The sequence below is a fragment of the Gorilla gorilla genome, chromosome 4, assembly GCF_029281585.2.
Source record: "Gorilla gorilla gorilla isolate KB3781 chromosome 4, NHGRI_mGorGor1-v2.1_pri, whole genome shotgun sequence".
NCBI lineage: Eukaryota > Metazoa > Chordata > Mammalia > Primates > Hominidae > Gorilla > Gorilla gorilla.
In genome coordinates, this window is record NC_073228.2 from 179,960,876 (window position 1) to 180,226,877 (window position 266,002).

The 266,002-nt window shown below is 44.6% G+C and overlaps 7 protein-coding genes, 2 long non-coding RNA genes and 1 other non-coding gene across 24 annotated transcripts; 5 read left to right on the forward strand and 5 right to left on the reverse strand.

The window, feature by feature from the left end:
- Positions 1–273: 273 nt before the first annotated feature.
- LOC115932824 (uncharacterized) lies at positions 274–16,527 on the reverse strand. The gene is made up of 8 exons (XR_010134010.1): positions 15,876–16,527; positions 11,788–11,908; positions 5,204–5,329; positions 4,871–5,060; positions 4,724–4,751; positions 4,151–4,290; positions 2,212–2,382; positions 274–814 (listed from the first exon to the last, which is right to left on the reverse strand). It is a non-coding gene; the product is annotated as an uncharacterized lncRNA (long non-coding RNA).
- A 3,132-nt stretch (positions 16,528–19,659) lies between these two features.
- On the reverse strand, positions 19,660–59,760 carry LOC134758618 (uncharacterized). 2 transcript variants are annotated; one of them, XR_010134012.1, is made up of 5 exons: positions 59,482–59,760; positions 27,006–27,182; positions 20,877–20,941; positions 20,395–20,563; positions 19,660–20,012 (listed from the first exon to the last, which is right to left on the reverse strand). It is a non-coding gene; the product is annotated as an uncharacterized lncRNA (long non-coding RNA). The 2 variants fall into 2 exon arrangements; XR_010134011.1 differs by lacking the exon at positions 59,482–59,760 and adding an exon at positions 42,594–43,032.
- Positions 59,761–59,817: 57 nt separating this feature from the next.
- SIMC1 (SUMO interacting motifs containing 1) lies at positions 59,818–163,289 on the forward strand. Of its 5 annotated transcripts, none has more exons than XM_031010987.3 (10): positions 59,818–60,117; positions 109,595–110,983; positions 115,064–115,296; positions 116,207–116,276; positions 130,897–131,051; positions 139,405–139,557; positions 141,763–141,891; positions 153,861–154,017; positions 154,203–154,287; positions 162,480–163,289. In XM_031010987.3, exons 1-10 carry the CDS (start codon positions 59,989–59,991, stop codon positions 162,740–162,742), a joined length of 2,763 nt encoding a protein of 920 aa, XP_030866847.3. In that variant the 5' UTR covers positions 59,818–59,988; the 3' UTR covers positions 162,743–163,289. The 5 variants fall into 5 exon arrangements, with proteins under 5 accessions (XP_030866847.3, XP_063563056.1, XP_063563055.1 ...); XM_055386304.2 differs by lacking the exon at positions 59,818–60,117 and adding an exon at positions 90,115–90,358; XM_063706986.1 differs by lacking the exon at positions 109,595–110,983 and having other exon boundaries at positions 59,858–60,117.
- On the forward strand, positions 124,900–126,566 carry LOC101140265 (lys-63-specific deubiquitinase BRCC36-like). The gene is given in 2 exon segments (XM_055386306.2): positions 124,900–125,498; positions 125,500–126,566. Coding segments are annotated over 2 exon segments (966 nt in total). The 5' UTR covers positions 124,900–125,243; the 3' UTR covers positions 126,211–126,566.
- Positions 163,290–163,359: 70 nt separating the features above from the next.
- On the reverse strand, positions 163,360–181,299 carry KIAA1191 (KIAA1191 ortholog). Of its 4 annotated transcripts, none has more exons than XM_055386307.2 (8): positions 181,087–181,299; positions 178,938–179,043; positions 175,070–175,248; positions 172,132–172,258; positions 167,886–168,010; positions 165,545–165,651; positions 165,216–165,358; positions 163,360–165,103 (listed from the first exon to the last, which is right to left on the reverse strand). In XM_055386307.2, exons 3-8 carry the CDS (start codon positions 175,217–175,219, stop codon positions 164,895–164,897), a joined length of 861 nt encoding a protein of 286 aa, XP_055242282.1. In that variant the 5' UTR covers positions 175,220–175,248; positions 178,938–179,043; positions 181,087–181,299; the 3' UTR covers positions 163,360–164,894. The 4 variants fall into 4 exon arrangements, with proteins under 4 accessions (XP_055242282.1, XP_004043095.1, XP_063563058.1 ...); XM_004043047.5 differs by lacking the exon at positions 181,087–181,299 and adding an exon at positions 179,285–179,389 and having other exon boundaries at positions 178,957–179,043; XM_063706988.1 differs by lacking the exon at positions 181,087–181,299 and adding an exon at positions 179,285–179,389.
- A 3,203-nt stretch (positions 181,300–184,502) lies between these two features.
- On the forward strand, positions 184,503–200,658 carry ARL10 (ARF like GTPase 10). Of its 2 annotated transcripts, none has more exons than XM_004043046.5 (4): positions 184,503–184,791; positions 185,420–185,621; positions 187,836–188,011; positions 190,640–200,658. In XM_004043046.5, exons 1-4 carry the CDS (start codon positions 184,609–184,611, stop codon positions 190,811–190,813), a joined length of 735 nt encoding a protein of 244 aa, XP_004043094.2. In that variant the 5' UTR covers positions 184,503–184,608; the 3' UTR covers positions 190,814–200,658. The 2 variants fall into 2 exon arrangements, with proteins under 2 accessions (XP_004043094.2, XP_063563059.1); XM_063706989.1 differs by having other exon boundaries at positions 184,520–184,791; positions 187,836–188,067; positions 190,640–190,736.
- Positions 186,972–187,080, forward strand: MIR1271 (microRNA mir-1271). The gene has a single exon (NR_106405.1). It is a non-coding gene; the product is annotated as a microRNA mir-1271 (primary transcript).
- A 2,024-nt stretch (positions 200,659–202,682) lies between the features above and the next one.
- On the reverse strand, positions 202,683–207,305 carry NOP16 (NOP16 nucleolar protein). 5 transcript variants are annotated; one of them, XM_055386309.1, is made up of 6 exons: positions 207,161–207,305; positions 206,963–207,071; positions 206,816–206,863; positions 205,577–205,646; positions 203,958–204,064; positions 202,683–203,020 (listed from the first exon to the last, which is right to left on the reverse strand). In XM_055386309.1, the coding sequence occupies exons 1-6, from the start codon at positions 207,265–207,267 to the stop codon at positions 202,718–202,720; spliced, it is 744 nt and encodes a 247-aa protein (XP_055242284.1). In that variant the 5' UTR covers positions 207,268–207,305; the 3' UTR covers positions 202,683–202,717. The 5 variants fall into 5 exon arrangements, with proteins under 5 accessions (XP_055242284.1, XP_055242286.1, XP_055242285.1 ...); XM_055386311.1 differs by having other exon boundaries at positions 202,683–203,111; XM_055386310.1 differs by lacking the exon at positions 206,816–206,863.
- A 242-nt stretch (positions 207,306–207,547) lies between these two features.
- HIGD2A (HIG1 hypoxia inducible domain family member 2A) lies at positions 207,548–208,484 on the forward strand. Its single transcript, XM_055386316.2, has 2 exons — positions 207,548–207,701; positions 208,059–208,484. Exons 1-2 carry the CDS (start codon positions 207,548–207,550, stop codon positions 208,223–208,225), a joined length of 321 nt encoding a protein of 106 aa, XP_055242291.1. The 3' UTR covers positions 208,226–208,484.
- A 2,774-nt stretch (positions 208,485–211,258) lies between these two features.
- Positions 211,259–235,968, reverse strand: CLTB (clathrin light chain B). 2 transcript variants are annotated; one of them, XM_055386314.2, is made up of 6 exons: positions 235,552–235,950; positions 229,642–229,688; positions 217,381–217,498; positions 217,056–217,167; positions 215,276–215,329; positions 211,259–211,703 (listed from the first exon to the last, which is right to left on the reverse strand). In XM_055386314.2, exons 1-6 carry the CDS (start codon positions 235,736–235,738, stop codon positions 211,532–211,534), a joined length of 690 nt encoding a protein of 229 aa, XP_055242289.1. In that variant the 5' UTR covers positions 235,739–235,950; the 3' UTR covers positions 211,259–211,531. The 2 variants fall into 2 exon arrangements, with proteins under 2 accessions (XP_055242289.1, XP_055242290.1); XM_055386315.2 differs by lacking the exon at positions 215,276–215,329 and having other exon boundaries at positions 235,552–235,968.
- Between the last annotated feature and the right edge of the window lie 30,034 nt (positions 235,969–266,002).

Below are 266,002 nucleotides of genomic sequence, written 5' to 3' on the forward strand. Positions count from 1 at the left end.
GTGAGGCTTAGGAACCTCCGCTTAGATTTCAGAAAATTTATACAAAACCCAGAGAACCTCTAACTAGGATGGTGTGGTGGGGAGACGTGGGGTTAGAGCCTCCATATAAAGTCCCCACTGGGGCACTGCCTAGTGGAGCTGTAAGAAGAGGGCTACCATCCTCCAGACCCCAGAATGGTAGATCCACCTGTTACCAGAAAGGGGTCCGAACTCAGACCCCAAGAGAGGGTTCTTGGATCTCATGCAAGGAAGAATTTGGAGCAAGTCCACAGTGCAAAATAGAAGAAACTTTAATAAAGGAGGGAATGAATAGTGACTCCATAGACAGGGTAGGGCATTTCCAAAAGTAAGAAAAGCATCCATCCTAGGTACAATGCGTATTTAAAACTAGAAGTGCTTTTGTTCTCAAAGTATCAAGACGTTCCTGAGTCTGTTAAGTCCTGAGTCTGTTTAGGAAACATTATTAATCTGTTCCCTCAATTGTAAACATCTTGAGGCTAAGAATGCTTAACCTCCTGGGCATGCAGCCCAACAGGACCCAGCTTCATTTTTCTTAGCCCTTGTTCAAAATGGAGTCGCTCTGGTTTGAATGCTTCTTACATATTTCCCCTCCCTTTTACAAGAGGACCCTTAATCCTAAGGGTTGCAGAAGGATGAAGGTCCGTCGTTTGTAACTTCTTCATGCTGAACGGGGCGATGATATTTCCACATAACTATTAGGGTCTCTTGTATTCAGGGCAGAGAGGAGCTCAGTCAGAAGGCGTTGGTACATTAAGCATCATTTGTAGCTCTGAGTTCCAGCAAAAGGTGAAACCTGGAAGATTAATAAGTGTCCAATTTAAGAAAGTATCGAGTAAGCTTATCTTGTGTTCCTATACAAAGAGTACAACCATCATATACTCAACAACATCAAAGCAAAATAAGTAAAATTATCCCAGGTAAACTAGCAGGAAGGCTTTCCAAAGACTGGGCAGTTGTCGGGACCAAGCCGATATGGAGTTGACTGATAGTGCATCAATGGCAGAGATATGAGTGTCTAAAGCTTTCTTAGCCTGGGTAATATTATGTGAGTAGTCTCAAACATGCTGCAACATTTGGTTTTGATCAAAGCACAAGTTCCCTCTTGAGCTGCAGTTAAAATGGCTTTGCCATGTGGTTTGGTAAGGCCACCTGCCTAATCTGAGAGGTGTCCTCAGGAGGGTAAGGGTATGGTGTGTATTACTCAAAACTGCAGCCGTGTGCTCGGCCAAGGCCTCAACTTGCAGGTCAACATTGATCGTGGCTGCCTGTGAAGAAGGTATAGCCATCTGGTGGAAGCAGATGGCTTCTATAATGAGTCTTTACAGTTTCCCAGTTAGATGGAAGACAGTCCAATTTGGTGAGGATACATCCCAGAGGATAAAGATGATCCCACATACACCTTCCAATCCACTTATAAGGTGAGTATGACCAGCTGAGTTCCACAAGCCCATAACCACCTCAAAAAAGAAGAGGCACCAGTTTTTTGTGAGTTACGTTGCCATCTCACCCACATTTTGTCTGTTAAAAGAAGGGTCTTATTCAAATTTGGGGAAAATCAGCAGCTACTAAATTATTTAAGCTGTGGTCTATGCCTCTCTGCCTTGTATTAAAAGAGAAAGTTGAGACCTTTAGAGATGAACCTGTATAATATGGGGAGTCTCAAAAACCTAATTTTACAGTAAATACTAAATCCCATTCCTTAGGGTCCTGCTCCTTTTGAGGTGCTCCATTTGGTATGGGCACAGTGTGACACCAAGGCCGGAGCATCAAAACCACTTCTGCGGGGTCTGCTAAAACCACGGGGTGACAGACTGAGAAATTTAGCTGAATGAGATGCTGGATGGACTGCATGTTCTCTCCACAGCTCTCTGTAAGTATCTCTCTTGGCTGGCTCTTGAAAATACCAGGTGGCTGTGAGTTTGAGGTGATAATACTCCCTCTTCAGCAGCTCCTGTGCTGTGGTCACATGTCAGGTACTTTGCAGCTGGCGAAGGCAGGATCAGGATTGGAATATATGTTAAACAAAGGCTGAATCTAGACACATGCACATCTAAAGGCTTTTCCAGTTCTGTACAACTGAGCCTCAACACTGTCTGTTACAACAAAATTGTCCTCCAAACATTAATTTGGGATCTTCTCCAATACATGTACAAACAGTGGATTGACTATTTGTCCATCTTTGACACTTACTGTGTTCCACCAAGAGGGACACCTTCCAAAGCAAGAAATTGTTGGACAAACTTCAATAGGATGTCTGAGCATGATCCACGTGGCAGAGGTTTACTTCCTGAAGAATGGACTTCACCTTTTAACACCACTTCATACTGAGGTCCAGATGGCTGCACAAAGATTTTTTAGATCCTAACAGAGACAGAAATCTGAGTTGAAGATTCTGAATTCAATTCTTTTGTCAACTATTTTCTATATCGCCTGTGTCCAAAAGACCTACCTAGGTGCTGAGGATACAATGTTATTCCCACCCTTAGCGCTTGTACTCCAGAGAAGAATATAGGCAATGGTCCAGAGAGAGACGATCGCAAAGCCATCTGCACAGGGGGTGTGAGCGGCCATGGTGCTACAAGCATGCTATTCATGGGAAATCTGGGAAGAGTGGAGGAAAGCTTCCCAGAAGGAGCCAGCCCAGGGAAGCTGAGGACAAGCATTCCAGGCACAGGCATTCACACTGATGCAGGCAGGACTCTTCTATTCTTCCCTAAGATCCTAATAGCACACTAAGCAAACGAAAGAGTTCTGTAACCCAGGTAGGGGGATAAGCCATGTGTGTCTCAGAGGAGAGTGCCCTTTAAGCAAGGGTCACACAAGCAAAGCTTGGTACTCTTGACAGGGGAACTCTGGCTCTAAGTTGATATTCACTTAGGATTTGAAAGCCCAGAATTCATGGGCCTATAGAAGAAATGAAGAAATATAGCTCAACAGCTGACAAAATCAACAAATAGTTTCTGGGAGAAAAAGAAAAGTGAATGAGAAAAATCAAAATTTTTGTTCATTATTTACTTTTGTCAGAATATACTTAAAAATAATGATTCCTTAATATCTATTCAGCTGGTTTCAAAGGAGATTCTCAGTAATAAAAAGAAAATCTGAAGCTAAATGAAAGAGTTTACACAGATTCATAGCATCTATAAGCAAAAGTAAGATGTGGACTTTGTCATTCAGATGGTGGATTTTGAAGCACCTCCAAGAGAGTGGCTGTTTTGAGAGATGAGTAAAACCTTGTCATTATAAACATATTTATGTTACCTTTCCTCCCAAACTTTGGGATACCTTGGAGAAAAAGAAACTATAACCTCATGTTCTTCTCCAGGTTTAACGAATAGATTCTCTAGATCCCCTAAAAAGGGACTTTCTCATTCTGGGACCTAAACAGTGACAGAATAATAATTAAATGCGGACTTACAAAAAGGCAGTTTTCACTCAGTGACTCCTGCCTTACATTCCTTTCTCATTTACCAAGAGAGGTTATTTTTCCCTTTCTCCCAGTCCATCAGAGTCTCAACTCATCCCGCTCTCTTGGAAAGCGCCTCTTTTTCTTCCATAACAAACCTGATGTCCCACAAACTGCACCCCCGATTTCCTGTCACTAACATACTCTCACTCACCTTCGGGTCTCAGAAAAGAGGTCAAAGTGTGTGGGTGACTCTTCCCCAATTCCAGCGACAAGCTGACATGCACATTTTTCAGAAATCAATCTAGAACTTGCTTTTCACATTCAAGACATTGGAGTCTACACTGAGAGCACCATAGCATACACCTCACCCTAGAGAAATAGCCAGTGTTTAAAACTCTCAGTGATTCCATCACCTGGTCCTCAGGACACCCTGAAGGGGCAGGCAGCACCGGGACCCTCAGAAGGCAGGGAACCCTCACAGTCTCAGGAAAGACTACTTTATGGTTCTTTGACAATAATTCATAGGTTGATATCTAAATAAACTACAACTTTCCCAGCGTTTCTCAGAGGTAAGGTCTGTTTTGTGGATGGAGCCACGACGGCCACCAAATGCATCATCTAGAAGATGGAGTGAGACAAACCTTTCAACAATCTGTCACCATGAAAGCGACATCAGTCTGAATGCAAGACAATGAAGGCAGAGGGGAGGACTGAGGGTACCTGTAAGTCCCTGGGAGCAGGAGTTGTAGCTCTTTCTGCTCTTTCTTGGAGATCAATACTTCTAAGAACTGGTGTGGGGTTTGGGCTGTCAACTTCTACGTCAACTGTCACCACGAAGTCTTCTCCCGAGTCCTGAATCTCTAAAATTCAAAAGGGTTGTTCTTTTAGTTCAGAGACCAGACACTTATTGAATTGTACACGCCATCAGCAGTCCAACACAATGTCCTTAGGGGCCACGGAAAAATGTAGGCAAGAAGATTTTTTAAAGAATTAAAATAGGACTGGAAATGAGTGGAGAAGCAGAAAAAGCAAGAGCACATCCAACTGGTAAATGAGATGAGATCAATTTAGAGAAAATATCCCAATAGGTCCTCAGTGGTACTTGCTGTGGTCATGCACATTCACCTAGGTTTGACCCAAAACAGCAGGCATCTGCCTCATTGTCAGAACAACAGAAGATACTTGACAGATGACTGGAAGTATTCACATGTACTGACAGAGGAAATCAGTCTCAAATTTGTAGTCTATTTAGATACACAGAAAAGCAATTCCCAGAAAACATAAACATCATACCTGAAGGGCCGAGTTCCTTCTTGGGACTCTGGAAAAGAAGTGATATTATCAGAAATTCTGGACCTTATGAAATAAAAATTTAAAAATTAATATATACTAGTATTAAGAGGAAATCTGAATGAAAGAAAAGGAGTTTGAAAAACTTACTTTTTTTTTGTTTGTTTGTTTTGATGGAAAGCCCATCCTCTCCTACCTGTCCCTCATAACAGGCAGGTGTCACCTGGTTGATCACAGAGCAGCCTGCCAGCCAAGGGACCACATCAGTGCAGGGAGCAGCTCTCACAGGAGCTCAGTCGGGTTCCTCGGAAAACGTCCGATCTTGCCAGGCCACGGTGCTCTGTTCCGAAAGAGAAGACTCAGTGTCAGTAAAGCCAATAGCAATAAGAACATGAACTGTGTTAACAAAGTCTTTAACAAAAATAGTTCAGTTCATAGAATGTATTCTGTGAACAGCATTTTTTCCTGTACATTCATACTCACAACATTGAGAATCAACTTGATTGGTAAGTGGTGTGTGTCTGGTTCAGTGCTTTTATTGGCAGAGACTTCCAGCCTCCACAAACTCCAGTCACCAAAATCAAGAATGGCTTTCTGTTCTGTTTCTACCTAATTACAAAAAAGGAACTGATTTATGAAAAGCAATATATTAATAAATAGCACTCCTTATGTTCATATCAATGCCATTTCTAGCCATAAATTAAAAGTCAGGATTAAGGAGAACTTTCCAATTGCTTATTTTCTACAAAGATAAATGTTAAATTCTTTTTTTGAGGTCATCTATATACCCAAATGGACCAGAGAATTAAGCTGCTGCCTCCTGGAAAAGGCTATTTAATCTTGAGATGAAGTGACAATTGTATAAATTACATAGACCTCCCCTCTATTATTAGAAAGTTTTAACAATGAGTCCTACTCTTAGAATAACGACTTCTCCATTCTTTTCAAAAATACCACTAGTATCTTCACATTTTCCGATTTTATTTAAAAATGTTTAAAATATATCAAAATAGATGTATTTAAAGCTTCCAAAAAGTGCCTATGATCATGAAGAACTGACTTCCTTAATCAGGGGTGACCAACATAACTGAGACCCTGAGACCTCCACATATGGAAATATTTGAAGACATGGGAACGCCACTGGACACCACAATCTGGGCAAGTCCCTGACATGAAATGGCACAGTACCTGCCTGCAGCCTAGGCACATTCTCCTTCATACTTCAAATCATTCCTAGATTATTCACAATGCTTAATAGAGTGCAAATGCTACGTAAATAGTTGTTATACATTATCGTGTAGGGAACAGTAACAAGGAAGAAATGCTTGTACATGTTCAGTACAAATGCAACCATCTTTTTTATGAGGGGATGTGGATATTTTTGATTCAAGCTTGGTAGAATGTGAGGATGCAGGACCCACAGATACACAGGGCTGAATATATTTAACACACACACATTTTGCTTTGCCTTATACAACCATAAAATAAAGGGAAATCAAAGGCCGCCTGGCAAGAGGGAGCTGACTTCCATGGTGGCTCAGAAAAGTCTGGGGTCCAGATTGACCCTCAAGGTGGTAAAGCTTTAATACCTTCCAGAGAACAATCGATGTGACTTCAAGCTTGTTGTGGTGTGACTTCTTGTTGTGGACAGGGAGAGGCTAAAATGAAATTTGAATTCTATACATAAAGCCCATAAAGTCAAAGAAGCATTCTTTCTAGAAATAAAAAGAAAACTGAAAAAAAGTCTGATCGCATGTCTGTGGGGATAACAAGGAACCTGTCCAGAGGTGGGTGGCATCGAAGGTTGTTAACAGGAACATGAAGGCCTGGGCCAAGGCCCCACCAGGCATGGGAGCCCCAGGCTAAAAATCACGAAGGCTTTCAGTGCCTCCAGCATTTCTGCAAAGTATCCTCTAGGGACATTTCCAAAAAGCAGGACACATGGGATTCCTAAAGCAGAAAAGCAGCCTAAATCAATGTGAACTTGCATGAAACATTTTTAAATACCAAAAAAATGGAATCCACTCAAAGAAAGTCAGGAAGATTCAACAAAAGTAACTGGTGGAAACATTAGTGCCTCAAGAAACAGAAATCTGAAATCAACTACACAACGATTCGTTTCAAATACAGATCATAAAGTCTACAACAGAAGAAAAAGCAGAAGATTCATGAAGCGATGCTGAGCATGAACAAGTACAAATAGCTCCATCAATCTGTAAAATCGTTTTAATAGACTTTTTTATTATTTTATTTTATTATTATTATACTTTAAGTTTTAGGGTACATGTGCACAACATGCAGGTTTGTTACATATGTATACATGTGCCATGTTGGTGTGCTGCACCCGTTAACTCGTCATTTAGCATTAGGTATATCTCCTGCCCGCTTAAATTGCTGCTACTGAATAGTGTACTGGAAATCACAGACAGCAATTAGAAGGAAAAGAAATAAAAGCCATGCAAATTGGAAAGAGTTGTAAAAGTATCTCTCTCTGCAGATTACATCATCCTATATGAATAAAATCCCAAAGAATCCACAAGAGAGCTACTGGAGCTAGTAAATAAATTCAACATTGAAGGGCACAAGATCGATACACAGAAATCAGGCGTTTCTAAACACCAATAATAAACAATCTAAAATATAAATTAAGAAAGCGATTCCATTTATAATAGCATCTAAAAAAATTAAGTACTTCGGAATAAGTTTAGTCAAGGAAGCAAAAGACATGCTGAAAACTACAAAACACTGTTAAAAGAAAGAAAACCTAAACAAATGGAAAGGCATCCATCCTGTGTGTTGATGAAGGCTTAATCCTTTACAACATTGAATTTCACAACTTCGTGGATATGACAACAAAAGCACAGGGAGCAAAAGAAAACATAGATAATAACACTACATCGTAATTAAAAATTTTCGCACATGAAAGACTAATATCAAGAAAGTGAAAGACAACCTACAGAATGAAATATTTATAAATCATATATCTGTTAAGGAATTAATATCCAGATGACATAAAGAACTCTACAATTCAACAACAAAAAGCCAAACAACTCAATTAAAAACTGAGCAAAGGACTTAAATGAACAGCTCCCCAAGGAAGTCATACAAATGGCCAATAATTACATGAAAAGATGTTCAACATCACTAGTCATCAGGGAAATGCAAATCCAAATCACAGTGATGTACCACCACTTCACACCTATTGGGATAACTATAATAAAAAGAAGGGGGTAAAAGTGTCATTTAGGATGTGGAGAAGTTGGATCCCTGCCGTTTTGCTGGTGGATGGAAACTGGTGCAGCTGCTGTAGAAAACAGCGTGGCAGTTCCTCAAAACATTAAGCATAGAGCTACCACAGGACCCAGCAATTTCACCTCTGCATAGATATTTAAATAAACTGAAAGCAGGGACTTGCACAGGTATTTGTACACCAATATTCACAGCAGCATTATACTCAAAAGCCAGAAGACTCAAAACATCCAACTGCCCATTGACAGATGAAGAGAGAAAAAAAGTCATATATACAATGGAATATTATTCAACCATAAAAAATGACATTTTGACATATGCTACAACATGAGTAGACCTAGAAGACATCATGCTGAATGAAATAAGCCAGAATCAGAAAGCCAAATGTTGTATGATTTCCCTCACATGAGGTTAACCAGAGTAGGCAAATTCATCAAGACAGAAAGTGAGAAAGAAATTTGCTTAATATGGTAGCTTGTATTTCTAAGTTCTATAGAGGTCACACAATAAGGAAGGCAGGCTACTTATTAAATCAAGGATACAATATGGTTCCCTCAGGTAACACAAACTGCATGGCCTCAAATTAGGGGAATAATCATCATTTTATAAAGTAATGTATTTTAAGGCTGACCTACAGGTAGAGATTTTTATGCCACCCAAGCAATCAAGCTTTGATGTGGATGTTCATTCCACATTCTGCCCTGATCCTCAGCTGCCAGAGGTGAGGCTGCACTGGCCTCCACACTACCTGCCTCCCTTCATGGCTTCAGGATCAGAGAGCTGGGAGGCTCCTACATACGCGGACATCTTATGGATTTAACACTTTTTTGTTGTTTGTTTGTTTGGCTTTTTCTTTTTTTTTCTAAAGACAGGGTCTTGGCTCTGGAGTGCTGTGGTTAGATCATAGCTTTCTGTAGCCTCCAACTCCTGGGCTCAAGTGATCCTCCTGCCTCAGCCTCCCAAGTAGCTAGGAATACAGGCATGCAGCACCACATCCAGCTAGTTTTTAAATTTTTTGTAGAGACAGGGTCCTGCTATGTTGCCCAGGCTGGTCTCAAACTCCTGGCATCAAGCAACCCTCATGCCTCCACCTCCCAAGGTGCTGAGATTACAGGAGTGAGCCATCATGCCTGGTCCAGGTTAAATACTTTCTTCGGAGATGGACTAGAAATGGATCATCAGAAATTATGTTTGTACTCACACATGAAGAATTCCAACAGCCAAAAATTTTTAGAACTCAATCAGAACTTGAGAACTTCTTTCAGTAGGCGCTACATGATCCAATGACGCGGATTCTGCTTTAATCAAGTTATTTTACAGTTATCCAAGTATTTCTTTTATTTTCCTACTAAGTTTTCAGAAGGGAGATTATCTACATATGACCTACACCACCAAGCAGCACACCTATCACTCAGAAGGCTCCTGATCATTCTCTCATTTGAAACAACCTGACCAAGATTCCCCAACAATTTGTGAGACTCAACCGTATTCAAACTAAATATATTGTTTTCAGTAGTCATTTATCAAATAGTTGCCGTACTATAGCAGAACAAGATCTTAGCCCAAAATTAAGTCACCACAGATTGACCTATTTATAAAGCTCATCAACGATCACATTTTGACAAAAATCAAAACTAATAGATGCTATCTCTCTTCTGTTTTTCCTTTTGTGAGATAGGGTCTCACTCTGTCACTGTAGCCTCCACCTCCTGCGCCCAAGTGATCGTCCCGCCTAAGCCTCCCAAGTAGCTGGGACTATAGGCATGCTGTGTGTGTGTGTGTGTGTGTGTGCGTGTGTGTGTGTGCGTGCGTGCGTGTGTGTGTGTAGAGACAGGGTCTCCCAGGCTGTCTTGAACTCCTGGGCTCAAGCAATCCCCCTGCCTTATCCTACCAAACTGCTAGAATTACAGGTATGAGCCACCATGCCTGGCCTGTTATCTCTTTCTTATTCCTAATTTGCTACCTCCAACTGGCTGAGGGCTGGAAATTCACTAACTAAATAGATTAAAATTACAAAGCTCTGCACTGTTGCCCACACATACACATCAATGGTATCGCACATCACGGTTACACACATGTCCCAGTGTCTACAGCACAGCGCTGGGAGGAAAACCCACGGACTCTGGAACACTCATCCTAGCTGCCTGAGAAAATGCCTTTGTATTTTATTTCTGGTTAATTACAAATTCTTGAAGCTGCTGAATAGGCAACTTCTAGGTAAGTGATGCATTTCTACCCATAATAAAGTACTATACTGTGGAATACAGTTACTGTAATAGGAGTTCAGATCAGTTCGTGTAGTCTAGAATGATTAAAAAGTAACTCAAGACATGACCGAAGACTGGCAAGATGGTTATAATTTGGATTAGGGACAGAAGAGAGAAAAATGTAGAAAGTAAAAGAGACAGATACTGTGGGACCAGATGAAACAATACCTTAAGAACTGTTAATATGAAACACAGGGACATAGAGAATATTATATACAAAAAAAGCCACTGTAACAAGATTAATCTGCTGCTTTCAAGCATGACAGAGTAGTGAGACACTGTGGATGGGGCAATGAATTAGATGTGGTAATTAGCACCTTGAACTTGAATTGGTGTAAATGAAATAAACAAGAAAGAAAAATCTTTAAGGCAAGGCTTGAGGCTGCACTGACAGGATTTAGGCCTTCTGAACCTCATCTCCCTTAAGATGACAATCCTGTCTCTTGCTGCTTTAGTCCACTCATAGAATTCTGTGAGGATGGAATGACTGTCTCCATAGCACACACACTCCCTCCAAATAGTAAACGCCATTCTACAGTCATGAGTCGTACATTACTAACAAAGGGCATAATGAATAGGTAAGGGTCAGAAATGATGACCAAGTCTCAAGCACAGAAAAAACGGGGTGGTATTAACCAACAGAAAAAACAGAAACAATGAAAAACAAATATGCTTGAGCGAGGTAAAAGGTCTGTTTGCTTTTTATTTAATGTCTTGACATTGGGCCAAAGAACTTTCCACATGAATGATCTAAACACAAGACATTAAATATTTAAATGTAAGAAAATTATGTGAAAGAAACTTACATACAGAAACATTATTGTAGTAATTTTTTATACTTTTTCTATAGTTTTCAGACGTCAACAGGAATTGTTTCTTTGAAAAAAACTGGTATCATACAAACACAAAAGACTCCTTATGCCCTTCATAGGACATCTTAAAGCATAACTTACCCTGCTAAGATCTGGAAATACCATTCACATTCTTCTGCCATTTCTTTCTCAATTATCCAAGTACTAGAGGGAAATGGCATGATCTGTGTGCCTTCTACTACCTCCAGTAACTACAGAATTAACTGAAAAATACAGTTAATGGAGCAACGTCCAATCTGAACAATCTAATATAATAACTGCATCCTTCTCATCAAATCATTCTTTTATGTAAACCTAATACTTGGCATTCATATGACAAACTCCACAATTTGCATAGAGAGAAAATACACAACAGTAAGAGGCAATAATAAACATGATAAACTACTACCGTATGAGAGAATTCACATCTAATTCTCGATGTCTGGGTAGAATACAATCATTCATAACATTCAGCCCAAGAAATACAGACTATGGTATTTCTAATAACACCAATTACCCAGGTATTCTTAAAAGTTCTTTTGAAAAGTTTTAGACTTGAGGGAGTGGAAAAGGGTTAATACATGCTAAATCATACCAAAGAAATACTTTTTTAAAGGTGAAGTCAAACTTAGAATTTAAGAACAAAAGAACTGTTTCGTACTTACTAGTCCCAGGGAGACAAATAAACTGGCCCACTTACCAGTGAGAACTGCTTCCTCAGGCTCTTCGTGAGTTGTTTCAGAGGAGTGTGAGCCCCGGGAAATCCAAGAGCTGTTAGTTTCTGATTGAAACTCAGAGTTTAAACTGCGGTTTTTATTTGCCTGTTGAAAGAACATCCTGGCTGTATTAATCTTTTAAATTAAAATTAAACATTTTGAAGGGGGAAATGTAGGGAACAGGCAATGTCTGCTTCACTGAATAACGCAGGCAGTCAATGTAGAAGGAATTCAAGAAATTGCCACCGTCACCGTGAGTGTAATCAACGTTTCCCAGAGGCTTCAGCAGTGGCACTGAAACCAGCTCTGAAGGGTTGTCAGGGAACAGGATGTTCACAGGGCTTTCATGTCTCATCCCACAGTTGACTGACTAATAACAAAGGGGAAAGGCTACCTTCACAAAGAGATTGTCTAGCTGACTCCACCTTAGCCAAAATTACCAAATACAGCATCACAAATCGTGGGACAGACAGACTCAAATGTCTCCTGGTGTGAGGCGCTAAGAAGTACACCACGCTGCCCATGTTTAATCTGAATCCACTCATTAGGAAACTGTTTAATCTGTATTCTTGCAAAAATGCTTAATCTAATCTAGTCCAGGCAGGGGAGCAATCAGATGTAACTAGATTGCAAATCACTCTGAAAAAGAGCCTAGATTTTACAAAATGTTTCACATGTCATGAAAGAATGACTCCAAATTAAAAGAGAATACAGAAATATGACAACCAAAGGCGAGGTTAATCTCTGATTAAACTGTGGATTGAAAACAATACAAATAAAGGACATTTGGGAGATAATCACATAAATTTCAATGTGGATGGTACATTAATTTAAATTATTGTATCAAAGTTAGGTAATAGAATTGTGATTATGGAGAAAGATGTCCTATTCACAAGAGATAGATGCTGAAGTATTGGGGTAAAATGTCATGTTCTCTGCAATTTACTTTCAAATGACTCAGGAAAGAAAGTATGAAGACAGAAAAAAATGCAAAGGTGGCAAACACTAGCAACTGGTGAATCTGGATGAAGAATATGTAAATCTCCATTGTGTTAGCCTTTGAATTTTCTGTAGGTTGAGGGAGAGGTAGGAAGAAGGAAGAAAAGGCAGGCATTCCTCATTAATTCATACCTGGAAAAAATGGAGTCCAAAGAAAACCAGAGGCTTAAATTTCATGTGAACATCCAATGAGAACGATAGTGATTTTCTAATGTCAAATTTCGGAAAAGCCATAAAGACTGGAACATTCCTGACTAGGAGCACTTGCAGGTAATGTCCAGTCTTTTTCCAGAGGCTCCAGTCCTTCTAGATCTTCATATGTTTAATACCATCACTCATGGAATTGCCAGTTATTCAAAATAAGCCTTTAAATGATCATCATCAAACATTTCATCATCAATATCATCATCTATTGATAAAACTTAGGAAAAAATAGGACACACTTTAAAGTGTTGACTATACAATAATTTGTAATAAAAAGGCTGGTAAGACATAAGTGAGTCAATGAACTATATGATTTTGTTTTTATATTTGACATGAGAAAACTCAATTATAACTCATTATGAAAATAATATTTAACCTCTTTGAGAGGACATGAAAGAAAGATCCTGGCATGTTATCAAAAGTTAGGCTGTGGCTGGGCACAGTGGCTCACGCCTGTAATCCCAACACTTTGGGAAGCCAAGGTGGATGCAGCACCTGAGGTCAGGAGTTCAATACCAGCCTGGCCAACATGGTGAAACCCTGTCTCTACTAAAAATATAAAAACTAGCTGGGTGTGGTGGCATATGCCTGTAATCCCAGCTACTCAGGAGGCTGAAGCAGGAGAATCGCTTGAACCCAGGAGGCAGAGGTGGCAGTGAGCCAAGATCGCACCATTGCACTCCAGCCTCAATGACAAAGTGAGATTCTGTCTCAAAAAAAAAAAAAAAAAAAAAAAAAAAAAGAATGTGATAAATGTGGCATCATAAATAAATGGGAAGAGAGCAGCAGGCTCTTCAGAAAATGAGAGCCTATCATAGGAGAAGTAAAAGGAAGAAAGGGAAGAACCAAGGAAGAGAGAGGGGGAGGGAGGGAGGGGAAGGGAGGGAGAGAAAGAGGACACTGCAGGGGTTCTCGATGTTGTAACACCCAGCTCTGCAAGGTCAAGATAAAACAAGAACTCTCAGTCAGTCATGGTCTTCCAAGCTGGCACTGCCTTTTTAGAGGTTAATTTTGCAATCAACATTAAGTCTCAACAACACTCATCACCTTGACTTAGCAATTTCACCTCCAAGAATCTGGCATACTAAAACAATCAAAGATCAAATACATTCAGGTCAATAATTCTTCATCCACAATTACACAATCCAACAAAGTCTAAAAAATCTCTTGGCAGCAAAACCTGTCCTCAATGGAGGTGATGCTACTTATAGTTTCTATTTATCCCACTCAACTCATCAGATTGACCTTCAAAGTCATGCATAATTTGGCCCCAGCCTACTTTTCTGGGCTTATTTACCAATGCAGTCTCCTACAGGTGCTGTAAACCTGCCACACAAAACCCCTGGCTGTTCCCCAAACACAGCCCACGTTCCTCACAACAGTGCCGTTGCTGAGGCCACTGCTGCTTCCTGACAGCTCCTCCTTCTCCCACATCCAAGGCCTGGCACAGACCCCATCCTCCTTCCAGAAAGCATCAGAGATACCTGCCTCAGTCAGAGTTAATTATCACCCCCATGATTCCCAGGCACATTCTGGTACTGCTGGATGTAAGTAACTCAACCTCACATTCAGCTCTGTGTCTGCTCTTTGCACCTGGCTGAAGTCTCAGAGAGCAGAGGCTAAATACTTCACAGCTCCCTAAATTTCTAACCACAGTGCTATATACTGAGTGGCACCTCTAGGTGACTACTTTGCACCCTAACGATGATAAACTGAGTGAAATCGTATCAGGTTTAATATACAGAAAAAAATTGTGGAATTCCATCACTTAATAGGAGTGGCCATTTGAGTGCTGGCAGGAAGGAAGAAAAGGGGAGAAAAAAACAAAAAGTTGTGGCATTATAGCTACTGCAACAGAAAAGGAGAATAAAGCGGAGTGGCAAGATGAAGACCAGGGAAATGTGGGTGACTACAGGACCACAAGAATCTTCCAAGCCTGTTGATAACGTTAAGTTTCTCATTTTCTAATCAGCTAGTGTGGCATACGTCACTGTTTGGAGTCTTGTCTTCAAAATGTTTTCCAGCATCAAACACAACAATCTATAAGAAACCACATGGTGAGTAAGAGCAGCACACTCACGGCTCTGAAGAGCACAGCACAAGGCTGCAATAAAGACCCACGTATGTTCTCAACCTGCAGTGTGCTCAGTGCCTGCACATCACAACTCAGGTGATGAAGGGATGGCAGTTTTACATGAATTAATCAGTTTCCTTCTTAGCCCCATGCCATCTCCCTCACCTGACCCACCCACGAAAACACCCTTAAAAGGCTTCTCTCACACTGCTTACACATATTAAGCTTCTCGCCAATTGCCTGCACGTGCTCAGAGAAGCTCGCAATACCGTTAGTGTGTTAATACTCACACAGCTGGACCTCAGCAACACAAGGCTTACTAGAAAGCGAAGACAATAGCAAAGCTGGGCCCAGCAGCCATTCCCTAAGGAACTCTTCGCCCCTTACACTGGAGCAATTGACCTCTCTGCTCCTCAACCAGGAACCGTAGAGCCCTACAGGGCACACAGCCAGTTACTAAGGACTCAGGGCCTGGAATGAAATGTAGTATTTTCCACCAAGAGCTTATATCTGCTATAAACCAGTTTAATTCTGCTATAAACAAGTAGACTTCTAACTAATATTAATATAAATAAGCACTTTTTTTTTCAGAGACAGGGTCTCACTCTGTCACCCAGGCTGGAGTGCGGTGGTGTGATCATGGCTCACTGCAGCCTCGACCACCTGAGTTCAAGCAATCCTCCTGCCTCAGCCTCCCAGGCAACTGGGACTATAGGCATGTGCCACTGTGCCCAGATAGTTTTATATATATACATATACTTTTTTTTTTTTTTTTTAGTAGGGATGTGGTCTTACCATGTTTCCCAGGCTGGTCTCCAACTCCTGGGCTCAAGTGATTCTCCTGCCTCAGCCTCCCAAAGTGCTGGGATTACAAGCGTGAGCCACTGTGCCCAGCCATTAACATTTCTACATGTGAAAAGATGTACAGAATATAAGCTAGTAAAAAACATTAAAAATATTATGTCTTTTTTTTTTTTGAGGTGGAGTCTTGCTCTGTTGCCCAGGCTGGAGGGCAGTGGCACTATCTCGGCTCACTGCAAGCTCCGCCTCCCAGGTTCACGCCATTCTCCTGCCTCAGCCTCCCGAGCAGCTGGGACTACAGGCGCCCCCTGCCACGCCCAGCTAATTTTTTGTATTTTTAGCAGAGATGGTGTTTCACAGTGTTAGCCAGGACGGTCTTGATCTCCTGACCTCGTGATCTGCCCGCCTCGGCCTCCCAAAGTGCTAGGTATTACAGGCGTGAGCCACCACGCCCGGCCAAAATATTGTCTTAATATAACTTACTGTTGTAATGCCTAACCTTGTTTTTACTCTAACTCGTTATTTTTAAATTCTCCCTTTTGTCTCCTTAATTACCCAGCCTTGTTTCCCATATGAATAAGACTCTCCCTTAGCTGGGAAAGCCGGACAAACTCCATTTGGCCTCTTGATTAACAAGACATCAAGGGCTCCTTACCCAAACCCCTTCCTCAAGGCGTTAACCTGTGTAAGCAGATCCTCAGCATTTCAAAGGAGCCCAATTAACCCATAAGGTACTGGAACAAACAGTGTATGAAGTTCCCAGGGTTTTGCTCAAAGAGATAACAGCATAAAGCCTCGAGTCCGTGTCTGGCAGAGCATCCGTATCAAACTCTAACGAAGGATTTAGAGCCCCGCACCTGGTTCCGTTGCTTTTTTTGTAACCATTTGTCTTTTAAATTGTTTCTCTCTCTATAACCATTTGTTTTTTTGATTCTTGCATGTTTTTACTTCTGTAGAATTATTGCATTTGAGTTCCCCTCCCCTTCCTAAACCAAGGTATAAAAGTTAATCAAGCCCCTTCCTCGGGGCCGAGAGAATTTTGAGCGTTAGCCGTCTCTTTGGCCGCTGGCTTAAATAAAGGATTCTTTTTTTTTTTTTTTTTTGAGACGGAGTCTTGCTCTGTCGCCCAGGCTGGAGTGCAGTGGCGCGATCTCAGCTCACTGTAAGCTCCGCCTCCCAGGTTCATGCCATTCTCCTGCCTCAGCCTCCCGAGCAGCTGGGACTACAGGCGCCCGCCACCACGCCCAGCTAATTTTTTATATTTTTAGTAGAGACGGGGTTTCACCGTGTTAGCCAGGATGGTCTCGATCTCCTGACCTTGTGATCCGCCCGCCTCGGCCTCCCAAAGTGCTGGGATTACAGGCTTGAGCCACCGCGCCCGGCCAATAATGGACTCTTAATTCGTCTCAAAGTGTGGCGTTTTCTCTAACTCGCTTGGGTGTAACACTGTACTATGGGTTTGTTAAAAACTAAGCTAAAAGTCATTAAGAAAACAATACAAAGCATCAAAGAACACCTATCAAAATTACAAAAACTCCAAAATGAGTGGACAAAGATCCAAAAAAACTAATAAAACATTTGAAAATTTACTTCAGCAATAAAATATAAGCTGACACAATCACATCGTGTCTTAAAAATAAACAGGTCAAAGAAAAGAGTATTTTTACATCAGTCCAGGAAAGTCAAAAGCATATACAGAGGAAGAGGGTTCTCCAAAACTCGTACGCTCCAGAGGGCTGAGGGGCCAGGGAAATCCACTGGCTGGCGGCCCTTCCAGACAAATCTGCAAAACAGACAGAGGTTCGAGGGTCACTGGGGGGGGCACAGAGGGGGAGGGAGGGGCGCTCCCTGGGGTGGGTGTACAGGTCTCAGAGGGCTCCTCGGGCCCTAGAAGGTGGCCTTGCGCCAGAGTCCATCCACAGGGCACTGAGGCCTGTGCGCTGCTCTCTGCTGAGGGGGTTGTCTGTGCACAGAGTGTCTATAAATGTCCTGCAGGAGGCACTGAGCCCAGGCACGCACATGGGCGCCTTCAAGGGACTGGACCTCCAGATACTGAAACACAAAGAGCAAGGATCAACAGGCAGAGCCCCATGCCCCCGAGCCCTGGGAGGAGCAGGAGGGCTGATGACACAGGGTGGGGTGGTGACCTGCCCCCTCCACCCAGACCCTCCATGCCATCCAGACAGAAGAGCTGCACGTTAAATGTGTGCTGCTTCCTGGAGCACGTCATTGTTATCGCCCAATCAGACTTGATCCTTCCAACATCCCCACCAACCCTGTCTATGCATTTTCATTTAAAAAATCATTAATGCTTTGCTAAAACATGCATTTCTCACTTAACACATTCCAGCATAAAAAGATTATGGAAACCACTGTTTTAAAGAGTAAAAAACTGTGTGTGTGTGACTGTGTGTGTGTGTGTGTATTATATATATATATATATATATATATATAATACACAAAAACACACACTCATATATGTTAATTTCAAATTGGAAAATACATTGAAAACAGTGACTTCCTGAATCCTGCCCCTCAACTCCTAAGTGAGCATGGCCCTGACTTGTCTTCACGAGTATTTTTGTTGGCATCTGACACAGACACAGAACCACTGATGCCCAAACCAGCGCTCTCTACACACAGAAGCCTCCACACTCATCTTGAGAAATGGGGCCATGAGGCCACCCGAGGCACCGAGGCTCCATGGAGGCTGGGGGATCCCTGGGACTGGGCACATCCCAGCGGGTCTTGGATCCTGGCCTTTCCCCTTCTTGATGCCAGGACCTACTGAGAGCCCGCAGGTGTGCAATGCTGGGCTGGGTGGGCTGCTTGTGTGGCAAGAAGCCTGGGGCTGCCTCCCTCCCTCTCACACCTTTCCCAGCAGGCATGCAACAGGGGGATTCATGATCAACCCAGTGGCTGCTCATGTTGAATTGGTGAAGCTCCCTCCCTGTTGTCTTCTGGGGACATGGAGGGCAGGGCTGGGTCCCCTCAAATGAGCTTAAGTGGCACTGCAGACAAGAACGCGCTGCATGGCCTTCAGAATCCTGCATCTGGTAGCCTGACCGGCACCTCAGCCCCTCCCTCATTAAAGCAGCCTATGGAAGCTCAGCCCAGTGGGCTCAGGGACTGCTACGGAGAGGCTGTCTGCTCCCTGGAGGATGTTCTCAGGGCATCCTTCACTTGCCTTTAGGGATTTCCAGCATAAGTACAAAGGCCACAACAGGTCAGGCCACAACAAGTGAGCTCAAGCTCTTCAGCAGCCTCATCCTTCAGCTCACTAGGTTTTCTGATGGGACAACAAGAGAGTGAGGGCAGCCACGGGCACACAGGCATTGTCTGCCTTCCCCTGGTCATGCCGCCCCTGCACACTCACGTTTCTGCCTTTTTGGGGATTTTCCCCACTTTTTCTGCAGGTGCCGGGAGAGGGCTTGTTGGTTATCTGGGAGGAAGACAACAAGTGCGCATGTCCAGAGACCCCAGTGCAGCAAAAGCCCCGGGGCGGAGGGGGGCGGCCACAGCAGACCCAGACGTCACTGGGAACCCTTCCTGCAGGGTGGCGCCAACTCTTCTGACCTCAGCCGGGCTCCCTTCCTAAACCCTGTGGGGTTGCTCAACAGGATTCAACGCTGCAGCCTGGGGACCAGGACTGGAGGCAATGCCAAGACAGTGGGCAGGAGGGCTGCAGGGGGACTTTATAGACACTGAAGACCCAGGACATCGACTGTCACGATGAGACCACCCAAAAGAACCCAAAATAAGAACAGGACATACCAAATCATGCTAAAAACCTAAGTTTTTATTGGAGGATGTTTCCTGTAAGTCCATGTTGCTTGGCAATTAAGTGATTTTGCCCCAAGGAGAGAATCAAGCTGCTGAGTGGCTGATGATGTCATTTTCTTCTGCCATCTTAAATCAAACCTCAGTGGGGAACAGACTCTCACTCTAAATTCTCCTTACCAAGGACACTATGTAAGTCACCTATGATACATACGGTCAGATTCTCATATTTTAATTCAAATAGGGGTTATCTTTTTTCTTTGACAAAAGCAGGTGGTCTGACCTTCGACGGTCCTGGGGCATCCTCATCTGATTCATATATGAATTCTTCCACGGGATCCTCCGTGCAACCTAGGAGGACACAGAGTGACTGTCAGGAGGTGCAGAGAAAGCATGTTCCTCTGTGCAAAGCACGACCCAAAGATCAATGTTCTAGAGAAATGCACACACTCCCAAATACATTCACCATCACTCCACACGGACTCTCTCCTCCACACCTCCCCACCCCGATGCACCCTATTCCTATTTAAATGACATCACTGCTTCTGGGAACTGCAGTGGATGGCCACAGTTGTTGACTAAACTCTTCATTTTTTCACACCCAACTGCCCAACCTCATTTCTAGCAGGAAGCTCAAACCAGGGTGGCTCTCCTGCAGAAGTAGGGGGGAAAGTGTCACCTTTCTCAACACTAAGATATTTCCTTAGCAAATGGGTGACCCCAGAGTACGTACCACTTGCCCAAAGTGCTGAATCCTTCTGCAGAGAGAAAGGAAAACACTGTGAGCGTCAGACCATGCTGTGTCCTGTGTGTACAGGTCTTTTCTTCAGTTGCTGACATTAGAAAACCAGACAAGAAACAGTGCTCGAGGTAATGGCCCCAAAATAAAGCCTAGAAGACACCTGTGGAAAGGCACAAGAGTTTCGTCTAAGACTTTCAATATGATTTTTGTTGCAAAGTCACCATTATTTTCTAACGGTAAGCATTTCTCCTGAGGAAAATGTTATCTGCATACAGTTTGTAACTGAAGGTGTCATCTATGCGTGCCATCTGGAGGCCAGCTCCTAGTTGCTCATGAACTCTCACATTATCCCACCAAGAAATTCTGTAACTTATCTATAATGTCCATGGTAAGGTTTGCATATCTTAATTCAAATGAAATAGAAAGAAACCAAGAGAAATACAATTCCCATCTTAGTCAAAGAAAGATCTCACTTCGACAACGGCAATGACTTGCTCTGAGGACTCCCCAGGAAGCTCTGCTGCCACAGGCTTGACACCTAGGAAACATAAGAGTCACTGTCAGCTCATGGGAGCTGCTGAAGAATCCCTCAGGCAGCCTTGGGTGCTGTGGACAGGGGGCTGGCGTGTGTGGAAAAGGTGGGATAACAGCACAGGCTGAGCAGCTGCTGGCCGTCCTCCTTAGTGGAGAAGGAAAGCAAAGGAGACCATCAGGAAAGCCCTGGGAGACAGAGCCTTGGCTCTCTAGCTAAGCCACCCTCATCGGTGTGAAAGCTGATCTCAAACAGGGTACCCCATACAATGTGGCTGTTTCAACAACAGCATCTCAGGGAGCCTTCTATTCAAACCTAAGCTAAGTTGTACTTTTTGTTTGAGATGGTTTTGCACTGTCACCCAGGCTGGAGTGCTGTGGTTCAATCACAACTCACTGCAGCCTCGACCTCCCAAGCCCGGGTGGATCCTTCGCCTCAGCCTCCAAGTCGCTAAAACTACAGATGCCCCCATCAAGCCTAGCTGATTTTTTGTATTTTTTTGTAGAAATGGGGTTTTGCCAGGTTGCCCAGGCTGGTCTCGAACTCCTGGGCTCAAGCAATACATCCACCATGGCCTCCAAAAGTACTCAGATTACAGACATGAGCCACAGCTCCCGGCCTCTGCTGCCTTCCTGATCCCTTCTGAGGGCATTTACTCCCAGGACCCACCGGCGCTGCTGTGTGGATCACCCCTCCTAGAAGATTTCTTACATCATAAAATCAGCCCTTCTTTTAAAAAATATGCAATTCAGCCAAAATATTCTACAACATTTATCCGTCAAACATCTGTTTTAAGCAAAATTAAAGATTTGAAAATACAATTATCCTATCATTTAAACATGACATGTCACATGTGCTATCTGTCCTTCCGGTCTCCCTCTTCAACACACGCGTCCAGGGAGTCTGCTACTGCTCAGGCTCTCACTGGCTCTGACACTGGGAGAGCCCATCCTGGAAGCAGCAGGTGGGGGCGCTGACCCTCTCCATCCCAGCTGTGCAGGAATTCCAGCAGGAGAGATGGGCACCAGGCTAATGCCCAAGTTGTTCCTTGAGCTCCTGTTTGCTGCTGTGCCTTAGGTGTGTGTGCTAGTGAACTGCAGCATTTCTAAGGCTTGTGGTTACTATGTTCTTAAATACAACAGGACATGTCCTTGATTATTCTCTGCTCTCCACCAGGAGCTGAGGAATGAACCCATCATGCCGCCAAAACCCCCTGAGCTCTCCAAGTGTGCCTCACATTAATGACCATGCCAGATTCCACTGTAAAATGTAGCTATTCCTACGCGGTGTTAGGTGACCACTAAGACCGTCCTGTAATGACAGTGCTTAAAATCTCTACAGGCTGTCATACTTCCACATGCACACATAGGTGCTGGAACTCCCTGGCATGCTGATGAGTTATGCCAGGGCTGTCTGATAAACGCGCAGTAGTAGCCCATCGCATCCATGTTTCACCCATTCTTGAGGTCACATTTGTCTCTTCCATTTAGGAGACCAAGAGCTCGGGAAATTCATCTCCACACCATCTCTATCTGAGGAGTGAAGACAGGAAACTTACCTTCAGATACAGCTGCCATGGAGGATGAAAGGGCTGATTGACGTGACGTGTACAATGGTGATGAATTTTGTGTTTAGAACAGTAATCCTTGTGTTGTGCTTTGCACATAGGAACATGCTTTCTGGGGAAATGCACACACGCTCCCAAAGACATTTATGATCCCTTTACACAGACTCCCTCCTCCATACCTCCCACCCTGATGCACACCACCCTCTTCCATCTAAATGACACCATTGCCTTAGGGACCAGACTGGGATGCTCACAGTTCTTTACTAGACTTCCCCTCCCTTCCTGAGTCCTTCCAACATCATTTCCTCCCTAGAATCCACCTGTGGTGCTTCTGTGTGTATCACTCATTCTAGAATATTTTATACTTGGTAAAAACAATATTTGTTCAGAGAGATTTCATTCTAGCCCCAATATTCTACATATTCACCAAACTTTTGTGTTAAAGACAATAAAACAAAGCTTTGAAAATACTCAATTATCCTCTATTTAAAGATAACCCCTACTTAGCAAGTGCTATCTGTCCTTGCACTCAACCTTCTCAATGCAATGTCTGTGTGTCGGGAGTCCCTTGCTGCTCACACTCACACTGGCTCTGAGACTAGCAGAGAATGTCATGGGGGCAGCAGGTGGCAGCACTGACCATCTCCAACCCAGCTGTGCAGGAGGTTCCACCAGGGGAGATGGGATGGTTGGGAGGCCAACACCCAAGTTGTTCCTTGGGATATTTGGTGCTGTGTATTGATTGTGTTTGCTACGTAACTAAACCATTTCTTTCCTTCTTTCAATAGCGGGTCTCTGTTACTGAAGCTGGAGTGTAGGGGCATGATCTCTGCTCCCTGGAACCTGTGCCTCCTGGGATCTAGTGATCCTCCCCAATCGGCCTCCCAGGTAGCTGGGACCATGGATGGGCCACCACACTGAGGTAGTTTTTTGTATTTTTAGTAGATACGAGTTTTCACCTTTCTGCCTTGCCTCATGTCCAACTCCTGAACTTGCCTCAGCCTCCCAAACTACTAGGATTACAGGCGTGAGCCATTGTACCCAGCCATACAGTACAGAAGCAAGTTTAAAAATAAAATATTCATTTGAATAACAAGCTTACGTTGGAGCTGCAATGTTGGCAATGCAGATTTTGAACACGGATCACAAAAAGCATGCATAAAATCCTACTGGCCCAGAGAACAAACCACTGCTCAGAATTAGGCTAAATAGCTGCTGCTTTTAAGAAAATAAAAGGCCTGAAATCAATATACAACATTTTTTAAAATGTATTGGCCGGGCGGGTGCCTGTAATTCCAGCACTTTGGGAGGCCAAGATAGGAGGATCACCTGAGGTCAGGAGTTCAAGACCAGCCTGGCCAACATGGTGAAACTCCGTCTCTACTAAAAGTAAAAAATTAGCTGGGTGTGGTGACACACGCCTGTAGTCCCAGCTACCTGGGAGGCTGAGGCAGAAAAATTGCTTGAACCTGGGAGGAGGAGATGGCAGTGAGCCATGATCATGCTATTGCACTCCAGCCTGGGCAACGGGTAAGACTCCATCTCAGGAAAAAAAAAAAAAAAAAAAAAAAAGGTATTAAACACTACCATATACAGAACAATCTTTGTTATTGACTATATTTAAAAATTATTTGCATAGTTATTACATATTGCAAATGAGCATAATACATGAACTTTCTTTTGGAAGGCAATTCCTTTTTACATACAATAAGAAACATCTAATTTCAGCTGGGCGCGGTGGCTGATGCCTATAATTCCAGCATTTTGTGGGGCCAAGATAGGCACATCATCTGAGGTCAGGAGTTGGAGAGCAGCCTGCCGAATATGGCAAAAACCTGTCTCTACTAAAAATACAAAAATTAGCCAGGCATGGTGGCAGGCGCCTGTAGTCCCAGCTCCTTAGGGAGGCTGAGGCAGGAGAATCACTTGAACCCAGGAGGCAGAGGTTGCAGTGAGCTGAGATTCTGCCACTGCACTCTGGCCTGGGCAACAAGAGCAAAACTTGGCCTAAAAAAAAACAAACAAAAAAAAAACCTAATTACATCACATTGCAAATATCTCGTTTTTCCTGTCAATAAACAGTTAATAGTATTACTGTAAATATCAGGAAGGCTACAAAAAGATAAGATTCCTTTTGGTCTTCACAGTGTTTTTTATGCAGTGAAGCACTTACTGTATTGAACAGAATGCAGTACTAGAAAATGTCCTGGGTATGAGATGCTCTTGAGTGCCAAAACTAGGCTTTTCTTTTCTTTTTTTTTTGAGATGGAGTCTCACTCTCTGACCAGGCTAGGGTGCAGTGGCGCAATCTCGGCTCACTGCAACCTCTGCCCCCCGGGTTCAAGTGATTCTCCTGCCCCAGCCTCCCAAGTCACTGGGACTACAGGCGCCCGCCACCATAGCCGGCTAATTTTTTTGTATTTTTAGTAGAGACGGGGTTTCACCATGTTGGCCAGGATGGTCTCGATCTCTTGACCTCGTGATCCACCCACCTGGGGCTCCCAAAGTGCTGGGATTATAGGCTTGAGCCACCGAGCCCGGTCCAAGACCAGGCTTTTCAAATCAAAGATAAAAGAATCATGCAACCCTCTTACAACTGGGATACCATCCTGTGCCACTTGCCAATACTGTCTTTCCAGAAAACCATTCAAGACACTAAAAAAAGATCAGACTTATATGATAAACATACATAGAATGAAAAGACACCAGCTGCTATTTGACACTACTATTGGTAATGTCTGTCATATGTGAAAGTACTTTTTATTTTATTATTTGAGACTGAGTTTTGCTCTTGTTGCCCAGGCTGGAGTGCAATGGCACGACCTCAGCTCACCGCAACCTCCGCCTCCCGGGTTCAAGCGATTCTCCTACCTCAGCCTCCCGAGTAGCTGGGATTATAGGCATGTGCCACCACGCCTGGCTACTTTTCTGTATTTTTAGTAGAGATGGAGTTTCACCATGTTGGTCAGGCTGGTCTCGAAATCAGAACCTCCGGTTATCTGCCTGCCTCGGCCTCCCATAGTGCTGGGATTACAGGCGTGAGCCACTGTGCCTGCCTGTGAAAGCACTTTTAAAAAGAGAGCACGTCTGCTGCCTGGTCACATTCTGTACCTGTTCCCAAACCCCGAAGCCAGTGATGTCAGTGGCTGCATGGGCATTGAACGTGTACATGATTCCTGCAGCTTTCCTGTTGACCTGGACCATGTTCATCAATGTTTTTCGATACATTAATTCTACATCTTCTTGGATGACCACTAGTTTTATTTCATTTTTCAGAAATATCCAGCCATTGGTGCACAGCCATTGCCACTTGTGCCCCCAGGGGATCTTGTCAACTCCAGTATGTCCCCCCAGCACTGTGTTATCTGGCATAATAAATGTAGTTGGGCTGTAGTTGTAGTGACTCCTCCCAAAACAACCCAGGAGTTTAATACTGTTTGGCCACCGGTTACAGACACTGCTGCTCCTTCCGCTGTGGCTTTAAAAGCCTATCTAATCGGCTGGGTGTGGTGGTGGCTCAGACCTATAATCCCAGCACTTTGGGAGTCCGAGGTGGGTGGATCACCTGAGGTCAGGAGTTTGAGACCAGCATGGCCAACATGGTGAAACCCCATCTCTACTAAAAATACAGCAAATTAGCTGGGCGTGGTGGCGCATGACTGTAATCCCAGCTACTCGGGAGGCTGAGGTAGGAGAATTGCTTGGGTGGCAGAGTAAGTCTCCGTCTCAAAAAAAGTTATCTAATCAGGGACGTCACCTTTCCCTGCCAGTCATTTTGTTACCAAGGAAAGAAAACATATTCAAATCAATTTTTAGTTCAGAAAATGTTTTACTGTATCTTTTAACTTTTTTATTGTTCTGCATTTTTTACGTTAAAAACACCTACCATATATATTTTTTTGTTTTCCTTTTTTTTTCAAGAAATGTTTTTGTTACTTTCCTTTTTGATTTTTTCACTGACCATTACCATTATTTATATACCATGTACCTAGAGAGTTTCCAACGTTTCTCGTTATTGGCTTTTAATTTTATGCCATTTTGGTCTGAGAAGATACTTGCTATGATTTTCATTTTTTAAATGCTTTTTTGAGATTTGTTTTGTGGCCTAAAATGTGGTCTATCCTGGAGAATGTTCTGTGAGCTGATGAGAAGAATGCACGTTCTGCAGTTGGTGGGTGAAATGTTCTGTAATTACCTGTGAGGTCCCTTTGACTTCTCTTGGAGTCAGTCTGGTCTTTGTTACTTTTCTGCCTAGAGGGTGTGTCTGTTGCTGAAAGTGGGGGTTGGAGTCCCCAGCTATTATTGTCTGTCTCTGTCTGTTGCTCGAATAACTCTTACTTTAATAACTGGGGCTCCTGTGTCAGGTGTGTTTACATTGACAACTGTCCTACCTTCTTGCTGAATTGATCCCTTTATCATTTTATAATGACCTTTATTTTCTACTTTTGTGCTTTTTTTACTTAAAGCCTACTTTGTGTGACAAGCATAGCTGCACATACTCACTTTTGGTAACACCTTTCATTTCTTATCTTCATTGAATCTCACTTCTTCACATTTACCAAAATGTCTACTTTTGAGCCATGGCAATTCTTTGAATCTTCAGATCCACCACATGCTGATCAAGCCTTCCTTTTTGTCTGTACTCTGAGGAATCCCAAACAGGCATTTTTGCAAGAAAGTCTAGGAGGGAAACATAAATCTATGTGTCAGAAGAATTAACATAGAAAATAATGTGTCCTGGTTACCAAAAGTTCTCATTGTAAAGTGTTATGCACAAGACTATGAAATTTCATGTGCCATAAATAAAATTGTCTTGATTTGTCTAAAACTACGTTTTGTCTGAAACTACTTTTAAAAATTACATGTTACTCTAATAAATGTATTTTTGCCTGGGCGCGGTGGCTCACGCCTGTAATCCCAGCACTTTGGGAGGCCGAGGCGGGTGGATCATGAGGTCAGGAGATCGAGACCATCCTGGCTAACATGGTGAAACCCCGCCTCTACTAAAAATACAAAAAAAAATTAGCCAGGCTTGGTGGCAGGTGCCTGTAGTCCCAGCTACTCAGGAGGCTGATTCAGGAGAATGGCGTGGACCTGGGAGGTGGAGGTTGCAGTGAGCCGAGACTGCGCCACTGCACTCTAGCCTGGGCGACAGAGCAAGACTCTGTCTCAAAAAAAAAAACAACAAAAAAAAAACAAATATTTTTTCCAACTATATTCTTTCTTTTTTTCAAGATTATTTTGCCTATATTGGGTTCGTTGTATTTCTACTGGGTCCACTTGTCTACAAAAAAGTCTTTTGACAGGGATTGTGTGGAATCTATAGATTAATTTGGGAAACACTGACATATTAACGTTAAGTCTTTCAATCCATGCATGCAAAATGTCTTTCTTAGGTCTTCTTTAGTTTCTTTGAAAAATGTTTTCTAGGCTGGGCGCGGTGGCTCACGCCTATAATCCCAGCACTTTGGGAGGCCGAGGCGGGCAGATCACGAGGTCAGGAGTTCAAGACCAGCCTGGCCAACATGGTGAAACCCCGTCTCCACTAAAAACACAAAAATTAGCTGGGCATGGTGGTGTGCACCTGTAATCTCACCTACTGGGGAGGCTGAGGCAGGAGAATGACTTGAACCCAGGAAGCAGAGGTTGCAGTGAGCCGAGATCATGTCACTGCACTCCAGCCTGGGTGACAAGCAAGACTTCATCTCAAAAAAAAAAAAGAAAAATGTTTTCTAGTTTTCAGTGCACAAGTTTTACACTTCTTTTGTTAAATTTATTCCTAAGCATTTTATTATTTTTGATGCTATTGTAAATGGAATTTGTGTTGATCTATTCTTGCATTACTATAAATAAATACCTGAGACTGAGTAATTTATAAAGACAAGAGGTTTAATTGGCTCATGTTCTGCAGTCTGTACAAGCAGCATAGCAGCTTCTGCTTCTGGGAAGTCCTCAGGAAGCTTCCAATCATGGCAGAAGGCAAAGGAGAAGTGAGGTATCTCACATGGTGAAAGCAGAAGGAAGAGGGGGTGGGGGTGGGGGTGGGGGTGGGGGTGCCACATACTTTTGTTTGTTTGAGACGGAGTCTCACTCTGTCACTCTGGCTGGAGTATAGTGGCATGATCTTGGCTCACTGCAACCTCCGCCTGCCAAGTTCAAGTGATTCTCCCACCACAGCCTCCCGAGTAGATGAGATTATAAGCACATGCCACCATGCTCGGCTAATTTTTGTATTTTTAGTAGAGACAGGGTTTCACCATGTTGGCCAGGCTGGTTTTGAACTCCAGACCTCAAGTGATCCACCCACCTCAGCCTCCCAGAGTGCTGGGATTACAAATGTGAGCCACTGCACCCAGTCTATATAATTTTTTTTTTTTTTTTTTGAGATGGAGTCTCGCTCTGTCACCCAGGCTGGAGTGCGGTGGTGTGATCTTGGCTCACTGCACCCTCCACCTCCCGGGTTCAAGCAACTCTCGTGCCTCAGCCTCCCAACTAGCTGTGACTACAGGTGAGCGCCACCATGTCCAGCTGATTTTTTGTATTTTAGTAGAGATGGGGTTTCACTGTGTTGCCCAGGCTGGTCTCGAACTCCTGAGCTCAGAAAATCCACCTGCCTCAGCCTCCCAAAGTGCTCACAGGCATGAGCTACTGCACCTGGCTGGGGCCTATATACTTTTAAACAACCAGATCTCATGAGATCTCACTCACTATCATGAGAACAGTACCAAGGGTATAGTGCTAAACCATTCATGAGAAACTGCCTCCATGATCCAATCGCCTCCCACCATGCCCTACCTCAAACATTGAGGATTACAATTTGACAGTCCCCAATGTCATGTCCTTTCCACATTCCATGCCTTCCCAATCGTCCCCTAAAGTCTTAACTCATTCCAGCATTAACTCAAAAGTCCAAAGTCCAAAGTCTCATCTGAGACAAGGCTAGTTCCTTCCACCTATAGGTCTGTAAAATCAAAAACAAGTTAGTTACTTCCAAGATACAATTGAGGTATAGGAATTAGGTAAATATTCCCATTCCAAAAGGGAGAAATCGACCAAAAGAAAGGGGCTACAGGCCCCATGCAAGTCTGAAACCCAGCAGGGCCGTCATTAAATCCTAAAACTCCAAAATAATCTCCTTTGACTCCATGTCCCACATCCAGGGCAACTGATGGAAGGGGTGGACTCCCAAGGCCTTGGGCAACTCTGCCCCTGTGGCTTTGCAAGGCTCAGCCCCCGACACCACTCTCAAGGGCTGGTTTTGAGTACCTGCAGCTTTTCCAGGCACAGAGTGCAAGCTGCTGGTGGATCTACCATTCTGGGGTCTGGAAGATGGTGGATCTCTTCTCACAGCTCCACTAGGAAGTGTTCCAATGGGGACTCTGCATGGGAAATCCAACCCCACATTTCCCCTCCTCACTGCCCTGGTAGAGGTTCTCCATGCTGCTGCATGGGGCAGAGCCTTCATGGAGGACCTCTACTAGGGCAGTGAGGCTTCTGCTTAGACATTCAGGCTTTTCTATACATCTTCTGAAATATAGGCAGAGGCTCCAAAGCCTCAACTCTTACACTCTGTGAACTCACAGGCATATTACCACATGGAAGCCATCAAGGCTTACGGCTTGCACCCTCTGAAGCAGTGGCCTAAGCTGTACCTGGGCCTGTTTGAGCCATGGCTAGGCTGGGATGCAGGGAGCAGTGTCCCGAGGCTGCACAGGACAGCAGGAGCCCTAGGTCTGGCCCAGAAAACCATTCTTCCCTTCTAGGCCTCTGAGTCTGTGATGGGAGGGGCAGTGGCGAAGGTCTCTGAAATGTCTTCTAGGCTTTTCCCCCATTGTCTTGGCTATTAGCACTTGGCTCCTTTTTACGTATGCAAATTTCTGCAGCCTGCTTGAATTCATCCCCTGAAAATGGCCTTTTCTTTCCAGGCTGCAAAATTTCCAAACTTTTACACTCTGCTTCCCCTTTAAATATAAGTTCCAACTTTAGGTCATTTCTTTGCTCATGCATATGAGTGTAGGTTGTTAGAAGCAACTAGGTCACATCTTGAATGCTGTGCTGCTTAGAAATTTCTTCCACCAGATAGCCTAAATCATCACTCTCAAGTTCAAAGTTCCACAGATCCCTATGGCAGGGGCACAATGCAGCTATGCACCCAGGCTCTTTGCTAAGGTATAACAAAAGTGACCTTTGCTCCAGTTCCCATCAAGTTCCTCATTTGCATTTGAGACCTCATCAGCCTGGCCTTCACTGTCCACATCACTACTAGCATTTTGGTCTAACCATTCAACCAGTCTCTAAGAAGTTCCAAGCTTTCCCTCATCTTCCTGTCGTTTTCTGAGCCCTCCACATTCTTGCAACCTCTGCCTGTTACCCAGTTCCAAAGCTGCTTCCACATTTTCAGCTATCTTTATAGTAATGCCCCACTCCTTGGTACCAATTTTCTGTATTAGTCTGTTCTTGTATTGCTATAAGGAAATACCTCAGACTAGGTAATTTTAATTTTATTTATTTTTAAAAATTTATCTATTTATTTTTGAGACAGTCTCACTCTGTCACCCAGGCTGGAGTGCAGTGGCGTGATCTTGGCTCACTGCAACCTCCACCTCCTGGGTTCAAGCAATTCTCGTGCCTCAGCCACCCAAGTAGCTGGGATTATAGGCGTGCACCACCACAGCTGGTTGATTTTTTGTATTGTTAGTAGAGACGAAGTTTCGCTATGTTGCCCAGGCTGGTCATTTACTCCTAGCCTCAAGTGATCCACCTGTCTCAGCCTCCCAAAGTGCTGGGGTTACAGGCATGAGCCACCATGCCTGGCATAGACTGGGTAATTTATAAAGAAAAGAGGTTTAATTGACTCATGATTTTACAGGCTATACAGGAAGCATAGTGGCTTCTGCTTCTGGGGAGGCCTCGAGAAGCTTCCAATCATGGCAAAAGGTAAAGGCAGAGCAAGGCATCTCACATGGTGGGAGCAGGAGTGACAGAGAGAGGGGAGGGACTATACACTTTTAAACAAACAGATCTCAAGAGAACTCACTCACTATCACGAGACCACCACCAAGGGGATTGTACTAAACCATTCATGAGAAAATGCTGCTATGATCCACTCACCTCCCATCAGGCCCCACTTCCAACACTGGGGATTGTAATTCGACCTGAGATTCAGGTGGGGACATGGATCCAAATCATATCAGAATTGTTTTCTTAATTTCATTTTTGAGTGTTCATTACTAGGGTATAGAAATACAACCGATTTTTGTGTCTTGGTCTTGTATCCTGCAACTGAGGTGTTTTGTTTTGAGACAGAGTCTTGCTCTGTGCCCCAGGCTGGAGTGCAATGGTGTGATCTTGGCTCACTGTAACCTCTGCCTCCTGGGTTCAAGTGATTCTCCTGCCTCAGCCTCCTGAGTAGCTGGGATTACAGGCGCCTGCCACCATGCCCAGCTAATGTTTATATTTTTAGTAGAGATGGCATTTCACCATGTTGGCCAGGCTGGTCTTGACCTCCTACCTCAGGTGATCCACCTACCTCAGCATCCCAAAGTGCTGGGATTACAGGCATGAACTACCACGCCCAGCCACAACTGAGTTTTGTATTTTGGTCCTGTATCCTGAAACCTTGCTGAACTCCTTCATTAGCTCTCAGTTTTTTTGTAGATGCCTTAGGATTTTCTATATTCAGGATCATGTCATCTGCAAACATAGTTTTACTTCCACCTTTCCTATCTGGACGCCTTTTAATACTTTTTCTAGCCTGTCTGGTTAGAAATTCCAATACAATATTAATAGAAATAATGAGAGTGAACATCCTTGTATTGTTCTTGACTTTAGGGAGAAAGCTCTCAATCTTTTACCCTAAAGCATGAAATTACCTGTGGATTTTCAGAGATACCCTTTCATGGGTTGGGAAGGTTCCCTCCTATTCCTAGTTTATTCATTGTTTTTATTTTGAATTTTATCAAATGCTTTATCTGAAGTTACTGAGATGATTATGTGGGTTTTGTCCTTTATTCTATTAATATGGTGTATTATATTGATTTTCATCTGATGAACAAACTGCATGCATTCCTCGGATAAATCCCATATGGTCATGATATATCATCCCTTTATATGTTGCTAGATTCAGTTCACTAGGCTTTCGTTAAGGATTTTTGTATCTAAATTCACAGGAGATATTGGTTGGTAGTTTTCCTTCTTGTGTTTTTTTTTCTGGCTTTGGTATCTGGGTAATACTAGCCTCATAGAAGGAGTTGGGAAGTATTTCCTCCTCTTCAATGCTTATGGAAGAGTTTATGAACAATTAATATTAATTCCTCTTTACATGTTTGGTAGAATTCACCAGTCAAGCCATCTGGCCCTGGGCTTTTTTGTGGGGGAAGGATTTTTTATTACTAATTCAGTATCTTTTCTTGTTATACGTCTTTCAGATTTTCCACTTCTTCTTGAGTCAATTTCAGTAGTTTGTGTGTTTCTAGGAACTTGTTCATTTCATCTAAGTTATCTAATTTGACACAGTTGTCCATAGTATTCCCTTATAATTCTTTTTATTTTGTAAGGTCAGTAGTAACATCTACACTCTCATTCCTAATTTTAGTAATTTTGGACCTTTTCTCCTCTATGCTTGATTAGCCTAGCTAAAAGTTTTAGCTAGCTAAAAGCTAAAAGTAAATTTTGTTGATATTTTCAAAGAACCAACTTCTGGTTTCCTTTATTTTTTTCCGTTGTTTTTCTACCTCTATTTCATTTATTTCCACTTTGCACATTAATATTTCCTTCCTTCTGCTTGCTTTGAGTGTAGTTTGATCTTCTTTTCCAGTTTCTTAAAGTGGAAGGTTAAGTTATTGATTTGAGATCTTTCTTCTTTTCAATATGGGCATTTACAACTATCAATTTAGCTCTAAGTAATGTAGTAGTATTGGATATAAGGTACTTTTAATGAACTTAAATTGCTATGGTACTTAGATTTCTTTGGATACAATTTAAAATATGGGATAGTAAGCCAGGTGCAGAAGCATGTGCCTGTAGACCCAGCTACTTGGGATGCTGAGGTAGGAGGATTACTTGAGCCCAGGAGTTTGAGACCAGCCTAGGGAATATAGTGAGACCCTGCCTCTAAAAAAAATTGTTTAAATTTTAAAAAGTGGCAGCATACGGTGGCTCACATCTGTAATCCCAGCACTTTGGGAAGCTGAGGCAGGAGATCACTTGAGCTCAGGAGTTCAAGACCAGCCTTGGCAACATGGCGAAAGCCCATCTCTACCAAAAATACAAAAATTAGCCAGGCGTGGTGGCACATGCTGTGGTCCCAGCTACTCAGGATGCTGAGCCAGGAGGATCACTTGAGCCCAGGAGGTCAAGGCTGCAATAAGCCGTGATCGCACCACTGCACCCCAGCCTGGGTGACAGAGCAAGACCCTGTCTCAAAAAAATAAATAGAAAAGAAAGTATGGGATAATTGTGACAGTTTATTTTTTAAACATCAATATACGTAATAACTTAGTATTTAACTATTTAAACTTACGATAAAAAAAAGCTTTAAATGTCAACAAAGGAGGTATACAGATTTTCAAAACTCTTTTAGAGGGCAATAAGCAAGTCTGAAGCAGGCTCCAGTAAAGGCCATCACTGAATCTGGAGAAGTGACCGTGTCCAAGTTTGTCAGTGAAGCCACCCAAAAGGAATGGGTTCAGCTGGACAGGGAAGGCATTGTCTGCCATTATGCAGAACAAGAATGCAGAGTCAGAAATTAATGAGGTATTAAGAATGAAGAAAATTATACTGTTTGCACACCTGAGTTTGTGACTAAAAAATTCACATCATGATTATAAAAGTAATGACGATGATTAGAGCACACAAGAGCCTTTTAAGACAGATGCTATGTTTTGAAAACCTCCTGCTGGATGGGAAAGTACAAGTGAGAACCTTTCCTTGGTTGGCACAATTCCTTCCCTTCCTGGGCATCACCTTACTAACTAGAACTAAAGAGCCATATTTGCAATGCTAATACCCAGCCCTGGGGAGAGCCCACAGTTGCCCATCTGCCTTACTTACCTCAGGAACACAATCGCTAACTTCCCAAACAAAAAGCTGTCCAAGTGTCAGCCACAGCTACCAGTGACCAAAACACAGGAGCTCCCAGAAAAGAAGAAGAGCAACAACCACAGGCTGGTATCAACTTAGATGGGGGACATAAGGACTCAGGTCCTAAGAGGGGGGCAGGGGGAACTGGCTGCAGAATAGAACACTAAGGAAATCTGTCAGAAAATAGTCAGGAACAAGGTAGGAAAAGTGTCCAGCCCTGATCTTCCCCCAGAGAAACAGATCTTGTCAAAAGAAGGTACATTCTATAAATTTACAGTGCCAGGCAGAGTCCCCCAATCCTCAGAGAGCTGGAGTAGGGATTTGGAACAAGATCTAAGAACCCCCAGGTACCAGGGGACCCAGATCCTAGGACTGCTGAAGTACAGAAGAGGGCCAGAGTGGTTGCTGCCCAATGACAACCACTGACTCCTCCAGCATCTCAGGCTATCCCCCGTAAGAAGCATCCCAGACTGTGCATTTCCAACCCTGCTGAAAAGCAGGACAAGGAGAAAGGGCTGACTCTGCCTCAGCTGCAGATGAGGCTGTGCAGTCTGCAGACAATTGTGGGTTCATTACTGACAGTAGAAATGGCACTGGAAATTGTCGGGATCAGAGCAAAGGGGCTTCTGAGTGAACTAGGAACACCAGCACTGACAGCAAAACCACCCAGCTAAATAAACAGTAGGATATACGTAATTCCAGCAAGGCCACAAAACATAAGATCAATACACAAAAATCAATTATTTTTCTATATACCAGCAATGAAAAATTCAAAAATGAAATTTAAAAAATAATTCCATTCATAATAGTATCAATACAATAAAATGCTTAGGGATAAATTTTACAAAAAATGCACTTCTTTGATACAATAAAACTTTTATACACTAAAACTGGTGCTGAGAGAAATTAAAGAAGATTTAAATAAATGAGGGGACATCCATATTTATGGATTGGAAAACTCAATCTTGTTAAGATGACAATTCTCCCCAAATTGATCTATAGCTTCAATGCAATCCTTTCAAAATCCCACCTGCCTTTTTTGCAGGAATTAACAAGCTGATCCTAAAATTGATATGAAAATACAAATAACCTAGAATAGCCAAAACAATTTTGAAAAAGAACAAAGTTGGAGGACTTACAGTTCCTAATTTCAAAACATATTATAAATCTACAAAAATAAGGACAGGCTGGGCACGATGGCTCATGCTTGTAGTATCAGCTACTTGGGAGGTTGAGGTGGGAGGATCACTTGACCCCAGGACTTCAAGGCTGTAGTGAGCTATGTTCACACCACAGTACTCCAGCCTAGGCAACAGAGCAAGACTGTCTAGAAAAAGAAAAAAAAAATCAGGAGAGTGTACTGGCATAGGGATTGACATATAGATCAATTAAACAGAATTAAGAGCTCAAAAATAAACTCAACATTTATGGCCAACTGATTTTCAACAAAGCTGCCAGAAAAATTCAAACTGGAAAGAATATTATTTTCAACAAATGGTGTGGGACAATATTCACATGCAAAAAGATAAATTTAGGTACTCCACACTAGTCATTAAAAATAGCTCAAAAACTGAGATGTGAGGAGCACCTCTGCCCGGCCGCCCCATCTGGGAAGTGAGGAGCGTCTCTGCCCAGCCGCCCCATCTGGGAATTGAGGAGCGCCTCTGCCCGGCCGCCCATCATCTGGGAAGTGAAGAGCGCCTCTGCCCAGCCACCCCATCTAGGAAGTGAGGAGTGCCTCTGCCCGGCCGCCACCCCGTCTGGGAAGTGGGGAGTGCCTCTGCCCGGCCACCCCGTCTGGGAAGTGAGGAGCGCCCCTGCCCGGCCACCCCATCTGGGAAGTGAGGAGTGCCTCTGCCCGGCCTCCCCATCTAGGAGTGAGGAGCGCCTCTGCCCAGCCGCCCCATCTGGGAGGGGTACCCAACAGCCCCGAAGAGACAGCGACCATCGAGAACAGGCCATGATGATGATGGTGGTTTTGTCAAAAAGAAAGGGGGAAATGTGGGGAAAAGAAAGATCAGATTGTTACTGTGTCTGTGTAGAAAGAAGTAAACATAGGAGACTCCATTTTGTTCTGTACTAAGAAAAATTCTTCTGCCTTGGGATGCTGTTAATCTATAACCTTACCCTGAACCCCATGCTCTCTGAAACATGTGCTGTGTCAACTCAGGGTTAAATGGATTAAGGGTGGTGCAAGATGTGCTTTGTTAAACAGATGCTTGAGGGCAGCATGCTCGTTAAGTGTCATCACCACTCCCTAACCTCAAGTACCCACTCCCTAATCTCAAGTACCCAGGGACACAAACACTGCGGAAGGCCGCAGGGACCTCTGCCTGGGAAAACCAGAGCCCTTTGTTCACGTGTTTATCTGCTGACCTTCTCTCCACTATTATCCTATGATCCTGCCACATCCCCCTCTCCGAGAAACACCCAAGAATTATCAATAAATAAAAAAATAGCTCAAAAAGAGTCACAGATCTACATATGAGAACTAAAATGACAGGCAGGGTGCAGTGGCTCACGCCTGTAATCCCAGCACTTTGGGAGGCTGAGGTGGGCAGATCACAAGGTCAGGACTTCAAGACCAGCCTGGCCAATGTGGTAAAACCCCATCTCTACTAAAAATACAAAAATTAGCCAGACACAGTGGCGTGCGCCTATAGTCCCAGGTACTTGGGAGGCTGAGGCATAAGAATTGCTTGAACCCGGGAGGTGGAGATTGCAGTTAGCTGAGCTCATGCCACTGTACTCCAGCCTGGGCAACCAAGTGAGACTCCATTCCAAAAAAATAAAAAACCTAAAATTACAAAATGTTTAGAAGAAAATAATCCTGTGACCCTGGATTATGTGGAGTCCTAATTAGGGAAAAGGAATCAGGCTGGTGGGATTAAGGGAAAGCAACAAGAAAAAGCAGATAAGCTGTAAGTTTTCCTTTCTTCATGGTCCAGGACACACAGCCCTCCTGAGCAAATAACTCACAATCTTCCTGCACCCAGCTATCTCCAGACCCTCAGCTGATAGAAAAATGCAATTTAGTTCACTGCAACGTTGGTGTTATCAGTATACACAAAGCCCTCTTCAGTACACAGCGCAAGCGCCATCCTATAAAATCCCCAGCAAGCCTTTGTTTCCTTGCAGTTACCTCCACACCTGCTAACTTGCCCATTGCTTCCTTGCAACATATTTTCCTACTTTCTCTAATAAATCAGCCTTTCTTAACCTACAACTGTCTTGGTAAATTCTCTGAACCATCACGCCACCAGCCCCAGATAGTCACCACTCACCCATGACATTTTGGTGGCCCATATAAGGACTCTCTCTCCTTACAGGGAATCCTCTCCATTCTCTTTCCCAACTTGTGATCCTTGGTGGCCAACATCTGAGCACAGAGACAACTAAAGGTCTCTGGCCAGACCTACACTCCAGTGGGACTGACAGGTGTCCATGTGGAAGCATTTGACCCACCACCAGGTTCAGGTGAAGGACCTAAATTTACTTTCACTTTTCAGTCTCCCAGCAGCTGGCTTCTAGTATCCGACAATTGATGGCAACTGGCCAGGGCCACTCTCTGGTGTTGTCTGAAGGCCAAAGGGTGAATAGGGCTGAGTGCCCTGCCCAACATGAAGGAAAGCTCTCTCCTATCTTTTCTGGTCAAAAGTCCCTAAACCCTATGTGTGACACAACTGACAGCAGAAGCACGTTCAGAGCAAATTCACACACATTTTGGGTGACTCGTACCCTCTCTTTCTCACTCTGAATTATCCATCTTGTTCAGGACTTTGCTAAATCAGGTGATCCAGACAGCCTCAGAACAATGAGTCTTCCCTTATCCGCCCACTCTTCTGACTGGCACCAGGCTGAGTTCTTCCTTTACCCTTTTTCCTCATACCTGGGCTGATCACCCAGCGTGAGTACCTGGACTGGCCACCGATTGCAAAGCCCCTGAGCAGCCAAGAGGTCTTTTCTAACGGTGGGAGGCCCCTTTAGAAAGTGTACCCTGAGTCCCTCAGCAGACATAAGTGGAGCCCTTTTCATCTTGGCAGGATATCGAGAGAATGGGCGGTTCAAATAGCCCCAAGCAGCATGTTTTCCAGTCCCATCATGGGATAAACCCCATCTATTCCTTTAGCCTCACCTCTAGGCTGCATTCTAAAACACTGGAGAAATTTAACCTTTAGACTCTCAAGAAGAAACGTCTAATTTTCTTGTGTAATACAGCATGGCCCCTGTGCAGAAAATCCTCAAATTAGCCTCCTCAGTCTTTTATAGCCAAAAGCAGAATAAGGAGGACAGGGCTAAAAAGAAAGAAAACCACAGGGACAAAAGGCAGGCTCAGCTCTTGGCTGCTTTACAAGCCCCCAGCCCCCTCCAGGTTTCCCTAAGAACACTCCTCCAAATAACCGTCATTGGTACAGAAGGCTAGGCCACTAATAGGCAAACTGCCCTAACGGGATAAATGGGAAAAAAACCCACACGGCTTACCCCAACCCATAAGCTCGGCCGCTGGAAAAGGGACTGCACTGAGGACCGAAGGGCCCCTGGAACAGAATCCTGACCCCTGATGGCCTTAAGCTGAAGGGGCTCTCTGCTCCCGCTGGAGACAGCTCACTTTAACTGGTGGCTTGTGGAGGTAGGAGGAATTCATCCCATACTGTGTAGGTCTGGGGTGCTAAGGCTCTCCCTGATAGGAAATGAGCGAGACGGGTAGGGATGCTGCCCTGCACTGTCCAGTGGCTGCAGGCTCAAAAGCCATCCTGTAAAGCTTAACCTTTTCCTCCATTCCTTTCTTTTCTTTTTCTCTTTTTCTGTTCAATCCAGGAGTCTAACCTTAAATGGGAAAAAACAGTTTGTAACATCCTAGCCCGATTTTATTGTTCTCTTTAAAACTCCAGCTGCTTACATATTATGCTGTTTTTGTGCACATTTTAAACTAATGGGCAAATTACAAAAAAAAAAATTCAGAGCTCAAATATTTAACTTGCACTACAGAGTTAAACAGTCTTCTAAAGCTCTCGATTTTCCTCTCTTTTTTTCTTCCTGCTTTAGAACTGCTGTTACTAAGCTGCTGCTGCTGAGATAAGACTCATTATTTACGGTCTAACTAGAATATAAACACTGGAAACTCTTTTAAAGTTAAGAAAAAAAAAGGTTAAAGTTTTGTTAAACCAAACAACCTAGAATTTTTTAACCTCCCTTAAAGTTGATGGAAATAAATCCAGCACCTCTTTTAAATCTGTTTTGTTTTGTTTTGAGACAGAGTCTCTCTCTGTCACCCAGGCTGGAGTGCAGTGGCGCCATCTCAGCTCACTGCAACCTCCACCTCCTGGGTTCAAGCGATTCTCCTGCCTCAGCCTCCTGAGTAGCTGTGATTACAGGCATGTGCCACCAAGCCCGGCTAATTTTTGTATTTTTAGTAGAGACGGGATTTCACCATGTCGGCCAGGCTGGTCTCAAACTCCTGGCTGCAAGTGCTCCATCAGCGTCAGCCTCCCAAAGTGCTGGAATTACAGGCATGAGCCACCGTGCTGGGCTAAATCTTCTTCTTAAAGCGAACTCTTCGCATTCAGTTCTACCACAGGCTCTCAGTAATTCTCCAACTGCCTGTTAAGCAGCTTCACCCTCTTGATATTAATGCTTTTATAAGGGAGATAGTACACGATTGCTATTTGCAGAGGAACCTCCAAAACTATCACCCAGATGAAACTTCTTTATATTTGTCCTAGTGATGTTATTTACCCCCACACCACAACTTCAATGCGCTGAAGTACTAGTATTTAACTGTTTTTCTCATACTCTTTACAGCCCCTCTTCTTTCCCGCCTTCCTAAGTTTACCATATATTGTCATTTTCCTTAAATATGATTCTGTTTTTACTCTATCATAGCTAGCTACTGCCTCAATGGCTGCACCCAAGCACCCACTCTACCCAGTAATATCTCAAGTTGCTAACGTAACACACAATACTGACTGCTGAATATGCCCACACAAGCAGGCACTTGAGGATGACATTACACTCCTTCCTAGCTGTTGCACTATCTATAGAAGAAATTGTTAACATACAAGCCCAATAGTCTGGATTCGACTACACCACTTACACACACACCAAAAACGCAGGTTTAAGAGGGGGACCTAGGCCAATGGATGCCTCATGGCAATCATCCACCATGACAAAGTGGATTGGGAAGGCACCAGAGATGGCCTGTAAGGCAAACCTCTGCATTAGAAACTCCAAGGGGTTCGGCCCTTTCCTAGGGGCTTTAACACAAGTGCATTGCAATTCTGCCCTCAACTATAATCAGGTACACCAGGAACAGGTGCCATATGACGACTCTGATCAGCTCACTGTGGACCCCCACAGGCTTTCTCTATTGCGGGGAAACAACAAAGTTAATGCCTGCAAGATTGATGATGATGACTTTATGCCTATAAACAATTCAGCAACTGGGATGGAATATATAGGAATGGGGTCAAGACTAGACAACTCCTCATCCTCACTAATACATCTACATCTTTTTCTCAATTTTCCCTTATCCCATTAATATTTAGAAATCTTTATCTGTCAGACCCCACTTCTCCCACCTGTAATAATGCTCATAGGAGTTCATTTGTACCATTCATTGTTAATGCAATACCTCATTTTGGTCTTCTAGAATACAACAATTTCAAACCAAAATGTTACTGCAGCAATGGTATCAGCCATTAAGGGTACTCCATTAACTCTCCTTTAAACACAGCAGGACAAAATTTTAGGCTGCTAAATAAATGCTGTTCCCCCATAGTCCCACAGTCACCCTGCCCAATTCAAGTCCCAACTCCGGGGTTTAGGCCCATATAACCTCCTAACAGGCCAGTAATCCTAGGTAGGGCCAACTCTATGCCCCTGGTCAGCAGGAAGCAGTTGGAAGATGAGACCTTCACCCACATGACAAAGATTTGTCATTATTGCTCTGTCAGCAAGAAAATGTAGAGTCTTAATTAGGGAAAAGGAGTCAGGCTGGTGGGACTAAGGGAAAGCAAAAAGAGAAGGCAGATAAGCTGTAAGTTTGCCTTTCTTCATGGTGCAGGACACGTAGCCCTCTTGGGCAAATAACTCACAGTCTTCCTGCACCTATCACCAGACCCTCGGCTGACAGAAAACTGCAGGTTAGCTCACTGAAACCTTGGTGTTATCAATACTGCACAAAGACCCCTTCAGCACACAGCACAAGCATCACCCTATAAAATCCCCAGCAAGCCTTTGTCTCCTTGTAGTTAGCTTCTCTCTTGCAAACTTGCCTGTTGCTTCCTTGCAATGTATCTTCCTACTTTCTGATACATCTGCCTTTCTTTACCTTCAACTGTCTTGGTAAACTCTTTTTACCACCACACCCCCAGCCCCAGATAGTCACTGCTCACCCATGACAGATTAGACAGAGTCCTTCAAAAGCCTAATGCATAAAGAAAAATCTGATAAACTGCAGAAACATTTAAAAAATTTTTGCTCTTAAGAAGACATCACTTAGAAAATAAAAAGAAAAATCACAGACTAGAAAAAATATTTGCAAATCATATACCTGATCAAGGACTTGTATCTAGAATATATAAAGGCCTCTCATAACGCAATGATAAGTACACAAACAATTCAATTAAAATATGGGTAAAATATTTGAACAAACATTTCACCGAGGAAGATATACAAACTGTTAACGAGCACACGAGTAGATGCTTGACATCATTAGTCATTAGAGAAATGCAAATTAAAGCCATAATAAGCTACCACTAGAATAGCTATAATTAGGTAAGACGTTGGTAAATTACAGAACCACCTGTTTCTGTATAATAAAGTTTTATTGCAATACAGCCCTCCCATTTATTTATAATGTATGGTCTATGCCTGCTTTTACACTATCATGGCAGAATTGAGTAGCTGCTACAGAGACCACAGTGGTCTGCAAATTCTAAAATGTTTACTATCTGACCTTTCACAGAAAAAGTGACAAGTATTGGTGAGGTTGTGGTAGGTAAATCATACCTCAACACGCTGATGGTGTATCCAGAATTGGTGGGTTCTCGGTCTCACTGACTTCAAGAATGAAGCCGCGGACCCTCGTGGTGAGTGTTACAGCTCTTAAGGTGGCGCGTCTGGAGTTTGTTCCTTTTGATATTTGGATGTGTTCGGAGTTTCTTCCTTCTGGTGGGTTCGGGGTCTCGCTGGCTCAGGAGTGAAGCTGCAGACCATTGCAGTGAGTGTTACAGCTCTTAAGGCAGCGCATCTAAAGTTGCTCTTTCTTCCTGGTGGGCTCCTGGTCTCGCTGGCTTCAAGAGTGAAGCTGCAGACTTTTGCGGTGAGTGTTACAGCTCATAAAAGCAGTGTGGACCCAAAGAGTGAGTGAGCAGCAGCAAGATTTAAAGCAAAGAGTGAAAGAACAAAGCTTCCACAATCTGGAAAGAGACCAGAGCGGGCTGCCACTGCCGGGGCTGCGGCAGCCTGCTTTTATTCTCTTATCTGGCCCCACCCACGTCCTGCTGATTGGTAGAGCCGAGTGGTCTGTTTTGACAGGGCGCTGATTGGTGCATTTACAATCCCTGAGCTAGACACAAAGGTTCTTCACGTCTCCATCAGATTAGTTAGATACAGAGTATCCACACAAAGGTTCTCCAAGGCCCCACCAGAGCAGCTAGATACAGAGTGTCGATTGGTGCACTCACAAACCCTGAGCTAAACACAGGGTGCTGATTGGTGTGTTTACAAACCTTGAGCTAGATACAGAGTGCCAACTGGTGTATTTACAATCCCTGAGCTAGACATAAAGGTTCTCCATGTCCCCACCAGACTCAAGAGCCCAGCTGGCTTCACCCAGTGGATCCCGCACCAGGGCTGCAGGTGGAGCTGCCTGCCAGTCCCGCGCCATGCGCTCGCACTCCTCAGCCCTTGGGTGATCGATGGGACTGGGCGCTGTGGAGCAGGGGGCGGTGCTCGTCGGGGAGGCTCGGGCTGCACAGGAGCCCACGGAGGCGGGGGAAGGCTCAGGCATGGCGGGCTGCAGTCCCGACGCCTGCCCCGCGGGAAGGCAGCTAAGGCCCGGCGAGAAATCGAGAGCAGCGCCGGTGGGCTGGCACTGCTGGGGGACCCAGTACACCCTCCGCAGCCGCTGGCCCGGGTGCTAAGCCCTCATTGCCCGGGGCCAGCAGGGCCGGCTGGCTGCTCCGAGTGCGGGGCCCGCCAAGCCCACGCTTACCCGGAACTCCAGCTGGCCCGGAAGCGCCGCACGCAGCCCCGGTTCCTGGTCGCGCCTCTCCCTCCACACCTCCCTGCAAGCTGAGGGAGTGGGCTCCGGCCTTGGCCAGCCTAGAAAGGGGCTCCCACAGTGCAGCGGTGGGCTGAAGGGCTCCTCAAGTGCCGCCAAAGTGGGAGCCCAGGCAGAGGAGGCGCCGAGAGCGAGGGAGGGCTGTGAGGACTGCCAGCACGCTGTCACCTCTCAATGGGAATGTGAAATAACAGTCTGGTGGCTTTTTAAAAGGTTAATCACAAATTTACCATATTACCCAGCCATTCCATTCCTAGGTAATAAAGAGAAATGAAATTATATGTCCACATGGACTTGCACAGGGATGTTCACAGCAGCATTATTCATACAGCCAAAAAGTGGAAAGAACCAAATGTTAATCTACTGGTAAACAGACAAGTGAAATGCAGTCTATCTATACAATAGAATACTACTAAGAAATAAAAGGGCCTGGCGCAGTGGCTCACACCTGTAATCCCAGCACTTTGGGAGGCCGAGACGGGTGGATCACAAGGTCAGGAGATCAAGACCATCCTGGCTAACATGCTGAAACCCTGTCTCTACCAAAAATACAAAAAAAAATTAGCCAGGTGTGGTGGTGGGCCCTGTAGTCCCAGCTACTCGGGAGGCTGAGGCAGGAGAATGGTGTGAACCTGGGAGGCGGAGCTTGCAGTGAGCTGAGATCACTCCACTGCACTCCAGCCTGGGCAACAGAGCGAGACTCTGTCTCAACAACAACAAAAAAAGAAATGATATATTGATACATGCTACAACATGGATGACCTCAAAACCACTACATTGAATGAAAGAAGCCCGATGCAAAAGATCAGATATTATACGATTTCATGTATATGAAATGTCCAGACGAAGCATTAAACCTAGAGACAGAAAGCAGATTAGCAGTTGCCTGAGCCTATGGGTAGGAATAGGGATTGGTTACAAATAAACAAAAGCAGGGGATTTTTGGGGGGTGATCAAAATATTCTAAAACTTGATTGTGATGGTGGTTACACAACCCTATAAATATACTAAAAATCATTAAATTATAACACTTAACATGTGTAAATATCGTGGCATGTAAACTGCCTCAACAAAGCTGTTTTAAGAAAGGCTATAAAAATTACATAACTTTCTAACGTAAATTACAAAGACAGAATCTGGTTCTTAAAGGAAAAATATCAAAGCAATGACATAGACAAGCTCACACTAGCCTAAAGGGGGTTGGGGGATAAATATACCATATAAAAAACAAGAAGAGATTAAACCACAAATGTGATTTCCCCCATTATAAGATAGTTTGTACAATTCTTTCCTGATGAATGTTTAAGTCTTGAATCAGACATTTTTTGAGAAAATATGAATTACCAAAATTGCTTCAAGAAGAACCATAAAATCAGAAGTTTAAAAAAAAACTTTGAAAAACAAGTACTGAAAGAAACATTCCATAAAAAGGCACCAGACCAAAGATTTTTATGTGCAAGTCCTTTCGAATTTTCAAGGAACAGTCAGTCCCAAATATTCATCAAATGTCTCCGAGGTTACTGGACCCTGTGCCGGGCACTGAGCTGCAACAGTGTTCACAGTCGGGCATTCTCCACACTCTCACGGCACTCACAGTTGAAGAGGGAGGGGCAAATGTTAATCAAAGGTACCACCTCTAGGCTCAATTATTAACTTAGGCTATGACCTAGAGAAAAGGGCCCCAATTCTCCAGAAAGTTGTAAGATATGTTCTTGACATAGATTGGAGGTTTGGAGAGTTTTCCATGACCTAGGGATGCTGTGCTGAGATCTGCCAGGGACTAAGCATTTCATAGAGGCTCCCATAAAGGCTCTGCCTGGGTCAAGGGGGAACATACCATGTTAGAAGGGTCACTATGGCTGAATTTCAGGGAGCAAGTGGGGAGTGTGGCACGAGACTAGAGATGTAGGCTGTGATAAGAAGACAGAGACTGGCAGGTCATCTTAAGGATTTGGGGGTTTTAGTCAAAGACTGATAGGAGATGATTAAAGCCTTTAAATGCATTAAAGCAGAACAAAAAGACATTTAAAAAAGAAAAGAAACATGATCAGATTTGTGTTTTGAAAATATCCCTCAAGCAATAGTATGGACAATGGACAGGAGATGGACCTAGGGTAGATGTAAGGGAATAGGTTTGAAGGCTACAATAAGAGTCCTGGTGACAAAGAATCATGGCTTGGATAGCAGAGGAGATTTAAGAGATGATGCAGGAGTTAAGCAGGCTTGGAAATGGATTAGATACGTGGTTAAGGAGAGAGAGGTGCATGGCGGGCTATAAGCAACTGGATAGATGGTGGTAGTGTTATTCACTGAAATAGAAAACACAGAAAGAGAACCAAGTTTTGAGGGAAAGATGATTTGTTTTCTGAGTAGAGACTGAGGTGCTTTGGGGGTGATGAAGGATAATGCTGAGCGAACAGTTTCAAATGTAGGTGACTTGTTCTGGGAAGACGTCTGGGTTGGATGAAGAAACTGTCAACTGCATATTTACTGAAAGGCTGAGTGAGAACTCTGAGAAAGATTAGATTGAAAAGAGAAGAAGACTTTAAAGAGCTCATCACTGAAATGACTGCAGAGGAGAAAGAACTGGCAAAGGAATGAGAAGGAAGGATTGGGGAGGTAGAAGAATGTAGTGTGGTGGAATTAAAAGGAAGAGTGTTTCAGAGAGGGAGAGGTCAACAGTGTCAAATGCTGCCCGGAAGTCACGGCATCCTTTAGATATAACAATGTGTAGGTTGTATTCCTTATCTATTGCTGTGTAACAAATTACCCTAAACTTCAGCACCTTACAACAACAAATATATATTAACTGATTGCTGTGGTTTGAATGCATCCCCTCCAAAATTCAGGTGTTGCCAATGTGACAGTATGAAGGGGTGGGGTGTTTATGAGATGATTAGGCCATGAAGTTTCCTCTCTCATTAATGGGATTGAGGCCCTTCTAAAGGAGGCTTCTTGCAGCATTTGCTTAGCTCTCTCTTCTCTTCAACCATGTGAGGACACAGTATTCCTCTCTCCCAGAGGATGCAGCAAGAAGGCCCTCACCACGTACCCGTGCTGGCACCTTGATCTTGGACTTCCCAGCCTCCAGAAACAGTGAGGAAATGAATTTCTGTTCTTTATAAATGACCCAGTCTTAGGTATTCTGTCCCAGAAGCATGAACAGATTAAGATACTCATGCAGTTTCTGAAAGTGAAGGATCCAGGAGCTGCTCAGCTGAGTGATTTGGGCCCAGTGTCTCATGAGGCTGCAGCCATCTAAAAGGCCAGTAGGCCTGGAGGATCCTCATCCACCAAGGCCCACTCACACCTGGCTCTCCCAGAGTAGGCAATCTATGCAGGAGAGAAACGTTGAAGTCACATTGTCTTTTTCAACCCAGACTTGGAAATCACCCACCATCACTTCTGACACATTCTATTTATCATACGCAAGTCAACCAAGTACAACCCACGCTTAAAGGGAGGGAAATTAGACCTGCCTTTTGAAGGAGGGACTTCTAAGGAATTTGTGGACATGTTTTAAAACCACCACAGAGGTCAGGGGACCTGAGTGAGCACTATCTCTGCTGACTAATGAGGAGTGGGAGCTAGATTGGGGTGGGTTGAGAAGTGAATATGAGGCTAGAAAATGGAGCCTGCTAATGTAGATGACTCTCTCAGGAAGTGTGTGAAGGAGAGAAAATTGATTAGAATAGTGTTGAGGCCTGATATGTTGGTAATCATTAGTCTGCAGGAATTAGAAGGAAATCCCAGAAAAATGGAGAGCAAATGGTGTCAGACTGAAGGAGAAAATCATAACCTAAAACATCCAGAGGAGAAAATCGCAACAAAAGGTAAGATCAACTTGATGGATCTCCAACCTCAGGAGCAGCAGATATGAGGAAACAGGAGTGAGCCCTGGGCACCTAAGAGTAACCTTCTCCAGCGTTTGCAAAGCAACTGGCAGCAGAAGCTTAAGAGCAGTAAGTGCGAGTGTGAGCACCTGAGCCAGAGAGGCAGGGCGTTGCAGTGCCCATGGTAACTATGTGGTTTCCCCCAACACACACACATGCCTGTCCCAGAAGACTGGATGCTAACAAACCCTATCCCATTGCAAGTCCAAATTCTTTCCTGAAATTACTGGCAACAAGGTGCTATGAAAAAATCCAGCACTCACATGTGAGCTAACAGGGAACTTCAAAAATTAAGACAAACACCCAACCAAGAATGACAAAATATTTGAGGAAAACTCTAACACTAAAAATGAGAAACACCACCCCACACGAAGGAGAGAAGTCACATCTAAGGAAATAGAACTAATAGAGCAAGCAACATGACTTCCTCTGAGGGGGAAGAAACTGGCTCCGAATATCTTATACCTGAGCCCCAGCTTTGACATTCACAAGCCAAGAATGTGTCTTTTTGTATTCTGGTTCCACTGTGACAATCTTCTTTAAGGCAAAGGATGACTCCGTCTAGTTATCTGAATGGTGAAAGAGTTACATACTGGATAAAAACAGGTGGGCTTAAATATCAATATTTTCCCAGCACATCAAAGAATTGTTATGTATGTTATAATATTATGTAACCAACGACTCAAGATGAAAGGCACTAAAAGGGACAAATGGTGATATTTCATACCAGTAAAATAACAATTAACTTGAATTTTTATATATCTCACATAAGCACTTGTAAATATATAAATCAAAATATAATAGAAATATCAGACTTCTGATAAGATGATGAAATGAAATTGTATTAGCAATTTTCTCCCTCAATACCTTACAAAATGAGCAATAAGTGGTAAATGCACTCACACACACACACGTGTGAGCACGCACACACACACACACATTGAACACGCACATTATCAGCATCGCCAAACTAGATCGGTAGTTAAGAAGAGAGTCTAGAGCCAAAGGAGGTCCAACTTAGCAACACTGCAGCCTCAACCCCCAGTAGCCTTACTGGAGAACTCACAAAACCCTGAAAATACTTGCTAACGTCATCAAACCTGGAGTGATCTAACCTGAATGGGAATCCTTATCTTTTACTTCTTCTAGGTAGTACATATGGATCCTAGAAAAGAACAGGGGTTGGGAGGAAGTGGGGATGATTAACAGGTACAAAAAGAGTAGTTAGAATGAATAAGACCTAGTATTTGCTAGCATAACGGGGGGGACTATAGTCAAAAATAATTTAATTGTACATTTTTACATAAGAGTATAATTGGAGAGTTTGTAACACAAAGGATAAATGCTTGAGGTTTACCCCCATTTACCCTGATGTGATTGTTACACATTGCATGCCTGTATCAAAGTGCCTGATGCAACCCATAAATATATGCACCTATGTACCCACAAAAACTTTTTTTTTTTTTTTGAGACGGAATCTGGCTCTTGTCACCCAGGCTGGAGTGCAGTGGTGCAATCGTGGCTCACTGCAACCTCCACTTCCCAGGTTTAAGCGATTCTCCTGCCTCAGCCTCCCAAGTAGCTGGGATTACAGGCACCTGCCACCACGCCCAGCTAATTTTTGTATTTTTGTATTTTTAGTAGAGACGAGGTTTCACCACGTTAGCCAGGCTAGTCTTGAACTCCTAACCTCAGGTGATCCACCCACCTCGGCCTCCCTAACTGCTGGGATTACAGCTACCACGCCTGGCCAGAAAAATATTTTTAAAGAGTAGGGTAGGTAAAAATGAAACTGACTCTCAGACAAAAGGAAAAATTTCAAAACTACCCACTGAATTGGGAAAATGTTCCAAAGAAGAAGAAATCCAAATTCACAAACTTTAAAAAGATTGTTTTAAAGCCCACTGACTGAAGGCCATCAGGAACATTTCTATAGTAGAAAATAGTTTGGTTTATTTACCTTGCTGCAGGAGCGGGGAAAGCACTCCAAAGGAACTGCAGAGGTCTCAACAAGGAATTGAAAGGGGCTTCTCATAGGATTTGGGCTTGTACTAGATTATTTCAAGAAAAGCTGGAGAAGTGAGGATTAGCTGTGAGTTGAGGGTTGTTAATAAGTTAGGGCAATGCAGTGGCTGGGATATCTTAATTCTTATCTAGGAAGTAGGACTAAGGTAAGACTACAGTCGTCATTGGTAAATGAGCAGCAGTCACTCCAGTTAGAAATGGAGAATGTTTTATTGTTTCTATGGTTGCAAAATGGCTTTTCTCTATTTTGTTCCAGACATGGTCATGCAGTAGCCTTGTCTATATCCCATTTATATTCTAGAAAGTATTCTTTATGTTTGTTTGGGAACACCATAACCTGACTGCTAGCTGCCAAAAAGGAAGTGTTACACTTTCTCAAGATAATCAATCTCACTAGCAGTAAGGTAAATACAAATTATAGCAGCAAATACCTCTTTGCACACATCAGATTGACAAAAATAAAAGTAGTAACACCCATTACCAAGGGAAATGTAAGGTAATCATTTTTCTCATACATTGATAATATAGGGTGAATTATTACAGCTTTATAAAATTATTATTGTGGAGAATTTCTAACATATCTAAAAGGAAAACAGTGGTATAATGGACTCTCATTATACCAGCTCCAACAATTGTCAATTCAAGGCCATTCATTTTATCCCTGTTTCCATCCACTTGTCTCTCCCCGATACCTTTCTGAAGCAAATTATTTTATCCATAAATATTTCAGAATGTCTTTTGACCATTATTACATCTAAAAATAGAAAACCAAAAAGTCCTTAATTTAGTGAGACATCTACGCAGCGTTCAAATTTTTTTTTAAGAGACGGGGTCTTGCTCCCTGCCCAGGCTGGAGCGCAGTAGCACGATCATAGCTCACTGCAGCCTCGATCTCCTGGGCTCGAGTGATCTTCCTACCTCAGCCTCCCCAGGACCTGGGATTACAGGCATGAGCCACCACACCTGACCCTGTGTTCAAATTTCCAACTGTCTTGTAAATGTCATACTTTTTCTATTTTGTTTGAACTGAGATCCAAATAAGGTCCACACATTGATACTGGGTGATATGACCTACAACCTTTTAAAGTAAGTAATATGGCCTTATACACTAAAACCAAAAATATACAAACCCTTTGATCTAGTGATCCTACTCCTAACAATGTAAGGTCGAATCTGAGACTTACTGTGACATTGTAATGACAAAAAACATGAAAACAGCTTGAATGACCATCGATGGGGAAAAAGTAAATAAACATGTACCTCTACAGTAGGAATAACTATGTCACTATTTAAAACAAGTAGGATCTGTAGTGTATTGATCTGGTGGCTGTCCGGATGAATTAAGCAAAAAAAAAGTGGTTAAGAAATATAGTTTATGATCTCACTTTAGTAAAAGCAAATGACAAATTCACAATCTCTAACATATATTTTATATTTTTCTATGTGGTGTACATGTGTCTGTATATCTTTGGAGAGGCTTGCATGATTATGGAGAAATATGTACAGGCTTACATACCTGGGCAAACAACATTTGCCTGGTGATGGTGGTCACGACGGTGGTCAACAAAGAATGTATAAGAAGAGCATAAAGGGAGATAACAAACAGATTAGCAAAATTGGAAAATATTCACGGTACGCTAAGTGAAATGTATAAATCCAAAGTCTAACCACAATATTGTTAAAATATGTAAAACTGAATATGTAATGGTAACTAGGACAAAGGACAACTTAATGTGAGTAGTAGATTTTTGTCTTGGATGTCTTTTTTCACAAGAAAGTAACATTGGAACAAAGAAAAAATAGCATTTTATATATTGTTATTAATTAAATGCATATTAGAACAAAACATGAGAGCACACCAACTTTTGTCTATTTGATTTTGTCAATAACATGAATGCAGAAAATGTTCAGATAATTATTCTGTACAAAATGGTGTTAATAACTTCAGTTCTTTGCTACCTCAAGGTAGACCTCATACTTGGTCAAAACCACCTCCAAACAATCCTGGAATGCCTGGTTTTATGCAGTTACCCAATAACTCCTGTAAAACTAAGGTGGACATTGTGGTCATTAATGCAATTTGGCTTGAATTGGTGTCCTAATCCAATTATTACTCAAATCAGAAATGTAAAACAATGTCATTGTTTCCTACTACACTTGCTGCTAATGAACAAGTTGTACAAAGACAGGATTTGCTCAACTCATCCTCCCTCAAATCATTTCCTACATTCTTCTAATTTAAAGGATTGCTTTTGCCCAGGTCCTTTTGAGCTCTGCTTGCCCCGGAGTCCACCTGCCCCATGAGTAAACTGGCTCAATTCTCCCACTACCTCCCTCCACTTAGTCAAAATTCGTGAACTACCATAGTGCCTTAAAACATTATGCACCTGGCCGGGCGCGGTGGCTAACGCCTGTAATCCCAGCACTTTGGGAGGCCAAGGCAGGCGGATCACGAAGTCAGGAGATCGAGACCATCCTGGCTAACACAGCAAAACCCCATCTCTGCTAAAAATACAAAAAATTAGCCAGGCGTGGTGGCAAGCGCCTGTAGTCCCAGCTACTTGGGAGGCTGAGACAGGAGAATGGCGTGAACCAGGGAGGCGGAGTTTGCAGTGAGCCGAGATGGCGCCACTGCACTCCAGCCTGGGGGACAGAGCAAGATCCGTCTCAAAAAAAAAAGACAAAAACATTATGCACCAATGCAGGCAACTATAAACAGAAATATAAAGCCAATGTTGGAGTTGTACGGTCATAAAATGATTCAGAATGTGCTTATAATTTTTAATACTATTGTTCACCTGAAAATTACAAAATTACTTTTTTTTTTTTTAACCCTAGAATTTGCAGACTCCCAGGAGGTCTGGGCACTCAAATAGAGAAAGAGAGTTAGGATTTTACAAAGCTTATTGATGAAAGCAGGTAGGATGATATCACCAATTAGCCTGCTAACTAAACTCTAATTTAGAGCTGACTGGCCTTGCAGTTGGGAGTAACTGTTTAGTTCCTTTCTTTCCTACTTCCTCACTTGGACCATTCCCCTATCACACAATGCTATTTGGAACATTTGGACAAATAATTCAACTTTAAATCAGCAATTCCACTTCCAGAAATTTAACTTAAACAGATACATATCTGGTCCAGAGTACAAAGATGTATGTGCAAGAATGTTTAAAGCAGCAAGATAATACTGTAAACATCCTAAATGTTCATTATTTGGTGTCTTGTTGAATATGCAAGCAATGTAATACTTTGTAAATGTTAGCTATTCATATAAATTTCACTGTTACTGAAAAAGATGAACAGCATAGGAGAAAAAAGTCAATGTATATGAACACAGTTTAAAGAAAAAGCTACAAATAGCCAATGAGCACTTTAAAAGTGTCATAACTTCACTCATAATGAAGTAAAGGCAATCAGGACAAGATACCAACCTTAAATTATTTGATTGGCAACAACTAAAAAGTCTGATAACCAGTGCTTGAAGAACCTGGGGAAATAAGCACTCTCAAGTGCTTTTGTTGATACGTTATTTGGTGAAACCTTTCTGGATGACAATTTGGTAATTTCTATCAATATGTAAAGCGCACATCTTCTAACCCAGTCCCCCATGCTTAAGAATTTCCCGGGCCGGGTGCGGTGGCTTACGCCTGTAATCCCAGCACTTTGGGAGGCCAAGGCAGGCAGATCACGAGGTCAGGAGATCGATACCATCCTGGCTAACAGGATGAAACCCCGTCTCTACTAAAAATACAAAAAAAAAATTAGCCGGGCGTGGTGGCGGGCGCCTGTAATCCCAGCTACTCGGGAGCCTGAGGCAGGAGAATGGTGTGAACTCGGGAGGCAGAGCTTGCAGTGAGCCAAGATGGTGCCACTGTACTCCAGCCTGGGCGACAGAATGAGACTCCGTCTCAAAAAAATAAAAAAGAATTTCCCTGCAGATATGCTAGCAAGACTTCTTAGAAGCTCAAAGATGTTGTTGTAACATAATTGGTAATAGTAATAACAAAAATACACAAAAACCCTAGAAACAACCAAAATATCCATGATAGAAAACCAATTAAATAAATTATGGCACAGCCTAACAAGTGACTTTTTAATGTAAGCTGTTAAAAAGTGACAGATATGTTTACCCTGCAGTTAGGAAATAATGCCCATGATAAATTAAAAAAAGCAAAGTAAATAACTGTACAGTGTGATTTTTTTAGGGTGTGTTAGAACAGATAAGTATGTGTAGTAAGTAAGTATGTTTTGAAGGATTTACAAGAAACTAATAAAGGTATTTAGTGTTAGGAAGAAGAACTAGGAAAGAGAGGGTGGCTTTCAACTTTCACTTTTCATTTTGTAAGTTTTGGTAGCAAGAATTTACTGAACTCACAAGATGTTTCTTTTAGTTTTACAAACTGTTCAATGAGGGATACCAAGAATGGGAGAACGTGGTATATTTTTTTGCTTGCTTCTTTGTGGTTTTCTATATAAAAGCAAATATGCTATTTTAAAATATGAGCCAATAGACAATATGGATACTATAGATCCATGTTCACTGACACAGAAAACCATAAGGACATATTAATTTAAGAAAACCAACTGTGATGCAATATGCATAGTCTGATCCCATTTATGTAAAAATTTTGCACATGTGAGTATCGGCCATTTAGAGATATCTGGAAAGATGTTATCAAAATATGATGGAGTTACACATTCTGCTTCGTAACCATTCTCAATTGCTTTAACTTTCTCAAATGAGGATTCTTCAAACATAGGGAATGAAACAAAATTTTTACAAAGGCCTTGATATCACAGCAAATTTGAAGATGGGAAGGAAGCAGGGAGAAAGTATAAGAAAATGATTTAAATAAAGTTATGTAAACTGAGAGGCCGCCTGCTGAAGCAATCCAGTGGAAAAGCTAAGAGTGCCCTGAAACTGGAAGATTAGACCTGGAATCCCACAGAAGGGACAGAATGTTCCCTAGAGCAGGGAGACACTTGAGCTAGCTGGCTTTAGCATAAACAAAAGCAGGTCTGCAGGCACTGACCCTGCCATGTAATGAAAAATAGAAAAAAGAAAAAATATTTTAAAGATGAATAACCACCAAAAAAAAAAAAAATCCCCATTAATAAGGCAGGAAGCTTTGTATTTAGAATGTTTTTACCACAAATGATGGTTTCAAATCTCAATAGCAGGCTGCGTGCGGTGGCTCACGCCTGTAATCCCAGCACTTTGGGAGGCCAAGGCAGGCGGATCACGAGGTCAGGAGTTCAAGACCAGACTGGTCAACACAGTGAAACCCCGTCTCTACTGAAAAAAAAAAAATACAAAAATTAGCCGGGCATGGTGGTGTGCATGCCCAGCTACTCCCAGCTACTCGGGAGGCTGAGGCAGGAGAATCGCTTGAACCCAGGAGGCGGAGGTTGTGGTGAGCCAAGATCGTGCCACTGCACTGCAGCCTGGGTGATAGAGTGAGACTTCGTCTCAAAAATAAACAACTCTATACCAGAGCAGATATGTTATTCGATAAAGCTAAAAATGTATTTAATTTTAGTAAGTACACATGAATTCAGGTAAATACACAGAAGCAGCTCTAGAGGAATAAACATAACAGCACTGAAAAGAGGGAATTGCGAATCTGGATGGGGGAGGTGGCAAAAGGGGCCTTTAGCCTTGTCTGTAATGCTTTTAAATTTTATAAAAGAAAACCATGCACATAGTGTGTTCTATTTTGGTAAAATAGACGTAACACAAAATTTACCATTATAACCATTTTAAATATACAATTCGGCGGCATTAGTTCATTCACAAAATTGTGCAACCATCACCACCATCCATTTCCAGAACTCTTTGTCATCCCAAGCTGAAACTCAATACCCATTAAACAATAACTCCCCATTCTCCCCTTCCCCAACCCCTGAAAACCATTATTCCATTATCTGTCTCTGTGAATTTGCCTATTCTAGGTACTTCATAAACATGGAATTGTATAATATTTGTCCTTTTGCATCTGGTTTATTTCACTTAGCATAATATTCTCAAGGTTCATCCATGTGACATGTTATCAGAATTTAATTCCTTTTCATGGCTGAATATATTATTCTATTATATGTAGATACCACTTTTTTTAATCCATACATCTGCTGAGGAAGACTTGTTTCTACCTTTTGGCTATTACAAATAATGCTGCTGTGAAGATTTGCAGACGAGTACCTGTTTGAGTCCCGTTTTCAGTTTTTCTGGGCAAATATCTAGGAGTAGAATTGTTGAATCATACGGTAATTCTACATCTAACTTTTTGAGAAACTGCCAAACTATTTTTCACAGCTGCTTCTCCATTTTACATTCCTACCAGCAACGCACAGTGGTTCCAGTTTCTCCACATCCTTCCCAAATTTGTTTTCTGTTTTTTAAAAAAATAGCCATCCTAAATGGGTATAAAGTAGGATCTCAATGCGGTTTTGATTTGCATCTTCACACATTTTTTCATGTATGAATTTTTCATTAAAAATTATTTTAAAAGAAAAGAAACAATTTTTTCTCCATTAACCAACTAGTGATACCTCCTTAACCGCTAAGCTCTTTGAGAACAGAGGCAATAGCTGTCCTTCTCACTGCTTTATCCCCGACCCCTAACATAAGCCTAGCATCTAGCAGGTACTCACCAAATACAATATTCACTGGATGCATAAAATACTACATTAGCCTCTCAATTTACATGAGACTAATGTATGGTTTGTGGGGAGTGAGTCTATGAAAAAGTGTCACCTTAAAAAAAATACACAAATTTCTGAAAAACATACAATCACTTTGGAAGTCTTGGGTAAACGGCACACTTCAAGACAAATCCAGGATGGCCAAGGAAACATAAGTGACATTACTTACAGTTTTAAGGAGGGCCACTTCAGAGCCAGTATTCATCCCACCTGAGTTGCCAAGTAAGGGCAGGGTACTTTTAAGCTGTTCTCGTATTATACCACCAGGGGTCCTGAGTTTCCTGTATTTCAGGCAGGATGGCTGATGAGAAAGAAACAATCTGAACACTCTTGTGTCTTGCCACAGTAGAGTAGGCCAGAGCTTGGCCAGAATCAGCAGCAGAGGCCAAAAGAAGTAGAGGGATGCAGGAGATGTTTAGGAGGTAAAACAGACAGGACTTGTTGAGGAAAGGGGAGAAACCAAGTGCAATGCTCAGGTTTTTCACTTCAGCAATTGCTGGCTGGTGGAGCCATCACCATAAGACACACAAAGAGAGCAGGCTTTTTTGTGGGTGTGGGGAGCATAAAGGTGAGTTTGGCTTTAGACATATTCAACCTGAGAGGCCTACGAGCTTCAGCAGATGTTTGGATGTATACAACTGGAGTTTTAAGGACAGCACTGGGCTGAGATAAACTCGTGGCAGCCATTGGCATAAAACCAATCACTGAAGCCAGGGAATAGTTGAGATTGTAGAGGGAAGAGGTCCCGTGTGTAAAGGTGGCCAATGTCAGGACTCTAAGGGACATCAAGAGTTTAAGGAGTGAGTAGAGGAGTAGGCGTCAGCTAAGGAGACTAAAAAAAAGTGGTGAGAGAAGCACAGCATCACAGAAACCTACAGAAGACAGTGTTTCAGCAAGCAGGTAGTCAGACACACCAAATGGTTGTGTATTTTGTTTCTTTTCGTTTTATTGAGACAGGGTCTCACCCTATTGCCCCGACTGGAGTGAGTGCACAGGCAGTATCATAGCTCACTGCAGCCTCCAATTCCTGGGCTCAAGGGATCCTCCTGCCTCAGCTGCCTGAGTAGCTAGGACCACAGGCATGCGCTACCACACCTGGCTAATTTGTTTTTATTTTTGTAGAGACAGGGTCTTGCTATATTGCCCAGTCTAGTCTCAAACTCCTGGCCTCAAGCTATTCTCCCAACTCGGCCTCCCAAAGTGCTGGGATTACAGGTGTGAGAGATCACAACCCTAAATGTTTAATAGCTTTAGATGAAGACAACTTAATGAATCCTTTCACAAGGGTGACTTCACCCATTGGACCAGAATGTCTGAAATCTGCTGGGCATAAACTCCCTGTCCACCAGACCAGTGGTTCTCACAGTGTGGTCCCCAGACTAGCAGCATCCACATCACCTGGGCACTTGTTAGAAATGCAAATTTCAGGGCCCCACCCCCAAAATTCTTTTTCTCAATCAGAAAATCTGATGTGTGATTGTTAGTTCATTCTCGAATTGCTATAAAGAAATACCTGAGACTGAGTAATTTATAAAGAAAAGGGGTTTAATTGGCTCACGGTTGTGCAAGCAGTACAGGAAGCATAGTAGCATCTGCTTCTGGGGAGGTCTCAGGAACCTTACGGAAGGCGAAGGGGGAGTGGACACCACATGGGGAAAGGGGCGAGGTGGGAGGTGCCACACACTTTTAAACAACCAGATCTCAAGAGAACTCGTTATCACAAGGACAGTACCAAAGGGATGGTACTAAACCATTCATAAGAAACCACCCCCACGATCCAATCACCTCCCACCAGTCCCCACCTCTAATATTGGGGATTACAATTCAACATGAGACTTGGGTGGGGACGCAGATCCAAACCATACCAGTAACCCAGCAATCTGTGTTTTGTTGAGTTTTTTGTTTTTGTTTTTTTGAGATGGAGTCTCGCTCTGTCCCGCAGGCTGGAGTGCAACGGCGCGATCTCGGCTCACTGCAACCTCCGCCTCCCGGGTTCAAGCAATTCTCCTGCCTCAGCTTCCCAAGTAGCTGGGATTACAGGCGCCTGCCACCATGCCCAGCTAATTTTTGTATTTTTAGTAGAGACGAGGTGGGCCAGGCTGGTCTCGAACTCCTGACCTCAAGTGATCCACCCGCCTCGGCCTCCCAGAGTGCTGAGATTACAGGCGTGAGCCGCCGCACCCGGCCGCAATCTGTCTTAACAAACACTCTAGGGGATTCTGGTGCTCACTAAAGTGTGAAAAACACTGCATTAGACAGTGCTTGGAGAGCACCTGATAACCATTCCTTTAGGAACAAATTCCCCTCCTATTAAACACATTATTCTTTGGATCTGTTAACATATTTTGCAAAACTGCTGGAGCCTGAGCAGCAGGATTTTGTCAATACCCCACATTTAGTGTACCAATAGATCCTATCTTGATTTTAATGGTCCTGCCCTACAACCAACCAACCAGCCAACTACCCACCGATTCCTCTACTGGGGACAACCTTTTTCACCTTTATAACTTCTGCTTATTCACAACATCTAATTATTCATGGCCTCTGCTACTTCATGGCTTCTTCCGTGCACCTTTTCAGCTTCTGATCCTGATACCAACTGAACAACTGTCTACGTCAAACTTGTTTAATCCCCTGTTTAACATTAAGAGTTTTTTTTTTCGCAACTCTTTTCCTTTAGGTCATCAGCTATCATTAGTGTATTTTATATATGGCCCAACACAATTCTTCCTCCTGGGGAAGCCAAAAGATTGGACACCCCTGCTCTAAATCTCAGTTTAAACTCCTGAGAGACACATATTGTTGGTGAAATCGCAAAACTGGTACAATTTAGGAGGGTAATTTGGCATCATTTATCAAAACTACAAAAACATGGCCTTTGCCCCAATAAGTCCGCTTTTAAGCATTTATCCTACAGATACACATGCGCATGTGCACCAAAAAGTGGGGTCTCTCTGTCTCCCCTAGCTCGGCCAGAAGCCAGGTCACCTACCCTCGGTCACTCGGGGGCCAGGACCTCTCTCCCTGCCCCTCAGTCAAGGCCCTCTCAGTCCGGGAGGCGCTTCACACCTGGGCAGGGTGGGACTGGGCGCGCCTCACTTCACGCTTTCGTCGGTTGGAAGCAGGTGGGGAAGTCCCCGCGGCCTCGGCGTCTCGCACGCCTGGCCCCAACACCTGCCGAAGCCGGCTGCGACTCCATTTTTCTTTTTTTTTTTTTCCTCCTGGGAAACGGAGGACCCGCGCCGCCACGAAGCACAGCGACCCCGGCCCTGACCCCAGCCGCCCGCCACCGGTGGGCGGGGCTTGGCGGCCCGGCGGGGCGGGGCTCGGGGCGGGGCCGGCGTGGTGATGGCCCGGGTTGTAGCCGCCGCCGGCGCCGCCGCCCCCGCCGCCGCCGCCGCCGCCGCCACCTCAGAAGCAGGAACCGAAGTCGTCGCCGCCGCCACCACTGCCTGGGTCTCCGGCTGCCCGCGCGCTGGCTCGGTCGGGGCCCGCAGCCATGGAGGATTTCATCGTGATCTCGGACGACAGCGGCTCTGAGAGCTCCGGGGGCGCCCGCCCGGGCCGGTCGCGGAGGCTGCGCCGGGCCCTGTCGCGAACCTCCGGCGCGCTGCCCCGCCGGACCGTGGTGAGTGAGCGTCGCCTCGTTTGGGGGCGCGCGTCTTCGCGACCCTCGGCTGGGCCCGCCGCCCGCTTCCCGCCCCTGGCGCCTCACAGCTGCAGCCACTTCCCGCCTTGCCTCCTTCCGGGCCTCTCGGGCCCCGGGGAGCGCGGCGGGCCGGGGCAGGGGCCCGGGCAGGGACCCGGGCAGGGACCGGGGAGGCCGGGCCTCCCAGGCTCAGCGCTGAAGCCCGAGAGGACTGCGGCTGGAAAGCGGCCGAGCACATGGACGAGCTCCTGGCGCGCCTGCTGCAGGGGCTGGGGTCTCAGGCCGGGGCCGCGGGCGTCCTCGGAGCCTCGGCGGGACGTGGGGGCTCGGGTGTCCTGGCCGGGCCGATGCAGGAAAGCGGGAGCGCGTAATTCTTTGGCCTGTGGTGGACACAGATGTGTGCAGGGAAGTAACAGGCTGGGAGGGAGGGAAGCGCGGGCCTGGGCCAGATGGTGGCCGCGCTCCAGGGCCTGACTGCAGAGCGAGGGGCCCGATTTTGGAGTTGTACAGGAGGGCGATTTGTTTCCTTAGCACTTACCCTGTACCAAGCCCTGAAGGAATAGGGAAGGAAATCGCGCGCACTATTTCTGTTTCCCTTAGAACCCCTTCGTCTTTGTCGTTCATGAGGTGGTGAATTATCTGCCTTTCGAGAATCCTGCATAGATGTTTATTGAATCCCTACTATGGGCCAGATGTTGTAGGGGCTGGGGATACAACGGCGAACAGAACATCCATGGTCCCCTCATAAGGTGATACATTCATCAGGTGGTTATTGAGGACCTACTCAAGGGGTGGGAGGTGGAGCTATCTCTCAGAAGGCTTCCAACGATCTCCCCAGCCTCCCAGAGCCATCCCCCGGAAGCACAAGGATTATCAAGCTGATGTTATGTGTATAGATCATACAGTTTACCATGCTTCCTATGCAAATACTCGTTCAAGACGTTTCCTAGCTTCTGCTGCCCCTGTTCCCTTTCTAGCTGGTTTACAGTCCCTAAACCTCCATTGGGAACCCCTTCTGTGCCCGAGGTACAGTGCCAAGTGCTAGATGATCACTATAGAATGAATAGCATGCAAAACTAGTTAATATATATATTTTTCAAGCAAGAGGGGTTCTCAGGACGTCTTAGAGACAAATTTAGTTGAGTTAGGCAGCTCATGAGATAGTAAGAGAAGAGATTTCCAAGATAGAAATGACCCGACTTCGTGAGTGAATGGATATATCTAGGGCTGTGGCTGAATGTATCGGACATAATACATGCACAATAAATATTTGTTGGATGAAGGAACGATTGAAAGAATATGGGGAGAGAGAATGGTTTAGATGGATGTTTGATAAGTATAAGAGAAGTGCATATAAAAGTAGCAGCAGGCTTGAGATGAAGGAGATGCTGAATTCAGGTTGGACCTGTTGGATTTACAGTGTTAATAGGAAATGTAGATGGATGTGGCCAGCTCAGTAGTTGGAGAAAAGGCAAGAATGGAGATATTTGGCAATCATGCAAACAGAAAGGAGTATTGAAGGCCTAATAGTGACTGAGATCATCAAGGAAAAGAGTAGAGAGAGAAAAAAAGTGGAAGGGAAAAAATACTTCTTTCCTCCTAGTTCCTCCTCATTCCTATAGCCTCTTCTCTCAGTACCTGTTTAACTTTGTCCTTCCCACCTGCTTCCTTTCCTCCCAAGTGTTGTCCATTTTCCCTCATTCTGGTCCAGCTTCCTTCTTCAGTGGTCAGATGCCATGCTTATCTCAGTCTTTTGTGGTCTTTCACACACGTACATGGGCATACTCTTTCACTGTTTCCCTCACTTGTGACCACTCAAGCAAGCATTTTGATCTTGAGCCTTTGAGTTGAATCGAAATGAGGGGCAAGTTCCAGAGAGCAGTACCCAATTTAAATCGTGCTTCTCCAGATATTTATTCCAGCTCTCTAAAAGCTCCAAGCTTATTCTCGTTTTATCTTTTTTGCAAATTAGATAAGAGTGGTATGATAACCATGTAAAAGATCAGAGGCATTGAGAGACTTGCAAGGTTATAAAGTCTAAAAGTGCCCTTTTCTCTGTAGCTTTTCCCGAAGGCTCTGAGGTCAGAGAGACTTCTGAATCAATATCTCCAACATAGCAACTATTTGAGTTTTGGAAAGTTCTGTCAACTCTCAGCTTTTGAGCCTGAGAACATTAATGCCTACCAGCAGGATGGTTTTAAATTTTTAATGAGACAAATGCAAGGAAAGGATCTCATATAAATGATAGCTTTTGCCACTTTTTGTGTTGTTTCTAAGCCCAGGCCTGTCCCTCTTGAGCTTCACAGGCAATGAAATAAAAGAAGCAACTTTTACATCTTTCTTTCTTTTTTTTTTTTTAATAAATATTGACTAAGGGGAAGTAACTTGCTTGAACTTGAGAAAGCCATGTCTAATACTGAAGTTGACATTTCTGAACTCTTGATTCTTGACCTGGGCTTTAGTCTTCACTGAGTCGATGAGGTGTGTTTCTGTGTTTATCATTGGCTTTTTCGTTTGGGGTTTTTTGTTTTTCGTTTTTTTACTTATAAAAACAGAACATTTTCAGATGGTTAATTTTGTTGATCTAATTATACAATTTTTATAAATGTATAAAGAAGAAAATTAAAATTGCCCGTAATCTCACTATCCAAAGATAACCAATGTTAACATTTTGATGTATGTCTATGTAAATGTTTACTTGCATACACACATGTGCATACATACATACCTATGTGTCCTCCCCATACATGTTTTTATGACCTCCTCTTAATGGATATTATGCCTTCGTTTCTAAATTTTCTCTAAGAACCCAGTGAAAAATTCCCTCATAATCTTTGTACTCTTGTTCATTTGTTTATTAAGTTCCTCTTAGAAGTTAGATTGCTGAGTCAAAAGGTGTGCCCTACTTTATATGTAGCTAACCCTTGAATAACACGGGGATTAGGGTTGCTAACCCTCCCGTGCAGTTGAAAATTTACATGTAACATTTGACTCCTCGAAAACTTAACTACCAGTGGCCTACTGTTGACTGGAAGCCTTACCAGTAACATAAGCAGTTAACTCATGTTTTGTATGTTATATGGACTCTTACGATAAAGTAAGCAAGAGAAAAATGTTAAGATCATAAGGAAGATAAAATACATTTACAGTACTATACTGTATTTGTCAATACCATAGGTTTACATCGTCTGTTTACAAGATAAATCATCTGTCTGAAATAGGGGACAACCACAGCTGCCGACCTCTATCTACGGTACATCTCAAGCGATTCAGCTTTTCTTATGTCATGACTTTTCTCTGTTTCTTGAGAGCACATCCAGCATCACTAGTAGCACTTTGTATGGGTTTCATGGTGTTATTCAAGGTTTACGATATTACCCTACACATGATTAAACAAGTATATGTGGAAAAAAACCCAAGAGAGAACACTTGTTACCGTGATACACAGTTTACTGGGAAGTAGTGCAGAAATTGATTAGTGTCACGTGGCATTTTAAGTGGATCCTCACAACACTTGAGCCCACCACAGCAGCAGCAGATGTCTGTGGTAGTAGGACATTATTATCAGAGTAGTACAGTGTAGTCTATGGTAAATTTTATGCAGTTGTAATACACATTAAAAAGAAAAAATTAATAAATTTAAAAATATGCAGTTGTGATTTAATATTGCATCTTTACATTTCTGTCAACTGCAGATGTCACCATCTATGGTCAGTAAGTGATTGTGTGCATAAATTTTGATAAAGTTTAACTTTGTGTAATAGATTTGTGTTGATTTTATGGTAGTAAATGGATAAAATAGGCTAGTATCTACATATATTTTATGCATTCAGGACATATCTTTTTCTTAGTTTTTTTCAATTTTTATAGGCTGTGGAGTTCATCTGTGAGTTTTCCAAATTGTTATAAATCGCCAAAAAATTTTCCAATATATTTATTGCAAAAAACTCTCTTGTAACTGGACCCATGCAGTTCAAACCTGTGTTGTTCAGGACTCAACTGTATTGCCAAATTTCCTACAGAAATTGTGCATTAATATTCTTACCAGTGGTATATGGCCAATCATATCCCTTTCTCTGCTGCCTAGTCACCCCTAGGTATTGTTACATTATTCCATAAATATTTACTGAACACTTATTATATACCAGGCACTCTTAGAGGTGCTGGGAATACATCTATGAAAACCAAGTCCCTGCCATCATGGAGATTTCATTTTACTGAGGGGACACAAATAGTAAACAACACCATAAATGTAATGTCAGGTGATAATACAGAGTGTTAGGGGAAAAAAATACGGTATTTTTGTTCTTTTAATCTTTGCTGTTTGATAGCCAGATTCCATAAGATGTCATTATTTTTTATTTTTTTATTATGATTCATTTATTCAATAAATATTTATTGAGCATATGCTGTAACCCTGGGGACCAGAGGTGAACAAGATGATAATGGAACTACATTCTACTGTGGAAAGATAGACAGTAAACAAACTAACAAATAAGAGAACAGTATAATAGTAACTTTGGTGGGATTGGGAACATTTGATTGTGTTTTCAGAGAAGGCCTCTCTGAAGAGTTAATATTTGACCTGAGACTAAAATGACAACAAATTAGTTATAAGATCTAGATGAATAAGGCATTGTCAAAGGGAACAACACAACCAAAAGTTTGGAGGCGGGAATGAGCATGACTTACTGGAAGAATGGAAAGCCAGTGAGGCTGCAATGTAACGACTGATGGACAGAGTCAGAAGAGATGAGAAGTAGGTAGGTTAGGTTATAGGGCTTTGGAGACCACAATAAGGGATTTGGATTTTATTGTAATACAGTAAGAAATCTTTGAAGGTTTAAGCAGGACAGTGACATGATTTGATTTACTTTTTTTTTTTTTTTTTTTTGGAGATGGAGTCTTGCTCTGTTGCGTTGCCCAGGCTGTAGTGCAGTGGTGCGATCTCGGCTCACTGCAACCTCCACTTCCCAGGTTCAAGCAATTTCCCCCACCTCAGCCTCCCGAGTAGCCGGGACTACAAGCACACCACCACGCTTGACTAATTTTTTGTATTTTAGTAGAGACGGGGTTTCACCATGTTGGCCAGGGTGGTCTAGATCTCCTGACCTCATGATCCACCCGCCTCGGCCTCCCAAAAGTGCTGGGATTACAGGCATGAGCCACTGCACCTAGCCTTGATTTACATTTTTTAGAGATGACTTTAGCTACTGTGAAAAGAAAAGATGGTAAGGTAGGGAGACCATATAATTTATCATCCAATTGGGAAACTTTTGCAAATGAAAAGGGATGCTAACTGGACCAGGATGTCAAGCAACAGGTGAAAACTGGAACTGTCCCAAACAAAGCAGAAGTGTAGTCACCCTACTGTAAGAGGGGAAGAGTGAAATTAGGGAGATCAGTTAGAAGGTTGGCTGTAGTAGTCCAGGTCAGAAATAACTGTAGCTTGGACTGGAGTGGTGGTACAGACTGGGAGAGTGGAGGGATGTAGATATTTAGTAAATAAAATCAACAGGTCCTGATAACTTGGATGTGGATAACAAGGGGAAAGGAAGGAATTAAGAAGGATGCCCTGAGTTCTGGCCTGAGCAACCGAATGCATGTTGGTGTCATGCATTGAAATGAAGCAGACTTGGGAGTAACAGGGTTAGAGGAAAGATTCAAGAGTTCTGTTTTGAAGGTATAAAACTTACGATGCCTGTGGAATAGCCAACTGGAGATGCCAAGTATAACATTTGTACTGAGTTCAGAGCTCTGAAGAAAAGTCCTGACTAGAGATACAAATTTAGTCTTGTTAGCGCATAGGTTATAGTGAAGTCATTGACCTGGATAAAATCATCTAGGTTGAGGCGACAAGAGGAAGAACATCCGGAACCTAGCCCAAGGGAACACCATAGTGCATAGCCCAAGAGAGGAAGAGCAGCTAGTGAGGTTGGAGATAAGGGAGTGTGCTCACATATAGTACAGCCAGACATCTTGCTTATGTTTATTGGAAACACATAGGGTGTGTATGCGAATTCCCTATGCTTGTCCTTTGCCCATTTTTCTGTTGCGGTGTTATAATGTTTCTTTGTTTTTTTTCCTTTTTTTTTTTTTTTTTGAGAGGGAGTTTCACTCTTGTTGCCCAGGCTGGAGTGCAATGGCGCAATCTCAGCTCACTGTAACCTCCACCTACCTGGCTCAAGCGATTCTCCTGCCTCAGACTCCCAAGCAGCTGGGATTACAGGCATGTGCCACCATGCCCAGCTAATTTTGTATTTTTAGTAGAGACGGGGTTTTACCATGTTGGTCAGGCTGGTCTCAAACTCCTGACCTCAAGTGATCCACCCGCCTCGGCCTCCCAAAGTGCTGGGATTACAGGCATGAGCCACCGCACCCAGCCAACATTTCTTACTCATTTGTAAAATCTACTTATATATTAAAGATTGGTATAGGTGGAACTGTATCTCCTAAAAAGATGTGCTGAAGTTCTAACCACCCACTACCTCACATTGTGACCTTATTTAGAAATAGGGTCATTGGCAGATATAATCAGTGAAGATGAGGTTGTGCCAAGTAGAGTGAACCCTTAATCCAACATGACTACTGTCATTATGAGAAGAACATGTGAAGACACAGGGGAAGAATGCCATGTGACAGTGGAAGCAGAAACCGAAGTTATGCAGCTGCAAGCCAAGGAACACCGAGGACTGCTGGCGACATCAGGAGCTAAGAAAAAGGCATGAAACAGATTCTTCCCTGGAGCCTTCAAGAGAACGTGGCTCTGTAGACACCTTGAGTTCAGACCTTTAGCCTCCAGGACTGTGAGGGGATAAATTTCTGTTGCTTAAATCCACCTAGTTTCTGGTAATTTTTACAAGGAAACTAATATAGCCTCCTGTCATACATGTTACAATTTTCTTTCAACTTTCGATTTTGTTTAATTACAGAAGTTTTACATTTTTATATAGTCAATTCTACCACTCCTTTTCTTTATGATTTCTTAGTTGTCATGCTTATGTCAACCTAAATAACAGACAGCGACTCTCTAAAAAGAAAGTGATATTTATTCAGGAATGGCGTTGCAACCGGAGTGTGTGAGCCATAGTAAACTATGTGTGTATTCAGGGAGGTAAAGGAAGGCAAAAGCTTTTAAAGGAAAAATGAGGAGGATTACATAATTGTTTTGAGATAATTATCCTTATCTGCAAGGATTAATAACAAGGGTGGCTCCAGTCCAAGGTCGAGCAGGCAGTTGCTGGGCAGATGTCCTCATGGAAGTATTTTTTTCTGTAAGATTGTGGTTTTTGCAGAGCCTTTTGTGGTACTTATCAGGCATTTGTGCATAATAATCCTCCCTTCATGGCCTTCCCTAGCTCTATTTGTCAAGGTTTTTTTTTTGGTTTTTTTGTTTGTTTGTTTGTTTGTTTTTTTGAGATGAGTCTCGCTCTGTCACCCAGGCTGGAGTGCAGTGGCACGATCTCGGGTCACTGCAACCTCCACCTCCCGGATTCAAGCAATTCTCCTGCCTCAGCCTCCCGAGTAGCTGGGATTACAGGCATGTGCCACTACACCTGGCTAATTTTTTTGTATTTTTCGTAGAGACGGGGTTTCACCATATTGGCCAGGCTGGTCTCGAACTGCTGACCTTGTGATCCACCCACCTCGACCTCCCAAAGTGCTGGGATTACAGGCGTGAGCCACCACGCCTGGCCAAGTGACTCCATTTTGATACTGACAACTCACATTTCCCTCATTTCATCAAGATGTTTTCCCAAAAACATTGCCAATCAGCTTGTATAATAGTTCAGGTGTGTGTGTGTGTGTGTGTGTGTGTGTGTTGTTTGTTTGTCTTGAGATGGAGTCTCACTCTGCCACCCAGACAAAGTGATCTTGGCTCACTGCAACCTCCACTTCCCGGGTTCAAGTGATTCTCCCACTCAGCCTCCCGAGTAGCTGGGATTACAGGCAAGCGCCACCATGCCTAGCTAATTTTTTATTTATTATTATTATTATTCTTTAAGTTCTGGGATACATGTGCAGAACGTGCAGGTTGGTTACGTAGGTATACACATGCCATGGTGGCTGCTGCACTCATCAACCCATCATCTACCTTAGGTATTTCTCCTAATGCAATCCCTCCCCTAGCCCCCCACCCCCCAACAGGCCCCAGTGTGTGATGTTCCCGTCCCTGTGTCCATGTGTTCTCATTGTTCAACTTCCACTTATAAGTGAGAACATGCAGTGTTTGGTTTTCTGTTCCTGTGTTAGTTTGCTGAGAATGATGGTTTCCAGCTTCATCCATGTCCCTCCAAAGGACATGAACTTATCCTTTTTTATGGCTGCATAGTATTCCATGGTGTATATGTGCCACATTTTCTTTATGCATCTATCATTGATGGGCATTTGGGTTGGTTCCAAGTCTTTGCTATTGTGAATAGTGCTGCAATAAACATACATGTGCATGTGTCTTTATAGTAGAATGATTTATAATCCTTTGGGTATATACCCAGTGATGGGATTGCTGGGTCAAATGGTATTTCTGGTTCTAGATCCTTGGGGAATCACCACACTGTCTTCCACAATGGTTGAACTAATTTACACTCCTGCCAACAGATTAAAGTGTTCCTATTTCTCCACATCCTCTCCAGCATCTGTTGGTTCCTGACTTTTTAATGATTGCCATTCTAACTGGTGTGAGATAGTGTATCATTGTGCTTTTGATTTGCATTTCTCTAATGACCAGTGATGATGAGCTTTTTTTCATATGTTTGTGGGCCGCGTAAATGTCTTCTTTTAAGAAGTGTCTGTTTATATCCTTCGCCCACTTTTTGATGGGATTGTTTTTTTCTTGTAAATTTGCGTAAGTTGCTTGTAGATTCTGGATATTAGCCCTTTGTCAGATGGATAGATTACAAAGATTTTCTCCCATTCTGTAGGTTACCTGTTCACTCTGATGATAGTTTCTTTTGCTGTGCAGAAGCTCTTTAGTTTAATCAGATCCATTTGTCAATTTTGGCTTTTGTTGCCATTGCTTTTGGTGTTTTAGTCATGAAGTCTTTGCCCATGCCTGTGTCCTGAATGGTATTGCCTAGGTTTTCTTCTAGGGTTTTTATGGTTTTAGGTTTTACATTTAAGTCTTTAATCCATCTTCAGTTAATTTTTGTATAAGGTGTAAGGAAGGGGCCCAATTTCAGTTTTCTGCATATGGCTAGCCAGTTTTCCCAACACCATTTATTAAGTAGGGAATTCTTTCCCCATTGCTTGTTTTTGTCAGGTTTGTCAAAGATCAGATGGTTGTAGATGTGTGGCATTACTTCTGAGGCCTTTGTTCTGTTCCGTTGGTCTATGTATCTGTTTTGGTACCAGTACCATCCTGTTTTGGTTATTGTAGCCTTGTAGTATAGTTTGAAGTCAGGTAGTGTGATGCCTCCAGCTTTGTTCTTTTTGCTTGGGATTGTCTTGGCTATATGGGCTCTTTTTTGGTTCCTTATGAACTTTAAAGTAGTTTTTTCTAATTCTGTGAAGAAAGTCAGTGGCAGCTTGATGGGGATAGCATTGAATCTATAAATTACTTTGGGCAGTATGGCCATTTTCATGATATTGATTCTTCCTATCCATGAGCATGGAATGTGTTTCCATTTGTTTGTGTCCTCTTTTATTTCGTTGAGCAGTGGTTTGTAGTTCTCCTTGAAGAGGTCCTTCACATCTCTTGTAAGTTGGATTCCTAGGTATTCTATTCTCTTTGTAGCAATTGTGAATGGGAGCTTGCTCATGATTTGGCTCTCTGTTTGTCTATTATTGGTGTATAGGAATGCTTGTGACTTTTGCACATTGATTTTGTATCCTGAGACTTTGCTGAAGTTGCTTATCAGCTTAAGGAGATTTTAGGCTGAGACGATAGTGTTTCTAAATATACAATCATGTCATCTGCAAACAGAGATAGTTTGACTTCCTCTCTTCCTATTTGAATACCCTTTATTTCTTTCTCTTGCCTGATTCCCCTGGCCAGAACTTCCAATAGTATGTTGAATAGGAGTGGTGAGAGAGGGCATCCTTCTCTTGTGCTGGTTTTCAAAGGGAATGCTTCCAGCTTTTACGCATTCAGTATGATATTGGCTATGGGTTTGTCATAAATAGCTCTTATTATTTTGAGATACGTTTCATCAACACCTAGTTTATGGAGAGTTTTTAGCATGAAGTGGTGTTGAATTCTATCAAAGGCCTTTTCTGCATCTATTGAGATAATCATGTGGTTTCTGTCATTGGTTCTGTCGATGGATTACGTTTATTGATTTGCGTATGTTGATCCAGCCTTGCATCCCAGGGATGAAGCCAATTTGATCGTGGTGGATAAGCTTTTTGATGTGCTGCTGGATTTGGTTTGCCAGTATTTTATTGAGGATTTTTGCATCGATGTTCATCAGAGATAATGGCCTGAAATTTTTTTTTTTTGTTGTGTCTTTGCCAGGTTTTGGTATCAGGATGATGCTGGCCTCATAAAACGAGTTAGGGAGGAGTCCCTCATTTTCTATTGTTTGGAATCATTTCAGAAGGAATGGTACCAGCTCCTCTTTGTGCCTCTAGTAGAATTTGGCTGTGAATCCATCTGGTCCTGGGCTTTTTTTGGTTGGTAGGCTATTAATTACTGCCTCAATTTCAGAACTTGTTATTGGTCTATTCAGGGATTCAACTTCTTCCTGGTTTAGTCTTGGGAGGGTTTATGTGTCCAGGAATTTATCCATTTCTTCTAGATTTTCTAGTTTATTTGCATAGAGGTGTGTATAGTCTTCTCTGATGGTACTTTGTATTTCTGTGGGATCAGTGGCAATATCCCCTTTATTATTTTTTATTGTGTCTATTTGATTCTTCTCTCTTTTCTTCTTTATTAGTCTGGCTAGTGGTCTATCTCTTTTGTTAATCTTTTCAAAAAAACAGCTCCTGGCCAGACATGGTGGCTCACACCTGTAATCCCAGTACTTTGGGAGGCCAAGGTGGGCATATCACAAGGTCAGGAGATTGAGACCATCCTGGCTAACATGGTGAAACCCCGTCTCTACTAAAAATACAAAAACAAAATTAGCTGGGCATGGTGGCGGGCATCTGTAGTCCCAGCTACTCAGGAGGCTGAGGTGGGAGAATGGTGTGAACCCGGGAGGTGGAGCTTGCAGTGAGCCGAGATCATGCCACTGCACTCCAGCCTGAGCAACAGAGCGAGATTCCATCTCAAAAAAAAAAAAAAAACAGCTCCTGAATTCATTGATTTTTTGAAGGGTTTTTCGTGTCTCTTATCTCCTTCAGTTCTACCCTGATCTTAGTTATTTCTTGCCTTCTGCTAGCTTTTGAATTTGTTAGCTCTTGCTTCTCTAGTTCTTTTAATTGTGATGTTAGGGTATCAATTTTAGATCTTTCTGGCTTTTTCCTGTGGGCATTTAGTGCTAGAAATTTCCCTCTAAACACTGCTTTAGCTGTGTCCCAGAGATTCTGGTACATTGTGTCTTTGTTCTCATTGGTTTCAAAGAATTATTTATTTCTGCCTTAATGTCGTTATTTACCCAGTAGTTATTCAGGAGCAGGTTGTTCAGTTTCCATGTAGTTGTGCAATTTTGAGTGACTTTCTTAATCCTGAGTTCTAATTTGATTGCACTGTGGTCTGAGAGACTGTTATGATTTCCGTTCTCTTGCATTTACTGAGGAGTGTTTTGCTTCCAATTATGTGGCCAATTTTAGAATAAGTGAGATGTGGTGCTGAGAAGAATGTATATTCTGTTGATTTGGGGTGGAGAGCTCTGTAGATGTCTATTAGGTCCACTTGTTCCAGACCTGAGTTCAAGTCCTGAATATCCTTGTTAATTTTCTGTCTTGTTGATCTGTCTAATATTGACAGTGGGGTGTTAAAATCTCCCACTATTATTGTGTGGGAGTCTAAGTCTCTTTGTAGGTCTGTAAGAACTTGCTTTATGAATCTGGATGCTCCTGTATTGGGTGCATATATATTTAGGATAGTTAGCGCTTCTTGTTGCATTAATCCCTTTACCATTATGTAATGGCCTTCTTTGTCTATTTTGATCTTTGTTGGTTTAAAGTCTGTTTTATCAGAGACTAGCATTGCAACCTTTTTTTTTTTTTTTTTTTTTTGCTTTCCATTTTCTTGGTAATTTATTCCTCCATCCCTTTATTTTGAGCCTATGTGTGTCTTTGCATGAGATGGGTCTCCTGAATACAGCACACCAATGGGTCTTGACTCTTTATCCAATTTGCCAGTCTGAGTCTTTTAATTGGGGCATTTAGCCCGTTTACATTTAAGATTAATATTATGTGTGAATTTGATCTTGTCATTATGATGCTAAGCTGGTTGTTTTGCCCATTAGTTGATGCAGTTTCTTCATAGTGTTGATGGTCTTTACAATTTGGTATGTTTGGCCAGGCACGGTGGCTCACCCCTATAATCTCAGCACTTTGGGAGGCCGAAGTGGGCAGATCACAAGGTCAGGAGATCGAGACCATCCTGGGCAACATGGTGAAACCCTGTCTCTACTAAAAATACACAAATTAGCTAGGTGTGATGGCACACTCCTGTAGTCCCAGCTACTCGGGAGGCTGAGGCAGGAGAATGGCTTGAACCTGGGAGGCGGAGATTACAGCAAGCCAAGATCATGCCACTGCACTCCAGCCTGGCGACAGAGCGAGCGAGACTCCACCTCAAAAACAAAACAAAACAAAAACAATTTGGTATGTTTTTGCAGTGGCTGGTACCAGTTTTTCCTTTCCATATTTAGTGCTTCCTTCAGGAGCTCTTGTAAGGCAGGCCTGGTGGTGACAAAATCTCTCAGCATTTGCCTGTCTGTAAAGGATTTTATTTCTCCTTCACTTATGAAGCATAGTCTGGCTGGATATGAAATTCTGGGTTGAAAATTATTTTCCTAAGAATGTTGAATATTGGCCCCCACTCTCTTCTGGTTTGTAGGGTTTCTTCAGAGAGATCCACTGTTAGTCTGATGGGCTTCCCTTTGTGGGTAACCTGACCTTTCTCTCTGGCTGCCCTTAATATTTTTTCCTTCATTTCAACTTGGTGAATATGACGATTATGTGTCTTGGGGTTGCTCTTCTAAAGATACTCCTCGAGAATTTTTTTGTATTTTTAGTAGAGATGGAGTTTTGCAATGTTGGCCAGCCTAGTCTTGAACTCCTGACCTCAAGTGATCCACCCGCCTCAGCCTCCCAAAGTTCTGGGATTACAGGCATGAGCCACTGCACCTGGAAATAGTTCAGTTTTTATATCCCTCAGTGCCAGGATGGACCTATCCTGGATTGTTGGTCTCATTCCATGTTGTAGGGAGTCATTGACAACTAGGAGTCAGTGTCAAAACTCTTTTAGCCACGTTTGAGCAACAAGGGAGGTTTGGAGGGAGTAGCTCTCAAGCTAAGTTTACCTGGAGTTCATTATTAAGTTTAATTTTATCAGTTCCATAGGTGTTTCCTGTCACCTCAAAGTACTGGGCCAGCATTATTCTGTTAGGCATTGTAGTTTGGCAAATTTTAACAAGTAATAGCTACAAAGTTTAAAAAGAAAAATAGAAAGTAAAATGATAATCTCGGTTTGTGTAATAGTTTAGAGCCATGAACCTAGGATTCAAGGTTCAATTAAACCTTTGAATCAATTGAATAAATCAAATGACCACGGAGAACTAGGTGACACCTTTTGTAACTGTGTGGCCTGTTTTCTTATTTTGCATATATGGGTCTCAACTTTCCCAAAGGCCATTATCTAGTTACAGCCTAAAGTATTAGCAACAGCACAGAAATTTCCTTATTTAACTAATAGATAATATAGACCAATTTTATCATCTAGGATCCCATGACTGGGTGGAATTAAAGCAGAGAGAGAGCAACAGTTGTATTAGGGATGTTGCCAAGGTCACCCACTAGATGGACTAAAGGATCCCTTAAACCAGTTTCTGTCAAGTTACCAACAGAAGCTGCTGATTGTGAAATTTCAATTACACCGTTATCCTGCCAAGTGAAAAAGGTAGGATTAAGAGGAGTAGGAGTCTGATTATGTAGTCTTGTTCTAACGTCTAGGGAAAAGCTGTCTGCAGCATGAAAATGTCAACTTATTGTCCTGGTTTTCAGTTTTGAATGTCTGGTTATGGCACTGGATGGTTTGGTGAACTTTCTGTGTGACCCATCGTCAGTCATGAGACTTGCCCCTTAAAATTTATCTAGTTTTAGCTTTTAGGATTTCAGGAACAGAGCAGTTCCTGTTTTTACTAATTTCATGGAAGAAAAGATGGGAGGAATCTAGAAGAATTTAAGATTTAGTTCAGTCTACCAGTGTATAACAGGAACTCAAAGACAATGCACAGGGCTATAATCTAAGAACAGATGTATTAACAGCCTTACTTACTGTAAGGCTGGGAACCCTTGAAGCCAGGCATTATATGCACATTCTCAAATATGATGCTCTAGTTAAAGCCTTGGTAATATATATAACCAATGTTTCCAACTGCAACCTGTTATAAAGAGAGAGCAAATTTTATTAAACTTATGTAAATAATTCTTGCCATAAAAAATAAGAATACTCGTGGATAGTTTCTGAATTTTAGAGGAATCAAATAGGGACAAAAAAAGTTTCCACCTTTGTTCACAAAGTATACCAAATTACTGTAAACTAATAAGTAGCTTAAGAGAAAGAAAAGCTTTCCTTAAAGCTAGAAAACAAAATATTTAAATAAAGAACCTGACTAGGCATGGTGGCTCATGCCTGTAATCCCAGCACTTTGGGAGGCCGAGGTGAGCAGATCACCTGAGGTCAGGGGTTCGAGACCAGCCTGGCCAACATGGCGAAACACTGTCTTTACTAAAAATACAAAAATTAGCCAGCATGGTGGTAGGCACCTGTAATCCCTGCTATTCCAGAGGCTGAGGTTGCAGTGAGCTGAGATCGTGCCACTGCACTCCAGCCTGAGCAACAGAGCAAGACTCCACCTCAAAAAACAAAAAAAAGAACCGATAATGTTTCAAATAAAAGTCATAAAAACGTTATCTTCAGGACCGGGTGCTGTGGCTCATGCCTGTAATCCCAGCACTTTGGGAGGCCGAGGCGAGCTGATCACTTGAGGACAGGAATTTGAGAACAGCCTGGCCAACATGGTGAAACCCTGTCTCTACTAAAAATACAAAAAATGAGCTGGGTGTAGTGGCGCACATTCGTAACCCCTGCTACTCTGGAGGCTGAGAAAGGAGAATCGCTTGAACCCGGAGGCAGAAGTTGTAGTGAGCCAAGATCGTGCCACTGCACTCCAGCCTGGGTGACAGAGTGAGACTGTCTTTTTTTTTTTTTTTTTTTAAAGAAAAAGAGCTAACTTGACTTTAAAGAGATGAAATGTACATGGAAAATAAAATTTTGTTTTCTGTGAAATTTTACTTCAGAAAATATCCTGACTAAAATAAACAAATCAAAAAATGAGTACTCCTAAAAAAAAAAAAAAAAGAAAAGAAAAGAAAGTAAGAAAGCCAAGAGCACAGAATCAGGATATACTACAACTTTTCTAGGCCTTCAAGATAGAACAGTTCAGTGTCAGGCCGTTAAAGCAGAGTTAGAGCTGGAGAAAAAAAGTTACAGAAGATGAAAAAGTTAAAAGAGAATTATCACCTCACCAAACAAAAAGATATACCGTCTCAAGGAGAGAAAGTGGAAGACCAAAAGGCAGAAATGTCTGACCTGCAAATCACATGAAACAAGATACAGCAAAAGTTTAACTACTGAGATATGAATCTGAGAAGCTTCCACAGGAAAACTCTACCTCAAAACATGAAATTACCATTCTAAATGAAGAAGATTCATTTTAAAACTGATATTAGAGAAAGGAAGACTAAAAAACAAACAAAAAAAAAAAGCTGCACTTCAGAAGATAGTTGAAAATTTAAGAAACAAATTTCAGAATTAGGTCAAAATCTCTTGCAAATGTTATTAAAAGCAGATCAATACTTCAAGAAAACATTGTTCTAATATAGGAGACCAAAATTTTAGTTTTCATATCAATGTGTATATAAATATATATATACACACATGTATTTTTTAATTGAAGCAGTCTTTAGAAATACTTATAAGTAAGTTTCTTCTAATTATAGCCAACTTGGGTCACCACAAATTTCTTTTGTAAATTCATCCTTCGCAAACTTTCCATGATATACTCAGACCTTCTATGGCATGTTTAGACCTTTAGTTTTGTCCTTCTTTCTTAAATAGTTAGTCATTTTACTTAAGGATAAAATTTAATTTCTTGCCTTATTTCTAAGACAACAACAAATCTAAGACTTGCTGTCATTTTAAAAACACCTTTTCTAAAAAGAAACACTACCACATGAAATGCACACATTAATTATAGGATACATCCTGGTTATATATGTATTATGGAAACATTCCACATATTAGATTATAAAATATGGTGTTATCAATTGTGTCAGTCATTTTAAAACAATTATCTTTTCTCCAATTATTTGTAACTTTTTTTTTTTAGAATCTCACTGTTACCCAACCTGGAGTGCAGTGGCAGAATCATAGCTCATTGCAGCCTTGAACTCCTGGGCTCAAGTAATCTCCTGCCTCAAGTCTCCTGAGTAGGCAGGACTATAGGCAAATACCACCATGCCTGGCTAATTTTTTAAATTAATTTATTTATTTTTTGGTAGAGACAGGGTCTCACTGTGTTGCCCACACTGGTCTTGAACTCCTTGCCTCAAGTGGTCCTACCACACTGGCCTCCCAAAGCACTGGGATTACATGTGTGAGCCACCACACCTGGCCCGTAACATATTTTTATACCAAATTATTTTATTTACTTGTGTTTCTGGGTTTTCCATTATGTTTCATTGATTTCTTTATTCAATACCATAACTTTCCTGTTTTATTTTTATAGTTTGATATATCTTTCGGGATTTCATAAAGCAGTATATGTGTTAGGCTGTTCTTGCATTACTATAAAGAAATCCCTGAGAATACTCATCTCTCACCTTATGCAAAAAATCAATTCAAGATGGATCAAAGACTTTTATATAAAAATTTTTTTTAATTAAAAAACAAAAGAAATGCCTGAGACTGGGTAATTGATCAAGAAAAGAGCTCACAGTTCCAAAGACTGTACAGGAAGCATGGTGCCGGCATCTGTTCACCTTCTGATGAGACTTCAGGAAGCTTACAATCATGGTGGAAGGCACAGTGGGAGTTGGCACGTCACATGGTAAGAGCAAGAGAGTGAGAGTGGGGGTGCAAAGGTGCCACAGATGCAAACAACCAGATCTCGCAATAGCTCATTATTGTGAAGACAGCACCAAGCCATGAGGGATCTGCCCCCATGACCCAAACACCTCCCACCAGGCCCCACCTCCAACCTTGGGGATTACAATTCAACATATGGGGAATACATACATATGTACGTATGTGTCTCCTTACTATTTTTCCCCCCAAAAAAATGTCCTGGCTATTTGTACCCATTTGTTCCCCCAAATGAATTTTAGAATAATTTTGTCAAAGACTGCATTAGATTGTTTCTTTGGGCCATATAATTATTTGTTGCATGGGGTTGTCCTATGCACTGTAGGATATTTAATAGCATTTCTGACCTCTACCCGCTAGATGCCTGCCAGTAGTAACCCCTCAACTTGTGACAATCAAAAATGTCTCCAGACATTGCCAAATAGCCCCTGGGTGGGGGGTAAAATTGCACCAGTTCAGAACCACTACATTAGTTTTATAAGTTAATTAAAGGAGAGTTAATGTCTTTACAATATTGTCTTTCTAAGCAGAAGTACAGTATAACTTTCATTTTATGAGATTTGCTTCTTGGTGGTCAGTAAAACTATAAGACTTCCTTGGGTTTGGTGCCTTTTTATGGAGCTAGTGTTTTGATTCTGAATGACTATGTGCTATGTAGGGTTAAACATATCAATCATGGTAAGCATCACATAATAAGAATAGCTGGCATTTATGCCAGGTACCATGTCAAGTGCTTTACTTGGATTAACTCATAATCTTCACTGCAACCCCATGAGGTAGGTAGTATTATTATCCCTGTTTGGTAAATGAGGAAACTAAGGTAGCTTCAACCAGATGCTAACTAGTGGAGCAGGTTTACCACCGCTTGTCTCCATCTTTAAGATCCTGGGGCAAACTTTTTCAAACCTCATACCAGGTTTCCAAGGGAACATCAGGTGGGGATGGTAGTAGTAAACGGTTAAGTGGAAAAAAGCAAGTCACAAAATATAATTCTATTTTTTAAATGGATGGTTTGGAAAAAATAGACTCACCAGAGTTTTTTAATACAAAAATTGTTTTTTAAAACTCCTTTTTTTTTTTTTTTTGAGATAGAGTCTTGCTCTCTCACCCAGGCTGGAGTGCAGTGGCACAATCGCATAAGTTAGTGAACTTATTAATATAATATTCACTACAGCTGTGTGGAGCTGCCATAGAATAGAAAGGAAAATTCATCTACATTTTGAATTTAATACATCAGATGTGAAATTAACTTGGATCTTAAATCAAGTTCAGCTTGCTTGAAAGCCTGCAGATCACTTCCAACATCCCTCATTTATCCTGAACTGTCTTTGGGAGGTTGGTGTGTCTGGCTACCCATGAAGACAAAGTGTTCCTTCCTGTCTGGTAGGGATTTAGTTTTGTATTTTTGTATTAGCTAATTTGTAAAGTGTTACCTTATTCCAGTGGATCTTTTAATAACAGCTTTATTAAAGTATAATTCCATACCATACCATAAAATTCTCTGAGTTGTGCAGCCATCACCACTATCTAATTTTAGAACATTTACTTCACTCCAGAAGGAAACCCTGTACCCTCCAGTGGGTTCTCTGATTTGCTTATGTTTTAAAGGTACATAATCATATCATTCAAAAAATAAATTTTTCCCATTTTAAATTATAAACATTAGGCTGGGCATGGTGGCTCACGCCAGTAATCCCAGCACTTTGGGAGGCTGAGGTGGACAGATCACTTGAGTTGGGAGTTTGAGACCAGCCTCGACAATATGGTAAAACCCCATCTCCACTAATACAAAAAATCAGCCAGGCATGGTAGTCCAGCTACTTGGGAGGCTGAGGACTGAGAATCACTTGAACCTGGGAGGCAGAGGTTGCAGTGAGCCAAGATGGCTCCACTTCACTCCAGCCTGGGTGACAGAGCGAGACTCCATCTGGAAAAAAAAATTATAAACATTATTTTTAAATTGTAAATAGGCCGGGCGTGGTGGCTCACGCCTATAATCCCAACACTTTGGGAGGCTGAGGCAGGCGGATCACTTGAGGTCAGGAGTTCGAGACCAGCCTGGCCAACATGGCGAAACCCTGTCCCTACTAAAAATACAAAAGTTAGCTGGGAGTGGTGGCACGCGCCTGTAGTCCCACCTACTCTGGAGGCTGAGGCATGACAATTACTTGAATCTGGGAGGTGGAGGTTGCAGTGAGCCGAAATCGTGCCACTGCACTCCAGCCTGGGCAACAGAGCAAGACTCTATCTCAAAAATAATAATAATCATAAACTGTAAATACAGGTAAGAAATTCTTATGTAAGAACCTGCCCCTATCTATTTCTACTCTAGATAACTACAGTTTTTGTGTATTGCTCCAGAAATTTTCCTTGTGTGTGCACAAACATATTTAAATGTATAATTCTTTCCCAATGGGATCATGCTTTTTAAAATTACTTAATATATTATAGGCATTAAAATAAAAACTAAAATTTATATATATTTATATATAATTAGTATATATATTTTAAAATTAAAAAATATGTAATAGACATTTAAAAAATTCATACCTCATTCAGACCATTATTCATTTTGCTTGCAATGGTATTCCCAGTGCACAACATGGTGCCTGGTACATTGTAAGTATTCATTCAATAATCGTTTTATCAGCTGCATGTTATTCTAATGTTAACCATAATTACTCAGGAATGGAAAACCAAACATCGTATGTTCTCCCTCATAAGTGGGAGCTAAACTATGAGGATGCAAAGGCATAAGAATGACTTTGGCGACTCGGGGAAGGGGTGAGAAGGGGGCGAGGGATGAAAGACTACAAATTAGGTTCAGTGTATACTGCTTGGGTGGTAGGTACACCAAAACCTCACAAATCACCACTAAAGAACTTACTTGTGTGACCAAATACCACCTGTTACCCAAAAACCTATGAAACTAAAAAGAAATTTTAATAAAAATTTTTAAAAACCAAACTTAGCCAGTCTCTTATTGATTTTAATTTTTTTGATGTTAGACTATGATATGATGAATCCTCTTACATGGTCATTAAAATACGGTTTTTTTTCTCTGCATTTTATGGTTAAAAAAGGAAAAAAAAATGTTTGTAGGACAAGTTCCTTGCAGTGGAATTTTGAGGATAAAGAGTAATATGTCTTTTTTTATTTTAATATATACCACTATTGTGGACATTATGTCATTCCTTGTGACATCCTAGTGTCTGAATCTCAGAACACTAGGAGTGTACAGAACTCCCACCTTCAGAGATACAATCTACTTCTGTGTAAAGAAGCAGAAATGGCAGATGCTCACTTTCCCAGGCTCTGGTAGACCTAGTGCTCAGACGTGGGACCTAGGTTCTACCAGAAGCTGGTGACAGGAAGAAGCAGGGCCCAGGTGAACTCCAATTTAGTGAAGATGGCAGCAGCAGTGGCAACTACATACAGCAGTAGTAACGTTCTTTGTTTTTTTCTTTTCTTTTTTTTTTCAGACGGTGTCTTGCTGTGTCACTCAGGCTGGAGTGCAGTCGCACAACCTCAGCTCACTGCAACCTCTGCCTCCCGGGTTCAAGTGATTCTCCTGCCTCAGCTTCCTGAGTAGCTGGGATTACAGGTGTACGCCACCACGCCCAGCTATTTTTTGTATTTTTAGTAGAGACGGGGTTTCGTCATATTGGCCAGGCTGGTCTCAAACTGCTGACCTTAAGTGATCCGCCCACCTCAGCCTCCTAAAGTGCTGGGATTACAGGCACAAGCCACCGCTCCCAGCTGCTTTTCCTATTTCAAATGAAGTTATGAATCATCTTATCTGTTACTTTTTAAAATCCCATTGGAATTTTGTTTGTAATTATTAAGCTTATAGATCAATTTGGGTAGAACAAATGCTTTTTAAAATTTAAATTTTTGTTATAAAAGGTGTATGATGGCTGGGCACGGTGGCTCACACCTGTATTCCCAGCCAGCTCTTTGGAAGGCCGAGGCGGGTGGACCACTTGAGGCTGGGAGTTTGAGACCAGCCTGGCTAACATGGCGAAACCCCATCTCTACTAAAAATACAAAAATTAGCCAGGTGTGGTGGCATGCACCTGTAATCCCAGCTACTCTGGAGGCTGAGGCAGGAGAATCACTTGAACCCAGGAGGTGGAAGTTGCAGTGGGCTGAGATCATGCCACTGCACTCCAGGCTGGGTGACAGAGCAAGACTCTGTCTCAAAAAAAAAAGAAAAAAAAAAAAAAAGTTTTATGAATAAGTAATTTAAGTAGACCTATATTCAATAAAGAAATAGAATCAATAATTATTAGTAACCCTCCAAAACAGAAAGCCCCAGGCCCAGATGGGTTGGCGAGTGAATTCCAACAAATATTTAAGGAAGAAATGATATAAATTCTCAACAATCTTTCAGAGAATAGAAGCAGAGGGACTACTTGCTAACTAGCTCTATGAGACCAACATTACACTAATACCAAAGCAAGACAAATTATAAGAGAAAACTACAGACCAATATCTTTTATGAACACAGATGCAAAAATCCTCAACAAAATATTAGCAAATCAAATCCAACAATGTTCAAAAAGAATTACACATCGTGACCAAGTAGGATTTCTCCCAGGTATGCAAGGTCAATTCTACATTTGAAAATCAATTAAATCCATTAATGCAATTCACCACATCAGTAGGCTAAAGAAGAGAAATCACATGATCCCTTCAATAGAGGCCAAAAAAGCGTTTAACACCCATTCATGATTTAAAAAAAAAAAAAAAAAAGCCTTCCAGCAAACTAGGAATAGAGGGGAACTTCCTCAACTTCAGAAAGAACATCTACGAAAAACCTGCCACTAACATCATACCTAATGGTGAAAAACTTGAAGCATTCCTACTAAGATCAGGGATAAGGCAAGGATATCTCCTCACTACTCCTTTTCAGCATTGTACTGGAAGTCCTAGCTAATATGACAAAAAAAACAGAAGAAAAGAAAGATACAGGGCCGGGCATGGTAGATCACGCCTGTAATCTGAGCACTTTGGGAGGCCAAGGCAGGTGGAGTACTTGTGGCCAGGAGTTCGAGACCAGCCTGGCCAGTGTGGTGAAATCTCGTCTCTACTAAAAATATACAAATCAGCCAGGCATGGTGGTGAGCACCTGTAGTCCTAGCTACTTGGGAGGCTGAGGCAGAAGAATCACTTGAACCCAGGAAGCAGAGGTTGCAATGAGCCGAGATTGCACCACTGTGCCCCAGCCTGGGTGACAGAGTGAGACTCTATCTCAAAAAAAGAAAAAGTATGTGGATTGGGAAGGAAGAAATAAAATTGTCTTTGTTCACTGAAGACATGATTTGTCTATGTAGAAAATCTCAAAGAATCTAGAAAAAAACCTCTTGGAACTAACAAGCAATTATAGTGAGTTTGCAGAACACAAGGTTAACATACAAAACTCAGTTGCTTTCCTATATACTAACAATGAAAAAGTGGAATTTGAAATGAAACATACATTACCATTTACATGTACATTAGCACTCCCAGAAATTGAACAAATAGGCGTAAATATAACAAAATATCTACAGAATCTTTATATAGAAAACTGTGATGACGGGTGTCAAAGAAGAACTACATAAATGGAGAAACATTTCATGTTTGTGAATAGGAAAACTCAATGTCATCAAGATGTTAATTCTTCCTGACTTAATTGGTAGATTCAATGCAATCCCAATCAAAATCCCAGCAATTTGTTCTATGAACATCAACAAACTGATTGTAAAGTTTATATGGAGGGACAAAAGATTCAGAATAGCTGTCTTAGTTCATTTTTTATTGCTGTAAGGGAATACCTGAGGCTGAGTCATTTATAAAGAAAAGAGGTTTATTTGGCTCATAATTCTGCAGGCTGAACAAGAAGCATGGCACCAGCATCTGCCTCTGGTGAGGACCTCAGGAAGCTTCCAACCGTGGCAGAGACGAATGGGGAGCAGGTATGTCTCATGGTGAGAGAAGGAGGAAGAGAAAAAAGAACATTCATATTTTGCAGGAACTATGAGTGAGAACTGGCTCAATCCCTTGAGAATGGCACCATGACATTTATGAGGGATCTGTCCCCATGATTCCACCAGGTCCTACCTCCAACATTGGGGATCAAATTTTAACCTGACACTTGGAGGGGCCAAATATCCAAACTATTATTCTTTCCCTGGCCCCCCAAATGTCATATCCTTCTCACATTGCAAAATATAATCATCCCTTCCCAATAATTTCCAAAAGTCTTAACTCATTCCCCTATCAATTAAAAAAATGCAAAATCTCATCTGAGACTGAAGGCTAATTTCTTCCAGCTGTGAGCCTGTAAGATGAAAAGCAAGTTATTGAATTCTAAGATACAATGATTGTACAGGCATAGGGTAAACATTCCCATTCCAGAAGGAAAAAAATGGCCGAAAGAAGGGGGTAATAGGCCTCATGCAAGTCCAGAACTCAGCAGGGCAAACATTAAATCTTAAAGCTCCAAAATAATCTCCCTTAACTCCATGTCCTGCATCCTGGGCATACTGGTGCAAGGGGTGGGCTCCTAAGGCCTTGGGCAGCCCCACCCCTTGGCTTTACTGGGGCATAGCCCATATGGCTACTCCCACAGGTGGGAGTTGGGCCTTTGGCTTTTCCAGGCTGAAAATACAACCTGCTGGTGGCTCTACCACTCTCAGCTCTGGAGGGCAGCAGCCTTGTTCTACTAAGGAGTACCCCAGTAGGGACTCTATGGGGGCTCCAACCCCACATTTCCCCTTGGCACTGCCCTAGTAGAGTCTCTCTGTGGGGGCTCTGCCCCTGTGGCAGGCTTCTGCCTGGGCATGCAGACTTTCTGATACATCTTCCGAAATCTAGGTGAAAACTGCCAGAATGCGCTCTTGCATTCTGTGTGTCTACAGGCTTAACACCACATGGAAGCTACCAGGGCCTCTGATTGGCAGCCTGAGCCATGCCTGGGGCCTTTTGAGCCCTGACTGTGGCCTGAACAGCCTGAATTTGGATTGGGCTCCTGAAACCATTCTGTCCTTCTAGGCCTCTAGGCCTTTTTCCCATTGTCTTGCTAATTTCTGTTGCAAGTGGTTGCTCTTCAGCCCCTTTAAATTTCTCTCCTAAAAATGCTTGTTCCTTCCCTACCACAGGACTGGGTTGCAAATTTTTCAGACTTTTACACTCTGCTTTCCTTTTAATTTTAAGTTCAAACCTTAGATCAGCCCATTGCTCCCACATTTGATTGTGGACTGTGAGATTTAGAACAAAGCAATGATATTTGCTTTTACTGCTCCTATTCAGATGGTGCTGGAAGTCTCAGCTGGTGCAATTAGTTAAGAAAAGGAAATAGGCCAGGCATGGTGGCTCATGCCTATAATCCCAGCACTTTGGGAGGCCAAGGAGGGAAGATTGCTTGGGCCCAGGAGTTCAAGACCAGCCTGAGCAAGGTAGGGAGATACCATTTCTACGAAAAAAGTAAAATAGGAAAGGGGAATAAAAGGCATACAGATTGGAAAAAAGAAATGAAACTGTCCCTATTTCCAGATGACATGATTGTCTATGCAGAAGATCTAAAGGAATATACCCACCCCCAACAACAACAACAACAAAACCCTCCTAGGACCTAATTGAGGGAGTTTAACAAGGTCACTGGATAGAAATTCAACACAAGCCTTGACCAGGAATTTTTTCCTTCAGGAGTATAGCCAACTTAGAAGGACTCTCCACTTCAAACAAACAAACAAACAGGATTCTGACCGAAACTAATTTGTCCTGCTAGCCAGGCTGGCAAGAATTAACAGAAGTCTCCAAAGAGTAAAATTAACCAGAAACTGTGAACAGAAACTAGAGTGGCAGGCAGCATATCCCACTATCAACACCATAAGTGGGTGATAAGCCTCGGGTCAGCAGTTTGCTGGTATAGGTGAATCTGACACTTCCAATTTCTTAAATCCAAAGCCCCAAAAGAAAAGTGTTCTGGTTTCTGAGCTTTCTTTGTTTTGCTCTAAAATGTGAATAACATTCACCTCACAATGTCTGAAAATAGGGTTAATTAGGAGGCCTGTTGGAGTTATTTCCTAGTTTCACTCTGCAGATGCCAAATATCGGGATGCCTTAGTAATCTGTGTTTCTCCTCCCTCTGGCAAAACAACTGTTAAAATTAGATAATTTGTTATCTGTGAAAGTTTAATTGGAGCAATATGTGATGGAAATGCAAATTACTTAATTAGGAGTTAGGGAGAGTATGAGAGAACAATGAAATGAGAATAAATTAACAAATATTATTAGATTAAATTTATTTATTAATCGTGTTGGATCCAAGTACCTTATAGCTACCAAGGATACAGGATACAAAGAGAGGTTATTCTCAAACGGGGGAGAAGATAATTGAGTACCCTGCAAAATGCCTCATGATATGTGCTAAAGTAATATTAGTATGTACAGTGTGCTATGGAACCATCAAAGAGGGGAGCAACTGACTCTCTCCAAAATTTGAAGAGCAATGCAGTTGGATTCTACTTCCAATCTGTAAAACTGCCTCACAGTTAAAGTACTCTCTGAGGGCCCGGTGAAAAATCAGGCAGATACCAGAGAGGAATCTATTCTTACAAGATAGCTGCATAGGGTGATATCTGTGACTTTGCGGCTTTTTTAACTGATTGCATTCCCCAATCATTTGCAACTTGGGTGGCAGAAAGCTGAGATTTTATGGACTTGAAATGTCAGGGGACAGAGGTCAAGGCTGGCGGAGCAAGAAATTACAGAGGAATCCCTGCAAACAAGAAAAATCATACGAAGGGTGAACTGCAAAATTTTAGTATAATGACTGCTCAGGTGGTTGGCTGACAGCCAAATTATGTAGGCACAGCAGAGGACCCCCCCCCCACCACCTCAAGAGGCCAGGTTAAAACAACAGCAGCTGGAAACCATAAGAACAAAGATATCAGTACCTATATTGTGCAAGGGAGACAAAGTTTGCAGTTCGAATCTAGGCAGGTTAATTATTAATATCTACTAGAACAACAAAAACCCCACAACAATTCTTAGAAGAACACAGTTAAACCCAGTGTCTAGGCGTGCAAAGAAACAGAAGTGTGACTCATACTCAAGGAGGGGGAAAGGGCAGTCAATAGAAACTGACTCTGAGTGAGCCTAGTTGGATTTAACAGAAACTTCAAAGCAATTATTGTAAATGTGTTCAATGAGTTAAACTATGACATCAATGAGTGGGGTGGAAAATCTCAACCAAGAAATGGAAACTATAAAAATGGAAATTTGAGAGTTGAAAAATACAGTAACTGAAATTTTTTAAAAATCTAAATAGCTTCAACAGTAGATTACAAAACAAAGCAGATTGGCAAAAGAAGCCATGAAGTTCAAGCTAGATCAATAGAAATCACCCAGTTTCCAGAAACAGGAGAGAAAAAGATGGAATAAAGTTGAAAAGAGATATGTAGGGCAATATCAAACAATCCATAATAGGTATAATTAGAGTCTTAGAAGGAGGGGCAGCAGTAGATTATAGAAAATTTTTTGAAGAAATAATGACTGGAATTTTCTCACATTTTGTGGGAAAAAATTAACTTACCCAAGTAGTACAGCAGACTGAAAGCAAGATAATTACAAAGAAAACCACTTATTGACTGTCCAGAGAAAAATGGTATATCGTACATAGGGAACAACAGTGCAATTAACACCTCACTTCTTATCAGAAACTGTGGAGGTCAAAAGACATTGGACCAACATATTCAAATGATGGAAAAAAGAAAGCTTTCAGCCAAGAATTCTGCATCTGGAAAAATTATCCTTCAAAAATAGGGGGAAAATAAAGACATTTTTGGATAAACAGAGATGAGAGAATTTTTCACTAGCAGACCTGCACTATAAGACATTTTGGCTGAAGGGAAATGACACCTAAATGGATATTTGGATCTACACAAAGGAGTGAAGAGCACATGAAATTGTAAATGTGTGTAAAACAAAAATAATGATTTTTTGTTATGTCTTAATATCTTTAAAAGACAAGTGACTGAAACGTATAGTACTACTGTGCTGATGTGTTTACAATGTATACAGATAATACACAGGACACCAGAAATACAGGATGAGGCACAGGTGAGTGGAATACTTTGTAAGGTTTCTATAGTTTTACCTTAAGTAATTCGATAAATTTTCTTTTCTTTCTGTTTTTTTTTTTTTTTTTTTTTTTGTCCCCCAGGCTTGTCTTTGTCTGGCTTTGTCCCCCAGGCTTGAGTGCAGTGATGCAATCTCAGCTCGCTGCAGCCTCAACCTCCCAGGTTCAAGCAATCCTCTTGACTCAGCACCCCCAAGTAGCTGGGACTACAGGTGCACACCATCACGCCAGCCAAATTTTTTTGTAGGGATGGAGTTTCACCATGTTGCCAAGGCTGGTCTCCAGCTCCTGAGCGCAAGCGATCTGCCCGCCTTGGCCTCCCAAAGTGCTAGGACTACAAGCCTGAGCCACCATGCTGTGCCAAGAAGTAATTCAATACATTTTCTAAAATTTTCTAAAGTACACTGGAATAAATTGAATGTATACACTGTAGTCCCAAGAGCAACCACTAAAAATATAATGAAAAGACATATAGATAGAAAACCAATAGAGGAATTAAAATGTAATGCCAAAAAATATGTCACTAGCATAAAGGGAGGTAGGAAAAGAGGGACAATGAAACAAATAATGGATAGAAGAAATAGGAAAGAGATGGTATGATTGTAGGTTTAAAAGTGAACATGTAAATAATTAAGTGTAAATAGACCAAAATTCTAAACAAAAGGCAGAGATTGTCAGACTGGACCAAAAAAAAAGCAAGAACCAAGTATGTGCTATCTATATGAGATGTACTGTCTATATGAGAGACATTCTACATATAAAGATGCAAATACACTGAGAGTAAAGGGATAGAAAGAAATGTACCATGCAAATAGTATGCACAAGAAATTTGTAGTAACTCTATTCTTACCAGAAAAACAAGACATCAATACAAGGAAGATTTCTGGAGACTAAGAGGAATCTTTCATAATGATAAAAGAGTTAATACATTAGGAAGTTTTAAGAATTACATGTGTATATGCACCTAATAAATACAGTTTCAAAATACATGAAGCAAACAACTGAACTAAGATAGGGAAAACAGTCAAACTACAACCGTAGTTGGACACTTTTCACTCTGTAGTTGATAATACAACTGGATCGCCCCCACCAAAGTAAAGAAATCAAAGATCTGAAAAACACTATTAACTACCATGACCTGATTGATATTTATAGAACTGTAACTAACAAATACAGAATACAGTTTTTCTCCCTAAGTACACAAGGAAGATTCACCAGGGTAGGCCGTGTGTTAGGACATGAGTCTCAGTGTATTTCAAAAGATTAAAATCTTACAGAGTATGTTTTCTGACCATAATGAAAGTAAATTTGAACCACATGATAATAAAATGACTACATATTAAAAATTGTGTCCTTCAGAAAAATTCACATACTTTTTTAAATTGTGGGATGAAGCCAAAGTAGTCATTACAGTGAAATTTTTAGTTTTAAATGTTAATGTTAGAAAAGAAAAAAGTCTAAACCTAAGCTTCCATTTAAGAAGCTAGAGAAAGAACAAATTAAATATAAAGTAGAAAGAAGGAAATAATAAAGATAACAGAAATAGATGAAATAGGAAACATTAAAAAGATCAATAAAGTTGATAAATATCTAGCTAGATTGATCAGGGATTTAAAAAATGTTACCAATATTGGGGATAAAAATAGGAATTGGGAATAAATCTATATAGAGTATAGAATTATAAAGTTGATAGGAAATATTATGAACAATTTTATGCCAATAAATTTGATAAATGAAATGGACAAATTTCTGGAAAAACACAAGTCATAAAACTAACACAAGAAGGCGGATAAAATATTAATAGCCCTATGTCTACTAAAGAAATTGAATTTGTAATTTTAATTTGTACCTTTCCTGCAAAGCAAATTTCAGGTGCAAAGAGGTTCACTGGTGAATTTCACCAAACATTTAAGAAAGACATAGTACCATTCAAACACAACTTAAATAGAAGGGGTAGGACTGTTTCTCAAGTTATTTTATTAAATCAGTTTTACTCTGATAACAAAAACAGAAAAATTACAAAAATAGAAAATTACAAATAAAAATCCCACATAAACATGCAAATTTTTTTTTTTCTGAGAGATGATGCCTCACTCTATTGCCCAGGCTGGAGTGCAGTGGTGACCCCACAGCTGACTGCAGCCTTGACCTCCCAGGTTTAAGCCGTCCTCCCTTCTGAGCCTCCCAGGTAGCTGGGACCACTGGCATACACCACCACGCCCAGCAAGTTTATTTTATTTTATTTTATTTTGTAGAGGCAAGGTGTTGCTTTGTTGCCCAGGCTGGTCTTGAACTCCTGAGCTCAAGAGATCCTCCTGCCTAGGCCTCCCAAAGTGCTGGGATTACAGGCATGCACCACTGTGCCCAGGATAAATATGCAAAAATTCTTAACAAAATATCGATTCACTGAAGCCCATCAATATAGGAAAAGAACGATACATCATAACCAAGAGAAGCTTTCCCAGGATTGCAAGGTTAATTTAACACTAGAAAATCCATCAATATAAATTCTGATATTAGTAGAACAAAAAATCATCATCATCTTAACAGATGCCGAAGAAGCATTTGACAAAATGTAATAGCTCTTCCCAATTTAAACTCTGAGTAAACTAGGAAAAGAAGGGAACTTCCTTCAAGGCATCTGTGAAAACCTCACAGCTAGAATTATACTTAATGATGGAAGTCTGAAATTCTTTCTTCTAAGTTCAAGAACAAGCAGGGAAGGCAGAGCAAGATGGCTGAATAGAACCCTCCAGCATTTGTCCCCCAAGCAAGAACACCAACTTGAACAACTATCCACACAAGAAAGCACTTTCAGAAGAACTAAAACTCAGGTGAGCAATCACAGTACCTGGTTTTAACATATTAAGGAAAGAGGCACTGAAGAAGTTAGGAAAGATAGTCTTGAATTGCCTGTACCACACCTCCTCCATCATCCAGCAGTGCAGTATGATGTGGAGAGAGAATATGTGTGCTTGGGGAAGGGAAAGCGAAGTGATCGTGAGACTTTGCATTGGAACTCACTGCAGCCCTGTCACAGCAGAAAACAACACATGGCAGAATTTGGCCAGTGCCCACAGCAGAAGCATTTAGAACAGACATACCCAGAGGCAAATCGTCCATCCTAGCAGTCGGAACTTGAGTTCCAGCTAGCCCTACCACCATGGGCTAAGGTGCTCTGGGGTGCTAAATAAATTTGAAAGGCAGTCTAGGCCACAAGGACTGCAATTCCTGCACAAGTCCTGGTGCTGTGTTGGGCTCCGAGCCAGTGGATTTGGGGTCCACACGATCTAGTGAGACACCAGCTGGGGCAGCCAAGGGAAAGCTTATGTCACCCCTTCCCCAACTTCAGGCAGCACAACTCACAGCACTGGGAGGAGAGGGAAGAGTAAAGAGGGGCCAGGCATGGTGGCCTGTAATCCCAGCACTTTGGGAGGCCAAGGTGGGCGGATCACCTGAGGTCAGGAGTTCGAGACCAGCCTGGCCAACATGGCAAAACCCCATCTCTACTAAAAATACAAAAATTAGCCAGGCATGGTGGCAGGCACCTGTAATCCCAGCTACTCAGGAGGCTGAGGCCTGAGAATCATTTGAACCCTGGAGGCGGAGGTTACAGTGAGCCAAGATGTCGCCACTGCGTTCCAGCCTGGGTGACAGAGCAAGGCTCTGTCTCAAAAAAAAAAAGTATATGAGTAGATAATTTAAGTAGACCTATATCCAATAAAGAAATAGAATCAATAATTGTTAATAACCTTCCAGAACTGGACGACATTCTGTTAAGTGAAATAAGTTAGGCACACAAAGACAAACTTTGCATGTCCTCATTGTTTATGAGAGCTAAAAATTAGACTCATGGTGATAGTGAGTAGAATGATGGTTACCAGAGACTAGGAAGGGGAGTAGGGGGTTGGGAGAGAATGGATGGTTAATGGCCACAAAAATATTTTTAGATACAATGAATAAGATCTAGTATTTGATAGCACAACAAGGTGACTACAGTAAGCAATATTTTATCATACATTTCAAAATGACTGAGGGAGTACAATTGGAATGTTCTTAACAAAGAAATGAATTCTTGAGGTGATGGATACCCATTTACCCTGATGTGATTATTACACATTATACAATGTCTCAAAATATTCCTGTAAAATATTCCTGTCTCAAAATATCTCATGTACCCCATAGATATATAATATATAATATATAATTATATATATATAATTATTATATATTAGTATATAATTATATACATTATACTATAATGTATATGATTATATATTATATTATGTATATAATTATATATTATATTATAATGTATATAATTATATATTATAATGCATATAATTATATAATACTATAATGCATATAATTATATATTATAATGCATATAATTATATATTATAATGTATATAATTATATATTATAATGTATATAATTATATATTATATATTATGTATATAATGTATATATGATATATAACATATATTATATATAACATATGTAATATAATATATAATATATATATCTACTATGCAGTTATAAAAATTAGAAAAAAAACAAGGGCCAGGCACAGTGACTCACGCTGGTCATCCCACCACTTTGGGAGACCAAGGCAAGAGGATTCCTTGAGCCCAGGAGTTCAAGACCAGTCTGTAGTGACATCCCATCTCTACAAAAAAAAAAAAAAAAAAGCTGGGCGTGGTGGGACGCACCTGCAGTCCCTGCTACATAGGAGGCTGAAGTCATAGGATCACTCCACTGCACTCCAGCCTGTGTGACATAGCGAGACCCCATCTCAAAAAACAAAAAGCAAGAATGTCTGTTTTTGGCACTTCTATTCAGAATTATACTGAATGCCTTAGCAATTGCAATAAGGCAAAAAAAAAAAAAGCATACAGATTGGAAAGGAAGTAAGACTTATTTGTAGACAACACATATATAGAAATGTATATCGAAATCCTAGGTTCCACAATGGCCGTATAGGAACAGCTCCAGTCTACAGCTCCCAGGGTGAGTGACACAGAAGACGGGTGATGTCTGCATTTCCAACTGAGGTTCATCTCACTGGGGCTTGTCAGTGGGTGCACGACAGTGGGTGCAGCCCACTGAGCAAGAGCTGAAGCAGGGCGAGGCTTTGCCTCGCCTGAGAAGCGCAAAGGGTCAGGGAATTCCCTTTCCTAGCCAAGGGAATCTGTGACAGATGGCACCTGGAAAATGGGGTCACTCCACACTAATACTGTGCTTTTCCAATGGTCTTAGCAAACGGCACACCAGCAGATTATATCCCGTGCCTAGCTTGGAGGGTCCCACACCCATGGAGCCTCATTCATTGCTAGCACAGCAGTCTGAGATTGAACTGCAAGGTGCCAGCGAGGCTTGGGGAAGGGTGCCCGCCATTGCTGAGGCTTGAGTAGGTAAACAAAGCAGCCAGGAAGCTCAAACTGGGTGGAGCCCACCGCAGCTCAAGGCCTGCCTGCCTCTGTAGACTCCACTTCTAGGGGCAGGGCGTAGCCGAACAAAAGGCAGCAGAAACTTCTGCAGACTTAAATGTCCCTATCTGACAGCTTTGAAGAGAGTAGTGGTTCTCCCAGCTTGGAGTTTGAGATCTGAGAACGGACAGACTGCCTCCTCAAGTGGGTCCCTGACCCCTGAGTAGCCTAACTGGGAGGCACCTCCCAGTAGGGGCTGACTGACACCTCACACAGCTGGGTGCCCCTCTGAGATGAAGCTTCCAGAGGAACGATCAGGCAGCACCATTTACTGTTCCGGAATATTCACTGTTCTGCAGCCTCTACTGGTGATACTCAGGCAAACAGGGTCTGGAGTGGACCTCCAGCAAACTCCAACAAACCGGCAGCTAAGGGTCCTTACTGTTAGAAGGAAAACTAACAAACAGAAAAGACATTCGCACCAAAACCCCATCTGTATGTCACCATCATCAAAGACCAAAGGTAGATAAAACCACAAAGATGGGGAGAAACCAGAGCAGAAAAGCTGAAAAAAAAAAATTTTTTTTATACTGTAAGCTTTAGGGTACATGTGCACAATGTGCAGGTTAGTTACATATGTATACATGTGACATGCTGGTGCGCTGCACCCAGTAACTCGTCATCTAGCATTAGGTATATCTCCCAATGCTATCCTTCCCCCCTCACCTCACCCCACAACAGTCCCCAGAGTGTGATGTTTCCCTTCCTGTGTCCATGTGTTCTCATTGTTCAATTCCCACCTATGAGTGAGAATATGCGGCATTTGGTTTTTTGTTCTTGTGATAGTTTACTGAGAATGATTTCCAATTTCATCCATGTCCCTACAAAGGACATGAACTCATCGTTTTTTATGGCTGCATAGTATTCCATGGTGTATATGTGCCACATTTTCTTAATCCAATCTATCATTGTTGGACATTTGGGTTGGTTCCAAGTCTTTGCTACTGTGAATAGTGCCATAATAAACATAAGTGTGCATGTGTCTTTATAGCAGCATGATTTATAGTCCTTTGGGTATATACCCAGTAATGGGATGGCTGGGTCAAATGGTATTTCTAGTTCTAGATCCCTGAGGAATCGCCACACTGACTTCCACAATGGTTGAACTAGTTTACAGTCCCACCAACAGTGTAAAAGTGTTCCTATTTCTCCACATCCTCTCCAGCACCTGTTGTTTCCTGACTTTTTAATGATTGCCATTCTAACTGGTGTGAGATGATATCTCATTGTGGTTTTGATTTGCATTTCTCTGATGGCCAGTGATGGTGAGCATTTTTCCATGTGTTTTTTGGCTGCATAAATGTCTTCTTTTGAGAAGTGTCTGTTCATGTCCTTCGCCCACTTTTTGATGGGGTTGTTTGTTTTTTTCTTGTAAATTTGTTTGAGTTCATTGTAGATTCTGGATATTAGCCCTTTGTCCGATGAGTAGGTTGCGAAAATTTTCTCCCATTTTGTGGGTTGCCTGTTCACTCTGATGGTAGTTTCTTTTGCTGTGCAGAAGCTCTTTAGTTTAATTAGATCCCATTTGTCAATTTTGGCTTTTGTTGCCATTGCTTTTGGTGTTTTAGACATGAAGTCCTTGCCCTTGCCTATGTCCTGAATGGTAATGCCTAGGTTTTCTTCTAGGGTTTTTATGGTTTTAGGTCTAACATTTAAGTCTTTAATCCATCTTGAATTAATTTTTGTATAAGGTGTAAGGAAGGGATCCAGTTTCAGCTTTCTACATATGGCTAGGAGTTTTCCCAGCACCATTTATTAACTAGGGAATCCTTTCCCCATTGCTTTTTTTTCTCAGGTTTGTCAAAGATCAGATGGTTGTAGATATGTGGCGTTATTTCTGTCTCTGTTTTGGTACCAGTACCATGCTGTTTTGGTTACTGTAGCCTTGTAGTATAGCTTGAAGTCAGGTAGCATGATGCCTCCAGCTGTGTTCTTTTGGCTTAGGATTGACTTGGCGATGCGGGCTCTTTTTTGGTTCCATATGAACTTTAAAGTAGTTTTTTCCAATTCAGTGAAGAAAGTCATTGGTAGCTTGATGGGGATGGCATTGAATCTATAAGTTACCTTGGGCAGTATGGCCATTTTCACAATATTGATTTTTCCTACCCATGAGCATGGAATGTTCTTCCATTTGTTTGTATCCTCTTTTATTTCATTGAGCAGTGGTTTGTAGTTCTCCTTGAAGAGGTCCTTCACGTCCCTTGTAAGTTGGATTCCTAGGTATTTTATTCTCTTTGAAGCAGTTGTGAATGGGAGTTCACTCATGATTTGGCTCTCTGTCTGTTATTGGTGTATAAGAATGCTTGTGATTTTTGTACATTGATTTTGTATCCTGAGACTTTGTTGAAGTTGCTTATCAGCTTAAGGAGATTTTGGTCTGAGACAATGGGGTTTTCTAAATATACAATCATGTCATCTGCAAACAGGGACAATTTGACTTCCTCTTTTCCTAATTGAATACCGTTTTTTCCTTCTCCTGCCTAATTGCCCTGGCCAGAACTTCCAACACTGTGTTGAAGAGGAGTGGTGAGAGAGGGCATCCCTGTCTTGTGCCAGTTTTCAAAGGGAATGCTTCCAGTTTTTACCCATTCAGTATGATATTGGCTGTGGGTTTGTCGTAAATAGCTCTTATTATTTTGAGATACGTCCCATCAATACCTAATTTATTAAGAGTTTTTAGCATGAAGGTTGTTGAATTTTGTCAACAACCTTTTCTGCATCTATTGAGATAATCATGTGGTTTTTGTCTTTGGTTCTGTTTATATGCTGGATTACATTTATTGATTTGCGTATATTGAACCAGCCTTGCATCCCAGGGATGAAGCCCACTTGATCATGGTGGATAAGCTTTTTGATGTGCTGCTGAATTCGGTTTGCTAGTATTTTATTGAGGATTTTTGCATCAATGTTCATCAAGGATATTGGTCTAAAATTCTCTTTTTTGGTTGTGTCTCTGCCCGGCTTTGGTATCAGGATGATGCTGGCCTCATAAAATGAGTTAGGGAGGATTCCCTCATTTTCTATTGATTGGAATAGTTTCAGAAGGAATGGTACCAGTTCCTCCTTGTACCTCTGGTAGAATTCGGCTGTGAATCCATCTGGTCCTGAACTCTTTTTGGTTAGTAAGCTATTGATTATTGCCACAATTTCAGCTCCTGCTATTGGTCTGTTCAGAGATTCAACTTCTTCCTGGTTTAGTCTTGGGAGGGTGTATTTGTCAAGGAATTTATCCATTTCTTCTAGATTTTCTAGTTTATTTGCGTAGAGGTGTTTGTAGTATTCTCTGATGGTAGTTTGTATTTCTGTGGGATCGGTGGTGATCTCCCCTTTATCATTTTTTATTGCGACTATTTGATTCTTCTCTCTTTTTTTCTTTATTAGTCTTGCTAGCGGTCTATCAATTTTGTTGATCCTTTCAAAAAACCAGATCCTGAATTCATTAATTTTTTTTTCTTTTTTTTTTTTATTATACTTTAAGTTTTAGGGTACATGTGCACATTGTGCAGGTTAGTTACATATGTATACATGTGACATGCTGGTGCGCTGCACCCACTAACTCATCATCTAGCATTAGGTATATCTCCCAATGCTATCCCTACCCCCTACCCCCACCCCACAACAGTCCCCAGAGCGTGGTATTCCCCTTTCTGTCTCCATGTGATCTCATTGTTCAATTCCCACCTATGAGTGAGAATATGCGGCATTTGGTTTTTTGTTCTTGTGATAGTTTACTGAGAATGATGATTTCTAATTTCATCCATGTCCCTACAAAGGACATGAACTCATCATTTTTATGGCTGCATAGTATTCCATGGTGTATATGTGCCACATTTTCTTAATCCAGTCTATCATTGTTGGACATTTGGGTTGGTTCCAAGTCTTTGCTATTGTGAATAATGCCGCAATAAACATACGTGTACATGTGTCTTTATACCAGCATCATTTATAGTCCTTTGGGTATATACCCAGTAATGGGATGGCTGGGTCAAATGGTATTTCCAGTTCCAGATCCCTGATGAATCGCCACACTGACTTCCACAGTGGTTGAACTAGTTTACAGTCCCACCAACAGTGTAAAAGTGTTCCTATTTCTCCACATCCTCTCCAGCACCTGTTGTTTCCTGACTTTTTAATGATTGCCATTCTAACTGGTGTGAGATGATATCTCATTGTGGTTTTGATTTGCATTTCTCTGATGGCCAGTGATGGTGAGCATTTTTCCATGTGTTTTTTGGCTGCATAAATGTCTTCTTTTGAGAAGTGTCTGTTCATGTCCTTCACCCACTTTTTGATGGGGTTGTTTGTTTTTTTCTTGTAAATTTGTTTGAGTTCATTGTAGATTCTGGATATTAGCCCTTTGTCCGATGAGTAGGTTGTGAAAATTTTCTCCCATTTTGTGGGTTGCCTGTTCACTCTGATGGTAGTTTCTTTTGCTGTGCAGAAGCTCTTTAGTTTAATTAGATCCCATTTGTCAATTTTGGCTTTTGTTGCCATTGCTTTTGGTGTTTTAGACATGAAGTCCTTGCCCATGCTTATGTCCTGAATGGTAATGCCTAGGTTTTCTTCTAGGGTTTTTATGGTTTTAGGTCTAACATTTAAGTCTTTAATCCATCTTGAATTGATTTTTGTATAAGGTGTAAGGAAGGGATCCAGTTTCAGCTTTCTACATATGGCTAGCCAGTTTTCCCAGCACCATTTATTAACTAGGGAATCCTTTCCCCATTGTTTTTTTTTCTCAGGTTTGTCAAAGATCAGATAGTTGTAGATATGTGGCATTATTTCTGAGGGCTCTGTTCTGTTCCATTGATCTATATCTCTGTTTTGGTACCAGTACCATGCTGTTTTGGTGACTGTAGCCTTGTAGTATAGCTTGAAGTCAGGTAGTGTGATGCCTCCAGCTTTGTTCTTCTGGCTTAGGATTGACTTGGCGATGCGGGCTCTTTTTTGGTTCCATATGAACTTTAAAGTAGTTTTTTCCAATTCAGTGAAGAAAGTCATTGGTAGCTTGATAGGGATGGCATTGAATCTATAAATTACCTTGGGCAGTATGGCCATTTTCACAATATTGATTCTTCCTACCCATGAGCATGGAATGTTCTTCCATTTGTTTGTATCCTCTTTTATTTCATTGAGCAGTGGTTTGTAGTTCTCCTTGAAGAGGTCCTTCACGTCCCTTGTAAGTTGGATTCCTAGGTATTTTATTCTCTTTGAAGCAGTTGTGAATGGGAGTTCACTCATGATTTGGCTGTCTGTCGTTGGTGTACAAGAATGCTTGTGATTTTTGCACGTTGATTTTGTATCCTGAGACTTTGCTGAAGTTGCTTATCAGCTTAAGGAGATTTTGGGCTGAGACGATGGGGTTTTCTAGATATACAATCATGTCATCTGCAAACAGGGACAATTTGACTTCCTCTTTTCCTAATTGAATACCCTTTATTTCCTTCTCCTGCCTAATTGCCCTGGCCAGAACTTCCAACACTATGTTGAATAGGAGTGGTTAGAGAGGACATCCCTGTCTTGTGCCAGTTTTCAAAGGGAATGCTTCCAGTTTCTACCCATTCAGTATGATATTGGCTGTGGGTTTGTCATAGATAGCTCTTATTATTTTGAAATACGTCCCATCAATACCTAATTTATTGAGAGTTTTTAGCATGAAGCGTTGTTGAATTTTGTCAAAGGCTTTTTCTGCATCTGTTGAGATAATCATGTGGTTTTTGTCTTTGGCTCTGTTTATATGCTGGATTACATTTATTGATTTGCGTATATTGAACCAGCCTTGCATCCCAGGGATGAAGCCCACTTGATCATGGTGGATAAGCTTTTTGATGTGCTGCTGGATTCGGTTTGCCAGTATTTTATTGCGGATTTTTGCATCAATGTTCATCAAGGATATTGGTCTAAAATTCTCTTTTTTGGTTGTGTCTCTGCCCGGCTTTGGTATCAGGATGATGCTGGCCTCATAAAATGAGTTAGGAAGGATTGTCTCTTTTTCTGTTGATTGGAATAGTTTCAGAAGGAATGGTACCAGCTCCTCCTTATACCTCTGGTAGAATTTGGCTGTGAATCCATCTGGTCCTGGACTCTTTTTGGTTGGTAAGCTATTGATTATTGCCACAATTTGAGATCCTGTTATTGGTCTATTCAGAGATTCAACTTCTTCCTGGTTTAGTCTTGGGAGAGTGTATGTGTCAAGGAATGTATCCATTTCTTCTAGATTTTCTAGTTTATTTGCGTAGAGGTGTTTGTAGTATTCTCTGATGGTAGTTTGTATTTCTGTGGGATCGGTGGTGATATCCCCTTTATCTTTTTTATTGCGTCTATTTGATTCTTCTCTCTTTTTTTCTTTATTAGTCTTGCTAGCAGTCTATCAGTTTTATTGATCCTGTCAAAAAACCAGCTCCTGGATTCATTAATTTTTTGAAGGGTTTTTTGTGTCTCTATTTCCTTCAGTTCTGCTCTGATTTTAGTTATTTCTTGCCTTCTGCTAGCTTTTGAATGTGTTTGCTCTTGCTTTTCTAGTTCTTTTAATTGTGATGTTAGGGTGTCAATTTTGGATCTTTCCTGCTTTCTCTTGTGGGCATTTAGTGCTATAAATTTCCCTGTACACACTGCTTTGAATGCGTCCCAGAGATTCTGGTATGTTGTGTCTTTGTTCTCATTGGTTTCAAAGAACATCTTTATTTCTGCCTTCATTTCGTTATGTACCCAGTAGTCATTCAGGAGCAGGTTGTTCAGTTCCCATGTAGTTGAGCGGTTTTGAGTGAGTTTCTTAATCCTGAGTTCTAGTTTGATTGCACTGTGGTCTGAGAGATAGTTTCTTACAATCTCTGTTCTTTTACATTTTCTGAGGAGAGCTTTACTTCCACGTATGTGGTCAATTTTGGAATAGGTGTGGTGCGGTGCTGAAAAAAATGTATATTCTGTTGATTTGGGGTGGAGAGTTCTGTAGATGTCTATTAGGTCCGCTTGGTGCAGAGCTGAGTTCAATTCCTGGGTATCCTTGTTGACTTTCTGTCTCGTTGATCTGTCTAATGTTGCCAGTGGGGTGTTAAAGTCTCCCATTATTAATGTGTGGGAGTCTAAGTCTCTTTGTAGGTCACTCAGGACTTGCTTTATGAATCTGGGTGCTCCTGTATTGGGTGCATATATATTTAGGATAGTTAGCTCTTCTTGTTGAATTGATCCCTTTACCATTATGTAATGGCCTTCTTTGTCTCTTTTGATCTTTGTTGGTTTAAAGTCTGTTTTATCAGAGACTAGGATTGCAACCCCTGCCTTTTCTTGTTTTCCATTTGCTTGGTAGGTCTTCCTCCATCCTTTTATTTTGAGCCTATGTGTGTCTCTGCATGTGTCTTTATCCAATTTGCCAGTCTGTGTCTTTTAATTGGAGTATTTAGCCCATTTACATTTAAAGTTAATATTGTTATGTGTGAATTTGATCCTGTCATTATGATGTTAGCTGGTTATTTTGCTCGTTGGTTGATGCAGTTTCTTCCTAGTCTCGATGGTCTTTACATTTTGGCATGGTTTTGCAGCGGCTGGTACCAGTTGTTCCTTTCCATGTTTAGTGCTTCCTTCAGGAGCTCTTGTATGGCAGGCCTGATGATGACAAAATCTCTCAGCATTTGCTTGTCTGTAAAGGATTTTATTTCTCCTTCACTTATGAAGCTTCGTTTGGCTGGATATGAAATTCTGGGTTGAAAATTCTTTTCTTTGAGAATGTTGAATACTGGCCCCCAGTCTCTTCTGGCTTGTAGAGTTTCTGCCGAGAGATCCGCTGTTAGTGTGATGGGCTTCCCTTTGTGGGTAACCCGACCTTTTTCTCTGGCTGCCCTTAACATTTTTTCCTTCATTTCAACTTTGGTGAATCTGACAATTATGTGTCTTGGAATTGCTCTTCTCAAGGAGTATCTTTGTGGCATTCTCTGTATTTCCTGAATCTGAATGTTGGCCTGCCTTGCTAGATTGGGGAAGTTCTCCTGGATAATATCCAGCAGAGTGTTTTCCAACTTGGTTCCATTCTCCCCATCACTTTCAGGTACACCAATCAGACGTAGATTTGGTCTTTTCACATAGTCCCATATTTCTTGGAGGCTTTGTTCGTTTCTTTTTATTCTTTTTTCTCTAAACTTCCCTTCTTGCTTCATTTCATTCATTTCATCTTCCATCGCTGATACCCTTTCTTCCAGTTGATCATATCAGCTCCTGAGGCTTCTGCATTCTTCACGTAGTTCTCGAGCCTTGGCTTTCAGCTCCATCAGCTCTTTTAAGCACTTCTCTGTATTGGTTATTCTAGTTATACATTCGTCTAAATTTTTTTCAAAGTTTTTAACTTCTTTGCCTTTGGTTTGAATATCCTCCTGTAGCTTGTAGTTTGATCGTCTGAAACCTTCTTCTCTCAGCTCGTCAAAGTCATTCTCCATCCAGCTTTGTTCCATTGCTGGTGAGGAACTGCGATCCTTTGGAGGAGGAGAGGTGCTCTGCTTTTTAGAGTTTCCAGTTTTTCTGCTCTGCTTTTTCCCCATCTTTGTGATTTTATCTACTTTTGGTCTTTGATGATGGTGATGTACAGATGGGTTTTTGGTGTGGAATGTCCTTTCTGTTTGTTAGTTTTCCTTCTAACAGACAGGACCCTCAGCTGCAGGTCTGTTGGAGTTTGCTAGAGGTCCACTCCAGACCCTGTTTGCCTGGGTATCAGCAGCGGTGTCTCCAGAACAGTGGTTTTTCGTGAACCGCGAATGCTGCCGTCTGATCGTTCCTCTGGAAGTTTTGTCTCAGAGGAGTACCCGCCCGTGTGAGGTGTCAGTCTCCCCCTACTGGGGGGTGCTTCCCAGTTAGGCTGCTCAGGGGTCAGGGGTCAGGGACCCACCTGAGGAGGCAGTCTGCCCGTTCTCAGATCTCCAGCTGCGCGCTGGGAGAACCACTGCTCTCTTCAAAGCTGTAAGACAGGGACATTTAAGTCTGCAGAGGTTACTGCTGTCTTTTTGTTTGTCTGTGCCCTGCCCCCAGAGGTGGAGCCTACAGAGGCAGGCAGGCCTCCTTGAGCTGTGGTGGGCTTCACCCAGTTGGAGCTTCCCGGCTGCTTTGTTTACCTAAGCAAGCCTGTGCAATGGCGGGCGCCCCTCCCGCAGCCTTGCTGCCGCCTTGCAGTTTGATCTCAGACTGCTGTGCTAGCAATCAGCGAGACTCCATGGGCGTAGGACCCTCCAAGCCATGTGCAGGATATAATCTCCTGGTGCACCGTTTTTTAAGCCCGTCGGAAAAGCACAGTATTAGGGTGGGAGTGATCCAATTTTCGAGGTGCCGTCTGTCACCCCTTTCTTTGACTAGGAAAGGGAACTCCCTGACCCCTTGCACTTCCAGAGTGAGGCAATGCCTCACCCTGCTTCGGCTCGCACATGGTGCGCTGCACCCACTGACCTGCGCCCACTGTCTGGCACTCCCTAGTGAGATGAACCCGGGACCTCAGATGGAAATGCAGAAATCACCCGTCTTCTGCGTCACTCGCGCTGGGAGCTGTAGACCGGAGCGGTTCCTATTCGGCCATCTTGGCTCCTCCCCCCGAAGAGCTGAAAATTCTAAAAATCAGAGTGCCTCTTCTCCTCCAAAGGAATGCAGCTCCTTGCCAGCAACAGAACAAAGCTGGACAGAGAATGACTTTGACGAGCTGAGAGAACAAGACTTCAGACAATCAAACTTCTTCTAGCTAAAGGAGCATGTTTGAACCCATCGCAAAGAAGCTAAAAACCTTGAGAAAAGATTAGACGAATGGCTAACTACAATAACCAATGAAGAGAAGTCCTTAAATGACCTGATGGAGCTGAAAACCATGACACGAGAACTACGTGATGCATGCACAAGCTTCAGTAGCCGATTCGATCAACTGGAAGAAAGGGTATCAGTGATTGAAGATCAAATGAATGAAATGAAGCAAGAAGAGAAGTTTGGAGAAAAAAGAGTAAAAAGAAACGAACAAAGCCTCCAAGAAATATGGGACTATGTGAAAAGACCAAATCTGCGTCTCATTGGTGTACCTGAAAGTGACGGGGAGAATGGAACCAAGTTGGAAAACACTCTTCAGGATATCATCCAGGAGAACTTTCCCAACCTAGCAAGGCAGGCCAACATTCAAATTCAGGAAGTATAGAGATTGCCACAAAGATACTCCTCGAGAAGAGCAACTCTGAGACACATAATTGTCAGATTCACCAAAGTTGAAATGAAGGAAAAAATGTTAAGGGCAGCCAGAGAGAAAGGTTGGGTTACCCACAAAGGGAAGCCCATCAGACTAACAGCTAATCTCTTGGCAGAAACTCTATAAGCCAGAAGACAGTGGGGACCAGTATTTAACATTCTTAAAGAAAAGAATTTTCAACCCAGAATTTCATATCCAGCCAAACGAAGCTTCATAAGTGAAGGAGAAATAAAATCCTTTACAGACAAGCAAATGCTGAGAGATTTTGTCACCACCAGGCCTGCCGTACAAGAGCTCCTGAAGGAAGCACTAAACATGGAAAGGAACAACCGTTACCAGTCACTGCAAAACCATGCCAAATTGTAAAGACCATCGAGACTAGGAAGAAACTGCATCAACTAACAAGCAAAATAACCAGCTAACATCATAATGACAGGATCAAATTCACACATAACAATATTAACCTTAAATGTAGATGTGACCAATGCTCCAATTAAAAGACACAGACTGGCAAATTGAATAAAGAGTCAAGACCCATCAGTGTGCTGTATTCAGGAGACCCATCTCACATGCAGAGACACACATAGGCTCAAAATAAAGGGATGGAGGAAGATCTACCAAGCAAATGGAAAACAAAAAACGGCAGGGGTTGCAATCCTAGTCTCTGATAAAACAGACTTTAAAGCAACAAAGATCAAAATAGACAAAGAAGGCCATTACATAATGGTAAAGGGATTAATTCAACAAGAAGACCTAACTATCCTAAATATATATGCACCCAATACAGGAGCACCCAGATTCATAAAGCAACTCCTTAGAGACCTGCAAAGAGACTTAGACTCCCACACAATAATAATGGGAGACTTTAACACCCCACTGTCACCATTAGACAGATCAATGAGATAGAAAGTTAACAAGGATATCCAGGAATTGAACTCAGCTCTGTACCAAGCGGACCTACTAGACATCTACAGAACTCTCCACCCCAAATGAACAGAATATACATTCTTCTCAGCACCACACCACACTTATTCCAAAATTGACCACATAGTTGGAGGTAAAGCACTCCTCAGCAAATGTAAAAACAAATTATAACAAACTGTTTCTCAGACCACAGTGCAATCAAACTAGAACTCAGGGTTAAGAAACTCACTCAAAACCGCTCAACTACATGGAAACTGAACAACCTGCTACTGAATGACTACTGGGTACATAATGAAATGAAGGCAGAAATAAAGGTGTTCTTTGAAACCAATGAGAACAAAGACACAACATACCAGAATCTCTGGGATACATTTAAAGCAGTGTGTAGAGGGAAATTTATAGAACTAAATGCCCACAAGAGAAAGCAGGAAAGATCTAAAATTGACACCCTAACATCACAATTAAAAGAACTAGAGAAGCAAGAGCAAACACATCCAAAAGCTAGCCAGCAGAAGGCAAGAAATAACTAAGATCAGAGCAGAACTGAAGGAGATAGAGACACAAAAAGCCCTTCAAAAAATCAATGAATCCAGGAGCTGGGCAATAAAAAATGGTAAAGGGGTTATCACCACCAATCCCACAGAAATACAAACTAACCTCAGAGAATACTATAAACACCTCTATGCAAATAAACTAGAAAATCTAGAAGAAATGGATAAATTCCTGGACACATACACCCTCCCAAGACTAAAGCAGGAAGAAGTTGAATCCCTGAATAGACCAATAACAGGCTGTGAAATTGAGGCAATAATTAATAGCCTACCAACCAAAAAAAGTCCAGGACCAGATGGATTCACAGCCAAATTCTACTGGAGGTACAAGGGGGGGAGCTGGTACCATTCCTTCTGAAACTATTCCAATTGATAGAAAAAGAGGGAATCCTCCCTAACTCATTTTATGAGGCCAGCATCATCCTGATACCAAAGCCGGGCAGAGACACAACTAAAAGAGAGAATTTTAGACCAATATCCCTGATGAACATTGATGCAAAAATCCTCAATAAAATACTGGCAAACCGAATCCAGCAGCACATCAAAAAGCTTATCCACCATGATCAAGTGGGCTTCATCCCTGGGATGCAAGGCTGGTTCAATATACGGAAATCAATAAATGTAATCCAGCATATAAACAGAACCAAAGACAAAAACCACATGATTATCTCAATAGATGCAGAAAAGGCCTTTGACAAAATTCAACATCCCTTCATGCTAAAAACTCTCAATAAATTAGGTATTGATGGGACGTATCTCAAAATAATAAGAGCTATTTATGACAAACCTACAGCCAATATCATACTGAATGGGTAAAAACTGGAAGTATTCCCTTTGAAAACTGGCACAAGACAGGGATGTCCTCTCTAACCACTCCTATTCAACATAGTGTTGGAAGTTCTGGCCAGGGCAATCAGGCAGGAGAAGGAAATAAAGGGTATTCAATTAGGAAAAGAGGAAGTCAAATTGTCCCTGTTTGCAGATGACATGATTGTATATTTAGAAAACCCTATCGTCTCAGCCCAAAATCTCCTTAAGCTGATAAGCAACTTCAGCAAAGTCTCAGGATACAAAATCAATGTGCAAAAAATCACAAGCGTTCTTATGCACCAATAACAGAGAGCCAAATCATGAGTGAACTCCCATTCACAATTGCTTCAAAGAGAATAAAATACCTAGGAATCCAACTTACAAGGGATGTGAAGGACCTCTTCAAGGAGAACTACAAACCACTGCTCAACGAAATAAAAGAGGACACAAACAAATGGAAGAGCATTCCATGCTCATGGATAGGAAGAATCAATATCATGAAAATGGCCATACTGCCCAAGGTAATTTATAGATTCAATGCCATCTCCATGAAGCTACCAATGACTTTCTTCTCAGAATTGGAAAAAAACTACTTTAAAGTTCATATGGAACCAAAAAAGAGCCTGCATTGCCAAGACAGTCCTAAGCAAAAAGAACAAAGCTGGAGGCATCACACTACCTGACTTCAAACTATACTACAAGGCTACAGTAAACAAAACAGGATGGTACTGGTACCAAAACAGAGATATAGACCAATGGAACAGAACAGAGCCCTCAGAAATAATACCACACATCTACAACCATCTGATCTTTGACAAACCTGACAAAAACAAGCAATGGGGAAAGGATTCCCTATTTAATAAATGGTGCTGGGAAAACTGACCAGCCAAATGTAAAAAGCTGAAACTGGATCCCTTCCTTACACCTTATACAAAAATTAATTCAAGATGGATTAAAGACTTAAATGTTAGACCTAAAAGCATAAAAACCCTAGAAGAAAACCTAGGCAATACCATACAGGACATAGGCATAGGCAAAGACTTCATGTCTAAAACACCAAAAGCAATGGCAGCAAAAGCCAAAATTGACAAACGGGATCTAATTAAAGAGCTTCTGCACAGCAAAAGAAACTACCATCAGAGTGAACAGGCAACCTACAGAATGGGAGAAAATTTTTGCAATCTGCCCATCTGACAAAGGGCTAATATCCAGAATCTACAAAGAACTCAAACAAATTCACAAGAAAAAATCAACCCTATCAAAAAGTGGGTGAAGGATATGAACAGATACTTCTCAAAAGAAGACATTTATGCAGCCAACAGACACATGAAAAAATGCTCATCATCACTGGCTATCGGAGAAATGCAAATCAAAACCACAATGAGATACCATCTCACACCAGTTAGAATGGCAATCATTAAAAAGTCAGGAAACGACAGGTGCTTGAGAGGATGTGGAGAAATAGGAACACTTTTACACTGTTGGTGGGACTGTAAACTAGTTCAACCATTGTGGAAGACAGTGTGGCGATTCCTCAAGGATCTAGAACTAGAAATACCATTTGACCCAGCCATCCCATTACTGGGTATATACACAAAGGATTATAAATCATGCTGCTGTAAAGACACATGCACATGTATGTTTATTGTGGCACTATTCACAATAGCAAAGACTTGGAACCAACCCAAATGTCCATCAATGATAGACTGGATTAAGAAAATGTGGCACATATACACCATGGAATACTATGCAGCCATAAAAAAGGATGAGTTCATGTCCTTTGTAGGGACATGGATGAAGCTGGAAATCATCATTCTCAGTAAACTATCGCAAGGACAGAAAACCAAACACCGCATGTTCTCACTCATAGGTGGGAATTGAACAATGAGAACACTTGGACACAGGAAGGGCAACATCAACACACCGGGGCCTGTAGTGGGGTTGGGGGCTAGGGGAGGGATAGCATTAGGAGATATATCTAATGTAAATGACGACTTAATGGGTGCAGCACACCAACATCGCACATGTATACATATGTAACAAACCTGCATGTTGTGCACATGTACCCTAGAACTTAAAATATAATAATTTTTTAAAAAGTTATAAATAAATAAAAATAAAATGTAAGCAAACACTTAAAAAATAAAATAAATTGAAAGAATAAAGAAAAAATCCTAAGGAATCAACAAAAAAAAGTTTACTCAAACTAGTGAACTTAGCAAGTTTGCAGGATACAGTATCAATATACATAAATCAAGTATATTTATATTAGCAATGGACAATTGGAAAATGAAGTAAAAATACATTTCTATTTTCAATATCATTAAATTCTTGAGGATAAATAGGTTTCATAGGTTCAGTGGAGACATGATAGAGGAATGGGTTAGTTTAACCAGCGGGGAGAAGTGATCTGGAAGGATCACTTCTGTGGTGTCTGTGCTGTGTCTTGAAAGACAAGAAACTCCAAACAATCAAAGGGATGATAGTCATTCCAGGTAAAAGGACAAAAGCAAACATTCCTAGGCCCTAGGTGATCCACCGCGCCTAGCCGGTGATGGGTTTTAAATAGTCCAGGCACAGTGGCTCGTGCCTGTAATCCCAGCACTTTGGGAGGCCAGAGCGGGGGGATCACCTGAGGTCAGGAGTTCGAGACCAGCCTGGCCAACATGGTGAAACCCCATCTCTACTAAAAATACAGAAATTAGTCTGGTGTGGTGGTGTACATCTGTAATCCCAGCTACTTGGGAGGCTGAGGCAGGAGAATCGCGTGAACCCAGGAGGCAGGGTTTGCAGTGAGCCAAGATTGTACCACTGCACTCCAGCCTAGGCTAACAGAGCGAGACTCCATCTCAAGAATAAATAAATAAATAAATAAATAAATGGGAGAGACCTGGTGATGTTGCATTTTAGCAGTTGGCTATGGGAGAGGAGTTGAGTTCAGACCTTTGATGGCCTTTCAGCTATTTATGTTCAGTTCTTGCCATTGAGAGCCAAGCCACCAAAGGTGGTGATACTATATGGCTGCTTCCTAAGAATGAGGCATTAGATTTCACCAAGCAATCCCTATTCCAGGATGAGGGAATCCCTATTCCAGGATGCCAACTTCTCACTTGACCCACTCAGAATTCTGTACTCTGCTTTGGTGCTGTTAACAATGGTGACCATCTATTAAGAGAAATAGCATGGTAGCTGTGATAGCAGCAATAGTATTGCTAGCCTCAGGGCCCTAAAGTACCAGTGGCAGTAGTATCCAAGTAAGTGAGAAGACAGAAGGTAGAGCAATATTTTTGCAGGCTCATGGTACAGAGGTTGATTACAATACCTCTGTACTGTATCATTAGGCTTTGTGAATAGCCTGATCAATTTGCCAAGGAATGGAAGTGGAGATCGGAAGTTTTCATTAATTTACTTACTTAGGGCTCAGACTTACACTATTGGTTTTATTACCCTTGTTATATTATCTTTCATATCTGTTTCTAGGTTGATTACATATTGAATCAAGTTGTACATTCCTAGGCCCTCACAGGGAAAGAAGGAGACAGATCTGTGTTTGAATGTCTGTCTCTGCTACTTAGCTGTATAATCTTAAGGTAGATAACCTAACCCCTCTGAACTCTAGTTTCCCCATCTGTATGATGGATTGATAACGCCTACCTTATCAGGTCATTGTGAAAATTAAAGATATGGGAAAATACTCAACATGTTCTTAGCACGTAGGTTCTTTCACATTTGCTTCACTTCTTATTTAGCTTTTGTTGTAGGTTATCCTGTGTATTTGACCTTCCAAACAAAGGTCGCTTTTGACTTTATGACTTAAGGTTGGAATATCTCCTACTACTCCCCTGTCCTCCTTGGACCAGAAAAAAAAAAAAAAATCCCACTATGATCCTAGTCATGCGTATGTGGCATTTGGAGAATTTAAGAAGGTATAGAAATTGACAGCTTTGGCAATACTATTGCTTATGTTATACAAGATGTGTAACTTATCAGTGAGGTGAAATGGTAAAGTAATGCTTATCCTTAAAAGCTAAGACTTAAGTCATCTCAGATAAAGCTAATACTCCCGTCTTGACCTCTTCTCTTCACACAATCCTTCAACAGGACTTCATTGACTTAACAAGAGAGACCAGACCAAGGACAAAAGATCGCAGTGGACTGTATGTGATTGACCTGACAAGAGCTGAGGGAGAAAATAGACCTATTGCCACTCTTGACTTAACTTTAGAACCTGTCACTCCTTCCCAGAAGGAGCCAACCAGTCTTCAGACATGTGCCAGCCTCTCTGGCAAAGCGGTGATGGAAGGGCACGTGGACAGAAGCTCTCAGCCTACAGCACGGAGACTCATTAACAGTGATCCTGTAGATTTGGACCTAGTGGAAGAAAACACCTTTGTAGGTCCCCCACCCGCTGCATCCATCAGTGGAGGCTCTGTTTATCCAACAGAGCCTAATTGTAGCTCAGCCACATTCACAGGTAACCTCAACTTCTTGGCAAGCCTACGGCTGTCTTCAGATGTTAGCTCCCTCTCCCCAACAAGCAATAATAGTAGTAGCAGCAGCAGCAGCAGCAGCAGCAATCAAAAAGCACCCCTGCCATGCCCACAGCAAGATGTCTCTCGCCCACCACAGGCCTTGCCGTGCCCCCTGCGACCTTTGCCGTGCCCACCGAGAGCCTCACCATGTCCACCACGAGCCTCCTCATGCCCACCACGAGCCTTGTCATGCCCATCACAAACCATGCAGTGCCAACTACCAGCTCTAACTCACCCACCTCAAGAAGTGCCATGCCCTCGGCAGAATATCCCAGGCCCACCTCAAGACTCTCTGGGCCTACCTCAAGATGTTCCAGGCCCACCTCAAAGCATATTACATCCACAAGATGTGGCATACCTGCAAGACATGCCACGGTCACCAGGAGATGTGCCACGGTCACCAGGAACCATGCCACCATCACCAGATATGCCACAGTCAACAGGAGACATGCTAGGGTCACCAGGAGATGTGCCACAGTCACCAAGTGATGTTTCACCGTCACCAGATGCACCACAGTCACCAGGGGGCATGCCACACTTACCGGGAGATGTGTTACATTCACCTGGAGACATGCCACACTCATCAGGGGACGTGACACACTCACCTAGAGACATCCCTCACTTACCAGGAGACAGGCCTGACTTTACCCAGAATGATGTACAGAACCATGACGTGCCTATGGATATCTCAGCTCTGTCCTCTCCAAGCTGCTCTCCCAGCCCACAGTCTGAAACTCCCTTAGAGAAAGTTCCTTGGCTCTCTGTCATGGAAACCCCAGCCAGAAAAGAAATATCACTGTCAGAGCCTGCCAAACCTGGGTCTGCCCACGTACAATCACGAACACCACAAGGTGGGTTGTACAACAGACCATGCCTGCATAGACTGAAGTACTTCTTACGACCTCCGGTTCATCACCTCTTCTTTCAGACACTAATACCGGATAAAGACACAAGAGAGGTGAGCTAACTAACATCTTCCCCCAGGGATTAGGTGTCCTTTCCCTAGGCCTAGGAGAAGGTCAGTGTGACTGGAGTCCATGCGTGAGAGGACAGGTCAAGCATAAATGAAATTTCTTATCTTTCCTCCACTTGTGAAGACCCATTCAGTGTAGAGGCCCAGATCTGGGTTCAAATTTTAGCCCCACGCTTAAAAACTGTCACTTTACTTTTTTTTTTTTTTTTGAGACCGAGTCTTGCTCTGTCTCCCAGGCTAGAGTGCAGTGGCACAATCTTGGCTCACTGCAGCCTCCGCCTCCCAAGTTCAAGAGTTTCTTCTACCTTAGCCTCCCTAGCAGCTGGGACTACAGATGCATGCCGCCATGCCCGGCTAATTTTTTTTTTTTTTTTTTTTTTTTTTTTTTTGAGACGGAGTCTCGCTCTGTCGCCCAGGCTGGAGTGCGGTGGCGCGATCTCCGCTCACTGCAAGCTCCGCCTCCCGGGTTCACGTCATTCGCTTGCCTCAGCCTCACGAGTAGCTGGGACTATAGGCGCCCGCTACCACGCCCGGCTGATTTTTTGTATTTTTAGTAGAGACGGGGTTTCACAGTGTTAGCCAGAATGGCCTCCATCTCCTGACCTCGTGATCCACCCGCCTCGGCCTCCCAAAGTGCTGGGATTACAGGCGTGAGCCACCGCGCCTGGCACGCCCGGCTAATTTTTTGTATTTTTAGTAGAGACAGGGTTTCATTGTGTTAGCCAGGATGGTCTTGATCTCCTGATCTTGTAATCCACCCGCCTCAGCCTCCCAAAGTGCTAGGATTACAGGCATGAGCCACCGCGCCCAGCAGGGCACTTTACCTTTTTGAGCCTTAGCTTTCCTATCTGTAAAATGGAAGTAATAACATACCTCACAGGGTCATACGTGAAAGTGTCAGGGTGTCAGGCTCATCGTAGGCCTTATGTAAATTCTTATCTTCTAGCTGGATGTGGTGGCATGCACCTGTAATCCCAGCTACTCAGGAGGCTGAGGCAGGAGAATCACCTGAATCTGGGAGGCGGAGGTTGCAGTGAGCTGAGACTGCACCACTGCACTCCAGCCTTGGCCACAGAGCAAGACTCTTGTCTCAAAAAAATAAATAAATGTTTATCTTCAACTTCTATGCTTTTCCCTTCCTGGTGCCCTTATTACAGCTTCTATATCACAGAGATAATAATACTCTATCACTTATGGGCCTCCAAAATTATTACTTGCTGACTTTGGGGGAGGAAATTCAATTTTAAGACATGAGTGGGAATGCTCCTTTCCATTGGTCATCATTGATTTATGAGAAGTAAACTAGATGTGTCAGGGAAAATAACTGGCTAAGTTCCACCATATGAAGTGTTTTTTAGTTATGTACATCCCATCCCCCATATTAAGAAAACCAGCTTGAAACAGTTCAGTGTCAAAAGGTATGCTCTCCTCATTCAAGCAGTGATCCAGGTAGGCAGGAGCCAAGGATTCACACTGATTTGACCTTGGAGAATGATTTTTTTTCTCTTTTTTAAAATTATTACATCTAATATGTTGTATGTCTTCTCCTTCTTTATGCCTCTGCCTGACCACTAGGTCATTCTGTTTTTTTTGAGACAGAGTCTCACCCTGTCACCCAGGCTGGAGTACAGTGGTACGATCTCAGCTCACTCACTGCAACCTCCGCCTCCCAGGTTCAAGCGATTCTCCTGCCACAGCCTCCCGCGTAGCTGGGTTACAGGCGCTCGCTACCACTTCCGGCTTTTTGTACTTTTAGTAGAGACAGGGTTTCACCATGTTGTCCAGGCTTGTCTTGAACTCCTGACCTCAAGTGATCCGCCCACCTCGGCCTCCCAAAGTTCTGGGATTACAGGCGTGAGCCACCGCGCCCGGCCCAGACAGCATTTATTATTGTGAATAATTTGATGTATTTCCTTCCCAGTTGCCTTTTTATACATAGGCATTTTACATATTTTAATAACTGGGATTTTTAACATATACACATTATTTTTGTTGTTTATGGGGAGTAGGGGTTGAGAGGATGGCTCTGAAGTTTACGCCACGTGTGTTTGAAACCGGCTTCTGCCATTTGTTGTATGACAAATGCTTACCCTCCAAATCTCAGTTTCTTTATTTATAAGATAGGAATAATAATAGTATGTATTTCCTAAGATTATTGTAAGAACTAATTGAGGATCAATTAAGTGTTCAGTGCTGGGTGCAGTGGCTCACGCCTGTAACCCCAGCATTTTGGGAGGCTGTGGTAGGTGGATTGCTTGAGCCCAAGAGTTTGAGACAAGCCTGGGCAACATAGTGAAACCCCCTCTATAAAAAATTCAAAAATTAGCTGAATATGGTGGCACACACCTATATCCTAGCTACTCTGGAGGCTGAGGCAGGAGAATGGCGTGAACCCGGGAGGCGGAACTTGCAGTGAGCCAGGATCATGCCACAGTGCTCCAGCGTGGGCGACAGAGCGAGACTCCATCTCAAAAAAAAAAAAAAATTAATTGTTTAAGGCCAGACATGATGGCTCACACCTATAATCCCAGCACTTTGGGAAGCCGAGACAGTCTTGATCACTTGAGTTCACAAGTTCGAGACCAGCCTGGGCAACATGGTGAAACCCCGTCTCTACTAAAAATACAAAAAAAAATTAGCCAGGCGTGGTGGCACATGCCTATAGTCCCAGCTACTTGGGAGGCTGAGGTGGGAGGATGGCTTGAGCCTGGGAGGCAGAGGTTGCAGTGAGCCATGATCATGCCACTGTAGGCCAGCCTGGGTGACAGAGCCAGACTTTATCTCAAAAAAAAAAAAAATTAAGAGCTCCAAATTTATTGTTATTAAACCCTCATATCAAACTTTAAAATTGTTTAATTCTAATTATAAAAGTAATAAGTGTGTTATGGAAAAATTGAAAAATATAGAAGAGCACATAGAGAAAAAATCACCGCTAATTCTACCACCCACATAATAGAAAATCACTTTTCACATATTCTCTCGCAGTCTTTATATACATATTTTTTGGGGGAAGAAGCAACTTAATATTTACTGTTCTCACAAAAAAAAAAATGGAATTCTTCTCCTAACAACAAAATGAATTTAAAACTTCTTTCTTATCTATTTCAGTATCTGATATAGTATCACAGCTATCCCTAAGTCTCTAGTTACCCTCACCCCAAAATCAACCTAGGCTACCTGTTGACCCTTTTGTATTTTTCTGTCTATGCTATATTTTAACATAGATGAAATCATGTTATATGTACAATTTTGAATTCTGATTTTTTAACTTTATATAAGCTTTTTCCCATGTCATTAAAAGTTTTTTAGATAAAGCTCTTTTTTGTCTGTTTGTTTTGATTTGGAGTCTCGCTCCGTCACCTAGGCTGGAGTGCAGTGGCGCCATCTCGGTTCACTGCAGCCTCCACCTTCCGGGTTTAAGCAATTCTCATGTCTCAGCCTTCAAGTAGCTGGGACTACAGTTGCGTGCCACCACGTCTGGCTAATTTTTATATTTTTAGTAGAGACGGGGTTTCACCACGTTGGCCAGACTGCTCTCGAACTCCTGACCTCAAGCAGTTCGCCTGCCTTGGCCTCCCAAAGTGCTGGGATTACAGGCATGAGCCACTGCACCTGTCCTCTTTTTTTTTTTTTAATCATGAAATATTTCAAATGCCTGGAAAACTTTGCTATCTTCAACCTATTCTAGAACCTCTTATTTTTGTATACTATAGAAATCCCGGCTCGGCGCCGTGGCTCACACCTGTAATCCCAGCACTTTGGGAGGCTGAGACGGGCAAATCACGAGGTCAGGAGATCGAGACCATCCTGGCTAACACCGTGAAACCCTGTCTTTACTAAAAATACAAAAGAAAATTAGCCGGGCGTGGTGGTGGGCGCCTGTAGTCCCAGCTACCCTGGAGGCTGAGGCAGGAGAATGGCGTGAACTCGGGAGGCAGAGCTTGCAGTGAGCCGAGATCACGCCACTGCACTCCAGCCTGGGGAACAGAGCAAGACTCCGTCTCAAAAAAAAAAAAAAAAAAAAAAAGAAATCCCTCCTAATTTCCTTCTTTTTAATCTCTACAGAACAAGGGTCAAAAATTAGAACCCATCCCTCATCGAAGACTAAGAATGGTAACAAATACCATTGAAGAGAATTTTCCTCTGGGGACTGTGCAGTTTTTGATGGACTTTGTGTCACCCCAGCATTACCCACCAAGAGAAATCGTGGCTCACATCATCCAGAAAATCTTGCTCAGTGGCTCTGAGACTGTGGATGTCCTAAAGGAGGCCTACATGCTTCTCATGAAAATTCAACAGTATGAACCATAACCTCTGGCTGTTGGCGAATCTTCTAGGGATCTTGGACTCAGGGCATAGCTTTCTCTTGACAGGCTTTTTTAACCTAACAGTTACAGTGGGTGACTTAGTATATTAGTGTTATTTGAATTGCAAATGATAGGAAACCCAGTCCAAACAGACCTTAACTACTGCTAAAAGAGAATTTAATGGCTCGTGTTACTAGAAACTGAGGAGTGAGATGTGACTTGATTCAGTATACAAAAATGGTTACCAGGGTTCATTCTGCAGCTCTACTTCGGTTCTGTTTGGGGCCGCATGTGGTAGCCTCTCAGCCTCAGTTCTGTTTTGGGGCCGCATGTGGTAGCCTCTCAGCCTCAGTTCTGTTTTGGGGCCGCATGTGGTAGCCTCTCAGCCTCAGTTCTGTTTTGAGGCCGCATGTGGTAGCCTCTCAGCCTCAGGCTTTTATGACACTTCCAGTGGGAAAGAGTGTCTGCTTCCTTTATAGTCACCCAAGAGTTCTGAAATTGAGTCTTGCAGGATTTAATTGGCCTAATCAGAGACATGACCATATCTTTGAGCCAATCACCGTGAACTGAGGGGTAGAACAGCACGATTGGCTAAAAAAGCCACATACTTCATTTTGGGGTTCTGGTAGGTAAAACTAGTTGGTTAGGAGTAGTGAAGAGTTGGTTTCTTAAGACAAAATTATAGTACTAAAGCTTTCCAAAAGGGGAGTGGATACTGGGTAGCAAAAAACAATGAAGTTCCACTACTCTCAGATTGACATGGTATGATACCAGAAAGTGAGCAAGAGCATGGAGGATAATGGAGGATAAGAAGAGGCTTCTTCCTTCTATCACCTTCCAGATCCTATCCCTTCTTCCGCTAAATTCTCCATAATTCTAATTGATTTCACTTGACTTTCAGGCTACATCCAGCCAATGCCAAGACAGTGGAGTGGGACTGGAAACTGCTCACCTATGTCATGGAGGAAGAGGTAACAACAATTATAAGATTATATCTTCTGTAGGGGAAGTTTTAACTATAAAGAAAAGTGATACCAGGTGCCATGGCTCACACCTGTAATCCCAGCATTTTGGGAGGCCAAGGCAGGAGGACAGTTTGAGCCCAGGAGTTCAAGGCCAGCCTGGGCAACAAAATGAGACCCTGTCTCTACAAAAATAAAAATAAAATATTTAGCCAGGCATAGTGATGCATGCCTATGGTTCCAGCTACACAGAAGGCTGAGGCAGGAGGATTGCTTGAGCCTAGGAGGTCGAGGCTATAGTGATCCATGATCACAACACTGTACTCCAGCCTCGGTGACAGAGCAAGACCCTGTCTTAAAAGAAAAAAGAAAAGTGACAGTAAATCTGGTAATAAAGTCTACACCATTATTCCCTCCTGATACTCCCACCCCTGCCAGAAAATTCCTGTTGAAATGGTATGTGCTATCTTCCAATTCAAGATTTAGTATATTTACTTATCCCTCTCCTTGAGATCCCATTAAAAATAATAGTAAATGAATAGAGAAAGTTATAAATTCATGGCTATAAAAAAAGGGGAAGGATAGCAGATTTGAATGAAGATTAGGGAGACCTACAGAGAATGTAAGAGTGATGACTGATGAGCTGGGCAGAGAAAGCCACATACATGTAGAGAGGCTACAGCCAAGGAAGGATGAATCTTCACTTTAGAGCACCAGAGAGGTCTTGGATTTAGAAACACAATATCTAATAGAGGGCAGGAGTCAGATGTGGGCTATTGGATATTTATTGAAAGTTTGTGGATGGAACAGCCAACCTCTTCATTGCTGAGGGCAGAAGGATCAGTAGCCAGGTTACCTACCTTCAGGCAAAAAGTCACAGAATGTATTGTCTAAAAAAGTTGAATGAGGCCAGGCGTGGTGGCTCATGCCTGTAATCCCAGCAGTTTGGGAGGCCAAGGCGGGCAGATCACCTGAGGTCAGGAGTTTGAGACCAGCCTGCCCAACATGGAGAAACCCTGTCTCTACTAAAAAATAGAAAATTAGCTGGGTGTGGTGGCACATGCCTGTAATCCCAGCTACTCGGAAGGCTGAGGCAGGAGAATTGCTTGAACCCGGCAGGTGGAGGTTGCAGTGAGCCCAGATCATGCCATTGCACTCTAGCCTGGGCAGCAAGAGCGAAACTCTGTCTCAAAAAAAAAAAAAAAAAAAAAACTTTGAATGAACTCTCTGTAATAAACAAAGACAGCTAGTGCAGAGTTGGTGCTACAGGAAGAAGGTCTTCCACATTCTGACCTTTAAGGATCCCCAAGTTTAATTTAATGGATCCCCAACTTTTTGTCTGCTCACCTAAAGCAATTGGCTAAAACAAATTACTTAGAATTCTGTACTTAGCCAAACTATCAGTTAAGTGTGAGGATACAATTAAGACTTTTCCAGCTATGCAGGAATTTGAAAATATATCCTCATACCCTGTTTCTTAGGAGGTTACCTGAGGTAGTATATCAAAGGAATGAGGAAGTAATCAAAAAAAGGGGGGAGGCATGGGATTCAGGCAACATCAGATTTAATCCAGGAGAGTACTGAAGTCCCAAGATTACAATGAATAGCACACCTAGGAAGCAGTTAGTCCAGATAGGAGTGAAATAACAGAGGGCTTTAAATAGGAACACTCGGGGAGACATCTGCAAGATGGTAGACTAGGAAGCTCCAGGCCCTTGTTACCCCATGGAGACACTGAATTAACAACCATATACAGACCAGAATATCACTGTGAGAACTCTAGAGCCGAATTAAGAAGCTTCAGTGCCCAGGCCAATGCCTAACCAAGAACATAGTCTATCAAAAGTGCTACGAAAGTTTGTGGCATTTTGCATGCCCATGTCCCTCTCCCTCCCCAGCAAAGCATGGTTCAACCAGGAAAAAACCTCCCATACCTTGGCTCTTCCCTTGGGCCAGAAATAAAAGAGTGGACCATGCATGCAATGTACTGACTTGTCTGGGGGCTGCCTGGCCACCCACCTTGGCCTCCCAAGGTGCTGGGATTACAGGCGTGAGCCACCACACCTGTCCTGGAGTGGGAGGCTGAGATGGGAGTATCACCTGAGGTCGGGAGTTCGAGGCCAGCTCAGCCAACATGGTGAAACCCCATCTCTACTAAAAATATAAACATTAGCTGGGTGTGGTGGTGCATGCCTGCAGTCTCAGCTACTTGGGCACAAGAATTGCTTGAACCCAGAAGGTGGAGGTTGCAGTGAGCCAAAATCATGCCACTGCACTCCAGCTTGGGCAACAGAGCAAGACTCTGTCTCAAAAAACAAAACAAGTTATGGGTATACAGTATATAAAGATCTAACTTAAGACGTTGATAATATAAATTGCAGTGGAGTAGTAAAGAAGTAGAGGTTTTTGTATGCAACTGAAGTTGTTAAACTAGATTGTTATAACTTTAAGACATGTTATGTGATCTCATTGGTAACTTCAAGTAAGATATCTATAGAATATACCCAAAAGGAAATGGGAAAGAAATCAAAGCATGTCACTACAAAAAAAATTAATGAAAAATGAAGGAAGGCAGTAACAAAGGAAAGGAGGCCTGAAAAGGCTACAAGACATACAGGAAATAATTAATATGGCCATAGTAAGTTCTTCCCTATCAGTAATTATTTTAAATGCAAATAGATTAAAGTCCCCAATTAAAAGACAGAGATTAGCTGAATGGACTAAAAACCAGGATCCAACTATATGCCATCTACAAGAGTCTCACTTTATATCTTTTCAAATACCAAACTCTTGTGGCCAGGTGCAATGGCTCATGCCTGTAATTCCAGCACTTTGGGAGACCAATGTAGAAGGATTGCTTGAAGTCAGGAGTTCAGGACCAGCCTAGACAACATAGAAAGACTCTTGTCTCTAAAAAAGTTTTTTTAATTAGTAGGCATAGTAACACACACCTGTTGTCCCAGCTACTGTGGAGGTTAAGGTGGGAGGATCCCGTGAGCCCAGGAGTTCTAGATTCCCACCCAACTGCACTCCAGTTGGGTGACATAGCAAGACCCTGTCTCTAAAAAAAGAAAAAGAAATAAAGAAAGACTTGCTGAAAGTGAAAGGATGAGAAAAGATATTCCTCACAAATGGTAATCCAAAGAGAGCAAGGGTGGCTATACTAATATAAGACAAAAAGACTTTAAGTCAAAAACTGTTACAAGTGGCAAAGAAGGACATTATATAATAAAAGGGTCAATTCACCAAGGAGGTATAACAATTACAAATATATATGCACTAAACATCAGACTTCCTAAATATATAAAGCAAACACTGACAGAATTGAAAGAAGAAATAGACAACACAATAATAGTAGGAGATTCAGTACCCCACTTTCAATAATGGATAAAATAACTAGACAGAAAATCAATAAGGAAACAGAGCACTTGAACAATACTATAGGCCACTTAACCGTAGACATACACAGAACATTCCACCCAACAACAGCAGAACACACATTCTTCTCAAGTGTACGTGGAATTTTCTCCAGATAGACCACATGTTGGGCCACAAAACAAGACTTAAACAAAACGTAAAAACATCGATATTATACTAAGTATCTTCCAATCACAATGGGATGAAACTAGAAATCAATAGCAGAATGAAATCTGGAAAACCCACAAATATGTGGCAACTAAACAACACACAACAATGGTTCAGAGAAAAAAAATCTCATGGGAAATTTTAAAATACCCCGAGACAAATTAAAATGGAAATATGACATACGAAAACTTATGGATGCAGCAAAAGCAGCACTAAGAAGTACAGATGTAAATAAATGCTTGCACTGAAAAAGAAAGATCTCAAACCAACAACCTGACTATATCTAAAGTAGGAAAAGAAGAAACTGAACCCAAAGTTAGCAGAGGAAGGTAATAGTAAAGATTAGAGCAGAGATAAATGGAGAATAGGGAAAAAATGAACAAAACTAAGATATGGGGTTTTTAAACATTTCATTTGTTTGTTTTGAGGCAGAGTCTCACTCTGTCACCCAGGCTGGAGCTCAGTAGCACAATTATCGCTTACTGAAACCTTGAACTTCTGGGCTCAAGCTGTCCTCCAGCCTCAGCCTCTCAAGTAGCTGGGAAAACAAGCATGCGTCACCATACTCAGCTAATTTTTTTATTATTTTTTGTAGAGGTGGGAATCTAGCTAAGTTGCCCAGGCTGGTCTTGAACTCTTGGCCTCAAGTGATTCTCCCACCTTTGCCTCCCAGAGTACTAGGATTACAGACATGAGCCACTGCACCCAGCCACAGAGTTGGGTTTTTGAAAAGATCAAAACTGACAAACTCTTAACTAGATTAAAAAAGAGAGAAGATTCAAATTACTAAAATCAGCATTGATAGCTCAGTGATAGAATTTTTAAAAATTACTAAAATCTGAAATGAAAGAGGGGGCATTACAACCAGTGCCACAGAAATAAAAAGGATTATAAGAGAATACTACCAACAATTATACCCCCAATAAACTGGATAACCTAGAATAAATGGAGTAATTCCTAGAAACCTACCAAGATTGACTCATGAAGAAATAAAAAATCTGAACAGAACAATAACTAGTAAGGAGATAGAATCAGTAATCAAAAACCTTTCAACAAAAAAGCCTAGAACAAGGTGGCTTCACTAGTAAATTTGGCCAAACATTTAAATAAAAATTAACACCAATACTCCTCAGACTTTTGCAAAAAACCGGAGAGATAACTTATTTCAGCTTATTCTATGAGGCCAGCATTACCCTGTGATATGGTTTGGCCATGTCCCCACCCAAATCTCATCTTGAATTGTAGCTCCCATAATTCCCACGTGTTATGGGAGGGACCTGGTGGGAGGTAATTGAATCATTGGGGCGGGTTTTCCTGTGCTGTTCTCATAATAGTGAATAAATCTCATAAGATCTGATGATTTTATAAAGGGGAGTTCCCCTACACAAGCTCTCTTGCCTACTGCCATGTAAGACATGACTTTGCTCCTCATTCGCCTTTTGCCATGATTGTGAGGCCTCCCCAGCCATGTGGAACTGTAAGGCAACTAAACCTCTTTCCGTTATAAATTACCCAGTCTAGGGTATGTCTTTATTAGTAGCGTGATACACTCTGATACCAAAGCCAGATCAAAAAAACTACAAGCAGCTGGGTGCAGTGGCTCATGCCTGCAATCCCAGCACTTTGGGAGGCCAAGGTGGGCGGATTGCTTGAGGCCAGGAGTTCAAGACCAGCATGACCAACGTGGTGAAACCCCATCTCTGCTAAAGATAACAAAAATTAACCGAGTATGGTGGCGTGCACCTGAAATCTCAACTACTGAGGAGGCTGAGGCAGGAGAATCACCTGAACCCGGGAGGCAGGGGTTGCAGTGAGGCAAGATGGTGCCACTGCACTCCAACCTGGGCGATAGAGCGAGACTCTGTCTCAAAAAAAGGAAAAGTAAAAAACTACAATAAAACTGCCAACCAATATACCTAATAAATGTTGATGAAGAAATCCTCAACAAAATACTAACAAACTAAAATTCAACAGCACATTAAAAGGATATGCAGTCATCCTTTGGTTGACTACATGGGGGGACTGGTTCCAGGACCTCCCTTGGATACCAAAATTTGCAGATGTTCAAATCCCATATAACCTATGCACATCCTCTTATATACTTCAAATCATCTGTAGATTACTTATGATACCTAATACAATGTAAATTATATATAAATAGTTGTTATACTGCATTGTTTAAGGAATGATGACAAGAAAGAACATTTGTACATATTCAGTGTAGATGTAAATTTTTTTTCAATTATTTTCAAATCTCAGTTGGTTGAATCCATGGATGCAGAACCCACAGATACAGAGAGCCAACTGTAAACCATGAACATGTGGGATTTATTCCTGGATGGTTTAACATATGAAAGTAAATGTGATACACCATATTACAGAATGAAGGAGAAAAAACACACAATCACCTCAATTAATGCAGAAAACACATTTGACAAAATTCAACACCCTTTCTTGATAAAGACACTCAAACTAGAAATAAAAGAAAACTACCTCAACATAATAAAGGCCATATGTGAAAAGCCCACAGTTGGCATCATACTGAATGGTGAAAAACTGAAAGATTTTCCTCTAAGATCAGATGTGCCTGCTCTTGCCACTTCTATTCAACATAGTACCTCAAGACCTAGACAGAGCAGTTAGTCAAGAAAAAGAAATAAAAGGCATCCAAATTAGAAAGGGAGAAGTAAAATATCTTTGTTCACAGGTGACATGATCTTATATGTAGAAAATCCTAAAATTCCACCAAAAAAACTAGTAAATGAAATAAGTGAATTCAGCAAAACAGCAGTATATAAAACCAGCTCACAAAACTCAGTTGCATTTTTGTTAAACCAACAATGAAAAATCTGAAAAGGAAATAACACAATTTCATTTACAATATCATCAAAAAGAATAAAATACTCAGGCATAAACCTAACCAAGGAGGTGAAAGATTTGTATACTGAAAACTACAAAATGTTGTGGAAAGAAATTAGACACCAATAAATGGTAAGGCTTCCTATATTCATGGAGTGGAAGACTTAATATGGTTAAGATGTCAGTACTACCCAAAGTGATCTACAGGTTCAACACAATTCCCATCAAAATCCCAACAGCATTTCTTTTTTTTTGTAGAAATAGTAAATTCCATCCTAAATTTCATGTTGAATCCCAAGAGACACCAACTTTTAGTCTTTCAGAAGTTGATGTCTTTAGCCGGGCATGATGGTGGGCACCTGTAATCTCAGCTACCCAGGAGGCTGAGTCCAGAGAATTGCTTGAACTCGGGAGGCAGAGGTTGCAGTGAGCTGAGATCACGCCACTGCATTCCAGTGTGGGTGACAGAGTGAGACTCTGTCTTTAAAAAAAAAAAAAAAAAAGTTGGTATCTTGCAAAGGACACCAAATAGCCAAAGCAATTTTTTTTTTTTTTTTTTTGAGACGGAGTTCAGCTCTTACTGCCCAGGCTACAGTGCGATGGCGCAATCTCAGCTCACTACAACCTCCGCCTCCTGGGTTTAAGCGATGCCTCAGCCTCCCAAGTAGCTGGTATTACAGGCATGCACCACCATGCCTGGCTAATTTTGTATTTTTAATAGAGACGGGTTTCTCCATGTTGATGAGGCTGGTCTCAAACTCCCGACCTCAGATGATCCGCCCACCTCGGCCTCCCAAAGTGCTGGGATTACAGGCGTGAGCCACCATGCCCGGCCAGTCAAAGCAATCTTGAAATAAAAAGAACAAAGTTGGAGTTCTCACACTTCATGACTGTAAAATATAAAGCTACAGTAATCAAAACAGTGTGGTACAAGAAAGAAGATAGACATATGGAATAGAGAGCCCAGAAATAAACCTTTGGGTACATGGTCAAGTGATCTTCATTAAGGGTGCTAAGACTACTCAGTGGTGAAAAGACAGTCTCTGAATGTCATAGGAAAAAGTGGATATCCACTTGCAAAAGAATGAAGTTGGACTCTGAACATATAAAAATTAACTTAAAATGCATTAAAGACCTGAATATAAGACCCAAATCTATAAAATTCATTGAAGAAATCATGGGGCAAAGCTTCATGACATTGGATTTGGCAATTGATTTCTTGAATATTACACCATAAACACAGGCAGCAAAAACAAAAATAGACAAATAATACTGCATCAAACTTCAGAACTTCTGTGCATCAACAGAGTGAGCAATAAAAATAGAAAATACAAAATAGAGTGAAAAGGCAGCTTATGGGATGGGAGAAAATAGTTATAAATCATATATCTGATGAGGGTTAATATCCAGAATATATAAAGAACTCCAGCAACTCAACAACAAATGAATAACCCAATTTAAAAATGGGCAGAGGACTTATATAGACATTTCTCCAAAGATGATATGGAAATGGCCAACAAACTTCTGAAAAGATACTCAATATAACTAGTCATTAGAGGTATGCAAATCAAAACCACAATGCAATGTCACCTCATACCAATTAGAATGGCCACTATTTTTTAAAAAAACAAAAAATAAGTGTGGGCAAGAATTTGGAGAAATTAGAACCTTTGTGCACTCTTGGTGGGATTGTAAAGTGGTGCAACTGCTATGGAAAACAGTGAGGGAGTGTGAAATGGGAAGTTGTTCAATGGATATAGAGTTTCAGTTTTGCAAGATTAAAAGTTCTGGGGCTCTTTTACAGGACTGTGAATATACTTAACACTACTGAACTGTACACTTAAAAATGTTTACTTTAGTAAATGTAATGATAATGTGGTTTTTATAACAATTTTTTTTTTGACACAGAGTCTTGCTCTGTTGCCCAGGCTGGAGTGCAGTGGCGTGATCTCAGCTCACTTCAAGCTCCGCCTCCTGGGTTCACACCATTCTCCTGCCTCAGCCTCCCTAGTAGCTGGGACTACAGGCGCCCGCCACCACGCCTGGCTAATTTTTTGTATTTTTAGTGGAGACGGGGTTTCACTGTGTTAGCCAGGATGGTCGTGATCTCCTGACCTCATGATCCGCCTGCCTCGGCCTCCCAAAGTGCTGGGATTACAGGTTGTAAGCCACCACGCCTGGCCTTTATCACAATTTTTAAACTTTTGTTAAAAGAAAACAGACAATAGTAAACATTGCCAAGAATGTGGAGAACATAAGTCTCATAAATTGCTGATGAGAATATAAATAGTACAGGCACTCTGGAAAATGGTTTGACAGTTTCTTTAAAAGTTGAACATAAATTTATTTGCCCTATCTATTCCAATTCTAGATATAGACCCAACAAAAATGAAAACCTCTGTCAGCCAAAGACATACATTCACATGTTCAAAGCAGTGTTATGCATAATAGCCAAAATGTGGAAATAACCCAAATGTCCATCAGCTGGTGAATGGATAAACAAAATGAAATACTATTCAGTAATTAAAAGCAATGAGCTGGGCCAAGATGGCAGTGCAGGTGGTGCAGGCGGTGCAGGCAGTTCATCTAGAGTCTGACACTTTCCTTGTTTGTCTCAACCATGCTCTGAGCACAGAGAAGGAGGAGGTGATGGGGCTGTGGATAGGGGAGTTGAACGATGATACAAGGAGTGACTCCAAATTTGCATATACTGGAACTGAAATGCGCACAGTTGCTGAAAAGGTTGATGCCGTCAGAATTGTTCACATTCATTCTGTCATCATCTTAACGACGTTCTGATAAGAGGAAGGACCGAGTAGAAATTTCTCCAGGGCAGCTGTCTGCAGCTTCAACAGAGGCAGAGAGGTTGGCTGAACTGACAGGCCACCCCATGAGAGTTGTGGGCTGGTATCATTCCCACCCTCATATAACTGTTTGGCCTTCACATGTTGATGTTCGCACACAAGCCATGTACCAGATGATGGATCAAGGCTTTGTAGGACTTATTTTTTCCTGTTTCATAGAAGATAAGAACACAAGGGCTGGCCGGGTACTCTACACTTGCTTCCAATCCATACAGGCCCAAAAGAGTTCAGAGTCCCTTCATGGTCCACAAGACTTCTGGAGCTCCAGCCAGCACATCTCCATTGAGGGCCAGAAGGAAGAGGAAAGGTATGAGAGAATCGAAATCCCAATCCATATTGTACCTCATGTCACTATCGGGAAAGCGTGCCTTGAATCAGCAGTAGAGCTGCCCAAGATCCTGTGCCAGGAGGAGCAGGATGCATATTGGAGGATCCACAGCCTTACACATCTGGACTCAGTTACCAAGATCCATAATGGCTCAGTGTTTACCAAGAATCTGTGCAGTCAGATGTCGGCAGTCAGCGGGCCTCTTCTACAGTGGTTGGAGGACAGACTGGAGCAAAACCAACAGCATTTGCAGGAATTGCAACAAGAAAAGGAAGAGCTTATGCAAGAACTTTCTTCTCTGGAATAAAGCAGGAGACAAAATGGAGAAAGATGAAAATATCCAGTGTAAAGTTACTTAAGCTAAATCAATTTTGAAGAAGAAAAACTTGGAGGACTCACATTACCTGACTTCAAGACTTACTATAAAGCTGTAGTAATCAAGATAGATGGTATTGGCAGAGGAACAGACACGTAGATCAATGGAACAGATGAGAGAACCCAGAAATAAACCCATATAAATATGCTCAACTGATTTTGAAAAAGTGCAAAAGCAATTCAATGAAGGAAGAATAGCCTTTCTGACAAATTATGCTGGAGCGATTAGACACCCATAGCAAGGAGAAAAAAGAACCTCTACTTAAACCTCACATCTTATATAAAATTTAACTCAAAATGTATAATGGACTTAAATGCAATACATAAAACTATACAACTTTGAAAAAAGCCACAGGAGAAAAATCTTCAGGATCTTGGGCTAGGTGACAAGTTCTTGGACTTTGCCCCAAAAGCATATCCGTAAAAGATAAAAACGGGTATATTGGACTTCTTCAAAATTTAAAAACTTGTGATTTAAGAAGAGGAAAAGATAAACTACAGATTGAAATGAATTTGCAAACCATATATCTGATCAATTTGGAATATATAAAGTGTGCTAAAAACTCAACTGAAGTCAGGCATGGTAGCTCATGCTTGTAATCTCACCACTTTGGGAGGCCAAGATGGGAGGAGTGCTTGAGGTTAGGGGTTCCAGACCAGCCTGGCAACATAGTGAGACTCTGTCTCTACAAAAAAATTTTTTTTAAAAATTAGCTGGGCACCATGACACACACCAGTAGTCCCAGCTACTAGGGAGGCAGGAGGATCACTTGAGCCCAGGAGTTTGAGGCTGCGGTGAGCTATGATCACACCACCACACTCCAACCTGTGTAACAGAGTGAGGCCTTGTCTCAAAAAAAAAAAAGGCCACAAAAACTCAACAATAAAAACAAACAGTCCAATTAGAAAATGGGCAAAAGACGTGAATAGATGTTTCACTGAAGAGGATCTGTAGGTGGCAAGTAAGCATATGAAAAGCTGTTAAACTCCATAAGTCATCAGGGAATGCAAATTGAAACCACAGTGAGGCTATGACTTACTTATCTGAATGGCTAAAGAAAAAATAGTAAAAATACCAAATACTAATGAGGATACAAACTGGATATGTTATACATTGCTGACAGGAATGTAAAATGGTACAGCCACTCTGGAAAAGAGTTTATAAATTTCTTATCGAGTTAAGCATAATTTTTTAATCAAGTTAAACATAAGACCCAGCAGTTGTGCTCCTGGACATTCATTCCAGAGAAATGAAAACCTACATTGTACTTGTACCCAAATATTCATAGGAGCTTTATTTGTAATAGCCCCAAACTGGAAACAACCCAGATGTCCTACAACAGGTACGTGGTTAAACAAACCATCCATAACTTGGAATACTACTCTGGAATGAAAAGGAACTAACTGTTGAAACAAGAACTTGGTTGTACCTCAGGGGTATTATGGTGAACAAAAAAAGCCAGTCTCAAGTGGTCACATAATGTATGATTGCATTTATATAACATTCTTGAGGTGACAAAATTATTGAAATGAAGAACAGATTAATGGTTGCCAGGGATAGGGACTGGAGGAGGTATGGGGTATGTATGACTATAAAGGGATGACGCAAGGAGTTCCTTTGTGCTGATGGAACAGTTCTATATGATTATGATGATTATGATGTTGATTATAACATTTGATTATGAGGTTAAGCACATGAGTCTTTACCTGTGCTGAAGTTGTATGGACCTACATACACACAAATGAATGCATGTAAAATCTGGTGATAATGAATAAAGTCTGTAGTCTAGATAGCAAAAAATAAAAATAAAAAATAAAAAAATAAGCAATGAGCTATTGATGCATACCATTAATATGGGCAGACGTTAAAAAAAATAAGCTAAGTGAAAGAAACCACTCACAAAACATTACGTATTATATGATTCTATTTCTAAGAAATGTTTAGAAAAGGCAGATCTAGAGAGACAGAAAGCAGATGAGTGGTTGCCTTGGCCTAATGATTGGAAAGGGAACTGTAAGTGCCCATGAGGGATCTTTTGGGGTAATGGAAATGTTCTAAAAAGTAGATTATGGTAATGTTTGCACAACTCAGTAGGTTTACTACAAATCATTGAATTGTACTTTTAAAATGGCTGAATTTTATGGTATGCTAATAAAGTTGTTTTATTTATTTATTTTTGAGACAGGGTCTCTTGCTCTGTCACCCAGGCTGGAGTGCAGTGGCATGATCATAGCTCATTGCAGCCATGACCTCTTGAACTCAAGTGATCCTCCTGCCTCAGCCTCCTAAGTAGCTAGGACTACAGGCACATGCTATCACGCCTGGATAATTTTTTTATTTTTATTTTTGTAGAGATGGGGGTCTCACTATGTTTCCGGGGCTGGTCTTGTTTCCTGGCCTCAAATGATCCTCCCACCTCAGCCTCCCAGAGTTCTGAGATCACAGGCATGAATGACTATGCCCAGCCCACATTATTTAAAAAAAGAAAAAGAGAAAGAATTATTTGGGGAAAATAGGTATTCTCAAGATTCAGCACTATTCTTGAGTTGAAAGAGATATAATTACAGGTAGTTAAAGGAGGGGAGAAAAAAACAAAACTCTAGAAAAACAAAAAAAACTTCACAAGAAAGGAATGATTTTCTTAGTATACTATATGGATTTACTAAAAGTAGTTAGTAAAAGTATTTAGTAAATACTTTTAACAGAATCCTGACACTGTAAACACTATGTAGTTATAACATTTAGAATCAATTTATATACAAAGCATAGGAGACAATTTTATTAGCCTTGATGATGTAAAACGGAAAGTATAGAAGATAAAGTTTGGGAGATGAAAAGGGACAGGACCTCTGAAAATAGCAGGGCTGGTGTAACATCCTTATCTTCCAAAATGGGGAGTCAAGAGATACTGTCTATAGATGATGGAAATACACTTCTTTTAGGAAGAGAAGAGGTGGGGGATTGGCCTAAGTAAATTCTTATCTAGCATAGCAGAAACCAATAGATAATGTCTACAGTTGATAAATCAAGAAATCATAATAAAAGCCTATTTCTTTAGAGATGTTTATGGTGACTTCTAGGAGAATGAGTTAAAAATTATTCTAGGATACTGGAGAAGACAAGTAGTGGTGGAGAGTGGAGTCAGTAGAAGACTTTCTTTTTATCAAAAATCTAGCACAAGGCCAGGCGCAGTGGCTCACGCCTATAATCCCAACACTTTGGGAGACCGATGCAGGTGGATCACCTGAGGTCAGGAGTTCAAGACCAGCCTCACCATTATGGTGAAACCCTGTCTCTACTAAAAATACAAAAATTAGCCAGGCCTGGTGGCAGGCACCTATAATCCCAGCTACTTGGGAGGCTGAGTCTGGAGAATTGCTTGAGCCTGGGAGGCAGAGGTTACAGTGAGCCAAGATCGCGCCACTGCATTCCAGCCTGGGTGACAGACCAAGACTCCATCTCAAAAAAAAAAAAAAAAAAAAAAAAATCTAGCACAGGTACATGATTTTTTAAAAAAGCATTTGCATCAGTTATCAAGGATTAGAGAAAAATAAACACCTTTGGAAGACAAAGATATTGTCACCTCCTCCCAAAAAAGAAAGAAATGATATGTATTCAGAATGGTCACTTAGTTTCCTACTGACTGAATCATATCCTGGTCCATTAGTTTATGTTCTGAGAAAATATACCTATTCTCTGGAGTTCGGAGGTTTCCACATAGTCCAGAAATAGTTTGGTACCTTCTGGTTCTTTAAAGTTTGAAGCCTAAGCTCCCAGCACTTGTCTGGTAGTAAAGGGAAAACAACAAATTGTGCATGCTTGCCTACTATGTGACAGGTACTTAACACTGTCTTTGGTAAGGTTAGAATTATCCCCATGTAAACTAGAAGGACAGTAAGTCCTAGAGGGCTTAAATAAAGGACAGAGCTAGGTCTAAAACAAACAGCAACAAAAACTGAATGCTGCGTGCCTCCAAAGCCCATGCTCTTTAACTGTTTGTCAGTTAGGATCATTTCACCTGTAACAGAATACCCAACTCAGGCTTGGCCCAACAGTCAAGTTGAGCCAAGCCAACAGACTTGGCTCAATCAGCTCGCATGACTGGAAGTTCATCAGTAGAGTGGACATCATGGTGGTTTGATCTAGCAGCACAGGAGTCATTAAAGAACCAGTTTCTCTTTCTCTGTTTTGCCATCCGTAGTTTTGGGTATATCCTGAGGTTGATAGGTTCAGTGAGAGAGAGAGATTGACTTCCCATGGCTGCCTCTTAAGTGAAATGATCTACAATCCTAGAGATTCCAGTAGATATCTGATTGCAGCTTAGGTGTTAGAAAATTATAATTATCTGCAGATGCCTAGATCCTTTGAACAAGTAATAATACTTAAAAAATGGTTTCTGAAACCTTATAAGGTATGATTTTTTTCAGCAGTCGCCCTATTTGTCCTCTCTCATAATGACCCAGACTACCTGCCCTCTCCTAGGAGCCTCTCTTTTAAGCACAGGCATACTTGTTGATGCATGGCCTTCTCTTGGGCTTAGTATTTATGAGAGCCCAATGTTGACTGTCATCCAGGAGACTGAGAAGAAAGACTGACTTCTCATTCTTTTTCCCACAGGGACAAACTCTGCCTGGGCGAGTCCTTTTCCTGCGTTATGTCGTTCAGACCCTAGAAGATGACTTCCAGCAGACCCTGAGGAGGCAACGGCAGCACCTGCAGCAATCCATTGCAAACATGGTGCTGTCCTGTGACAAGCAGCCCCACAATGTCAGGTAAGCAGCCACCTGAGCCCTCAGATGAGAAGAGGTAAGGGATTATAGGTGGGCAGCTGCTGAAGGCCAGAATATCAGCCAGGTGAGGTTTTCTAGTCAGTAGATAGTGTAATAGGGCTAATTATTAAAACTATAGATAGACCAGGTGCAGTGATTCACACCTGTAATCCCAGTACTTTGGGAGGCCGAGGTGGGCGGATCACTTGAGGTCAGGAGTTCGAAACCAGCCTGGCCAACATGGCAAAACCACATCTCTACTAAAAATATACAAATTAGCAGGGTGTGGTGGTGTATGCCTGTAATTCCAGCTACGTGGGAGGCTGAGGTGGGAGAATCACTTGAACCCAGGAGGCAGAGGTTGCAGTGAGCCGAGATTGCGCCACTGTACTCCAGCCTGGGTGACAGAGCAAGACTCCGTCTCAAAAATAATTAATTAATTTTTAAAAATAAAACTATAGCTAATCATAAAAGAAACCCCTCCTGATAATCATAAAAGAAACCAACAATGTGGCAGGCACCACATAGCTTGAGTGAGTTTTCTCTCAAGACCAACAGACTTCCTTTGGTCTATTTCAATATTGTCCAAACAACCTTGTGAGATCTAGGGGAAAGCCTTATATAAAACTTTTCAGTTTTTATTAACCTACATTTATTCCTATCCCCCGATGAACCTCAGTATAAATCTCATTTGTCACTACTAGTTTCTGGAAAGTAATATCTATAACAATAGGTCATGTAGCTGACAATAAGGTACATTAGATAGTAAGCATGTGTTCTTTTTTGCAGAATCAGAGTCAGAGTTTCTGGAAGCATGGAACTACTATATGCTTATACCAAGCGGGGGAAAATATGATCTTTAGGGTAGGGGATTGTGGGCTGGAATTTTCCTTTTGGAACTACAGATGGCCCTGACTCATGGTGGTTTGTCTTAGGATTTTTTGACTTTACGTTGGTACAGAAGTGATAACCATTCAGTAGAAACTGTACCTCAAGTACCCAACAAACCTTCTGTTTTTCATTTTCAGTATAGTATTCAATAAATTACATAAACTGTTCAACACTTTATTATAAAATAGGCTTTTGTGTTGCATGATTTTGCCCAACTGTAAGCTGTCAGTGTTCTGAGCACATTTAAGGTAGGCTAGGCTAAGCTACAGTGTTCAGTAGATTGGGTGCATTAGATGTGTTTTCAACTTAAAATACTTTCAACTTACAGTGGTGTCTTAGTCCCTTTGTTTTGCCATAAAGGAATGCCTGAGGGTGGGTAATTTATAAAGAAAAGAGGTTTATTTGGCTTACAATTCTACAAGTTGTACAAGAAGCGTGGCTCTAGCATCTGTTTCACAGGGGGTGGGGCTATGGTGCCAACCTCTGTCAAACAGTCGGCTCTCGAGTGAACAAATAGAGTGAGAACTCACTCGTTACCATGAGGACAGCACCAAGACATTTATGAAGGATCTGCCTCCATGACCCAAACGTCTTCCACTAGGGCCCATCTCCAACATTGGAGATCACATCAACATGAGATTTGGAGGGGTCAAATATCAAAGCTGTATCAGATGGGTTTATCCAGATGTAACCCCATCGTAGGTTGAGCATCCAAACATCCCTTGTTTTTTTGGAAATGGCTCTTACTAGAAGGGTGTACCAGCATCTCTTTGTTCAGAGCAGCATTGAAACTCTTCCACATTTACGTTCTCATATGTTGTTACATATTTGTTGAAAGTAGTATACACAGGTCAACATGGGGCATTGACTATGATAAATCCTCTAATAAAAAGGAGGACGTTGCGTTATGTTTTGGGCATTGGTCAGTTTTCCCACCCCCTTAGTTTACATGCCCATATTTATTTCCCTATATGTGATATTTTTTCTAAAGATTAAATGTTAATAATTTTAGGGGTACAAAATCAGTAAGTAGAGAATCAACAGAGAGCACAAGACAGCATAGTTGAATTTTAAAGCGAAAAATTGGCCGCGTGCAGTGGCTCACACCTGTAATCCCAGTACTTTGGGAGGCCGAGGCGGGCAGATCACCTGAGCCCAGGAGTTCAAGACCAGCCTGGCCAACACGGCAAAACCCTATCTCTACTAAAAATACAAAAATTAGCCAGGCATGGTGGCATGTGCCTGTAATCCCAGCTACTTGGGAGACCGAGACAGGAGAATTGCTTGAACCTGGGTGGCAGAGGTTGCAGTAAGCCGAGATCACACCACTGCACTTCAGCCTGGGCGACAGAGCAAGACTCTGTCTCAAAAGCAAATAAAAAATAAATTTTAAAAAGTGAAAAATAATTTACATAATGAGAACAATTCCATCTACCATTATACTTTGCGAGCCTAGGCATAAAGAGTGAGTGGGATACCCAAGGCACTGTTCTCTCAGTTGCTTTCATTTTCACCTCCTGTGGTGTGAGCCTCTCACTGTACAGGGTATGACTCTTGGGTTTAAAGATAGGCATTTAAGGCTGGGTGTGGTGGCTCACACCTGTAATCCTAGCACTTTCGGAGGCCAAGGTGGGCAGATCACTTGAGGTCAGGAGTTCGACATGAGCCTAGCCAACATGGTGAAACCCCATCTCTACTAAAAAATACAAAAAAAAAACCCAAAAAATTTGCCAGGCATAGTGCCAGGCACCTGTAATCCCAGCTACTTGAGAGGCTGAGGCAGGAGAATTGCTTGAACCCAGGAGGTAGAGGTTGCAGTGAGCTGAGATCACGCCATTGCACTCCAGCCTGGGCAACAAGAGGGAAACTCTGTCTCAAAAATAAATAAAGGCATTTTGGGCTGCGCATGGTGGCTGAGGCCTGTAATCCCAGCACTTTGGGAGGCCAAGGTGGGCGGATCACATGAGGCCAGGAGTTTGAGACCAGCCTGGCCTCAAAACCCCACCTCTACTAAAAGTACAAAAACAGCCAGGCATGGTGGTGCACTTCTGTAATCCCAGCTACTTGGGAGACTGAGGCATGAGAATCATTTGAACCTGGGAGGCAGAGGTTGCAGTGAGCCAGGATTGCACCACTGCAATTCAGCCTGGGCAACAGAGGAAGACTCTGTCTCAAAAACGAAACAACAACAACAAAGATAGGCATTTTTGAGGTGTGTTTGTGACCTCTAAATCTAGGCCAGGTCCTCTGTTTTGTGCTTACTCAATGAAAAAAACATTTGTTTCAGTTGGCAGGAAAATGAGCTATCTTTGATTCATTAAGAAATGGATATTAGACTGAGTTGGTGATTACAAGGATGTATGCATATATTTATCTAAATTCATCAAACAAAACTTTGACAATTTATTGTATGTAAATTATACGTCAAAGAGGTATTTTCAAAAAGAGAGAGAGATGATCAGTCTCCATATGACCCCCTCTTAAGGGATTTTCTTTTCTTTCTTTCATTTTGAACTATGCATACAAAGAGTAGACTAGTTTCTACAAGACTTCAGAAATATACTTGTCTCCAGGTTCCCTCACCTGCATTTCTGTTTCTCTTTAATTGATTTTTTAAATATTTACCCCCATATGGCAAAATAACATGCTTGCAGTGCTGCTTCTTGATTTTTCATTGTTAACCATTATCTGTTGACTTCTCACATGAATGATAAGGAGTTCGCTCTTTTTCCTCCACACATTCCCCATCACACACATATTTGCCAGCCCCTATATCATTAATATATTATAATGTTTATATCAGTGTTCAATGTTTCTGTTACTATGACTATGTATGCTAGTCAGAATTTTACTAAGTACTAAACCGTGATTGCTTTTCCTTTCATTCATATCTTTTTGTTTTCCCTAAGGTTAATAATTATCCTATTTTTAAGTTTCTTGCTTTCCTTGTACGTATCAGAATTCAACCCCAAATTCTCTCCTAGTTGTGTTACCGGTGGAGGGTGTCTAGGTTCTTGGCATCTTGAACAAAGAACTGGACAAAATGTACAAACAAAGCAAGGAAGAATGAAGCAACAAAAGCAGAGATTTGTTGAAAATGAAAGCACACTCCACAGGGTAGGAGCAGGCCCGAACAAGCAACTCAAGAGCCTGGTTACAGAATTTTCTGGGGTTTAAATACCTTCTAGAGGTTTCCCATTGTACTTGATGTACACCCTATGTAAATGAAGTAGTGGCCCACCATCAGTTCGATTAGTTGTGGGAGGGGACAAATCAGAGGCTGAAGTGAAGTTACAAAGTTATACTCCTATGCAAATGAAGACTTGGCCCATGACCAGCCTGATTGGTTGTGGGAGGGGACCAGTCAGAGGTACTTTCAATTATTCATCTGCCACGCAGAAAAAGCAGGGAGAGGGGCAAGGTTGCAAAGGGAGAAGCCTCTGGTCCTTTTGTTACTTGGGCATGGAAAATTGGGGTTTTCCTTTTGATTTAGTTCTAGGAATTCAACATGAATTGGCCTTAGGTTCCCTGCCTCCAGACCCTATTTTCTTGCCTCAGTTGGTCTCAATATCCCCTCAAGATATTTATTCACACTGGATTGTCCTACTAGTTTCTTCTCAAAAATCTGAGGTAGAATGTTTTGATCTCCTTCAATCTAGATCACTCATCCTCTTTTCCAGTCTTCATCATAAATTTGAGAGTCCTCTTTAATGCTTTTCAAGACTGGATGACTTTTTTGTTTGTCCTGTCTTTTCTCTTTCATGGCTCATACCTTCATTTAAGGAATCCATTCCTAGTAGCTTTCTAAGAAAGGTGTATAGGAAGTAAAGTTTTTGAGATTTTGTTTGTCTGCAAATGTCTTTATCTTCTCATACATTGATTGATAATTAGACTGAGGATAGATGATTTGCTTAGAAATAACTTTCCTACAGAACATCAAAGGAAATCTTTCATTGTCTTCTAGCTTCCAGAATTGCTGTTAAGAAATGATAAGTAGTCGGGCGTGGTGGCTCACGCCTGTAGTCCCAGCACTTTGGGAGGCCGAGGTGGGTGGATCACTTTGAGCTCAGGTGTTCAAGACCAGCCTGGGTAACATGGCAAAACCCCATCTCTACCAAAACCACAAAAAATTAGCTGGGCATAGTGGCACACACCTGTGGTCCCAGCTACTCGGAAGGCTGAGATAGGAGGATCACTTGAGCCTGGGTGGCAGAGGTTGCACTGAGCTGAGATCGTGCCACTGCACTCCAGCCTGGGTGTCAGAGCAAGACCCTGTCTCAGGGGGAAAAAAAAGAAGTCATAAGCTATTTTGATTACTGATTCTTTGTATGTGCCCTGGTTTTTCCCTCTGGAAGTTTGTAAAGTTCTCTTTTTGCCAAATGTGCCTATCTTAGGTTTATATTCATCCATTGGGTTGGGCATTCAGTGGGCCATTTCAGTCTGGAAAAATGTCCTTCATTTCTAATAAACAGGATTTTTCACTTTTGTAATTATCTTTCTAATTTCCAAGAGCCCTTTTATTTTTTTCTCTGTGTCTTCCTTATTAAAATTAATAAATAAGCCAGGCATGGTGGCGTGTGCCTGTAGTCCCAGCTACTGGAGAGGCTGAGGCAGGAGGATCGCTTGAGCTCAGGAGTTCAGTGAGCTATGATGGCACCACTGCACTCCAGCCTGGACAACAGAGCAAGCCCTCATCTCTAAAAAATAATAATAATAGGCTGGGCACAGTGGCTCAGGCCTGTAATCCTAGCACTTTCTGGGGCCAAAGTGGAAAGATCGCTTGAGGCCAGGAGTTCAAGACCAACCTGGGCAACATAGCAAGCCCCTGACTCTGCAAAAAAAAAAAATAATAATATAAACTGTATTCTTATTTTCTTCTTTCCTGGATCCATGTCATCTCATATCTTTGATTTTGCTAATCAGAATTTTCATTTTTGTTTATTCTCTGTTTCTCTTCTACATAATGTCTGTTTTCTCCAAGTTGCTTTTTTGGGAGGAAGGAGAGGCTATTTCGGTCTCTATCTCTTTATGTTAAAAGCTTTCCATAGATGTCTGGTAAACCTTGGTAGTCTATAGTCTATCCATATTTAAAGGTGCGAGACTCAAAAGATAATGGAAGCTCTGAAGACATAAGAGGACTTGTCATTTCTGCACTTCCCTCTAGGTGGAACTGATTTCTCATTTCTAAGAAAATTTCTTGAGTCAAGGTCTTTCCTCTTGGGCTGGTTCGGTTTTACAGAGAAGACATCCAACCTCTTACATGAAGGATAAAGACAGGATGCCAAGGTTTTGGAAGACATGTGTGAGAAGATGGCAAGAGTCTCTGCATTCAGCATACCTATGTTCATTTAGTGCCCCATTTGCTTCAGTGTCTGCTTCCAAGCCGTGCCTGGTATCCCAGTCCAGAGACCATCTGTTTTACCTCTTCACAAAGTTAACTTGTAGTCTGCAGGATTGGGGAAGTTCTAGAGGTCTAAAAATTTCTTAAACAGCTTTCAAGCCATCCTATTTTATTTATTTATTTATTTTATTTATTTATTTATTTATTTATTTTTGAGGCGGAGTCTCACTCTGGTTGCCCAAGGCTGGAGTGCAGCAGCCCGATCACAGCTCACTGCAGCTTTGACCTCCCTGGGGTCAGGTGATCCTCCCACCTCAGCCTCTTGGGTAGCTGGGACTACTGGCATGTGCCACCACGCCCTGCTAATTTTTAGTATTTTTAGTAGAAATAGGTTTTCACCATTTTGCCCAGGCTGGTCTCAAACTCTTGGACTCAAGCCATTTGCCCACCGCAGCTTCCCAAAGTGCTGGGATTACAAAGTGAGCCACCATGCCTGGCCACCTCCTACATATTTCAATTTACCCCTCTTTCACCATCACTTCAGAGAAACCTGGTGCTACCGCTTGCAGAGCTTATTGAAGTTTTTTGTTTTTTTTTTTAAGTAAATAGGATTAAATAGGATAGCTCTTCTCTGCTGCTGGCTTAGGATTCAGCTTTCTCAATTCCACTAAGTCAATTAAAATGTATTCCTTTGCCTAATTCATAGGCTTGGATTAAACATCATCTTAAAACATGGCACAGTGGCTTTATTTGCTAAGATAATTGGTTGCTTTTAATTTTGTAATCAGCATCTCTCAACCTACTCCCAAATCAAAGACTAAGCCCTTGACAATTACCTCACCCCTCATCCATCAGCCTGAGCAACATAGCCAGAACCCATCTCCACCCCTCATCACCCACCTTGCACACAGGTGATCATCATTCTGCATGGTCATCATTTCATTTCTTTCCTTTCTATGTAGTTTTATTGCATATACGTGGATTCCTATAAAATATATTTTTTTACTTTAGTTCCTTTAGCTCTATATTAAAAGGTATCATGCTATATGTAATCTATTGAGAATTTTATTTTTCACTTACTATTTTGTAGTACTAAGATTTGTCCATATTGTTGCCTGTCACTGTAGTTTATTCATATTCATATTCATATCCTTCATTTGCCTTCCACCTTTCAAAATTTCACTGCTATCACCTGGGAGGCGGAGCTTGCAGTGAGCTGAGATCGCACCACTGCACTCCAGCCTGGCAACAGAGCGAGACTCTGCCTAAAAAAAAAAAAAACTCACTGCTATTCATCTTCTCTCCTCTTCTCTTCTTCCTTGTGGATATTTTTCAAAAGTTATTTATTATAATATTAGTGGGGTTTTAGGAGGAAACAAAATTAGGTGTGTATATTAAATCTGCTATTTTTACCTAGGTTACCTAAGTGATCATTAAAAGTAGTTTTGACTGTATGTTTTCACCTTATTAACTTGTAGAGCTTCAGCCCTGTATAAAGTATGATTCCACTGCACACACTCTAAACCTTAGTTGTTAACATTAATAGGGGACAATAATATAGAGCTGGCAAGGACTTCTGTGGTCACCCAGTCTAACTTTCCACTTGGTTTAGGAATGTTTAGGAATGTTGGTTTAGGAATATTCCTGGTCAGGAAGGCACAGATAGTACTATTTTACCCTGAAGTTACCTTTGAATACTTATAACTCAAAGAAAAATAGTTAGCTTTTTTTTTTTTTTTTTTTTTTTTTTTTTTTGTAGAGATGGGTTCTTGCTGTGTTGCTCAGGCTGGTCTCAAACTCCTGGTCTCAAAAGTTCCTCCCACCTCAGCCTCCCAAAGTGCTGGGTTTACAAGCATCAGCCACCATACCTGGCCTTTAGTTGACTTTTACAGCCTTACTGCAGTTAAATGTGATGTTTTTATTAGACTTGTTTAATTATTGAAAATAGCCAGAGGGCCCTTTTGTTGCCTGTAGGGAAATCCAGGGATCTGGGGGCCCAGGTTAAGGCTATAGTTCTGAGCACCATAAATACAACAGACATTGAAACCTTTTCTTTCTTTCTTTATTTTTTTTTCTGCACAGAAGAAGAAAGAATAAACCTTTTCTTTCTTTTTTCCATTACAGGGATGTTATCAAGTGGCTGGTCAAAGCAGTAACTGAAGATGGATTGACTCAGCCCCCAAATGGAAATCAAAAGTCTTCAGGAACAGGAATCTTGAAGGCCGGCAGTAGCCACCCTTCTTCCCAGCCCAACCTGACAAAGAACACCAATCAGCTGTAAGGGGCAGGCAGTTCTCTTTCCTGGGGCTCTTGGGGTTTAGTGTTTTAGAGAGAACAACACCAATCCCTAAGAGCAGCTTCCCCCAAATTAACAAGATCTTAGAACATAGGCTGATGCTTATTCAAGACTTAGTTTAACTAAAGGCTAAATTTCTGATTTCAAAGGTAGAACAAAACCAGGTGCTTTCACCCCTAGAATGAATAGGACTTCACAAAGTGAATACGAAGTCACAACACAGACGCAAAACAAATGCTAGAGGACACTGCCCTTCACTTCCTGCATTTCAGGAGACAGTAAAGGGTTACAGCTCCTCATCACTTCAGATATCTGTTGCCATAGAGAAGGAGTGGTGTGTAGTGTGAGTTTTGTTAACCTCGAGTCCTCAAGGACCTGGGTTTCTCTCCTCAGGTCCCGGGAGAAAAATAGCAGTTCAGCCTGCAGGTTCCAACACACCAGGGCAGGTATCATCACTGCAGACTGCACTGGAAAGAAATTCATGGCATTTCTTTTATGGAGTTGAGAGTGGTCTTGGCGTTTTTTGAGAGATGCCGGGATATTAGGGGCTGGGGCTACCGCACAAATAACCCAGTATTCCATGTCAATCATATTGTGAAAAGCCAGTCACACTGGGCATTTCAAATGTAACATTTGTGTCTGAATTCACAATGTTATATTATAATCTGGTTGCACCAACCTGATTTTTATGGAAGGCCTACAAGTTTAAATTGTTTCCTAAATTATAAATAATTATAACTAATTTAGGAAACAATTTTATATCTAAAGGGGAATGTTTTGGAACAATGAAGCATTTGGACAGATTGAGGAAGGCCCTAAAGTGGCATTCTCCCACACGGGCCACATACAGACCCAAGAGGGAGGTGGACACTGTTCCTTCAATGGAAGCTAGTATCATATAACAATCATCATAATAAATGTTTATAAATACATGTTAGTAGAAATAACAATAGGGTCCCCTAAAAGTCAATTTTGTTATGATCTTAACAATAGTAGGTTGCTACCACTTATCACTAGAGAGTCCCTGTCTGTGAGATATTTTATATAGCACTCACAACTTTACAAAATAGATATTATTGCTCACCCTTTTTATAGATGAGAACACTTGGACTCAGGGCAGTTTAGTAACTTGTCGAAGGTTGAACAGCTTATCATTGTAGAGACAGAATCTGAGGCCAGAACTCCTGGTCTGGCCCACCTGTTGTGTTACTAGCTGCAGATTTTCTTAAAGTAAAACCTTTCTTCCATCACAGATAACATGTGTTGCTGGGCGTGGTGGCTCACGCCTGTAATCCCAGCACTTTGGGAGGCCAAGGCGGGTGGATCATGAGGTCGGGAGATGGAGACCATCCTGGCTAACACGGTGAAACCCCGTCTCTACTAAAAAAATACAAAAAAAATAGCCGGGCATGGTGGCGGGCACCTGTAGTCCCAGCTACTCAGGAGACTGAGGCAGGAGAATGGCGTGAACCTGGGAGGCGGAGCTTGCAGTGAGCCAAGATCGCGCCACAGCACTCCAGCCTGGGCGACAGAGCTAGACTCCATCTCAAAATATAAAAATAAAAATAAAAACACATGTTAGAAAAGGCTGATGTCAGGCCAGGCTCACCTTTCTGAGAGGTTGCCCCGACTCCTAATGCCACATCAGGCTGGCTCTCTCCCACAGTTAGATCTGATGGGAGAGAAGGTCAGGTTCCACCAGGGGAGGTTCTGAGACCGAACTTAGTAAGAAGCTATTGTAAAGGAAACAGTAACAGGAGAAAACTGTATGGCAAATACATATTTTCTCCTGTATCAAAGAAATTTAAATCATTTTAAGTCACTCTGGACCTGTTTCTTCATCTGCAAAATAGGGAAGTTATAGATTAGATGATCCTTATAGTTCTCTAGATCCTTAAGGTTGTGTGGTTCTATTTTTGAATTTAAAAGCAGCTTGCTTTTACAGCTCAAACCCAGGTTCTGAGAGGTTCAAATAGTATGTTCTGGCAAAAGGGATTCAGGTAGGTGAAATTGCTAAATAAAAGCATGCTGATGGTTTGAGTAGTTCTCCCTGACCTTGAGTGTGCTTTATAAGATCCTTTAGTAGTCTCTACTCTCGATGTACACTGGTGGGGACCTCCTCCCAGCCAGAGAGTGGCTCCTTGCCAGACCCTCACACTCGTCTGTGTCCTATGTTCTGGACTCAGGATTGTGTGCCAGCTTCAGAGGATGCTCTCCATAGCCGTAGAGGTGGACAGGACCCCCACCTGCAGCTCCAATAAAATTGCCGAGATGATGTTTGGGTTTGTGCTGGACATTCCTGAGAGGAGCCAGAGGTGAGTCTTGGTTTTGTTGGGGAGAGCAGTTATTTAAAAAAAAAAAAAAAAACCTCTTGGAAATCATTTTTATTAAATTAACTTTTCTATCTATGCTACCTGTCAGGAACAGAATTTTACAAGAGAAAATTCCAAACTAATTAAGATAGGAAGAAAATAGTAGAAGGATTATTCTTATGTCTTTGACTTTTGGAAAGGAGGTTCTCAACTAATTATTATTATTTACAACTGAGATATAATTTCTTGGGAAGAGGCACAGTACCCTAAATGGAGCCTAAATTTTCTAACCTTATCAATTTGCCTAACAATTTTACTCTTCTTTCAATATTTAACTGTTAAGGGTGGGTGCAGTGACTCGTGCCTGTAATCCCAGCACTTTGGGAGGACTAGGACTAGGCGAGCAGATCACCTGAGGTCAGGAGTTCAAGACCAGCCTTGGCCAACATGGTGAAACCCTGTCTCTACTAAAAATACAAAAATTATTTGGGCGTGGTGGTGCACACCTATAATCTCAGCTACTCAGGAGGCTGAGACACGAAAATCGCTTGAACCAGGAGGTGGAGGTTGCAGTGAGCTGAGATTGCTCCACTGCACTCCAGCCTGGGTGACAGAGTGAGACTCCATCTCAAAAAAAATTAAAATAAAGGCCGGCTGTGGTGGCTCACACCTGTAATCCCAGCACTTTGGGAGACCAAGGCGGGCGGATCACGAGGTCAGGAGATCGAGACCATCCTGGCTAATGCGATGAAACCCCGTCTCTACTAAAAATACAAAAAAATTAGCCGAGTGTGGTGGTAGGCGCCTGTAGTCCCAGCTACTCAGGAGGCTGAGGCAGGAGAATGGTGTGAACCCTGGAGGCGGAGCTTGCAGTGAGCCAAGATGGCGCCACTGCACTCTAGCCTGGGTGACAGAGCGAGACTCCGTCTCAAAAAATAAATAATAAATTAATTACTTAATTAAATAAATAAATAATAAAAATAAAAATTTAGCTGTTAAGCCCTGCCTTCTTCTCTTATCTTTATCCATAGGCCTGGCATAAGTGTTCACTAAAGGCTTGGTGGGTGAATGAAATAGATATATCCAATATTAGAGGAACTAGAGGTGACACAAGAATGAAAAGAGTTGGACCTATAGAATGACCCCAGATAGTAAGAATTAGGAATTCAGTTTCTCTAAGCATGAATTAGTGAAGTATTTCATTAGGAAGGGATAAAGAAATGGTTTTTGGCTAAAAACAATGATTCCTTCCTTGAACCAGTAATTTTAAAATCCAGAGGAAGAAAACGAAACTAGAATGAATATGAATTCATGAACAATTGCTGGTACAGGAAATAAGTATAAGAGAGTCATTGCGTAGTGGTGACCCTTGGGGAAATTATGGTATATGTTTGTCTTCAGTGCATCTCCACCAGCTCCATGCGTGCTTTCCATCCCCATCCCTAAACTCCCAGCTGACAACCAAGACAACTATTGTGCAGCTTTGGTTTCTTCTATTACAAGAAAATGTCATGCCAAATAGTACTGGAATAGGACTTAATTAAAATACTCTGGTAAGATTAAGACATTTACTGAGTCCCTACAATGTGCCAGTCATTGTCACATTAATTATCTCATTTGTTTTCTGTTTTTTTTTTCTTTTTCTTTTTCTTTTTCTTTATAATTTAGGAACAGGGTCTTGCTATGTTGCCCAGGCTAGTTTTGAACTCCTGGGCTCAAGCAATCCTCCTGCCTCAGCCTCCCGAAGTTCTGGGATTACAGGCATGAGCCACCGCACCCAACCTTATTTATTTTTCTTATAATGTTATCCCTATTTATTTATTTATTTGTTTTGAGGCAGAGTCTCACTCTGTCACCCAGGCTGGAGTACAGTGGTGGGATCTCAGCTCACTGCAATCTTTGCCTCCTGGGTTCAAGCGATTCTCCTGCCTTAGCCTCCTGAGTGGCTGGGATTACAGGTGCATGCCCCTATACCCAGCTAATTTGTGTATTTTTAGTAGAGATGGGGTTTCACCATGTTAGCCAGGCTGGTCTCAAACTCCTGACCTCAGGTGATCTGCCCACCGCAGTCTCCCAAAGTGCTGGGATTACAGGCGTAAACCACCACACCTGGCAATGTTATCTCTATTTAATGAATAAGAAAAGCATTCAAAGAGGTGGAGTTAACTAGCCTAAGTTTATGTAGCTAATCAGGTTCAGAATCCAAATTTAAACCCAGGACTGCTTAATCCCAAATTCAATATTCAAAGGAGGCAGTGTGTTGTACTGGTCAGACAGAAGAAAGTGCACATGAATACCATGCTTGCTCTAACACTTTGTCAGGAGTATTTCATTTGGGTCCAACTCCTCTACTATTCATTCATGTAAGCCCAGATGCTGGTAAGAAATGGGAAAGCTAAGGAATAGGTAACAAAAACAAATTAGGAATTAAAACAGACAAACATGATTTATACAAAACCTAGCCCTACTTTAAAATTCTCTCAGAGGGGCAAATTGGCCACTCACCCAAATTATGCTAAAAGATACTTTACTTGGCCTTTACCTTGATTTATTTTAATTTTCTAAAGATTAAGTATAATTTACATACAATTAAATTATGTAAACTAACTTGCATACATACCATCCAGTGAGTCTTGACAAATGCATATACCTTCTTGACCTATCATTTTCCAATTGCTCATTAGTAGTGTATAGAAACCCTGCAACCTTAATAAATTAACTTATTCTAGTAGGATTTTTGTTTGTTTTCCTTAGGATTCTCTACATACACAATCACGTTGTCTAAAAATACACTTTAACTGTATCCTTCCCAATCTGTGTATGCCTTTTGCTTGCTTTTTCTTGCCATATTGCATAGGCTAGTATCTCCAGGAAAGTGTTGGAGAAGCAGTGAGAGTAGACATTATTGCCCCATTCCTGATCTTAGGGTGAAAACGTTCAGTTTTTGACTATTAAGTGTGATGTTAGCTATAAATGTTTCATAGGTGCCCTTGTCAGATTGAGGGAGCTTCCTTCCATTTCTAGTGTATTATTTTTATGAAGAATAAGTATTGAAATTTGCCAAATATGTTGTCTCCATCTATTGAGATAATCATAGTTTTTCTTCTTTATTCTGTTGATGTGGTGTAATACACTGATTAATTTACTCACGTTAAACCAACTTTGCATTCCTGGAATAAAAACCCTACTTGGTTGTGATGTTATCCTTCTTATATATTGATGGATTCAAGTTGCTAATATTTTGTTAAGGGTTTTTGCATCAATGTTTACAAGGGATATTGACCTGTAGTTTTATTTTCCTGTAATGTTTAATGTTTTCCATAATGTTTCCTTATGCATATTTAAAAGAAAGATAAGTTGGCCAGGCTGGTCTCGAACTCCTGACCTCAGATGATCTGCCCACCTCAGCCTCCCAAAATGCTGGGATTACAGGTGTGAGCCACCAGGCCCAGCCTTATGAACTGAATTCTAAAATAAGTTTAAAAAGCAAAATGCAAAATAATATTATATTAAATATACATATCTTTTTGTAAAAAAATGATAAATTAAAAATATACATGATTCTGATCATTTGTTTAAAAAAGAAACAAAGTTAAGGTAAGCCACAGACTAATAAAATTGCTTACATACAGAGAGTGGGTGGGAATGGGATAAAAAGGAGAAAAGGTACTGGGCTGGGTGGTAATGGTGGCAATGGTGGTGGTGGTGGTGGTACACACCTCCCTGAGTATGCCTTTTTGTGTGGCTGTAAACACTTTTTAGAGTCATGTTAACCCATTTATGCCTGGGGTTCAACATTTTTTGTGTGAAAAATCAGACCTTGGCAATGACCTTGAGCAGTAGGATACAAATAACTCTCACAAGTTTAGCGTTCCAATAATGGAACACTGGGCATAAATTTAATGTCTTACATACTCAAAAAATAAAAATCAAGTTCACGGGGTGCCAAAAATGGAATACAAACAGAAACAAGTTAACCTAACTGTATTTTAATAAAATAAAGGAGAGCTAGCATGGTGGCATGCACCCACAGTTCCAACTACTCAGGAGGCTCCAGTAGGAGGATCACTTGAGCACAGGAGTATGAGGCTGGCCTGGGCAACACAGCAAAATCCTGTTGGTAATTAATCAATAAAAGTGGAAGGGGTGGAGGGACAGGCCCAGGTAACTTTTTTTTAACCTTTTATTTTTATTTTATTTTAAATAATTGTAGATTCACAGGAAATTGCAAAACCTATTAGAAGTAGTGTATGTCCTTTACACTGTTTTCCCCCAGATACAAGGGGAACTATAACTATAGTACAATATCACAAATAGGAAATTTACATTGGTACAATCCCAGACTTTATTCAGTTCTACCCATTCTCATGCACTCATTTGTGTGAAGCTCTTTTTAGTTCTATTACCTGTGTAGATTTTTGTGACCGTCACCACAGTCAAGATGTATAACTGTTCTGGCCGGGCGCGGGGGCTCACACCTGTAATCCCAGCACTTTGGGAGGCCGAGACCGGCGGATCACGAGGTCAGGAGATCAAGACCATCCTGGCTAACACGGTGAAACCCCGTCTCTTCTAAAAATACAAAAAATTAGCCGGGTGTGGTGGCGGGCGCCTGTAGTCCCAGCTACTCTGGAGGCTGAGGCAGGAGAATGGCGTGAACCCGGGAGGCGGAGCTTGCAGTGAGCAGAGATAGAGATAGTGCAACTGCAGTCCAGCCTGGGCGAAAGAGTCCAGCCTGGGCAAAAGAGCGAGACTCCCTCTTAAAAAAAAAAAAAAAAAAATGTATAGCTATTCCATCATCGCAAGGATTCCTTGTGCTACCCTTTTATAGCTACAATCATCCATCCTCCCAGCTACTGGCAAACGCTAATCTGTTCTCTGTGTCAAAGTAACTTAAAACACAATATTTGGACTAAATGTCATAATGGTAAAGACAAAATGAACTGAACTCTAGTTAGTAGGTTTCTTTTTTGCAGAGATATAAACAATTCAAAAACAATTTTATGTGTATTCTGGGATTAAACAAATAAATATATTGTGAATACTGAGAGCCAAGTTTCTCACTGTCAGAGAAAAGATTTACACATATGAAAAGGGGAAAGGATAGAATGAACCCTGTGGTACTGGATTGGAATTGGAGGTATCAGTATGAACTTGTGGTTTCTAATAAATATAGAGATAGGAATAGATGTAGATGTGTGAGGGCTTATTTACATATATATACACATACGTATGTGTGTATTCATACGTATGTTTCCTACCTCTGCCCACTGAGAGAGCATGGAAGCAATTATATCTTAGTAGCAGTGGAGCACACCTCATACCCAGATCTTTGTTTTTAAATTCCAGTTTACATGAAAGGGAACCAGGGCCAGGTGTGGTGGCTCACGCCTGTAATCCCAGCACTTTGGGAGGCCAAGGTGGGCAGGTCACTTGAGGTCAGGAGTTTGAGACCAGCCTGGCCAACATGGTGAAACCCTGTCTCTACTAAAAATAAAAAAAATTAGCTGGGCGTGGTAGCATACGCCTGTTATCTCAGCTACTTGGAAGCCTGAGGCAAGAGAATCGCTTGAAACCAGGAGGTGGAGGTTGCAGTGAGCTGAGATCGCACCACTACACTCCAGCCTGGGCAACAGAGCAAGTCTCCATCTCAAAAAAAAAAAAAAAGAAAGGGAACCAGAATTCCTTGAAGGAATGACTAACTCTAGAACTGTGTTAGGTAAAGTACAAGATGAGCCTGGAACATCTTGTGCCACAAAGTAAGGAAGTATTCAAAGACTATTCAGAACATGTCGAAAGACACAGGAGTCAGCTTAAAGGGGCTTTCAGTGACCAAATCTGGAATAATTTGAGCTCCAAAATGAATATTGACAGTAAAATAATATTATCTGTTGAATAAAATAGGAATCTATGATTCCAGTGCTGATAGGAAGAAAGAGAAGGGACCCCCTTTCTTACAGTAAAAAGCCAACTAATGTTAGAAAAAATGATGAATTAGGCAGAAATACTGTTTGGCAACCATCATAATATTCAGACGTGAATGGATACTAACATGGTGAAAGATTGTGGAGTAACAAGATATTTGCATGGTCTCTAAGTATGTTCCCACAAGATACTTATTTATTACAAAGGGAAAAATAGCAGCTTTACAATGGAGACACTACCATAGTCAAGTGATCAAAGTTCACACCAACAATGGGACAAATTGATGTCATGTGCCTTTTTATACAAGGCATTGAGAACAAAACACCATTTTTTCAGTACTGCCAATAGTGTATAACCTTCATCCATTCATGGGAAAAGTTCAGCCTAATGTCAAATGAGAGATGTTCCTTGAAAAAAACTGGCATGTGCTTTTCAAAAATGTCAGTATCCACTTTGGGAGGCCAAGGCGGATGGATCACGAGGTCAGGAGATCAATACCATCCTGGCTAACACAGTGAAACCCTGTCTCTACTAAAAATACAAAAAATTAGCCAGGCATGGTGGCAGGCCCCTGTAGTCCCAGCTACTCGGGAGGCTGAGGCAGGAGAATGGCGTGAACCCAGGAGGCGGAGCTTGCAGTGAGCCGAGATGGCGCCACTGCACTCCAGCCTGGGCGACAGAGCGAGACTCCGTCAAAAAAAAAAAAAAAAAAAGTCAGTATCATGAAAGACAAAGCAATGTAAAGCAATTCTCCTGCCTCAGCCTTCTGAGTAGCTGGGATTACAGGTGCCCCCACCATGCCCTGCTAATTTTTATATTTTTAGTAGGGAAGGGGTTTCACCATGTTGGCCAGGCTGGTCTCGAACTCCTGTCCTCAAGTGATCCGCCCACCTTGGCCTCCCAAAGTGCTGGGATTGCAGGCATGAGCCACTGCACCCAGCCCTATGTCTGCAACTTACTCTCAGATAATTCAAAGAAAAACAGACAGACAGATGGATAAAGAAGATGTGGTAGGCCAGATGCAGTTGGCTCATGCCTGTGATCCTAGCACTTTGTGAGGCCAAGGTGGGCGAATCAGCTGAGGTCAGGAGTTCAAGACCAGCTTGGCCAGCATGGTGAAGCTCCATCTCTACTAAAAATACAAAAATTAGCCAGGTGTGGTGGCGGGCGCCTGTAATCTCAGCTACTCGGGAGGCTGAGGCAGGAGAATCGCTTGAACCCAGGAGGCCGAGGCTGCAGTGAGCCAAGATTGTGCCACTGCACTCCAGCCTGGGCGACAGAGCAAGACTGTCTAAAAAAAAAAACAAACAAACACAAACTTTGCATTATTCTTGCAATTCAGTATGTCTGAAATTGTCAATACAAAAAGATAAGAAAAAAGGTTATGTTTATTGTAAACAGTATATAGTTGGCATTTGTTGTTTTAGCCAGCTGAAAATTCCTGCTCTTTAATAGAAGTATTGGTTTTATACCTGTAATCTGACTATTTGTTTCCTGTTTGTTCTTTCCTCCTCTTCTGGCTTTTGGATTTAATTGAAGATTTTCTATTATTCCATTTTATCTCTCCTGTTGGCTTTTAGTTCTCTTTTTTAAATTAAAATCTTTTTGTTTTTTGTTTGTTTGTTTGTTTGCTTGTTTTTTGAGACAGAGTTTTGCTTTTGTTGCCTAGGCTGGAGTGCAATGGCGCGATCTCAGCTCACCACAACCTCCGCCTCCCGGGTTCAAGAGATTCTTCTGCCTCAGCCTCCCAAGTAGCTGGGATTACAGGCATGCGCCACCAGACCCGGCTAATTTTGCATTTTTAGTAGAGACGGGGTTTCTCCGTGTTGGTCAGGCTAGTCTCGAACTCCCGACCTCAGGTTATCCACCCGCCTCAGCCTCCCACAGTGCTGGGATTACAGACATGAGCCACCGTGCCTGGCCTTAGTTTATTTTTAGATTAAAATCTTATTTTGACATAATTGTAAATTCACATGCAATTTTAAGGAATGTTAAATATTAAATAGTATTAGATAAATATTGTATTCAATATTACATATTATTGGATAAAAATAAATATAAACTTTATTCAATATTAAAATTATTAAAGAGTTCAGAGACAACCCAGATAATCTTTTTCCAATTTCCCCCAATGGTAATATATTACAAAACTATAGTACAGTATCACAACCAGGATATTGTGATTGACATAAGCCAAGATATAGAACATTTCCATCACTTCAAGGATTGCTCTTCTTGCCTTTTTATAGCCACACCCACCTCCCTCCCATCCCAACCCCTTTCTTAACCCCTGTCAACCATTAACCATTAGTCTGTTTTCCATTTTTTATATTTGTGTCATTTCAAGAATGTGATATAAATGGCCCAGGCACAATGGCTCACGCCTATAGTCCCAGCACTTTGGGAGGCCAAGGTGGGCAGATCACTTGATGTCAGGAGTGCAAGACCAACCTGGCCAACACAGCAAAACCCCATCTCTACTAAAAATACAAAAATTAGCCTGGCATCGTGGCGCACACCTGTAATCCCAGCTACTTGGGAGGCTGAGGCAGGAGAATCACTTGAACACAGGAGGCAGAGGTTGCAGTGAGCCAAGATTGCACCGCTGCACTCCAGCCTGGGCGACGGAGCAAGACTCCGTCTCAAACATAAAAGGAAAAAGAAAATGATATAAATGGAATCATTTGGTATATAACCTTTTGGGACTGGCTTTTTTTCACTCAGCATAATTCCCTGGTGATTAATCCAGGTTGTGGGGTTTTTTTGGTGTTTTCTTGTGTTTTGTTTGAGATAGGGTCTCACTCTGTCGCCCAGACTGGAGTCCAGTGGTGCAATCTAAGCTCACCGCAACCTCTGCCTCCCAAGGCTCAAGTGATTCTCCTGTCTCACCCTCCCAAGTAGCTGAGATGACAGGTGCGCACCACCATGCCCAGCTAATTTTTGTATTTTTAGTAGAGACGGGGTTTCACCGTGTTGGCCAGGCTGGTCTTGAACTCCTGACCTCAGTTGATTTCCCCCACCTTGGCCTCCCAGAGTGCTGGGATTACAGGTGTGAGCCACTGTACGTGGCCTAAATATAGATTTTTAATATTTTTTTTTGCCCCAACCTCTATTATCTTCTGGGAATCTAAGTGTACATATAGATCTGTTCCACAGATCACTGAGGCTCTGTTTTTTTCTATTGCTGTTTAGTTTCATTTATTTTGTTTTCCCTCTCTCTCTCTCAGTAGTCTTTAAAATCCATTTTTTTGATTCCCCCAGTGCCCAATCTGCTGTCAAGTCTATTATTGTTTTTTTTTTTTTGGAACTAGAGTTAACATTTGGTTCCTTTTTATTCTTTTTGCTGCAAGTCTTCATCTAGTCACTGATTATGTACATCTTAATTTACTTGCTTGCTTTTGAAAATCTTGAACATATTTATAATAGTTGTCTAAAAGCCCCTCACAACTAATTCCAACATGTATGTCACCTCTTGGTCTGTTTCTATGGACATTTGCTCCTGGTTATGAATTACATCTTCCTGCTTTTTTTACTTGTCTGGTAATTTTTATTGTGTTCTGGACATTGTGGGCACTACATTGCTGAGAGTCTGGATTTTGCTCTCGTTCTTTAAAGAGTATTGACTTTTATTCTGGCAGGCAGTTAATTTGCTGGCAGATTAGCTTTTTCCTGTTGAGGCTTGTTTCTAGGATTTGTGAGGATGGTTCCACAGCAGCCCTTATTAAGGAGCTACATTCTTGAGGCTTAATCTTTCTGGGGTCTCAACTGAATGTCCAGGATATTCAGTGAGATCTCTCCACACTGACTCCTTGAAACACCAGTATCTTTCAGCACTCTGAGATCTCCGGAATTCCCAGCCAGCTTGCAACCCCCCAGTAGCTGTTCTCCACCAGGCTTTTGGGGCTTCCCCCTACACATGTGCCAACAGGTTCCCTTACACACATTTCCTGAGCACCCTATTCTCTGACACAAATTCTAGACACCTCAGCTGTCCTAAACTCCAGCCTCTGTTTTGTCTGCCCAAGAAGCCCCCTCTCTTCTATTTTGGACCCACACCTTCCTCTGCCTTCATTAGAAAGTGCCCCCAGCAAGAAATCTGGAGTACATGTTTACCAACTTTGTTTCTCTTCTCTCAAGAATCACAGTCCTGCAGGGCACAGTGGCTCATGCCTATAATCCTAGCATTTTGGGAGGCAGTTGGGGTGGATCACCTGAGGTCAGGAGTTCGAGACCAGCCTGGCCAACATGGTGAAACATGTCTCTACTAAAAATACAAAAATTAGCTGGGCATGGTGGTGGGTGCCTATAATCCCAGCGGCTCAGCAGGCTGAGGTAGGAGAATTGCTTGAACCCGGGGGGTGGGGGTGGAGGTTGCAGTGAGCTGAGATCAGGCCACTTCACTCCAGCCTGGGCAAAAGAGCGAAACTCTGTCTCAAAAAAATAATAATAATAATAATAATCACAGTCCTTTGTAGTAAGTTCTCTAATGCCTGAAAATGGTTGTTTTCTATATTTCCTCTGGTTTTATCATTGATTATGACAGAAAGGAAAGTCCAACATCAGTTACTGTGTTGACGCTGGATCTAGATGTTGGCCTTTCTTTGTATCTTTTTTTTTTTTTTTTTTTTTTAGATTGAGTCTCGCTGTGTTGCCCAGGCTGGATTGCAGTGGTGCAGTCTTGGCTCACTGCAACCTCGGCCTCCCAGGTTCAAGCGATTCTCCTGCCTCAGCCTCCCAAGTAGCTGGGACTACAGGTGCACACCACCACGCCTGGCTAATTTTTTGTGTTTTAGTAGAGACAGGGTATCACCGTTGTTGCCCAGACTGGTCTCGAACTCCTGAGCTCAGGCGGTCCACCCGCCTCGGCCTCCCAAAGTGCTAGGATTACAGGTGTGAGCCACCGCGCCCAGCCTTGTTTTTAAATTTTTAATTTGAATTGCTCTAGGTAATTCTACCTACAGTTCCTGCTGTGTTCCATATATTGAAATTATGTCCTTGTCCTTTGTAGATCTCTGAGTTTACCATCTGCAGATTATAAAGCAAGCCCTGGCACAAAAATTAGAAGAGAAAATAGTTTCAAATAAAAAAATACTATGGCCAGGCACAGTGGCTCACGCCTATAATCCCAACACTTTGGGAGGCCAGGGTGGGAAGATTGCTTGAGCCCAGGAGTTTGAGGCCAGCCCTGACAACATAGTGAGACCCCATCTCTACAAAAAAAATAATAATTAGCCAGGGACAGTGGCACACTCCTGTAGTTCCAGCTACTTGGGAGGCTGAGGTCAGAGGATCACTTTGAGCCCAAGAGATTGAGGCTGCAGTGTGTGATGATCACACCACTGCACTCCAGCCTGGATGACAGAGTGAGACCTGTCAGAAAGGCAGGGGTGGGGTGAGGGATGAAGTGAGGGAGAGGGAGGGAGGCAGGGAGGGGGAGAGAGAGAGAGATTAGAAAGCAAGAGAAAGAAAGAGAAATACCTCCTGCGTTGAGCCTTTTTTGCCTCCCTAGACCACTCTCACCAGTGCTTCTGCCTCCATAGGAAGGCCACTTCCAGTCCCCAAATGTGCTCTCTTCTGTGTATCTCTGGAGCACCACTAGCACTTTGCATACAAGTACACTTGCCCTGCACTTTTTAAAGTTCCTTTTGCGTACCCCTTGCCCCTGTTCAACTATCAGCTTTTTGAGAGTGGTTCCTTTTATTTATCTTAATATTCCTTGTTGTGCCAAATAGTATTTGGCACATCATTGGCATTCAGAAATATTCTCATGATTAATTTTCATAGTTACAATGTGTAGTAATTATTTTTAATGTGTCCTAAACTTGTCTTTGTCAAATGTGAAAGACTTTTTCCTCATTCTAGCAGTTGCTAATCCAGCAAACCCATTTCTACCCTGTCCACAGGTTTTGTGATTCTGTGGGCTTCCATGGTATTCCTTCTTAACTGTCTTTTTTAGGACGAATGTTGTACATTCAGGGTGAATTGTGGCTCATGTTCTTTGAAGCATCGTTGTGATGATTAACTCCCTCTTCCTCTTCTCCACACAGAGAAATGTTCTTTACTACCATGGAAAGCCACCTTCTGCGCTGCAAAGTGTTAGAAATCATATTCCTCCACAGCTGTGAGACACCCACCCGCCTGCCTCTGTCTCTGGCCCAGGCCCTCTACTTTCTGAATAATTCTACGTCACTGCTCAAGTGTCAGGTACATTTTTTCCTGCCCAATTTCAGGCCTAGAGCACCTTTCTTTGCTCTAGGCCCAAACCCTTCCCATGGGATTTTAGCTTAAAACACAACTGTTTGAGCATTCTGTAAAGGTGAATTGAAAACTGTACAAAAATTTGAACTGGGGAAGGCATTTATTATCAATCCATTTTACTATCTCTGCAGTCAGATAAAAGCCAGTGGCAGACTTGGGACGAATTGGTTGAGCATCTGCAGTTTCTGCTGTCCAGTTATCAACATGTTTTAAGAGGTAAGGAGCATTTGTTCACAAGTGGAGTAGTGGAAGGTCTCAATGGACATTTGTATTAGTCATAACTACACAGGATATTCTGATTTGTTGACATTGTTCCTTGGTTGTATGTAACTTATTATAAGGGATAAGAAATGACATAGCCGGAGTCACCACTGTGAAAAGAATTCACATATTCTTGTTATGGCCGACAGTACATGGTCCTCATAGTTGTAAGGTTGTGTAGGTAAGCAGAAGTCATCAGAACCTCCAGCCTGGCCAACATGGTGAAACCCTGTCTCTACTAAAAATACAAAAATTAGCCAGGCGTGGTGGTGTATGTCTGTACTCCCAGCTACTCAGGAGGTTGAAGCAGGAGAATCATTTGAACCGGGGAGGCAGAGGTTGCAGTGAGCCAAGATCATGCCACTGGATTCCAGCCTGGGCAACAGAGTGAGACCCTGTCTCAAGGGTGGGGGGGGAAGAGAAGTCATCAGAACCTGAGAAGGAAGGACTCAGGAATGCCTGAAGACCCCTGGCATCCTCCCTTGGCCTGTCACTGCAGCATCTTTGCTCACTGACTGTGGACATTGTAAACATTGTAAACATCCGTCAATACAATGTAAGTACAGAGCAAATCAGGAGCAAGGTGAACATGTACATCTTGCAGAAGATGTAAGGTACTCTAAGTCTATGAAAGTGGCTCTTCAGAGCTGCTTGGGTCACAGGTGAAGCCAGTGACCAATGACGATGTAGGAGAGTTAGACCAGGTAACCCTCAGAAGGTAAATGTTGACCAGGATAATGATGGAATAGCTGCTTCAAATGAGAATGATTTTATTAGCCAAGGATTAATGAGGCCTGTGGGGAAACTGAAGAACTGATGAATTATTAATTACTAGAAGAAAAATAGTAACTTGCTAGGGGAGAAACCTGGCATTCTTCCTGGATGTGATTGACGGAGAAGGATGCATCATCATGTATGTAATGTTCTTGCCAAAAGTTCATGACCTGGATCCAATGGCCAGGACACTTCAGACAAAACCAGATTGAGTTTATCTTTTATAAAATAACTGACCTGTACTTTTTTAAAGTGCCAGTGTTTTAAAAACAAAGACAGACTGAGATACTCTTCCACATTTAAAAGAAACTAAAGCACATAAATACTACATACAAGGCATGACCGTAGGCTGGATCCTGAACAGGAGAAAAGAAGTCATAAATGGGGAGACGAGAGTTTTCCAGAAAGAAGGAACAGCATGTCCTAGAGCCTTGAAGCAAGAAGTTGCTTAGTGTGAGTCCAAGGAACATAGAACAAACTAGCAGGGCAAGGCTGTAGTACATTGTTCGAACAATTGGTAAAACTTTAATAGATTAGATAACATTATTGTGTCCATATTAAATTCCCTATTTTTGATAATCATACTGGATTATGATAGTAAATGTCCTTGGCCTTAGGAAATCCATACTGAAGTATTGAGGGGTAGAGGGGCATAGTGTCTGCAACTTATTCCCAAATAGTGAGGGAAAAAAGTATACAAGTGAAATACACCTGCCCATGATCATATTTAGGTTTATTTTAACTCAGTAGTGGCACTTGGGAAAGTAAGATAGCTCTCAGACCCTCTCAGGCCAGGAATTGAGAAAGCTGTTGTAGAGACTTTAAAAAAAAAAAAAAGTACTGGATTTAAGACAGAAAGTCTGAGTTTAAATCCGAATTTCACCATTTACTCCGTGTTGGGCAGCTAACTGTGTCTCTAGGCCTCAGTTTCTTCCTTCTATAGGATGGGGATGATAGTATGTAACTTGCAAGGATTATTAATGAGTGAAAAAAGTAATGTGTTTAATGTTCATTGAATCTGTCTTCTTGCGTCCCTGGGCAGAGGTAGGCTAAGGGTCTTCTCTGTGTTTCAGACTGTTGTAACTAACACTTAAAAGAGTACATTGTCGGCCAGGCATGGTGGCTCACGCCTGTAATCCCAGCACTTTGGGAGGCCGAGGTGGGCGAATCACAAGGTCAGGAGTTCGAGGCCAGCCTGACCAACATGGTGAAACCCCGTCTCTACTAAAAATACAAAAAAATTAGCTGGGTGTAGTGGCGGGGTCTTGTAATCCCAGCTACTCAGGAGGCTGAGGCAGGAGAATCATTTGAACCCGGGAGGTGGAGGTTGCAGTGAGCCAAGATCGTACCACTACACTCCAGCCCTGGCGACAGAGTGAGACTCTGTCTCAAAAAAAATAAAAGAGTATGTTGTCCAGTCCATGCATGATATGTGGTTGTGCAGTTTGTGCATTTGTAGCACCCTCAAAGAAAGGTGCATGTCCTCCTCCAAACGAAGACCCGAAGGCAAGTTCCATGTGTTCTTACCCTCAGTGAGGCTTATGTAATTATTTGGGAGATTACCAGAAAGGTTAATATTAACAGCTTGTTTTAAAGTTCACCTTGAACATTTCTTGTTCCTTTCTGTTTTGATTCCCGGGGAATACACCTATCATGGGCAATAATGACTTAAGGTGGAAACGGAATCTACTTTTATTACAGAATATTTTTTATGTTTTGATAAGAGAGAGAAAGGCCTCAAACCAGTATATATTGACCAAGAATAAATGGGGTGTGTTGCAGTGCTGTTTTATCCTTAAATGTTTGTTCCAGCTTCTTTGGGGTCCAAGAGTTAGGAAGGAGGAAAATTAGCACTAGTAGTTTGAAAACATTGTCCTGCAAAGAACACAGCCGAATGGTACCCTGCAATAGTCAGCGTCCTTGTCAGTCAGTAAGCATCTTACTGTGAGGGCCCTTCGTCTCATCTCTGCCTTCTGCGAGTGGTCTGTGGATGTTGTTGAGGGCATTTTGAGATCAGTCTGAGTTGTCTAGCTCCACTAGTTGTCTAGCTGCAAGAGTGGGAGAAGAAGGGAAGGGATTAGAGAGCCCAAGCTTTCCTTTTGTTTAGGGGAACTCTCAGCATGGAGGAAGAAAGGAAAAGAGATTAGGTAAATTCACCTGCACTGGTTTATATAATCCAAAAACCTTGTGAAGGTATCACCCCCTGTTACAGATGGGAAAACAAAGGCTGAGAGAAAAGCAAATGCAGAGCTAGGATTCAAACAGGTCTGTCAGAGACATGGATTCTGGGCTGTCAATTGAGCTCATGTTCTTGTTCTTTGGCCGAGAGAATCAATCCCCCCCACCCCAGTTGCATAGCCATGTGGCTCAAGTTTCAGCCTCAGCAAAATTACAAAGTGCTGCCTGTCATGGAGTTTATGAGTATGAATTCTAGGGATTTGAACATATAATATTTCAATGAACAAATGCATGCTTTTCCTGAATCCTGCTCATCTGGCCAGCATAGCTTGCAGAAGTCAGTCACAGTCATTCTGAGGACAGTCACACACACGGTCTCCCTGCAAGGAGCCCTGTCCACGGAGGGAGAAAAGCAGAAGCAGGTAGGATCAGTTCAATTCATATATTTATCCAGGCAACAGATATCTACTGAATGTCCTCTCTGTCCTCTGTGCTCACTGGGAAAACCTTAATGAATAAGACCAGCATGGCCTCTGCCCTCACAGAGCTTACTGTTTAGTGGAGAAGAGAGATTGATCCTAAATGAATAATCATACAAGTAACCTATAGTTACATAGAGTAAATGCTATGAAGGAAGTACAAGTGCACAAAATCTATTTTTGGAGGTATCCAGGAAGGCCTCCCTGAAGAAGTGATACCTCATCTAAGACATTAAGTAGGTGGGGCGCAAGGGCTCACCCCTGTAATCCTAACACTTTGGGATGCTGAAGTGGATGGATCACCTGAGGTCAGGAGTTCAAGACCAGCCTGGCCAACATGGCAAATCCCCATCTCTACTAAAAATACAAAAATTAGCCAGGCGTGGTGGTGGGTACCTGTAATCCCAACTGCTTGGGAGGCTGAGGCAGGAGAATTGGTTGACCCTGGGAGGCAGAGGTTGCAGTGAGCTGAAATCATGCCACTGCACTCCAGCCTGGGCGGCAGAGCAAGACTCCATCTCAAAAAGAAAGAAATAAAAGACATGAAGTAATGGTGTTAGCCAGGCAAGTGGGGAGACAAGAGTTTTCCAGAAAGAAGGAACTGAATGTCCAAGGGCCTTGAGGCAAAAAGATGCTTAGTGAGTCCAAGGAACATAGAACAAGCTAGCAGGGCAAGGATGTAGTGAGTAAGGGGAGAATAACACTAAATGAGACTAGAATAGTCCATGGGGGAGGTTGCGAAGGGCCATCTTGGCCATGCTAAGGAAATTCAGCTGGTTCCAAGAACAGAGTGAAGCCATCAAAGTGGTTGGTTCCAAGTAAGGGAGTGTCATGATCAGATCTGCAAATTTAAAGGACGCTCTACCTGATGTGTAGCGAATCATTTGGCAGAGGGCCAGAGGGGCCGGGGAGGGGTAATGGTGACAAGGGTGTGGCAAGGACAGAAGGACAGTGGAGAAGGCAGTGGATGGGACAGAAGCACTTTGAAGATAACTTTGACAGGGCTTAAGTGACTGAGTCTGAAGGGTGACTCCCAGGGTTCTGCCATTACTGACATGGAGAAAGATCTCAAGGAAGATGAAGAGCTCAGGTTTGACATATTAGGTAGGAGATTCCTATAGTGATGATGATGATGATGATGATGATGATGATGATGATGATGATGAAATAATAACTAACTCTTGTATTGATCCAAAACTACTAACAATATTATCAGCTGAAATATCTTGAGCCAGGCATTATGGCTCAAACCCTTTTCAATGCTAAATATCCTCATACAGTAATCAGCAACCTCTGACATAACAACTCTTATCCCTACCGAAGCATAAAATCCAAGGCCTTGTTGACTAGACCAGCAGGGCTGAAGTCCACTGGCCAGGGTTTCCTCCCCCATAGACAGTGCTGAGATGGGCACTACTAACATTTGCTTCTTTAACTTTCCTGCATGATTTAATAAACTCCACATTCTTCTTGCTTGCCCTCTAAGTTTCCCCTGTCCCACCCTATTCAGTCAACTTTTTTTCCACTTCTTTCAAAATCATTTTTGTATTTTTCAGAGTGGCACATGCCTTAAGAAAATCAAAGTCTACAAAAAGGCTCTTCCTAAGACTATTGCTAACTAGTCTCAAATAAAACAGCTCATATTTCCCTATTTACAACCCTCTAAGTCTATAGATACCCTGTTTGCTCTCAAAGGCCAAACTCCACATTATAATGTGGCCTACCCTACCTTCCAATCTCATCTAGTACTTGTCTCCCTTTTATTACTCTGATTTTTTTAAGTTTCTCGATTTATAAAGTCATTACCTTATGTTAGCTGAAACACTTTAAGTATCAAATGTAATTTTCATTGCCTTCCATGGATGCCATTAACGTGATATATGCATCTCCAGTGCTTCCACCCAGTTCCAGAGGCTGGGAAGTCCAAGGTCGAGGGGCTGCACCCGGGAAGGACTTCTTGCTGTGTCTTACCACGGCAGAAGGCTTCCTACCCTGATTTTCTGTCTCGTTCTCTAAGTATGCTTTTCCTCAGGACATTTGCTATTGCTGTTCTCCATGGACTGCTTTTCCCTTTGACCTTTGCATGGTTTCCTCCTCATCCGTCAATACTCAGCTCACAGACCCTCCGTGGCTAGAGTGGGCTGCTTCCCTTATTCCCCTCAGTGTTACTGTTTATCACAGCATCTGATATATTTATTTGATTGCATTTGCCACAAACTATAATCAGTATTGTCGACTAACTTATCATCAGGCTTCCTGCAACTAGAATATCAGTCCACAAGGACTGGGCCCAAGGCTCTAAATTCCACTGTGTCCCCAGACTCTAGCCAGTTCCTGATATGCAGTAGGTGCTCAGTAAATGTGTGCTGTTTGAAGGTTGAAAGAGCCTTGCACTTCCATCTCAAGGCAGCTTTGTTTCCTGTGTTTCCAGACTTTTTGAACATGCTGTTGTATACTTACTGTACTTCTTCACAGATTACAGACTTTAGTTTTGAGAGATTTTACTTTTCCATCATTTTATCTGAAGGTTGAGAAAAAACATATTGAATGTATTACTTGAAAATGTAACCTGATAAACCGCTTAAAATGTAACCTGATATACCACTTAAAATGATTTGTTCTGTGTCCTAAATCTGGATACAGTGTAGCTCAGTCCTTTTAATAACTGTTAGTGAAAGTGCCATCATCCCCGTTTGATAAATGAGGAGACTGAGAAATGATAGTGTACTTATGTGCAACTGGAAGTCTTCAAGTCCCCAGAACTCTCTCAATACATTTGCCTAATGTGACCTTGTGCTCATTTGCCTCAATTCCACACACTTCTAGAATCTATTGGGGCTGGCCTATAGATTTGGGATGAGATACCTTTATAACTTTTTGTTTTCCTATTTTCATTTTTAGACCTACGGAGAAGTAGAAAGAATAGTATAATGAATGCCCATATATATACCGTTTACGCTGATTCATTAGCTGCTAAGATTTTGACACATTTGGTTTACCTATTGATCCACGTATATACCATTTTTTCTGAAACAGTTGATAAGTGCACCATCATAATTGTATTGCTTAAGTACTTCAGCATGTTCAGCATGTATCTCCTAAGCGTAAGGATATTGTACTTCATACCACTGTGCATTATCACACTCACGAAACTTTTCTTTTTTTGTTTTTTTGTTTTGTTTTGTTTTTTTGAGACGGAGTCTAGCTCTGTCGTCCAGGCTGGAGTGCAGTGGTGTGATCTTGGCTCACTACAACCTCCACCTCCCGGGTTCAAGCAGTTCTCCCACCCTCAGGCTTCTGAGTAGCTGGGATTACAGGCACACACCACCATGCCCAGCTAATTTTTTTGTATTTTTAGTAGAGACAGGGTTTCACCATGTTGGCCAGGCTGGTCTCAAACTCCTGACCTCAGGTGATCTGCCCATCTCCGCCTCCCAAAGCGCTGGTATGACAGGCATGAGCCACCACAGCCTGCCATGAAACTTGTTCTTAATAGAATATTATCTAATAGTGTCCCAGTAATATCCTTTTTAGGTAGTTGATTTTAGATTGAGCCAGGATACGGTCAAATATGAAGCACTGTACTTGGCAGTCATACTCTTTGGTCTCCTTTAGTCCAGCACAGTTCCCAGCTTTTACTTGTCTTTCATAATAGACATTTTTTAAGAGTCCAGGCCAGTTATTTTGTACATGTCCTATGATTGGGATGTTTAATTGCTTACTCGTGATCACCCTCATGTTAAATACTGTTGACAAGAACATGGAGTAGGCCAGGCACGGTGGCTCACACCTGTAATCCCAGCACTTTGGGAGGCCGAGGCTTGCGGATCACTTGAGGTCAGGAGTACACACACACACACACACACACACACACACCTGAGACTGGGTAATTTATAAAGAAAAGAAGTTTACACACACACACACACCCCTGAGACTGGGTAATTTATAAAGAAAAGTTTACACACACACACACACACACACACACACCTGAGACTGGGTAATTTATAAAGAAAAGTTTACACACACACACACACACACACCTGAGACTGGGTAATTTATAAAGAAAAGAAGTTTAGTTGGCTCACAGTTCTACAGGCTGTACAGGAGGCATAGTGGCCTTTGCTTCCAGTGAGGCCTCAGGAAACACAATCGTGGCTCAAGGGGAAGCAGACACGTCTTACGTGGCCACAGCAGAATAAAGAGTGAGGAGGTGCTAAGTAAACATTGTAAACCACCAGACCTCATGATAACTCACCATCACTAGAACAGCACCAAGGGGATGGTGCTCAACCAAGAGAAATCACCCCCACCGGGCCCCACCTCCAACATCAGGGATTACAATTTGGGACTGTCTAGTTGTTTATTCATGATCATACTCATGTTAAATACTATTGGCTAAAACATGGAATAGATGAAAATGTCTAATTGTTTCCTCAGTATTTTCATTTTTTGACCATGTTATGTGATCATAAAAAATGACACAGATGCAAACCATATCACTTTTTTTAACGTAAAACTTCTTAAGGACCCGAGAGAACCGAGAACAAAGGGCCTTTTGGAAGTGGAGTTACTGCAGGCACTCACACAGCCTTCGACTTGTATCCCTGTAGCTAGTCAGCAAGTCTTTGCCAAGACTCTACCTACCAAAATTAGACTTCTTAAAAAGAATTAAAAAAGCAGTTCAGAGCACCCAACTGACTTTTTTCCCTCTTGCAGAACACTTAAGGAGTTCCGTGATCGACCGAAAGGACTTAATAATCAAAAGGATTAAGCCCAAACCCCAGCAAGGAGATGACATCACAGTGGTAGACGTAGAGAAGCAGATTGAGGCCTTCCGCAGCCGCCTGATCCAGATGCTGGGGGAGCCTCTTGTCCCCCAACTCCAAGACAAAGTGCACTTGTTGAAGCTCCTGCTCTTCTATGCTGCGGACTTGAACCCTGATGCAGAGCCCTTTCAAAAGGGCTGGAGCGGCTCCTGAGGGCCTGCCAAGCACTGAATGCCAAGAATACCTCCTGAACTCTCTCTCCAACTACTTAGAAGCTCTAAAAGCATGAAAAGTGGTTAAAATCTTACAGGACCAAACCTGTATTATTTAATCAGTAGGTTGTAATTTCTAACTCTAGTAAATATCTTTTTTTAAATAATCCTATCCTAGCCTGTTCTCAAATATGGCTTAAATATACAAGGTATATATATATTTTTAATAAATTATTTATCTATACTTTTTTGAAACAGGTTAATACTCTGTGCACCACATGTTTAACATTTTCATTCAAGATGTGGAAAAAATCCCTCTGCTGAACCCAGTCTATACACCAATATTATGTCATTCAAGGTACCAACAACCTGTTTCAGGAGAGAGACGTTCATTTTTCCCTAATGAAATGCAAGCATTCTGTTAGACCTATTATATTGCCTGTTCATTTGACTGTAATGAATAGGGGGTAGAAACAAAAGGATCAAGTGTGTTATAAAACATTTGATGTTAAAAGGAGACAATAAAAAGGCAATGGTTTTTCAAAATACCAAGTTCACTGTGACTCTGGGTGGGCAGAGTGGAATAACTATTGTTAAAAGGACAAAAAAATAGCCACATTTGAGAAAGTAGTAAGGATTTTTATTGTCAAAACAAGAGATCATAATAGAAGACACAAATAAATTAATTGTTCTCATAATTTTAGACTCCAGGGCCTCTCTATGGAAAGGCCAGCTTCTTATACAGACAAGGTACTATCCAAAACAAAAAACAGGTATTTGAGACAGTGTTCAAGACAATAACTGAACTTGTACACAGTGAAGAGAAATAAAAAGGTGGCTTCCGTATTTCCCTCCCTCAGTAAGGTTATGTGTTGCATAAAGGGATGAGGCTCATTTTGGTGAAAAAGGCTTTCATACAGAAAATTTTGAATTGAGTGACCTCCCCGCATAGGCGTTCCAGGCCCTGACCTGAACGAGGAAATCAAAGTAAGTTAACACCACTGGCTTCACATGAACCTCAAGACTATAATCTAACGGTACCTACCATCTCCTTTACTTTAAAAAAGTTTAATGTCCATTTACCTATACCAAATCAGTAGACTTAATTTTCTCTCTTAGGAAGTTTTTAACCAAATTAGAGCTAAATTAATCTCACTTTAAAGTGCAAGAAAGGCTCTGCTAGAGTAGTGTTTGTTCTGTGGCATAGAAAGAGGAGCATGCCTCCTCCGGCACTGGCCTAAGAGGCCCCACATGAAGAACTAGCTGCAAGACAGTGATCCATTAGGTCTGCCAAAAAGCAGGGGGACTCAAGGTTCAGCCTAGAAAGAGGGGTCCCTGCCAAGTCTGGCTTTTACCTGTACCCAGGTCCCAAACAAATCTTGGGTCCCCTAACTGATAAGGCTGGAGCACAGCACCAGTCATCAACAGGGCCAAAGTCGTCTTAGCGAGTCAGTGAGCACCTCTAAGCCATGATTTGTCAATGCTCACATGGATAGTGGTAAAGGAATAAAGAAGCCTGGGTTTTGGAACAGTACAAACATTCTTTACCTAGTAAGCAGTGATCAAAGTTCTTACCTAGGGTAAATGATGAAAAAAATAGGTAATGAGGTCCCCATACACCCGTGCTGAGAATATTAGTCTAACTTTAAAGCAGTATAAAATGGCTTCTTCCACACAACAAGGGCAAGCTTTATACTAATGTTTCTCAAAAACCAATTACATCTCCAGCTCTAGCCTCAATTTAATAGGTTTTTTACTTTATTTATTTATTGATTGATGGCGTCTCGTTCTGTCGCCCAGGCTGGAGTGTAATGGCATGATCTTGGCTCAATACAACATCTGCTTCCCGGGTTCAGGCGATTCTCCTGCCTCAGCCTCCCAAGTAGCTGGGACTACAGGCGCCCACCACCACGTCCAGCTAATTTTTGTATTTTTAGTAGAGACGGGGTTTCACCATGTTGGCCAGGCTGGTCTTGAACTCCTGACCTCAGGTATCCACCTACCCTGGCCTCCCAAAGTGCTGGGATTACAGGCGTGAGCCACCACGCCCAGCTGATTAAGTTTTTAAATATACCTTTCCTATGTCAAAGCCAAGGTAAAAGGGGAGTGGGATGCAAGAAACCACCTTTACCAGAATCCCTGGAAAGAGGGCTCTAGAAGCCAGTGGGTGTGAGCACATTCAGGTCACGGGGTTTGAGGTTATGGGCCCGTGGTGGCTGTTTCTTTCCTTCCATCACTGGGATGTCCATCTTGGGCGGCTTCAAGGCTGCTGGATCTTCAGCCATTCGGTTGGCCTGGGCACCTATCAGTTCCAATGGAGAGGGCTTCTGGGCTCCTCGGTAGGCCTGGGTGGCAAAACTTCCTACAAAAGTGAACCAGAGTGCAAATGATTTCAAAACCAGTAAACAGCTCCCGATATACAATATGGTAAGATGTCTGCCATGCCGCTCTCTTTTTTGAAGGTGCTGCCTTACCAGAATCGTACTTCTGAAGGGATCTCGGTCCAAAGAGGCTCCACTTATCTGACAAGTTTCTGTCCTTATCCCCACTTCCAGAGTCCATGGTGCTAGGATTTGGGCCAGGTAAGGCTGTGGAAGAACCAGAAGTGAACCAGCCCCTGGGAAAGAAAGAACAAAACATATCCTAAAATACTTCTTCCTTCGCCCCTAGAAATGTCTCTCACCAAAAGAACAGGGAACTATCCCTTCTCCCTCTGAAACCACAGGCTTAAATACAACCTCATCTGCCACACTAGCTTTCCTGAAGCACGCAGGAACTCGGAAGGGTCACAGGAAGGGCTCACCTGGGCCTCTGCTTAGGTGAAGAGTGCGGAGTGGTGCTTGGGGTGGACTGGGCTGATGCAGGCTGCCTCTCTTCTTTTGTTATCTCTCCACTCTGTAGCTTTAGTTTCTGCTCAGATGGGTAAGAAGAGAAACTTTTTAAAAATGAAAGCAAATTCCAAACAGCTAAGTCTAGGCATAAAAAATTTGGTTCGCATTCTAACTTTAGGCAGAAGACATCTACAGGTGGAATGATTTCGGATGATCTAACAGGTAGTCCTTTGTTTTTGCCATACTAGATGGAACTCCATCTCCTTAAAAAATGTGTTCATTCTACACTATATCATGAACATCCCTGTACTTAAAGCTTTACACTACAACTTTTACTTTCAGAAACGTGAAGTAATTTCCCCACATTCCCCCAGACAGTAAAATGGAAGAGCCAGAACGCTAGCTGCCAGTCTTCTTGGCCTTTTAAGCAGGGCTTAAGCTCTTGTCTCGCTGCTGCTCCTACCATGTACAAAGCCCTGCCCATCCTCAGTCTCTCCAAGCCAATACTCAGGCATGCTGCTTCTCTCCAGCTAAATGCTTCCTCTGAGGAGCCTGTTCCATTCTCTCCTCCTTCTCTCCCATAGTCAGCCACTCTGGGTTCCCTCAGCACCGTGAGCATTCCTCTGACTCGCAGTCTAGTGGGGAGAGACAGGTCTACATCTCAGCTCTTCTAGAGCAAGGTTCCCATGCTGTCTCCTCCCTCCAGGCCTGCCATGCCACTGCTTAACCCAAGCTGCACGCCAAACAATGATCACGTTTGAATTTTCTCAAACACTCAACAGATCCATTCATGTAAGTTGACAATCTGTTACAAGATGTAAGTTACAGCTAATATTTCAGCCATCCTCATGTTCTACTCCTATGGGCAAGACACAGAAAGTGGGTCAACCAAAGTCAATCCTACCATTATATAAGGTGAATTGCTCAAATAGAATTCTCACTGACCTATCCTGGAAAGTTCTCAGTTAAGGGTCAAAGGCTGCTGGTGCCCCTCTCTGGAAGCTTCTGTCTTGTTTGAAAGCTTAAACTGGCCACCAGCCCAAACCTGATTTCCTATAGCAGTTTTTAAACCTAGCCTCCAAAAGAATCATCTGGAATGCTCATTACAAAATGCAAACAGGGCCGGGTGCGGTGGCTCACACATGTAATCCCAGCACTTTGGGAGGCCAAGGCAGGTGGATGACATGAAGTCAGGAGTTCAAGACCAGCCTGGCCAACATGGTGAAATCCCATCTCTACTAAAAATCAGCCGGGCATGGTGGCGCATGCCTGTAAATCCTAGCTATTTGGGAGGCTGAGTTGGGAGGATAACTTGAACCCGGGAGGCAGAGGTTGCAGTGAGCCGAGATCACAACACTGTACTCCAGCCTGGGTGACTGCAAACAGGCCACAGTTTTATATCCACACCCACAGGCCACCAGATCCGGGTTATTCCTCGTTATGTATAATGTATACCATGATTCTTTCCTGCGTCGTGTGCTCTCCTCACCTTGCCTTCATCATACCCTGTTCAGAACTCTTAAAATAAAGCTTGGAACAAGCCTGGATTCTGACCCCCCCTTGCCTAAAGAAGCCAGCCCAAGTTTCTTAACTGTGATTGTGTCTCTTCACCATCTGCCCCGACTTCCATATGAGCCCCTTCAGGAGCCAGATTTCCAGGCTGCTTTGGAATGAGGAGGAAGAAGCCAACAGGAAGTAAGGCATCAGGAGACTTGGGCTCGGGTACTATGACTGGCTGCATAGATGGCCTCGAACCTCAATCTCCTCATTGACAAAATATGGAGAAGAGCATCTGCCCCAAAAGGAGATTGTGAGGATGAAATGAATGCAAGTGCTTCACAATCATAAAACACTATCCAGTATGAAGCGGTCTTCACTGAAAGAAAGTCATTTGAAACTATTCATTCAAATACTTGGCTATCACTAAATTACCAAAATTCTTCACTTATAGAAATGAAATAGCAAAAACGTTCCAATTCCACATTTGATTTTAACTTGTTCCTTTCCAGTTAAGCTGTTACCTCTGTTGAGGCTGCCCAGTTCTCCCCAAGATACTCCACATTTGCTTTATGGTTCATAAAGTACTCCTGTGTATATGTAAGCTGAGGCTCTCACTTGATCCTGCTAACCAGAAGTAGCAAAACAGACACCCCACTGTACAGGTGGATAAGCAAAAACTACGAGGCTAAGAGCTCGGGAGCGAGACTAACTCCACAGCCCCCAACTAACTGAGCTGGTAACTTCGAAACCACAGCCACATTTCAAGCCATGAACACTGAAGGTTTTGTTTTTTGAAAGTTCCTAAGAGCTTACGTGGAGTGCTTCGGCCACTCGAAGGTACTTGGTCTCCTCGGTGGTGAGGCCCTTGTGGGGTGTGTAGCCAGCATCTCTCAGCCCTGCCTGTCGCTCAAAATGCTGAATGCTTTCCTGGGTCTGTTCTGGGAACAGAGGAGATGACAGTCATGCCCATTCCCCTCTCCCATCACAAAATAAGGAGGACAACATGGATATCTACTATTCTCCCCAGAAGCAAGAGACCACACTGACCATTCAAAGAAGAGGAGACTTTCCCCAGAGAGGCACCACAGCAGTAATTCTGAACCTCACACAAAGGCTCTCTAGCCAGAAGGAAGCCTTCCCTCACACCAAGCTGAAGAGGTTATTCCTAAAGGGACAGCTGAAGAACCTTGAGGTCAATACTCCCACCCTCCTCTTAGTTGTACATGGTGACATTTTCTTTGTATTTAGAAATGCAACATGGGGCTGGATGCAGTAGCTCACACCTGTAATCCCAGCACTTTGGGAGGCCGAGGCAGGAGGATCACCTAAGGTCAGGAGTTCAAGACCAGCCTGGCCAACATGGAGAAACCCTGTCTTTGCTAAAAATACAAAATTAGCAGGGCGTGGTGGCTCATGCCTGTAAACCCAGCTACTTGGGAGGCTGAGGCAGGAGAATTGCTTAAACCCAGGAGGCAGAGGTTGCAGTGAGCCGAGACCACACCATTGCACTCCAGCCTGGGCAACAAGAGCAAAACTCCATCTCAAAAAAAAAAAAAAATACAAAAATTAGCCAGGCATGGTGGCGGGTGCCTGCAATCCCAGCTACTTGGAAGGCTGAGAAATGAAAATCGCTTGAACCTGGGAGGTGGAGGTTGCAATGAGCCAAGATTGTGCCACTGCACTCCAGCCTGGGCAACAGACTCTGTCTCAAAAAAAAAAAAAAAAAAGAAAGAAAGAAAAAGAAATGCAGCATGGAGAAGGCGGCTGATATCCCGACACAGTAAAAATTCTCCAAATATTAAACTTTCTAAGAGAGATTCACCACCCTCGTCACCCACACAAAAACTTTTGCCAAAGAGAAATTGGCCACATTCAGGCTAGATGGCACCAAGGTACCATCCAGATTCAAACCAGATAGCCTGCCTTGAACTAGCCAAAGTCTACTGATTCCACGTTTCTCCTGTGTGAAATGACCCATCCCGGTGCCTGGCACAGCTGACATACTCCACTCAACATTCCTTCAGTCTGACTTGATTATCTCATAATCAATAAGTTAGTTCTGCTGTGGAATGAATCATGGCTGACTTGCTGCTTAATCTGTGCACAAACTACATAATACACTGTTACACACAGGAACGTGGCAGCTGTGGACCAAAAGACTAGATGCCAGATGCCTTTTATGACTCAGTCATTCCTCTTCTAAGGAGGTATTTCCATTAGAAATAGAAGAAAAGAAAAAAACCTAAATGCATAAAGATGTTCTCCAGACTTACCAGGTAGTCACTTGAAAATCTAAAAAGAAGGGATTTAATGAATTACAGTATACCAATACCAGGAATTTTTTTTTTAATAGAGACAGGATCCCACTATGTTGCTCAGGCTGATTCTCAAACTCCTGGTCTCAAGCGTTTCTCCTGCCTCGGCCTCCCAAAGTGCTGGGATTACAACCATGAGCCACTGCACCCAACTAACACCAGGAGTTTAAATGCGGCTTTCCCGCCCCGCTCCTCTCCCCCTGAACGGAGTCTTACTCTGTCGCCCAGAGCTGGAGTGCAGTGGTGCAATCTCAGCTCACTGCAACCTCCGCCTCTCAGGTTCGAGCAATTCTCCTGTCTCACCCTCCCGAGTAGCTGGGATTACGGGTGCGTGCCACCACGCCCGGCTAGTTTTTGTATTTTTAGTAGAGACGGGGTTTCACCATGTTGGCCAGGCTGGTTTCATACTCCTGACCTCGTGATCTGCCCGCCTTGGCCTCCCAAAGTGCTGGGATTACAGCTGTGAGCCACCACACCCAGCCTTAATTGCTGCTTTTTAAAACCTAAGACTACAGCAACATCTAAAGTTCATGGCAGTATTAATTGGAAAAAAAAAATGGTATATTTACTATACCTGGAGTTATATAAAAATATGCATGTATGTATGTGGAAGTGGGTAAGCCAAATAAGTATGAGTGACATTCACATACTGGAGTGTCAGAATGTTCTGTATTGTTGGTAAACTTTTTTTTTTTTTTTTTTTTTTTTTGAGACAAGAGTCTCGCTCTTATTGCCGAGGCTGGAGTACAGCGGCATGATACCAGCTCACTGCAACCTCTGCCTCCCGGGTTCAAGCGATTCTCTTGCCTCAGCCTCCAGAGTAGCTAGGATTACAGACGCACGCTACCACGCCCAGCAATTTTTGTATTCTTAGCAAAGACGGGGTTTCACCATGTTGGCCAGGCTGGTCTCAAACTCCTGACCTCAAGTGATCCACCCACCTCGGCCTCCCAAAGCGCTGGGATTACAGGCCTAAACCACCACCCCCGGTGGGTAAACTACTTTCATTAAAGAAGTTACGTTGTGCTAGCCGGGTGCGGTGGCTGAGGCAGGAGAATGGCGTGAACCCAGGAGGTGGAGCTTGCAGTGAGCCGAGAATGCACCACTGCACCCCAACCTGGGCGACAGAGCGAGACTCCGTCTCAAAAAAAAAAAAAAAGAAAAAAGAAAAAAGGCCGGGCGCGGTGGCTCACGCCTGTAATCCCAGCACTTTGGGAGGCCAAGGCGGGCGGATCAAGAGGTCAGGACATCCAGACCATCCTGGCTAACACGGTGAAACCCTGTCTCTACCAAAAATACAAAAAATTAGCCAGGCATGGCGGCGGGCGCCTGTAGTCCCAGCTACTCGGGAGGCTGAGGCAGGAGAATGGCGTGAACCCGGGAGGCGGAGCTTGCAGTGAGTCGAGATCGCGCCACCGCACTCCAGCCTGGGCGACAGAGCAAGACTCCATCTCACAAAAAAAAAAAAAAAGTTACATTGTGCTAAAACAACAATGAATAAGTTTTGTAACACTGCTAGAACACATTCTCAAGCTTGTAAAATAAAAGTAGTGTTGCTGATTCAACAGATGTGAATAAGAAAATCAAAGTATAGGTGGGGCGTGATGGCTCACACCTGTAATCCCAGCACTTTGGTTGGCCTAGGCGGGCAGATCACGAGGTCAGGAGTTTGAGACCATCCTGCCCAACAGAGTGAAACCCCATCTCTACTAAAAATACAGAAATTAGCCAGGCGTGGTGGCGGGCGCCTGTAGTCCCAGCTACTCCAGAGGCTGAGGCGGGAGAATTGCTTGAACCTGGGAGGCGAAGGTTGTGGTGAGCTGAGACCACAGCATTGCACTCCAGCCTGGGTGACAGAGTGAGACTCTGTCTCAAAAAAAAAAAAAAAAAGAAGAGAAACCAAAGTAAGAGTCTGGACCTTTGGTTCTTGGTGAATTCACTAGGAATTGCCCAGGACAAACTGATGCCCTCCTGGAGAAGATAAACAAGGGCTTCTGACTTCAAAAATGAGCCAACCAAGGAGAACCTCTATGTACCTTACCCTGGTAGGGGCACAACTGCTGACAAGCTGAGCCATGTATCTAACTGTTAACTTCCCACAGCAGCCTGTACAGCCCTCCAGAATGAAGAAGTTTAGTTAGCTTGTTATAAGGTTAAAAAAAAATCCAAGTTCTCATATCAGGTTTCATTAGGATGACCAATCATACGTTCTTAAGACTAAAGACACTTGGACCTGGTCCTCTTCCTGGTAGACCAACTTTGAGCTGTTTAAAAACAAAACAAAACAAAACAAAACAACAAAAAAAACTGGGGCAAGTGGGAAATGCCCAGATTTTTCCCCTTCTCCAGCAGAGCTTGAAACAGTAACAGCAGCAGCTGCCAGCCACTGAGCACTGGGCCTTCTGATCCTCACCTCAACCTGCCAGTGAAATTCCCCATTTTAGAGCGGGGCAGTCTCTGTAGTTAAGTAGCTTGCCCAAGGCCACAGTGACAGAGCTGGGAACATGAGATCGTATCAACAAAGCAGCAGGAATGCACCTAAATCAGATAAGATGCTTAACATTTGGCAAATCTTCCACTTAATAAATGGAGCTTCAATACTGACATGATTCCACAGCCAAACTGACATTTGTTAGGATAAGGTAAGGCGAGCATGTTGCAGTATCATCTCCAATCAGCTTGTAGGAAGCCTCAACTCTTCCCTGCCCCTATGGCACTCTACTCTGAGGGTGAAGAGTGCTTACTTGTGATCAGAGAATTCATGATGACATGGGTAGCTTTAGCCTTCACCACTGGGACCTTGTCCACACTGTCAATGGCCGATGACAGGGTCATGGCAGGGGAGGGTAGACTGGCCTCTCCTTCCTCCACCTGTTCAAGAGAGGTACAGTACAGAAGCACTTAGGCAGGGCAGGGGAGTCACACACCTAAACTTACTCCTTTGGGGAGGAAGTTACTGAAATAACATTAATCTGGTAAGTGAGGAAATCGTTGAAGGGAGGAGTTGGTCATCTCCACCCAGCTAGATAGGTATTATCCATAGAGACGACAAAGAAAGACATTAGGTGAATAGTTTACATTTATAAAGGTGGGAAAGCCAGAATTTGAAGCACTGACGTCTACTACCTTCCCAGACTATGATCTTCCACTATACTATAGTACTATGCCCTAAGAATGCAGAAGAAATGCTTATTACGAAGCACTGACCACATCCCAGGCACTATGCTAGATCTTAATTGATGAGAGCACTGGCTAAGTGGTTCTGACCCTGTGCCAGCCATTAGAACAGACTGCCGGGCTCCACCTCTGAGTTTGATTCAGTAGGTCCCTGTTAGTCTGGGGTGGAGTTCAAGAATTTCTTTCTAATACATTCCCAGGTGTTACTGATGCTGCCGGTCCCAAGACCACACCTTGAGGGCCACTGCTCCCAAGGTTCAAGTAATGGTCTTTTGAAACAAAAAGAATCTACTTAGCTCATTTTCAACCTGCAAGAGCTGGCAGCCTCCACCTTCTGCAATCAAAACACCTGATACCTTGCTCAGGCCTAGCAGGGAGGAGAGAACAAGACTTATTCTTTATTCTGTGCTTGTCTGGAAGAACTGAGAAGAAAGTAAGATGGTTGAAAAGGGGGGACAGATAAAAAGTAATGAAAAATGTTGTATCCTTACTACAAAACAGAATTTATACCTTTAAGCTGTGACCTTGAGTAAAACTTGAGCCTGTTTCCTTACTGGGAAGACGGTTGATTCCTAACATGGGGAGAGTTAGGGCAAATGAGTAGGATCGCATGCGATGAGTCAAGCGGAGCTCTCCTTTGGAGCAGCTGTTCCAAGCCATCAGCTGTTCCGGCTGAGGCCCAGAAGAAATCTGGAAGCCCGCTCATCCCTTGCCTTGTGGAGCCATCAGCAGGGTGTGTGGCCTGGCAAGCGCCACCAGAAGCCCTGCTCACCTCCTGCTCTGGACCCTAAAGCCCACTGCTCTGACGTCACAGGCAAGCTGCAGCAGGCCTTTTCTCCCTGCACTTTTGCTACTTGTTACATGGAATACTCTCTCCTGAACAACTGACTGGGTCATATTTCATAGATAATCGATAGAGGGAATATCCCCCAGAGCTGTAGGGGCACTTTCTTAGAAAGCAGCTTTCTGCCCGGAGAGTCTGTTGGAGGCGGGGGGAAAAACACTCCTTAGAAAGAATCAAACATGGCTCTACCAAGAGAAGGTTAAGCAGGGAGCCCGCGGTCATAATATCAGCTACACAGCTAACACACAATGTGCCAACCCTTTACATCCCCTGACTGAATCCCCACAACACCTCTATGACATAAGGTATTCCCAACTCTCAGAGAGAGACACTGGGGCTCAGGGTAAAGTGGTGTGCCCAAGGTCTTGCTAGGGCAGACCACCTGGGACTCACACCCAGGCCTATTTCAGTGGACCCTTACTGTGTACTTCCTGTCAGGCCCTGAGCTACCAAGTGGCTCAAAGTTCAGAGAAACTGTAGCTACAGGTTAAACAGCCTTATGTGAACTTGGCGGGCCTACTTTATTCAGGCAACAGTCTAGCCTTTCTTGTCTTCTTGGTGGCTGGAGAGTCAGAGGGGAGAGAGTCCCTGAGGTCGGGAAGCAGAGGCTCCAATAATGCGAACCTACGAAACTAGACTGCACGAAGGACTGTGAGGTATGTTCGGAAGGGCCTTAGGAAGGAGGCAGTTCTTACAGAGGATGGCCACGGGCAAAGGCAGCTGAGGCTGGAGGAACAGCATGAGGACAAGGTACAGCATGCGTTCAAGAAAGGGCCAATTTTCTTCCCCAATCACAAAATGAGCACTTTTTGGGAATCTATGCCAGGCCATCGGCTGGATCCTGCAGATAAGAGTACAAACCTAGACATGGTCCCTGTCCTCAGGAAGCTAACGGAGGGCGAGAAAGCAATGCAGGGATGACGACGGGGACCATGGTACCGTGGGGAGCTCAGAGGGAGAGGTGATGGCCTTATCAGGAGGACGGAGATGTCAGGAAAACTGTCACAGAAGAGACTTTTGAGCTAAGACTTAAAGGATACCAATTTTCAGGCAAATGGAGTGGGAGAAAAGGTGAGAGGACAGGATGCGGACGGCAAACATCCTAAACAATCAGGGCAGTGTGAGCCAAAAACTGACAGGCAGAAAATACGCTGCTAAGTGCAAGAATTTTAGGTAACTTGCACGGTTCAAGCACTGGGTAGGGGAGCTGGAGAGATGCAGGCAGGACTTAGATCACATGGACTGTGGATCATGCTGAGCTTGGATTTAGCTCTGTGGGGAATATGAAGAGTCTCAGGAGCAGACAAGGCCATTCTAGTTTTGAATTAAAAAGAAAAAAAGAGGGAGATTTAAAAAACCATCTATTGGGTACACTGTACAGTATTCGGGTGACGGGTGCACGAAAAGCCCAGACTTCACCACTATACAATTCATCCATGCGAACACCACCTCGGGTAACCCTAAAGCTACTGATTTTTTTTTAACAAAATAAATAAAATCTTAAAAAAGAAAAAAAGACAGCTATAACTGAGGCACAGAAAACACATACAGGGAGTGGTTGCTGCCCAGTTCCATGGGCACAGGGAGCCACTGAAGGCTTCTGGAGCAGAGGAAGGACAAAGGGGTTGCGTATGCCAGAAGTGGCCAGCAGGGTCAGATACCTTGGCGAGGTGCTGATACTTGCGCTCTGGAATCACTGGCTTCCAAGGGACGCTGCCCATGTCCGATGGAGGAGGAGTCATGGGCGCAGGGTCCTCGAGGGTATCATCATAGCTGAGTGCCCGGCGGTATATCCCGATGGGCAGGGACATCTTGCCTAGAGGCGCACTAGCCTCAAGAGCTAAGAACAGAGACACCTGTCAAGACAGGTTCAGCAACTGGACATACTAGCAGCTTTAAATTAATCTGCAGGAAGGAAAGCTCTGAAATACTCTTGTTCTTGAACAGAGCAAAATAGCTTGTTTTGGAGTAGCTAATCCCATCCAGGAAAGGCAGTGGTACCAATCCCTTCCTCTATGCCTGACACCTTGGGTGGCCCACTTAACCCACTCAGCCGTCCTAATCCTTTTTTTTTATTATCTGTTTAGAGACACAGTCTATGTTGCCCAGGCTGGAGTGCAGCGGCACGATCACGGCTCACTGCAGGCTCAACCTCCTGGGCTCAAGTGCCTCAGCCTAGCGAGTAGTTGGGATTATAGGCATATGCCACCACGTCCAGCTAATTTTCATGGATCAGGAAACCTGAAGTTCCATTTAAAGGTACTTGACCACAACTTCAAAGTACAGTTTGGAATCAAATCCCAAACCTATCTGATTTCAAAGCTGTGTCCTTTATGCCACAGAAGCCACCCCCTACTGCAATACTAAGGCTCTCAGTTCGTGCAAGACTGAAGATATGAAATGACCGAGGATACGAAGTTCTCATTCCCATTTCATAGATGAGGAAACTAAGGCCTAGGGGTAAAGTGACCTTCCCAAGTTCATTCAGAAAATGGCTACCTGGGGCTCAGCCAAGGTCTGTGAATCCTCTACCTTCCTTTCCTCACCAAAGAAAACACCAGCACTAACAGAAATGTTGTGTGGCATCACTGTTCTGTATGATTTATTAAAACAGTAGAGTCACTTTCCATCACAGAAATTATTGACAACCACTCTCGCAAACCACCAGCTGATCCTGCCATTCCTGTCCACTGGAACTGACGCCCAGCATGTCGGGTTGTGATGCAGCCACCCCATTCAAGGGCACTCTCAGCTGTGCCAGACCAGGGAGCCAAGTTCATTGTGTTTCATTTGCTAATCCTTGCATATCAGAACTAATGTCCAGAACCTACCTGAAAGGTAACATTTTCCTGTGGCTAAAATCATATAATAACACTCTCTAAGACATCAACCTGCCTGGCAATAAGTCCAAAACCACAAAAGATTTCATTTAAACGGCAAGGGGACCAAGCAGCTATTATTACTATTGCTATTAGTAATAATTAACAAAACCATAGAAATAAAAAGAGGATTAGAGGTTGCCAGAGAGTGGGTGGGGGGAGTGAGGATACTACTGCTAATGGTATGAGGTTTTCCTTTGGAGGTTATGAAAACGTACTGCAGTTTGGACGGGTGTGGTGGCTCACACCTGTAATCCCAGCACTTTGGGAAGCTGATGTGGGTGGATCACCAGAGGTCAGGCGTTCCGGCCTAGCCAACATGGTGAAATCCCATCTCTACTCAAAATACAAAAATTAGCCAGGTGTGGTGGTACATGCCTGTAGTCCCATCTACTTGGGAGACTGAGGCAGGAGAATTGCTTGAACGCAGGAGGCGGAGGTTGCAGAGAGCCAAGATCGTGCCACTGCATTCCAACCTAGGCAACAGAGCAAGATTCCATCTCAAAAAAAAAAAAAAAAGAAAGAAAAGAAAATGTACTGCAATTGATAGTAGTGTTGTTTGCACAACCCTGTGAATATACTAAAAATCACGACGTTCACTTTCAATGGGTGAATTTTATGATATGTGCATTACATCTCAAACACACACACAAGCAAATAATAATTACTAAGTCTTCCTCCTTGCTAGACAATTACATCCCTCATCTTATCTAATCCTCATTAAGCAGATATTCTTCCCATTTTCAAATTTTCCATTTTCACAATCAACTTGCCCAATATCACCTAGCTTGAAAGAGTGCGCTGGGAACTGGAACACAGACCTGAGCCGGTGCACACACTGCATGCAACACACTACAAAGCATTCACTGAATAGGCACAATCCTATGGCTCGCGATGGCTACACGGAGTTTGTGGTAATCACAGCAACAATGAAAGACAAACTAAAACGGAGCTGATGATGTTAAGACTAGAGATGGATCTATATTGGGGAATACGGGAGACTTGGGGAGCAATTTCAAAAACATCTTAAAGACTCCCACTGAACAGCCATCCTAAAACAAATAAAGTCAGCTAGTATTTACTGGAAAATGTGTTCGTATAAAGACAGACCAAATGCATTCTGGGCAGTAAATACATATTTATCACTGATTTTTAACTCCTGTTTTTACATATTTTGTTTAATCTTCACAACCCCGAGAGATAGGAACCATCATCTTTCTTCATCATCATACTTTACCGATAATCAGAAATTAAGCGATTCAGATGTAATTAAAAATCACTTTCCTTTCTCATAAAACAATTCAAGTAGTCATCAATGGTGTCAATAACCCAGAACTTGACTCATTAAGGGTTGCTGTGAGCATTTTCATGATTAAGTTCAATCTGCCATTTAAGCAGGCTGGTGCCTTTTTACCAAGACTTCCATCCCACCTCCCCATCACCCCCAAAAAGGTGAGTTTAATCACTTTGGTACATACTACAAGAACTGCACAACTTATTCTGAATTATTATTTGATAACTAGGAAAGTAACAAACTTGTCATAATACCCTTAAATGAAGTGACTATTCTCTTTAAGTTAAAGTTTCATACTACGGCTGAGCGGCTAATAAAATATTTAAATGATGCCAATCTAAGGCTAGGCGTGGTGGCTCACACCTGTAATCCCAGCACTTTGGGAGGCCAAGGTGGAAGGATCACCTGAGGTCAGGAGTTTGAGACCAGCCTGGCCAACATGGAGAAACCCTGTCTCTATTAAAAATACAAAAATTAGCCGGGCTTGGTGGCAGGCAGCTGTAATCCCAGCTACTCGAGGCTGAGGCAAGAGAATCACTTGAGCCCAGGAGGCGGAGGTTGCAGTGAGCTGAGATCACACCACTGTATTCTAGCCTGGGCAGCAGAGTGAGACTCAAAAATAAAATAAAACTGGCTGGGCGTGGTGGCTCACACCTGTAATCCCAACACTTTGGGAGGCCGAGGCAGGCGGATCACAAGGTCAGGAGTTCCGCCGGGCACGGTGGCTCACGCCTGTAATCCCATTACCTTGGGAGGCCGAGGCGGGCGGATCACAAGGTCAGGAAATCGAGACCATCCTGGCTAACACGGTGAAATCCCGTCTCTACTAAAAATACAAAAAATTAGCTGGGCATGGTGGTGGGCGCCTGTAGTCCCAGCTACTCGGGAGGCTGAGGCAGGAGAATGGCGTGAACCCGGGAGGCGGAGCTTGCAGTGAGCTGAGATCGCGCCACTGCACTCCAGCCTGGGCGACAGAGCAAGACTCTGTCTCAAAAAAAAGGTCAGGAGTTCCAGACCAGCCTGGCCAATATGGTGAAACCCCGTCTCTACAAAAAATACAAAAATTAGCTGGGTGTGGTGGCGGGCGCCTGTAATCCCAGCTACTGGGGAGGCTGAGGCAGGAGAATGGCTTGAACCCAGGAGGCGGAGGTAGCAGTGAGCCGAGATTGTGCCGCTGCACTCCAGCCTGGGCAACAGAGCAAGACTCCATCTCAAAAAAATAAAATAAAATAAAATAAGCCAATCTAGTAAATCTAAATACTCGCTTGGTAGCAGAGATTAACCATTAATATATAGTTCCGATAAAATGGTTTCTGTCTAGCTTAAAACATTAATAAGGGCAAAACATGATTTTACCAAAAAGAATTAAGTTTACCAGGCACTTCTGGTTGTCTTGAAGCCATTGAAAGACTGGGATCCAGGTGCTTTTTCTATACAGAATTCCGAGCTGAGTCCCTGCCACCTAATAAAATAACAAAGGGCATTTTCTTATGGTGAGCAGCACCAATGCTGTTCTTCTGGCAGGCACACAGAATTGAACGGCTTGTTTACAAGGTTGACACACATGCAAGAGCCAGTGGGTGACAAACATGCCAATGAAAAAAGAAGGATAAAGTCAAAGGTCTCACCACACCTGTGGCTGATCTTAACACCTGTGAGATGACAGAGCTAAGATGCCATACATGGTGAAAAAGTCACCTTACCACAGTGAAATGATGTGACGACTAAGCGGACAGACAGATGTTAATGAGGAACATGGTCCAGCTGCTGCAAAGTAGCAAAGCTTCCCAGGAAGAGTCCATCCAGAGGTTCTAATAACAACAAACAGCCAGCATTGGAACAGCCCGTCAGAGTCTGCCAAACACTTGTTTATTCCCCACAACAACCTTGCTCATTTCATTTTCTTAACTCACAGCAAGCGGCTAGATACTACAGTAGGGAAATTTGTTCTTTATAGCTAACACTATAAACTATTTACAGCGTTTATCTTGTCTTTTAATCCTTGCAGCAAGATGGCAAACCAGATATTATTTATCCCAATCCCAATTTTTTTTTTTTTTTTTTTTTTTTTTTTTTTGAGACGGAGTCTCACTCTGTCGCCCAGCCTGGAGTGCAGTGGCGCGATCTTGGCTCACTGCAAGCTCCACCTCCCCGGTTCACGCCATTCTCCTGCCTTAGCCTCCCAAGTAGCTGGGACTACAGGCGTCTGCCACCACGCCTGGCCAATTTTTTGTATTTTTAGTAGAGATGGGGTTTCACCGCACTAGCCAGGATGGTCTTGATCTCCTGACCTTGTGATCCGCCCACCTCGGCCTCCCAAAGTGCTAGGATTACAAGCTTGAGCCACCGCGCCCGACCCCAGTTTTTTTTTTTAAGCTATCTCTTACAGAAAGGCTATCCCAAATTTAAAGAGAAGGAAACTGGCCAGGTGCGGTGGCTCACGCCTGTAATCCCAGCATTTTGCGAGACCCAGGCGGGCAGATCACTTGAGGTCAGGAGTTCGAGACTAGCCTGGCCAACATGGTGAAACCCCATCTCTACTAAAAATACAAAAATTAGCCAGGCATGGTGGCGGGCGCCTGTAATCCCAGCTACTCGGGAGGCTGAGGCAGGAGAACAGCTTGAACCCGGGAGGCGGAGGTTGCAGTGAGCCGAGATCGAGCCACTGTACTCCAGCCTGGGCGACGGAGTGAGACTCGGTCTCAAAAATAAAAATTAAAAAAATTTAAAAATGTTAAAAATAATAATAAAGAGAAGGAAACTAAAAATCAGAGGAGTTAAGTAAATTTGTCCACGGTCACAGATAAGTGGTCCGTGCGCAAGGTAGGTAGTTTCATGCCCAGTTTACAGGGGAGTTAAAACGAGGGCCTGAGAAAGTTACTCTTGTTTTTCAGCTTGCTACACCGTCCCTCTATCCCGATAGGACTCAGACAGAGCAAACAAGTTATTGATAGTTCTTCACTAACGAGCATCCCAAAGGCCGAATTCAGCCATCCTCCCAGTCCAGGGAGCATTCCCGCCCCAGACACGTCCCCTTCCCCCTTTCCCTTTCCCTGTGCCCCCACCCCCCAGCTCACCGTCCCTCTGCCTCTCCTTCACAATATACAAGACGGTGCCGCCAGGATACGAAAGGCCGGCTGCTTCACCCACCCCTCCAGGCTAAGATTAGGGCCAGGACCCTAGCCTAAGGCGGGGTGTGGGGAGATGAGGTTGAGGACAAGCCGCGGGGGCTCGGGCTGGGCTGGTCCCACGAAGCGGAGGGGAAGCCCGTACGGGAGCTGCAGGGCATCCCCGGAGAGAAGCCCCATTACGGAGACCCCCGAGAGCGGAGCCAGGGAGGCAAGAGGCGACCCAGCCGAGCTCGAAGCCGGGATGAAGGGTTAAGAGGTGCGGGGAGAGGGGAGTGGCTTGGAGGGGCCCCGAAATCGGGCCTCGCCGGAAGCGCCCCTCATGATCGCCAGAGAACGCAGCCCCAAGGGAGGGCCCAGGCCCGCCATCTGTTCACCTGTGATCCTGCTGCCGCGGGACTGCCTGCGGCCCGGAGTCCGGCACTAAAAAGGTTCCGAGGGCCCACGTCTCCCGAGAGGCTGTGGCGCAGTCTGGACCCAAGCCATTGCGAGAGCGGCGGCGATTTCGAAGGTCCCCAAGACCCACTAGGTAGCAGTACCCACCCAGCGGGCAGGCAGCACTGCAGATAAAGCCTCCGGAGACCGCGGGATCTCGCGCGAGACTTGGCCCAGCGGAGCACAGGGCATGCTGGGAGTTGTTGTCCACGATCGCGAGACCCGCCCCCTCCCCACGCCCTTCGCTGCCCAGCGAGTTGTGGAGCCGCAGCTCCGAGTGTGGAATCCGCCAGCCCCGAGAGGAAACGCCACACTTCACCACCACTTCCTCAGCGCGTGTGCTGTGCCTGGGTCTGTGACAAGCTAAGGGAAGACGGAGGTAGCATAGTAAAATGACACCCACAAACCGAAGCCCTCAAGGCTCAAAAAGGGCTGCCAAGTGCGAGCATTTGTCATCCTGTTTTTCCCACTTCACGGAGGTGAAGCTGAGACTGGGAGAGATGAGAAGTCACTTCGATTAGCAAGCGGTGCAGTGAGCACGGACTGTCTCCCAAAACAGCAGGGTTAGGCAGGGTTCGTACTAGTAGCTGAACCAAAAAAGGGAACCGACCTCACCTGCCTCCCCTAGGGAAGGCGATCCTAATATCATTTCTCTTTTACATAAAGGAAAGTGAGGCTTAGAGGCGCCAGCTGAGGTGTCAGTCACATCCTGAAGGAAGACTTCTCTTATCCCTGAAGGGTTCACAAAGAAGGCGAAGCAACGAAGTTACAGCAGAATTTGCAAAAATCTATCCACGTTTCTACCCCAGTCCAAAGCTCGCCATCAAAACTCATCTCAGGAGAGCTATGATTGGTGGTGCGGGGTGAATGTCACATTTAGATTTCAGCATTTGAGGCTTCCAGCCGTACTGGCAGAACTGAGAGGCCTTGCTCATGCGACTTGAAACTTAAGCGCTGTTTCCAGACCAGGGTGCTTGAGTGCACTAAGAATTAAAGTCTTTGATGAATTCTATAATTAGCTTATCAACAGCACAATTACATTGCAGTATAATTGTGTGTATATGTGTGCGTGCGTGTGTGTGTTAAAGGTGTTCCTTTGTTAATTTGGAGCTTTTAAAATATGCCATATTTTTTAACCTCTGTGGAAGCAAAGCTGGCACCTTGCTCTTTATCCACCACAGGAAGGGATGTATATCACCTCTCAGTCAGAAAAGGAAGAAATAGCACTTTGCACCCTTATGTAGATCATAAGGTGGGATCATCTCATTTATTTCTTAGCCACAAATACATGAAAACTTAAGACTTTCCTGGAAGTTACTATTTGATTAAAACAACTTTTTCTGGCTGGGCACGGTGGTTCACGCCTGTAATCCCAACACTTTCAGAGGCTGAGGCGTTTGAGACCATCCTGGCCAACATGGCGAAACCCCGTCTCTACTAAAATACAAAAATCAGCCAGGCGTAGTGACAGGTGCCTGTAATCCCAGCTATTCTGGAGACTGAGGCAGGAGAATCTCTTGAACCTGGGAGACGGAGGCTGCAGTGACCTGAGATCACACTACTGCACTCCAGCCTGGGCTACAGAGTGAGACTCCATCTCAAAAAAAAAAAAAAAAAAAAAAAAAACTTTATCCCTGATATTTGTGGTACCAATGTCTGAAGCTGTCATGGTCTTGGTGCATAGCACCTATGTGAGAGCACCTATTTCTTTTCCACAAATAATAGACTGTAAACATTTTTTTTTTTTTTGAGACAAGGTCTCACTCTGTTGCCCAGGCTGGAATGCAGTGGCACAATCTCGGCTCACAGTAACCTCTGCCTCCCAGTTTCAAGCGATTCTCCTGCCTCAGTCTACCGAGTAGCTGGGACTACAGGCGCCTCCACCACGCCCGGCTCCACGCCCGGCTAATTTTTTGGATTTTCAGTAGAGATGGGGTTTCACCGTGTTAGCCAGGATGGTCTCGATCTCCTGACCTCGTGATCCGGCCGGCTGCCTCGGCCTCCCAAAGTGCTGGGATCACAGGCATGAGCCACCACACCGGCCAAACTTTTAATCTTAGCAATTTTGTGGGTTTTCCCCTCTAAGTGGGTGTATTTTTGAGGAGGAGCTAATTTTTTTTTTTTTTTTTTTTTTTTGAGACGGATTCTTGCTCTGTCACCCAGGCTGGAGTGCAGTGGCACAATCTCAGCACACTGCAACCTCCTCCTCCTGGGTTCAAGCGATTCTCCTGCCTCAGCCTCCTGAGTAGGTGGGATTACAGGCACGTGCCACCACGCCCGGCTAATTTTTGTAGAGATGGGGTTTCACCATGTTAGCCAGGCTATTCTCGAACTCCTGACCTCAGGTGATCCGCCTGCCTCGGCCTCCCAAAGTGCTGGGATTACAGGCATGAGCCACCACACCCGGCCAGAAATAAATTTTTCAAAAGAATCAATGCCGGAAGAAATAACATGTAGCTAAAACATCACTATCTGGGAGGAGAGGAGCATATATATGTAGTCAAAGGGAAAGGGGGACAAATCAGAAGGAATAGGGGCCGGGACCCAGAGCCACGGGTACAGAGGAATCGCGAACTAAAAGGAGGTGAAGAGTTGAGACAATATAAAGGGGAAGAGGTAGCCCTGCTGGGCCCTGAGAGCCACAGGCGGTCTCTCGACCCATGTACCCTACAGCCAGCCGTACACGGCGTCACCCCTCTGGAGAGCCAAAAGAACCCGACTGCTGTACTCAGGTCGTTTCTCCTGTTCTTCCTCCTCGTGCTACACACGTGGAAGCCTTGGCAGTCACTGGGGGTACCTAGGACAAGGCAGTCAGCCCTAAACATTGTGAAGTCCTGACACTGCTTAATTCAGCCTGACCAGGACCCCAGCAAAACCCCTGTGGTCCGGGAGGCAGCGAAAGAAGGCTAGAGGTGGCGGGGAGCCACGGACCTGGGTTCTATTCCTGCCTCTGCCACCCCACTGCCGTGTGATCTCGGGCGTCTTGCTTCAATTTCCTCCCCGAGGTCTTGAGGGATGACCGGGAGACAGATCGCTTGGGTTTGAACGCAGGCTACACCAAAGCACTACGATGCGGCGCTGGGCGGGTTACTTAACTCCTGGGCCTCGGTTTTCCCTTCTGCGTGGTATCATTGTAAGGGGTAACGGAGAAAAGCCGTGAGCTAACCCCTGGTGGATGCTAGCAAGCACCGCCATCTCCCGTCCTCCCCAGGCACAGCCTCTCCTCCCTCCACCCTGCACCTGGCAGGGGGACCGGAGGTCCCCGCGCGCCGGCCAGCGCCCCACCACCCACGCCGCCGGGTCCCGGGCGGCCTGCCGTGACAGCGGCAGTGCATTGTGGGGCTTGTAGTGCGGGACTGGGTCTGGGTGGGTGGGCGCGGCCGCAGCAGTCGCAGCGGGGCCATCTTCGGCGGGCGAGTGGGCTCGGCCTGTGCAACCCGCACCTGCGTCCCTCGCCCGGCCCGATGGCGCCGCGGCCGCTGGGCCCCTTGGTGCTGGCGCTGGGCGGCGCCGCGGCGGTGCTGGGCTCGGTGCTCTTCATCCTCTGGAAGACCTACTTCGGCCGCGGCCGAGAGCGGCGCTGGGACCGGGGAGAGGCCTGGTGGGGCGCGGAGGCTGCCCGCCTCCCCGAGTGGGACGAGTGGGACGTGAGTGCCGGGCCGAGGCCCGCGGAAGGGCGGGCAGGCTGGGGCTGCGATCTCCGCGCATGTGGCCAAGGGGTGTGACCACGGAACGGCCCTGCTGGTGCCGGGAGCTTGGGGGGTCGAGGGCTTGGCAGCCGCAGCGCACAGGCCCCGCGCGGGTGGGCGGTCAGAGCCCGGGAACCGAGGAACGGATGGGTGTGCTTGGGTGCGTGCGGCGCCGTGGCGCCGCGCCGTCGCTCCACGCCCTGAGGCTCGGGTGTTCCAGCGGGGGCCGGAGTTTGGAGGGCGCGGCTCGGGAGCATCCCGGGGCCCAGCCGGGTCGGCTCGCGCCCCTCCGGCGCCTGCGCAGTGCGCCCCGCCCCGGGGGAAGTCGGAAGAAACCCCATCCCCTCCCGCCTGCGGTCGGGACTCCGAGAGCGGTGGAGGAAGCGGGGCGCGCAGCGTAAGGAATTCGCCAAGGGTTTGGAATTCAGGACTGCAAAGGCGGCGTTCGTCCCACTCATCCAGACCATGCCTGCCTGTCCCAGGACGGGTGGAAGGCGGGCCTGGGCCCTCTGGTGCCTTCGGTCTTCCCTCGGGAAAGGTCCTTCGGGAGGCCGCCAGCCGCAACCTTACCTCCGCTTCCCCGCAGCCCGAGGACGAGGAGGACGAGGAGCCGGCGCTGGAGGAGCTGGAACAGCGCGAGGTGCTGGTGCTGGGGCTGGATGGCGCAGGCAAGAGCACGTTCCTGCGCGTGCTGTCGGGGAAGCCACCGCTGGAAGGCCACATCCCCACCTGGGGCTTCAACTCCGTGCGTCTGCCCACCAAGGACTTTGAGGTGGACCTGCTAGAAAGTGAGCGGACACCCTACCCCATCTCCCCGTCTCCTCTACTGGACCAGTCCTGGATTCTCTGCAGGGAAGGGGGCTTCCAAAATGCATGTCTAAGCAGCACATTCCCCTCTACGAATCCTTCCCACCGCTCTCCGGGGCACAGGATTCAGCCCACGCTCTGTGCTCTGACATTTAGGGCCCTTCGTGATCGGGCCTCTCCTGCTGCACCGCCTGCCCCATCACCCCTACCAAAGTCGATAGGCCTAACACAGAGATACTAACAGCTAAGGGTTCATATGCCAAGCACTTGACAGGCATTGCTTAAGAAAACTCCCCTAAACAATTAACATAAAACTAGAATCGGTCACTACCCTCGTTATCTCCAGAGGAAAATGAGTTCCAGCAGTAGTATCATGAATCCAAGGTCACCCACCTTTCTAGTCTTTTTTTTTTTTTTGAGATGGAGTCTCACTGTGACACCCAGGCTGGAGTGCAATGGCGCTGTCTCGGCTCACTGCAACCTCCTCCTCCCGGGTTCAAGCGATTCTCCAGCTTCAGCCTCCTGAGCAGCTGGGATTACAGGTGCCCGGCACCACGCCTGGCTAATTTTTGTATTTTTAGTAGAGACGGGGGTTTCACCACATTGGTCAGGCTAGTCTTGAACTCCTGACCTCAAGTGATCTGCCCGCTTCGACCTCCCAAAGTGCTGGGATTACAGGCATAAGCCATCGCACCCCACCATTCTAGTTTTTTTTTTTTGGAGACAGGGTCTCTGTCGCCCGGGCTGGAATGGCAGTGGGCAGTGGCACACCCTCCTCCACTATTGCCTGTCTGGCCCAAACTAGTGTCATCTTTCCTCTCAGCACCACAGCCTCCTCTTTGGTCTTCCTGCTTCCCCTTCTGTCCCTAGTGTCAGCTAGAGAAAACCCATGTCAGGTAATGTCACTCTTGCTTAAAGCCCTTGGGGGGCTCCCCACCCCCTCACTGTGGTGTTTGGCCCCATGTGGCCCGCCCCAGCCAGCCTCACAGCCATCTCTTTCTCCTTCTTGCAGTGCCTCAGCACCCCAGCCTTCTTTCTGTTTCCCAGACACTTCCAGCATGCTCTCCCCTCTGTCTGGAATGCTTTCCTCTGCCTCTTCCCGTGGCTGGCTCCTTCTCCTCATCCCACTCAGCTCACATGCCACTTCCTTGATGAGACCTACCCAGACCACCCAATCCAGGGCCAACCCCTGTTCCACCTCAGCCACTTTCCCTTTTTTCTGTTTTATTTCTTTCCTTTTTGAAATGTGTTGATGTCATTGCCATGTCCTTCCCAGTTAGGGAGGGAGCTCCTTGGTGCAGGGCCCCTGCTTGCCTTGCTCACCTCTGTATCCGCAGCACCCAGATCAGTGCTTGGCACCTAGCAAGCACTCAGTAAATACTTGTTGAGTGCCTGCTATGTGCCAGGCATTGTGCTGAGGGCTTTGTGGGGATTCAGAGGTAAGTGCCTCTGACTCTCACAGCTTAGAATCCTCAAGTGTCAGAAACATAGCCAGAAACACTAGGGTGCGGGGTGACCAATGGGACTGTGCAGAGGAGCAGAGAGGAAAGGAAAGGTGACCCAGGCTGGGGGACTGTGTTGGCAACCATGTGTTCATAGGATGAAATATGACATTTCCAAGGGAAAAGAAGGGGATGGGGGAAACTGAATGGAGAATGGCTGTGTATAGGCAGGGCAGGGGGTCCTGAGTTTTCTAGACAATAGGACTCCTGGCTCCTATCACAGCCATCACTGACAGTTTTGAACCTGTAGGAGAAAGCTAGGAATTAGCAAGAGGCAAAGCAAGACAACCCAGGGGAGAGAACTGAAGACTTCCATTTATTGAGCACCTATGTGTCAGTCCTGTAAAAAGTACATTGCACATGGTACCTGTGGGTTTTACTGCAACCTGTTAGGAAAGTTCAATGAGGAGACTGGTGCTCAAAGCTAGGGACTCGCCCCAAGAGACCCACCTATCAGAGCTAGAGCTAAATCCAGTCTGAGTAGCTGCGGAAACTGCAGTCTTTTCCTTGCCCCTGGCTGGTGGAAGCTCACCAAGCTAGAAGCAGGGTGGGGTGGGGGCTGTGGGCAGTGAGCGGGGGCCCGGGGTGGGGTGGGGGCTGTGGGCAGTGAGCGGGGGCCCGGGGTGTGGTGGGGGCTGTGGGCAGTGAACGGGGGCCCGGGAGGCTCTGAGCTGGCCCCTGGCCTCTCCTCAGTTGGGGGCAGCCAGAACCTGCGCTTCTACTGGAAGGAGTTTGTGAGCGAGGTGGATGTGCTGGTGTTTGTGGTGGACTCAGCTGACCGACTGCAGCTGCCCTGGGCCCGACAGGAGCTGCACAAGCTGCTGGACAAGGACCCTGACCTGCCTGTCGTCGTGGTGGCCAACAAGCAGGTGAGGGCTGTGAGAAGGCAGCTCGGTCCAGGCGACGTCCACTCAGAGATGCTTGGGTAGGGGCAAGGAGCGCTGCCTGGGCCCATGGCCTGAAGAGGGTGGCTGAGATGCTGCCCCCACCTCTTCTACCTATGCCCTGTCCTGATCCCTGCCTCTGTCTTCCTTCCTCTTTGCCTCCCTATCATCTCGTACTCTGGAGAGATGAGAAAAATAATTATTAAGTGCCTCCTATATGCCAGGCATGGTGTTTTGTTTTTGTTTTTTTTTTTTGAGACAGAGTCTTGTTCTGTCGCCCAGGCTGGAATGCAGTGGTGTGATCTCGGCTCACTGCAACCTCCACCTCCCGGGTTCAAGCAATTCTTGTGCCTCAGCCATCCGAGTAGCTGGGATTACAGGCATGTGCCACCACACCCAGCCAATTTTTGTATTTTTAGTAGAGGTGGAGTTTTGCCATGTTGGCCAGGCTGGTCTTGAAGTCCTGACCTCAAGTGATCCGCCCGCCTCAGCTTCCCAAAGTGCTGGAATTATAGGCATGAGTCACTGTGTCTGGCCCCCAGGTGTGGTTTTGAATAACATTTCTTCTTATGCTTCTGTTGACCCTATAAAGCATGGGATGCTATTCCCATTTTATAGATGGGACAGGCTAGTCTTGTAATCTTTCCAAGGTTGTACATCTTGAGAGTAATAGAACTGGTCCAGGCGTGGTGGCTCAAACCTCTACCCCCAACACTTTGAGAGGCCAAGGAAGGTGGATCATTTGATTCCAGGAGTTCGAGACCAGCCTGGGCAACATGGTGAAACTCCGTCTCTACAAAAAAAATGCAAAAAATTAACTGGGTGTGGTGGTGCCTGCCTATAGTGCCAGCTACTTTAGAGGCCGAGGCAGAAAGATCACTTGAACCCAGGAGGTCGAGGCTGCAGTGAGCTGTGATCACACTACTGCACTCCAGCCTGGGTGACACAGCGAGACCCTATCTCAAAAAAAAAAAAAAAAAAATAGTGGAATTGGGACGTGTAATGCTAAAGCTGTACCTTTTCCACTCTGCTATGCCCTTGCAAATTCTGGCTCTAGATCAGAGAGCTGAAGCTGGTAACTGATGAGATGTAGAACAGGTTAAATAACAGCTAACACTTATTGTGTGCTTACAGTGTGCCATACATGTGGTGAGCACCTGACAATCATGACCTCACTTCCGCCCTCCAAATACCCCGTGATAGGCCCTGCTGTTACACTAAATACCTGGAGTTGCAGCTGGCATGTGGCAAAGCCCAAACTTGAACTCAGATATTCTTCAAAGTTCCTCCTCTTAACCAGTGTGCTGTACCTCTCTTGGGTGCCAGAGAGTCGCCTTGAGCCCAGGAACCCTCAGTATCACAGACCTTGGGTCCCATTCTCAATATCAGGTGAAACTGCCAGAGTACAGAGTCTGATCATATTTCCTGTGGCCTAAACTCAGGTGCCTCTGAGAGCTGTGGGAACTGTTTCCAACTTGACATGGAGAGAGACTGTATGTCTTCGACCTCAGATTCCCCAACCTATTAGGAAACATTTGACAATTATTTATAAATAGGGTGACTCTATGTCCTTTTCTGTCCAAGACAGTCCCCATTTACGACTCTTGTTCTGGCACTATTAATAGTGCCCGCTCTGAGCCTCAGATTGCCCCAGTTTGGACCAGGAATCACATCATATCCTATTTATAAACTAATTTATAGCGGTTTTGAACCTGTAGGAGACAACATCTAAGGTCCCAGCAGTCTCTGAATTGCTCCAGGAAGAATCATTTAAATCTTGGGCCAGGGTTGAAATTACACATGCCATCACCAGTCATGCTGTGTAGTGGTCCCTTGTTTTCCTCCAGCTAGTTTCTAGAGTCTTGTCTGGAAGTGATCCTACTGTATCATCTCTCCATGACTGAGTTTAGGAAACTTGGTTATCAAACCAACCTGAGTGGGAACCTGGCTCTAACCCTTATCACTGTTACCTTAGCTCAATGATCTCACCTCCCTGAGCTACTTTTCTCATCAATTAAGTGTGGACTGTGAACATTAAATAAGCTGAAGTATATACGGGCCTATCTACAATGCTTGACACATAGGAAGTGCTCTATTTCTAGCCAGGCGTGGTGGCTCATGCCTGTAATCCCAGCACTTTGGGAGGCTGAGGCAGGTGGATCACCTGAGGTCAGGAGTTCGAGACCAGCCTGGCCAGCATGGCGAAACCCTGTCTCTACTAAAAATACAAAAAGTAGCCAGGCATGGTGGCACACACCTGTAGTCCCAGCTACTAGGGAGGCTGACAGGAGAATCACTTCAGGATTCTACCACAGGAGGTGGAGGTTGCAGTGAGCCAAGATCATGCCACTGCACTCCAGCCTGGGTGACAGAGCAAAACTCCGTCTCAAAACAGTGGCTAATGATGCAATGAAAAGAGGTTGGTACAAAGGAGAGCCCAGGGTGAGGGAGAGAGCATTGAGTTTAGGCCAAGGGGTCCAGAGGCTACTTCTGGGAACTTGGGGCCTGATATTCCCGGGGATAGCCTAAGAACAGTGTATTTCATGAATGACAAGGGTGTGAGTGTGTTATGAAATGCTGCCAGCTGTGTTCTGACTTCTCTGTCTCACCCAGGACCTGAGCGAGGCCATGAGTATGGGGGAGCTGCAGCGGGAGCTGGGCCTACAGGCTATCGATAACCAGCGGGAGGTTTTCCTCTTGGCAGCCAGCATTGCCCCTGCAGGACCCAGCTTTGAAGAGCCTGGCACCGTGCACATCTGGAAACTGCTCTTGGAGCTTCTCTCCTAGGCTGCAGCTCTCCTGCTCGCCACCTGCCTGTCAAGACCATAGTTGTACTGCTGCTGCTTCATTGCCAGACTGGGCCTGGGGCAAGAGCCACATGGCAGCATTTCCCTTTTCCCCTCCTTTGCCTTTCAAGAGCAGGGCCTGGGCAAGGCCAAGAACCATGCAGAAGCCTTCCTGGTGAGGTGGCCGTGAAGCCGAAGCAGGGAGGTGGGTGAGACAGAGGGTGGGGAAGATAGTGTCTGGCTCATTCCAGGCTGGAATATGGATCCAGCTTTCCCTTCTCTTACCTGTACAGTGAGATGCTCAGTGGGCTCAATCCTCCACTACAGGTCCCGGTACCTGAGGAACCAGTGTAGGTGTCAGAAATACTCCTAGAGCCTCAAGGTCTCCCAGTCCAGAAACAGTCTGGTGACGTCATGCCCTTCTCATGTGGGCAGCTTCTGAGTGGTGACACAGCAAGCCTTTGTTCCTGTCCTGCATTGTCCAGCCCCAGCTCCACCTAAGTGACTTGTGGCCTTGTGCAATCTCTGCCTCTCTGACCCCAGGGCCATTATTTTTAAAGGGAGGTGGTTTCCTAATTCGGAGATGCCTTTCCCAGCCATGGGAGTGTGAAGTGCTAGGATGAACCTGGCCATCCTAGCAAGGAGCTTTCTGAAGACCTCCCTGCTTTTCCCTGAGCCCAGGCCTGGCCTGCCAGCCTCTCTTGACTACAGAATAACTGATATTCACCCACCAAACAGAAAAAGTGAAGGCTGGGTTTTTCCCCTCTAATCTGGAGACAAGCTGCTGCTCTCGTACTAACTGTGCCAGTGCCCATGTTTACAGAAGTCAGGGGAAGGAAGGAGCCTGTGTCCCTGGGATGACAGTCAACTGGAGCTAGGTGTTGACCTCAGAACTGCATTTTATTTATTAATTTATAAGCAGAACAGGCCAGAGTTCTAGGCTCTGTTTCTAGGTGCTGTTTTCAAAACCCCAGATGACAGTCATAGAAAATTTGGAACTTAGGAAAATAGCTGGAATCATGAATGACAATGAGATAACATACAGATGTCAGTGGAGACAAAGTTGTGGGTTCCTCCTCCCACCTGGCTTTGAGGCTGTCGTCGATATCATAGTACTTTACATGGATTCACATGAACTGAAACGCCACCACTTGGCCCAGGATGTTGAAAGGGTGCAAATTTCTTCTGGGTAGATAAGAAATGACTCTGGGAGAGGATTTCTCTTATGTGAATCTAGGTAAAAAGATGGAAAAAAATTGTATTATGTGATCCTAAGGACAGGAATAGCAGACCAGCCAACGGGATGGCCTTGGGTACATCACTCAGCCTTTCCGGACCCAATTTTTCCCCAGTGAAAGCCAAGTTGGACTGAATTTCTGGAGTTCTCATCAGTGCACATTCCATAGTTCTCCAGTGCTTGGCGATCAGCCCAATTTAAGGACTGGCTCTGTACTGACATTTATTATCGGTACAGGCAAAGAGGAGCCTGTTGTCTGTTAGGGACCACTAAATCAACAACCACAAATGGATTTTTTTTTTTAAGAGGAGCTGTGCACCTCAATTTGCCGTCTAGTTGAGAATAGAGATTGTGTGCCTTCATTTCATTTGACATTTACCCAGCATGCCTCAGTTCCACACCGTGACCAGTGTAAGAAGAGGAACTATGATAAAAACAGTTCAACAAGCCGCAAGGAGGGTGGGAAATTCTGAAGTCCAGAAGCGAGTGTGATCTTTGGAATAGTGGCTGCTGTGCCCTTGGGCGCCATTTGAAGAATCACTGTTCTTGAAAGTGCTGGTTCACTTTCTGCAGTAAGAAGTGATTTATGGGCTCTTATGTAAAATTTTAAGGATGACTTGGGTTTTAGAGTAGTCTTTGAAACTTTGCTGGCAGCTTTTCATTTTGTCATTGGAAGGGTAAGAGACTTTGTTCTATGAACTCCTTGTTCTTCAGGGCTTGAAGGTGTTAACAAAAAAACCTTAGACAACTTTAACGAAGTTTAAAAAGTATGTTCTGTTTTTGAGCAGAAAAAAGATTCATGAACTGGTTAGTACTTAGCACCAAAAGCAGTTCAGAATGCTCAGCCCCACAATGTGTGTAGGCTACATTTATAGCCAGAGAAACGAAAATAACTTAGGTTGCCTGACTGGCTGCAGTCTGGCATTTGCCTTACCTGAACATGTTTTAGCAGCCTTCAGCCGACGATTGACTGAAGGTTTGGCTGCTGTGATTGGCTACAATTCGGCTACTTGTTAGAAGAACATACTTTTAGGTTAGGTTACGAGTTGTTTACACTTTAAGTTACAATTCACTGTGTACAGAGGCAGCTTAGGCCAGACTTAATTCAGCTTCACAGTGTCCCTCATTTTGCTCAGCCCCTTAATTTTGAGAGATTGACCAAAATCCCAGGCACTGACACTACCTTCTGTCACTATTTGACCTCATTATGGAACTCACAGTTTACAATGTTAAATCAGTTAGAGGATTCTGTATGTCTTCATGTTTCTGTTACTCTAACCGTAATGAGACCATTTGAGGTACAAAGGATGACTGCATTGGTGTACTTAAGACTACAACACATCAGTGGGGACCTTAGGATGGCTATCAGGAGTGTAATACCAAGAAACTGGAATGCATCCCTTAATATGAGTCTCCACAAACCAAACTGATTGGAATCAAACAACTCAAGTTCAGACGATAAAAATAGTTCAACAGCATGCAAGCTCTGCTGCTCATAGCCTGTTCAGGGTATAATGGCAATTAAGGACATAGTTCACTATGAAGTACCTTAATTGTAAAGTGTTTGATTTTTAGTTAGCTTTTGGTAACACAAGTCATGGTGATTGGGATACCCACTAAAAGAAACATGAAGATTAGAAAACCTTGAACAGCTAAGCTTGCTGTCTACCATTCAGGATGCCTGCAAACCAACCACTAGCTGCTCCTGCAAACACATTATGTGTTCCTTTTCCCTGAGAAATATCCTTGATGTGTTTGGTGGCAGTATCTACAGAAGCGGCAGCCACCACCGCCTTTTGAAGCTCTCCATAGTAGTAGAATCGGGAAAGATGAGCACAGCGTTCAGTTTTGTTCAGCACCATACACAAGCTCCTGGCTGGGCAAAGGAAATCTAAAGCTGCATGAAGTTCCATTACGTGTTTTTATTGAACACAGGTGGCTTCATCCATTCGTCCATCCGTCCATCCGTCCACCCGTCCACCCATCCATCCACCCACCCACCCACCCATCCATCCATGCATGCATCCACCCACCCACCCATCCATCTGTGCATGCATCCACTCATCCACCCATCCATCCATCCATCCATCCATCTGTGGCTTCTACCTGTGCGAATCTCTGTGCTACAAAATTCTTTTCAATTTAGCATTAACTTTAATTTCCATACAGTTGGCACCTCACTGCCGCCAAAAGTGAGTCCACAGGAACCCCACTGGAACATTTGCTCAGGGGAAACTAATCATCTGTTTCAAGGTTGGTATTCATTTTAGTCTTTGACCTCTGATTATGGGGACTTTCAGGGAAAGCTGTTTGCAAGGCGAGCATGAATCAGGTGAAACAGCAAGATCTGAAGTCAGGACAGAGTAAGCAAATTATCCACAGACCTAATATGTACCCTCTGAAGCTGGAAAGTGGGGGCCACCTGGTAGCATTTGAGCAGGGGTCACTTATGTTCCCCCATAAGTCTGCACAGCTCCTAAACAAGGTCCAGTGGGGAACTTGTTTTTATGTGATCCCTTTATAGCATGCTGTAAGGGTGCATAACCACAGCCAGTGAGAAGGGACCCTACTGGATTTAACCCAGTGACATTATATAAGCAATCGCTTGGAGCCACATAGGTAGTTCCCAGGTCCTGAATATGTGGTGCCTGAAAGCATAGGTGTAGGCAGTATTCCTTGCATAGGCATTACCTGGACAGGTTTTTTTTCCATTTTGGCACTTATTAATTGAAAAGGTCAGGGTACCACTTCCAGTGAGTGTAGGGAAGCAAGCAGTAGTGGTGTTTAGAATATCAAGGTTAGCTGCTGGATGCGGTGGCTCACGCCTGTAATCCCAGCACTTTGGGAGGCCGAGGTGGGCGGATCACGAGGTCAGGAGATCGAGACAATCCTGGCTAACACGGTGAAACCCTGTCTCTGCTATAAAATACAAAAAATCAGCTGGGTGTGACGGCATGCACCTGTAGTCCCACCTACTAGGGAGGCTGAGGCATGAGAATCACTTAAACTTGGGAGGCAGAGGTTGCAGTGAGCTGAGATCACGTCACTGCACTCTAGCCTGGGAGACAGAGCGAGACTCCGTCTCAAAAAAAAAAAAAAAAAAAGGTTAGCATTCCACTCTTCCTTTGGGGTTTCAGGGTGACTTATTGGGAAAATGGAGAGATACTGGCATTAATGGAATCGTTTCCTGATTTGAGCGTTAAGTCACAAACCCAACAGGAACTCCAGTTTCTTGCGAGAGCATTAGCCAGCCCCAGATTATGGTCCCACGGATTTTCCCATAAAGAAAGGGAAAGGATTTGCGGGCAGAAAATAGGAAAGAGAGGGAGAAAGATAAGATTTTTGCGATTGCAGTGAAGTCTTCATCCACATCTAGGGAAAGCTGTTCATGTCTAGGACGTGATCTGCTTCTGGGGAAAAACTTCCCTGGTTAGCTTACCTTAAAGTCTCCAACAGGTGCGTAGTTCCAGGAGTCTGGAGAGGTCCTTTTGAGTTGTGAGATGTGGACCCAAGGTTCGAAGCCCTGAAGTTTTACCACAGTGTGGGTAATAGAAGAACTTGGTATCGTCTCTTTCTGTGAGGTTTAAGGGCACTTTTTCTCTGATACCATCTCCAGAAGACCTAGTCTCAGGTTACAGATTGTGAAGGCTTTGATGGTCCTCTGTGGGTCACAAAGTTTATTTTATTTTGTCAAAATACAGTGTGACATAATGCATTACAGCTTTGTAGTATTTAGTGGCATCAGCATTTAGGAGAGTAGGAACTACGTGAAGTTCTGTTAGGAGCACCGGCTTTCTAGTAACTATTTCATAGGGGTCAATCTGTGTCTGTCGTAGGAATGGATCTGATCTGCTGACCAAAAGCAATGGTTGGCTTTCTTCTTCAGAGATTAGAAAAAAATGAAATTCAAAGCCAATGGTAGTACCTTTGGCCAAGATAATCCAATCGATTCAGTTAATTTTGCCAATTTTAGTTTTAAAATATTTGTCCTTTTGACCTTTCCAGAAGACTGAGGGTGAAAGGGACAATGGTAGTACCACTGTGTTTCTAACACTTTATTTAGCTGCTTCATAGTTTGTCCAATAAAATGAGTTCCTCTGTCACTGGAGATTTTTCCAGAGATGCCCCATAAAGGAAACACATGTTCTTATAACTCCTTAGCTACTGCCATAGCATCAGCTCTCCTACACAGGAAAGCTTCTATCCAACCAGAAAACATGCCAACTATTACAAGAACATACTGATACTTAATTGAGGGTGGCAGTTGAATGAAGTCCATCTGTAAGTGTTCAAATGGTCCATCAGGTGTTGGTGGAAATACACCACTTGGAGTTTTTATTATCTTCCCTGGATTATGGGTTTGACAAACCAAATATTGGTTATAACCCATTTCAGCATTTTAGAGTAGTCACACTCTGGGTATTTTTTATAATTTGGATCATTTTGCTCATTTGTGAAGTGCAGAGGTTGTTTTTTGTTTTTTTGTTTTGAGACAGGATCTCACTCTGTCACCCAGGCTGGAATGCAGTGGTGCAATCATGGCTCACTACAACCTCCACCTCCAGAGATCAAGCAGTCCTCCCACCTCAGTCTCCTGAGTAGCTGGGACTACCAGTGTGCGCCACCATCCCCAGCTAATTTTTGTAATTTTTATAGAGAGGGTTTTATCTTCTTGCCCAGGCTGGTCTTGAACTTCTGGGCTCAAGCTGTCAGTCCAGCTCAGCTTCCCAAAGTGCTGGGGTTATAGGGAAGAGCCACCGTGCCTGGCCAAGTGCAAAGCTTTAAACAGTAGAAGTTTCAAGGGCTCAGGAAGGACCAGGGGGCCATCTAGGCTCTCCATGAGTGCACAGTTAACATTATGTTTACGTCTGTCAGATAACAATTTTGGTTTTCCACATCAGGTGCATTGCACTGTTAGATGGGTCATCATAAAGGTCATCAATCTAGTGGCATTCATTCCATTTGCACATCCTAACTGTTTCAGCACTATCTGATTTAGCATGAAAATCTGCCAGGGCAGTCCCTTGATATTCAGGTTCAGCTTTCCATGTAGGGGCTTCAATCTTATTAGAATTTGTTATTTATTTTTCACCTTTACTCAAGATAGCTTGGAACTTATACCAATTTGTGATGGCAACAGGATAGTAGCAAGTTCATCCACTTGAGTCTGTTTTTAATAGGGGCTCCACTAGAAGTGAGAAACCCTCTTTGTTTCCATAACATGCCAAAATTGTGGACTGCAAAGGCATGTCTGCTATGTATATAGCATTTTCTGATTTCCCTTTAGCTATATGATAAGCTCAATGAGAGCAAAAGCTCTGCAGTTTGAGCTGACTGAAACTGGGAAGAGTCTGCTTTTTATTAACTCATTTTGGGTTTTAATGACATATTTTGCCAAAGAATAATTTCAAATGGGGGCCGGGCGCTGTGGCTCACGCCGGCCGTGGTGGCAGGTGCCTGTAGTCCCAGCTACTTGGGAGGCTGAGGCAGGAGAATGGCGTGAACCCAGGAGGCAGAGCTTGCAGTGAGCCGAGATCGTGCCACTGCACTCCAGCCTGGGCAACAGAGCGAGACTCTGTCTCAAAAAAAAAAAAAAAAAAATTTCAAATGATGTTGGTCTACTTGCTGAAAAATGCTGGGTTTGACTGAAATTTAATAGACTTTCCACAGCACGTGGAACTTGCAAAAAAAAAAGTTCATTCCCTAAAACCAGGTCAGATGAACCCTTTACCAATCTGGTGGTTGCTGCCACTGCCTTTAAACAATTGGGATATGCCTTAGCTATGGGGTCTAATTGCAGGCCATGATATGTGATGGGCCTGTGCTTTCCCAACTATGTTCTTTTTTATGTATGTATGTATTTATGTATTTATTTTTTGAGATGGAGTTTTGCTCTTCTTGCCCAGGCTGGAGTGCAGTGGTGTAATCTCAGCTCACTGCAATCTCCGCCTCCCAGGTTCAAGTGATTCTCCTGCATAAGCCTCCCGAGTAGCTGGGATTACAGGTGCCCATGACCACGCCCAGCTTATTTTTTGTATTTAGTAGAGATGGGGTTTCACCGTGTTCGTCAGGCTGGTCTCGATCTCCTGACCTCAGGTGATCCACCCGCCTCGGCCTCCCAAAGTGCTGGGTCAACTATGTTCTTGAGTAAGAACTCCTGATGCCTCATTGTTATGTTTATGAACAAACAAGGTGAAGGGTTCAGTATAATTTGGAAATCCTAGAGCAACCATATCTGTTACTTTCCATCCTGGTTATATTTCTTAATTAGACTGCGAAGTTCTGAATGAAGCCTTTTTAAATAGAGCAGTTGATGCCATTTCTGTCTCTGCAGGTTTCACAAGTAGTGTTTCTAAATGAGCTCTATAATCTGAAACTGGTTCATCTTTCTTTTGCCCACAAGATTATGTGATTGACCAATCAATTTTTTGTGGAAAAGCCTTAGGGATTGAATTTAAAAGATCTTCAGCAATTCTTCTAGTTCCTTTTTGCCCTCCTCTTGGGGTTTTGGAGTGGTCTTTAGTATCCTCAGGCTGTTTCCATTCTGCTCCTGCTGTCAATTGTGAAGCTTCACCAGTATCATGTGAATAAATTGGTAAAGATTAGAGAGTCCTGAATCATAAGCTCCTATGAGGATTCTCAATTTTCCAGTACATTTTTGACTATTTTCTCTTGGATTAGTTAAGTCTTTATGATGGCTCTAAGCTCAGCTTTAGACCATGGAGTAAAAGTGGTTACAGCAGGCAGGCTGGTTGACTAGAGAGTCTCACTTTGTAAGGCATTTGTCCAACTTCCCCTTTTTCATTAGCCTCAAGGAGAAAAGGTAACTGAGCAAAAGGGTTACTGTACTCAAAGCATCGAGGCAAAGAAGAGACAGAGAAGGAGCAATCCAGGTTCATGTGCTGCATGAGCCTTTCATTTGCGTTTTGTAAAGAATCTTTTAGGCAATTTTAGATTTGTATAATCTTTTAGATGCCTCTGCATACCGATTTAAAATGCATCCCATTGTTTTTGTGGAGTTTTTGATCCTTTCTTTTCTAATGTGTCCCACAAATAAACAGTTTTATTTAAAGTTTCCTCATCGTGGCCATTTTAATTCTAAGTTGTTCCTAGTAAGGTTAGCCTGTTTTTCTAAAAACAAGTTCTGAGTCCATAATTTTGGTTTTTTTTTTGTTTTTTTTTTTGAGACAGAGTCTTACTCTGTCACCACCCAGGCTGGAGCGCAATGGCACGATCTCAGCTCACTGCAACCTCCGCCTCTCAGGTTCAAGCAATTCTCCTGCCCCAGCCTCTCAGCCTCCCGAGTAGCTGCGATCGATCACAGGTGTGCATCACCGCCCAGCTAATTTTTGTATTTTTAGTAGCGAGGGGTTTCGCCACATTGGCCAGGCAGGTGAGGTGATCTGCCCGCCTCGGCCTCCCAAAGTGTTGGGATTACAGGTGTGAGCCATCACACCCGGACTTGTTTTGTTTTTTGAGATAGAGTGTTGTTTTGTCGCCCAGGCTGGAGTGCAGTGGCGTGATCTCGGCTTACTGCAACCTCTGCCTCCAGGGCACAAGAGATTTTGCCACCTCAGCCTCCTGAGTAGCTGGGACTACAGGCATACACCACCACACGCCCAACTAACTTCTGTATTTTTTGTAGAGATGGGGTTTTGCCATGTTGCCCAGGCTGGTCTCAAACTTGTGAGCTCAAGAGATCTTCCTGCCTCAGCCTCCCAAAGTGCTGGGATTACAGGCATCAGCCACCACACCCAGCCCCATAATTCTTACATATAAAATTAGATGGAGTCCCAGACTCCTTGGATTGAAACAAACCCATTATCAAAAGGATAACCTACCCAATGCCTCTAACTGGATCCATCCAGTTTATTATGGGATGCAGTCCAATCCAGGACCCAGTCCAGTAAAAATTGCTCAGATAAACTTGGAGAGCTCAAAACACAAATTTATGGAGCTCAGAATCCTAGGAAGAACTCACTATGACCTCCAGTTGCTGTGAGGGGTCAGTGGGCACAATGGGCCCTGGCAGATACCTTTTTGTGTGGTCACTCAGTGCTCCTGGAGGTTGCTGAAGTTATGCTTTGGATCCTACTTCTGACACCAATTTGTTAAAAGAAAAATTTTATAGACAAGTTAACTTTAACAGTTTAATTGAGCAGAAAAGGGTTCATGAACCAGGTAGTGCTCAGGACCAAAAGCGATGGTTCAGAATGTGTGCAGGCTATATTTATAAGCAAAGAAACGGAATTGGCATACAGAGATAGCCTGATTGGCTGCAGTCTGGCGTTTGCCTTCTTTGGACATGTTTTGGCAGCCTTCAGCCTATGGTTGGCTGAGATTTGGCTACTTGTTACAAGAGTAGACTCTTACATTAGGTTGCAGGGTGTTTACACATTAAGTTAGGTTATAATTCACTATGTACAGAGGCAGCTTTAGGCCAAACTTAACAAAGGTCACCTTTGGAACCAGCACTAATTGTTGAGGGGGTCCCTGGGGTCCCTTTTTACCTAATGAAGATCTGTCTGTGTCTAATGAATATCTTGTACAATTTTTAAAGTCCCCAGTTGTGGGAGGTGAACTTGAAGAATAAAGTTTCATTATGTCTACTTGAGCTGCTTTTATCAAGACCACTCTCAAAACCTCAGGTCCCAGCAGCACACTGAGGGCACTGAAGATCCAGAGTGTCACCGCTCTCTGATACTGGTACAGAATGTAGGTGTCCTAGAGCCTGTGGGTTGGTGGTCAGCAGCTGTGCTCCTCTGGCGGGGCTGCTGGCCTGTCCTCGCCACAGTGCTCATCTGCTTTGGTTTCTACCACACGTAGACTGGGCAAAGTGGGTGAACAGGCCTTAAGAACCTCACCTAACTGGCTCTGTGGTGCCCTTACCCAGCTGCTCCTGAATATGACTTTGTGATTCAGGAGCCACGATCACCTGCTCTTGGGAACCAGTCCAGTTACCTGGAGCTGCTCATCTCAGAACGATCTAGCCTGGGTGATACTGTGTTCCCCCCACTGCCTAAACCCAACAGCTGCCAACCTAGCTGAGCTTGGGAACAGAGTTAAATGTTTGGGCGGCTCTCATGTTCCAACAGAGATGGCTGGAGGGGAGGCTGTGGACCTGAGGGAGTGGGTGGCAGCGAGCATGCAGAGCGTCCACTCCTCACATAGAAGGGAAGTCTTCACTACACTTACCTGTTGAACATGTGTCTGGCCACTCACCTGGCACTGGGGGCCTTTGTTCTTAAGTAACTCAGATGAAGCAGTGGCTTCTGATTTTCCATTCTGTGACCTATTACCATCCCTCTGAAGAGGTCACCAGAGATAGCTTCCTGGGATGGGCTGAGGAGGGAGGATCACTTGGGCCAGGAGGTTGAGGCTGCTTCTGCAGTGGGCCATGATCATGTCATTGCACTCCAGCCTGGGATACAAGAGCAAGGCCGTCTCAAAAAACCTACAAGACACACATGGCCTAGAGGTGGAGCTAGTGGTAGGGAAGGCTTCCTAAAGTTAATTCCTCAACTGCATAAAGACACATGCTAAGGGGCCACCCCAGCCAAAGGCCTGAATTTGGAATCCTGTGGAGGACATAAGATGGGGCCAAATAGGCCCTCAGGAGCTCCGCTGCAGACTAAGCACTGCTGTGTGCTTCCGAGGGCCAGTCATTGCTGGAGTCTACGGCTGGCTCCAGTAAGGGGGCTTCTGGGACTCTCCCAGCCTGCCTTGATGGTATGGGACTGATGGGCAGCCTTCAGGGGTCCTTAAAGGGGAAGACAGCAAGCAGAAAGCCTAGGCTTAGTTGTTGGACAGACTTCAAACCCCACCTTGACACCTTGTAGCCTGTTTCCTTACCTGTAAGATGAGGATAAAACCACGCACCATACAAGATTTCACATGAAATGATCTATGGAAAAAACCAAGCCCTCCTTTTTGAGAACAAGCGACAAGAGACAGCTGATAGGCGATCCTGAGAAACCCTGGGAATGAGGTTTTTGTATGACTAATAGTTGGGGATCAAGTATCAGGACATAAGGAAATGCCCAGGGCCCACTCCATACCCTGCTTGTGATCCTGCTGCATTGTGGACATCACCTCATGCCACCGAATCAGGCAAGCCTGGCCCCAAAGGATGGCCATGCCATGTGTAGCCCACTGCTTGGCACACAACAGAGTGGGATTCAGCAGTCCGCCAGTCCCAGAAGCCAGGCTGGGGGCCTCGGATTCACTTCAGACCGAGGCCAACACAAGCAATCCAAAGAAAAGCAGAGAAGGCAGGTCACTCAGAGGGCAGGCCAGGAGTTGAGCTCCTTACCCTCTGCCAGTCAAGCCACAGCTGGCCTCAGGCTGGGGCCCCACCAGCCCCCAGCCTAGTGGGGGGACTAGCATGGGCAAGGCAGGCCCCTTCCAAGCAGCCCAGGGTTCCCGGCAAGATTCTGTAGAGGTGAGAGGAACTGCTGTGCGGGAAATGGGCAGAGAGCCATCGGGATGAGGCCAGAGGCCGTGCCTAGAAGAGCAAGTGAATGTAGCACTTGCTGACAGGCGGGATGGCCTCTCAGCCCCGGTAGAGGTAGTTTTCACTGGGGCAGCCCCAGGGTTTGGCTGAGAGCAGAAAAATACAAAATCATCAGAGAAGTAAAATATATTTGTTTTATTATGTACACACTATATTTACATCACCCACCCTGAAAACAGCAGGTTCTGGCTTTTCCGTGAACCCCCAGATGAATATAAATTGGAGCCTCTGAGAACAGTTCCTTCCCCAGAGCGGGGAGTGTGCACGCGTGTGTGTAACCTTCTGATTCCATGGGACCTGGCCAGCCCCTCTGGAGCCACACAGCACCTCCTTGCCTTACACCCTGGCTCCAGCTTCACTGGTCCGGGGGAGGCCTCAGCCTGGGGCAGCTGTGATGTAAACCAGTCACTCCACCTCCATCTTCCTCTTCTGCAAAGAATCGAGGAAGTCTTGCCACTCTGCTGGGTAAAAGCGTTTATAGACGTTGATCTTACTCCGAATCTGTTTTGGGGTATCTTGATAGTAGTTCTTCTCATCACGGGCCATGGCCTAAGAGGAGAAGGGCTACTTTAAGGAGGGCTAGACAGGCAAAGGCTCAAATCTGAGCTCATCCTGAATTAGGCAAGCCACTTGCTATCTATCCCTGAGGTCCAGAATCCTGACCTCAAAGGCTGTGGTGCACCAGGCACAGTGGCTCACACCTGTAATCCCAACACTCTGGGAGGCCGAGGTGGGAGGATCTCTTGAGCCCCGGAGTTCCAGGCCACCCTAGGCAACACAGTGAGACCCTGTCTCTCCAAAAACAATAAACTAACCATCCTGTGGTCCCAGCTACTTGGGAGGCCGAGGCAGGAGGACTATTTCAGTCCGGGAGGATGAGGCTGCGGTGAGCCATGATCACACCACTGAACTCCACCCTGGGTGACAGAGCGAGATTCTGTCTCAAAAAAAAGACCAGGAAGGCCTGAGAGTCCAGTGGGCCAGGGAGGAGCTGGGGCCAGCTGAGGAGCTCATGACCCATCATAGCCAGCTAATCCTACTTGGGCCCAGGGGTCCAGTGTAGCCGGATCTTTCAACTGTTAAAGGAAGCCAAAAATAGACTTCCATCCTGGGTGACGGAGCAAGACTCTGTCTCGAAAACAAAAACAAACCAAAAAACACCATGCAAGCAAAACATTTATCTGTGAGTGAGACTGGAACCAAGGTCACTCAGTCTATCCTTGCCATAAGCATTCATTCAAGTTAGATCCCTGTCAATGGGATCCATTTCCTAGAGTCTCTTTTTCCTCCCTTTCTTTGCACTCGGTTTCAGGAAACAGGTGCTGCGCAAGCAGATCAAGCCACGAATGGTCCAGGGCGCCTTCCCAGCCAGCCCACGGGGCCTGAGCCGCTCACCTTATAGTCCTCCCCGTGGTTCTCCACCATGTAGCGTACATAGTCAATGAGGTCCCGAGACAGAGTATTTCCTTTCTTTTCTGGAAGGCTGGCTTCTGCCTCCAGGTCTGGAGTGATGAGAGAAGCGGGGAGACAGGGAATGAGGCTTTGCTTTCTGTGCTCTCTGAGCTGTCCAATCACCCCTTCACCCACTCCCAAGCCACAACACCCACCACACCAACCACCTGGGGGTCTTTGCCTCCCCATTCCCAAATCCACTGTTGGAACCTCCTTCAGCCCCTTGGATCCCAGACTCTGTCTCCTATGACCCACTCATCTACCAGTATGGCAACTTTTGGAAACGGAAGTCACTTCTCTCCGGGCCTCAGGTGGATTTACAAGGAAGGTACCAGACTAATAACCTCTACTTAGTGGCAGGTCTCAGGACAGAGATGAAGGCACATACCTGCCCACAGGACAGGGCTCCCTTCCAGCTATAAGCCTCTCAGAGAAGCTCTTGATGTATTATTGCAACACATGAAATGGGACGGTCTAAATACATGAGATCTAGAGCTGCCGGGTCTGGGGCCTGAGGCTGGGCCCCAGCACCTTACTAGTGCTCCATGGGAGAGAAAAAGCCAGGATGTGGAGCCAACTAATGGCTTCACTTTTAAAATAGGCAGGCGAATCCTACTCCATTTCTCATCTAGAAAGAGAGAGAAAGAGCTACCTCAGAGAAATGAAGTAGTCGAATCATATCCAGGGGTTAGGTCCTCATATTGTATATAGTCAAAATTATCTTTGACATGGTTGCCAGGGGCTGGAGGTAGGGGAAGATGGGGAGTTGTTTAATGGGTATAGTTTCAGTTTTGCAAAATGAAAAGGTTTTAGGGACCTGTTGCACAACAAAGTCAATATCCTTTACTGAACAGTGCACTTAAAAATGGTTAGGATGGTAACTTTTATGTGTTTTTTAACCACATTTTAAAATTTTTAAAAATGTTCCTCTTTGACTACAGTAAGTGCATATGGCTTGGTATATACAATCCTGTGCAGTCATTCTTATGAGAACCACTGAGATAAAAGACAGGAACTCAAGGAATTCTGTATCAAATGTCTGGCCATTCAAATCCTTCATCTTTAGGGGAGCTGCTTCAACTCCCTGACAGGTAAGGGGAAGGATGAATGAAGAATTCTAGAGTATTCCCATTTTCCTGTAGGGTTTACTCTCCTCTGTTTTAGCGTTCACCCTCTATAGCCTTAATACACATAAAATCGATTTTGTCATTGGAACATTTATTGAGATGGTGGAATCTCTAAAAATCAGTTCATCCTTAAATTCATGAGAAGCCATACCCATGCCTGAGACTTACTGGTTTCTCTTCTATTCTCCCAGGCACCTGGGTACATCCTCCCTAAACATCTCTGACCTTAGTTCACACAGTAAGGTCAGGGTTTAGTCAGTACAGTGAAAAATGAGCCAGCCAGGACACAGTCCTAACTCTGTGAACTTTGAACCAGCTCACTTCTCCCCTCTGAAACTTGGTTTCTCCATCTGCAAAATGAGGACATCTTAGGGCCCTTCCCATCTTCCCACAGTGCAGGACAGGGACCTAAAGGAATATATGGACCACACCCACCATTCAGCACATAGGGCTTCCGTACAAGCTCTTTAGGCCTCTCCTCTATGTCCACCTCCATGGCCTTCACCTGCAGAGAACAGAGCCCTTGAGACCAGAAGGATCTTTGATGAGGGAAAGTTATAGACTCCTGCTTATCCCAACACAACTACTAACCCATAAGAATCCCTGCCCAAGGTTAGGTAGAAGTAGGTAACAATGAGAACTAATGCCCTGGAGGCTTTTTCTCTCTCTTTTTTTTTTTTTCTTTTTCTTTTTGAGACAGAGTCTCATTCTGTTGCCCAGGTTCAAATGCAGTGGCACAATCTTGGTTGACTGCAACCTCCCCCTGGGTTCAAGTGATCTCCTGCCTCAGCCTCTCAAGTAGCTGGGATTACAATCGTGCGCCACCATGCCCAACTAAATTTTGTGTTTTTAGTAGAGATGGGGTTTTGCCATGTTGGCCAGGCCGGTCTCAAACTCCTGGCCTCAAGTAATCCGTCTGTGCCTTTTACCCCCAACATAATCTTGGTGACAAGGACTTTGTGTTTTGTTCTCTATTAAATCCCCAGGGTGCTTAGGATGTGACATGTTCTCAATAAGTAGTTAACCTAATGAATGGGCTTCCCGAATGAATTTGTTCCATTGCCTTAGGCAAGTTTCTTTTTATTTTTTCATGCCAGAGGGAAATGGCACTACCATTTCTTGAATAAATGTGAGGCTACAGTCACACAGTTAGATAGTCCCTAAGGCAAGGAGTGTTATACCCATTTTATAGATAGGCAGAGAAAGATGAATTGCTTGCTTTTCTTTTGGGAACCTGGATTCTTTTAATAGTTGTTGAAGCCTCCAGGGGGCCAGGCGGATCACTTGAGGCCCAACCTGGCCAACAGAGCGAAACCCTGCCTCTACTAAAACCACAAAAATCAGCCGGGTATGGTGGCACACGCTTATAATCCCAGCTATTTGGGACGCTGAGGTGGGATATCGCTTGAACCCGGGAAGGAGACTGCAGTCAGGGAAGCCTGGGGAAGCCTCAGACCAAGGATGATTGAATAACAAAGAAAAGGTGTAAGTAAAGATCTCCAACTCTTAGGGAGTACTAATTAGGAAAGTTAAGGGTAGAAAAAGATAAATTAAGGAAAATACCGTTGAGATGCTAATGGGTTAATTTCAGAGAAAAAAGACTGAGTAGAGGGGTATGGGGAATGTGTGCTGGGGAGGGAGTGTGACGAAGGTCGTAAAGAGACCCTTGCTCACCGTCAGTTGAGCGTTCTGACTGTGGGGAGGTCGAAAACTCGGAAGGGCCTGAGGGAAGGAATGGGCAGTACCACGTTCTGACACCTAGGTCAGTATGGCGGGGGAAGAGTAAAGAAGACAAAGACCGAGACCCTGCCATGTCAGTACCTTTCTCTTACGGAGGGGCACCGCCCTGTTGGGGTCCACAGCCAACCCCATCTCGGCCAGGTTCTGCCGCACCGATTTAGCGTGGTCCCAGGCATGTCGGATGTGGGAGCTACCGGCAAAGAGAGACATCGCGGATCCATTATCTCGCGGACCGTCCCGGCCGAGGCCCACGGCCACCCGGAACCCCAGCCCCCTCACCATTCGATCCGCGGCGCTGCCTTCCGTCGAGCATTCCGGTTCAGACGCTTTCGGTTGACACTATAACCAAACTTCTGCCTCCGGGTTTTGCCCTTGGCCTTGGGCATCGCGCTGACCACCGCACCAGCAGCTCAAACACGCTGCCTCTCCCTCTCAGACCTCGTGTAACAAACTCCTTCCGGAAGGCGTGCACAAGGCTTTGCGGGCATTTGGGGAAATGTAGTCCTTTTGTAGCACTACCGTGCTGAGCACTACGACTCCCAGGATGCAACGAGCACTTGCGCCTGCGTACAAGGCTCAATCTATTCGTTTCCCCGCCCCTTTCATGACCTTCACCGGGAGGCTGAGCTCGGAGTCCCGATTTTCTCCTGCTGCTGTGGCCCGGACATGGCGACTCCCGGCCCTGTGATTCCGGAGGTCCCCTTTGAACCATCGAAGCCTCCAGTCATTGAGGGGCTTAGCCCCACTGTTTACAGGAATCCAGAGAGTTTCAAGGAAAAGTTCCTTCGCAAGACCCGCGAGAACCCGGTGGTACCCATAGGTAAGTGGGTGCGGTAGGAACTGCACAAGGAGAGTACAGTGATGTCGGAGGGAAGGAAGTAGAGGAGGACCAGAGCGCTAGCGGGGAGCGGAAGGAGAGCGGACTAGAGAAGAGACGAGGGGGCGGGGCGGTGAGGGGCGAAACTGATTGGAGCGGGAGCAGCGGGTTTAGGGGGCGGGATTTGGGGCCTAAGATCGGGAGGACTCTGTAACTAGGAGAACCTCGCCGCGACTTACCCTCGCCGCCCTCCCTCCGCTGTGATCCAGAGATCTTGGCTTTGGGGAAGCGAGACCCAAAGCGGGGAATGACCTGCGGGGCCCGACCTGCTGTTTCCCAGTTGCTTTGTCCCCTCCTCAGGTTGCCTGGCCACGGCGGCCGCCCTCACCTACGGCCTCTACTCCTTCCACCGGGGCAACAGCCAGCGCTCTCAGCTCATGATGCGCACCCGGATCGCCGCCCAGGGTTTCACGGTCGCAGCCATCTTGCTGGGTCTAGCTGTCACCGCTATGAAGTCTCGACCCTAAGCCCAGGGTCTGGCCTTGAAAGCTCCGCAGAAATGATTCCAAAACCCAGGGAGCAACCACTGGCCCTACCGTGGGACTTACTCTCTCCTCTCCTTTGAGAGGCCCGTGTGTCGCTGGGGGAGGAAGTGACCCTTTGTATAACTGAAAGTTTTTTCAAAAATCCTAGATGCTGTTGTTTGAATGTTACATACTTCTATTTGTGCCACATCTCCCCTCCACTCCCCTGCTTAATAAACTCTAAAAATCCACTTGTATTTAATTCAGTATCATCCCCATGGTTTTTGGTCTTTGATTTTGGAGGAAACGGACTTTGGAGTGGTGCTTAGAAATCGTGTAGTCTAGTGATTCCCGAACTTTCCTAGTAACAGCCACCCAGGGCACTTTGAAAGCAGAGATTTGGCCAGGCGCAGTGGCTCACACCTGTAATCCCAGCACTCTGGGAGGCCGAAGCGAGCGGATCACCTGAGGTCAAGAGTTCAAGACCAGCCTGACCAACATGGAGAAACCCCATCTCTACTAAAAATACAAAATTAGCTGGGCGTGGTGTTGCATGCCTGTAATCCCAGCTACTCGCGAGGCTGAGGCAGGAGAATCACTTGAACCCGGGAGGCGGAGGTTGCGGTGAGCTGAGATCGCGCCATTGCACTTCAGCCTGGGCAACAAGAGCGAAACTCCATCTCAAAAAAAAAAAAAAAAAGAATCTCAAGGTCACTCCTTGAGATTCTAGTTCAGTGGGCCTAGAGTAATGCCATTTTAAAAATACTGGTCTAGCCAGCAGTTTTTCAAACTTTCAGTAGGACAACCTTCCTTCAGATGAGGCCTCCCATAGTCGGGTCAGAAGCAGAGGGTTCTGCCCTCCACTCCGCATAACCTCCTCACCCTGCTCCCACCTCCCTAGAGTCTATGGGGCTCCACTGATCTAGACCATCTGGTTCTTTTTTTGAGACGAGTCTCACTGTGTCAGCCAGGCTGGAGTGCAGTGGCACAATCTCGGCTCACTGCAACCTCCGCCTCCCGGGCTCAAGCAATTCTCCTGCCTCAGCCTCCCGAGTAGCTGGGATTACAGGTGTGTGCCACCACGCCCGGCTAATTTTTGTATTTTGTATTTTTAGTAGAATACTAAAACAACATGGTTTCACCATGTTGGCCAGGCTGGTCTTGAACTCCTGACCTCAGGTAATCCCCCCGCCTCGGCCTCCCAAAGTGCTGGGATTACAGACGTGAGCCACCACGCCCAGCCTAGACCATCTGGTTCTTGACACAGTATAGAAGAGGAAACAGGCTCAGAGAAGCAGTCTGGTACAGTGGGAAGAACACAGTCCCGAAGCTCTCCAGTGATTTGTGTACATAGTGTTTGAGGGTTCTGGAAGAGGAGGCTGAGGACCTGAGCATACTCTAGAAGAGAGGTGACCTGTTAGTTCCTCCTTCATGTAGTTTCAAACAAGTATTCCTGGTTTGTGGTCAGCACTCCTCAAATGTTGGATTTGAGGACCTGCGCTCTTCCCGAGTGATTCTACTGTTTTCAACACCAGCTTCAAGCTGGCAGAAGGAAAAAGGGAGTGAAGACACACCCCTTCTTGAACCCCCCCAACAGTCTAGATCTCAGAGTGGAGGGCTGTACTAGGGCCAGCTAAGTTTCTTGCCTCCACCATGTTCTCTCAGCTTTGAGGCAGAGATGATAGATGTAGAGCAGTGCACTGTGGTGACCCTTGGCCTCCAGATACAAGACAAGGACATGGAGTGGTGAGGACTGTGACACTTTTAAAGAGGATGACCACTGTTTGTAAGTGTTGGTGTCATGGTGTCCCCCTCCAAAAATGTTGAAGTCCTTTTAGTGCCTTAGAATTTGACCTTAGGCTGGGTGCTATGGTTCATCCCTGTAATCCCAGCACTTTGGGAGGCCAAAGTGCATAAATTGCTTGAGCCCAGGAGTTTGCCCAGCCTGGGTGACATGGCAAAGCCCCGTCTCTACTAAAAATACAAAGATTAGCCAAATGTGGTGGCACGTGCCTGTAGTCCCAGCTACCTGAGAGGCTGAGGTGGAAGGATCGCCTGACCCAAGGAAGTTGAGGCTGCAGTGAGCCAAGATTGCACCACTGCACTCCAGCCTCAGTGACAAAGCAAGACCCTGTTTGAGAAAAAAAAAACAAAAAACAAAAAACGAAGATTTGGCCACAAAGACAGACATACCTAGAAGGCAATGCGCAAACAGCCATCTGATGGGGGCGGGACTGGGGTGATGCGTCTGCCAGCTAAGGGATGCCTGAGGCTACCAGAAGCCAGAAGCAGGTGGAACAGACCCTTCCCCAGCTCCTTCAGAGGGGGCATGGCTCTGCCACAGCTTGATTTCAGATTTCTGGCCTCAAGAACTATGAGACAATAAATTTCTGTTCTAAGCCAGCTAGTTCATGTACCTTCTTACAGAAGCCCTAGGAAGCTAATATTTACTGGCAATTACTCAAATCTTTTTAAACCTCATGCAGGTCATGAACGTCCTGTTTGCAAACTCTGCTGAAGGGGAAGAAGGTGTGATCACTCGTTGTTTATCCAAAATCCAAGATGGGCCCAGTTGAAAGAGGAAGCGAAATACACAGGGCAGTGGACCCTCCACATCCAGAAGGTCCCAGCCAACCCTAAGGAAGGGAGTCTCATGGGTCTTCAGGGCTCTTACCCAGGCTTAGGAGGAAGCTACCACCAGGAACCTCTGGTCTCGCTTTTCCCTCCCACTACAAGCCACCTCCCCTCTGGGAACCTTGGTGTCCTTGGCTATATGATGAGAATAACAGAATTTACCTCACAGACTTGTTAAAGGATCGAGGTTACAAAAGCATTCTGCGAGAGGCTGTCCTTCCTCCTGGAGGTGGAGGCAACAGACATGGAGAGCTTGGGGCTCCCACTTGGCTGGGAAACAGGGGAACATTCTCCCTTCTCTCAAGATCATGAAGCTGGGAAAGTTCTAAGCACAAACCGAGCCCTGACACCAGTTGTGGCTTCCAGAGAAGTGAGAATGATAATAAATAAGTGTAAAAAGAGTTAACAACACACCCTTTAAGCCAAGAAAAAAAATACATCAGGAGGGACAGTCACAATTGAGTAGACTGAGAGGAGGCGTGAGGGGCTGGACCAGAGGGCCAGGAGGGAGCGAGGCGTGAGGGGGTGAGGGTCCCCCTCCCAGCGCCTGGAGATGGGGAGGAGTGGAATAGGCTGTGGGTAGCAGCTGCTGCGAGTCTCCACCCCGACCAAAGCAGCTGCTCCTCCTGTGCCCAGGCCCGGCCCATGCTCTGTGGCCATGCACCTAGCAGGCACCTAGCGGGACAGTGGCGTCTGCTTCAGGGACATAAGCACCGAGCGCAGGCGGGACACATCTTTGCACTGCTTGCTGCTCTTGGGGTTGAAGTCACATAGCTGGGCCACCTTCTCCCACTCTGTGCCTGGGGTCTCCTCCTTGGATTCCTTCACGAAAGCCTCCTCGGATGCCCTGCAGGTGGAGATAGGACGGGCTTTTATAGCAGTCTGCTTTTCCCCAGCCTTGCCCTTGAGCAAGGCTGCTTTGCCCAGCCTACTCTGGGGCACTGTGTCCTCCCCAGCCTTGTGCCCCCCTGACTTCAGAGGAGGGCAGCCTTGGCGCAAGAGGAAGCCTAGCTTGGTCCTGCCTCAGGACCCTGGCACTTGCTATCACCTCTTCCTGGAACACACTTCTCCCAGACCTGCTCCTGGCTTGCTGCTTCTTGTCATTCAGGTCTCAGTGCGGGCCTCACCTCCTCAGAAACTCTTCCCAGCCTAGGCACCCTCTGTTCATTACTTCCCCATCGGGAGTTCCCAACCTGGGGTTCCTGACACCTAAAGACCCTTGGAGGTCCTAGGAGGACCTAATGCAGGACCTTAGCTATTTCACCATTTCCAAAAACTTGGCAGAAGTAGGACACTGACCAACCACCTAACAGAAGCACCTAGCTCAGCACTGCCTGAATGTTCTGTGTGAGGATTCTCCAGAAAGACTGTGGTCAAATACCTATGGAAAACCCAGCTAAAGAGGATCTTTACAGCAAGACTTTCAAAGCCTTTCATGTGCCGTGTGCGTCGTGACCCTCCAAGGTGGGTATGTGATGGAATCCACCACATCCCAAGCATCTTTCACTACAGAGCCCTTTGTAGCCCAGAACCACCACTGTCTCTGAGGAGCCACAGCCTGGGGCATGAATGCTCCACTGGAGTCTGCTTTTGGTTGGAATCAAGTTAGGATGAAAACTGGCGGTCCTTCATCAGAAGTTCTGGTTGACAGTCACAGAAGCCACTGACTAAGGGACAGTGGGGAAACAAGTAAATACAGTCCAGTGGACAAAATCTACACGTGGGACTCACTAACAGAAAGACAATAAGGGATTCTTAGGTGAGGAGAGCTGGGTCTATGTCCTGTTTGGCCAGCGAGGGTCGCTCACAAGTCCCTGGAAGCCCCCTCTCCATCTCAAGCAGGACCAGTTCTGCCGATGCCAGACACGACTGATGGCAGGAGCTCTCCATGGAAGAGCTGACCCCGGATCAGGTGACCTGGCCCCTCTCTAGGGATGCTGGCTGTATGCTCATTTCCTAGCCTGTAAAATGAGGATCATAGCTCTGCCCTACCAACTATTTCACTGGACTGAGAATTCAATGAGGTAGCAAGCAGGCCTGGAAAAAAGGAAAGTGCTGCGTGGAGCTGGGTGGCAAGTGGGGATGAGGGGAGCTGTCCTCGGAGCTGTCCCTTCAGGGTCCAGAGGCTCCCCTCTGTCCTTGCAGCTTAAAGCGTCCATGGTCCAATGGCATCAGCATGACGACAGAGCCTGTCAGAAATGCAGACCCTTGGGCCTCCTCACAGTCCTGCTGAATCAGAATCGGGGTTTTCACCAGACCCCCTGGTAATTCACAGGCATGTGAAAGTTTGAGCCTGGGCGCAGTGGCTCACTCCTGTAATCCCAGCACTTTGGGAGGCAGAGGCGGGTGGATCACTTGAGGTCAGGAGATTGAGACCATCCTGGCCAACATGGTGAAACCCCATCTCTACTAAAAATACAAAAAAATAGCTGGGTGTGGCCGGGCGCGGTGGCTCACGCCTGTAATCCCAGCACTTTGGGAGGCCGAGGTGGGCGGATCACGAGGTCAGATCGAGACCATCCTGGCTAACACGGTGAAACTCCATCTCTACTAAAAAATACAAAAAATTAGCCGGGCATGGTGGCGGGCACCTGTAGTCCCAGCTACTCAGGAGGCCGAGGCAGGAGAATTGCTTGAACCCAGGAGGCGGAGGTTGCAGTGAGCTGAGATCATGCCACTGCACTCCAGCCTGGGTGACAGAGCGAGACTCTGTCTTAAAAAAAAAAAAAAAGTTTGAGAAGCCCTGGTCTATACTCTCTCTTCAGGGCTCTCCTGGGTGCTCTCTGGGCCACTTCCTCAGGCTCAACAGAAGCATCGAGCCCCCTGTGGTATTCCACAGCACCCATGCCCATCTGACATCCCCATCCCTTGCTGGAAGCCTCCCGTGGCTCCCCACTGCCTTCTGGATCAAGTCTGAGCTCAGCCTTGGCACAACAGGCGCTTTGCAACCAGCCCCAAGCCAACCACCTCCCAGACTCAGCTCCCACCCATCCCCACCATCCCCACCATCCCCACCCATCCCCACCCATCCCCACCCATCCCCACCCATCCCCACCATCCCGGCCTGTAGAGCTTCAGCCACTGCAGCCAGCTGGGCCTTTTCTCTGGATGCCTTGGCCCCAGCTGCTCCTCCCACCTTCTCTTCCCACCCTCCCTATCCAGCAAACTCCTTCTCATACTTTAAGGTCAGCTGAAGGTCTAGCATCTCTGAAGCCTGCCCAGGCTCCCCAGGCGTAGAGTGGCTTCCAGAGCTCACTGTGTCCTTCCACGAGGCCCTTATCACAACACACTCCAGACCATGAGCACGGTTGGGGGGGCAGCCTGTGGGTGTCTTACCAATCTGGCACAAGGCGAGTGCCAAAGAGTACTAAATGAGGGAGAGTGGAAGGAAGCAGACGAAGGCTCTGGTGTGCTCTGTGCCCTGTGAGAGGAGGCTTAGCCTCAACACATGACGGGCTGCCAGGGCACACCTAGAGTGAAGAACAGCAAGTACCTTCTCTTCAGATCCACAATCCCCACCGCCACCCTCCAGGATGTCTCTACCAACTAACTGACGTCGGCACGAGATAAAACCTGTTTGCCAACCCTGGTCTTGATTACTCATCACACCAAGTAGACCCCAAACCTGAAACATGTGAGCAGGCCTGTGGTGGTCTGGGCAGGGGCTGATGGCCAAAGTCAGTGCACTGGGGCAGGAGGAAGAGATGGATGTCACAAAGGAGCAGCTCTTGTCCTTTACATGCCTCCAGCATCCCATGCTCAGTGTCTGTTTTGTTCAATAAAAGACCCCTTCAGCTGGGTGTGGTGGCTCATGCCTGTAATCCCAGCACTTTGGGAGGCCGAGGTGGGCGGATCACCTGAGGTCAGGAGTTCGAGACCAGCCTGGCCGACATGGTGAAACCCCATCTCTACTAAAAATACAAAAGTTAGCTGGGCGTGGTGGTGTGTGCCTATAATCTCAGCCACTCAGGAGGCTGAGGCAGGAGAATCGCTTGAACCCAGGAGGTGGAGGTTGCAGTGAGCCAAGATTGCAGCACTGCACTCCATCCTGAACAGCAAGAGCGAAACTCCATCTCAAAAAACAAAAAACCCTTCACCCCACACACCCACCAAGAGACATCACAGAGGGAGGGAGTTGGGGTGCTCTGCCATTTGCCCCTCCCACATGGGAATGAGTGGCAAGCACATTCCTTTCTCTGCCTTTATCCTGCAGGGCTCTGATTTAGCCAAGCAGCCTCCACTTTGCTGGAGGGAGGGAGGTGGTTGGTGCCTGCACCCACCAGGGCATTTGCCTCCTGTTCTGACCATTGCTCCAAGCCCAGCCACACTCATTTATATCCCACAAGCAGGAAACTCAAGAAACTGTGGTGGCCATTCCCTCTCTAGCTCCCCCAACAGAGAAGCAGAACAGACACGTACACGTAGCCGATGATATCAGCATCTGGCTGCTGGTAGAATGCTTTGTCAGCGATCCTTGAGGGAAAGGTTGAGGGAAGGGGTTAGGTGGGGGAAGACAGATGGCAAGACAGACAGGCAGGCAGAAGGTTAGAGAGAGAGAGAGAGACAGCATTAGTACCTCCAGTGGGAGAAGTGTTAGGAAGCATAGTTCTGGAAGGCTCAGCAACGACCCACAGCCCCAAACAGGAGAATGGGGACCTTCACCCTGGCCCCAGCACCTTCTCTAAAATTCATCCCTGATCATGTTACTCCTGTTCAAACACCTTCAGTGGCTCCCCACCGCCCATGTCACTGCCCAACTCATCAGCCAAGGCCCTTACAGTGTGAGTCCACAGGTTCCTGCCTTCTCTCCCACCACTCCCTGGCCCCCTGTTGCCGAATACATCACATTTTTTTCTTTCATACCCAGGTCTAGAATGCCCCCCAACCTCCTGCCCTTTTTTCCCTTTTTTCCTCCTAGTCATCTTCCAAAGCCCAAGTCCCAAGACACAGAGGTCTCTCCCTGACTTGTTTCCTTGCTTCCATGGCCTTCGTGCAGAGGGCCCTACTGTATTTGAGCTTAGTTGAACATGTGTGTTTTTCTCCTCTGCGCCCTTTGAGGACATAAGGCTGGGTCCTCCTTATCTCCATCTCCTCAGTGCCTACCCCAGAGCCTGGCATGCAGCAGTGCCCTAGACAGAAGGGTAGCTTTCCCAGAACAGGCCTTTCCCTTCCTGGAAGACCTTGTACCGTGAAGGACAGAGCCTCAAAGGCAGGGAGCACTGGGCAGTGTTCAGTCATGTCCCCACAGCCCCCATGTCCCCACAGCCCTCTCATGTCCCCACAGCTCCCTCATGTCCCCACGGCCCCCTCATGTCCCCACGGCCCCCTCATGTCCCCACGGCCCCCTCATGTCCCCATAGCCCCCCTCATGTCCCCACAGCTCCCTCATGTCCCCACGGCCCCCTCATGTCCCCACAGCTCCCTCATGTCCCCATGGCCCCCTCATGTCCCCACGGCCCCCTCATGTCCCCATAGCCCCCCTCATGTCCCCATAGCCCCCCTCATGTCCCCACAGCCCTCTCATGTCCCCATAGCCCCTCTCATGTCCCCACCCTCTCACGTCCCCACAGCTCCCTCATGTCCCCACAGCCCATCTCATGTCCCCACGGCCCCCTCATGTCCCCACGGCCCCCTCATGTCCCCACAGCTCCCTCATGTCCCCACGGCCCCCTCATGTCCCCACGGCCCCCTCATGTCCCCACGGCCCCCTCATGTCCCCACAGCTCCCTCATGTCCCCATCCTTTCATGTCCCCATGGCCCCTCATGTCCCCATGGCCCCCTCATGTCCCCACAGCCCCCTCATGTCCCTACAGCCCCCTCATGTCCCCATAGCCCCCCTCATGTCCCCACAGCCCTCTCATGTCCCCATAGCCCCTCTCATGTCCCCACCCTCTCACGTCCCCACAGCTCCCTCATGTCCCCACAGCCCATCTCATGTCCCCACGGCCCCCTCATGTCCCCACGGCCCCCTCATGTCCCCACAGCTCCCTCATGTCCCCACGGCCCCCTCATGTCCCCACGGCCCCCTCATGTCCCCACGGCCCCCTCATGTCCCCACAGCTCCCTCATGTCCCCATCCTTTCATGTCCCCATGGCCCCTCATGTCCCCATGGCCCCCTCATGTCCCCACGGCCCCCTCATGTCCCCACGGCCCCCTCATGTCCCCACGGCCCCCTCATGTCCCTACAGCCCTCTCACCGGTTGTTGATCTTGTTCTTCTCTACTTGTTCACTCTGGCGCTGGTTCCACTCCTCCAGGTCCTTCTTGGCCTTCTCCCGCCATTCCTGTTCTGTGACCTTAGATGCAGCATCTAGGACCCCACAGAAGAATGAGTGGCTGCTTTCCAGCTGGGATGCACAGGCCCGGCCGCGCTCCTCCCCTGGCCCCTGCCAGGCAGCCACAGGGCCGCACCGGCCCAGTCCCACATTAAGGCATGCAGTGTCCCATGCACTCCGAGGACTCCCCACACACTCCACCCCACACACAGCCCACCCAGCCAACCCCGCCTCAGCCCCGCCCTCACCCAGCTCTTGCAGCCGTTTCCTCTGCTCCTCTCGCCACTTGCGGATGCTCTCAGGCTCCTGGGTCAGCCTGTCAGCCTGGGCAATGGCTGCGTAGCCATCAGCAGGACCGTTGGCCTCCTAGAACACAAACATGCAGCAGTCTATCCAGCCAGCACACCTGCCCCGCTGTCTCTGCTGCCCCTGCTGGGGACCCACTCATGTCTGGATAACTCAGCCTCAGACAACCTCATACCCACCGTCTCTGGTGACTACACCTATCTTTGCACTTGCTGTTCCCTCTGCCAGCAACACTCCGCCACCTGTGTGACTGCGGGCAAGTTACTCACCCTCTCTGTGCCTGATCATTGCCTCCGGCCCAGTCATAGGTTTTGATACCCCCGAAGCAGAAGACTCAAGAAAGCGTGTGCCAGCCACTTTCTTTGTCATAAAATGGGCTAAATAACAGTATGCACTCTGACAGGAGGACATAAGGATGAAATGAGTTAAAAATTATAAAGAATGTCGGGCGCGGTGGCTCACGTCTGTAATCCCAACACTTTGGGAGGTCAAGGCGGCAAATCACCTGAGGTTGGGAGTTCAAGACCAGCCTGACCAACACGGAGAAATCCCGACTCTACTAAAAATACAAAAAATTAGCCAGGCGTGGTGGTGCATGCCTGTAATCCCAGCTACTCCGGAGGCTGAGGCAGGAGAATCACTTGAACCCGGAAGGCAGAGGTTGCAGTGAGCCGAGATCACACCATTGCACTCCAGCCTGGGCAACAAGAGCAAAACCCCGTCTCAAAAAATAAACAAATAAAAATAAAAAATAAAAATACTGCTTGGCACAGTGAGTCCCTTGTGTTAGTGTCATTAAAATCACTCTCTATTGTGGTTGTATTAACTCCTAACACTTAGTCCAAAAAGACCTCAAGGCCTCACTTTTTTTTTGAGATGGAGTGTCCCTCTGTTTCCCAGGCTGGAGTGCAATGGTGCAATGTTGGTTCACTGCAACCTCTGCCTCCCAGGTTCAAGCGATTTTCCTACCTCAGCCTCCTGAGTAGCTGGGATTACAGGCACATGTCACGATGCCCGGCTAATTTTTTGTAGTTTTAGTAGAGACGGGGTTTCTCCATGTTGGTCAGGCTGATCTCGAACTCCCGACCTCAGGTGATCCACCGGCCTCGGCCTCCCCAAGTGCTGGGATTACAGGCTTGAGCCACGGTGCCCAGCCCAAAAGGACCTTACTTTATAATGTGTTTCTCTGTCTCTGCCATCAGAATGTCATCTCTGTCCTTTTCACTGCTATGTCCCCAGAGCCCAGCACAGTGCCTGGCCCAGCAGATGCTCAGTAGATGTTTGTTGAGTAGAGAAGCATCCATAGCTCAGATCACACCACGGGGAAGAACTTGGACTCTGCAGGCAGGCTGTCTCAGTTCAGACGCCACCTCTGATACTATGAAATGTTTGTAAGGCCTGGGAGAAATTGCTTAACCTTGCCTGACTTTTGTTTTCTCATTTGAAAAATGGGGCTGGGCCTGGTAGCTCATGCCTATAATCCCAGTACTTCGGGAGGCCAAGGCAGGAGGATCACTTGAGGCCAGGAGTTTAAGACCAGCCTGGGCAACACAGCAAGAGTCTGTCACTATTTTCAAAAAAGTTTTTTTAATTATGGAAAAAAAGGCCAGGCACGGTGGCTCACACCTGTAATTCCAGCACTTTGGGAGGCCGAAGCGGGCAGATCACTTGAGGCCAGGAGTTTGAGACCAGCCTGGCCAACATGGCGAAACCCCGTCTCTACTAAAAATACAAAAAATTAGCCAGGTGTAATGGCTGCTTAGGAGGCTGGGACTTGGGAGAATCGCTTGAGCCTGGGAGGCGAAGGTTGCAGTGAGCAGAGATCATGCCACTGCACTCCAGCCTGGGCCACAGAGTGAGACTTGGTCTCAAAAAAAAAAAAAAAGAAAGAAAAATGGGAATAGACCAGGCACAGTGACTCACACCTGTAATCCCAGCACTTTGGGAGGCCAAGGTGGGTGCATCACATGAGGTCAGGAGTTCGAGACCAGCCTGACCAACATGGTGAAACCCCATCTCTACTAAAAACACAAAATTAGCTGGGTGTGGTGGCCCGCACCTGTAATCCCAGCTACTCGGGAGGCTAAGGCACAAGAATCACTTGAATCCGGGGCAGGGCAGGGGAGGCTGCAGTGAGCCAAGATCACACCATTGCACTCCAGCCTGGGCAATAAAAGTGAGACTCTATCTCAAAAAAAAAAAGAAAGAAAGAAAGAAAAAAAAGGAATAATATTAAGAACACCTCTAAGAGCTGTTATGATTTAATACTATAATATTTGTGAGATATTTAGAAGAGTGCTTGGTGTGGAGTGATGGCTCAGTAAATAGTAGCTAGAATTACTACTATTATTATTCATTCCCATTTTACAAGGGAGGAAACTGAGGCCCAGAGACATGGCACAACGTAGTGGCAGAGCCAGGACTAGAGTCCAGGTCCCTGACTCCCAGGCAGGGGCTCTGCTCACGTCTCCCCACCCCTTGCCAGAGCTGGGGACCCAAAGCGCTGAGCACTGTGAGCTCTGCTCACAAGGGTGTGGCACCCTCTGGTCTGGCAAAGCCTTTCCAATCCAGGTCCAGCCACACCCGCTCTGGCACCCACGCCCTCCGCATTCCTGTCTGCAGGCGTCCCACTCCAGCCGCCTGGCCTTTGTCTCCTGGCGCTTCTGGCCGGCAATAGTCTCCCCTCCCTCCTCCTTCAAGCACTTATCAAAACTTCCATGACTGCCCGCGTTGTTTGACATCTTCTCCACACAGGAGTGTCTGGCACACTCTCTGTCCTATGGCGCCCACCTATCCTCAGTGCCTGGCAGGTGCTCAGTAAGCAGTGGCTGAATGAGCAAAGACCCCTGGAGCCAGCAGGCACCCGGTTCAAGGAGGAGCTCTGGGAGAGGGAACACATAGATGGAACATCAGGGCTACAGTCTCCAGCTGCCTGGGGAGTGAGGGAAGGGCAGGCCAGGGCAGGCCAGGACAGGGGTGCAGCCTGGCTCCTGGGATCATCGGGGCAGCTGGGTGCCACCCTTACTCCTCTCCAGCACAACACTGCATTGCAATTCAGAGACTCTCTCCCAACATCCCAGTGGGCCCTTATCCGGAGAACACAAGTTCACTGCTGCTCCTTTCTGGGAACAACGCTGCTCTGAGGCCAGGATACCAGGGACTCCTCCCAGCACCGCTGCCCAAACCTACAGAGCCTTCCATCTGCAGACAACTGCACTGTTACTTTGTGTATATGGGTTTATCCAGGTGCCCTATTTTATTTTCTTCCCAGCACTTACCTCTATCTGAAATGACTTGAGAGGTCAGAGAAGTTGGAAATAAAAATAAAAATACAATGAAGGCATCCATCTGACCACCACCCAATCCCCACTCCTTGAGCAAACATGTACTGAGCCCTTTCTCTGTGCCAGCCCATGTGGGTGTTTTGACAGGAATCCCGAACGTCACTTCACTTTTCATTCCCCAAACTTGCCCCACCCTCCGTCTGAGAAAAAGGCACCACAATGCCCTTGTGGGGGAGGAGGAAGGGAAGAGAGGGTCATATCTGAGCACTGTCTTTAGGGTGACATCCACATGGCATCGAGACCTCAGCCTTTAGGTCTATCAGAAAGGGCAGTGGGGGCTGCCTCCTGCAATCGTCACTCACTCGCTCGCCTTGTGTTGCACAGCATTTTCACAAAACCTCCTTTGCTTTCTTGGATTTTTGTTCCAGATGTTAAAATGAAAACAGCGACATTGAACAATTTCCCGAGGGTGCTGAGGCCCCAGCCTCCTGTTCATCCTTGATTTCTCCTTTCTTCCCATCCCCCGTGCAAGTCATCAGCAGGGCCTGTCATCACAATCTCTAAAACTCTCCCTCCTGCCCTCACCGCCCCTGGCCTGGACCACTGCTGGTCTCTGCTTCCTGCAGCCCCATCTCCACAAAATGCCCGAATGACCTGTTCGGAGCCTAAATCCGATTTATCATGTCACACTTTAAAATATCCAAAGGCAGCCGGGCACGGTGGCTCGCGCCTATAATCCTAGCACTTTGGGAGGCTGAGGCAGGCAGATTGCCTGAGCTCAGGAGTTCGAGACCACCCTGGGCAACATGGTAAAACCCCATCTCTACTAAAATACAAAAATTAGCCAGGTGTGGTGGCGGACGCCTGTAATCCCAGCTACTCAGGAGGCTGAGGCAGGAGAATTGAACCCGGGAGATGGAGGTTGCAGTGAGCCGAGATCGTGTCACTGTACTCCAGCCTAGGTAACAGAGTGAGACTCTGTCTCAAAAAATAAATAAATAAAAATAAAATAAAACATCTGAAGGCTCCCTACTATGGCTAGAACAAAATTCAAGTGATCTGGTCTCTCCCTGGGCCTCTGATTTCTGTCCTCTATTCGTGCACTCTTGCCACACTGGCCTTCATGCAAGCTCATCTCGTATCCCCTCAGAGACTCTGTCTGGAACATTCTTCCCCTAGAATCGAGGATCTACAGCTTCCTAGGGCTTCCCCTGCCTCCTGATTGAGGCCTTGGCTTGTTTACCTGTTTATTATCTGTGTCCTCCCCCTTCCCTCCCTGCCATAAGGGCAGAGGCTGCCTGTTTCCATACAGCACCCAGCACCGGGAGGGCCTGGCTGCAGGAACCTTTCAAGAATACTGAATGAATTCATAGATGTTCAGGCTTGGGGACAGGGACGAGCAAGACACCTTCCAGGAAGTTGGGACAGGGAGTCCCTCACAAATGAGAACCATGGCTGGGGAAACGTGAACCTTGCTGGAACACAGTTCAGATAAAGAGAGTGGGGAAGGGAGGGCACCATTCTCGCCTGGGGACAGAGTACAGTAGGAGAGATGGGGAAGGGCATTTCAGGCCAAGAGCCAGCACGTGTAAGAATCACGTGGGCCTGGAGCCTTTGGGAAATGGATACACAGATGCTGCCAGATGTGGGAGGAGAGGAGTGGTGAGGGGCCCTGAACAGGAGTCTCTTTTCATCTGTATCCTTCAGGGCCCGCCATCTCCATAAAGCCTGCCCTAATTTTTTTTTTTTGAGGCGGAGTCTCGCTCTGTCGCCCAGGCTGGAGTGCAGTGTCAGGATCTCGGCTCACTGCAACCTTGGCCTCCTGGGTTCAAGCGATTCTCCTGCCTCTGCCTCCCAAGTAGCTGGGATTACAGGCATCTGCCACCACACCTGGCTAATTTTTTTATTTTTAGTAGAGACGGGGTTTTGCCATGTTGGCCAGACTTGTGTCGAACTCCTGATCTCAGGTGATCCACCCGCCTCGGCCTCCCAAAGTGCTGGGATTACAGGCGTGAGCTACTGCGCCTGGCCAAGTCTGCCCTAAATTAAGACTCCAGAGAACTTGCATTTAAAGGGCTTTCTTTAATCTTCACAACCCTACATGGTTGGTTTTTTGTTTTTTGGTGTTTTTTGTTTGTTTCGTTTTGTTTTATTTTTTGAGATGGAGTCTCGCTCTGTCACCCAGGCTGGAGTGCAGTGACGTGATCTCGGCCCACTGCAACCTCCGCCTCCCAGGTTCAAGCAATTCTCCTGCCTCAGTAGCTGAGATTACAGGCGCCCACGACCACGCCTGGTTAATTTTTGTATTTTTAGTAGAGACAGGGCTTCACCATCTTGTCCAGGCTGGTCTTGAACTCCTGACCTTGTGATCCACCCGCCTCAGCCTCCCAAAGTGCTGGGATTACAGGCGTGAGCCACGGTGCCCGGCCTGTTTTTGTGTGTGTGTGTTTGTTTTGAGACAGAGTCTCGCTCTGTTGTCCAGGCTGGAGTACAGTGGCGTGATCTCTGCTCGCTGAAACCTCCGCCTTTCCGGGTTTGAGAGATTCTCCTATCTCAGCCTCACAGGTAGCTGGGATTACAGGTGGGCACCACCACACCCGGCTAATTTTTTATTTTTAGTAGAGACAGGGTTTCATCATGTTGTCCAGGCTGGTCTCAAACTCCTGGCCTCCTCTGCCTGCCTCAGCCTCCCAAAGTGCTGGGATTACAGGCATGAGCCACCAGGCCCAGCCAAGTTTTATTCTTTTTGTTTCACAGATAGGTAAACTCTATCTCCAAAGAGCCAAGGTCACCCAGCCAGGAAGTGGCAGAACCAGGATTCAAACTGAATTGCTGGGTGTGACTCGCCACATAGTAGCTAATAGGGCCCAAAGTCACTTCTGTGACGCATGGTTTGTGTGCCTGCTTGTCCTCCTCTCAAGACAAGACTAGAGACTGGGTCCCCAGCTCCGGTTGCCCCCAGGTCTCATGGCCCGCCTTCCTCTGGGACACACCCCCACACACCACCCTCAGCTCACCTAGGGGCTGGGTCAGGAATTTGTGAGAAGCGTCCGGGGCTGCAGAGCACTTTTTTCCACAGCCCTTTGGGGCAGCGGAGTGGAGCCTCTAATTCTCATTTTACAAATGAGAAACCAGGCTCAGAGTAGTTAAGTGACTAGCCCACAGCCAGCCAGCTGGGAAAAAGCAGAAAGTGAAGTCCGGGTCTTCTGACTCCGTCTAAACCTCCGCTGCAGCCTGCAGTCTGGGTGTGGGAACAGCCTTAAGGAAACTCAGCCCCCACAGTGTCCTGCCCCAGTCCCAAGGTGCCAAGCCTGGCCAAACCGGGCCCACATCTCCGCCACCTGCCACCAGCTGCAAGGCCCACTGATGCACTCTAGTGGGGGCTATGCAGGGCTCACCTGAAACCTTTGGCCTCTCCTGGCACGTCCCTTTGTGCAGCAGGTCCCGGGCTCGGGTGAACCCCGGAATGAGTGACCGACCCTCTGTGGCTTTGCACATGCTCTTCCCTTGGCCTTGGCCAAGGCCACCCACATGCCCCTGGGCAGCCTCAGAACCCCCTGCCAGTGTCCCCTCACAGTTGCATTCCCTAACTTTAGTGCAGGCTCTGGCGCCTGATCCTGGATTCAAGTTTTACCTCTTACTAGCTACACAACTCGAGCGAGCTGTTAAACCTCCTGTTAAAACAGGAATAATGACAACCGACATCACAGGGAGTTGGGAGGACTCAGGGAGATCATGCACGTAAAGCCCTTGGCTGGTGCCTACACAGAGAAGAACTCAATCTGTTAGCTCCTAATGCTTCCCCAAAGCCAAGCCCTCACCTTCCTGGGCTCCCATTCACTTCTTTCACTTCTTTCCCTGTCTTCTATCAGAAGCGAGTTTGGGACCAGGCGCAGCGGCTCACACCTGTAATCCCAGCACTTTGGGAGGCTGAGCAGGAGGACTGCTTGAGCCCAGGAGCTCGAGACCAGCCTGGCCAATATAGCGAGACCACATCTCCATAAAAAAATTAAAAAATTAGCCAGGCATGGTGGCCCTCCCTGTAGTCCCAGCTATTCAGGAGGCTGAGGCAGGAGGATCACTTAAGCCCAAGACTCAAGGCTGCAGTGAGCCATGATCACACCACTGCACTCCAGTCTCAACTACAGAGCAAGACCCTGTCTCTCAAAAAAAAAAGAAAAAGAAAAAAAAGAGAGCTCTTTGGAGACAAACTACCCAGTGGATTTGCCACCATATCCGTTTATTCACTGCCCTAGCAGGTGTGTGGCCATAAAAGAATGTGCACTGACCAAATGAATAAATGACCAAACGTATAAACCAAATGAATAAACAAGTAGCTGGGTACACAGGGGCGTGGAGGGCACGGGACGAGCGCTGGACACTCCATCAGAGGGGCTGGGCTTTACATCCCCCTTCTGCCCCTCACTGGACTCGCGACCTTTGAGAAGTCCCTTCCCTGGGCAGCTTGGCTTTCAAACCTGTTAAATGAGTGACAATATCCTACTACCGGTGGGAAGTGAGGCTTACGAGATGCTATGGTAACACTCTGCAGCCCATAGAGGGCGTGTGCGTATGAGGGACAGCATGGCTGCTGTGGCCCGCTGTTCCGGCGTGGCAGGGCCCCACACCTGCTGGCCCTCCGTGCACCATGACCAGGAGAGCACAGTGGTGCTGCTGGCAGGCAAAGCCCCGAGAAGCAGTCACCACTCATTATTTCTGGGCTGCTCAGAACTTATTTTCCTGCCCCTGTCCCCACCCCTACCCTTGCCAGTGACAGTGAGTGTCACGGGCCACAACTGGGCTCTCCTTTAATCACCTGAGCATCTCAGTGGGGAGATCAGTCATGGCCAGGAGGGTTGGCAACCAGGAGAGATCACCAGCGGCTAGAGCAATGTTCTGACCCCTCCCAAGCTCTGGAGAGAGAAAGGGGCAGGAATGGCCAGGACCAGAAGGCAGGAGGCGACAGTCAGGGCCAGGCTTGTCTCAGTCTAGCTCCCTAGAATCCCTCTCCTGAGGGTCCCCTCTGCTGGGCCCACCCATGAGAGCCTCTGTGGACCCACACCAGCCAAGCGTGTGCTGCGACTCCAGGGATGGCCAAGAGGATGAGCCACATCCTTCTTTGGGATTGATCAGCTAAATCTAAGCTAAGCTGAGCTGCTGATTCCTCTAAGTAGCTAAAAGGAGGATGATGGGAGTATTAGGGGAAAGGAGAGAGGATCTGTGCAGAGGTGGGGAGGCGGAGTCCTGCAGGGCCCTTCTGTCCCTGCCCCTGGCTGTGCCAAATGGAACTGGAATAGTTGTGGGCAGGCTCGTCCTTAGGCTGTATTGGCAACTGGGTTTGTAGCTGGACCCGCTACTGGTGCACGGGCTGCAGAAAAGAGGAAGAAAGGAAGCACAAAAGCTCTGTCCGGGATCCTTGAAAGTGTTGGGTGTGCACAGGCCAAGGTTTCTCCTCCCCCTGCAGGTGCAGGCCAGACCTGCTATGCTCAATCCTAAAGAGCTGGGGCTTTCCACCTGTGACCCAGGCGCTGTGGCCAGCCAGTTCCAGCAACAGAGTCGTAATGCAAAGCACACTGAGTCGGAGCCCAGGAGATGTAGGCAAGCTGGGGCTTTGCCACTAAGCTTCTGAGTGATTCAGCTCATCTGTGACCCTGCCCTGCCTGTAAGGATTCTAGGATGGCACTGATGTGATATGATTTACAAATAAACACACCTGCTGTGATTCTTAGTAACAGTGAGAATAAGAGTTCTCACTGAGATTGGAAAGGAGGCCCAGGGCTCCTCAGATTCACCCACGGCTCACCCAGGGCTGACAGGTCGGGAGGGAGAAGGCGGGGGGCCAAGTCAGTCAAATGGGGTGCACTTCAGAAGTGGCTGATTTCCTGGGTGACTTTGCATTCACCACTTCACCTCTCTGAGCTTCGTGATGCTAATCTTTAGGAAAGGTAAATGATCCAGCTCAGAGTGTTCTAGGTACTTTCTTTTTTGAGACAAAGTCTCGCTCTGTTGTCCAGGCTGGAGTGCAGTGTGCGATCTCAGCTCACTGCAACCTCTGCCTCTGGGTTCAAGCAGTTCTCCTGCCTCAGCCTCCGGAGTAGCTGGGATTACAGGCAACCACTACCCTGCCTAGCCATTTTTTGTATTTTTAGTAGAGACAGGGTTTCTCCATGTTGGCCAGGCTGGTCTTGAACTCCTGACCTCAAATGATCTACCCACCTCAGCCTCCCACTGCTGGGATTACAGGCGTGAGCCACTGTGCCCGGCCATGTTCTACATACTTCTGTGGTTCCAAGCATATCTCCAGCTCCAGGTGCACTTTAGGACACAGAACTGTGGGGTCAAGCAAAGTCCTTCAGAATGTGGCCAGAGAGCCTGGGCAGCCTAAGTCTTAATGATCTACCAAGCTGCACAGAAGCAAATCCTCATTCTTTGACTCCCTCGGGCCCAACTAGACATGAAGCTGCTGAAGTCCTAGAGATCGACTTTTCCAGCTTGCTGATAGTTGAGTAATTTTCCAGAAACAGGACTTGGCCAGTCTCCCTGCATAAGGTACCAGCCCATCCCTCTTACATAAGAAAATAAGTATTGTTTACTCCCCCAGAGGATCCAAGAAGCTAGCTCCTCCAGGGCGGGGCTCAGAAGATCCCACAGCCAAAGACCCCAGGATCAAGGGTCTTTGGCCCAGTCAGAGTGGGAATGAAGGCTCTGAGGGGAGGTTTAGCCCCACCAGGCATCTGGCTGGGGGGCCGAGGTGAGGACTATTGCATGCCTCTGTGGTCTGAGTTCCCTCAGAGTACTAAAATGGATTTGTGTGTATGCAAGGGGAAGAGAGTTAGGTGGGTACGGACAGAAGCAGTCTTAACTAGAAATACACTTACTAGGGTTTTCCTCTTTTTTTTTTTTTTTTAAGACTGTCATGCCGGGCACGGTGGCTCGTGCCTGTAATCCCAGCACTTTGGGAGGCCGAGGTGGGTGGATCACTTGAAGGTCAGGAGTTCGAGACCAGCCTGGCCAACATGATGAAATGCCATCTCTACTAAAAATACAAAAGATTAGCTAGGCGTGGTGGCGAGTGCCTGTAATCCCAGCTACTCCGGAGGCTGAGGCAGGAGAATCACTTGAACTCAGGAGGCGGAGGTTGCAGGGAGCCGAGATAGTGCCATTGCACTCCAGCCTGGGCAATAAGAGCAAAACTCCATCTCAGGAAAAAAAAAAAAAAAAAAAAAAGACTCACCCAGGCTAAGTGTAGTAGTGTAATCATAGTCACTGCAGCCTGGACCTCCCCAGCTCAAGCTGTAATCCTCCCACCTAAGACTACTGAGTAGCTGGGACTATAGGCACACACTATTGCCCCAGCTAATTTTTCATTTTTTGCAGAAATGGGGTCTTACTATGTTGCCCAGTTTGGTCTCAGACTCCTGGATTCACATGATCTTCTCACTTTGGCCTCCCAACATCTGGGATTATAGGCGTAAGCCGCCGTGCTGGGTTTTCCTCCTTTTTTGCAGGATAAAAACGCTTAAAGAATTTGTAAACAACCCAGTGAAAGTGAATGCCCCTTTCTTATCCCCATCCCACCCCACCCTTGGGGCTAACCATTGTTAACAGCTGGTACACATCCTTTCAGATATGTAGTGCAAACCTTTGTTTTTATTTTTTTGAGATAGAGTTTTGCTCTTGTTGCCCAGGCTGGAGTGCAGTGGCGTGATCTCGGCTCACCGCAACCTCCCACTCCTGGATTCAAGCTATTCTCCTGCCTCAGCCTCCCAAGTAGTTAGGATTATAGGCATGCGCCACCACACCCAGCTAATTTTGTATTTTTAGTAGAGGTGCGGTTTCACCGTGTTAGCCCGGATGGTCTCAATCTTCCGACCTCATGATCCACCTGCCTTGGCCTCCCAAAGTGCTAGGGTTACAGGCATGAGCCACCACGCCCAGCCCAAACATATTTTTAAAATTAAAAAAAAAAAAAAAAAAAAAGGACCATACTGTGTATATTATTCTGCAAGCTGCTTTTTCCACTTACTATATTGTAGACATCTTTTCATGTCAATACAGGAAGATCTGATTGCTTTTTTTTTTTTTGAGACAGAGTTTCACTCTCATCTCCCAGGCTGGAGAGCAATGGCACAATCTCAGCTCACTGCAACCTCCACCTTCTGGGTTCAAGTGATTCTCCTGCCTCAGCCTCCCGAGTAGCTGGAATTACAGGCACCTGCCACAATGACTGGCTAATTTTCTGTATTTTTAGTAAAGACGGGGTTTCACTATGTTGGCCAGGCTGGTCTTGAACTCTGACCTCATGTGATCCACCCACCTCAGCCTCCCAAAGTGCTGGGATTACAGGCGTCAGCCACTGCACCCGGCCCTGATTGCCCTTTTTAGCAACAGCCTGGTTTTCTAATCTATCTACTCAGTTCCCTGATGCTGGACACTTAGGTTGTCTCCAAATTGTCTGCCATTATAAATAACCCTGCAAAGAATCTGGGTGGCCTTGTCCAATTATTTCCTTTGGGAAAATTCTGGAAGTGGAATCTCTGGATCAAAGGGCCCGCCCTGTGTGTGGAGATGGCCTGGGTTCTGCCTCCCGTCAGTGGTGCATGGTGAGGGAAGGCCTTGCGCTGCCTTCATCTCATGCCGCTGTGGGCCACTTGACCTCTCCCTCCCAAAACCAGACATCACCATGGGCAACCTGAGGCTACTCCCCAACAATCTCGATCTCTAGTGGTCCTTATTCTTCTTCCCTGCCCTCTACATGACAAAAAAAAATTCCAAAAACCTTTCTCTATGTTCCCACCCCAATGCATCAGACATAATGAACAGGAGAACCTGGAGCTGTAAGCCTACAACAATGAGGCTTTAGGTTACTGAGACCAGGGCTGTTGGTCCTTACCACTGCTGAGATAGAGCCTTGCTTACCTGAAACACATCTCCATTGACTGTGGTCCCCATGTCCTCAGAACCAGCTGGAAACAGAACAAGGAGATAGCATTACTCACTGTTCAGCTTATAGCAAGCAGGAAATGGTCCTACATTAGCCCCTCAACCCAAACTCTGTGTACACCCATGTATATATCGACCCACATGCAAACAGACATAATGGATATATATATAACTTAGGCTCAATCCCATCCCTGGCTGTTTATAAAGCCTCTCACAGCCATTAGTACATTTTATTTTCACCACAGCCCTGCAATGAAATTGTTGTCAACCCATTTTACAGATACTCAAGCTGAGGCTCAGAGAGGCCATGCTCAAAATCACCCAGCCAGTAATAGCTCCTTACCTACCTGAAATCACTGACCCCTGGCCATGGCTGCGAATGGCCAGATTACCTGTGAAGCCTGTGCCTGGTGAGTAGGCTGAGCTGCTGTAAGCTCAGGGCGGGGGCTACACTGGATAAGGAAGAGAGGGGCCTACGTGTCTCTGCCTGTCCCTGAGGCGCCTTGAGCAACTGCTCCTCCTGGGTGAGCAGGAGTTGCAGTTCCCACCAGAAGCACCTGGCATATTTTTTCTCTTTGTGCCCCTCCCAGAAGGAATTAAGTTTGCCCTCAGCAGTGACTCCTCCCTGTCCCTTTCCTTGACATTTGATTAGTCACAAATTCCTGGGGCTTCTGCTACAACAGTGACATTCACAGTTGCCCTCCACTCTCTCCCGCAGCTCAGCCCCAGCCCAGGCCCTCACCACCTTGCACCTGCACAAGTGCTTTGCCCGCTAGGGGCAAACACCTGGGAAGACATAACTGTGTCTCTTTCTCTTCTCCTGTGTCTTTCCCAGAGACTTGCATGCACCTGTGACTTTGCAGGTGCTCAATAATTATTTGTTGAATAAACAAGTAAATAAATGCATGAAAGAAAGACAACGACTGCATGGCTTTTGCCCATTCACAGGCCCCTTTGACTCCAGCCTCTCCCATCCCTCTTTCAAACCAATTGCCAGGGCTGACAGTCTGTAAAACATGCACTTACCTGTGCCTCTCCTCTGACTCAAAATGTCATAAAAACAAACTCCAAAGAAATCCACTTCCCATGGACCACAGTGGCCTATAGCGCCTGCTCCTGCCTTGGGGACTTTGCAGGTGCTGTTCCCTCTGCCTGGAAGGCTGTTCCCTCACTCCCTTCAGCTTCTGCTCAAATGCTGCCTAATTAAAGGCCTCCCTGACCACACCCCCATCCACCCCTTGGGCACCCCTTCCTATTCCTCCTGCAGTATTAAGCGCACTTACTACAGCCTGCTGTGTTTATTTGTGTATGTGTTTATTATCTGTCTTCCCCCAACAAACAGACCCTCCATGAGGGTGTGGACTTGGTTTCATCCATGATGAGGCCCACCTGCAACAGTCCCCAGCACATAACAGGGACTCAATAAATATTTGCCAGATAAGTACATCTAACCCTGAAACATGAGGATCTCTACAATCTGGCCCTGCCCATTCCTGACTCACTTCCCACCAGCCCATCCCACAAACCCTAAATTCTGGTTTCCTCCTTCTCCAAACACACCACCCTCATCCCCATGCTTTCTTCCTGCTTCCCTCTCTAAAGAACGCTTTTTTGGGCCCGGCGTGGTGGCTCATGCCTGTAATCCCAGCACTTTGGGAGGCTGAGGTGGGCGGATCACGAAGTCAGGAGATCGAGACCATCCTGGCTAACACGGTGAAACCCCGTCTCTACTAAAAATACAAAAAACTAGCCAGGCGTGGTGGCAGGCGCCTGTAGTCCCAGCCACTCGGGAGGCTGAGGCAGGAGAATGGCGTGAACCCGGGAGGCGGAGCTTGCAGTGAGCCGAGATCGCACCACTGCACTCCAGCCTGGGCAACAGAGTGAGACTCCATCTCAAAAAAAAAAAAAAAAGAATGCTTTTTTGGCTCCATTTATTCTCCAAGGTCCAGCTCATAAGTCACCTCCTCTGGGAAGCCCTCCTCTGCTTCCTTTACTTCCCTAGGCACTTACGGAAGGTCTCACTTCCGGGGTATCCCAGGATATCATACAGTATCCTGCGCCCTGTTGTGCAATTACTCATGACCCCCAGGGTCCGTGTGTACCCCCTTACCAGGCTCCGTGTCCTATTCAGCTCCTCAGGGCTCCAGCATGGAATGGGTGAGCAGTAACTATTGGCTAAATGGAAGTTGAATTGTTCTTTTGAGGCCTGCTGTTATCTGCAAGGCTCTCAGAAACTGCTGTGACTCCTAGCAAAAAGCCATGGAGGCCACATGAGGTTAACAGGCAGATGGACAAATAGCCCTTCACCAGCCAGAGAGGGCTGTGAGCAGCGACAGTGTGTTTGGCCTGGGGACTCAAAGGAAGGGTACTTAATCCCGTGGAAATAATCCCGGGGTGACATAAATCATAATTGACTTTGCTTTCAGAATCAACCAGTGATCGATTCCAACCAACTCTGTCAGCTGTCACCCCCATTCCTTCAGATAAGGCTTCTCCTGCATGGGTGTCCTGGCCCCTAAATCACAGTGGGACCAATAGCATTTCAGTGGCAGCATCTTCTGCAAAGGGGCTTCTTCTGCTGGGGTGTCTCCTCTAGCAGGGCCTCACGTTACCAGGGTCTATTCCCTGTGATGCCGGTCTGTACACTTGGCCTTCTTGAGAATTTGCACCACCCTACTCCGCCCTGACCAACCCCAGTCTCAGACCCCACATCTGCACACAGCTGCCCGGGGTCTACCCTGACCTTCAGAAAGTCTCTCTGCCTCAGCCTCGAGAGTGTTCCTCTGGACATGCAGTTTCGGCCTCCTTAAGAGTCCACACACACCCACACAGCATTCCAAGTACCTGTTCCCACAGTGCTCTCCACCCACCCACTGCCCATCTACCACCGGGAGTCCACACTCACAGGCCGGCAGAACAGGACTGAGACAGAGACACGTCCCAGGGATAAACCCCTGAGCGTTTGCTTCCCTCAGCTGCCTGACCCATTTTGGAACAAGGGCAGAGAGGGTCCAGAACGTTCCTGTGAGCTTACGAGGCCCAGCGGGGGAAATGGGCTTGCCCAGAACTGACAGGCAAGTCAGAGCCAGGCCTGGTGCTCAGAAAACTGGGTGTGAAAATGGAAACCTACCCAAGGCTGATGAATGGAAACAAAGTGTCCATCATCCAGATCACCCAGGGCCACAGATCCAGCCAGAGAGGAGGGGCTCCCTGTGGCTCCAGCACAGGCCTACACCAGATACCTCTTTCCCCAGGGGCAACTGAGCCCAGTGTCAGCACAGAGATTGCTAATCTGAGGACCCCAACATCTAAGAGAAGGTGCCTCAGAGGTACTGACTGGCGGCCGCTCCTAAGCCAGCTTTTGCCCAGCTCTCAGCAGGCCAGGGCGCTTTTTCTCTGCCCCATCCAGGCTCCTGGCACACATCCCTGGTCAGGGGAAGATTACCTGTTCAGCACTGCATACGCTGAGAAGGTCAGATCAATTCTAGCCCATCTGGCCACCCACTGAGCCGCCATCCCTCAACACCTCCCTGCTCCCCAATCCGACTAAGGAGGGCAGCTGAGCCTTTGCAGAGTCAGCAGGTATGCGCCTGGGAGACCCTCAGAAGGCTGTATCCCCGGCACCTCCCTGGAAGAAGCGAGCGTGTCATTGTTTCTCTCCCTGTCACCTCGGGTCTGAGGCCAATTTGTGCCCCACCCCTGCCAAGGACAGAACTTGCCATCCAGACTGTAAGTCCCTGGAGCCCCACCATCCTGGGAGAGGCCACAACCTGCTCAGCTCCCTCAGGCATCTGGCTGCCCTCAGCCTGAATCCCATCTTTTCTCTCCTGAGGTTCTCACAATGGCTCCCCTCAGCAGGACCTCCCCACAAGGCCTCCCTCCTCTTCCCTGCACCCCTACCCCAACAGGCCCCAGTGAGCCAGACTGAGGAAAAGGGTGGTCTCACAGAGGTGTGGTCCAATGAATACTGGTGCATTAACTGGGGCAGGCATTTCTTAGGAATTCCCTGGGACACGGCAGATTCTGTATTGAGGTGCTGGAAGCTTCCACTTCAGAAGCCCTCCATTGCTGTCTCAGATAGGTGGCAAAAGACCCCGAGCTTCTCACCCCACATCCTATCTCCTCCCAGGGAGGTGACTGCTATAGAATTTTTTTTTTTTTTTTGAGACAGGGTCTCACTCTGCTGCCCAGGCTGGAGTGCAGTGACATGATCACAGCACACTGCGACCTACCTACACCTCCCGGGCTCAAGCTATGCTCCTGCCTCAGCCTTCCCGAGCAGCTGGAACTACAACTACAGCTACATACCACCATGCCTGGCTAATTTTTGTATGTTTTGTAGAGATGGGGTTTCACCATGTTGCCCAGGCTCCACAGCATTTGAAAGAGCATGGAGCCCAGAGTTGGGAGGCATGGGATCAAGTCCTAGATCGGTCATTCCTGGCTGTGTGACTCTGGGCAAGATACTCAGATTCTCTCGGCCACCAGTTTCTTGCATGTTACAAAAGCCTGGTTACATTTCTCATATCAAGGAGATACAGAGTTGCTTCAAACTCCTCAGCCACAGGAACTGTCTTATTCATTTCTGTATCCCCAGCGTCCTGGCACACAGTAGGTGCTCAGTAAACGTTGAATGGACACAAACATGACTGTGAAGAGCCTTGTAAACATCATTAACCAAAATATGTCTATATGTATATATGTCAGCACTTATTACAACAGGCCCATAAACCTTTCCAAAATGACATTAACAGGAAGTAAAACCTGTTTTGGATGTACCCATGAAGGTGCTATCTACTTTTTTACTAAATATTTTACAAAATCATTCTTGCTAGCCAGAACCAGGGCAGAAACATCATTGATAAAGATGATTTCACAGGGACTAGGCCCTGAACACTGAGGTCTGAAGCCAATCACAGTAAATCATAATAGCCCGGACCACCTTTGGAAAACCATTAAGTCGACAACTACAAAACCCTGAAGGGCCCTACCGCATCTGACTGATGCCTCTTTGCGGCCCACACTCCGGTGTCTAACTCAGAGCCAGACACTTGGAAGGCAGTGTGGTCAGGTGGAGAGGGCTTCGAGTCTGACAGGAACAGGTTTAAATTCACGGCCAGGTGTGGTGACTCACACCTGTAATCCCAACACTTTAGGAGGCAGAGGTGGGAGGATTGCTTGAGCCCAGGAGCTCAAGACCAGTCTGGGCAACATAGCGAGACCCCATCTCAAAAAAAGGAAAAGAAAAAATATATATGTAAAAGAAAAAGAAACAGGTTTAAATTCTTGATCTGCCACTTACTAGTTATTTCAATAGCATACCCCCTTGAGGCTCAGTTTTACCATCTCTGAAATGGGTTCAATCACGTGCATGAAGTGATTAAATGTAACCAAGGCGCTTAGCCCAGCGACTGCCGAATGGCAGGTGGTCACCGGTGAAGGTTAGTGAGTTCCTGGAGCACCCAGGATCCTCTTTTTTCCCAGCTGCAGGAGAGAGCTAAGCCTGAGGGGCCAGGAGGGCTGTGTTCTGCCCACACCTGCACACTTAACTGGGAGCCTGGGACACCCAGGCTATTAGGAGGCTCAGGAGGGACTCTCAAAACTGAGGTGGGGTTGGATTCCAGAGCCGGGCAGCGGGGAAGCTGGCCTGGGGATGAAATGTCATGACCGAATTCCTGTCCCGGGAGTCACCAGACCCACAGCCCCAGGCGAGGCCTCATCCCCAGCTCGGAAGTCCTACATGGAGATCTCCAAGAAGATTCTTCCCCACGTCCCCCAGCTCCTGCCCCGGGTGGCCTAGAGCTCTCTTCCCTGTGCCGCTGGGCCCCGGCCGGGGTCCCCCGGGTGCGCGCCCTGAGCCCCTCTCCAGGCCCCGCGCTGACTCACCCCCACTCGTGGGGCCCGGCTGCGCGGGGGCCGCGTGGCTGCCGGCAGGTGCCCCGAAGCCCTCGTCGTTCTCTATGCCTGCAATCTCGCTCTCCTGCTGGGCCAGGAAGGCGGCCGCCGGGTCCTCCTCCGCCGCCTCCGGGGCCCCGCTCTCCGACGACGAGAAGAAGCCAAAGTCATCAGCCATTTTCCCCGCGCCTCCGCCGGAGCCTCCGCTGCGCTCGGCTCTGCCCGCGCCTGCCCCGCGCTGCGTCCGGCGGCCGCGACGCTGTCACCCGAGCCGCGGGGAGCCGGCGTCGGCGAGGACGGGCTTGGCGCGGACCGCACTTCCTCTCCGCCACCGGGCCCGGCTGGCTGTCACTGCGGTGCGGGCGCCGCGGCGGGAGGAGCGGAGCCGGAATGCGGTGACGTCACCGCGGGGGCGGGGCCGCAGGGCCGGGAGGTCGCCGAGCAGCGGCCGCAGGAGGGCGCCTCAGGACTGGGCGCAGCGCTGGGCCCGGGACCGGCGCGGCGCTTCCCTCCCTCCGCAGCGGCGCCCAGCTGCTCGTGTCCAGGACACCTGGGCTGGGCACTGCTGCCGCCCGGTCTGGAGGCGAAACGCAGGGCACAGAGTGGCCGTACCGTGCACAGAGCTGCTACAGGAGGCCAGCTCTGGCCTCGGGAGCGCAGACCTGGCTCCTGATTCATTCTGCAGAAGTTTCTTCTCCTAAGCTGGGATGTCATGCACCTCATTCTATGAGCCTCCGCCTCTGTAAGAAGAGGAAAATTGAGGCTGGGAAAGGCTGCCCCGCACCTTTTCATGCAAGTCCAGGTCCTTTCCCACTAGGCCGTGATGTTTTGTGCATTTTTGTGTGTATCTCCCTTGAGGAGGCTTCAGTTCATACGATCAGAGTTTGGATGGCCAGCTGGGCCCCTTAAATGTCCTTTAGGTATGAACCAGCCTGAGAAAGGCAGACCTGGTTTACCCAGGCAGCCTGCCACTCTCCACGCTGCCCGCTGCCCTCTGTGAACAGGCTCTGAATGCCTCCTCCCTGCCTGCGCTTTGCCAAGCACCAGGACAGCAACGTTTTATAAAATCCAGCCATGGCCATGCGGAGATTACAATCCAGTGAGACCAACAGATGGCAAATGGCCTGTCAAAGCACTGTGTGTGAGGCGCTGTGACATTTAAACACGGGGTACAGGGAGACGATGCAAAGAAACACCATGGGATTTGGGCTGTCTGCTATTTCTAATGTGGGACTTGAAAGGCAACTATGAAATATGGACTGGAAGAGAGAAAGGAAAGATGTGCCGCCAAGCTGGGGGTGGAAGTGGAGTTGGGGTGAAGGGACCTTCCAGGTTTTTTGTTTTTTTTTCTTTTTAATTTTTTTTATTTAGAGACAGGGCCTCGCTATATTAACTGGGCTGGTCTTGAACTGCTGGCCTCAGGGGATCCTCCTGCCTTGGTCTCCCAAAGCACTGGGATTACATGTGTGAGCTACCAAGCCCAGCTGGAACTTTCAGTTTAATTGGTAACAACTTGAGCACCTTTTGATGTTACTGTTTTTTGGGGTTTTTTAAATTGTTTTATTTAATTAAATTAATGTATTTATTTATTGCTGTCCATTTGCATGGTTTTGTTGTTGTTGTTTGTTTGTTTTTTGTTTTGAGACAGGATCTTACTCTTGCCCAGGCTAGAGTGTAGTGGTACGATTATAGTTCACTACAGCTTCAACTCCTGGGCTCAAGTGATCCTCTCATCCTCAGACTTCCAAAGAGCTGGGATTACAGGCATCAGCCAACGCACCTGGCCTTTTTGATGTTATTGTAAGTGGAAGTTTTATCTTCTTTTTTGATTGCGTATTGTTAATACATAGAAATTTAACTGATTTTTGTGCATTGGCTTTGTATCCTGCTGCTTTGCTGAATTCATTTATTAGCTCTAACATTTTTTGTGTGTGGAATATTTAGGGTTTTCTGCAGATAAGAGCTTATTAGCCAGGTGCCATGGCTCATACCTGTAATCCCAGCACTTTGGGAGGTGGAAGTGAGTGGATAGATTGAGCCCAGGAGTTTGAGACCAGCCTGGACAACGTGGCAAAACCCCATCACTACTAAAACTACAAAAAATTAGCCAGACATGGTGGTATGGTGCCCGTAGTCCCAGTTACTCAGGAGGCCGAGGTGAGGGAATCACCTGAGCCCAGGAAGTCAAGGTTGCAGTGAGCTATGATTGTGTCAGAGGTGTGTGAATCAGAGCAAGTCCGTCATAAACAGGATCTGGGTAAAATGAGGCTGAAACCTACTGGGCTGCATTCCCAGACGGTTAGGGCATTCTAAATCACAGGATGAGATAGGAGATCAGCACAAAATACAAGTCATAAAGACCTTGCTGATAACACAGTTTGCAGTGCTGGGCAAGGTGGCCCACGCCTGTAATCCCAGCACTTTGGGAGGCCAAGGTGGGCGGATTGTGAGGTCAGGAGTTTGCGACCAGCCTGGTCAATATAGTGAAACCCCATCTCTACTAAAAATACAAAAAATTAGCTGGGCATGGTGGCACGTGCCTGTAATCCCAGCTACTTGGGAGGCTGAGGCAAGAGAATTGCTTGAACCCGGGAGGCAGAGGTTACAGTGAGCCGAGATCTCACCACTGCACTCCAGCCTGGGTGACAGTGCAAGGCTCAGTCTCAAAAAACAAACAAACCAACAAACAACAACAACAAAAAAAAAACCAGGTTGCAGTAAAGGAGCCAGCCAAAACCCACCGAAACCAAAATGGTGACAAGAGTGACCTCTGGTCATCCTCACTCCCACCAGTGCCAGGACAGTTTACAAATGCCATGGCAACATCAGGAAGTTACCCTATATGGTCTAAAAAGGGAAGGCATGAATAATCCACCCCTTGTTTAGCATTTCATCAAGAAATAGCCATGAAAATATGCAACCAGCCGTCCTTGGGGCTGCTCTGTCTATGGAGTAGCCATTCTTCTATTCCTTTACTTTCTTTTTTTTTTTTTGAGGCGGAGTCTCGCTCTGTTGCCCAGGCTGGAGTGCAGTGGCGCAATCTCGGCTCGCTGCAAGCTCCACCTCCCGGGTTCACGCCATTCTCCTGCCTCAGCCTCCCAAGTTGCTGGGACTACAGGCGCCTGCCACCACGCTCAGCTAATTTTTTTTTTTTTTGTATTTTTAGTAGAGACGGGGTTTTATCCTGTTAGCCAGGATGGTCTCTATCTCTTGACTTCGTGATCTGTCCACCTCGGCCTGCCAAAGTGCTGGGATTACAGGCGTGAGCCACCGTGCCCGGCCCCTCCTTTACTTTCTTAATAAACTTATTTTCGCTTTGCACCAAGGACTCACCCTGAATTCTTTCTTGCGTGAGATCCAAGAACCCTCTCTTGGGGTCTGGATTGGGACCCCTGTCCTGTAACAATCACACTACTGCGCTCCAGCCTGGGCAATGAGAGTGAGACCCTGTCTCTAAATAAATAAACAGCATCTGCAAACAGAGATACTTCTTACTTTCCAATCTGGGTTGCTTTTATTTCTTTTTCTTGCCTAATTTCCCTGGCTAGGACTTCCAGTACTATGTTGAATAGAAATACCAAAAGTGGGCATCCTTCTGCACAAGTTGTCCAAATCAAACTGGAGTCACTTATGCCAAACCCTAGCAAAATGGACTCAGGAGGCCATAAATGAGGGGCTCCCATGCACACATGCCTATGATAGAAAATATTACAAGGACTGTCTGAGGCTGGGCACAGTGGCTCATGCCTGTAATCCCAACACTTTGGGATGCTGAGATGGGCGGATCACCTGAGGTCTGGAGTTCAAGACCAACCTAACATGATGAAACCCCGTCTCTACTAAAAATACAAAATTAGCTGGGTGTGGTGGCACACACCTGTAATCCCAGCTACTCAGGCGGCTAAGGCAGAAGAATTGCTTGAACCTAGGAGGCAGAGGTTGCAGTGAGCCGAGATTGCCCCGTTGTACTCCAGCCTGGGCAACAAGAGCAAAACTCCGTCTCGAGAAAAAAAAAAAAACCCAACAACAACAACAACAAAAAACAAGGATTGTCTGAAACCACAATCTTGCACAAAGGCCATCACACCCATGCACAAAGAATATTTATGCAAGGACACCTGCCCAGCAATTGCCTGTTCAATCTTGGAATAATGCTACCCTTGTTATCAATCCTTGTAGCCAAGGATAATTTTTTCAAAACAACTTACATAACCTTCCTCATTTTGCCTTTAAAACCCCTTTCCTTTCTTTTTCTCTCTGAGTGCCCCGCTCCATGGTTCACCATAGTACATGTATTCCCTGGGATGCAACTGTAAACAAGAAAGTATCACAGACAGGTCTCAATCAATTTAGAGGTTTATTTTGCCAAGGTTTCAGGCACACCCAAGAAGAAGAGACACAAGACACAGTATGATCTGTGGCATGCACTTTTTTCCAAAGAAGATTTTGAGGACTTCATTATTTAAAGGGGAAAAAGTGGGCAGGAGGAGAAAGAAGAAAGGGAAAAAAAAGGAAGGTAGACAAGTGAGATAAGCCATTGCATTCTTTTGAGGCTTTGATTAGACCTCACTGAATCCATACGTTCCATGTGAAAAGGACAGGGTAGAGGAATAGTCAATTACATATTCATCTTGCACTCAGTAAATCTGTACATAAGATAAACAGAGAGTAGAGGAAGAGTTCAAATATGCATTTGTCTGACAGGGGCGTGGGGGGGATGATTTCTAGTCTCCTTTTGTCCCGCACCTGTGAAGATAAGCTGTTAATTTACATTGTCAGGGTGAGGGAGGCCACCTGGGGAGACATGTGGCCTTCTACCTTGTACCTATCTGTTTAGGAACAAAAGGAAAGGCAGTTTTTTTGTGTGGCTTAGTTTCCAAGCTTAACTTTTCCTTTTGAGTAGTGAGTTTGAGGTCCTGAGATTTTATTTTCCTTTCACACAATCTGATATGGTTTGGCTGTGTCCCCTCCCAAATCTTATCTTGAATTCCCATATGTTGTAGGAGGGACCCGGTGGGAGGTAAATGAATCATGGAGGCAAGTCTTTCCCGTGCAGTTCTTGTGACAGTGAATAAGTCTTACAAGATCTGATGGTTTTATAAAGAGTTCCCCTGTACAAGCTTTTCTCTCATTTTGCCTGCTGCCATCCATGTAAGACATTAGTTGCTCCTCCTTGCCTTCCACTATGATTGTGTACCTCTGCAGCCACTTGGAACTGTAAGTCCATTAAACCTCTTTCTTTTGTAAATTGCCCAGTCTCAGGAATGTCTTTGTCAGTAGCATGAAAATGGACTAACATACAATTTGTCATTCATTCCCAAGTAATCTCATTTTTTCTTAGAGCCACTCTCCCTGTCGTTATTTTAGGTTGACTCTCTACTTGCTCCTGATCCTAGTGGATGAGCTTTCAGTCTTCCACCATGGAGTATGATGTTTGCTGTGGATTTCTTTTCTTTTCTTTTTTATAGAGCTGGGTCTCACTATGTTGCTCAAGCTGGTCTCAAACTACTGGGCTTAAGTGATCCTCCTGCCTCTGCCTCCCAAAAAGTGTTGGCATTATAGGTGTGAGCCACCATACCTGGCCAGATTTTTCATATATGGCTTTTGTTACATTATATAACTACCTTCTGTTCCTACTTTATTGACTGTTTTTATCATGAAAGGGTGTTGAATTTTGCCAAGTGTTTTTTCTGCTCTATTGAGATGATCACATGGTTTTTTTTTGTTTGTTTGTTTGTTTGTTTTTTTGAGATGGGGTCTCACTCTGTCACCCAGGCTGGAGTGCAGTAGCACGATCTCGGCTCACTGCAAGCTCCGCCTCCTGGGTTCACGCCATTCTCCTGCCTCAGCCTCCCGAGTAGCTGGGACTACAGGTGGCCGCCACCACGCCTGGCTAATTTTTTTGTATTTTTAGTAGAGACGGGGTTTCACTGTGTTAGCCAGGATGGTCTCGATCTCCTGACCTCGTGATCCGCCCACCTCGGCCTCCAAAAGTGCTGGGATTACAGGCGTGAGCCACCGTGCCCAGCCGTGTTTTTTAAATTAATTCAGTTAATGCAGTACATTACATTGATTGATTCTTGTATGGTGAACCACCCTTGCATTCTGGGTATAAACCCCATTGGTCAAGGTACACAATCCTTTTATTGTGCTGTTGAATTCGGTTGCTAGTATTTTGCTGAGGATTTTTGCATCAATGTTCACAAGAGATAATGATCTATAGTTTTCTTTTCTACTAGTGTCTTCTTTTTTTCATGCTATTACTGGGACTTGTAGTGTCTTTATCTGGCTTTGGTATCAGCATAATGCTGGCATCATAGAAAGAGTTAGGAAGTGTTCTCTTCAATTTCTGTGAGAAGTTTGAGAAGAGTTGGTTCTTCTTTAAATGTTTAATGGAATTCACCAGTGAAGCCATTAGATCCTGGGCTTTTCTTTGTCAGGAGATTTTTGATTACCGATCCAATCTCACTAGTTATAGGTTTACTCAGATTTTCTATTTCTTTATGGCTTAGTCTTGATAGGTTTTTGTGTTTCTAGCAATTGTAGTGGTGTGATCTCAGCTCACCACAACCTCCACCTCCCAGGTTCAAGCGATTCTCCCTCCTGCTTCAGCCTTCTGAGTAGCTGGCATTACAGGCGTGTGCCACCACACCTGGCTAATTTTGTATTTTTAGTAGGGACAGGGTTGCTCCATGTTAGTCAGGCTGGTCTCACACTCCCAACCTCAGGTGATCCTCCTGCCTCAGCCTCCTAAAGTGTTGGGATTATAGGCGTGAGCCACCGCGCCCGGCTGCAGTAGTCTTTTATAATCCTTATTATTCCTATGGAATCAGTAGCAATGCCCCCATTCTTGTATCTACTTTTAGTAATTTGAATCTTCTTTTTTCTTAGTTAGTTCATCTAGCTAAAGGTTTGTCAATTTTGTTGATCTTTTCAAAGAACCAACTTTCTTTTTTTAACTTTTTTATTATTATTCTTATTTATAGAGATGGAGTTTCACCATGTTGGCCAGGCTGATCTTGAACTCCTGGCCTCAAGTGATCTGCCCACCTCAGCCTCCCAAAGTGCTAGGATTACAGGTGTGAGCCATCATGCCCAGATGAAGAACCAACTTTCTATCCTCATAAATTATTTTTGCCCAGACTAGTGGAGTTTTATTCTATGGATGTACAGATTATTATTTGGCTGATGATTTAAAGCTAATTCCTATGCACATTTCTGGAATTCTTGCCCTCCCTAGCTCCCTCTTCTCAGTACTTTACCCTGCAAATCCCAGCCACTTCAACTTCCCCAAACTCCTATCTCTGTCTCTTGCCTCTGTGAGACTGCTGGACTCTGTTTGGGGTCCCCTTACCTTCCTAGCAGCTTAGAAATTCCTTCAGGTGGGCTGGGCACAGTGGCTCACGCCTGTAATCGCAGCACTTTGGGAGGCCGAGGTGGGCGGATCACCCGAGGTCAGGAGTTCGAGACCAGCCTGACCAACATGGAGAAACCCTGTCTCTACTAAAAATACAAAATTAGCCAGGTGTGGTGGCGCATGCCTGTAATCCCAGCTAGTCGGGAGGCTGAGGCAGGAGAATCGCTTGAACCCAGGAGGCGGAGGTTGCAGTGAGCTGAGATCACGCCATTGCACTCCAGCCTGGGCAACAAGAGCGAAACTCCATCTCAAAAAAAAAAAGAAAAGAAAAGAAATTCCTTCAGGCAGAAAGGGTGGTGTTCTGCTGTGAGCAGATCTAAGCTAACCTACCTCCAAAGGCCAAGGGAGCTGAGAGGCCAAAGAAAGAGGTTGACAAATCCAGTTTATTAGAAAGAAACATTTAATAGAGACTTACAAACAAAAGCCTTGTCTTAGACAGCCACACGGCAGTGGATCTCTGCAACTGCCATCCAGAAAGTATCCTTTTTATAGCAAGATTTTAGCCTCAGACCTCTTGTGAAACTCCTGACCCCTGGGAAAGTTAAATAAGCTCTTTTTTTTTTTTTTTTTAAGAGACAGGGTCTCACTGTGTTGCCCAGGCTGATCGCAAATTCCTGGGCTTAAGCGATCCTCCCACCTCAGTCTCCCAAAGTGCTGGGATTAAGCCACTGCAAGCCAGCCTAGATAAACATCCTTATGAGAGGTTGTCTCTGGTACAGGCACTGTTTCTTTGCAAGGGGTTATCTCCATTACAGGCATTGTTTCCTGACTTTGCTGCAGGACTGCCTCAGTATATGCACTAGTCAAACATGGGTCATTATGGTGGTTTCCCTTCAAGACAGTGTTACTCTTGCCAGGCAACAGGCTGTTTTCCTACACCTGGAAAATCACAGGGTTCACCCTATTTGTTTCTCTTCTCTCAGGGATCACAGCCCTGTGCTGCCCATCGCCAATGTCTAAAAACAGGGCCAGGCACGGTGGCTCACACCTGTAATCCCAGCACTTTGGGAGGCCGAGGCGGGTGGATCACCTGAGGTAAGGAGTTCGAGACCAGCCTGGCCAATGTGGTGAAACCCTGTCTCTAATAAAAATACTAAATATTAGCTGAGCATGATGGCAGGAACCTGTAATCCCAGCTACTTGGGAGGCTGAGGCAGGACAATTGCTTGAACCCGGGAGACAGAGATTGCAGTGAGCTGAGATCGCACCGCTGTACTCCAGTCTGGGTGACAGAGTGAGACTCTGTCTCAAAAAAAAAGGAGGAAAAAAATTAGAAACATTATTTTGAAGACTTGTAGCCAAGAAAAATTAGAATTCGGTCCAAACTGTAAAAAATAATAAAAATTGAAAAACATTAGGCAAGATTAGAATCTAAAAATAGGTGTACTATAGTTTGTGAAACATAATTTTTCTGCCTCCGGTTTCCCATTTTTACTATAGACAAGTCATGGTAGGACTGATTTGCTTTATTATACTTGGCCTGATTATTTGTATACAGTGCAGCAAGAATAATTTTTTTTACATAGGCTTTTAAATTGGCTGTGATGGCACTTTGTTCCATAGAAGGAATCTCAGATAAGACTTTTTTAAAACCGAGCCCAGCCATGGATTTATACCATCAAATACCTATGAGTTGGGTGAATTCCTCTCTTCTTGAAGTTCCAAGACAAACTTGTGGCTGCTGGGCCTGTCAGAAAGTAACATTCCTTACTTACCACAGGTCGGGAACCCTGTACAGGGACTGTGTAGACAAGGTAAGAGGCCAGTTTTCCCAAGGTGCTTTTATTGGCTCCATAAGTCAAGTTTGTTTCCTTGAAGGAAAGCATACCATTCTAGTCAGTGACCAGTTTCTCCAATTGTGTCCTGCAATAAATGAAAACAGATTCTTTTTTTTTTTTTTTTTTTTTTTGAGACAGAGTTTCGCTCTTGTTGCCCAGGCTGGAGTCCAATGGCATGATCTTGGCTCACCGTAACCTCCGCCTCCCGGGTTCAAGCGATTCTCCTGCCTCAGCCTCCCGAGTAGCTGGGATTACAGGTATGCACCACCAGGCCCAACTAATCTTGTATTTTTAGTAGAGATGGAGTTTCTCCATGTTGGTCAGGCTGGTCGCAAACTTCCAACCTCAGGTGATCTGCCTGCCTCGGCCTCCCAAAGTGCTAGGATTATAGATGTGAGCCACCACGCTCCCCTGGAAACAGATTCTTATTGTACTGATGCAAATAACTGTATTACCATAAGTTAAGAATAGTCACAAATAGTTTCCAAATTCTGGAGAAATCAGGTAGAGAGAAAAAAATGTGTTCTAAATGTTGTTCACAGGAGTATACTAAATTATTAAAAGCTGTCAATAGCTCAAAAGAAAACTTCCCTTGACTCTGAAAAAACAAAACAAAGGATTATCAATGTTTTCAACAAAAAGTAAAAAAGATTACATCAGTCTTCTATTAACTCTTTCTATGCAGTTAATTCCTGTTCAGCTTGATATTCATGAACGTTTCACTTCTCCATGAGTCCTGAAAGTTTTATTCTATTCTGATGTCACAATCTCCAAACGTATCAGAAACTTGTATTCAAGAGCACATGTTAGATTTTATAGCTGATTATAAAACCACCTTCTAAAGAGGACCAAAACAAGACAACAATTGTCTGTGGATGACAAAAAGTTTTAGGGCAGCCATAGTCAAAGACACAATTGACAAGGGTATTTGTTACCTCTGTGGCACATTAATGTAACAATTATAATTATAACTGATAATGTATACTAAGTCATATAATAATTATAGGGGTTTCCCATAATTTTAGAACACATACCAATAACATATTTATACAAATACAGCCCAAAGAAAACCAAACACCATTTCATATTTGACCATGTTTTCTGTATAATTTTTATACCAAATAAGCCAAATTATGTCATTTTTGGACTTTAGGGAATCTAATATTCTAAAGCATTAATTAGGTCAGAAAAAGACATAATTTATAATTTGATTTCAGAAAGTTTGTCAAATATCAAAGGTTGAAAACACTTGATACCACAGGTCATTGTAAAATAAGTCATTCTTTTGACCAAAGTGCTAACTCAAGGATTTCGAAAAAAAAAGGCAAAACCTTCATTCTTTGAGAGAGGAGACTTAATTTTACAAACAATAAGCCCTAATGAAAACAGCATGAAGCCAATTAAATTTGTTTTTCAAAATTTTATAAGCTATCTATAAAATTTTAATCTTGACCATAAGTTATAACTTCCATAAGCCTTTTATAACCTTTATTAATTTGTTGGTTAATGCTTCAAGAAAACATTGTTAATCTGACACAGGGGCCCATATGCTGGTCTTGCATCAGCGTGCATTTGACATTAATGATTAATTTCTAGGGAAACTGAACTTATTTTATCTCTCAAAATTGGCCTTTACAATCTCACATGCCCACCTCCTCCATGATAGTCCCTGGACCTTGAGGAGTTCAATGGCTTTAATTTCTGGCCCTGTGTCTCAGGAATGCAGTTTATTTTGACTGGCATCTTCTATCAGGCCTGAAGATTAGGCTTTAATTGATGTCAGTGTTCAACATTTAGCAAGACTTGGTGTCCTTCTTAGATCCAGTAGTCAAAGCCCTTTAACTCAGTGTCACAAGAACTTTAAAAGCCCATACAGAAAGATACGTGAATGTAATAACCTTAAAGTTAAAAAAATTCTTTTTTTTTTTTTTAGACTAGAGTCTCGCTCTGTCACCCAGGCTGGAGTGCAGTAGCATGATCTCAGCTCACTGCAACCTCCGCCTTTCCAGGTTTGAGAGATTCTCCTGTCTCAGCGTCTCAAGTAGCTGGGACTACAGGCATGTGTCACCATGCTGACTAATTTTTGTAATATTAGTAGAGACATGTATGTACCATATTGGTCAGGCTGATCTCAAACTCCTGACCTCAGGTGATCCGCACGCCTCAGCCTCTGAAAGGGCTGGGATTACAGGCATGAACCACCACGCCCAGCAAAAAAATTCTTTTAATCTCACTTTTTTTCTAAGCAAACTCAAACTTCATAATAATGGCATAGGAATTGTTTCAGTAAACCATAAAATTTGTTAGGCTAGTTACCAAAAGGCAAAAGAAAAGACCTTCAGCACTGCACTGAATATTATGTTGGAAGAAAACATTTCCTTTACACCTTTAAGAAAACATTGTTAGCATCAGTCCACAACAAATAGAACTCAAGGAAAAAAACTTATACGAGCTGAAAAATAAGTTGGAGAGCATTACTGTCTTGCCCTTTAAAAGAGGAGAGAAAACCAAAAATGGCAAGATGTAATAGAAGTTGAACTTTGGGTTATAATATTTAAATCTCTTATAGTTTATTAACAATAAATCAATCCCTTAAGAAAGTTCCATTGCTCGTACCAATTATTTACTACATTTTTCATTTACATCAAGCCCAGTCTCTAGAAGGACCATTATAATTTCCCTTTAATTAACAGACAACTTGATCATATAAAAGTTTATTTTTTTAAATTAAATCCTCTTCTTATGACTCACACAAACTGTTCATGCCATGCTTGGACTTTCTGGTTTGTCCTGAACATCCCTCCCTCCCTCCCTCGCTTCCTTCCTTCCTCCCTCCCTCCCTCCCCCTCTCTCTCTCTCTTTTTCTTTCTTTCTTGACAGAGTCTCACTGTGTCACTCAGGCTGGAGTGCAGTGGAATGATCTCAGCTCACTACAACCTCCACCTCCCGGGTTCAAGTGATTCTCGTGCCTCAGCTTCCTGAGTAGCTAGACTTTCAGGCACATGCCACCACACCTGACTCATTTTTTATAATTTTAGTAGAGACGGAGTTTCACCATGTTGGCCAGGCTGGTCTTGAACTCCTGACCTCAGGTGATCCACCCACCTCGGCCTCCCAAAGTGCTGGGATTACAAGTGTGAGCCACTGCGCCCAGCCAAACACCCCCTCTTTCTTAAACAACAGGTCATTTTATTCTAGGACTAAACTTACAATACAAGGTTCTTGCTCATATAAAATTGTTTCTCATGGCTGGGCCCAGTGGCTCATGTCTGTAATCCCAGCACTTTGGGAGGCCAAGGCAGGAGGATCACCTGAGGTCAGGAGTTCAAGACCAGCCTAGCCAACATGGTGAAACCCTGTCTCTACTAAAAATACAAAAATTAGCCAGACGTGGTAGCAGGCGCCTGTAATCCCAGCTACTTGGGAGGCTGAAACAAGAGAATCGCTTGAACCTGGGAGGTGGACATTGCAGTGAGCTGAGATCACACCAATGCACTCCAGCCTGGGTGACAAGAGCAAAACTCCATTTCAAAAAAAAAAAAAATTCTCTTTAAGCCTTCTTACCAAAAAAAACCCAGCCAAACAAACAAAATAAAACTCTTTATTTTTATAACTTTCTTTACATCTCTCTTATTTCCTGGTTTCTTTTACCTTTTTAATATATAGCCATATAACCTTTAAATAAGCTTTGAATTAGACAAAAATTGTTCTCCTTTTTAAAAAAGACATCTCTTTTTTTTTTTTTTTTTTTTTTTAGAAACAATGTTTTCTGGCCAGATGCAGTGGTTCACGCCTGTAATCCCAGCACTGTGAGAGGCCAAGGTAGGCAGATCACTTGAGGTCAGGAGTTTGAGAACAGCCTGGGCAACATGGTGAAACCCGGTCTCTACTAAAAATACAAAAATTAGCTGGGCATGGTGGCTGGCGCCTGTAATCCCATTTACTTGGGAGGCTGAGACAGGAGAATTGCTTGAACCCAGGAGGCAGAAGTTGCAGTGAGCCAAGATCACGTCACTGCACTCCAGCCTGGGTGACACAGCAAGGCTCTGTCTCAAAAAAAAGAAGTACTTCTTATAGATTCATAAAAATCTTTTTATTTTCCTATCTTAGACCTTCAAATTCTTGATAAACTGTTTCACTTCCCTAGGCAATTGTCAGCTAAATTGCCTTAAAGTTATGTATTAAAGGAAACAACTCAGGTTAAAATCAAATAGCAAAATTTACATCATAAGGTATGGAGAAAAAAGTATAGTGTGCTGGAGGGAAATTAAAACAGATTTAATTGCCAATTGAACATAAAATTATAGACATTATAAAGGCCTTTTAAATATATACACACACACATACACAAAGATCCTACAGCTTTTACTTCAGAACTTTAGCCATGAGATAAATACAAATTCACCAGCTTGCGAAAAGAACCTGTTGGATCCAAACAATGGTTTTTATTTTAATAGAAAAATAACAGTAGACTTAAAGCAGGCAGAAAATAAAATAGAGAAAAAGAGGACCTTGGAACTCTATAGTTTGCAGGTCAACCTTAGGGCTCTTTTTCCTTAATGTAACTGTGCATAAAGACCATATTATTTTCATTTTACATAAATTCTGGCAAGTAGAGGTGCCATAAAACGTATGCAGTGCTCTCAAGGGGGTCACTTTCCTCGTTTTCTTCTCATTCTTAGATTATTTGTTTCCCACTTTTTTTTTTTCCTTAAAAGGTGGCGCTGCGCTGTGGCCTAGGGTTTTTGTGTGGTGGACGGATGCGTACTGCTTGTGAGCAGGACTCCACAGTGTGTCACCACTGAGTTGTTTCCACCCTCTGTTTCTCTCTCCAGAGGTCTATGACCTCTGAAAGGGCTCAGAAGGCTGAGTGTCAGCTCTTATATGCGTTTCTTAGACAAGCCTTTTTTTTAAATTAATTTTTGTTGGGGGTTTCCCTGTGGGGCCACTGCACATCACAAGGGCTGAATCCCCCCAGACACTCCCACGAGGCCCGCAGTCACCCAAGGGTCCCTTTCGGCAGGGGGGAGCAAATGCCCTTTCTCTTAGGTGCTGAGAAAACTTAGTCTCTCATTTACCTATGAAAACAACAGTTCAGTTCCTCACACAAATATGCACAGAGAAGCCAAATTTGGATTAATTTTGAGAGCATCTCTGAACTAGAATTAGGATCCTTAAACAACTTCCTAGGAGAGCAAAAAAAAAACCAACAGCCAAGACCACTTCCTGTAAACTGTGCTCAGCCACCCCTACTTTGTAGCTCTCATCCGCGATTACACACACCAAGGTCAAATCTTCTCACAGTATAAGGTAATCTCTGGTACCCCCAAAGCCCAAGAGGTCAGGTCATACAATACAGGAAAACAGAGCTTTAGACCTAAGAAAAATCTGCTCATGACTCCTAAAACTCCACAGAGAAAATAGAACACCTCAAAAAGGGTGAGTGGTGCCTTTGTTTGAATTATTTAAAGAGGATTAAGTCATTGGAAGCCTTTTCTAGATTTTTTGGTAGTGCGGATGGCAAAGAGGGAAGCAGGTATAGGGTGGAAGAAAGTAAATAAAAAACTTATTTTTGGTTGGGTGCAGTGGTTCATCCCTGTAATCCCAGCACTTTGGGAGGCCAAGGCGGATGGATCATTTGAGGTCAGGAGTTTGAGACCATCCTGGCCAACGTGGTGAAACCCTGTCTCTACTAAAAATACAAAAATTAACCGGGCGTGGTTGCACGCGCCTGTAGTCCCAGCTACTCAGGAGGTTGAGGCAGAAGAATCGCTTGAATCTGGGAGGCAGAGGTTGCAGTGAGCCGCGATTGCACCACTGCACTCCAGCCTGGGTGACAGAGTGAGACTCCATCTAAAAAATAAAAATACAAATACAAAAATTAGCCGGGCCTTAGTGGTATGCGCCTGTAATCGCAGCTACTCGGGAGGCTGAGGCAGGAGAATCGCTTGAACCTGGGAGGCAGAGGTTGCTCTGAGCCGAGATCACGCCACTGCACTCCAGTCTGGGTGACAGAATGAGAGATCCTGTCCCCCCTGCCAAAAAAAAAAAAAAAAGAGTTTTTTTTTAAGACAGAAAGCAAACACAGAAACCAAGCACATGATTTTTGGGGTTTTTTTGTTTTTTTGTTTTCCCTCTTTTGCAGCTGCAAGAAATTTTAGCCAAATTAGAGAGGCTTTGTTACCCATAATTTGGAATTTGCACTTGGATTTGACAAAGTCACACAGAGTTGGTCAAATCTAATGGGAGAAAGACTAGAACATACAACAATAACAACAAAACCAACACTATGGTCACTGAGCACTCTAATGGTAAAGAGAAATTAAGATCAACTGGTTGTTAAACTTTAGCCAAGACAAAACCCCAGTTCAGCTACTTACCTAGGGATGGGTCTCAGGCTGAAGACTACTCTCTACCATCCTAGAAGCAGGAAAAAACTCAAACTCATCTTGCCTGCTGGGAGCGAGCTCAAACTCCATGAAGGAATTACCTGCCTTTAAATCAGCATGGAAGCAGGAAATCTTGCCTTCTTGTTGGAAGCAAGCAAAACTACAAACAAGGGAGTTGCACAGCAAAACAAACTTTAGATCTCCACCAAATTTTGGGAAATCAGGGATTCTCTGGAGGGGGTGCATCCAGACCTCAGCAAGCTGTCCTATTGGTTTGAGCCATAAAGGTAGCTCATGCTGGTCCCAAGCACTGATAGGAGATTTGCCAAAGGTCAGGGGCATCTCCACTCAGAATCCTTCCACGGTTACCAAAACGTGAAACCCGAATATCTGAGACAGGTCTTAGTTAATATAGAAAGTTTATTTTGCCAAGGTTGAGGACACGCGCCCGTGACACAGCCTCAGGAGGTCCTGACGACATATGCCCAAGGTGGTCAGGGCAGAGTTTAGTTTTATACATTTTAGGGAGACATGAGACATCAATCAACACATTTACATATGAACATTGGTTCAGTCCAGAAAGGTGGGACAACTTGAAGCAAAGGTGGAACAACTCCATGGGGAGGGGGCTTCCAGGTCATAGGTAGATAAGAGACAAATGGTTGCATTCTTTTGAGTTTCTGAGTAGCCTCTTCAAAGCAGGCAATCGGATATGCGTGTATGTCAGTGAGCAGAGGGGTGACTGAATAGAATGGGAAGCAAGTTTCTCCCAAGCAATTCCCAGCTTGACCTTTTCCCTTTAGCTTAGCGATCTGGGGGCCCCAAGATTTATTTTCCTTTCACAGCCCCCGAACTATGAAACACACGTCTATGAAGATGGAGATGTTCTGAGGCTCCTGGGACCCTTGGTACGTCCTAGCTGGTGCTGGATGGGGTGCAGTTGGAGAATCGCTTGAACCCGGGAGGTGGAGGGTGCAGTGAGCCAAGAGTGCACTCCAACCTGGGCGACAGAGTGAGGCTCCGTCTCAAAAAAAGAAAGAACTGCAAAATGTTGTTGAGAGAAGTTAAATAAGGTCTAAGTAAATAGAGAGATATACCTTATTTATGGATTAGAAGAGTCAATATTAAGATGTAAATTCTTGGAAGGAACCTGGGGGGAAAAAAGATGCAATAAAACTCCCAGCAGTCTTTAAAAAATAAAAGAAAGAAATTGACAAACTGATTCTAAAATTTGTTCAGAAATGTAAAGGAGCTAAAATAGCCAAAACAATTTTAGAAAAGAGCAAAGCTGGATAACTAACAACCTGATTTCAAGATTTTGTTTTTTTGTGTTTTGTTTTTTGTTTTTTGTTTTTGAGATGGAGTTTCACTCTATCACCAGGCTGGAGTGCAGTGGCGCGATCTCAGCTCACTGCAACCTCCAACTCCCTGGTTCAAGCCATTCTCCTGCCTCAGCCTCCCGAGTAGCTGGGACTACAGGCACGCACCACCACACCCAGCTAATTTTTGTATTTTTAGTAGAGACGGGGTTTCACCATTTTGGCCAGGACGGTCTCGATCTCCTGACCTCGTGATCTACCCACCTCAGCCTCCTGAAGTGTTGGGATTACAGGCATGAGCCACTGTGCCCAACGTCAAGATGTTCTATATAGCTACGGTAATCAAGACAGAATGGTATTGGCATCAAGATAAATAGAAAAATAACGAGAATAGAGTCCAGAAGTCTTACACATGTACAGACCACTGCAACAAAGTTACAAAGGCAATTCAGTGGAGAAGGGATAGTCATCATCATTATCATTATTAATATTTTAGAGACAGGGTCTCACTCTGTTGCCCAGGTTGGAGTGCAGTGGTGCGATCCTAGCTCACTGCAGCCTCCACCTCCTGGGCTCAAGTGATTCCCTCACCTCAGCCTCCTGAGTAGCTGGAACTACTGGCACATGCCACCACACCCAGCTAACAGTGTACTTTTTGATGCTTAAATTTCCCAGTCTTTGGCCAGTGGAAGCCTCTTCAAACTTGTTCCAATGTCATTAACATTCTGATGTTTTGATGTTTCAGGTAACAATTTGATTGCTTTCTGGTACAGCAAGGTGTTCGTGGCTCATCCTCTACATGTCCTGCCCCAGACTGGAATTAATCATTTCTTCAAAGGGTTTTGTAACCTTTGAGTGGGAAATGATATTTAGAAAACACTAGGTGGGCACCTCAGGCATTAATTTTTTTTTTTTTTTTTTTGAGATGGCGTCTTGCTCAGTATCCCAGGCTGGAGTACAGTGGTGCGATGTCGGCCCATTGCAACCTCCGCCTCCCAGGTTCAGGTAATTTTCCCACCTCAGCCTCCTGAGTAGCTGGGATTATAGGCACACATCACCATGCCCAGCTAATTTTTGCATTTTTTTGAGTAGAGACGGGGTTTCACCATGTTGGCCAGGCTGGTCTCGAACTCCTGACCTCAGGTGATCCACCCTCCTTGTCCTCTCAAAGTGCTGGGATTATAGGCGTGAGCCACTGCACCTAGCCTGATTATTTCTTATAAACCTCTTTAGTCAAGAAAACTAGGAAATACAGTTTCTGTTTGAAAAAGAAAACGCACTGTAGTCTTACTGTCTTACTGATATTTCTTTTTTTTTTTTTTTTTTTCGAGACAGAGTCTTGCTCTGTCGCCCAGGCTGGAGTGCAGTGGCGCGATCTCAGCTCACTGCAAGCTCCGCCTCCTAGGTTCACACCATTCTCCTGCCTCAGCCTCCAGAGTAGCTGGGACCACAGGCGCCTGCCACCACGCCCAGCTAATTTTTTGTATTTTTAGTAGAGATGGGGTTTCACCGTGTTAGCCAGGATGGTCTCGATCTCCTGACCTCGTGATTTGCCCACCTCAGCCTCCCAGAGTGCTGGGATTACAGGCTTGAGCCACCGCGCCTGGCCTCTTACTGAAATTTCTAATTTAAATTTAAAATAATGTTTTTACTTAATCTCTTTGATTTTAGATCTATGTATTTTTCCTTTCACCGGAAATCTTGGTTCTAATGCATAACACATTTACTCTTTTTTGCTGTCTCCATATATACACAGTAGTCCCTTATAATTCTTGGTTTCACTTTCCATGGTTACAGTTAGTTGTGGTCAACCACAGTCTGACAATATTAAATGGAAAATTCCAGAAATAAACAATTCATAAGTTTTGAATTGAGGAGCGTGATGAAATCTTGCATCCTCCCGTTCCATCCTGTATGGGATGTGAGTCGCCCCTTTGTCCAGCGTCTCCATGCTGTATACACTCCCCACCCATCAGTCACTTTGCAGTTGATCTGATAACTCTGCAGTTAACAGATCAATTGTTGCAGTTCTCAGTGCTTTTGTTCAGGTTCCCCTTATTTTACTTAATATTGGTCTCAAACCTTAGAGTAGTGATGCTGGCAGCTCAGATACGCCAAAGAGAAGCCATACATTCCTTTCTTTAAGTGTAAAGGTGAACGTTCTTGATTTAATAAGGAAAGAAAAAAAATTGTATGCTGAGGTTGCTAAGATCTATGATAGAAACAAATCTATCCATGAAACTGTAAAGAAGGAAAAAGAAATTTGTGCCAGTTTTGCTGTCACACCCCAAACTGCAAAAGTTACACCGCAGTATGTGTTAAGTGCTTAGTTCAGATAGAAAAGGCATTACATTTGTGGGTGGGAGAGATGAACAGAAACAAGCTTCAACTGACAGCATTCAGATTTGGTACTATTCATGGTTTCAGGACCCACTGGGAGTATATATTTAAGTGCATGCCTGTGTGTGTGTGTGTGTGTGTGTGTGTGTGTGTGTGTGTGTGTGTGTGTAGCAATATCAGGCTGGGCGCAGGGGCTCACTCCTGTAAATCCCAGCACTCTGGGAGGCTGAGGCAGGCAGATCACTTGAGGTCAGGAGTTCGAGACCAGCCTGGCCAACATGGTGAAACGCTGTCTCTACTAAAAACTAGCCGGGCCCGCCCCTACTGGGATGTGAGGAGCCCCTCTGCCCGGCCACCACCCCGTCTGGGAGGTGTACCCAACAGCTCATTGAGAACGGGCCGGGATGACAATGGCGGTTTTGTGGAATAGAAAGCGGGGAAAGGTGGGGAAAAGATTGAGAAATCGGATGGTTGCCGTGTCTGTGTAGAAAGAAGTAGACATGGGAGACTTTTCGTTTTGTTCTGTACTAAGAAAAATTCTTCTGCCTTGGGATCCTGTTGATCGGTGACCTTACCCCCAACCCTGTGCTCTCTGAAACATGTGCTGTGTCCACTCAGGGTTAAATGGATTAAGGGCGGTGCAAGATGTGCTTTGTTAAACAGATGCTTGAAGGCAGCATGCTGGTTAAGAGTCATCACCACTCCCTAATCTCAAGTACCCAGGGACACAAACACTGCGGAAGGCCGCAGGGTCCTCTGCCTAGGAAAACCAGAGACCTTTGTTCACTTGTTTATCTGCTGACCTTCCCTCCACTATTGTCCTATGACCCTGCCAAATCCCCCTCTGCGAGAAACACCCACGAATGATCAATAAAAAATAATAATAATTAAAAAAAAAAAAAAAACTAGCTGGGCATGGTGGCGTGCGCCTGTAGTCCTAGCTACCTGGGAGGCTGAGGTGGGAGAATCACTTGAACCCGGGAGGTGGAGGTTGCAGTAAGCTGAGATCACACCATTGCACTCCAGCCTGGGCAACAGAGCAAGACCCTGTCTCAAAAAAGAAACAAAAAACAAAACAAAACAAAAATAAATAAAATCGCAATATCAATATTATTACTGACACTAGGATTATTTAAAACCATTTCAGATTTCTTTGCTTTTCTTTTTGTTCTCAGGATATAACCTATAAGGAATATATAGGTCAGACGTGGTGCCTCATGCCTGTAACCCCAGCACTTTGAGAGGCTGAGGCAGGCAGATCACCTGAAGTCAAGAGTTCAAGACCAGCCTGGCCAACATGGTGAAACCCTGTCCCTACAAAAATACTAAAGTTAGCTGGGCATGATGACAGGCGCCTGTAATCCCAGCTACTCGGGAGGCTGAGGTGGGAGAATCGCTTGAACCCGGGAGACGGAGGTTGCAGTGAGCCAAGATCGCACCATTGCACTCCAGCCTGGGTGACAGTACGAGACTCCGTCTCAAAAAAAAAAAAAAAAGGAATACATAGACATTACCGTATGGCTTTTTGTTTTTGTTTTTTATTTTTTGAGATGGAGTCTCATTCTGTTGCCCAGGCTGGAGTGCAATGGCGCAATCTTGGCTCGCTGCAACCTCCGCTTCCCGGGTTCAAGTGATTCTCTTGCCTCAGCCTCCCGAGTAGCTGGGATTACAGGCATGTGCCACCACGCCTGGCTAATTTTCTCATTTTAGTAGAGATGGGGTTTCACCATGTTGGCCAGGCTGGTCTCAAACTCCTGACCTCAGGTGATTTGCCTGCCTTGGCCTCCCAAAGTGCTGGGGTTACAGCCATGAGCCACCGCGCCCGGCCACATTACTGTGTTTTAAGTTCACTTGAATTTGTTATTTTTGGCTGGGCTCGGTGGCTCACGCTTGTAATCCCAGTACTTTGGCACTTGGAGAGGCTGAGGCAGGTGGATCACCTGAGGTCAGGAGTTCGAAACCAGCCTGGCCAACATGGTGAAACCCTGTCTCTACTAAAAATACAAAAATTAGCCAGGCATGGTGGTGGTGCGCACCTGTAATCCCAGCTACTTGGGAGGCTGAGACAGGAGAATCTCTTGAACCCAGGAGGCAGATTGCAGCGAGCTGAGATCATGCCACTGCACTCTAGCCTGGGTGACAGAATGAGACTCCATCCAAAAAAAAAAAATTTCTTATTTTCTCTGTGGTTGGGTCACTAATTTGATATTTAATATCATAGAGAATATAGCCTGACTCAAAGCTCACATGCTTATACTTTACTGGGGAGAGTGATTTCAGGGAATCAGGCCTGAGGGAACAGGAAAGTGAGGCAAGGAAAACGAGAGGGCTAATTCGAGGGCCTGCCTACTGCTTGGTGCTAAGTGTGTTGGTCAATCTCATGGTCTATTCCCAGAGAGCCAACATGAACGACTGCAACACGAGACAGCTCACCACACAGCAGGAGATGACAAGATGTTATCCGGTGGCTCCTGTCAACAAATCAACTCAAATAAATGAGTCACGCATGGTGGTATTTGCCTGTGGTCTCAGCTACTTGTGAGGCTGACGTCGGAGGATTACTTGAGCCCACGAGTTTAAGACCAACACCGGCAACTTAGGGAGACCCTGCCTGTATACAAAATACAAATAAAAAAAATTGAGAGGGCGTGGTGGCACATACCTGTGGTCCCAACTATTTGGGAGGCTGAAGTGGGAGGACTGCTTGAGTCCCTGAGGTCAGGACTACAGTAAGCCGTGATCACACCATGCACTCCAGCCTAAGAGACAGAATGAGACCCTCTCTCTCTCTTTTTTTTTTTTTTTTTTTGTGAGACAGAGTTTTATTCCTGTCACCCAGGCTGGAGTGCAGTGGCGCAATCACGGCTCACTGCAGCCTTGACCTCTGGGGCTCAAGCGAATCCTCCTGCCTTGGCCTCCTGAGTAGCTGAGACTGTTAATGGTGGAGGAGTTCCAGGTTTTTGGCATCTTGAACAAAGAATTGGACAAAATACACAAAGAAACAAGGAAAGAATGAAGGGATTTACTGAAAATGAAAGTACACTCCACAGTGTGGGAGCGGGCCCAAGCACAGAGGCTCAAGGACCCCATTACAGAATTTTTGGGAGTTTAACTATCCCCTAGAGGATTCCATTGGTTACTTCAGGTACACCCTATGTAAATGGAGAGAATGAAGTAAAGTTACAAAGTTATTTACAGCATATGCCCTATGGAGAGGATATTTCCTGTTACAGCTGAAGTGTAAATCGGCCTTATGTTCCCTGCCTCCAGACCCTATTTTCCTGCCCCAGGACTATCGGCATGTGCCACTGTGCCCAGCTAATGTTTGTATTTTTTGTAGAGAAGAGGTTTCACCATGTTGCCCAGGCTGGTCTTGAACTCCCAGCCTCAAGGAATCCACCCTCCTCAGCCTCCCAAAGTGTTGGGATTATAGGCATGAGCCACCGTGCCCGGCTGAGATACTATCTAAAATAAATAAATAAATATATAAATTCCACTGACAAAGATTGTCTTTTTTTTTTTTTTTTTTTTTTTTTTTGAAACGGAATCTCTCTCTGTTGCCCAGGCTGGAGTGCAGTGGCGTGATCTTGGCTCACTGCAACCTCCACCTCTTGCGTTCAAGCGATTCTCCTGCCTCAGCCTCCCGAGTATTTGGGGCTACAGGCACCCACCACCACACCCGGCTGATTTTTGTGTTTTTATTAGAGATGGAGTTTCATCATGTTGGCCAGACTGGTCTCAAACTCCTGACCTCGGGTGATCTGCCCGCCTCGGCCTGCCAAAGTGCTGGGATTACAGGCGTGAGCCACCACGCCTGGCCAAGGATTGTCTTTTTTAAAAAAGAGAGACTTCATTCCAGTGAACAGTTTGCAAACCAGAGAGATGCATCTTTCAGTGAAAACAAAGGTGCCTTCTGAGAGAACAAAGAGAGGGGTTGTCTTCTACAAAGAAAACTCTGCCCACGTTCTCACTATGGTCCACTTATGCAAATGAGGGATGCAATCTTTGACTGATGCTTGTTGTATTCTGATTTGCCGATACAGGTCATAGTCTACTGATTAGGTCTGTGTCTTGGTCTGTTTGTGTTGCTCTAAAGGAATGCCTAAGACTGCATAATTTATAAAGAACAGACGGTTATTAGGCTCACGGTTCTGCAGGCTGTACAAGAAGCATGGCACCAGCATCTGCCTCTGATGAGGGCCTCAGGAAGTTTCCACTTATGACAAAAGGTGAAGGGGAACAGGTTTGTGCAGATAACATGGAGAGAGAAGAGGCAAGAGAGAGGGGAGGAGGTGCCATGCTCTTTTCAACAATCAGTTATCTTGAGAGCTAAGAGTGAGACCTCCCTCCCTCCCACAAGAACAGCATCAAGTTATTCATGAGGGACCCACCCCCATCGCCCAAGCACCTCCCACATGGCTCCACCTCCAACATAGGGGATCAAACTTCAACATGAGACTCGGTGGAGCCAAACAAACCATATTCAAACAATAGTAGTTCAGGAGGTGAAATGGGATTTTCCAACAGCCGTTATTTCTGGCAGGATGAACAAGGACAGACAGCTATGAAAGTCCCAACATTACATGAGCATGTGGGTTCCTGGGAATGCAGGATACGTGGGTGACCTAGAGTCAGTGAATGGCCGCTTGGCTGTATTTTGAATTCAGGCCCACTTAGCCACTCAGGATCCATCTTGAAGGACTGGCTCTTTCAGGGTTCACACTCCCATCTCTTAATGGCCAAAAATTTGCCCCACGGGCCATTACTTCCCCTGCACTTCTGGGTCACACATGGGTAGGCTCTGCGCTGGTCCATGGTGTCTCCTGCTCCAGTAGCAATAGAAAAGCTCCAGGGCGGGAGTCAAAGCCTGTAGTGCACATGCAAGTGACATGCTGTTGCACTGGGTCTGTGCAAGCTGGTCACCACCGAGGTGGCCAGACAGAATCCATCCAAGTAGAACTGATCAGCACAGAAGTGGCTGGGGGTGCAACAAGTAACCAAGGGCCTTGGAGATAGGTAAGACTGCAAAGATCTCAGGTGAAATGTAAGAGATGTTGGATGCAGTCCCTCCCTTGCACTGCTCACTCCCTCCCGTTATATCCAGTCCCATAGTTCTCCACGACTGTAGGAACAAAATGCCCTCATTCCTTCCAAGAGGGACGGTAGGAGTCCAAACATTCATAAAAATCCCTTTTCATGTAGTAGCCAGCAACAATCTCTACAAAGACTTAAGGTGAGCTAGCTGGTGAAACAAACTAAGCTCTCTGCAGCTGCAACTGGTCCCAAGGCTGTAAGTGATAATCATCATCTCCTTCCTCCATTACTCATTCGGCATTTCCCTCACCCTTGGCTTACTTTGGTTGGCCTGATGCTTTTCCAGCCTGGGCAATCCAGACTTTTATTTTGGAAGGGTCTCAGCCTTTAATTACCTTCCCTTGTCAGGCTGTGGTTGTGGCAATTGCTTGTTTTCCATTATCACTAGGTGTGGAAGTGACAAAAGATGTCCCAGTAAGTCCCCTGAGCCCCAGACACACTCCTGACTCTGTGGTGTATAACAGCAACCCTGGCCCCTCACTGTAAACAGGGGGATTACCCTGCTGGTCTGACAACTCCTCCACTCGCAGGTTTACGGCATGAGGTGTCCAAAGTGTCCAGGTGGTCATTGCAGCAAGCAGTTCAATGGAAACTACACTGTGTCTCTTGGGAAACATGCCCTCCCAACCAGGCAGAGGCTAAGATTGTAGAGACAATTTAAATGCAAATAGGTTATTTAAACCATCTGTAAGTAGGTCTGTTGCTTTTCCTCCCTTTCCCATTCTGCCAGCTCAGGTGTTATTTAAACTTGTTCACAATTCACAAATCACGCAATTTTTTACAAACAGATTTTTTTTTTTTTTTAGAGTCTCGCTCTGTTGCCCAGGCTGGAGTGCAGTTGCGCGATCTTGGCTCACTGCAAGCTCCGCCTCTGATTTACTTTGCTTATTATTTTTTATAGACACAGAGGTCTCACTGTGTTGCCAAGGCTGGTCTTCTGGGCTTAAGCAATCCTCTTGCCCTGGGTGGAATTTTTAAATCCACTTTGGATTAAAATATAAACTGGGTTTGGTGGTGCAGGCCTGTTAGACCAAGCTACTTCAAAGGCTGAGGCACAAAGATCGCTTGAGTTCTGGAGTGTGAGACCAGCCTGGGCAACATGGTGAAACCCCATCTCTACAAAAAATACAAGAATTAGCCTGCTGTGAGCAATCCCATTACTGGGTGTATACCCAAAGGAATATAAATCATTCTGCTATAAACACATATGCACATGTATGTTCATTGCAGCACTATTTATAATACCAAAGACGTGGATGCCCATCAATGATCGAATAAAGAAAATGTGGAACATATACACCATGGAATACTATGCAGCTATAAAAAAGGATGAGATCATGTCTTTTGCAGGGACATGGATGAAGCTGGAAGCCATCATCCTCAGCAAACTAACAGAGGAACAGAAAACCAAACACCACATGTTCTTACTCGTAAACGGGAGTTAAACAATGAGAACATGTAAACACAGGGAGGGGAAAAACACACACGGGGCTTGTCTGGAGGTGGGGGGGAAAGGGGAGTGATAGCATTAGGACAAATACCTAATGTATGCGGGGCTTAAACCTAGAGGATGGGTGGATGGGTGCAGCAAACCACCATGGCACATATATACCTATGTAACAAACCTGCACGTTCTGCACATGTATCCCGGAACATAAAGTAAAATAAAATAAAATAATAAAATAAAAGAATTAGCCTGGTGTGGTGGTGTGTGCCTGCAGTCTCAGCTACTTGGGAGGCTGAGGTGAGAGGATCGCTTGCGCCCTGGAGGTCGAGGCTGCAGTGAGCCATGATCATGCCACTATACTCTGGCCTGAGCAACAGAGCGAGGCCCTGTCTCAAAAAAAAAAAAAAAAAGAAAAGAAAAGAGAAAAGAAAATAAAAGAGAAAAAAAGAAAGAAAGAAAAGAAGGCCAGGCACGGTGGCTCACGCCTATAATACCAGCACTTTGGGAGGCCAAGGCGGGTGGATCACCTGAGGTCAGGAGTTTAAGAGCAGCCTGGCCAACCTGGAGAAGTCCATCTCTACTTAAAAATACAAAAATTAGCCGGGCTTGTTGGCATGTGCCTTTAATCCCAGCTACTTGGGAGGCTGAGGTAGGAGAATCGCTTTAACCTAGGAGGCAGAGGTTGCAGTGGGCCGAGATAGTGCCACTGCACTCCAGCCTGGGTGACAGAGCAAGAATCTGTCTTAAAAAAAAAAAAAAGTAGGCTGGGTGTGGTGGTTCACGCCCGTAATCCCAGCACTTTGGGAGGCCGAGGCAGGCAGATAACGAGGTCAGGAGATGGAGACCATCCTGGCTAATATGGTGAAACCCCGTCTCTACTAAAAATACAAAAAAATTAGCCAGGCGTGGTGGCGGGCGCCTGTAGTCCCAGCTACTTGGGAGGCTGAGGCAGGAGAATGGCGTGAACCCAGGAAGTGGAGCTTGCAGTGAGCCAAGATTGCACCACAGCACTCCAGCCTGGGCTACAAGAGCAAGACTCCGTCTCAAAAAATAAAATAAAATAAAATAAAATAAAATAAAAATAAAAAAAAGAAAAGGCAAGCCAATAACTGGTAACACTTTTCACACTCTTCATCTTGAACTTATCAAAAAAAAGTTTGAGTTTCTTCCCAGGTCTGCTTCTTCCATGGCAAACAGAGGCTATGAGGCTTCTTCCAATTCTGGTTGACTTGCAGAGTAATTTTCTTGAAATTGACACTTTTTTTGAATTGAATTAGTTCACACCTTTTTCTTTTTTTCTTTTTGTGATGGAGTTTCACTCCTGTCTTCCAGGCTGGAGTGCAATGGCGTGATCTTGGCTGACTGCAACCGCCGCCTCCCAGGTTCAAGTGATTCTCCTGCCTCAGCCTCCCAAGTAGCTGGGATTACAGGTGCGGGCCACCATCCCTGGCTAATTTTTGTATTTTTCTTAGAGACGGGGTTTTACCATGTTGTCCAGGCTGGTCTTGAACTCCTGACCTCAGATGATCCACCCACCTCGGCCTTCCAAAGTGCTGAGATGACAGGCATGAGCCACTGTGCCTGGCCAACACCATTTTTAAATGAGGGGATTTCACATGGAAATCCAAATGTGTAGAGTTTTTCTTTTCAAATTAGCATATTTTGCTTTTTAAGGTGTACAATGTGATGTTTTTCAAATAAAATGTATCATGTATGACATGATGTTTTGAAATATGTGTACTTTGTGGAATGGCTAAATCAAGCTGATGAACATATGCATCACCTCACATTTTTTTGGGGGGGTGAGAATGTCTGTGCTCTTAAAAAAAATGGGCAGTTCTGGCAATACATGGAAGCCATCCTCACAGCTAAAAGGCAGAAACCATCTGTTTTTTGTTTTGTTTTGTTTTTGTTTGTTTTTTTGAGACAGGGTCTTGCTCTGTTACCCAGGCTGGAGTGCGGTCATGACTATGGCTCACTGCAACCTCTGCCTCCCGGGTTTAAGTGATCATCCCTTCCTCAGCATCCTAACTAGCTAGAACTGCAGATGCGTACTAACACACTCAGCTAATTTTTTTTTTTTTTTTTGAGACAGAGTCTCGCTCTGTTGCCCAGGCTGGAGTGCAGTGGCACGATCTTGGCTCACCGCAACCTCTGCCTCCCAGGTTCAAGCGATTCTCCTGCCTCGGCCTCCCGAGTAGCTGGGACTACAGGCATCTGCCACCATGCCTGGCTAATTTTTTTTTATTTTTAGTAGAGACAGGGTTTCACTGTGTTAGCCAGGATGGTCTTGATCTCCTGACCTCAAGATCTGCCCGCCTCAGCCTCCCAAAGTGCTGGGATTACACGTGTGAGCCACCGTGCCCGGCCCACACTTGGCTAATTAAAAAAAAAAAAACAATTGGTAGAGGCAGTCTCACTATATTGCCTAGGCTGGTCCCCAACTCCTAGGCTCAAACAATCCTCCCACCTTGGCCTCCCAGAATGCTGGGATTACAGGCATGAACCACCGCGTCTGGCCAAAAACCACCTTTGGACAGGGAATGGACACTCCGGCTTTTCATATTTTGTCCCCACACGGAGGCACATTAAAGTAGAGTTTTAAACAAATGAATTATTTCTTGTAACCTAATCTTTACTGAAAGAAGAAAACAGGGCCAGGCGTGATGGCTCACGTCTGTAATCCCAGCACTTTGGGAGGCCAAGGCGGGCGGATCCCGAGGTCAGGAGATCGTAGACCATCCTGGCTAGTAGACCATCCTGGCTAAGACGGTGATACCCCATCTCTACTAAAAATACAAAAAAAATTAGCCGGGCATGGTGGCAGGCACCTGTAAGCCTCAGCTACTCAGGAGGCTCAGGCAGGAGAATGGCATGAACCCAGGAGGCAGAGCTTGCAGTGAGCCAAGATCGGGCCACTGCACTACAGCCTGGGCGATAGAGCAAGACTCCGTCTCAAAGAAAAGAAAGAAAGAAAGAAAGAAGAAAACAGAAAGATAGACAAAGAAAGTGTAACTTTCTTTGAGGAAGTGAAGAAATATTCAATGGTGTTTCATGTAACTACAAATTAGGTCTGTTGAAAGAATATGTTACCCAGGCTGGAATGCAGTGGTGTGATCACAGCATACAACAGCCTTGAACTCATGGCCTCAAGTGGTCCTCTCACCTCAGCCTCCCGAGTAGCTGGGACTACAGGCATTTGCCACCATGCCTGCTGGCAAGTATGTATCTTAAGTGAGAATTACACAATTCCTGAGGACATCTGACTTTGCCACCCCTCATTTAGTTTATCTGAACCCAACGTTATTGGTGAGATTGAACAACACTGAGTTTCCTTTGAGCTTTGAGCTGCTGTAATAAATTCTCTAGAGTAGCAGCTATCTGCTTCCGATTTTACCTTCGGGGGTTTTTACTTAATTGACATATTATTTATGTATTTATTTATTTATTTTTGAGACGGAGTCTCACTCCGTCGCCCAGGCTGGAGTACAGTGGGGCAATCTCAGTTCACTGCAACCTCCGCCTCCCAGATTCAAGCGATTCTCCTGCCTCAGCCTCCCGAGTAGCTAGGACTACAGGCGTGCGCCACCAACCCTGGCTAATTTTTGTATTTTTAGTAGAGACAGGGTTTCGCCATGTTGGCCAGGCCAGTTTCGAACTCCTGACCTCAAGTGATCCGCCCGCCTCGGCTACCCAAAGCGCTGGGACTACAGGCGTGAGCGACAGAGCCCGGCCGACACCATTTTTAAACGGAAAGATTTCATATGCAGATCCAAATTTGCAGGGTTTTTGTTTTGTTTTGTTTTTCCAATTAGCACTTTTTTGGGGTTGTGTTTTAGGGCGTACCATATGCTGTTTTTCCAGGACGTCGTGGTTTGTGCAGACCTGGTAAGACCTGATAAAGTCCTGAAAGAAGTAGCCAAAATTTCATGTACTCTTCACAGAACCAGCTCTCAAAGCCTTTTCTGTCTCACCGGATCAACCCTGCAAGGGGACGAGGGTGGGGCGCAGGCGGCGGAGAGCCTTGCTGGGAATCACACAGGTGGTCGTGGAAAAGCGTGTACCAGACCCAGGCCTCTCTGGAAGGTGGGCAGAGGAGGCGTTCGGCGGGAGAGGTGGAAATGAAAACGGGAAATCTAAAGAGAGGTGGCGGACTAGAAGGGGCAAGGGACGTGCAGAGGAAGATAGAGATTGAGGGGTGGTGATAGGGTAGTGTAAGCAGCAGAAGGGAAGGGCAGGGGACTGCCTCGAGGAGAAGGGGCAGCGGCAGCACGTCAGGGGCTTTTGGGGAATCTTATTCAACAAATGGCAAAATGGAGCCCAAGTGGTTTGCCCAAGGATGTCCAGCAGTTGGCAAGGTGGCAACTAGAACCCGCGTCTCCTAATCCCGGTCCAGGGATCTTTCCTCGCCTGTCACAGAGACAAGGGGCCAGTGCAGCGCTAGTGCGGAGAGACAAGGCTCCAGGCACGGAAAAGCAGATGCCAGGCCGGGGCTCCAGCGCCGCAGTCACGGCGGTGGACGGCAAGCTGTGCGGACGACTGGGGGCGCCATGAATCGTCGAGGATCCGGGGAGCCGAGTCCAGACCTTCCTAGCAAGTGACCCCGAAGCGGCAATGGAACGGTGGCCGAAGTCTGCCCACAGCTTCCGCTTCGAAGG

Coding starts and splice junctions, on each gene's coding strand:
- SIMC1 (XM_031010987.3), top strand. CDS start 59,989: ATGGAGGATTTCATCGTGATCTCGGACGACAGCGGCTCTGAGAGCTCC. Junction 139,558..141,762: donor ACAAAGAACACCAATCAGCT/GTAAGGGGCAGG, acceptor TTCTGGACTCAG/GATTGTGTGCCAGCTTCAGA. Junction 154,288..162,479: donor TTATCAACATGTTTTAAGAG/GTAAGGAGCATT, acceptor TCCCTCTTGCAG/AACACTTAAGGAGTTCCGTG.
- KIAA1191 (XM_004043047.5), bottom strand. CDS start 178,984: ATGGCTTCAAGACAACCAGAAGTGCCTG. Junction 168,011..172,131: donor CATGAATTCTCTGATCACAA/GTAAGCACTCTT, acceptor CTCTGTTCCCAG/AACAGACCCAGGAAAGCATT. Junction 165,104..165,215: donor CCTTCAGAAGTACGATTCTG/GTAAGGCAGCAC, acceptor TCACTTTTGTAG/GAAGTTTTGCCACCCAGGCC.
- ARL10 (XM_004043046.5), top strand. CDS start 184,609: ATGGCGCCGCGGCCGCTGGGCCCCTTGGTGCTGGCGCTGGGCGGCGCC. Junction 184,792..185,419: donor CCGAGTGGGACGAGTGGGAC/GTGAGTGCCGGG, acceptor GCTTCCCCGCAG/CCCGAGGACGAGGAGGACGA. Junction 185,622..187,835: donor TGAGGTGGACCTGCTAGAAA/GTGAGCGGACAC, acceptor GCCTCTCCTCAG/TTGGGGGCAGCCAGAACCTG.
- NOP16 (XM_055386309.1), bottom strand. CDS start 207,267: ATGCCCAAGGCCAAGGGCAAAACCCGGAGGCAGAAGTTTGGTTATAGT. Junction 206,864..206,962: donor TGCCCCTCCGTAAGAGAAAG/GTACTGACATGG, acceptor TCCTTCCCTCAG/GCCCTTCCGAGTTTTCGACC. Junction 204,065..205,576: donor GAAGCCCTATGTGCTGAATG/GTGGGTGTGGTC, acceptor TCATCACTCCAG/ACCTGGAGGCAGAAGCCAGC.
- HIGD2A (XM_055386316.2), top strand. CDS start 207,548: ATGGCGACTCCCGGCCCTGTGATTCCGGAGGTCCCCTTTGAACCATCG. Junction 207,702..208,058: donor GAACCCGGTGGTACCCATAG/GTAAGTGGGTGC, acceptor TCCCCTCCTCAG/GTTGCCTGGCCACGGCGGCC.
- CLTB (XM_055386314.2), bottom strand. CDS start 235,738: ATGGCTGATGACTTTGGCTTCTTCTCGTCGTCGGAGAGCGGGGCCCCG. Junction 217,499..229,641: donor TCAATGGAGATGTGTTTCAG/GTAAGCAAGGCT, acceptor TTTGTGTTCTAG/GAGGCCAACGGTCCTGCTGA. Junction 217,168..217,380: donor GAAACGGCTGCAAGAGCTGG/GTGAGGGCGGGG, acceptor GTGGGGTCCTAG/ATGCTGCATCTAAGGTCACA.